Genomic DNA, 244,259 nt, shown 5'->3' on the forward strand with positions numbered 1-244,259 from the left:
CCAACTTAAGCCTATCATAACTCATTGTCATCTATCTCGCTTACCCACACACACTCTCTATTTCAATCTCTGTGACATAAATTAATCTATAGTATATACCACAGACGGAAGTTAATCAGTAATCTCACACAGACATAATGTAATCAAATGGACATTGCTTTTCCATGTTCAGTTGATGCCTTTGAAACTCTCCAAGCTATTGTTAGCGTGTCTGTGTGCATGTATGTACACTTTGTGTGGTTCAAACTGTGATTTATTCAGCCAAGGCAATGTGTGGGTGATGACCTTATACCAGGTCAGTGTTTAAAGTGTGAGAATGTGTGTGTGTGACCCTGTAGAACATTAGCCATCCATCATAGGGTTCACCATTTAGCCTCATCCACACAGCAAGATTCTGATAAACCAGACATAGAAAAAGACAAACACTATTCTCTGTTCTGCTGTTGCCGTAACACTCTCTCACCCGCACGCACACACATTCTGATCTGAATGAACCTGCAGAGGTGGCTTGTTACCTTCTCCTTTTGTCATTTTCTGTTCATCCAAACATGTGCTCAGTCCTTCATTAGTAGTCTCTGGCGTGTGAATTTTGCCAGGGGAGATGCTAGTTGTTCAGATATCACATAAAGCTGCTGACTCAGCTACTCTCCCCCCCACCAAACCCCATCTCTACCCTCACTCACAGATGGTGAGTGGATTTGGTTAATCGAAGCAAAAGCAGGGATTCTACTCGGAATCATTCAATGGTTCCCATTAAAACGATTCATTAGATCACACTCCCATCGCTGAAGCCCTCCACTCCACAGCTATGGAAATCAACAGAGATGAGTTGGTAGTGGAGGAGTGGGCTGAGAAAGAGGAACAGAGAGCGTGAGAGAGATAGAGGAAGAATGTGAAAATGACAAACTGTGTTCAACAGCAGTCACAGGGATTAGAAGAGGTCAGCAGCGAAACAATGAGATGCCTAAAAATGCAATCTGAATCTATTTCTTCTGAGCTGACAGGGACCTGTTGGCTGTTGAGGCATTTTAAGCCTCACTGTCATCTTCTCTATTACACTGTCCTTTGGTTGTTTCCCTCCTGACTGGTACCTAATTAACACACAGACAGAAAAAGTATTAAATCAGCAAATTAGGGAACGGCTGGTCTTCAGATGATACACTGGGACAAATACAGCTTCTCAAACACTCCCTTTCTCCAAATGGCCTACTGTGATACAAAGATTTGCTCATCACTTAATCTTATACCTCATCTACCTATAACATGTACTGACAGTACATTGGTACTGTATAAAGAAGGCTCAGGGCTGTAGCTCAGAAGTTTCCTTTATTGTGCTTTTGGATGGTTTTATAAAAACAGATTTAGAGAATAAAAAAGAAGAATCATCTCCCAGTATCTTTATTTACCCTGATTTCAGCAGCTTGTGTTTATTACAGAGCACCCCTGGGGGTTCTCACTCGCTTTGGTAAACCTTAAACCCTCTTCCCGAAGTGGAGGCTCTTGCTGAAGTAGACACCAGGATTGTCCTGACAGCTTCTGCTAATGAAGACTTTTCTTGGTTTTCACAAATGGCTGTGTTCCAAACTCTTTGTGAATATCTTGAAAATAAATAAACTCTCCTCTGTTTCTGTTCACTAAAGACTAAAGTAAGTCAAAACAAGGTAAGAATTCAGTGAAGTCAATATTTTTTTAACTAAAGGAATACAACCTGCACCAAAAAAAAATCTAATATTCAACAGCACAAATATAAAAAAGTTCTCAAAGGCAAACAAAACCAATACAAAAGTATATATAAAAACACATTTCGTGGACACATTGGCTTGCACAGCACGTTCCCAAAATACAACATTTTAGTTCAACCATTTTCTTCAATAAAGTATCTGACCACATAGGCTACCTGTTCTACTGGAGGCATCATTCCAAAGAAAACAATGCAGGTTAGACTGATATGAGATATTTCAAGGCCAGCTGTGCCGTGGACATGATCAGATCCTACATAATCAGGTATTCATTTGCAGTTTAACACCAGGTGTAAATGGGGTCTAAGTATAGATGCCGTAGAGGCAAGACTACATTTTCTTCAAACCCCTGCAGAGTGAAACAGTGCATGCACTGCTAGCCTTCACAGCAGTCACCAGGTAAAAATACAGTCACACAATCTACTGTATTTAGTCACTACTGGTTAGACCGTATCAGGAAAATGACACAAACAAGGCTTTTTAACTCCTAACAAACTGCATGATATTTTAATAGTGAAACTAATATGAAAAGTATTTTTTACTTTAAATAACTTGAATTAGCAGTACATGAGTTATTGTGCTGTCCTAAAAATACATTAGATCAGAGACCCAGAGAAATGTAACCAAATGTTGTCCTAATTCAAACAGATTAACTGTTGATATTAACAATCATAAAAAAAAGATTGAAAGAATTCAGTTAGGTCTTCAATGTCTGATCATCACAGCATCAATCAAATGATATCAAATACATTTACTTCACCGCATTGCTTGCCTCATTTTTATCAAAACAGGGACCAAATGTGCCCTTACTAAATATTGAAAGTTGCAAGGTCCAAAAACAACCCCATCCCAATTCTGTTATACAGATCTGAAGGGACCTGATGGGATTAAGTTAAGGGGGAGCTTCCACCATATCGCTTCCACCCATCCAATTCCTTTACATCTGTCAACACTGATGGGGTAGGGGCTAGACAATTAGCTAGTCAGTGCTTGTTTTCGGGCCAGGCTATGGTACAATCCACCTGAGACACTCAGAACCCCTCTGTTGACCCCAGCTAAGCCTGCATGAGCAGGTGCAGCAGTTGACGGGCGATGGCTGAGTTCATGGTCCACAGGAACTCTGTCAGCTCTCCTTTGAGCAGCTCCTCCATGGGAACAAACTGCAGTACCTGTCTCTGGCCTCCAGGAGGCAGAATGTCAGTGTCCTCCTCCCCACTGGCCAAGCAGGCCATACGCTCCTGCAGGTCACCAAGGTGGGGAAGGAGTCGAGCGGCAGCCTCTGGACAGAACCCCACACATACCAACACCGCCCCTGCAGCACCTGGAGGAGAAGGACACCTGAAGGTGACAGAGTGGAAGGACAGGTGGAGGCAAAGGACGGTTGCAGCGGTTACGCGGGTAAAGGCGGAGAGGATGGGCAGGAGGAGGGCGTCGCCTGGTCCCATGCGGTGCAGGGAGAGCAGGACACAGTCCAGCAGGTCTCTCTGATACTGCGGCTTCCCGTCATGCAGAGTGGTGTGGGCCGTAGGTGGTAACGAGGGCTCCGAACAGAACTCCAGCACCAACCCCCCAGCCTGCTCCTCACAATCCCCCCAACACGATGCTCTGCCAAAGACTAGGCACTTTCTGTTTCCCTTGCCATTGCAGGGAGTGCTGTCACATAGGGCTGCCACCTCTGAGAGGATGGACGTGGTACCAACCATTGGGCAGGAGCTACAGGGAGGGACCAGAGTCCAGGCAGCTGACCTGTCCATGCCTGAGCCTAGGGCAGCCTGCTCCAAAGCTTCATTGAGGTGGTTCAACAGACCCCCATCACAGAATGGCGAGTTCCTGACTACAGTGAGGGCCGCCCCCACTATCACAAACCAGGTGTCCATATGGCATTCTGCCAGCGGCCCTGCCAGCACACATCCTGTCCCTGTGCCGTCGGGGCCGTGACCGTGCCGTTCCACCAAGGCAGCGTAGCGGCCCTTCCCAACACGCTCCTTCCAGCCCAAGGCCTGCAGCTCCCTCCGCTGGTTAAACGAGCCCATCTGATTCTTCTGGCCCAGGGGCCTCCGACCCGTTACGCTGCAACACGCTGGGGCCACTGTGTTATGAGACAACCAGCGGGCCCGCGGCAGAGAACTCACCTACACACAGGAATAGGAAAACATTTTTATGCAGAACTTTGTATTAAACAAGTCACTGATACTAAATGACAGATCCACCTAAAATAAATTCAGGAGGTGGCCATCGGTCACTGAATATCTCATATTATCCTCATCAAAAAGTATTCTTAAATTGTAGATAATTATTATCCTAGCAGTTCATAATGTCTAACTAATGGTCAAAGGGCATCAACAAACTTTTATCGAGCTAAAAGCTTCGCTATCGACTTGAATTAATTTTGCACATTTGTCACTCTTACCTGGAAGCGCTGCAGGTACTCCTGAGCAGTGCAGTCCCTGATGTTTTCCAGCCGTTGCCTCTGCTTCCGATTCAGGCCCTCAAACATTCTCAGGTTTTCCCAAATCGTTCCTGTCTGTAGGTCATGGAAGTAGGAGCACGCCTGCTCATGTTGTGCCAAGAACGACTGTGGGAGGAGATGGTTGGGGAATAGGGCTTCACGGGCAGCCAGGTCCGGCCCGAAGTGACGGATCAGCTTGGACAGCAGGGGCCTCACAGCCTGCCTACCATCGTAGTGAAGACAGACGACGTACACCTCAGAGTTCCCTGCTTTGCTGGTTGCCGGTTTGAAGACGCTGACGGAGCGGAAGCAGCAGTTTAACAGGTAGAGCAGGCAGACAGAGGAGTGCTCGTACAGAGTGAACATCTTCAGTACAAACGAGCCGCCTGGGCCCAGAAGGAAGAGTGCGGCCGCAACCTCGCAGTAGTGCAGCGATGACACCAGGGCCTCCTGCTCATCAGGGTTCCCCTGACAGTCAAAGCTCCCGTCCGCCGTCACCACATCAATACTGCACATGTTACCCACAAAGTTCTGCAGCTCCAACAGGTGCTTCTGGCTCATGATGTCTCCTGTGTTGTCCGAGCCAAAGAACCACCAGGGCAGAGTGTTGGCGATGAGGCGGTCGTCTGTGATGGTGGTGCCCCCTCCGTTGGCTTCGTGATAGGGGTTGAGTGTGTTCGCTGCCCAACTCCAGTCACAGGAGCACGTGTGCTTGCTGGTTTTGAGATAGTGGTTCAGAGCTGCGATGAAGGCCCCTGGAGCCTCACACAGGTGAACAGTGTTCAGCTCCCCACTCCGCAACGCCTCCTCTGGCAGAAGGTTGAAGGTGCCCAGGATCTCATAGAACTTGCACCAGGCCTGAGTGCAGATTTCGGCATTGGCGACGGCTCGCACAGTACCAATGACCTTCCCAGCACGGTTGGTGGAATTGGTATGCTGGTGCCAGACTTCCAGATCCTTATCGCTAAGTTGGTTCTTCACCTCATTTAGTGACGTCTTCAGGGTCTGCAGGAGGACGTGGTCCTGGGCCGGGTGTCTCAGTGCTTCGCTGGGGTCAGGGATACACCACTCCCCATTGGCCGGTTTGACGTATGTCCTGACTTTATTGAAGAGTTTTCTGACCTCTGCAACTACTTCCGGGTCAAAGGCTTCCTCGTCAGTGGGCTGCTGCCTGACAGGTTTCCTCCTCGCTCCCCGGCCCCAACTCATCCTCTCCTCCAGACGCCCTACAGCAAAAAACAAACAACCGATGTGATTTGATGACATCCACAACGCTATACAATGCATGCATGCATGCCCTGCATAATGTAGATTATATCAGGAAACTATTTTATTTACACTCATATTTGTTGACTTTTTAGTTTATATGCATTAATGCCTGGTCCCAGGTTTTATTTATACACTGCTCAAAAAAATAAAGGGAACACTTAAACAACACAATGTAACTCCAAGTCAATCACACTTCTGTGAAATCAAACTGTCCACTTAGGAAGCAACACTGATTGACAATAAATTTCACATGCTGTTGTGCAAATGGAATAGACAAAAGGTGGAAATTATAGGCAATTAGCAAGACACCCCCAAAAAAGGAGTGATTCTGCAGGTGGTGATCACAGACCACTTCTCAGTTCCTATGCTTCCTGGCTGATGTTTTGGTCACTTTTGAATGCTGGCGGTGCTCTCACTCTAGTGGTAGCATGAGACGGAGTCTACAACCCACACAAGTGGCTCAGGTAGTGCAGTACATCCAGGATGGCACATCAATGCGAGCTGTGGCAAGAAGGTTTGCTGTGTCTGTCAGTGTAGTGTCCAGAGCATGGAGGCGCTACCAGGAGATAGGCCAGTACATCAGGAGACGCGGAGGAGGCCGTAGGAGGGCAACAACCCAGCAGCAGGACCGCTACCTCCGCCTTTGTGCAAGGAGGTGCACTGCCAGAGCCCTGCAAAATGACCTCCAGCAGGCCATAAATGTGCATGTGTCAGCATATGGTCTCACAAGGGGTCTGAGGATCTCATCTCGGTACCTATTGGCAGTCAGGCTACCTCTGGCGAGCACATGGAGGGCTGTGCGGCCCCACAAAGAAATGCCACCCCACACCATGACTGACCCATCGCCAAACCGGTCATGCTGGAGGATGTTGCAGACAGCAGAACGTTCTCCACGGCGTCTCCAGACTCTGTCACGTCTGTCACATGTGCTCAGTGTGAACCTGCTTTCATCTGTGAAGAGCACAGGGCGCCAGACACGTTTGAGCAGACACATGCACATTTGTGGCCTGCTGGAGGTCATTTTGCAGGGCTCTGGCAGTGCACCTCCTTGCACAAAGGCGGAGGTAGCGGTCCTGCTGCTGGGTTGTTGCCCTCCTACGGCCTCCTCCGCGTCTCCTGATGTACTGGCCTATCTCCTGGTAGCGCCTCCATGCTCTGGACACTACACTGACAGACACAGCAAACCTTCTTGCCACAGCTCGCATTGATGTGCCATCCTGGATGTACTGCACTACCTGAGCCACTTGTGTGGGTTGTAGACTCCGTCTCATGCTACCACTAGAGTGAGAGCACCGCCAGCATTCAAAAGTGACCAAAACATCAGCCAGGAAGCATAGGAACTGAGAAGTGGTCTGTGGTCACCACCTGCAGAATCACTCCTTTATTGGGGGTGTCTTGCTAATTGCCTATAATTTCCACCTTTTGTCTATTCCATTTGCACAACAGCATGTGAAATTTATTGTCAATCAGTGTTGCTTCCTAAGTGGACAGTTTGATTTCACAGAAGTGTGATTGACTTGGAGTTACATTGTGTTGTTTAAGTGTTCCCTTTATTTTTTTGAGCAGTATATATATATATATATATAAAAATATACACACATGGGCAGTGGTTGATTACTGATTTATATGTACACTAGACTAACGGCTGGTACCATAACGATTTCTACCACGGTATGGTCTCGGAGTCTGAACACACTAATAAAATAGGCCTAACTGAATTAACCTTTCTAAAGACACAACCAAGCCCGCAATCATTCTTAAAGTCCAGCTACATTGTTGCTAACATGATTTAACTATGATGGAATAGTAGTAGGCTTTGCCTTATGTTAAATGGACATTTGGCAGTGTACATGAATCATTTTCTGCATCTCAAGCAACAGGGTGTGTTTGTAAATTCAATCTGGAGTGACAGAGTGTGCTCTGGACGTTTGTAAATTCAGAGCGTTGTCAGATTGTCCGTTCCTAAATTCAGAGCGTTTCACTCTTGTAGCGTTCAGAGCGCACACTGGACGCTCCGGCCAAAGAAGAGTAGGGTTGATCCGAGCGTTTTGACCTCACAACCGCAGTCAATCACCCAACGAACTGGCTAACGTTGGCTAGCTACTTCCAGACACAAATGAGAGAACACCTCACTCTGACCATTACTCACCCTAGCAGAGCAGGTTAGGCTGTTTTCGTGTTATTCAGAGCTTTGGTGACTAAATGGGGTGCTGGCAACAAGTTAATCACGTTTTTTTGCCGACGTTTACTGATTCCGGCCATATTGAACGGGTGTTGAGCGTTCGTAACTTCATAACGTTATTCTGCGCTCTTGTATACTCAGACGAGTGCTCTGAAATCGGAGTAAATAGACAGAGCGAATTTATTAACGCACCCACAGCAAGTAGGCAGGACAGCTTGCTACACCTCTCTGACTAGCTAGCTAACCTCCTACTAAATAAACCTAGCCAAACGTTAGGCATTTCATACAATGTGCCTAAAGGCGAAACAAGTAAGCAAAATCATTTATTTACATTTTATTGCTGGCTATAATACATATTTAAGGGATACATAACTTAACTAGTTGTTTAAATGGCCACATATCACACAGGCCAGGACATGATGTCCCCCTCTCCTTGCAGGTGCAGCGGCTACGTCTGTGTTGATAAGCAAGAAACTACGGGGTCGACTTTTAGGCCTAAACTCATTTCGTTAGCTAACTAAGCTAGTTTCTCTAGAGTTAAGGAACATATCCTAATGAATAACATTAACTAGCTACTATACCTTGCTTGTTTACTGTACAAACACTTCCATAATAGGCACAAGTTTACAACGCTTACGGTCGTTAACTTTTGTTTGTAACTTAAGCTTCCCGTCGGTCATAATGCTAACTTAAAAGGTTCTTACCTAGCTAATGCTAGGCCAGCTAACATCCTCCTACGCTCAGCACAGCTAGCTTCTCAGCAGACACACCCCCCCCCCCCCCCCCCCAGACTTCTTCGGTGAGGTTTAATGGCGGTTGGCATCCAATATGTTGCATTACCGCCCCCAACTGAACTATAGATCCATTACACTTAAATACTAAATGGGAATCAGAAAAAAATAAAAACATATTTATTATAACCCTATCAACTAACCCTATACTCATTAAAACCCATCACCTTATTCCACGACTTTAACCCTCTCTGATCCTACCCTAGGCCAACAGCCTGAGAAGATGGGACACCACCGCTCAACACACCCTGTAACTCTTCTGAATTTAAATTGAATACCTAAATACTTCTCTGCAGTTGCCACCACAGCATATATTTTCTGTGATTTACTTCCCATTTCTGCAATATAGTTGATATCCATTACTATGAACGCTAAGAAGCCAACCTTACTGAAGCATACATCACTGATTGGCCTATCATTCTGTACTGGCACAAATTTTACACTCACTGGGATCCTCACCATTGACCCATCCTCCTCCACTTTCTTCACTGCCTCAGCATATAACACCTTCTGCACTACTTTTACCCTGGCACCTCAACCTGCCTCTCTAGCCCCATAGACTTCCGATCCCCAACAACATGAGCAACCTCACAATTGACAAACAACTTTATCCACCGAAACTTCACAATCCTCTGTCATATGCCCTCTGGCACACTTCACACATCTTGGAATTTCCCTCTTACACACTACTGCAACATGAACATAAACGTTGCACCTGAAACAGAGCAGTGGATTCTGCACAAAAGCTCTAAACAGATAACTGATATATCCTAACATGACTTTGTCTGGTAGACTGACAATGACTCTTCTGTTTCACCATGCTCCCCACTGGGTCTGCGTCACACCAAACGGCAGGCATCACAAACACTAGGAATGTTCAACTTCAATTGCTACACCTCCACACTTACCGCTACCACAGAGAGCTAAGAGCAAAGAAAGAAACAGATCTTGACCCACGTTGCATGACACAAAGCGCCTTCTCCCTCTGGTCATAAGTAACACAAACAAATATCACAAGTACACTACAGGTTACCTTTAATTGATTTAAGATTCTTCTTCTTTGGGATTGGGTTGGTGGCGCGCATCTGACTTAAGGTGAATACACCGCCACCTACAGTACTGGAGTGTGAGGCCAGACACCGCCTAACTACATACAATTATGTCCTTAGTCCTGTTCACTCTAAGAAAGTGAAATAGAGCCTTAAAACACCACTTCCCTCCCCCCACTACACCACCCAAACCCCAACCCTGTCCAGCCTCTCTAACCCTTTCACACAATCTCTCCTTATCTACGCTATATAATTCCCAAAATATCAACACATGCTCCACCGTTTCCTCCACTAAACAGTCATCACACTGACCTGTTTCATGTCTCCCTATCACAATGTGACATTCAAACCTGTATGCCCAAACCATAGTCTACTCCACACAACTTCCTCTCACCTACATCCCATACTCCCCACCTCTTCCTTTACTGATCATTGCATGTGAGAAAATTGGCTCCCTTTACTACTAGCATCCCACTTCCTTTGCCAAAAATCTAACCCTTTTGCTCGGATCAAGGACTTGAATTCCCTGAGGCCCAGAGGGACCTCAATATATACCCTCTCGCCTAACAGCACTCTTAGTCAACAAATCATCCTTCTCATTACCCTCCACACGCACATGGGTGGGAACCCAGAAAAAGCTTACCACCACTCCCATTAACAGCACCATCATCTCCAAAAACAAGTCTCCCCTATCTGACCTGCCCGTCTTCACACTACTCAACACTGCAGCCGAATCAAAGCAGATCATCACTCTGAATGTTTCATCTCCTCCACCAATTGTAAACCTATTATCAAGGGCATCAACTCGGCCGCATACACTGACATTATTTAAATGTGTATTGGCGGATCGAAACCGTGATGTGCATACACCGCCACCTACTGTACTGGAGTGTGAGCATACACCGCCACCTACTGTACTGTAGTCAAGGCCTCCCTATTCATCTATCCCTCTTATCTTGCTCTGTGTTTCCACCTATTATTCTGGAGTGTGAGTTCATTACACTTCGTAGAAAAATTGCAAAACCAACTTACCTTATACCCATTAACGCCACCCCAGTTATCACTCCTTTCAACAGCGCCCTGCTCCGGGGAGCAAAACAAGTCCCAGTACTTGTCCCTAGGTGCTTAGGAAGAAGCACCCGTTCCCTCTGGGTGGTAGAAATGTAAAAAATCATCACGAGTCCACTTCGAGTTACTTTCACCAACAACAGTCTCCAACCTCTTCTCCACCCAACCTGACACCACATATGGATCTTCCAGAAGGCAAGGATCCATTCTCTTTAAAAATCTCAGTCTCACTGGGCCAGAATCTTTTCTGTTCAAAATTAAACAGATCTGATCCCTACACAGGCTCCAGGGGAACCTGGGAGGGCGGGCCGTCTTCCGGCGCCAGTACCCCTTCAAGTCTTCTGATGTAAACACCTGAAGTCTCAAAAACATTTCTGCTGCAGCCACAAGTTTCTTTGACTTCTTTGACACCTGAGCCATAAAGTTTATAACTGTGGAGATGAACGCCACAAAATCCACCTTATAACAAACAGGGTATCTTTTGAATGGCAGCAAACATTTACGACAAGCTGTGGTGCATCCACTACCATATCTTCACTAGCGTCAGTTGTTTTGTCAACTCTTTTAATTTCCTCCGCATAGGAGATTCGATTGACCTCTCTAACTGTTGCCACCTCAATCTCTTTCACCCTTACAGGGCACTCCAGGAACTTGGGATCATGATCCCCACCACAATTGCAACACCATTGTCCTTCTACACACCGTTCTTCCGTATACTCCATCCGTCTGCACAAACTTGAAACATGGCCAAATCCTTTGTAATTTTTAATGGTTTGGGGAAGAAAGCTCTTACAGCGAATCTTACATAACCAGGTTTCACATTCGTAGGTAGATGCTCTTTATTAATAAATACAACAGGACGACAGACTTTCTTATTTTTCTCCGTTCACCCAGCGGGTAAGGCGCCGGACACCAACTACATCAGGAATTCTCTTCATGTACACTGCTCAAAAAAATAAAGGGAACAGTAAAACAACACAATGTAACTCCAAGTCAATCACACTTCTGTGAAATCAAACTGTCCACTTAGGAAGCAACACTGATTGACAATACATTTCACATGCTGTTGTGCAAATGGAATAGACAAAAGGTGGAAATTATAGGCAATTAGCAAGACACCCCCAATAAAGGAGTGATTCTGCAGGTGGTGACCACAGACCACTTCTCAATTCCTATGCTTCCTGGCTGATGTTTTGGTCACTTTTGAATGCTGGCGGTGCTTTCACTCTAGTGGTAGCATGAGACGGAGTCTACAACCCACACAAGTGGCTCAGGTAGTGCAGCTCATCCAGGATGGCACATCAATGCGAGCTGTGGCAATAAGGTTTGCTGTGTCTGTCAGTGTAGTGTCCAGAGCATGGAGGCGCTACCAGGAGACAGGCCAGTACATCAGGAGATGTGGAGGAGGCCGTAGGAGGGCAACAACCCAGCAGCAGGACCGCTACCTCCGCCTTTGTGCAAGGAGGAGCACTGCCAGAGCCCTGCAAAATGACCTCCAGCAGGCCACAAATGTGCATGTGTCTGCTCAAACGGTCAGAAACTCCACGTCTCCTGATGTACTGGCCTGTCTCCTGGTAGCGCCTCCATGCTCTGGACACTACGCTGACAGACACAGCAAACCTTCTTGCCACAGCTCGCATTGATGTTCCATCCAGGATGAGCTGCACAACCTGAGCCACTTGTGTGGGTTGTAGACTCCGTCTCATGCTACCACTAGAGTGAGAGCACCGCCAGCATTCAAAAGTGACCAAAACATCAGCCAGGAAGCATAGGAACTGAGAAGTGGTCTGTGGTCACCACCTGCAGAATCACTCCTTTATTGGGGGTGTCTTGCTAATTGCCTATAATTTCCACCTTTTGTCTATTCCATTTGCACAACAGCATGTGAAATTTATTGTCAATCAGTGTTGCTTCCTAAGTGGGCAGTTTGATTTCACAGAAGTGTGATTGACTTGGAGTTACATTGTGTTGTTTAAGTGTTCCCTTTATTTTTTTGAGCAGTGTATTTAATGTTAACATCCATCGTCACCCCTGAGATGACTCCTTTACCGGGCGCTCTGCTCTGAAGTTCAAAGCATGATACTTCTGTTGTATGGATTCTTTTGAGGCATACTGCAACCTTCCTCTGTTCTACAGAAACCCAATTAATCAGAATAATAGCACTTCTGGTCACTTTGATAGATTCCACTTTTCCCAGAGTATGCGTCACCATCTTTGACACCTCAAACGGGTCTCCCATGTATGCATCCTTCACGTACACAAATATCTATCCTCCATTCCAACTTTAGATCATTTCCTTTTTGTTTCATTCTTTGACACTACTGTTGTCCATTCATCTTCACCAACTTTGCTCAACGCACTGCTCAATTCAACCCCGGCATCCACTTCCACCGTCTTCCTCCTGTAACGGCTTTCGTTGGTGGAAGGAGAGGAGGACCAAAATGCAGCGTGGTACGTATCCATAATATTATTTAATCGAGAATGAATACAAAATACAAAAGAACAAGAGAATAAATGAAAACCGAAACAGTACCGTATGGTACGAACACAGGAAACAATCACCCACAAGACACAATAGAAAACAGGCTACCTAAATATGGCTCCCAATCAGAGACAACGACTGACACCTGCCTCTGATTGAGAACCATACTAGGCCAAACACATAGAAATATAAATACAGAACAAAACATAGAAAAACAACATAGAATGCCCACCCCAACTCAAGCCCTGACCAAGCTAAAATAAAGACATAAAAAAGGAACTAAGGTCAGAACGTGACACCTCCAAAACGTCCACTTCCCATTTTAGGGCTCTTCTTTCCCAGTCCCAGTCATCCCCCCATTATTAGGATATGTCTAAGTTTACATTTTATCACTCTTTTGCTTTTCCACCAGATCCATCTGTTTTTTGTGCATTTTATAACCAATAAATCCAGTCTGTGAACCTCATCCAGACAAACACCCACACAAAACCCTTAGACTGCCTGGTTGGCAATGGGCAGTGCTTGACTTGGTCTGAAATAGGTGTCGGTACTATTTTTGGGTCCCGGTACTGTTTGTATTTAGGTGCTGGAACTTTAAGCCAATATTTAAGGTGTTGGAACTCAAGCTGTAGAACATTTGAGGTGCCAGTACAGTTCTTGTGAGCTGGGGCCCGAGTCAAGCACTGGCAATGGCGCCATTAGGGACATTCCACACTAAATAGAACTGATCCAGAACCAATTAAGTGAAGTCTGACCTAAGTCCTTCTCTGACTGCACCGAACCATTGGGAAACCAGCAATCCAGAACTTCACCCCCATCCCCCAATGTCTCAGCCTGTAGAGTGGAGCTGCGGGTGATGTAATGGCCTTAATTTGACATGATAATGGTTCGTTTATTAGTCTGAGAGAACAACATAAGAACTGTGTGCATTCTACCCATACTGCCCTGAGGCGCGTACATCTGTGCTCTGTCTCACAATATGTTCACAAATTACTACTGCTGTAACTGTGATAAGAGTTAGACATCTTAGAAATTACTACCTTTAGAGACACATGCCAGTAATGACAGAATGGGGTCGAAAGAGTTGGAATTATTGTAAATTTAAAAAATGTTGTTCACTAACCAAAAATATATTGTTTATTTGTGACATGCTTTAGCTTGAGGAAGTCTCAGCCTTTTCTCCACACTTGAGGACGCCATTCTCCTATTCAAACCATTTTAGAAAAGTATTTGTGCAAAATTATTTTATTGCCAAAGCAGACCTCCTAACAAGTTACAGTTGAAGTCGGAAGTTTACATACAGTTAGGTTGGAGTCATTCAAACTTGTTTTTCAACCAATCCACAAATTTCTTGTTAACAAACTATAATTTTGGCAAGTCGGTTAGGATATCTACTTTGTAGTAATTTTTCCAACAATTGCTTACAGACAGATGACGGCAAACTTTACACCACTCCAGCTGACACTTGGCAGTGCACATGGTGATCTTAGGCTTGTGTGTGGCTGTTCGGCCATGGAAACCCATTTCATTAAGCTCCTGACGAACAGTTATTGTGATGACTTTGCTTCCAGAGGCAATTTGGAACTCGGTAGTGAGTATTGCAACCGAGGACAGACGATTTTTACTGTCCCATTCTGTGAGCTTGTGTGACCTACCACTTCGCAGCTAAGCCGTTGTTGCTCCTAAACATTGGTTCAGTCCGTTATATCTGGAGTATTTCTCCTGTTTTAGCTGATATCCTTTGTGAATTTAAGTATGCTCTCTCTAATTCCCTCTCTTTTTTCTCTCTCTCTCTCGGAGAACCTGAGCCCTAGGACCATGCCTCAGGACTACCTGGCCTGATGACTCCTTGCTGTCCCCAGTCCACTTGGTCGTGCTGCTGCTCCAGTTTCAACTGTTCTGCCTGCGGCTATGGAAGCCTGACCTGTTCACTGGACGTGCTACCTTGTCCCAGACCTGCTGTTTTCAACTCTCTAGAGACAGCAGGAGTGGTAGAGATACTTTGAATAATTGGCTGTGAAAAGCCAACTGACATTTACTCCTGAGGTGCTGACCTGTTGCACCCTCTACAACCACTGTGATTATTATTTATGTGACCCTGCTGGTCATCTATGAACATTTGAACATCTTGGCCATGTTCTGTTATAATCTCCACGCGGCACAGCCAGAAGAGGACTGGCCACCCCTCATAGCCTGGTTCCTCTCTAGGTTTCTTCATAGGTTCCGGCCTTTCTAGGGAGTTTTTCCTAGCCACCGTGCTTCCAGACCTGCATTGCTTGCTGTTTGGGGTTTTAGGCTGGACTTTGTGACATCATCTGATGTAAGAAGGGCTTTATAAATACATTTGATTGATTGATTGATTGCTATAACTCCTGAGTCTGATGTTGGTTAACACTAAAACAGTCATATTCAGCATCTCCGCTGTCGGGCTCTACACTGCACCATCACTGATATACCAGTACTCACAGCTGGGATAGAGGGAGGTCAGTGGGGAGGGAGAGTGGGAGAGAAGAGATGCAGAGCAACAACAACAAAAATACGTATAGAGGGAGAGAAAATGGAAGTGTTTCCACATGTTCTGTCATTTCGAGGTGCAGTCTTTATTTACAATGTCTCATTGTGGAGGAACTCATTCAGTCTTCCTGCCTTCATCCCTATGAAACACTGCCCCCTGCTACAGCTCTGCAACATGACACACTGCACGCTGACTGGACTGTAGCTGCATATCTGTTGTGATTAGTTGTGATGGCCACAAAGGAAGAATCATTTATGAATGCACATACATGTCTATGCATACATAAATACATAGATCAATTTCCCCATGCAGTGTTGATATAGCAGCACTACATCAATATGTTATTCTAGACTTTAATTCTGACTCCCATGAACCTCAACTTTAAAAACATGATGAACCTCAAACAGAACCCGGGTACAATCATAATGATGTTGTTTTATTGATAATGACACTGGCAAAGATGACAGTGATGGTTATCAGAATTTGTGGAAGATCTCCATAATGGCAATGGTAGTGCTCTGTCCAAAAATGAAGGCTCCAACAATTACAGTAATCACACCCCACACAGTGCACACCACCCTGCAGACAGGGAGAGAGAGAGATAGAGAAACAGAGGGACAAAAGAGAATGAAATGGGTGGAATCAGGTACATTAATGAATGTTAACAATAGTAATGCAATAGTATGCAATTTAACTCATGTTTTGTGGGCATTTTGTGATTCAATACAAAACCACCAGGGGATCTCATAACTTCAAACTACTCCACTCACCTGACTCTGGGTGACACAGGCTCTGACTGCATAGTGAATACCAGGCAAAGCCCTGCAACACGCATCTCAATGTTAGTTGACACAAGTTTTACACAAACACAGGATCAGCTCAACACAGGAACGCTTGTGAGTCACAAACAACCTCAGACACATGCCTACATACACACACACACACACTTTGTTTCATACCAGGAAAGATAAAGATGAAGAAGGCACTGATTCCTCCGATAACGCTGATGACCTCACTCATGTCAGGGACGAACATGGCGATGAGGAGGGTGACTGTGATCCAGATGACAGTCAGAATCACTCTGCATTGGTTCTCAAACGAGTGTGTGACCCCACCATGCCGACGGCGACGAATTCGCAACATCAGGTCCAGAATGACAGACCTGTGCAATGAACATAAATTTACACACAGACTCAGTTACATGGTAACACACAGAAACAACCTCTTGTGCTGTTCAAGTGGGGCCCTACCTTCCCAACAGAAGTATAATTGGATAGATGGTGATGATTGATATTCCAAATAGCAGTCTGGCAATGATCATGACCACATCATTTCCAGGATATGACATCAGAATATCAGCCGCCACTGTGCGCCCAAACGTCAGGAAGCCAAAGATACCTAAGAACAGAGAAAGATTGAACATTGAATACTTCCTTGCATCCTAAAATCCATCCTTCTTTCCTTGAGGTATTCACTGCTCAACCCTAAAACCATCCAACTGCTTTCACCAATCCAACCACTTTTATCAGTGATTTACTTCAAGGAAAGAGGGACCATGCCATGATTGACAGGCCAGCTCACCTGTAAGTGTGTAGATGAGCAGACAGAAGAGCATAGAGATCACAGAGATGATCACCCAATGGGAGAGCTTCTTGTTCTCCATGCTGCTGTAGATGGCTATACAGGCCTCATGGCACTGCAACACACAAACACACATTCATATACATACTAATAATACACAAACAGAGTATAGGTGTTGTAGCAGTGTAACACACACACAATCAAAATGCATAACCCTATAGTACAGATACTGTCTCCAGACTTCAAACAGTTAAAAGATTGTTCTGTACCTGGAAGCCAAAACAGATGGTGGGGACGACGCTGAACATTGAGGCCCATGAATCTTTTCTAGAAAACATAGAAAACAGGGAGTAACAGATTATCACACACATCATATGGACAAGTATACTCATACTTGCCGAAGAAACACGTGCACACAAACACACATGCACTTACATACACACACTCACACAAACCAACTCACACACTCACTGACCCTTCACTGTGCTCTGGGGTAATGACGGCTGAATGTTCGTCCATCATGTAGTATTTGACAATGACAGCCACACAGAGATATGTAGCAGCCAGAGTGCCCAGCACACTGAGTGATACAGAGAGAGTCAAATAGTCAGAAAAAGAGAGGAGAAATAGGGGGTCTGAATAGCCATGTAGTATCCCAATTTTTAACACACACAGACATGCACAACACATATTACACAGGCAAGCACCCCCGCTCCAACCGACACACCTGGTGTATTTCTGGATGCCAATCTCTTTGGGGATGGAGAGAGGGAGGATGAAGATGAGACACATGATGAAGAGGTGGAACCGTTGGTCCGTGTACCAGTGGTACGGTATCTCGCCCTCAAAGGACCCCGTCACAGTCTCATACAGAGACACACACACTGGAACACATACAGAAAACACTCATAGATACACGTTAAAACATTTTCAGGACGTTGGTGGTTCTATCGGTATATCAGATAACCGCATCCATTTTCCATTTATAACTGTGGCTATGGGGCCATTGTGTGAACGACGTGATGCTGTGCCAATGCTGGTCTGGACGTTATCACTCACGTTTGTCTAGCTGGTCCTGCACCACCACCAGGAAGGCCACAGAGATCATGAAGAGGTTGAAGCAGAAGCAGACCTCACACAGCTGGCCGATGGCCCCCCCACACACCTCTCGCACCACGTCCTGATAGGTATTCTTTCTGCTGATGGACGAAGCATAGCCCAGGATGATCAATCCGCTGATCAGGAACACCAGTGATACCTGGGGGCCGGGGTTGAAGGAGAGTGTTTTGCAGTACAGATATCATTATGTCTGAGCACATAAATGGTTCAAGTGCTATTCTCCCTACCTCCCTGAATTGAATCCCTAAAATTGTTTGGATAAGTGCTAGAAGTTTGACAGGGAGCTCACACTTGGCAATTTAAATGCAAACCATGTTCTCCATCAATGATACAGTGAGATGGAAACCACTAGACTAATTGTGTGTCGTAACCCTGATGGAGTAAATCATCCACCCATCAGACACATACAGAAAGAAGCACAAATACACACACAGGCAGGCATTCACTGTGAGTACTGCTGCTATTACAGTATACATGCATGTGTGCCTGCCTGGCTCCTGACCCATGAGCCCTTCATTAGAGTTAGCCTGTGAAAAGACGCATCTCATTCACACCAAGGAACGGAAATTCAACAAAGCAGGCCTAGGCCATGGGTGTATGCGGCCTCACACAGGCAAACACACACAGGGGCAGACTGGGACCAGAAATCAGTCCTGACATTTCTAACACACCAGCCTATTTTTTCCCTCGAGGCACCCATTATTAGCCAGTTAATGATCATTTTGTGCAACAACAAAAAAACAAGCAAAACAGGCCCACTGGGCTAGAAATGGAACAGAACATCTGGCATTTGTCCACCACCGTGACACACACACACAAACTAATATGAGAACATTTAAGTATTAACAGGATGAAGTAAACAAATTTTTACTTTAATGAAGGGTGCAACAAGGTGCAAGGGTGCTATGACTTCCACAGATTTCCCATAGTGCATGTTTGATTGAATTGACACCAAGTTACAGCACATTTCTTGATTGTGTGGACAAATTTTTTTTTTTCTGTTTTATTACTTTACTTTTTTTTTTAAACAATCCCACTATTTTGGTTCTTGATTTTTGATTTCGCTCACCATTTCAACGCTGATGGCTTTATTGACTCCTCCCGCCTTCTCGAAAGCCCACGGGAAGTTAAGCAGTCCCGCGCCTAGGGCAGATTTGAGCATTATGAAGATGGCACCGAACGAACCGAGCCGTGGGGGATCCGCGTGCGACGCAGATCTCGCCATCAGGCTGATACTCTCACGAGCAAGTTCTTCCATGTTTGGCCACACAGGTCACCGTCCTTGTCCGTCTTTGCAGTACAGTTTCCTGGAGTCGGGATGGCAGATGTTACCGTTGCGCTTTAAAGCCCTTCTGCCTTCAAGTGCGCCCTGAGCCTCAAATAGCTATAGAGTGTGAGGAGATTAATTTAAGTGTCGCTGAAGTTTCCAGTCCCATAGAGTCCTCAGCGTTATGGCTTCAGAAAGAAAAAGTAGTCTTTCATACATTTGTGCTATATATACTGTATATATAGGCCTACCCTAGGTGGCCGCTCATTCTGTCCATGAGGCATCCACGCGCATCGCCACGATTACACAAGAGAAGCCGAGGTGGACTCAGATAAAACAGCCAACACATTTCAATCTGAGGTGACAAATATGACACCAGGCTGCGACCGTTACTGTGTGTGTGTGTGTAATTTTGTGTCTGACTGTGTGTGTGACTGGGACACATGTAATTCCACTGGGTACATACTTAAATTCAATGCATTTTCCATGTTTGTTAAACGTAATTTCATTGAAATGACGTGTAACCAACGTTGATTCAACCAGTGTTTGTCCAATGGGATAATATGCCCTGTTTCACCCCATACAGAACCAATCAGTCGATATAATCGAGAACAATCATCAGAAATCAAGCGATACGAATCAGACAGTAGGGCGCCGTCTGACGCACTAGTTGGTCAGAAGGTTCAAATCATCGTTTCATAACGTAATTTCCGAGTAGGGGGTAATGATCATTTTAATTGTCCTGAAACTAGAATATCTTATGATGTCCTTTCCCTTCGTCAAATGTACGTACTGGGTTTTTAAAAGTGTTTTTACCCCGGGATAGCCAGCTAATATGACCCATAGTAAGGAAGAACATGTATTGAGTGCAATTCGATCTACAGTACATCTACACCACGATATGATACGTTGATTTGAACCTTCTGACCAACTAGTGGGTCTGGCGGCGCCCCACTGTCTGATTCATATCGCTTGATTTCTGATGATAGTTGTCGATTATATCGACAGATTGTATTTGCATCTGGTGACTGTTTAGTGATTATCAGCTCTTTGTCCAGTTATATGAAGAACAGTGGCTGGCAGCCGCTAGTATAGGAACAGAGGAGCGCGGTGCATAAAGGTGCATGTGCGTAAAATTGATACGAGCGACATTCGTCTAGAATTCGAGTTAACTCAGACGACACAGAGGCCCACTGAGAGTAAAATATGCTCAAAGGAATTCGGCACGAGAGTGACTCGTGCCAAAAGCAAACAGTATCACCTGAGCAAATAGGATAACGTGACGCGTGCTGACAGCGAACCTGACAACTGCATGGTTTAATGTGGCTTATTTATGAGGATCTAGTCTCCCGTGGCCATCCTTGCAAAATAAAATTAATTGTATGATCAGCAGGTAAACGTTTGTGATTTACAAGTACAAATTGTCATTTTGACAATTGGAAAACCCTCCTTGTTTGTAATGTGAACTTTAGGATCAGGAGCAGGTCAGGGGTCAGATGGTCGTCTCTCAGGTGCACCTGACAAATAGCATGCAGCAGAGGTCTGTCAAACAATAGAGAATACATTCTCTCAGGTTCTTCCTCTTTCATTGTGTGTGGTATGCAATGCATCTGAGAGAACAAGATGCAGGTGCTGTCTGTAGCTTCAACATTCACATCCTCCAGATCAGGGAGATCATGTGGAGAGTCATGTGACCTTTAGTCAGGGGTTAAGGCTTTAGTGCTCTAAATTAAGGTTAGAATCAAGAGAAAAATTATGAGTCTGGGGCAGTCTGTGCTTTTGGATAAGACACTGATGGAAAGGGACAATATTTTTGCTGATAATGTAATGAGTACATTAGCAGTTTAAAAAAAACACATTACACTATTTACATGTAATCAGTTACTCTCCAACCCTGCTCTATGATCACCTCAGCTGTCTGAGATTTTGGCTGGCCACATACTGACCACTCTCTCTAGCTTCTCTCTTTTTTGTAGTTGCTCTCTCTCGCAATGCTACTGTACCTGTAAACTTCCAGTCATTGTGCTAACACTAGTTAGTATTGACTCACGAAACTATCGCTACTTCATACTGCATGCAGACATACAAATGGTATCTATGAGTTCATCTGACTCTGGGTAAGTAGAACAAGGGCTTAAATGTTGTTATCTCGTAGTATCAGTACTTTATTCTGCTGCTGTGCTTGTTCCCCCTCTGGCTGACCTCTCTGTCCAGATCCTGTCTTTCTGGGTGCAAATGTATACGAGTGTGTGTGTGTTTGGCATATATATCCTACAGTGCATACAGTTTCACTTTGCATCTTTTATTAAGGTTTGCATTTTTCATTCAACTCTCCCATTTCTGTATCCAGTGGGATACAGGTTCCTCGGGATCGGAAGAACCCCTTGTTCACCATCTGCACGTGTGCATTCTTCTTGTAGGGAGCCTCCAGGGGCTTGTCTACATGCCAGCCATACATAGACGATGAGAGGACAGGCACCCGTCTACTCCTTTCCTGGTGCAACAGGAAAAAATGCAAAATTACATCAATAATGGGCAGTAAGAGTTCTAAGTGGACTGGCAAAAACGAAGGGACATCTTCAGAAAGATTATGGCCCAGAAAAGAACTTTGTAAATACTTACCTCCTTATTAATGTTCAGTGTAAGGTTCACAGCCTTGTCATCACGTGACACTTTGGGTTCATACCCCTCCCTGAGATGGAACACTGCATCATAAACCCTTCCTTGCTCCTCACGCTGTGTATACAAAAACAACTGTGATTAACAATTGGCTAATGCCATCATTGGAGGTAGTAGCGTCCCTGGAAGCATATTTTAGAGGAGGTAGTGCCATATAGCTTAACTACAGGAGTACTGGTTTACAACAAGCCCTGCCCCGGATGTAATCTGCCTAAATGACTACCGCCACGTAGCACTTACGTCAGTAGCCATGAACTGCTTTGAAAGGCTGTGTAACGATTCTCGTGGGCTGAAGGAAGAGTGGACCAAGGTGCAGCGTTTAAAGTGTTCATGATTTAATAATAAAAAAACAAATCGAACAAAAACAACTAACAGGAGAACGAAAGCGAAACAGTTCTGTCTGGTGCAGACACAAAAACAGAAAACAACTACCCACAAAACTCATGTGGACAAGAGCTACCAAAGTATTGTTCTCAATAAGAGACAACGATAGACAGCTGCCTCTGATTGAGAACCACACCCGGCCAAACAACAAAGAAATACAAAACATAGAACACAAAACATAGAATGCCCACCCCAACTCACGCCCTGACCAAACCAAAATAGAGACATAAAAAGGATCTCTAAGGTCAGGGCGTGACAGGCTGGTCATGGCTCACATCAACACCATCATCCCGGAAACCCTAGACCCACTCCAATTCGCATACCTCCCCAACAGATCCACAGATGAGGCAATCTCAATTGCACTTTACACTGCCCTTTCCCACCTGGACACTTCCCTTTCCCACTAGCTCAGTGTTCAACACCATAGTGCCCACAAAACTCATCACTAAGCTAAGGACCCTTAGACTAAACACCTCCCACTGCAACTGGATCCTGGACTTCCGAACGGGCCACCACCAGGTGGTAAGGGTAGGCAACAACAATTCTGCCACGCTGGTCCTGAACACCAGGGCCCCTCAGGGGTGCGTGCTTAGTCCCCTCTTGTACTCCCTGTTCACCCACGACTGCGTGGCCAAGCACGACTCCAACACCATGATTAAGTTTGCCGACGACACAACGATGGTAGGCCTGATCACCGACAACAATGAGACAGCCTACAGGGAGGAGGTCAGAGACCTGGCAGTGTGGTGCCACGACAACAACCTCCCTCAATGTGAGCAAGACAAAGGAGATGATCGTGGACTACAGGAAAAGGAAGGCCGAACAGGCCCCCATTAACATTGACAGGGCTGTAGTGGAGTGGGTCGAGAGTTTTAAGTTCCTTGGTCTCCACATCACCAACAAACTATCATGGTCCAAACACATCAAGAGGGCACGACAACAACTTTTCCCCTCAGGAGACTGAAAAGGTCCCCAGATCCTCAAAAAGTTCTACAACTGCTTCTATCGAGAGCATCCTGACCGGTTGCATCACAGCCTGGTTTGGCAACTACTCGGCATCCGACCATAAGGCGCTACAGAGGGTAGTGTGTACGGCCCAATACATCACTGTGTCCAAGCTTCCTGCCATCCAGGACCTACACTACTGTTCAAAAGTTTGGAGTCACTTAGAAATGTCCTTGTTTTTAAAAGAAAAGCAAATTTTTTGTCCATTAAAATCAGAAATACAGTGTAAACATTGTTAATGTTGTAAATGACTATTGTAGCTGGAAACAGCTGATTTTTAATGGAATAATTGCGTAGGCGTACAGAGGCCCATTATCAGCAACCATCACTCCTGTGTTCCAATGGCACATTGTGTTAGCTAATCCAAGTTTATAATTTTAAAAGGCAAATTGATCACTAGAAACCCCTTTTGCAATTATGTTAGCACAGCTGAAACTGTTGTGCTGATTAAAGAAGCAATAAAACTGGCCTTCTCTAGAATAGTTGAGTATCTGGAGCATCAGCATTTGTGGGTTCGATTACAGGCTCAAAATGGCCAGAAACAAAGAACTTTCTTCTGAAACTCGTCAGTTTATTCTTGTTCTTAGAAATGAAGGCTATTCCATGCGAGGAATTGCCAAGAAACTGAAGATCTCGTACAACACTGTGTACTACTCCCTTCACAGAACAGCGCAAACTGGCTCTAACCAGAATATAAAGAGGAGTGGGAGGCCCCGGTGCACAACTTAGCAAGAGGACAAGTACATTAGAGTGTCTAGTTTGAGAAACAGACTCTTCACAAGTCCTCAACTGGCAGCTTCATTAAATAGTACCCACAAAACACCAGTCTCAACGTCAGAAAAGAAGAGGCGACTCCGGTGTCTGTGTTCTTTTGCCCATCTTAATCTTTTCTTTTTATTGGCCAGTCTGAGATATGGCTTTTTCTTTGCAACTCTGCCTAGAAGGCCAGCATACTGGAGACTTGTGAGGCGTCTGTTTCTCAAACTAGACACTCTAATGTACTTGTCCTCCTGATTGCAAAAAGGTTTTCTAATGACCAATTGGCCTTTTAAAATGATAACCTTGGATTAGCTAACACAACATGTCATTGGAACACAGGAGTGATGGTTGCTGATATTGGGCCTCTGTAAGCCTAAGTAGATATTACATTAAAAATATGCCGTTTCCAGCTACAATAGTCATTTACAACATTAACAATGTCTACACTGTATTTCTGATCAATTTGATGTTATTTTAATGGACAAAAATTGTGCTTTTCTTTTAAAAAACAAGGAAATGTCTAAGTGACCCCAAACTTTTGAACGGTAGTGTATATACTAGGTGGTGTCAGAGGAAGTCCCCAAAAAAATTCAAAGACTCCAATCACCCAAGTCATAGACTGTTCTTTCTGCTACTGCACGGCAAGCGGTACCGGAGCGCCAAGTGTAGGTCCAAAAGGCTCCTTAACAGGTCCTACCCCGAGCGCTATAAGACTGCTGAACAATTATTTAAATGGCCACCAGGACAATTTACATTGACCCCCCCTCCCACTCGCTGTTTATTATATATGCATAGTCACTTTACCCCTACCTACATGTACAATTTACCTCGACTAACCTGTACCCCCACACATTGACTCGTATATAGCCTACTTATTGTTATGTAATTTTATTGTGTGCGTTTAAAAAAAACATAATTTGGTAAATATTTTCTTAACTCTATTTCTTGAACTGCATTGTTAGTTAAGGGCGTATAAGTAAGCATTTCACGGTAAGGTCTAAACCTGTTCTATTCGGTGCATGTCACAAATACAATTTTATTTTATTTGCTGTAGCCTACCCCCATTGTTGCTACATGGCAGCAGTGAGTTCATCCAGTCTCATAGACCTTTGTTAGAAATCTGCTCCCTGTTACATTGCGTTTTATATTTGGCCATGTCTTTAGAGGGGCAATAGATCAGCATCTGTTCATTTTGCCTACAGGCTTTGACCTTTTTGGCACAGAGGTAAGGCTAAGGCACTGACTTTCCCATGTTTACTGCAACTTATATCAGATGATAATAATACACTATGGTGCAATTATGTAGGCTTAGGCGGATATTTTATGTTTCATAGCAATGCATTTGATTTACCTCTGGTAACATGCGCTGGAAATAAGAGGAACGGGACACTGCGTCAAGCTCCCTTTGAGTGAAGCTTCGCGCCCGCATGCTCGTGTTGTCCCCTTCTGTCTTGCTCATGTCACTGCACTAGCGTGGAACAACGGGTTGCAACAGTAAGCCTTGATTTAGGTGTCTTCAAAGAAAGCTACGCGTATCAAATATACCCCTCAATTTAAAGGTTCACGTACCTCTCACTATGTAGCCTATGACGTCAGTTGTACATTTCTTTTTTAGTTGATTCTGTCACAAACGTTGTGTGTTCAAGCATAAAAAACGTTTCCTGCTGACTGTATTTTAGCCTACAATAAATGTAGTTTAGACGGTATACTGATTCTCTACACTATACAGGGCATTGCTTGTTTTGTCACATAAACTGAAATTAAGCAAACTATCAGAATGTTAGCAACCAGCAAATAGCGGAGAGATTTTTGCATATTGAACCTTTAAAGCGGCAATCAGCAGTTCAAACAATAACAAACCGCCATTTACCCGTTTCAGTAAAAAGCTGAGGGAAAGGGCTGAAGAAATGTAACCAATGTCACATTCTTAGACAGAGCTATGGAATCAAGGACTGAGCATCAATGATATCAACATTATAGTTCTAACAATGTGTATAGGCTATATGGTGTTTATTTACATGTACTTTGTTTCCAAACATTGGATTGAAACGCTTGTATTTTGGGTTCTGATGGGGTATGACAGTTGAACTAAACTCATGCAGCATTTATAAATTATCTTCTTCAAGAATCAATGGGTACATTTCCTTTATTCAGATGAATGAAGCAATTTCAGATTGCCCCTTTAAGGTGTTAGCTTGCTTTGTTTTGGGTAGCCTAATCATCGTTGTAGCCTTGTATAAGCCTACTGTAAGAGTTAGTTCATATAAATGCATATAATTACATAACTAGAAATAAAACTAGATGTATAGGATCTCTAACTTTTTGTGGTCGACAATAGATTTACAATTCAGAATAGGATACATTGATTACATACACGTTTTATTTTGGAATCGCTGTATCCTGTGTAAATATTCATATTTTTAGCTCGGGGAAAACATTTATTGACTGTCAGTCATTTTGACCAATGAAAATGTTTAAGTGTAAAGACGGCTTGGCTACATTAGTTTATATTGGAGCCATCGAGGCGGTTCGATTAATCCTGCCCGGGCGCTCGTGTCGGCGTGTTTTGCGTCGGCTGAAAGTTGATTGTATTCGATTTGGAACCGGGCCACCTCCTGGGCGTGAGCCAGGCGAACTACACACAAAGTCCATGGCGAGGTCGGCTCAAAACAAAAGTGACCTAATTAAGCACGTGTAGTAATTACTAGGATTCTGTGTTTTCCCATGCTAAAGGGATTGCTTTAGATAAAAACGGTTTATCTGCCTTCCCAATGAAAAATAGTTAGAAAATTAGAACAATTAATTTTATGGAAAAGCGATGTATGTTTCTGTACGATGCACCATGCTGCCTTGTTGACAAAATGACCGAGCGGCGCAGATTACTGTTCGATTTGGGAAGGGCGCTCCTCCCTCCCCGATATCACCCGATGACGTAACGTGCTATACCCGGTGCCCCGCGGTTTAGCATAATCGAATCCGCACATTATTACTAATGAATGTCTTTGTTTTTTATAATGTATTTTCTTTTATTTCTGTAATTCAAGGCTAATCTGTCAAATAGAACTTGGTCTCAGTATGACTCCCTGATAAATAAAGTTTAAATTAAATATGACTCTGGTTTGCACAACCAATCATGAGAGGATAGCGGTCGTCGTTTGGTGTTCCCCGTTGCTATGGAAACACAGAAAGCTTTACCGGAAAATAGCTGATAGGGAGTTTATGACAAGTTATTACAACTGGCTAATACTTTAACACAAACTGTTAACTAAACAAGTAAATAGTATATAGAAGTAGTAATCACTTAAAACAATCGACGATGCATCCTAAACCCCTCGAATCAGGTGAGGTGGAAGAAGAGAGTGGCGAGGAATCCAGTACGACCCTGCAAGCTGGAGATGCAGAAATATTGCTGGACGCGATGTCAACAACTTCCAGTAAACTAGGTTAGACAGTTCACTATAATTTAGCACAATAGTCAGCACATGGCAACATGTTAAATAATCGCATGTGTCTAGCCATGTCTGAAGTTATCCTCCTCTCTCACTTCAGAGGAGGCCCCCACGGCGAACTGCAGCCCCCTGCCAAACGATATCGAAGGAGACCGTTGTGTGTCCTCACATACAGAAGTCGACAAACTCATACAAGCCCAACAACAAGAGAAAAAGGAAAAGGACTCGGGTCCAAGGTCATCTTAAAAGCTAGGAATTGGCTGTCAGTAGTCTTCTAGCATTATTGTTCGTTCTGTCTAGCATTCTAACCAGTGACGCTTTATGTTCCTCAGAATGACAAAGACATTTCTGAAGGACCACTGCAAGCAAAACAAACTCTACATGACACCTCGATTGAATGACACACTGTATTTGCACTTCAAAGGTATGTGTGGAATTGTTGTTGTTGTTTATGGACAGTTTACATATATTGTTACATGAATACTTTATAGAAATTTAAATCATAAGCTTTGTGTGGTCTATATAGAATTGTAGGTGGAATATAACTACGCTGTTAGTGTTCTTGTAGTATTCTAATGTAGTTATTTGTTTTATGTTTTGTTTTATGTTTGCCACCTCTTAGGCTTCTCCACTATAGAGAATCTGGAGGAGTACACAGGGCTGAAGTGTCTCTGGCTGGAGTGCAACGGGCTTCTGCGCATCCAGAACCTGCAGGCCCAAACAGACCTACGCTGCCTCTTCCTCCACCAGAACCTCATACACAATCTGGAGAATTTAGAACCACTTAGCAAGCTCTGCACCCTCAATGTCTGCAACAACTACATACACACCATCGAAAACATTGGTGAGTCTGTCCTCACTCTACATACCACACCTATCTGGCTATCTCAGTGTGTGTATATGTGACTCCATCTATCTGATTTGTGAGTATTTTCCCAGCCTGCCTCCCTGATCTGGGCACCCTGCAGATAGCCCATAATAAGCTGCAGACAGTGGGAGACGTGGAGCATCTGAGTCAGTGCCTCTCCCTCAGTGTACTGGACATGTCCCACAACCTGCTGGATGACCCAGACATCCTCACTGTGCTGGAGAGAATGCCTGAACTGGTGAGAAGACATGCTCACAACAGGCTCACACAGATTAACAGTACTGTATGCTAATAGAGATCATATCATCTTTATACATTAGTATGCCCATGCGCATGACACACTGACTATAAAATGCAAATACTCTTGCTTCATGCTGATAATATACCCAAGCCTGTGTATGTGTGTGTGATTACACCCTTGTTGTTCCCTCCTCCTCAGCGCGTGCTGAACCTGATGGGAAATGAAGTGATAAAGAAAATCCCATACTACAGGAAGACTATGATCATACGTCTAAAACAGCTCACGTACCTGGATGACCGACCTGTGTTCCCAAAGGACAGGTGCATTACCAGTTTGTCTCTGTTTGACTGTGCATGTCAAACTTATGGATGAGTCATTGTGTGGTCTGTGATGTTGGTCCTTGGTTGCTGTATGATTGTCATGTGGTTGCGGTATGAAGGGCGTGTGCAGAGGCGTGGGGGACAGCGGGTCCAGAGGGGGAGAGCAGGGAGAGGGAATCATGGCAAACACGAGAGAGAAGGAAGATCCAGGACAGTCTGGACGCCATGGCAACCATCAGAGACCAAGCCAGGGAGAGACTGCGAGTCAGAGAGCTGCAAGAGAGAGGTACGCACACACACGCTCATATCCACACGCGCACACACACACACACACACACACACACACACACACACACACACACACACACACACACACACACACACACACACACACACACACACACACACACACACACACACACACACACACACACATACTTGAAACCTCCTACACACACACAACATAGAGAAGGTTCGATAAGGGTGTGTTGACCTTTTCTAGGGGAGTATGAGACCACTACAACTCCAGAACTTGAGAGCCCCAGTGAAAAGAACCAGAGCCAGAATCAGAGCCCGGGCTGGGAGGAGAGGATCCAGGCATTTGTGGAGGACAGTCTGGAGGCCCATGAAGAGTTCCTACAGACAGAGAGAGAACAGCCAGAAAAGGAGGAGCTAGGAAATGAACAGCCACTGAAGAAGCAGCTAGATAGAGAACAACCAGAAAGAGAGGATCCGGAGAGAGATCAGCTAGAGAGAAAGCACCAAGAGGGAGATCAGCTAGAGAGAGAGCACCAAGAGGGAGATCAGCTAGAGAGAGAGGACCAAGAGGGAGATCAGCTAGAGAGGAAGCACCAAGAGGGAGATCAGCTAGAGAGAGAGCACCAAGAGGGAGATCAGCTAGAGAGAGAGGACCAAGAGGGAGATCAGCTAGAGAGGAAGCACCAAGAGGGAGATCAGCTAGAGAGAGAGCACCAAGAGGGAGATCAGCTAGAGAGAGAGGACCAAGAGGGAGATCAGCTAGAGAGGAAGCACCAAGAGGGAGATCAGATAGAGAGAGAGCACCAAGAGGGAGATCAGCTAGAGAGAGAGGACCAAGAGGGAGATCAGCTAGAGAGAGAGGACCAAGAGGGAGAGCAAGCAGCAGAAGAAAGCTTAAAGGAAGAACTGTTAGAGTTAAACCAGTCAAAGAGAGAACAACTACAAAGAAGGCAGGCAAAGAGAGAGAAGTTAGAGAGAGAGCAGTCAGTATGTGGCCAGCCAGAGTCTCAGACAGCTGGGGTGATTGTAGAGCACGGTCCTGGACCAATGGTGACTGAGCTAGAGGAAACAGAGGACCTGGAGACCATCCACCTGGAGCCACGCCCACCACTTCGTATTGATGTGAGTCATACTGACCACCACAGCCAACCATTACCAGTCACTATCACTATAATAGAGTGATTAATACACTGTAATAACATTTTATAGTTGTTATCTAGTCCCTCTCCATCAGCATCTTATCCAAAAGCACAGACTGCCCCAGACTCATATCATTTAGCTCTTGACTCTAACCTTCATTTAGAGCACTAAAGCCTTGTCCCCTGACTAATGGTCACCTGACTCCACAGGATCTCCCTGACCTGGAGGATATGGATGTTGAAGATCCAGACAGCACCTGCATCTTCTTCTCTCAGGTACATTACATACCACACACTAGGCTGTAACTTGTATTACCCAAAAGAAAGAATAGAGGGCCTCCCGGGTGGCGCAGTGGTCTAAGGCACTGCATCGCAGTGCTAGCTGTGCCACCAGAGCCTAGGTTCGAGCCCAGGCTCTGTCGCAGCCAGCCGCGACCAGGAGGTCCATGGGGCGACGCACAATTGTCCTAACATTGTCCGGGTTAGGGAGGGTTTGGCCGGTAGGGATATCCTTGTCTAATCGCGCACTAGCGACTCCTGTGGCGGGCCGGGCGCAGTGCACGCTGACCAGGTCGCTAGGTGCACGGGGTGTTTCCTCCGACACATTGGTGCGGCTGGCTTCCGGGTTGGATGCGCGCTGTGTTAAGAAGCAGTGCGGCTTGGTTGGGTTGTGTTTCGGAGGACGCATGGCTCTCGACCTTCGTCTCTCCCGAGCTCGTACGGGAGTTGTAGCGATGAGACAAGATAGTAACTACTAACAATTGGATACCACGAAATTGGGGCGAAAAAGGGGGTAAAATTAAACAAAAAAACTAAACAAAAAAAGAAAGAATAGAATACCTTTAGCATTTATTGTACAATAGTCAGCAGGCATATTCAAAATACACACAATTAGTCTCTAAATTACTCACATTTATTTTATTTTATTAGGTCAACACAGCATTTAAGTCAGCAGTGTATTTCATTTGGGTCAGCTGTGTTGTGTCTGAATTGACCACCTGTGTTTCCAGCAAGTATTCCGGCCAAAGATAGAGGTAATTTCAGGAGACAACAACGATGTAGATCCAATCATGCATCAGAGTGGGACAGTGTGGACCACAGAGACCACACCTACCTCAGATCCATACTCATCTTCACTGTTCAGGGTCTGTGACAACACGTCAAACAAATCGCGCACCAATCACCTAGTAGCATTGGACCCAGAGGCGGGGGATGCCCCAGAGCTGGTGATATCAGAACCTCAGGGAGAACCCAGACAGAGGCAGAGCCCTGAAGCCAGCAAACCAGGTTGTCTCATTGAGGAGCTGGATTAACTCTGCAGAAGGCTGTGATAGCATTAACAACACTAGGTTTAGGTGTTCAATCTGGGAAAGCCTTGTTTTGCTGAAGACAGGTACAATGTAAGCACAGAGAGCTGCTATGAAGCTATTTTGCAGCCATGGGTTTACACCCAACACATTTTCCGCACTAAACAATTTTTTATTTATTTTTTGTTAGTTATTCGTAGCTGTTCTGTTACTGGTAATACTTTATATTCTGTATTCTCAGGCTCAGTGTTCTAAATTAAATGTTCATGAACTGCATTCAAGTCCATTCCAAGATAATCAAAGGCAGATTATAGCCAGGGCTCATAAAATAAAACGTTATAGTACAGTATGGGGAATTTGTCTCATTGCTTGTTACGCAAATACTTAAAATATACCACTAGGTGGCGCTTAAGTACCAAATATGAACCTCATATGTGCAATATACTGGCCCATTCTTACAGAAAATAAAACATAAAAAACAAGTTTAGAAAATAGAATAATGATGATGATGATCATGCAGAAATGTGAACCTAAAGAACAGTTATTTTGTCAAAGTCTTTGCGTGTTTTAGTAGTGGTATTATTACAGACCTGCTAATGCAAAAACACATAGAATCTCTTCTTTATCATTTCATCTACCCGGGACTGAGAGTGAGATTTCAGGGCCCAGTGCTCAGGTCAAATACTGGTCACAGGGACTCTAGAGAATAGATGTTAGTAGATTGGGTCTTTTAAATAAAGGTACCAAAAAGAGGATTAACAAAAAATATATCCACCTGTATCCTCATCTCTCTTGTCATACCCACACGCATGCACAAATGGGATTGTCTACTGTTCTCTAAATATTTGTTTCTGTTCATGACCATGTTCACATCATAATTCACCATCTCTTCATGTTTCCTCCTCCCTCTACCTCCCTCCCTCCCCTACTCTGACACATGGCTAGGATGTGCAGTGTGTCCTGGGCTGTCAGGGTGCATCGAGGGATGCTGGGCAGGAACAAAGACAGATTAAATTGATCTGCTCATGACCTTCTGTTATGAAAGGATTTAAGAGCAAAGATTACAAACACACACACATACAGGATACACACACATTGCACGTTACATGCTACACCATACATATTCTTGTTAATATATTTTATTACAAATGAATGCATGAATTATTATTCAATCTAACTGTCTGGGTTAATCAGATGTGTGTCTGATTTCACATCTTACAATTGAATTAAACAAAGCATGTACCCCTTAAAGCAACTGCTCTGAGCAACCTCACATGAAACTATGAAAACAAACATGTATCTAAGTGAAGTGCAGCTTCTGATATCATTTTTACATTATGATGAATCATTACATAATAAGTCCACAGGCACAATGTGTGTGGTGGCTATTCCATGCCCAGTGCCCACACAGGCAATGCAAGAATCAATGATTGGGGAATATAGGGATTTAGTCAGCTGGTGGCTGAGTAAAATACATTTTACAGGTGAACTCTTTTATAGCTCATATAAAAACACGAAAGTGGCTGGCCCGCCCCTAAAGTGACTTATCAACTGTATGCAACGATTCCTCTGTGTTGTCTAAGGAATTCAGAATTATCTGTGTTGATCTCACCAACCCCCATTGTCACACCTCTGGGTAGCAGAGGTTCTGTTGTCTTTACAGGTCTGTAGGTCTGATATCTGATTGGAAGTTAATTCTACAGTAATGCTATTGATCAACAACTCAGATTCTGAATCCGAACAACTCAAACGTTATAAAAGGTCTTAGATTCATTCTTTCTATTTTTTGTTCCTGAACTGCTGTGGTGAGATACTCCGTCTTTCTTTCTTACTTTCTCCCTCTCCCATGAGCTACAGTGGGGCAAAAAAGTATTTAGTCAGCCACCAATTGTGCAAGTTCTCCCACTTAAAAAGATGAGAGAGGCCTGTAATTTTCATCATATGTACACTTCAACTATGACAGACAAAATGAGAGAAAAAAATCCAGAAAATCACATTGTAGGATTTTTATTGAATTTATTTGCAAATTAGGGTGGAAAATAAGTATTTGGTCACCTACAAACAAGCAAGATTTCTGGCTCTCACAGACCTGTAACTTCTTCTTTAAGAGGCTCCTCTGTCCTCCACTCGTTACTTGTATTAATGGCACCTGTTTGAACTTGTTATCAGTATAAAAGACACCTGGCCACAACCTCAAACAGTCACACTCCAAACTCCACTATGGCCAAGACCAAAGAGCTGTCAAAGGACACCAGAAACAAAATTGTAGACCTGCACCAGGCTGGGAAGACTGAATCTGCAATAGGTAAGCAGCTTGGTTTGAAGAAATCAACTGTGGGAGCAATTATTAGGAAATGGAAGACATACAAGACCACTGATAATCTCCCTCGATCTGGGGCTCCACGCAAGATCTCACCCCGTGGGGTCAAAATGATCACAAGAACGGTGTCAAAAATCCCAGAACCACACGGGGGGACCTAGTGAATGACCTGCAGAGAGCTGGGACCAAAGTAACAAAGCCTACCATCAGTAACACACTACGCCGCCAGGGACTCAAATCCTGCAGTGCCAGACGTGTCCCCCTGCTTAAGCCAGTACATGTCCAGGCCCGTCTGAAGTTTGCTAGAGAGCATTTGGATGATCCAGAAGAAGATTGGGAGAATATCATATGGTCAGATGAAACCAAAATATAACTTTTTGGTAAAAACTCAACTCGTCGTGTTTGGAGGACAAAGAATGCTGAGTTGCATCCAAAGAACACCATACCTACTGTGAAGCATGGGGGTGGAAACATCATGCTTTGGGGCTGTTTTTCTGCAAAGGGACCAGGACGACTGATCCGTGTAAAGGAAAGAATGAATGGGGCCATGTATCGTGAGATTTTGAGTGAAAACCTCCTTCCATCAGCAAGGGCATTGAAGATGAAACGTGGCTGGGTCTTTCAGCATGACAATGATCCCAAACACACCGCCCGGGCAACGAAGGAGTGGCTTCGTAAGAAGCATTTCAAGGTCCTGGAGTGGCCTAGCCAGTCTCCAGATCTCAACCCCATAGAAAATCTTTGGAGGGAGTTGAAAGTCCGTTTTGCCCAGCAACAGCCCCAAAACATCACTGCTCTAGAGGAGATCTGCATGGAGGAATGGGCCAAAATACCAGCAACAGTGTGTGAAAACCTTGTGAAGACTTACAGAAAATGTTTGACCTCTGTCATTGCCAACAAAGGGTATATAACAAAGTATTGAGATAAACTTTTGTTATTGACCAAATAATTATTTTCCACCATAATTTGCAAATAAATTCATTAAAAATCCTACAATGTGATTTTCTGGATTTTTTTTCTCATTTTGTCTGTCATAGTTGAAGTGTACCTATGATGAAAATTACAGGCCTCTCTCATCTTTTTAAGTTGGAGAACTTGCACAATTGGTGGCTGACTAAATACTTTTTTGCCCCACTGTATGTGCCATGGCTCAAGCTATGGTTTCTTTGTCTCTCTCTCTGACCATGCCTAGAATGCTTGCTAATGCTTTGTAACTTAAGCTTTATGTCTTGTATGTGAATCCATTAATTTCATAAAGTTATTAAATAATACTTGCTTTGATATTCACTTCTCTTGACAATTCCTTGATATTAGTCAGCATAATACTTGATTGCACATGGTTTAACTATATTCTTTTGCATATTGTTATTTATCTTATGAAGTCAGAATTCAGTTAATGGGCTTATTGCTTAGTCTTATTTACAAGTTGCATGTGAGGTATATATAACATATGCATACATACATGTATCAAATATTGCCCCACTACACATGTCACATATAAAAACAGAGTTCACACAATCTGTAGATTGTAGAGCAACTCTGTATCAGTAATGTCAGTATCAGTAATGTCAGTACTTCCCTCTTATAAATGATAGGTGGTATACAGACAATTGCACAGAGAGGTTGACATAGAAATTTTATTTGACATAATATGCATAATAATGATGTCCATAACGCTTGGGAGTCTTTTCTTGCGTTTCTGTGTGTGTGTGGATGCGTGTTGGAGGAGGTATGCATTTTGGAGTGCGCTTGCGTGTGTTGGAGTGAGGGGTTTTTACAAGTGTGTGTTGGTTAATTTGATGCTCAGTCCATTTAAACACAAGGCTCACAGAGAACCTATAGCAGTCTGAGGGAGGCCAGGGCTACATCCTGAGCAGGAGCAGTAGAGAGATGCATGCTGAGAGCAGAAGCGTGGTGTAGGCGGGTCCAAGGTGATGCGTGTACCCTTTTAGAGTTTCTTGATTGGTCTGGTCTGACGTTGGTGGCCTCTGGGAGGGTGGCACGGGCACTGTATTGGGTGCCAGTGTGGTGCGGCTGGCACACATGTCATAGAGGTTTCCAGAAAACTGTGTCTTCCTGGACTCTTGCCTCAGAGACTCCCACACAGCCGCTGCATCTCCAGGACAACTGGCAAGTGCCGCATTCGCACACACATGGAATGCATCCCATGATCTGTAAGGGGGCAATGAACTCTAAACTCTAAGGAATTCTGAAGGTTGTGAATGAGGGACGTGTAAGGGAGTGAGACGTGTGTGTGTTTACAGGTATTGGAGCACATGTTGGGCTACAGTCTGATTCTGTATGAGTGACTTGGTCTGAAAATGTGATTTAGTCAGATGAACATTTACAACAGTTATTTGTGTGAGGAGATGGGAGAATATGCGAGGAGAAAAAGAGAGCTGGAGTGATTCAGAGAGAGACTCACCTGCAGACTGTGTCAATGTCCTGTTTGCTCTGCTCTTTCTGTGTGTCACCCAGACTGTCCCCCAGAGTGAGGAGACACTGAGCAAAGCTCTTGTAGATGACGCCACAGGAGCTAGGGAGCGCAACAGCCCAACACACAGGGGCCAGACCTGAGGGAGGGGAGGGAGTGAAGAGTATCAATGTGAATTACAGTAGATAGATAAGCTCCTTTGTCCACTGCTGTTAATAGATTACTTTTCATTTGTTTATATACGTCTGGGGTTTTAGCATCGGAGTAAGGTCATTCATCAGCCTGCATTATATATTACAGTTATACTGTATGTTACAGTTACATCACGTGTGTGTGTGTCTGTGTCTTTGTGTATGTGTGTGTGTGTGTGTGTAAACCACATGTACACATGTAACAGTATAACTTTAGACCGTCCCCTCCCCCCGACACGGGCGCGAACCAGGGACCCTCTGCACACATCAACAACAGTCACCCACGAAGCAGCGTTACCCATCGCTCCACAAAAGCCGCGGCCCTTGCAGAGCAAGGGGCAACACTACATCTAGGTTTCAGAGCAAGTGACGTAACTGATTGAAACGCTATTAGCGCGTACCCGCTAACTAGCTAGCCATTTCACATCCGTTACACTCACCCCCGTTTCAACCTCCTCCTTTTCCGCAGCAACCAGTGATCCGGGTCAACAGCATCAATGTAACAGTATAACTTTAAACCGTCCCCTCGCCCCGACACGGGCGCGAACCAGGGACATTCTGCACACATCAACAACGGTTGCCCACGAAGCATCGTTACCCATCGCTCCACAAAGGCCACGGCCCTTGCGGAGCAAGGGGCAACACTACATCTAGGTTTCAGAGCAAGTGACGTAACTGATTGAAACGCTATTAGCGCGTACCCGCTAACTAGCTAGCCATTTCACATCCGTTACACACACACATTGGAAAACATGCAAACAAACAACCACATAATCACACACAAACACACACACATTAGCCCTGAGAGAGGGTGGAGAAGGAACATGAAGATGAGCATCACCACAGGGAGAAGGTTGGGGTGAATGCAACACACTCTACAAATGAATCTCTTGCTCTGCATGTTGTCTCTCTCTCAACATAACATTCTTATGGCCTTTAGTAACTCCGTAAACTACAGGAGGTACCGCCCCCATCCTCAGGACTCAGTGGGATAGTATTCTACAGCTGTCCCACAACTCCCTGAGAGACGACAGTGGGAGGCACACACACACACATAAACACACACATACTGCGCTGTTCGGAACAAGCTGGAACAGCATGTATTTCATTTGGATAAGTACTTCGTAAAACCTCTCTCCTTCATTTCCGAATGGATTCAGAAATAAATACTTTTTCACCCATACCATTGCTCTCTTCTCCTGACCAACTTACCATCACCCCATACCAAACCATCACTCCTGCCCTGCTACTTATTCCATCGCTTCAGTTTAAAATATTCTAATAAACAAAAACAATTGAACAGAAAAAATACAGGAAACTAGTAAGAGCAGAGTGAGATAAAGGCTGCCTTTGAAGTGTCACACTGCACTCACCACACTAAAGTAACATCACTACAACACACACAGACAGAGACACACAGACATACAATACATAAATAGATAAGAGAAAGGCATCCTTACAGAGGTAAAGAGCAACAGGCAGGAGGAAAGTCACGGTGCAGGCATGGGACCTCATACTCAACTAGCCCAACTGAGTCCAGTGGAGCCCCAGCACACAATTAATGGGCTCTGATCTGATGACGTTCACAGCAGTGTTATAATCCCGGACAGAATGTTGGTGTCTTCTCAGAGTGAGGTGTCCAGTCATTCATTTGTTGGATCATCAGAGCTCAAGAGTAGAGCAGAGCATAGAGGCAGATCGTAGTGAGTGTTCACTGGATTAACAGAGCAAAGGGCCAACGTGCTGCATCCAGGGGATGTGTGTGTAGGGGAGGGGTGGAGGGCAAGCTGTGGAAAGCTTGGGGGCAACGGACCAGGAACGTCACATCATAGCACACTGGATTAGAGCATTCTCATTTCCGATCTCAGTATTAAGGGCATTTAGTGGAGGTAAAAAAAAACACATAGCACAAATAGTTTGGTAGAGAGATAGAAGAGGGAGCAGAGCTCCTGAGAAATATAGGCTTCATATAGTTTGCAAAACAGCTTCTTACAAAAGAGGGGAAATACTCCTAACACAGAACCGTAGATTCCAGATGTTTGGAGTTACTATTTCTCAATTAACAGAATTTATTCTGGGTTTATTGAGAATTACTCAGTAAATCTGTCCTGTATATTTTGACAGTTTCTGCCTGTGTGGGGCTATGTCTTGTTTTCTAGGGCGGTGAGGTGGGCTGTGCTGGGTTAAATAATCCAATGTTTGGGAAGAAGCGGGCAGATGGCCCGCTTCTGAGGATTAGAGAATCCGGCCCACCTGGGAGAGACAAGCTCGGAATCACAGGATCCTGTGGGAAACTCAGCCCCCAGAGGACAGGGAGGGGGGGACAGGGTTCAGGCAACATTAGTTACCCACACACAGATCATATGTGGAGTTTCCATCTGCCCCACGTCCAATGCCAGCCCTTCCTGGTTGAGCCTTTGCATTATATTTTACAGACAGTTTAAACAACCCTCTTCCCACCGTATGCCCCCTGCTCCACCCCTCCATGCCCCCCAGATGGCTGGCGCTGAGTGCATTAATAGATAAGTCCTATTTCACATCTGTAGACAGTCACATATGGGAGGAACGATATCTCAACAGTAATCTGCGGATTAATACAACCATTAACTTCTGAATAATCTGATTGCCTTTCTGCCTCTGGATATACCTGCTATGCCCCCCTGGTGTGTGTGTGTGTGTGTGTGTGTGTGTGTGTGTGTGTGTGTGTGTGTGTGTGTGTGTGTGTGTGTGTGTGTGTGTGTGTGTGTGTGTGTGTGTGTGTGTGTGTGTGTGTGTGTGTGTGTGTGTGTGTGTGTGTGTGTGTGTGTGTGTGTGTTACCGTCAGAATGACAATCAGAATGACAACTGGAAGCAGGGATTGAGATTAGGACACATGGAATGTATTTTTTGTTCTAAAGACAGGCAACCCCATACTGGTCCTATACACAATATCCCTGACTATCTGATTTCAGAATAAGGGTCTCAGCATAGCAGGAAGCTGAGAGCCGCAATCGTCACACTGCTGTTTAATCTCCCACAGTTCAATGGATGGCATCTTTATATAGATTTGAGGGTCAGTTTAGGTAAATTAAGAAGTAGGGACACTATGGTCAGATAAAGCGTATGTGCTTTATCTCTATGATTGTTCAGAGAATAGAGAAGAACAATGTCTAACAATGAAAAGCAAGGACAGTATAGTATATAGCACCAGAGTACACAGGGGATAACGAAATCCACAGGGGCAAACAAGTCTAAACAGGTTTAACATAACCAAAGGAAGAAATGTGCCACAAAAGCGAATGTAATATCCTTACAAATAGAGGCAAATCCACTTGGAACAATGCATGGCAGTGTGGTCACTTACACAAGTCACACGATGACCACTGAGAGCGTTGGCATGGGATAGTTTGATAGAGGATTTCATGAATTGTTTGTTTTGTAAAAAATATGAAGGGAGAGTTGTGTAAGTTTGATTGACAGGCCTAGATTAAGTCATTACATAACTCTACTGGGACCTGGGGTAGAGAATAAATCCAGATTAGGATCAGGAACCTCCCTCTCTCCATTCATCTCTCTCTCTCTTTCTCTCTCTCTCACTCACTCTCTCTCTATCACACACATAATTCCTGTACCCATGTCAGTTGAACAAATATACATATATTCACAAACTGCATAGTCAGTCATCCAGTTTACACACATCATTGGTCTTTAAACTCCAAAATAACTAGCAATGCAACGTACACAGAATATTCAAACACACCCATTATACACACTCTCTAACAAACATACACACATACAGGTTACCAACCCTGAGACACAGCTCTGAGCTTTCGTGTGAGGCGTCAGCCCTCAGACAAACCGTTTGCAAACCAGCAGTGGAGCCTCTGAGTGGTCTGGTCAGAAGACTGAGGGTGCATATCAATACTCTTACTTGGCCTCCTCATCTCCTTTCCTTAATCTACACTGTATAATTTGACATCCCTCAAAGTGTTTTTGACTGTCCAGTGCTTTTAAAGCCGTACAAATTAAGGAGGTTTGCATTAAACCTTTTTATACTGGTAAAGTACATGTCGGATATAAACATTTCATGACCAGCCTGATGGAAACAGAACATTTTTCTGGAAACATTCCAAATGTTGATGAAACTCAATACACTAGACATTGTGGGATCTTGTTGTGCCAGTAAAATGAATTATGCGAGATATGTCGATTGAAACGCTTTTATGAGCGAATATTGATACAATAACTATCATATCGGGGAAAACTTGGAGTCACGCTATGACATGTGTGGTCCTCCCACTACGATTTGGGAAACCATACAGTTTATTAGGCTACAGATTAAATAAATTATGATCAATTTCACAGGGTGATGAAAGTGCAAGGTGAGGAGCTTGATGCTCCTTTCCAATTAATGTCGAGGGTCTTGTTATGGTGACATGATGGTCGATGTTTGGCTGCCATTTGACAAATAAATAATAATCTCACTATGTAGGCTATACATGAGCTCTAGCCAACACCGCTGCAGCGTACGTCCCAAGAGTGGGCACACTCGCTATATAACGCAGCATAGTTTGTGAGAAAACCATCAGTAGAGTTGAAGATGCGGTGGAAACCCATTTAACTTCTCTTTTTTTATTCGGCACATGGGAATTTAACCACAAAATGTATTTTTTATGTATACTACGTCACCACGCGCAGCCTTTTATCAGCAACAAGTCAATTTGATGGAAACATCTCTGGTGGGAAAATGCACGTACTGTTTTTATGCAGTTTTAAGAATATTCGCATGAAAAACTGTCGCCACGCCCCCTACGTTGCAATGCTAATCACATCTCTTTTTTTTTTTTTTTTTTAACCTTTATTTAACTATGATAAATGGATTTGAATTAGTCTTTGCTAAAGTCACTAATAGATATAATCTACATCAAAATAATACAATAGAAAGTAACAATAAATATTCGTATAAATTTAGTTTTCTGATGCTAAGTGACACGGCAGTGGCGAGAATGCATAAGGTCCCATATTACAAAGGAAGGTAAAATAGTGGGCCAGCCATGATCCGCCAAGGGAGATAGAGAAAAGATGACGATAGGGGTGGACACTAGACAGACAGAATGGGGAGGTGAAAGTCCAGTGACATTGATGTCCAAGCTGTATTGTAGTGCCATCTACAGTTTCTGTATAGTGCTGCAGGTCTGGTGAGAGGATTAAAACTTTATTTTGAAAATGAACTCCCCAAACCAGATATTCCTTAATGTGAGCTAGTAATTTAATTTGATGTATTAGGATCCCCATTAGCAGACGCCAATGGTGACAGCTAGTCTTACTGGGGTCCGATGCATAACGAAAAATACATTACAGGCAAAAGACCTTACAATTTACATTTAAAAACATTAACATGTAGTGTGTGTCTATATATATCAGTTACACATACATGTCAGTACAAACACACAAGTAGTTCACATGGGGGACAGGCAGTGTGCCATCAGATGTTGCGTTATTTGTTTTTTTCAAACCAGGTTTGCTGTTCACTTGCGCTATATAAGATGGAAGGGAGTTCCATGCACTCTTGGCTCTGTATAATGCTGTACATTTACTTGGATTTGTTCTGGACCTGGGGACTGTGATAAGACCCCTAGCGGCATGTCTGGTGGGGTAAGTGTGTGTGTCAGTGCTGTGGGTAAGTTGACCAAGTAAACAATTAGAAATGTCCAACACATTTCTTATAAAAACAAGAAGTGAAGCAGTCAGTCTTTTCTCAACTCTTAGCCAAGAGAAACTGGTATTCATAGTATTAATATTAGCCCTCTGATTATAATGAAGAGCAAGACGTGCAGCTCTGTTCTGGGCCAGCTACAGCTTAACTAGGTATTTTTTTTGCAGAACTTGACCATACGTCAGGCCAATAATCAAGATAAGATTATGTCATGACTATAGATCCCTATGGTGTTCGCTTTAGTGGATTTCTCTAAGAGAATGTCTGTTTCAATTGAAAAGGCGAATAGAAATGATAGACATCAACTGCATGATATGATCCAGGTCACTGCACCAATGTCACTATCCAGCCTACTGAGCTATATCCAAGAAATTAGTAACACTCATAATAACACTCATGCATCAATTTAAACAGATAAAGAAACAACTCAGGATATATTATTTAAAAATTAAATTTACTTCAAATGGATATGGTTTAAGAACAGTCATTGCTGTCAGGTCAAAGTTCAACAGTCAGAGGTTAACATAATATCCATATGTGAGTGCCAACTGCAGATACTGTATCAAACCATTTGGGACGGTTGAGACACCAGTCACAGTGAACCTTTAGGTGGTGTAAAAGTCTTACAACCAGATGGAGCCATGGATCAAGCCAGGTCTCTGGTGGAAATAGGCACCTCATAAGCACACATACTTTTATGATGCCCAACACATCTTCCCACAGCTAGAGTCACAAAGCAACCTTGTTTTGGAGGATGGCCTCTGAGCTGTAAAGCTGGTGTTTAATATACTGCAAGGAGAAATCAACTGCATACACTGACATACAAAACACAAACAGCTTCACAACAAAACAATGGCCTAATAATTCCCCCATCTCCCTTTAAATGTTCTATGTCGAAAGTAGGCTACAGAGTTGCAGCCAGGCAATCCACAAGAACTTATTCGTCAATGATTTTACACTCCCATAAAAGGCTGCTTGCACTTAGCAAACACATGGGTGGACTAAACTGGGCAATGTTTTATAGGCAACTATGGGATTATTACTATCAACTAGCTCGCCAAAAATAGCATTAGTAGACCAACAAGTTGCTATCCCTCTATTGAAAATAAATTATCATCGCTTTCGTAAAAAAGAGGGGTTGCTCTGTTCCCCACGGACCCCCTTCATCTCACGTTAGAGTCTTAGGTCGCGACGGTCTTTAGTTATCCATCATTTGGGTGGGAATGGTGGTCACATTTTCTTTACCGCTGCTCCTGCCGACAGCAAACGGTCCCGCTCGCGCACCTCCTCCTGTAGCTTGGCCTCGGTCACGCGCAGCTGGCGGATGGTTGCCTTCATCTCCTTCATCTTCACTTCCATGAGTGCGATGATGTCTCGCTGCTCGTTCAGCTTCCGAAGCAGTTCGGCCGAGGTGGTCCCGGTGGTCAGCGAGTACGCGTGGTCCAGCGGGTTGCTGACAACGCTGTAGTACTGCACAGTCTGCTGCTGGGCAGCGGCGTCTGCAGGGGGATCGTCGCCCCTGGCCAGGTCAGTGGAGCTGGAGACGATTGCAGTAAAACAGGACCCGTCACCCTGCGCGGCTGGATTTACTGGTCCGAGGTATTCGCCGTCCGGGCCGATCTGCACCACGATAGGGCCATCGGGGACTGCATCGCTCTGAGCGGTCTCAACGGATTCTGGGGCTGTCGAAACAACGTTGGTGATGACAATGCTGCCTGGACTGGGGGCTGGAACAGGCGCCGCCGCAGACGCTTTCCTGTTCCTGCCCCTTCGGTTCTTGCGTTCATTCACTCCTCTCAGCGGGAAGAGCGTCGGTACTCGAACGGTATAGGTCTTTCTGCCACCGGGAAAGTGTACGCTACAGACGCGGTGTCCCGTAGTGGGTTGGAAGGTACTAAAACAGCCGCTCACCCCGGCCCGGGAGATGTTTTTGAGCCAAATCTCCCTTTGCGTGGTATCCTTTGGAAATGTGTAGAACCGCAGCTCTCTGTCCCGATGAGAGTTGTTGTAGCAGCCAGGGACACAGCAGGTGAATCCAGGCATGTTTATTCAAACGAAAATCTGATAAACTTGTTATTCTATTGAAGTTTTGTATAATTTATTTTTGTTTCGTTCTTCCTCGCGTTGTTATCAAGCCGATCGGCCTCGAAGCGGAACTACACGTCCCACAATGCTTACAACTTCCTGTTTTGTGTCCTAAGCAGGTAGCCCCAAAAATATGACATTTTGTTTAGTGGTGCGCACAATTCATATGTTTTTAGACGTATTTGTGTATAATATCTCGGACTTTTATTATGTTGATAGATGCGTAACTATTGTATCCATTATTACTGCTTTCCAAGCAAGCGCGAATCAGAACTAAGAACTTAAATAAACTACAAGTTCCATAATGCAATCCATAAACTCTCATCACGCGAGTTTTCACTTGAATTTTAAACGCGGGAGCCACCCGCTAAAAGGTAAACACTAGCTAGCAAGCTGTTTATTGTATTTATTTGATAGTATCCTAGCAAGCTTAGGATACTTTCATAAAATAGCACATCAAAACGGTGATTTCCCACATAAAGAGGCGACACGAATCTAACGTATCGTGAACACGACTCGGTAGAATTCCTTGATTGTGTAAGTCAGTGTATGATATATCTAACTTTAGCTTAGCATGGATAGCTAACTTAGCAAGGTTTTATGTATTTATTTAATTTAATCCGTTAGCGAAGTTAGAGTTAACGCGTTAGTCACCCCACTTACTTTCAGAAGTAGTAAGCTATGTGTTTATTTGCATTAACGTTAGCTAGCAAGTACTAAACCAGTAATTAGCTAGTTAATTAAAGCTGTCAGTATGTCAATTATTTCCAGAATATCGATAAAACGTTGACTTCTTCTGTTTCGACAGACTGAACGTTATGCTATGGATTCTGTAGATGAGGACGTGTCTGCTCGAGTTCTCCTGCAAAGGGTAATTCATACGGAGTCCTCCAGGTCCCCAATTACCCGCAGGTAAATCAACACTGTCGAAAAGTGTCACCCACAGTACCTACTACTATCTATCAACTAAACTTGCTTTGGCAAGCGGTTGTCTACTGTTAGGTTGACAGGGTCTCTTGTCAACTGTGATATCTCAAGATAAAATGTGTAATTTTAATGGAATAAGCCATGTGTGTTATGTCCTCTCTAGTGCCTCCCAGGCTCAGTTCCAGTCCCCGGGGTCCAGAGTCAGACGTAGTATCAGACTAAGGAGGAGTGATGTTGGGGCCCTTACACCACAGGAGGCCCTCAAACAGAGCATCAAAAATAAGCTTCGAGAGGTCTGGTTAAACCGGGTCTACACTATGTGATTTTTGGCCCCAATTTTAGCTGTCCCAGACAAGTTTTTGAGATCTGAGACAAAATCCCAAATGTCCTTGCCTACTCTGGGTGCGCGGCCATCAGCTACGCTTGTTTAATGTGAGCGGATCAGAGACGCAATCAGAGGGCTACTGATCCTGTCTTTGAGCCGTCCCAGACATCCCAATATTTTCAAACATGTTTGATTTTATCTGCACAAAATCTGCAATGCTCTTGTAGTGTGACATATGCAATGACAATATTTGAGAACGGTAATCAGCAATAGCCAATGAGAGCTCTCCTGAGAAGGAGCCAGTGAGATGATGACATTGTATCGCATCACCCAGAATGTGTACTCTCGAGCAGGAGCGATGAATACTACTAGTATGTGATTGTCCTTGCCAAAGTGTCAAATCGTTACAGCTCTTTACACATAATGTTATTCAATTAAAAATGTATTGGTTAGATATTTCAACTCTGTAGGGCAAGCATGAATGTCTGACTGAAAACGTTTGAGGCTGCTTTGAGCCACAGCTCGTTCTAGCTATGGAATCACATCCTTGTCAAGACAGCATGGTTTAGAGAATCCTGTAGTGTCTGCCCGGCGTTACTTTGGAGATCTGTCTGTTTGTCTGTGTTGGGCAGAGAAACTGTTTTAAACAAGGCTTGTGTTGAGCTCATCGGCATTTTTTTTTTTTTTTCTTACAGAGCACTTCCAGGTTTTCCCTGCCAGTGCCACCCAGTAAGAGACGGACTATATCAGAGGGAGTCAGGAAGATGAACATGCCTGCACCAGCCACAGCCTCGCTTCTCTATGATGATGACATCACACCTAGATACCTACTCAGGGGGATCCTGCAGACAGGTGAGTGTTGTCATGTCACAGTGTGTGGGTCAGTGTTTTTAATATTGACTAGCGGTAAGATGGATGTGTTATTATATGCTCATCATGGGCACATTAGGGCCCGTTGTTCAGTGATCTTTGTCTTTGTTGCTCTTCTGTCTCCTCTCTGATTGGTCAGAGCCGGAGACATCCCTCCTGGTTCAAGACCGGCCAGTCAAGAAGGAGCCAGAGCTGCCTTACACAAACTCCAGTCTTCACAGCAACCGCCCAAGGTATGCTGACAGACAAGGACGATATCCTCAGAGGTGCACTCAGGACACACAACCTTCTGCATTATTGGTGTGGTGATGTGTTTGTGCGTTTACACCTTGTTTTTGTTTGTGCCTCCTAGTACAGGGCTGTCTGACTTGGATCTCCCTGACATGACCACCACAGTAAACCTGTCAAATACGGTGAAGGGACTAAGCAGGAAGCGACCACGTCGGAGTCTCAACATAACAGCATTCAACAGGCAGCTTGAACATGAAGGTAAGGTCAGGGTCAGCACTGTACAGTGTGTGCACATGGTTAAGTTTGTGTGACATCTGTAACTGCTGTTCTGAACGTGTTAGAGGGTGTGATTAAACATACTGGTTAACTGCTCTATATGAGAAGAGATTTTCTGTTCTACTCATTTTGACCCACTGACAATTCCACTTTTCATGGGTTCATGTTTAAATTAAATTGTATTTGTTACATTCTGCAAATACAACAGTTGTAGACTTTACCATTAAATGTTAGCTCATGAGCCATATATTAGTATTGTGAGTACATATACACTACCTTTCAAAAGTTTGGGGTCACTTAGAAATGTCCTTGTTTTTGAAAGATAAGCACATTTTTGGCCATTAAAATAACATCAAATTGATCCGAAATACAGTGTAGACATTGTTAATGTTGTAGCTGGAAACGGCAGATTTCTTTATGGAATATCTACATAGGCGTACATAGGCTCATTATCAGCAACCATCACTCCTGTGTTCTAATGCCACGTTGTGTTAGCTAATCCAAGTTGATCATTTTAAAAGGCTAATTGATCATTACAAAACCCTTTTGCAATTATGTTAGCACAGCTGAAAAATGGTTTCCTGATTTAAAGAAGCAAAAAACGGGCCTTCTTTAGTTTAGTTGAGTATCTGGAGCATCAGCATTTGTGGGTTCGATTACAAACTCAAAATGGCCAGAAACAAAGAACTTTCTTCTGAAACTCGTCAGTCTATTCTTGTTCTGAGAAATTCCATGTGCGAAATTGCCAAGAAACTGAAGGTCTCGTACAACGCTGTGGATTACTCCCTTCAAAGAACAGCGCAAACTGTCTCTAACCAGAATAGAAATAGGAGTGGGAGGCCCCGGTGCACAACTGAGCAAGAGGACAAGTACATTAGAGGGTCTAGTTTGAGAAACAGACTCCTCACAAGTCCTCAACTGGCAGCTTCATGAAATAGTACCCGCAAAACAACAGTCTCAACATCAACAGTGAAGAGGCGACTCCGGGATGCTGGCCTTCTAGACACTGGCCTTCTCGGACCATTCTCTTTTGCCCATCTTAATTTTAATTTTTTTTGGCCAGTCTGAGATATGGCTTTTTATTTGCAACTCTGCCTAGAAGGCCAGCCTCCCGGAGTCGCCTCTTCAATCTTGACATTTTGACTGGTGTTTTGCGGGTACTATTTAATGGGGTGGCGGGTAGCCTAGTGGTTAGAGCGTTGGGCCAGTTACCGAAAGGTTGCTAGATCGAATCCCTGAGCTGACAAGGCAAACATCTGTCGTTCTTCCCTTCTACTAGTAATACTCAACTAGTCTAAAGAAGGCCGGTTTTATTGCTTCTTTAAACAGTTTTCAGCTGTGCTAACATAATTGCAAAAGGGTTTTTTGATGATCAATTAGCCTTTTAAAATGATCAACTAGGATTAGCTAACACAACGTGGCATTGGAACACAGTGATGGTTGCTGGTGATGGTTGCTGATAATGGGCCTCTGTACGCCTATGTAGATATTCCACTAAAATCAGCCGTTTCCAGCTACAATAGTCATTTACAACATTAACAATGTCTACACTGTATTTCGGATCAATTTGATGTTATTTTAATGGACCAAAAAAATAGCTTTTCTTTAAAAAAACAGGAAATGTTTAAGTGACCCCAAACTTTTGAACGGTAGTGTAGTCAGTGCAAGAAAGGATCCATGCATATAATTCATGGTTACATGGACTAACTATTTAATAGTCTTCTGGCTATTTAGCAGTATTATGGCCTGGGGGTAGAAGCTGTCTCGGACCATGTTGGTTAGGAGTCTGATGATGGATGTATTCATTTTCTTATAGAATTTTATGTTTGGATTCCTTGTTTGCAGGTGGAGAGGGTGAAGTTGGCAGTGCAACAGAAAAAGACCTCTCATCCCTGTCTTCTGCCTCTCCAAGGTAAAGAGCTGCAAATTGGAAAAACTTCTGCTCATTGAATTTCAGTGGTGAATGTCAGAAATGTAACTGAGGCTGTTTTCTCACACATTTTCTAGCTCTATCACCTTCTCCCTGAAAACACCCTTTGTGGATGTTCAGACTGAGAAAAGTGGATTTCAAAGGAAGGTAACAAATCGTAAAAAAATTTGCCTTGAGGAGTTTGACAAGGCCCTACAGAATCGACAGGCAGCGATGGGTGGAGACCCTGGTAAGCCCCTTCCTCTGCATCCTATCTCATTTCTTCCCCCCTTATAACTCTGCTTGTCTTTTGTTCGGTGTATTATATTGTTTGATATGTACTTAAATTATCTGGAACAATATGAGATTGAGACTCTTATGTAAGACTACATTTTGTGTGAAGAGTAGAACTTAAACCTAGTTCTTCCACCTCTCTTTTTCTCTTCCCACGCCCACCTCCCTTTCCCTGTTTTTCAGAGTTGAGTGTTAGGGAGGATCAGCAGGGTCTCAGTGAGACCGTTCGGTCTGAGGGGTTCACCTTGGGACTGAGTGACCTCACCGCTCCTGACATCACCCATGACATCATCACCAGCAACACAGCGCTCTACTCCCTGCCTGTAGACACAGCAACAACCTTCACTATCACCACCCAGGACAAAGACACCATCACAGGAACACAGATCCAGCGAGAAATGGGAGGAATGAAGGATGAGGATGAGAAAGATATGGAGGGGGTAGAGGAACAAAATGAGGACAAGATGGAATTAGACAACAAAGATGGAGAGGATTTGGCTGGAGATGCTGGGCAGAGAGAGGACTCAGTGAGACAGAAGGAGTCCAAATCACAGACTGAAGAAGTAGAAGCGGTAGCTGACTCCCAGACAGAAGAAGAGGACGAGGTGGCTGAATCTCAGACAGATGAGGACGAGGTGGCTGAATCTCAGACAGATGAGGACGAGGTGGCTGAATCTCAGACAGATGAGGACGAGGTGGCTGAATCTCAGACAGAAGAGGACGAGGTGGCTGAATCTCAGACAGAAGAGGACGAGGTGGCTGAATCTCAGACAGAAGAGGACGAGGTGGCTGAATCTCAGACAGAAGAGGACGAGGTGGCTGAATCTCAGACAGAAGAGGACGAGGTGGCTGAATCTCAGACAGAAGAGGACGAGGTGGCTGAATCTCAGACAGCAGAGGACGAGGTGGCTGAATCTCAGACAGCAGAGGGCGAGGTGGCTGAATCTCAGACAGCAGAGGGCGAGGTGGCTGAATCTCAGACAGAAGAGGACGAGGTGGCTGAATCTCAGACAGAAGAGGACGAGGTGGCTGAATCTCAGACAGAAGAGGACGAGGTGGCTGAATCTCAGACAGCAGAGGACGAGGTGGCTGAATCTCAGACAGCAGAGGGCGAGGTGGCTGAATCTCAGACAGCAGAGGGCGAGGTGGCTGAATCTCAGACAGCAGAGGGCGAGGTGGCTGAATCTCAGACAGAAGATGATGTTGCAGATGAAGGGGGACAGGTAGTGGAAGAAGGGCAGGAAAAAAGATTGGCATCACAGAGTTTAACACACAATGAAATGCACATCAGTCGGAGAGCTTATTGCTCAGAGGGTGGCGGCAAGGTTGCTGGAGTGATTGAAGGAGGGAGGGGCTACAAGAGCATGGGAGCAGCGCTCCATCCTACAGAGACTGGTGAGACAGGTTGGTAATGAGAGCATGATGTGACATTGGCTGATGTGGACAGTATTTCACTGCTTGTCAACAAGACTGTTCAGTCTTTTTCAAGTTTGAAAAATAATATTTGTGGGTCTATTCTATTATTTAATGTAGTATTTGTGAGACTGTTTTATTGATGTCTTTGTGTGTTTTGTAGGTTGGGCAGGCAGAAGGTCAGAGGGGGACACGGCTGGTGAGTGGCACAGCGGGCCGGAGGTAGGCGCTAGTGAGAGCGCCCACACCCGCACAGTAACCCTTGGCAGTGTCCCTCCCTCCCTGTTGCCCCAGGAAGATGAGCAGGAGCTGGAAGGTTTGAGTAGAACTGGCACCAGCCGTGGCAATGAGGAGATGGAGAACTCCATGCCTCCTTTAGAGATGACCTTTGAACCTGAGAACAACGCCCCTCACAGCAGCAACTCATCCCTGCACCCCATCACTGCCCAGAGCCCAGCTGAGCATGAGGAGGACTGGGATGATGTGGAAGAGGAGGATGGTATCCGGAGTGAAGGTTGGATCCACAAAATCTGTATTCAGGTGTGTGTGTGTGCGTGCGTATATGTTGTGATGACTAACCCCTTCTTTCCTACAGAGCTGTCCATGAAGACTCCTGCGTTTGTCAGAGAGAAGAGGAATGCTCTGCCTATTGACCCCCTGGCCACACCCACTGTTCTCAAAGACCTTCAACCAAGGCAAGTCACACACAAACACATGCAATCATTTTAGTAGTAGTATTGTGTGCAAGCTTGTGACCTAATCTGTTGTGTTTTGGGGCCTCAGTGTTTTGTCTGGTGCTGGAGCTGCGGTGAAGCCCAAAGCGGTGAGGGGAAAGCGGACTGGATCAGCCAAGAAGGATCCTGGTCTCTCTAAGAGCTACATCATGAGCGTGTTCAAACACTTCGCCAAGACCAAGGTGTCTACAGATGTCTATCCTGTCCTAAAGGAGATGTAAGAATCTACACCCATCTTAGGGGAAAGTGCTTATGTTCATTAACTTGCACATCAAGTGATTTAGTGATGTACCGATCTGTTTAAAGACAAGTTGCATTCTGATATTTTCCCTTTATCGTTGATGTTAAATTATATGTATTAGTGACAGAATAGAGGACTTTCTTAATGATCATGTATTGATGGATGAATGCATGTGTAACATTTACTTACCAGAATGGAGCGCTACTTTGACCGACTAGCTGATGACTTGGAAACGTTTGCTGCTCACGCCAAGAGGAAGACCATTGAGGTAGAGGACGTAGAGCTGCTGATGCGGAGGTTTGTTTATAGCTGTGGTTCGTCAGGTGGTAAACTGTACAGTATGTACTATAATCCCCTTCTCGTGTGTGTGCGTGCATTCGTCTTTCTCTAACTCTGTTTTTCTCTCCAGACAGGGGTTTCTGACTGACAGCATGCCAGTAAATGTGTTGATTGAGAAATATCTCCCAATGGAATCCCGAAAGCTCCTCATTCCCGTGGCAACAAGTGGTAACTACGTCATTCCCAAACCGAGGAGAAAATGATCAGCCTATACTGAGAATGATCAGCCCAAATCATAATGTGGGCTGATGTTGTATATTTGATTGAATATCTATGAACAGCTGTTCATGTATTATTTGTAGACAGTCATTCAAACACAGCCAGTACAAGACCATGTAACCTGGTGTAAATGTGTTGTATTTGTTTGAATATGGCTTTGTCTTTTTATATTTGTCGAAAATATTACTGCAAAAAATGTATTTGATTTATTCAGTAGTCTGGCATTTGTAAGGGCCTTTGGATGAGAAAGGAGACTGAGGTTAGGAGTGGCTTGGCTTCCATCAAAGCAACCTGAAAGACACAACCAATACAAGCACTGTAGTTTGTAGATACTAATCTAATGCCCTCTGTTCTCATGCTGCCCCCAGTTTTCAAAATCGACCCAGCTAATCACAGTACAGTCAGAATAAAAAAAGCAATCATTCAAACTTTCGCATTCGATACTTTGGGGTGTGATCATTACTCCAATTCTGTTTCAAAACGTTTTGCAACAAACCATTTACTCCAAACAGAATATGCAAACGACCGTTTCTATTGGACTAATTCAGGTAGGCCCGTTTTCGTTTGCCTTGTTTGCTTCCGTTTGGTTCTTGGTAAACGGTCAGTTTTCAGGCAGTACACACCGACTGCGTTATGGTACACTAGAAGTACATTCATTTCCAGTGGAATGCTGCGTTTGCCTTGCAGCATTGCGTTGGAGGCAGTTGTAATGTGTTGTGTAGTAAATCGAATGTATGCATTAAATTGTATGCGTAGACTAGTAGAATGTTGAATTTTTGTTGCACACATATGCAGTAAAAAAAAAAGTGGGATTCCATAATAAAAAGTTTGATTGCATAATTTCTTTACATATTTTATTAATTTATTTGCCAAGTAGCACACATATTTATTCGACGAAATCCAAAAATCTACCTCCAAAATGCATAGTTTTGGAGCGAAATGCAATAATAAATAGTCGAGATACCAGAGTAGGCTCTTTCAACAATGAGACCAACATTGTGGAAGGTGGTCTTGATCGCGCTGTTGGGCCGGTGTTCGGGACCAGCCCTGCGGAAAGCGAAGGTCTCTGTGGGTCCAGCAGGAGAGTTCCACCGTGTCATTCAAAAGCTTCGACTGGAGAGGAATTTCGAAGTTACTTTCGTCTGGACCGCAGCCAGTTCAATCACCTGCTCCAGATTGTTGGAGCCAGGATCGCCTGGATGGAAACTGTAAGAAATTGTAATAGATACTGGAAACTGGTTATAACAACTTCTCAACACAAGCTATACTTTGCACAACATGCACCCATCCCCCCTCTTCTCCCAGACACATTCTGCTCTCATCAGATACCAACCACAGACACAGACACACACCCACACCCAGAACAGGCCCCTGCAACAACAACACGCACACCCATTCTTTTCAAGGTTGGGACTCGAAGACAAAGAACAATGTTAAGAGCCAATGGAACGTCGACACCAGGCCCGAACAGGACTACCCACGACCCAGATCAACCAATTCGACGAACAGACTCCCAGAATATACCTACGTCATTTTACTGTATAAAATAAATGCACACCATGTTTCGGGGCTCTTTTCCGATAGTTCCCTAAGAACTGAACGAACGAGTCCGTGCAGCACGCTTTGCCAGATATCTTTACCTTTGAATAAACTGCCTTTACTATACCTTATCCACCTTGTCCAGTGTCTCAACTTGGTCTCAGTTCTCCAGTAACTGTTTTATCAACAAAACCAACTACCGGGAATCCATCAGCCCAGTTGAACGCCTGGCGATTTCTCCCGTAAGCTAAATTCGAGTACATTTTTAAAGCCTTTGATACCGTAATTGATTGATATTAGATATATTTTATGTGCAACCTAGCTAGCTGAAGGGCTCTCTAGTTAATAGCCCCTATGTGACATCAGATGTACTTTTACAGAATGTTCATTCGTACTATAACTTCCCAAAATTGGTTTAAAATCCTTTAATGATGCAATGTTACCAAATGAAAGAAAGTTGGGGTGCCTTCTGCCCTGAAGAAGGTAGGCTAGTCTTCTCCAGGACCCCTTGTTCAAGACAGTCATTCATTAAATTCTTATTGGAATTACTTACACTCTTAGAAAAAAAGGGTTCCAATAGTGTCCTGCTTCCCCCATAGGATAACCCTTTTTGGTTCCAGGTAGAACCCTTTGGGGGAAAGGTTATACATGGAACCGAATAGGGTTCTCCTATGGGGACAGCTGGAGAACCCTTTTAGGTTCTAGATAGCACGTTTTTTTCTAAGAGTAGAGTTGGGCTACAGTTTGATACAGTCAGACTGAATTGTATTGTTTCAAGGCATTGTTAATGATCGTTGATGACTTACAATATAATTAGAGCATAATAAACTAATGAGGTAGGTATGAGTAGATATGTGGGTGGAATTTCAAGTTACACACAAAATTGATAATTATTTTGAATTATATTTCAGATTCTTGGCGACGGGACTCCTACAGAACCATGGGATTCAGCTTCGGAGTTGAACGGTCCACAGTGGTAGGCATTGTCCCCTCTGTGGCACAAGCCATTTGGGACTGTCTGGTTGGTGAATACATGTCTGTCCCCAAGGAGGAAGACTGGAGGGCCATTGCTGCCGAGTTCCTGGAGAGGTGGAATTTCCCCAACTGTCTTGGCTCCATTGCCGGGAAACATGTAGTAATCCAGGCTCCACCGTGCTTGGGTTCGCAATTCTACAACGAGGGTACATATTAAGTTGTACTCTTGGCTGTTGTAGATGCCATCTACTCTTTCCATGTCGTCAATGTTGGTGCTTACGACAAGGGAAGTGATGGCGGGACCCTCCGGGACTCTGCCTTTGACCAGGCACTTCAGGATGGCACCCTGGAGATTCCACCACCTGCATCACTCCCTGGTGCTGAAGATCTGGGACCTGTTCCCCACGTCTTTGTCGGCAACGAGGTCTTTCCTTGAGACCCAAACCTCCCTAGGCCCTACGCTGGACACCAGCTGCCATTGCCAAAGGCTGTAAGGATCTTTAACAAACGACTATCCAGGTCAAGGTTAGTTGTTGAATGCATCTTTGGGGGTCTGGCAGCCCGATGGAGAATGTTTCGGAGAGTGCTTGATCTCAGCCCCTCAAATGTCGATGCCTGCGTGAAGACCACATGTGTTCTACACAACATGTGTTCTCCACAACTACCTGCAGAGGTCATTCCAGGAGCCACTCCGGATGGAGACGGGCACGCCAAATGGTCACCTACCTGATGTCACCGGGGCAGGTGCCAACAACACCCCCAGGCAGGCACTCCAGGTGAGGGAGAAGCTGACAACCTACTTCATCGCCGGCAGGTGAAGTTCCATGGCAGTATGCCGTGGAGTGAAACGGCTCTTAAGAGCCCCCTAACACCAAGGTTATTTTAAGAACCATCTACCGTTGTCCACAAAATAGCAGGACCTCTGAGGTTACAAGACACAGTTAGTATGATAATGGGAAAATGTAACCTAGGGTCCATACAAATAGTACAGTTTACCACCATCTTCACTGGTCTGACAAAATGCAGGTGGAAAAAAAACAATTAGGAAGATAATGTGTTTTACTTTCATCTTGTCTTAATTAGCAGATTAAGTCTAAATGAGATATTAATAAACAAATGAAACTATGAAAACATAATTTAATAAGTATTCAAGTACAGGAAAGAACATGACAGGTGTGTGTTGTAAAAATGTTAGTTTTTTTACTATTGAAAGAGGTGTGTGTGTGTGTGTGTGTGTGTGTGTGTGTGTAAAAATACAACAATTAAATGTGTAGCCTGTAATCTGTATGAGAACAAGAGCATATATTTTTTTGCACAACTGCAGACAGATACAGGGACTACTCCATAAAGCCTATACGTAGTAGGGAACTTCAGACATTGCCATAAAGAAAGAAAGGGCAGGGCACTGGAGATCTGAGGTACAGAGAGGAGAGGTGTGTGTGTGTTTGAAAAAACTAAAAGTGAATGCAGCCACAATACAGATAAACACACATTTAACCTTTAGTATTGTAAATGAACAAGAAAATCAATTCTCAGGTGTGTCAGTATTCATGCAATCTATGTACAACTAATAATGAATGCTATCCTAAATATTGAGAAACGATTTACTTTATGAGTTCAATGAATTGTAAACTAAAAAAAGTCTACTAACAAGGACATAGTAAGCGGAATAAGGACAGTTGGAAAATCTCAAATGGAGGACAGTTGAAAAATCTCAGTTGCAGTTCCTTGATTCCTCACATCTGTCCTCACCTCCCACTCAAAACCCATTGGAGGAGAAGGTCAAAACAACAACCAGACAACTCTTCCTCCTGTCCTTCCTGTGAGCTGGTCGGCTAAATTGACACCATCTCTGGAAGGGAAGAGAAAAACAACATACAAGCATTCGCCAGCAGCATACCACCCTGCATACCACTGCAGGCTTGGTTCTGAAGCTAAGCCGGGTTGGTCCTGGTCAGTCCCTGGATGGGAGACCAGATGCTGCTGGAAGTGGTGTTGGAGGGCCAGTAGGAGGCACTCTTTCCTCTGGTCTAAGAAATATCCCAATGCCCCAGGGCAGTGATTGGGGACACTGCCCTGTGTAGGGTGCCGTCTTTCGGATGGGACGTTAAACGGGTGTCCTGACTCTCTGAGGTCATTAAAGACCCCATGGCACTTATCGTAAGAGTAGGGGTGTTAACCCCGGTGTCCTGGCTAAATTCCCAATCTGGCCCTCAAACCATCATGGTCACCTAATAATCCCCAGTTTACAATTGGCTCATTCATCCCCCTCCTCTCCCCTGTAACTATTCCCCAGGTCGTTCCTGCAAATGAGAACGTGTTCTCAGTCAACTTACCTGGTAAAATAACGGTAAAATAAATAAATAAATAAATAAAATTACATAATATAACACCATAAAATGTGAGATTTATGTTAACTAAATACTGCTTGTGTAGTTTGTGGCATGAATGTTGGAGAAGTGTGGTACAGTTGGTAATTCTGGCTGTTTACTCATGGAATTTGTATTTCAGATCAAAAGATGAATATGACAGGCAAATATTTAGACAGCAAACTGTTGTTTTAGGATATTTTCTATCCCAGAAACAGCTATACATTTGCCTCATATTAATCCTTTCATCTGAAATACAAATTAGCCTACATGAGTATACTGTAAAAATGACCTACTTTACTAATCAAAACTTATGACACTACCTGTAATATGTTGAAAAAAAAAAAAAAAACATTGAACTTGTCATCGAAAAGCAGCAGAAGAATTTTAATCTTGACTGCTGCTTTTCTTTGCTGAGGCAGCCTCTTCAGGGTTGGCAACAGGCTCATTGCAAAGAGTGTCTTTTCATCCTCAATGTGAGGATCAGGTTGGGCTGCAAATCCTCTCGACGGCTTGGAGGAGCCTCTGCTGAAAAGAGTTGAGTGGATCTTTGTTCCTCTTCATTTCTCCATGTTTGTCTCCACGGCCACATCCTGTTCAAGGTCCTCGGTGGTCACTTCCATGAGGGTCATAATAATCTCAGGTGTTCCTAGATCCAGGGGTGCTTGCTCCATTATCATCTTCCATGGTTCCATGGTTCCATGGTGGTGGTCATACTTGTGGATGTTGTAGAGGGTCTCGCTGCACTGGTGATGGTCGCACTAGTAGATGACAGAGGGTCTCGCTGCACCGGTGGCACCCATACTTGTGGATGAAGTAAAGGGTCTGGCTGTAAAATTGCCACTCGTTTCCCTAGGCACAATAAATGGATCCATAAAATAAAGAATGTGGCAGAAGCACCAAGGCTGCTGGCCTGAAGCTGCAGACTCAGACCTCTTCTTCTCTTTCTCTGCCCTTCTCCCGCTCTGATACCTGTCCCCGTGTCCTCTCCACTTCCTCCCACAGTCTTCTTCTATATAGACATGAACATAAGCCAAACCATCACTGAGCATAACTATAGTTATTAGATAGCTATCATGGACATGGCACCTAATGTACAGAGTTATTTGACCAAATGATCAGGGGTAGTATCTACCATCATTTCTATTAATTTGACATTCCCACACTCTCACACCCTCTTTCAAACATGATTATTTGGGCAAGTTATCAGGGGTAGTAACTATTTATATTACACAAACACCTCATTGGCTAGGTCAGCTAGCCACATCTAGCACAAGCTCACTACTAAACTGACAATCCTACTGTCGTGGACACTTGTCTCCAAGCAGCATTTTTTTGTGTCAAAAAGACACGGTTTTGAGGACACTGCGAAAATGATTCTCTCCATGTGTCCAACCGCATTCGACAGTCTGGAAAAGATACCTGCATCAGTATAGTTGCCTTGCTGCATAAAATGTAATGCTGCATAGTGGCAAAGCACTGTCGGTGTGTTCGAAACGTAATCCTTCTGTAGCCCTCCCCTACGCAGCGAACAGAAACATTATTTCGGTGAAGCTCCCAATACATCAAGACCCACGTCTCACGCCATTGGCCGTTTGATAGCCAATGGGCTCTCAGTAACGCTTCCATTGCCGCGTCCTAGGAGAAGCGTTCTGCATTCCTCGTCCAAAGCGGCAAAGTAGCTAGCTAGCAACCGTCGGAGAACGACAGTGAGCTAAATAACATGCTATATGTAAATTGAGCACACTCGCTAACGAATTAGATAAATTCTACTCGTAATCCTCTGTTTTTTTAGATACAAAACTACAGTTATGCTGGTGGTGGGACTGCCTCGCTCTCCCCACTTTGTCTGTATAACGTTAGTTGCACTGTGTCCTGCTACCAGGTCCCCTAAGGCAAGTTTAATTTTTTTTTTTAACTAGGCAAGTCAGTTAAGAACAAGTTCTTATTTACAATGACTGACTAGCCCGAACCAAACCCTAACGACAGTGGATCAATTGTGCGCCACCCTATCACAGCCAGTTGTGATACAGCCTGGAAACGAGCCAAGGTCTGTAGCGACGCCAATAGCACAGACCCTGGAAAGAGGTTGATAACAATGATGTACATATGTCTGTTTAATAAAGCTGATTATCAGTCGATAAAAAAAAACTTGTCTATTACCACTAAACTTTTTGGTTTTGAATATATAAATATGTTAATTATCTGCCAATCAGCTGACCCCTGTGTCTTCCCCTTAGGAGAATACTTACCGTGCAGTACCGAAGAGCCCTCACTGCTGCTCGATCATCCTACTTTTCCAACTTAATCGAGGAAAATAAGAACAATCCAAAATTTCTTTTTGATACTGTTGCTAAGCTAACTAAAAAGCAGCATTCCCCAAGAGAGGATGGCTTTCACTTCAGCAGTAATAAATTCATGAACTTCTTTGAGGAAAAGATCATGACCATTAGAAAGCAAATTACGGACTCCTCTTTGAATCTGCGTATTCCTCCAGGGCTTAGCTGTCCTGGATCTGCACAGCTCTGCGAGGGCCTGGGATCGGGAGAGACACTTAAGTGTTTTAGTACTATATCTCTTGACACAATGATGAAAATAATCATGGCCTCTAAACCTTCAAGCTGCATACTGGATCCTATTCCTACTAAACTGCTGAAGGAGCTGCTTCCTGTGCTTGGCCCTCCTATGTTGAACATAATAAACAGCTCTCTATCCACCGGATGTGTACCAAACTCACTAAAAGTGGCAGTGATAAAGCCTCTCTTGAAAAAGCCAAACCTTGACCCGGAAAATATAAAAAACTATCGGCCTATATCGAATCTTCCATTCCTCTCAAAAATTTTAGAAAAACCTGTTGCGCAGCAACTCACGGCCTTTCTGAAGACAAACAATGTATACAAAATGCTTCAGTCTGGTTTTAGACCCCATCATAGCACTGAGACTGCACTTGTGAAGGTGGTAAATGACCTTTTAATGGCGTCAGACCGAGGCTCTGCATCTGTCCTCGTGCTACTAGACCTTAGTGCTGCCTTTGACACCATCGATCACCACATTCTTTTGGAGAGACTGGAAACCCAAATTGGTCTACACGGACAAGTTCAGGCCTGGTTTAGATCTTACCTGTCGGAAAGATATCAGTTTGTCTCTGTGAATGGTCTGTCCTCTGACAAATCAACTGTACATTTCGGTGTTCCTCAAGGTTCCGTTTTAGGACCACTATTGTTTTCACTATATATATTTTACCTCTTGGGGATGTTATTCGAAAACATAATGTTAACTTTCACTGCTATGCGGATGACACACAGCTGTACATTTCAATGAAACATGGTGAAGCCCCAAAATTGCCCTCGCTAGAAGCCTGTGTTTCAGACATAAGGAAGTGGATGGCTGAAAACTTTCTACTTTTAAACTCGGACAAAACAGAGATGCTTGTTCTAGGTCCCAAGAAACAAAGAGATCTTCTGTTAAATCTGACAATTCATCTTGATGGTTGTAAAGTCGTCTCAAATAAAACTGTGAAGGACCTCGGCGTTACTCTTGACCCTGATCTCTCTTTTGACGAACATATCAAGACTGTTTCAAGGACAGCTTTTTTCCATCTACGTAATATTGCAAAAATCAGAAATTTTCTGTCCAAAAATGATGCAGAAAAATTAATCCATGCATTTGTTACTTCTAGGTTAGACTACTGCAATGCTCTACTTTCCGGCTACCCGGATAAAGCACTAAATAAACTTCAGTTAGTGCTAAATACGGCTGCTAGAATCCTGACTAGAACCAAGAAATTTGATCATATTACTCCAGTGCTAGCTTCCCTACACTGGCTTCCTGTTAAGGCAAGGGCTGATTTCAAGGTTTTACTGTTAACCTATAAAGCGTTACATGGGCTTGCTCCTACCTATCTTTCCGAGTTGGTCCTGCCGTACATACCAATACGTACGCTACGGTCACAAGACGCAGGCCTCCTAATTGTCCCTAAAATTTCTAAGCAAACAGCGGGAGGCAGGGCTTTCTCCTATAGATCTCCATTTTTATGGAACAGTCTGCCTACCCATGTGAGAGACGCAGACTCGGTCTCAACCTTTAAGTCTCTACTGAAGACTTATCTCTTCAGTAGGTCATATGATTGAGTGTAGTCTGCCCAGGAGTGTGAAGGTGAACGGAAAGGCTCTGGAGCAACGAACCGCCCTTGCTGTCTCTGCCGGGCCGGTTCCCCTCTCTCCACTGGGATTCTCTGCCTCTAACCCTGTTACTGGGGCTGAGTCACTGACTTGCTGGTGCTCTTTCATGCCGTCCCTAGGAGGGGTGCGTCACTTGAGTGGGTTGAGTTACTGACGTGAACTTCCTGTCTGGGTTGGCGCCCCCCCTTGGTTGTGCTGTGGTGGAGACCTTTGTGGGCTATACTCGGCCTTGTCTCAGGATTGTAAGTTGGTGGTTGAGGATATCCCTCTAGTGGTGTGGGGGCTGTGCTTTGGCAGAGTGGGTGGGGTTATATCCTTCCTGTTTGGCCCTGTCCGGGGGTTTCTTCGGATGGGGCCACAGTGTCTCCTGACCGCTCCTGTCTCAGCCTCCAGTATTTATGCTGCAGTAGTTTATGTGTCGGGGGGCTAGGGTCAGTTGGTTATACCTGGAGTACTTCTCCTGTCTTGTCCAGTGTCCTGTGTGAATTTAAGTATGCTCTCTCTAATTCTCTCTTTCTCTCTGAGAACCTGAGCCCTAGGACCATACGTCAGGACTACCGGGCATGCTGACACCTTGCTGTCCCCAGTCCGCCCGGCCTTGCTGCTATTCCAGTTTCAACTGTTCTGCCTGCGGTTACGAAACCCCTACCTGTCCCAGACCTGCTGTTTTCAACTCTTAATGATCGGCTATGAAAAGCCAACAGATTTATTCCTGATTATTATTTGACCATGCTTGTCATTTATGAACATTTTGAAAATCTTGGCTCTCTCTAATTTTCTCCTTCTCTCTTTCTCTCGGAGGACCTGAGCCCTAGGACCATACGTCGGGACTACCGGCCGTGGTGACTCCTTGCTGCCCCCAGTCCGCCTGGCCTTGCTGCTATTCCAGTTTCAACTCTTCTGCCTGCGGTTATGGAACCCCTACCTGTCCCAGACCTGCTGTTTTCAACTCTTAATGATCGGCTATGAAAAGCCAACTGAGATTTATTCCTGATTATTATTTGACCATGCTTGTCATTTATGAACATTTTGAAAATCTTGGCTCTCTCTAATTTTCTCCTTCTCTCTTTCTTTCTCTCGGAGGACCTGGGCCCTAGGACCATGCGTCGGGACTGCCGCCCGTGGTGACTCCTTGCTGTCCCCAGTCCGCCTGGCCTTGCTGCTATTCCAGTTTCAGCTGTTCTGCCTGCGGTTATGGAACCGCCACCTGTCCCAGACCTGTTGTTTTTCAACTCTTAATGATCAGCTATGAAAAGCCAACTGAAAATTATTCATGATTATTATTTGACCATGCTTGTCACTTATGAACATTTTTGAACATCTTGGCATAGTTCTGTTATAATCTCCACCCGGCACAGCCAGAAGAGGACTGGCCACCCCTCATAGCCTGGTTCCTCTCTAGGTTTCTTCCTAGGTTTTGGCCTTTCTAGGGAGTTTTTCCTAGCCACCGTGCTTCTACACCTGCATTACTAGCTGTTTGGGGTTTTAGGCTGGGTTTCTGTACAGCACTTCGAGATATTAGCTGATGTACGAAGGGCTATATAAAATAAAATTGATTGAAAATTGATTGATTAAGACTTGTGTGAGAAGAAACTTATTGGAGCGAGAAGTAGGTGAAGGCTCAGTGATTCATGAAAATAGTTAGAAAATGATTGTCTAGGATTTAATACCCATCATTACAATGGACTTGTATATAATGTAAAATATTACAATAGCTTTTGGTTGATTGACAAGTCGGAGAGTGCTCGCTTGCACATCACTTCAGTGGGTAATTCACCTACGAGAGAGTGCTCTCAATAGGCCTACTTGCAGGGGACTTAGTGAATTGGGGGGCCGTTTAAAAAAAATGCTGCTGAGAGCCCCACTAACCCAAAATTCAACAAAAATATGATTGTGGGGGGGGGGTAGAGGCAGTTTATAAGGTAAAGGTAGAGGAGTGAAATTATATGCTGTATGTTATTTTCTTCCAGAATGGATTTTTTAAATTAAGAGTGAGTGCTTTCAAAAGGAGTCGTAAGGGCAGAGGTGGAGGTGTATATCGAAAGCTATATCAGTGACCTTGATGGGTCATATGACTACAAAAGTCTAAATACACAACCACTTAATTTTTACTGTGAACGACACACAGCAAGAGGAAAGTCGACACGGCAGCCACAGGACACCACGGCAAACAGCTGTAAGGTCTATGTGTCCATTGACATCAACGATGGGCCCACCTCAAAACTGTGTATCAGAAAGATGCCATGAGAATTCCCACTCTGAGAATGTGACAAACCGCCTCCACCCAGACCTGGTCACATATATTGAGATCTTGTCTCTTCAATGCAAGGCATGCCACGAAATTGCCAACAGTTCCATGAACCAAAATAATCGAATGAAGACCCTGGACAGGCATCATGAAAATGACTCCTAGAGTGTTGACTCGCTTGTGAAACCAGACCTTAAGAGAGTACAATGTCTCAATCAGCCTCTCTGCAGAGCAACAGATCAATCACTGATGATTATGATAATGATTATGATCATAATGCCCTTTAAATGTAAGAGCTGTTTGACAAGACTGCATGGAATTTCATCCTGCTTTGGTGGGATGGAGTTTTGGCCTGACTAGTGACATAACCAGGCGGTAAATTAGTTAACAGACCAATAAGAAATAAGACCAACCTTTCTGACGATAACAGCTAATTTTCAGTTTTCTCCTCCACAATCAGACCAGTCCGACAGTCCTAGCTAAATTCTTGCTTGAGAAATCGCTCTTTGCTAAGAACTTTGTTTTCTTTTTGACCATTTTAATTGAAAACAATCACAGTAGGGTACTTCATTTTTCCCCAGGTCAGAAATTATTTGATATTGAGATACAAATGGCTGCATTGGACCTTTAACCTTAACCTAACATTATTTTAACCAGTTCGGAAATAGATCATGACTTGACTATTTATCTGCATAAAATATCCCATATCATACATCTAACTCTCCATTTGACCACATCCAGCTCAGGTAATATATTGGCCTACTCTGCTAACTCCTCCTGCCCTCCCTCATCTTCACTGACCTCACTCCCACTTGGACCCACTCCCACTTGGAAAACCGAAATGCTGCCAACAGCACAGTCCTGTTGCAGCACTCGTGACAAATGGATTCAATATTCAAGTTAAGGTTATTGGAAACACATCATAGCATGTATGACTAACTTTATTTTCCCAGAGGGAACTTCATTTGGGGTGTCAGATACATCAAGCACACTTCAATTTAAAAACACACATAACAGAGTATTATTACAATCAAAACTAGTCACACTATGAAAATAGATATTTGATAAAAGAATACGCTATCTAATATCACAGCTTAGGCTACACTTTATTATATAATAAGCCCTTGGGGGGGGGGGGGGGGGGGGGGGACAAGTATTTTAAGATAGGCCTAAAACTACTTACTTTGTTCTGTTTTGGGCAGCCCTGGCATGGTCTGCCAGCAGTTTCCCACCTGGATCTTGACTGGTGCCTTTGCCTTGGTGTGGGCAAGACACAGCTTTTTATGAGGTGGCAGAGACAGGCAGTTGACCTCTTATTCCAGTGGGGTAGTATCCAATTGGCATTGACAGTTTGTCCAATGTGCAGACTTTAAAAGGGGAAATCAGAAGTTGCTACAGTACATCCATTTTAGGACAAATTAATTATATTTATCCATTGATTATTGAAGAATATAACTTATAAATGCCTTATGAGCTTAGTTCAACTGTCCCATCAGAACCCAAAATACAAGCTGTTTTACTCCGTTTGTAAACAAACACTCTATAGCCTCAAAACATGGTTAAAACTATAATTTTGATATCATGGATGGTCAGTCCTTGCATCCATAGCGCTATCTATGAATCTGAGATCAGTTATGTTTCTCCAGGCCCATCCCTCAGCTTTTCACCATACCAGGGGCAGGGAGGACACTGTGTTATTGGTTCTACTGCTGATTGACATGTCTTGGAATGATAAAAAAATATATATATATACCCCGTCATTGATGGAAACATAAATGTCAAAATGGCATTAATACACTGCTCAAAAAAATAAAGGGAACACTTAAAAAACACAATGTAACTCCAAGTCAATCACACTTCTGTGAAATCAAACTGTCCACTTAGGAAGCAACACTGATTGACAATAAATTTCACATGCTGTTGTGCAAATGGAATAGACAAAAGGTGGAAATTATAGGCAATTAGCAAGACACCCCCCAAAACAGGAGTGATTCTGCAGGTGGTGACCACAGACCACTTCTCAGTTCCTATGCTTCCTGGCTGATGTTTTGGTCACTTTTGAATGCTGGCGGTGCTTTCACTCTAGTGGTAGCATGAGACGGAGTCTACAACCCACACAAGTGGCTCAGGTAGTGCAGCTCATCCAGGATGGCACATCAATGCGAACTGAGGCAAAAAGGTTTGCTGTGTCTGTCAGCGTAGTGTCCAGAGCAGGCAGGCGCTACCAGGAGACAGGCCAGTACATCAGCAGACGTGGAGGAGGCCGTAAGAGGGCAACAACCCAGCGGCAGGACCGCTACCTCCGACTTTGTGCAAGGAGATGCACTGCCAGCGCCCTGCAAAATGACCTCCAGCAGGCCACAAATGTGCATGTGTCTGCTCAAACGGTCAGAAACAGACTCCATGAGGGTGGTATGAGGGCCCGACGTCCACAGGTGGGGGTTGTGCTTACAGCCCAACACCGTGCAGGACGTTTGGCATTTGCCAGAGAACACCAAGATTGGCAAATTCGCCACTGGCGCCCTGTGCTCTTCACAGATGAAAGCAGGTTCACACTGAGCACATGAGCACATGTGACAGACGTGACAGAGTCTGGAGACGCCATGGAGAACGTTCTGCTGCCTGCAACATTCACCAGCATGACTGGTTTGGCGATGGGTCAGTCATGGTGTGGGGTGGCATTTCTTTGTGGGGCCGCACAGCCCTCCATGTACTCGCCAGAGGTAGCCTGACTGCCATTAGGTACCGAGATGAGATCCTCAGACCCCTTGTGAGACCATATGCTGACACATGCACATTTGTGGCCTGCTGGAGGTCATTTTGCAGGGCCCTGGCAGTGCACCTCCTTGCACAAAGTCGGAGGTAGCGGTCCTGCCGCTGGGTTGTTGCCTTCCTACGGCCCCCTCCACGTCTCCTGATGTACTGGCCTGTCTCCTGGTAGCGCCTGTATGCTCTGGACACTACGCTGACAGACACAGCAAACCTTTTTGCCTCAGTTCGCATTGATGTGCCATCCTGGATTAACTGCACTACCTGAGCCACTTGTGTGGGTTGTAGACTCCGTCTCATGCTACCACTAGAGTGAGAGCACCGCCAGCATTCAAAAGTGACCAAAACATCAGCCAGGAAGCATAGGAACTGAGAAGTGGTCTGTGGTCACCACCTGCAGAATCACTCCTGTTTTGGGGGGTGTCTTGCTAATTGCCTATAATTTCCACCTTTTGTCTATTCCATTTGCACAACAGCATGTGAAATTTATTGTCAATCAGTGTTGCTTCCTAAGTGGACAGTTTGATTTCACAGAAGTGTGATTGACTTGGAGTTACATTGTGTTGTTTAAGTGTTCCCTTTATTTTTTTGAGCAGTGTATAATAACTGTAATACTTTTGTATGCATGCCATGCATCACAATATTTCAGAATTAACATTTACCATTAGGTCGACTTCCTATTACCTTTCATGATACTGGTGCGTGCTGTTTTATATGTAACGACATGCACACGCTATTGAACTAAAAGTGTACAGACATTTTGTAATTTCAGAGTAACACATCATAGACAGATACATTATAGTAACTAGCTACCTTACTGAGTTGTCTTCACATTCTTCCAGTGTAGGCTACTACTCAGTCTGTCAAAGTCGCCAGTTTTTTTTATTGATTTCATGAAGTGCAACGCAGCATACCAATGTGTGTACGTCTTTGACAATGTCAGTGATGCAACTTAAGCTCTATTTTTGAATCTGAAAACAAGCAATTCTACTTGTAAACCATATCTAATTCGTTAGCAAGCTTCCTTAATTTACATGTAGCGTGGCATTTAACTCGCTGTCAGTCAATCGAACTAGCTGATTGGACGCGGCACTGCTGCAGGCAGACTGCTTCTCCTCGAAGGCTCGAACGCGGTGGTGAAAGCATTGCTGAGAGCCCATTGGCTATCGAACGGCCAATGGCGTGGGTCTTGATGGCTTGGGAACCAGTCCGGGCGTTGCTCAGATGAACGTGACTGGAATTTTGTCTCTCGGACAACACTGCGCAAACTCATCAGGACAACTTCGTGAAGAAAGACGGATGCTGTGTGTACGCGGATGCCCAAAGTGAACCTCGAAAAGTATACTGAGAACAGAATACAGAAGTGTGAATAACTTGAGAGTCTTGCTCTGATACCATTAACTTTTTACATGAATGTGAATGGTGAGTCTCGTTGCCACGGATTAAACGGCCACTGGGAGTCTGACCGAGGCGGGGAACGTCATCACATCAGCAGGTAACGTTACACGGCATAGCCTCCTAACAATCAGCGGAACAAAAGTCATCTAGCTGAACGAAGTTACCCCAGCTAAACCACCAAAATATATCCTAGTCACAAGAGTGGTTATAAAGATCTCATCGATTTTCTAAATCCTTATCCAGGACCGCTGGGCTTCTGCCTTCCCAGCCACTGGTTTGTTAATGTTAGCTAACAAGCTAACCTATGTGAACAAAAAGTATCGCAACAATTAACGATTTTACCGAGTTACAGTTCATATAAGGAAATCAATCAATTGAAATAAATTTGGACCTAATCTATTAGTTTCACATGACTGGGGATACAGATATGCATCCATTGGTCACAGATATCTTAAAGAAAAAGGTAAGGGGGTGGATCAGAAAACCAGTCAGTATTTGGTGTGACCACCATTTCCCTCATGCAACAAGATGCATCACATTCACATAGAGTTGATGAGACTGGTGATTGTGGAATGTTGTCCCAATCATTTCTGATGGCTGTGCGAAGTTGCTGGATATCAAATAAAATGTTATTTGTCACATACACATGGTTAGCAGATGTTAATACGAGTGTAGCGAAATGCTTGTGCTTCTAGTTCCGACAATGCAGTAATAACCAACGAGTAATCTAACCTAACAATTCCACAACTACTACCTTATACACACAAGTGTAAAGGGATAAAGAATATGTACATAAAGATATAGGAATGAGTGATGGTACAGAACGGCATAGGCAAGATGCAGTAGATGGTATCGGGTACAGTATATACATATGAGATGAGTAATGTAGGGTATGTAAACATAAAAGTGCATAGTTTAAAGTGGCTAGTGATACATGTATTACATAAAGATGGCAAGATGCAGTAGATGATATAGAGTACAGTATATACATTATATTAAGTGGCATTGTTTAAAGTGGCTAGTGATACATTTTTGATCAATTTCCATTATTAAAGTGAGCTGGAGTTGAGTCAGTATGTTGGCAGCAGCCACTCGATGTTAGTGGTGGCTGTTAAACAGTATATTGTCGGGAACTGGAGCACGCTGTCGTACACATCGATGCAGAGCATCCCAAACATGCTCAATGGGTGACATGTATGTAGGCCATGGTAGAACTGGAACATTTTCAGCTTCCATGAATTGTGTACAGATCCTTGCCATTATCATGCTGATACATGAGGTGATATCATCAGGATGAATAGCAGGACAATGGGCCTAAGGATCCTGTCACGGTATCTCTGTGCATTCAAATTGCCATCGATAAAATGCTATTGTGTTTGTTGTCCGTAGCCTATGCCTGCCCATACCATAACCCACCATGGGGCACTCTGTTTACAACGTTGACATCAGAAAACCGCTTGCCCACACGGCTTACACGTCTTCTGCGGTTGTGAGGCCGGTTGGACATACTGCCAAATTCTCTAAAATGATGTTGGAGGCGCATTATGGTAGAGGAATTAACATGACATTTTCTGGCAACAGCTCTGGTGGACATTCCTGCAGTCAGCATGCCAATTGCATGCTCCCTTAACTTGAGACATCTGTGGCATTGTGTGACAACTGCACACTTTAGTGGCCTTTTATTGTCCCCAGCACAAGGTGCACCTGTTTAATGATCATGACGTTTAATGATCTTGATATGCCACACCGGTCAGGTGGATGGATTATCTTGGAAAGGGAGTAATCCTCACTAACAGGGATTTAAACAAATTTGTGCCCACAATTTGAGAGAAATAAGCTTTTTGTGTGGATGAAAGATTTCTGGGATCTTTTATTTCAGCTCATGAAACATGGGACCAACACTTACATGCACTAACATGTTGCGTTTTATATTTTTGTTCAGTCTGGATTTGGTTCTGCCTAGCCCTATGTCATGACTCTCAGTTCCATTACACATAATACGAGTAATTGTACAAAGGCATCTTCTGTAGAGGGACGTTTTGTTAAGATCCCCGTCACGCGGTCTGAACATTAACATGCATCGCTTGCGGTAAGGTTTTGGAAGCATATGGACCTTTCATATCAGCAAGAAATCATTTTCAGAAAACTAAAGTTTACATTTATACACACCTTGATAGGGTTAGTGTTCCCACACTGCCATATCTCAATGTTACAGCGCTTGTTTACGGAAAACAGACTGAAGACAAAAGCTGACCACCTGTGCAAATTAGCAATCTAGCATGCTCCGAACACTTGTGTGTAAGCATAACTTGAAGTGTAGTTTGGTAGGATGGAAGCACCCATAGCTGTATGGAACTGTGCAAAAGTAAGTAAGTGTACTATAGTAAGTGTATCTTCTTTATCTGAAGGATTGTTTCTCGCTGATGAGTGATGAGGGCCATATCGCAAGCGATGATTTGACGTTTACAAACGTTAAAACACAGAGTCGGGGTTGTAGTTCACACAAGGCAGTCTGGGGTGAAGCTAATGGCTGAGAACTGTAGGGGGTTTGAGAGCTATGATTCTGCTTATCTCACACATGCATAAGTAGCAGTCTTTGCTGTTCTATAGTGTAAACTACTTGGTTATCAGCCATAGAACCATAGGTATGAATATCAAATTGTTTTTAAGAATAAGTTTCAACTAACCTGGTATTGGCGACACTATCCTCATTCTCGATTCGGCAAAACATGTATCTTCAAAAATGTCCAGTTGCAGGTGGTGCGTTTTGAATTTCGAAAATGCTCCGTTGTTAAAATGAATAAATGTTTTTCTCCATGAAGTAATCTAACAATATGTACGCCGCCATCTTGTCTATTTCAAATCTTCTCTCACTGATCGAGACATGAGTGTCATCATGACATGCGACACTTTGGGGTGGACCCGTCTATCTCAGTCATTACCAGGTTAGTTGAAAAACCTCTGGCAACGTTTTCTAACTCGCAGTAATGGATACCAAAAATCTTTGGTTTAATCACATCTGGTCTAAAGATCTGTAGCTAATGTGTAGATAGTTGGACAGAGGAGCAGGTAGTCGTGGACGTTCATAATCGTGCAATACATGTAAAAGTAAAACAACGTTTAGTCTCTCCATTGTACATAATAATAATTTTGAAAAAAAATCCTTGTGTTGCCAGGCAACAGCAGACACTACCACTGTGAGAGAAGAGTGGTGGGAGTAGGACGACGTTGGGATGCTTGCGTGTCTGTGTGGTGCAGGCCAGACATACAGTGAAGAGGAGTGGCAGCAATGTTGCCTGGTGTTGGTGTGTTTGGCACAGGGAGTACGGCACGGGTGCTAGTTCCATTGCTGCGGGGGGAAGGGTTTGAGGTACATGCGCTCTGGGGGAGGAGCGAGGAGGAGGCAAGCTCCCTGGCGCAGGAGCTGGGCATTCCGTTTCACACCAGCCAATCGGACGATGTCTTATTGCACCCTGATGTTGACCTGGTCTGCGTCTACATCTCACCCCCACTCACACGGCAGATTGCCGTCAAAGCCCTGGGTAAGACAACACAAATGCATGCATGCACGCACGCTTGTACACACACACACACAGTTGGGTTCTATGGTGTCCAGCCCCACCCAGAAAGTGTGGCAGACTGGGGCTCTTTCCTGACTCTGCCCTGTGGGAGAGCGTGGGTAATCGCAGTAACAATCCCAGTGTTTACACCACAAACATTGGTTGCAATGCCTACACAACGCTCAGCCAATACACAGAATACTCTTACACAAATACTTGACGAGGCTGTAGGGAAGCAATGCTTCTACAAACTTACATAAACAGTACAGACTCTGAAAACTCATACTGGGTGCATTCCTCTTCTAATCTGTCTGGACTCATACCTCACTCCCCCCATCTCCCTCTCTCCCTTTCCATGGCTGAGGCTCTTTTTTCCTCTCTCACTACATCCCTTCTCTTAGTCTCTATTGAGCCCTCTTTGGCTTTCACCCTATTCTGATTGATTTATAATAGTTGCCTATAAGCTTTAACTGAATCGTGAGTTTTGAGGTACTAGTAGGTTATGTCAAAGGAGGTGACCATCTTATCTGGGTGAATTCCTGAGCTGTGACCTCAGCTTCCTGCTTTAGTTTCTGCTTCCTGAGAGTGTCTCCACCAACCGGAAAGTTGTGTGTGTGTGTGCGTGCGGCAGAGAGGTCTGGACAGTATGTTCTTCCTCCCACTAAGTTGGTTGAATGGTGGAATTCCTGTGTTGGGTGGGGCTTTAAGGTCAGGGCTGAGGTTATATTTGCATATAGACACACACACACACACAGTTAATAAATAGTGCCACAACCTACATACACACATGGTGGATGTTGAAGCATAGAGGCGTTTTCAGGAACACCTCTCACACTCTCTCTCTCTCTCAGGGATAGGTAAGAATGTGGTATGTGAGAAGGCTGCTACCGCTGTGGATGCGTTCAAGATGGTGACTGCGGCGCGGTACTACCCCCAGTTGCTGAGCATTGTGGGTAATGCTCTACGCTTCCTCCCAGCGTTCGTAGCAATGCGGCAGCTGCTGGCAGAAGGATATGTGGGTGAGCTGCAGGTGTGTGATGCCCGTGTCTATGGCCCCAGTCTGCTCGATCAATCATACGGCTGGACCTGCGAGGAGCTGATGGGGGGTGGCGGGCTCCACACGTTTGGCTCTACCCTCGTGGACCTGCTGAGTCACCTGACGGGAGCACGTGCGTTGCGGGTGCACGGCCTTCTCCGGACGTTCGTGGGGCAGAACGGAGCGATCCACGGGATCCGTCGCGTCACCAGCGATGACTTCAGCTTCTTCCAGATGCTGATGGGAGGGTCTGCTTCTGGTAGAGGAGCGGGGACTGGGACTGGGTCAGGAGTGTGCTGCACTGTGACTCTGAACTTCAACATGCCGGGGGCCTTTGTCCACGAGGTGATGGTTGTTGGGTCAGCAGGGAGGCTGATTGCCAGGGGGACAGAGCTGTATGGGCAGCGCAATGGAGGGAAAGGAGAGGAGCTGCTGCTAGGGGACAGCGGAGGGATGGGACAAGAGGTCAAGGATGTCCCCCTGCCACACCTGCGGGGGCTAGGCTCCATGGTTACGGCTCTAAAATATGCTTTCCAGGCACAGAAGGAGCGTCGGTCGTGGGCGCGGGGGCCGGTTGCTATGGCGTCGACGTTTGAGGATGGGCTGTACGTGCAGACGGTGGTGGAGGCGGTGAAACGGTCAAGCCGCAGCGGAGAGTGGGAAAGTGTGGAGGTCATGACACAGGAACCAGATCCCAACCAAAACCTCTGTGAGGTGCTGCAGATAAACAAGAACTGAGTACTCGTTTATATACACACACACTAATATAAATGACCTACAGACAGCTTCTATGGCCTGTCTTGAGGAGACTGTCCCCTATCAACCACTACCCTGTGTCTGGCGACCTCTTCCGTGCATCAGGGCCACACTCAAAGCCACAGCATCCTGCCCTGCAAGAACCCACAGCCAGGCAGACTGGTGGGCACACCTTCTACTGGATGTGAACTCTTCTTCTCAGAGTTTTTGTGTGTGCATGCCTGTGTGCGTTTTTACATTTTCCAGACAATCCGACCCTAGTTCACCTTAACGACACACATTCCTATCAAATCAGTGAACACCTTGAAGGAGGAAGTGTTTAGTATTCATGCTACAGTTTCTCACTGTGCCTCACTACTTCTGCCGATGAAAGAAATGTTTGGAGTTGTTCACATACATGTCACAGATTAAATGTTGGATTTTCTCTTACACAAATGTGTATTATACACATAAAAAACATAGTTACTTTTAAATAGTAACTTACTAACTCAAGAATTTCATTAAAAAAATCTAACTTTACATCAGACTGCCATCACAGCAGTTACTCATATGCAACCCCCCTTGACTTTCAGTTAATTATTATTTTATATATTTTTGTATTTTTTTATTATTGATTGTTGATCTAATTTTCCATATCAGCATCTCCTGTATTGATAACATGCTACTACAACCCTGTGCTGTGTACAAGCCTGTGAATAGAATGTGTCTGACTATATGGTGGAAAGACTACTGTATTTATTTCATTTTTACTTTTGCGTTTTTACTAAGGTTATTTTATTTAAGTAGTATGTGTTCTGCAAGTGGAAATGTGTCTGATAAGCTATAAAAAGTTTGTTAATTAATATTTATATTTTGTTTTAAGTTATTTCAGTTTTACTTGGTGTTATCACTGTTAGACACAATACCTGTGATTTTGTTTTCAGTGGAGGGGACAGAGGCTGTGAAAACATACCGTGCACTCCTGTCACCTTCCAAGTTAATAAATATCTGACTAGTATTGCTGCCTCCGTGCTTGTTTAATTTACTCAGACGTGAGGATTTTCAAAAATTACTGATAGAATGTAAATGTCTTCCAGTAGTGTAAAGTAATCCACACAACACAACATTAATTGAATGATAGCTCCAATCTTCCCCTGTGAATTGGGGTCTCATTCAAATGTTGGATGTACAATTAGACTGCCCAAAAGTGCATTACATCACAATGTAGCTAATTTAGACGGGTTTGGGGTTTCAATACTCTGCTGCAGGCTTTCGATGAAAACTGCAAATACTATAGGTGGCAGCAAAACGCCTGTTAGCGTCCTTTTCCAGCCTTCAAGCAATTCGCAATCATTAAGGTATAATGCTTACACTATTCGATTTGCCACGAATTCGTCATGTTTTGCCGTCCCAGACAAGTTGTCATGATCGGGGTAAAATCCTCTGAATTTGGCCTAGGATCATATGAACTTGGGTTAGGATCAGAACAGCCGGGACTCGCATAGTTTGAGCGGGTCAAGGATGCACCGATAAATGCTGTTTTGTTCTCCAGACCCCTGTCAGATGTCCCGAAAATGTTACATTTTGGTTGTGCATCTTGTAGCATAAGCAGTGCTATGACGCGATTGGGCAAGGATTGCTGTCAGTTTTCCGCATGTGACACCAAAATGAAGACAAAACTAAAACTGCTTTTTTTCAATAAAAATCCCTGATAACGCTTGTAGGCGACGTTAGCTAGCTAAACGCACGTGCACAAATACATTATCGGGTCTAACAGTCGACTCGCGGCTACTTCATAACGTTTCAGAAATGTCGTGACCCGGAAGTACTTATTGGGGTCGCTGACGAGACGTCTATTAGTTACCACAACCACAAGTCAAAAGGGCTATATCGTACAAATTCATTAAAAAAAATGTTGTCTTCATTTAAGGTTAGCAGTTTGCTTACGGTTAGGTTTAAAACCAAAATTTAATAAGATAAATTCTATAAATAGGCGAGCTTTATGACATTGAGGCTGTGGTAACTAGTGAGGACCGACGAGACGTTTATGTGAAGATGGCGCCTAGAAAGCGAAGTGTCGTTTGGTCTTTTTTCAGAGCAGTAGACGAGAAAAAAGTGACTTGTCTGCTGTGTTTGGAGACCGTCCTTCATTGCGGCCACACCACGAACATGCTAAGGCATTTGCGTAGCAAACACCTGAACGAGTATAGTAGCGCAGTAGCATCAAAAGATAGGCGGTCTGTGGCGGCGGACGACAACAGTCAACCAATGATGATTAGCAGTGAAGGCTACTGTGACGGTATGATTTGATATTATGTGGAGACGTTCTCATACTCGAATATCAGGTTCTGCGAATGTGAAGTGTATCATACTTTCATTCGTCAACCCACGCGTGATACACATACGGTGTTTAGTTATTCAGTCGAAATATTTATATTGTGCTAGCCCAGATGCTTAACCTGCTAGCACACATTTGTACCATAGGCCGGGCTAGCTATGTTAACGTCCCCCATATCCAAGTGTTACGAGTCTCGGGTCACAGCGGAAAGACTGGTTGCAAAGTTTGGTTGACTGCCTAATGTGTGTGTCTTTCTGACCCCAGATGATTAGTTATTTTTGATCATGGCCTAAAGGCAGTGTTTACCCTATATTAATTTAGCAGCGGTGGGTAATTGTTGCTGCCAAAAAAGTTAATAGTTTATATAAATATTTCTGCCGAGCCGCACTTTTAAATAGATAGTCGTTAGCTCAATGGCTGGACATCTATGTGAAGACCTGGTATGCTAGCTGAGCCAGTCACACTAAATATAAACGAATGGATTGCTGCTTACCAACTAGCTAAATTATGCTGCACACACAATACTGAATGCTTCCACCAAAAGTTAGCTAGCTTGTAACGTTAGCGGCTATGCTGTCTGTGTCCGGAATCAGCTGTTGCTGACCCAACGTTACAATGTAGTGATCGTGGAGAAACATGCTGATCTACGAATTGATTTGTGATAACATCCCTTTTTACTTTTGGGGCAGCATGTCTGCAACTGTAGGTTAATTAAACAAGCCAAGCAGTGTTGCCAAGTTTAGTAAAAATGTCTAACCCAATGACCTCTGAAAACGCGCCCACAAGGCCTGAAATGATCCCCAAAATGTTGTTTTGCAGCGTCAGAGGAGTTGCCTCATTTATCCACGAAACCCTTTTCCATAACTTTATCGAGCGAATTAAGGAATATCAACGTAGGGTAAGAAGCAATAATTATTCTTTTAATGTGAAACCGATTTTTGCAAGTTAGGAATGTAGCAAGAGAAAATATAAATCGCCCTTATTAAACTCAATATTATTTTCTATTAATGGATGTCGATTTTAAATTGTTTTGACTGCTATGATTTAACAATAAGGCCCAAGGAGGTGTGGTATATGGCCAATAGGGCTGTTCTTTGGACGTATCACTTAGCCATGGTATATTGTCCATATACCACAAACCCCCAAGGAGCCTGATTGCTATGTCCTTTTTTTGTTTTTGTCATTCCCATGGCTTTCAACCACTCAGCATTCAGGGCTCAAACCCTGTAGTTATGCATGTGCATACCGATCTCAACAAACCATTTCTGTATGGACCTCGTTTTGTGCACGTGGGCATTGTCATGCTGAAACGGGAAAGGGCCTTCCCCAAACTGTTGCCACAAAGTTGGAAGCACAGAATTGTCTAGAATGTCATTGAATGCTGTAGCGTTAAGATTGCCCTTCACTGGAACTAAGGGGCCTAGTTAAAAAATAATACAAATTTAAAAAACATCCCCAGACTATTATTCCTCCACCACCAAACTGTACATTTGGCACTATGCATTGGGGCAGGTAGCATTCTCCTGGAATCCGCCAAACCAATATTAGTCCGTCGGACTGCCAGATGGTTAAGTGTGGTTCATCACTCCGGCGACTGTGTTTCCACTGCTCCAGAGTCAAATGGCGGTGAGCTTACACCATTCCAGCCGACGCTTGGCATCACGCATGGTGGTCTTAGGCCATGGAAACCCATGTCATGAAACTCCCAACAAACAGTTCTTGTGATGACTTTGCTTCCAGAGGCAGTTTGGAACTCAGAAGTGAGTGTTGCAACCTAGGATAGAGGATTTTTATGAGCTACGCGCTTCAGCACTCGGCGGTCCCGTTCTGTGAGCTTGTGTGGCCTACCACTTCGTGGATGAGCCGTTGTTGCACATAAACGTTTCCACTTCACAATAACAGCACTTACAGTTGACCAGGGCAGCTCTAGCAGGGAAGAAATTTGACGAATTGACTTGTTGGAAAGGTGGCATCCTATGACGGTGCCACGTTGAGTAAGGCCACGTTGAGTAAGGCCATTCTACTGCCAATGTTTGTCTATGGAGATTACATGGCTGTGTGCTAGATTTTATACACCTGTCAGCAATGGGTGTGGCTGAAATAGCTGAATCCACTAATTTGAAGGGATGTCCACATACTTTTGTAGTGTAGCTGTAAGATGCGTTAGCTAGCAACACATTTTAGGTGAATTGTTGTCAGACAGTCCTCAGTGGAGTAACTTATTTTTTTTGTAATAACATTTTTTGCTGGTCTGTTTGTTTCAGTGGAGGTAGCACTAGAGGAGCAGCCCCCAGAGCAGGCAGCCTCAGTGAGTGACGCAGACATCGCAAGCGCCATCAATGGCATCCTGAAGGCAGCAGAGGATCATGCTGTGGTCCGAGACAGCGGGGCTGGGATTGTGAGCCAGGGCAGTGCAGGGGCCACACCATCCGGCCGGAAGTGGAGCTCCGTGTGGACGCACTACGAGCGGTTGGAGGAGCAGAACCGCGCGCTTTGTCTGATCTGCAATGAGAAGATCCAGCACCAGAGCAGCACCAGCAACCTGCTGCGCCACCTCTCCAAGAGACATCCAGATGCCTTTGCTCGCCTGGAGTGCCACATCAAGAAACAGAAGAACAGCGGTGTCCAGAAAACATTGCGCGGAGACAGCAACTCAGGCCTCAAACACACCAACCTGTCAAGGAGAATTGGAGAGGTTGCACTGAAACAAAGCCCAGGGAAATTTCCAGGTAGGTCTGATGACTGTATATATGTGAATGTGTCTTACTCAAATTGATCCCAAAATACTGTATTATTCTGTATTCGAAGAACTGATGCTCATACGTGTTAATTTATGAAATTACATCATTTAGAGATCCTGAGCTCTTGATTTCATGCGGTCTTTCTTGTCTCCACTTTCTTTCTCTCACACTGTAGATGCATTTGATATGATGGGAGCATGTGAGGGGGAGGTGCGTGTGTTGGAGCGGGAGCGTGAGCTGACGGAGGCCTTGAGGAGGGCTCAGCAGCAGGAGGCACGGGCGCTGGAGCAGCAGAGGGAGCTCCTGGAGACACTACGTCGGGCCAACACCAGAGAGGCATCTACAGAGAAGGAGGCCCTGGAGACCCTGAGGAGAAGCCAGGAGCAGGAGGCCCGCTCCCTGCAGAGGGAGAGGGAAGACCTGCAGAGAGAGAGAGTGGAGTTGCAGATGGAGAAGGAAAGGATGCAAAGAGAGAGGGAGGAGCTGGAGTGCTTAAGGGACTCTGGGCAAGAGAGGAGTCCAGTGCAGACAGTGGATCGAACCACTGGGTTATTCCAGGGGGATGTGGTACAGGAACAGGAGGTGACTATGAGGGAAGAGGTTCTTGGTTAGGGGATGTTTCAGTAAGCCAACAGGACAATACTGTAATGTTCAGAAGTTGACCACCTATCCCATCACCATGCATTCAGACTCTAACTCAAACACCTCTCTAAAAGGAGGGAGATGGTGGGTGAATGCACTTTGGAGGGGTGTAGTGATGTAAATACTTAACTTTTTTTAATGAAAATAAACCTGTACCATGTCATTAAGTTGTGGAGTTTTTAGTTCAGGAGTATAGAAAGTCCTCGTGCAGAAGACCACCTACCATTAAATCATTGTACTATAGAACAAAGTGACACATTTGAGTTAGGAGTATAATATATTTCGTTAATTTAAAACAAATATATATATATATATATATATATATACACACAGTACCAGTCAAAAGTTAGGCTACACCTACTCATTCAAGGGTTTTTCTTTATTCTTTCTATTTTCTACATTGTAGAAAAATTGTCAAGACCTCAAAACTATGAAATAACACATGGAATGATGTAGTAACAAAAAAAGTGTCAAACAAATCAAAAGATATTTGAGATTCTTCAAAGTAGCCACCCTTTGCATAGATAACAGCTTTATACACTCTTGGCATTCTCTCAACTAGCTTCACCTGGAATGCTTTTCCAACAGTCTTGGAGGAGTTCCCACATATGCTGAGGTCTTGTTTGCTGCTTTTCCTAAACTCTGCAGTCCAGCTCATCCCAAACCATCTCAATTGGGTTGAGTTCGGGTGATTATGGAGGCCAGGTCATCTGATGCAGCACTCCATCACTCTCCTTCTTGGTCAAATAGCCCTTACACAACCTGGAGGTTTTACATTGTCCTGTAGAAAAACAAATAATAGTCCCACAAAGCGCAAACCAGATGGGATGGGTTATTGTTGTGGAATGCTGTGGTATCCATGCTGGTTGTGTGCCTTGAATTCCAAATAAACCACCAACAGTGTCTCCAGAAAAGCACCATCAACCTCCTCCTCCATGCTTCACTGTGGGAACTACACATGCGGAGATCATCCGTTCACCTACTCTTCAGCTCACAAAGACACGGCAGTTGGAACCAAAAATCTAATTTGGACTCATCAGACCAAAGGACAGATTTCCACTGGTCTAATCTCCGTTGCGTGTTTTCTTGGCCCAAGCAAGTCTCTTTTTCTTATTGGTGTCCTTAGGTAGTGTTTTCTATACAGCAATTTGACCAGGAAGGCCTGATTCACACAGTCGATGTTGAGATGTGTCTGTTACTTGAACTCTGAAGCATTTGTTTGGGCTGCTGTTTCTGAGGCTGGTAACTCTAATGACCTTATCCTCTGCAGCAGAGGTAACTCTGGGTCTTCCTTTCTTGTGGCGGTCCTCGTGAGAGCCAGTTTCATCATAGCGCTTCTGTTTTTGCGACTGCACTTGAAGAAACGTTCAAAGTTCATGAAATTTTCTGGATTGACTGAACTTCAAGTAATGGACTGTCATTTCGCTTGGCTTATTTGAGATGTTCTTGCCATAATATGGGCTTGGTCTTTTACCAAATCGGGCTATCTTCTGTATACCACCCCTACCTTGTCACAACACAACTGATTAGCTAAAAATGTATTAATTTAAGTAATTTCTTAACTTTTTAAGGAGGCACACCTGTTAATTGAAATGCATTCCAGGTGACTACCTCATGAAGCTGGTTGAGAATGCCAAGAGTGTGCAAAGCTGTCATCAAGGGGAAGGGTGGCTACTTTGAAGAATCTCAAATGTAAAATATACTTTGATTTGTTTATAATGTTTTTAGTTACTAAATGATTCCGTATGTGTTATTTCGTAGTTTTGATGTCTTCACTATTATTCTACAATGCAGAAAATAGTACAAATAAAGTAGGTGTGTCAAGTTGACTGTATATGTATATTTATTACAGAATTAAAGTGTACAATCATTACAATTCATACTTTAGTTTCATCTCTGGGAACAGTCCCAACCCAGAACCCTAATCCAACCCCCCTTTCCATCCCAGGAAAATAATCATAGAAGGCTTTAGGTGAAAGGTGCATACATCATGGCATAAAAACCCCCAGTAATTCTCATTTTAACAGAAAGAAATTAAATGATAGCAGTACAAGTTCTTTCTTAGTCATTATCTGTTTCAACATTTATTTACTGAACAATGTGATGTACTGTATGGGACCGACGCAAACAATTCCTTCACGGTACTTCATTTCCATTAGTCATTTCCATTCATCTCATTGAGCTTTTGGTCAGAACTTGGATGTATTTGCAGCAATTGCTCCCTCTTTAGGCACTGACTGCCTTGTTCTTCCAGAAGAGGGCCAGATCTTGCTTCCATCAGAGAGAATGTGGGTGCTTGAGCTCTGTCCAGTTGTCATGGAACTCTGCTCTGCCCACCGCAGTCTCTTAACACAAATCCACAGGAAGAACCCTGTGGAAAACAGGAAGCAGTGTCATAAACTAGCAGAGCAGAGGTGTATCCGGAGAGAGCAACATTGCTGAATGTTTAGAAAGAAATATACTGTGTAGAACAGCCATACTTGTCTGTATGGCCATGCAGCCATACAAGGCTGGACCGTAGCACTGAAGTGGTATTGTTGTAGGGCCTGGCTGCTTAACTGTCAAACCACCAAGACTGTGAAATTAACTTTTTATTTTGCAGTTTTTACCTTTTTTATGAGGTCATTTTTAGATATTAGAATTATATACACAGTCAATATGTGAAGATGATGGCTTAAACTATTTTTGGTTTAAAATACGTTTTATTGAAGCTGTGTTCTATTAATGTCAAGTGTACTGTAACTGGTTGTTTCAGTCGCAGTACATTATTGCTATCTGCAGTGTTAGAAATGTAAAATTGCGATGTTTTTGAATAAGCATTATTTAGATTGTACGGGATATCTTTCACCCCTATGTTACTTGCTTGTTTTCGCACTCTTATAGAAAGGAAAAATAGAAAATAAAGTATGCTGTTGGCTCCCTCCGATAAGGATGAGAGTTCACCCTTAAGTGAGTTGAGGATGGCAAAGATGTAGAGAATGACGTAGTTGGTGTAGCCAATGGAGAAGAAGCTGTGCCCTGGTGAGGCGCAGGTCAGTTCCAGAACACTTCAGGTGATGTTGCGGCTCCCCACCTCTTCTCCTGTGGCGACATGAGAGAGCGCAGCTTGAGCATCCTTGTGATGACGAAGATGGTGCTGTTGAAGAGCAGGACCACTAACAGGTAAGGCACATCAGTCTTTGATCCAGCACCTGCGTATCAGAGGGGAAAAGTCCTCCTTAGGGCTATGAAGCAATGCACCAATATGATGTGTTTTGTTAATAAACTCAATTTCTGCTATTCAGCCAATAGAAATCTGTACTGACAGCGGCAACTATGGATACAACCAAAGCAGGAACACCTGAGAGGAGACAGATTGAGGCTTTGGATTTTCTGTTGGTCTGTACATGTTAATTGTTGACTGTTTAACTGTGGTATCTGTTCTGAAACTGCTGTTCTTACCCCAGCCCAGTAGGCTTGGCTTCAGCACGTAGTGTCTCATGTAGGTATTGTAGACCAGGATCAGCGGCCTATACGGATGCAGGCCCATCCAGGTGAAGCAGTGTAGTAGTGCAGCAGGGCGGCCATGGCAGGACACAGGCCAGGGGCCATAGGTACAGGGCCCACAAAGGCCAAACCCACAGTGCTCAACAGCAGCAGGTTGAGTAACAGCAGAGATGCTACCAACTGGCGATGTACCAGCATGGCATGGTCAGTAGATTTGCTTCTGAAAGAGAGAAAGATTTTGTGTGTGGTTGTTTGCCATTCATACAAAGACTTATACATAGCTAGACATGACCGCCTCATTAACCTGATAGCTATTGAGGTGAGACAGACAGTACCACCATCAGTGCTTATTCACAAACATTCTCTTGTCAGAGGAGGCTGGTTTGATGTTTTCTTGTATACATTTGCTCTTGACTTGTAGTGCTGATATTTGGGAGCCTCGGCCATGTACATAGGCTGACGGTACGTGGCCTTCAGATTGCAGACCTGCGTAGGACAAAGGCAAAGCAGCTAGCGAGGTACTCCTCTGTGTCAGCAGTCATGGGCAGCTTAGCTGTATGGAGAAGGATGTGTTTTCTGTATTCATAAGTGTCCATATATCCATGACCTATGAAATGTTGGAGTCCTTCTTGACTGTAATGTGATTGGTGGGTTCAATTTAAGTATTTAAAATGTGCGTGTTTGCTTGACGGGTGTCACTCACGAATTCTGGAGGCAGTGTGTCAGTAAGGTGGCAGTGCAGAAGAACACGAGGATGATCTGGGATCTGATCACATCAGGGATCTGTGGGAGCAGTGACATCATGCTGCACATAACATTCACAAAGATCTGAGTACCCTAAGACTATCTGCATACCATTTGTATATTACTTTGGCTGTGCGTAGTAAACAAGAAGCGAGTATGGATATTGGAACACAATCTCAATGCATTGACTATTCCTCTCAGGGCAGCATGGCACTATGGTAACTGGAGCTGACTTTTTGACTCTGGAGATATGCAAATGTTGCCCATGAATAGATGTCAGGAAAGGAAATGGCAAACAGTAAGATACAATCTGGAAAGTAATATGAAAAGTAGGATCATCTCACCATGAGGGCAAAAAAGGAGAAGTGGTCACAGCTACAGATGGTCTGGTTAGTGAGCCTCAGGGTGTGGCAGCCATCAGTGACCCATTCACCTCCAATAGTAAGAAACAGACGTTCATATTCAACAGATCAACCTAGCCATTCTTGATTAAAAGTCATTCTGCTTTATATCATGCCCTATCGAAGCGTTAGCCCATATATATTGATTTGATACAAAATTGCCCATTAGTTGAAAGATATGCAGTCCATATTTACGACTCTGGTTGAGGTAGACACACGTTTTATTCTTCTTTTACTGAAGAAAATGACAATGTAAGCAGCTTGTTTAAATCTTACTACTGGTAAGTTGATTTTGACGGTAGCTACCTGTAGTTCAGATTTGGCCAAGTTGACAGGTGAGATGTGGTTATGTTCTCAACTTCAATACCAAAGAGAATCTTACCAAGTTGTCACTACAGTCTACACACAGACATTATTCCTGACAAAAGTTTGAGATGTTTTAGCTATGTGATGTGCAACTTGTGAGTGCATGGTAACTCACCCAATTTGTTGGTGGGGTTTTAGACACAGAAGATTAACTTAACCATGTCAGGGCCATGTCTACGCTTTAGCCCTGAGAGGATGTCAGGAGGCGGGTTCACCTGTAGTTCAGGGTTCAAAAATCTCTGCGATACTGAATGAGATCTAGGGAGAGATGCATCGACACCCTCCTACTGATACTTACATGTACACTAATTTACTTACTTTACCAGTGACAACTCCATCTCCTATTCAGATACATAGGTCTATATTACTTACACACAAATATTTGAGATTCTTAATGAACAGTGAGTAATTGTAAATGTGCTTTGTTTGAGATGTACAGATGAATGCTGTGTTGAGATATGTTCTTGATATAGTATATAATTGAGAGGAAGTTTATATTGATATCCTTGGGTAGTTGGAGTTGACAGTTGTTTGGTGCTGATATGAATTGGAAGGTTGCGTACAGTATGTATGTCTGATATACTGTATGTACACTCAAAAGGGTTCTTTGCTGTCCCCATAGAATAACCCTTTATTATTTCCATGTAGAACCCTCTGTAGAAAGTATTCTACATGGAACCCAAAAGAGTTCTACCTGGAACCTAAAATTATTTTTCAAAGGTTTCTCCGATGGGCAGGGCCGGATAATGCAGGGGCTTACCAGGGCTAAAGCCCTAGGGCCCAGAGGCAGCAATTTTTTAAAAATATATATATATTTTAATTATATGAATGAATGGCAAGAAAAAGTAGTTGTGAGGCCGGTTGGACGTACTTCCAAATTCTTTAAAACGACGTTGAGGCAGTAGAGAAAGGAACATTACATTCTCTGGCAACAGCTCTGGTGGACATTCTTGCAGTCAGCATGCCAATTACACACTCCATCAACTTGAGACTGCTGTGCTAACTTAAATGCAAAAGGGTTTTCTAATGATAAATTGGCCTGTTAAAATGACCAACTTGGATTAGCTTACACAACATTCCATTGGAACACAGGAGTGATGGTTGCTGATAATGGGTCTCTGTACGCCTCTGTAGATATTCCATAAAAAAATCTGCTGTTTCCAGCTACAATAGTCATTTACAACATTAACAATGTCTATGCTGTATTTCTGATCAATGTGATATTTTAATGGCCAAAAAATGAGCTTTTCTTTAAAAAACAAGGACATTTCTAAGTGACCCCAAACTTTTGCGCACACACACAAACACAATAAAAAATATAAATGCAACATGTAGTGTTGGTCCCATGTTTCATGAGTTGAAATAAAAGATCCCAGACATTTTCCATATGCACAACAAGCTTATTTCTTTAAAATGTTGTGCACATTTGTTTATGTCCCTGTTAGTGAGCATTTCTTCTTTGCCAAGATAAACCACCTGAGGTGGGTCATATGAAGAAGCTGATTTAAACAGCATGTTCATTACACAGATGCACCTTGTGCTGGGGACGATATAAGGCCACTCTGAGATGTTTTGAGGTGAGTGTCTAATTGGCATGCTGACTGCAAGAATTCCCACCAGAGCTGTTGCCAGAGAATTTTATGTTCCTTTCTCTACAGCCTCAGTCATTTTAGCGAATATGTACAAGCCTCACAACCGCAGACCACGTGTAACCATGCCAGCCCAGGACCTGCACATCCAGCTTCTTCACATGCGTGATCTTCTAAGACCAGCCACGGGACAGCTGATATCTGTGGGTTTGCACAACCGAACAATTTCTGCACAAACTGTCAGAAACCGTCCCAGGGAAGCTCATCTGTGTGCTCGTCGTCCTCACCAGGGTCTTGACCTTACTGCAGTTCGTCATTGTGTGGAAGCAGGATTAAAAGATTGTTATATTATGAAATAAAGTAAGGTTCTTCGGACTCTCTCTCTCCCTTTCTGTGGCTTCATGAGAGTCTTTTGAAGCTTGGGCTGGCAACTGATTAAGTGATGGTTAGGCAAAAAAGCTGCTGCTAACAAAAAAAAATCCTAAAATGCCCCTACTCAACTGAAGCCTATGCTACATGTTATTATGGCTTTATTATAAAGGGGCTTGTGAGGCGTCTGTTTCAACAGTAAATTTACCATGCATTGAATTGCATCTTGGTGCACGGTTTGTTTACAGAAAATGGTGTGCCGGGAAGTGTAGTGGCTCTATTAAATAAATAATAAAGCGCCGGGGTCTATGATTTCTTAATCCAGCCCTGCCTATGGGGACAGCCGAAGAACGCTTTTACGTTGTAGATCGCACTTCTTTCCCCCAAAGAATGTCGGGCAAGACCTGATTATACTCCCCTTGGTTGCAGATACATAGACTTTTATCCCAGTGTAGTCTGTCAGATGAATCTCCACAGCAAGACTGACTCCCTGATCAGGAGAGGGAGTTGTAAAGGTGTTGGTAGAAGGGATTGGAGAAGGTGTAGTAGAGCTGGGTGAGGTCAAGGGTACAGGTGTTTCAATAGTTTAAGAAAGAGTAGGAGCAGTAGTTTTAGGGGGTAGTTGCTATGGAGGTAGGGGAATTAGTAGTGGCTTTTGTCGTGGTAGTGCAATAACCGCTTTTCTCAAAAGAAAATTGAAAAATAGTATAGATGCTATGATATGTAACGGACCTAGGCTTCTAAACAGCATGGTTGCTTCATAAAGTTCCCCTAGTGTGTGTTGGGATAGGATCAGATATGAACATTTAACAGTATCAACTGCATTTACCTTCGCAAAACTTTATACATGCCTGTAATCGTCCTACATTTTATACCATTAAATCTACACACCAAAGCAAAGTGTGTGTGAATGCTAGACCCACCTACCTGAAAAGTCGCAGTTGTATGTGTGTATATATATATATTTGTGTGTGTGTGTGTATATATGTGTATATGCATGTGTGTGTATATGTATGTGTATATATATATGTGTGTGGTCTGTATGTATTTATGTATATATTTGTATGTGTATATGTATATGCATGTGTGTGTGTGTGTGTGTGTATATCTATATATGTGTGTGTGTGTACAGTGGGGCAAAAAAGTATTTAGTCAGCCACCAATTGTGCAAGTTCTCCCACTTAAAAAGATGAGAGAGGCCTGTAATTTTCATTATAGGTACACTTCAACTATGACAGACAAAATGAGGAGAAAAAATCCAGAAAATCACATTGTAGGATTTTTTATGAATTTATTTGCAAATTATGGTGGAAAATAACTATTTGGTCACCTACAAACAAGCAAGATTTCTGGCTCTCACAGACCTGTAAGTTCTTCTTTAAGAGGCTCCTCTGTCCTCCACTCGTTACCTGTATTAATGGCACCTGTTTGAACTTGTTATCAGTATAAAAGACACTTGTCCACAACCTCACAGTCACACTCCAAACTCCACTATGGCCAAGACCAAAGAGCTGTCAAAGGACACCAGAAACAAAATTGTAGACCTGCACCAGGCTGGGAAGACTGAATCTGCAATAGGTAAGCAGCTTGGTTTGAAGAAATCAACTGTGGGAGCAATTATTAGGAAATGGAAGACATACAAGACCACTGATAATCTCCCTCGATCTGGGGCTCCACGCAAGATCTCACCCCGTGGGGTCAAAATGATCACAAGAATGGTGAGCAAAAATCCCAGAACCACACGGGGGGACCTAGTGAATGACCTGCAGAGAGCTGGGACCAAAGTAACAAAGCCTACCATCAGTAACACACTATGCCGCCAGGGACTCAAATCCTGCAGTGCCAGACGTGTCCCCCTGCTTAAGCCAGTACATGTCCAGGCCCGTCTGAAGTTTGCTAGAGAGCATTTGGATGATCCAGAAGAAGATTGGGAGAATGTCATATGGTCAGATGAAACAAAAATATAACTTTTTGGTAAACACTCAACTCGTCTTTTTGTTTGGAGGACAAAGAATGCTGAGTTGCATCCAAAGAACACCATACCTACTGTGAAGCATGGGGGTGGAAACATCGTGCTTTGGGGCTGTTTTTCTGCAAAGGGACCAGGACGACTGATCCGTGTAAAGGAAAGAATGAATGGGGCCATGTATCGTGAGATTTTGAGTGAAAACCTCCTTCCATCAGCAAGGGCATTGAAGATGAAACGTGGCTGGGTCTTTCAGCATGACAATGATCCCAAACACACCGCCCGGGCAACGAAGGAGTGGCTTCGTAAGAAGCATTTCAAGGTCCTGGAGTGGCCTAGCCAGTCTCCACATCTCAACCCCATAGAAAATCTTTGGAGGGAGTTGAAAGTCCGTGTTGCCCAGTAACAACCCCAAAACATCACTGCTCTAGAGGAGATCTGCATGGAGGAATGGGCCAAAATACCAGCAACAGTGTGTGAAAACCTTGTGAAGACTTACAGAAAATGTTTGATCTCTGTCATTGCCAACAAAGGGTATATAACAAAGTATTGAGAAACTTTTGTTATTGACCAAATACTTATTTTCCACCATAATTTGTAAATAAATGTATTAAAAATCCTACAATGTGATTTTCTGGATTTTTTTTTCTCATTTTGTCTGTCAATAGTTGAAGTGTACCTATGATGAAAATTACAGGCCTCTCATCTTTTTAAGTGGGAGAACTTGCACAATTGGTGTCTGACTAAATACTTTTCCCCCCCACTGTATATACGTGTATGTATATGTGTGTGCGTGTATGTATATATATGTGAGTGTGTGTGTGTATATATGTGTGTGTGTATATGTATGTGTGTGCGCGTGTGTATTTATGTATAAGTGTGTGTGTGTATGTATATACAGTATATCACAAAAGTGAGTACACCCCTCACATTTTTGTAAATATGAGTATATCTTTTCATGTGACAACACTGAAGAAATGACACTTTGCTACAATGTAAAGTAGTGAGTGTACAGCTTGTATAACAGTGTAAATTTGCTGTCCCCTCAAAATAAATCAACACACAGCCATTAATGTCTAAACCGCTGGCAACAAAAGTGAGTACACCCCTAAGTGAAAATGTCCAAATTTGGCCCAAAGTGTCAATATTTTGTGTGGCCACCATAATTTTCCAGTACTGCCTTAACCCTCTTGGGCATGGAGTTCACCAGAGCTTCACAGGTTGCCACTGGAGTCCTCTTCCACTCCTCCATGATGACATCACGGAGCTGGTGGATGTTAGAGACCTTGCACTCCTCCACCTTCCGTTTGAGGATGCCCCACAGATGCTCAAAAGGGTTTAGGTCTGGAGACATGCTTGGCCAGTCCATCACCTTTACCCTCAGCTTCTTTAGCAAGGCAGTGATCGTCTTGGAGGTGTGTTTGGGGTCGTTATCATGTTGGAATACTGCCCTGAGGCCCAGTCTCCGAAGGGAGGGGATCATGCTCTGCTTCAGTATGTCACAGTACATGTTGGCATTCATGGTTCCCTCAATGAACTGTAACTGTAGCACTCATGCAGCCCCAGACCATGACACTCCCACCACCATGCTTGACTGTAGGCAAGACACACTTGTCTTTGTACTCCTCACCTGGTTGCCGCCACACACGCTTGACACCATCTGAACCAAATAAGTTTATCTTGGTCTCATCAGACCACAGGACATGGTTCCAGTAATCCATGTCCTTAGTCTGCTTGTCTTCAGCAAACTGTTTGCGGGCTTTCTTGTGCATCATCTTTAGAAGAGGCTTCCTTCTGGGACGACAGCCATGCAGACCAATTTGATGCAGTGTACGGCGTATGGTCTGAGCACTGACAGGCTGACCCCCCCACCCCTTCAACCTCTGCAGCAATGCTGGCAGCAATCATACGTCTTTTTCCCAAAGATTACCTCTGGAAATGACGCTGAGCACGTGCACTCAACTTCTTTGGTCGACCATGGCGAGGCCTGTTCTGAGTGGAACCTGTCCAGTTAAACCGCTGTATGGTCTTGGCCACCGTGCTGCAGCTCAGTTTCAGGGTCTTGGCAATCTTCTTATAGCCCAGGCCATCTTTATGTAGAGCAACAATTCTTTTTTTCAGATCCGCAGAGAGTTCTTTGCCATGAGGTGCCATGTTGAACTACCAGTGACCAGTCAGTATGAGGGAGTGTGAGAGTGATGACACCAAATTTAACACACCTGCGACCTTGTAACACTAACGAGTAACATGACACCGGGGAGGGAAAATGGCTAATTGGGCCCAATTTGGACATTTTCACTTAGGGCTGTAGTCACTTTTGTTGCCAGCGGTTCAGACAAAAGTGTACTTACTTTTGTGATATACTGTATATGTGTGTGTGTGTATGTATTTATGTATATGTGTGTTTATGTGTGTGTGTGTATATATATTTGTGTGTATATATATGTATGTGTTTATGTATTTGATACACTGCCGATTTTATCCCTGATGTCCTTACACAGCTCTCTGGTCTTGGCCATTGTGGAGAGGTTGGAGTCTGTTTGATTGAGTGTGTGGACAGGTGTCTTTAATACAGGTAACGGGTTCAAACAGGTGCAGTTAATACAGGTAATGAGTGGAGAACAGGAGGGCTTCTTAAAGAAAAACTAACAGGTCTGTGAGAAACGGAATTCTTACTGGTTGGTAGGTGATCAAATACTTATGTCATGCAATAAAATGCAAATTAATTACTTAAAAATCATACAATGTTATTTTCTGGATTAAATTTTTTTTTTTTTTGATTCCGTCTCTCACAGTTGAAGTGTACCTATGATTAAAAAAAATCCAGACCTCTACATGCTTTGTAAGTAGGAAACACTGCCGATTTTGCAGGTTATCAAATACTTGTTTTCCGCACTGTATGTGTACGTATATAATATATATACTGTTCAAAAAAATAAAGGGAACACTTAAACAACACAATGTAACTCCAAGTCAATCACACTTCTGTGAAATCAAACTGTCCACTTAGGAAGCAACACCGATTGACAATAAATTTCACATGCTGTTGTGCAAATGGAATAGACAACAGGTGGAAATTATAGGCAATTAGTAAGACACCCCCAATAAAGGAGTGGTTCTGCAGGTGGTGACCACAGACCACTTCTCAGTTCCTATGCTTCCTGGCTGATGTTTTGGTTACTTTTGAATGCTGGCGGTGCTTTCACTCTAGTGGTAGCATGAGACGGAGTCTACAACCCACACAAGTGGCTCAGGTTGTGCAGCTCATCCAGGATGGAACATCAATGCGAGCTGTGGCAAGAAGGTTTGCTGTGTCTGTCAGCGTAGTGTCCAGAGCATGGAGGCGCTACCAGGAGACAGGCCAGTACATCAGGAGACGTGGAGGAGGCCGTAGGAGGGCAACAACCCAGCAGCAAGACCACTACCTCCGCCTTTGTGCAAGGAGGAGCAGGAGGAGCACTGCCAGAGACCTGCCAAATGACCTCCAGCAGGCCACAAATGTGCATGTGTCTGCTCAAACGGTCAGAAACAGACTCCATGAGGGTGGTATGAGGGCCTGACGTCCACAGGTGGGGGTTGTGCTTACAGCCCAACACCGTGCAGGACGTTTGGCATTTGCCAGAGAACACAAAGATTGGCAAATTCGCCACTGGCGCCCTGTGCTCTTCACAGATGAAAGCAGGTTCACACTGAGCACATGTGACAGACGCCGTGGAGAACGTTCTGCTGCCTGCAACATCCTCCAGCATGACCGGTTTGGCAGTGGGTCAAGTCATGGTGTGGGGTGGCATTTCTTTGGGGGGCCGCACAGCCCTCCATGTGCTCGCCAGAGGTAGCCTGACTGCCATTAGGTACCGAGATGAGATCCTCAGACCCCTTGTGAGACCATATGCTGGTGCGGTTAGCCCTGGGTTCCTCCTAATGCAAGACAATGCTTGACCTCATGTGGCTGGAGTGTGTCAGCAGTTCCTGCAAGAGGAAGGCATTGATGCTATGGACTGGCCCGCCCGTTCCCCAGACCTGAATCCAATTGAGCACATTACATTTACATTTACATTTAAGTCATTTAGCAGACGCTCTTATCCAGAATTGGTGCATTCACCTTATGATATCCAGTGGAACAACCACTTTACAATAGTGCATCTAACTCTTTTAAGGGGGGGGGGGGGGTTAGAAGGATTACTTTATCCTATCCTAGGTATTCCTTAAAGAGGTGGGGTTTCAGGTGTCTCCGGAAGGTGGTGATTGACTCCGCTGACCTGGCGTCGTGAGGGAGTTTGTTCCACCATTGGGGTGCCAGAGCAGCGAACAGTTTTGACTGGGCTGAGCGGGAACTGTACTTCCTCAGAGGTAAGGAGGCGAGCAGGCCAGAGGTGGATGAACGCAGTGCCCTTGTTTGGGTGTAGGGCCTGATCAGAGCCTGAAGGTACGGAGGTGCCGTTCCCCTCATAGCTCCGTAGGCAAGCACCATGGTCTTGTAGCGGATGCGAGCTTCAACTGGAAGCCAGTGGAGAGAGCGGAGGAGCGGGGTGACGTGAGAGAACTTGGGAAAGTTGAACACCAGACGGGCACATCTGGGACATCATGTCTCGCTCCATCCCCCAACGCCACGTTGCACCACAGACTGTTCAAGAGTTGGCGGGTGCTTTAGTCCAGGTCTGGGAGGAGATGCCGCAGGAGACCATCCGCCACCTCATGAGGAGCATGCCCAGGCGTTGTAGGGAGGTCATACAGGCACGTGGAGGCCACACACACTACTGAGCCTCATTTTGACTTGTTTTAAGGACATTACATCAAAGTTGGATCAGCCTGTAGTGTGGTTTTCCACTTTCATTTTGATAGTGACTCCAAATCCAGACCTCCATGGGTTGATACATTTGATTTCCATTGATAATTTGTGTGATTTTGTTGTCAGCACATTCAACTATGTAAAGAAAAAAGTATTTAATAAGAATATTTCATTCAGATCTAGGATGTGTTATTTTAGTGTTCCCTTTATTTTTTGGAGCAGTGTATATACGTTTTTTTTTTACACCGACATGGCACCGCCCATAGCCAACACATTTGTCAATAATTGTGTTTCTCCAGGTAGCCTGCAGATTAACTTGTACACTAAGAAAAGAGGGTTCCTCAAGGGTTATTTGGGAAGGGTGATAGTTCTATGTTGAACCATAACTCAAAGAACCGTTTCAGCCTTTCAATGGTTCTTTCAGTTCACAAAAGGGTGTTTTGGTCTTTTAGTGATAATTAGAATGTAGGGACGGCGGCTCATTCAAATATTTTGAGGCGTGGTTTCCTCACAGCTCTTTTTGTGCAAACATGAGTGAGGGTCATTCCAGTTTATCTAATCTGTTGTGTTATGCCACTTTACAGTATATGACTATGACCAGTGACCGTGTCTTGAGACTCACTTATGGCCTTCTGTCTATTAAGAACAGTTGACTTAAGTCAGTGGTTCTCAAGTCTCTCCTCAGCGAAAACCTGGAGTTCTTTCTCTCACTAGATAGAGTCCTTGCTTTAACAATATCTTTGATGTCGAAATCTTTGTCTTCAGCCTTCTTCCCATTAGTAGTTATGCAAGTGCATAACTACTCCATCCTCCATCCAGGGGTGTGTTGCTGTCTCATGCTTTTTTCCAACAGGTTCTTCAGTCTGAACTGCTCTCAGCTTGGCCGTTTGACTGTGGAAATCTAGGGCTGAACGTGACATGTTTAAACTCCCAACTGGTAAAGAACTCTGACATTTGTGGACTCACCAACTGTCTTCCATTGTCGGAGCACAAAACATTGGCCAACCCATGTCTTGCGAAGATCGATTTTAGTGCTGTAATTATGTTAACTTGTTGTCCCACTGAGCTTGGAGATTTCAGGGTATTTGGAGTAGTAATCCACACATTGTAGATATTCTGTGTCGTAATGGAAGAGGTCCACTCTAACAAGTTCTCTCTGTGATTGGATGACAGGGCTCCCGAGTGGCGCAGCGGTCTAAGACACTGCATCTCTGTGCAAGAGGCATCACTACAGTCCCTGGTTCGCATCTAAGCTGTGTCACACCCGGACGTGATTGGGAGGCCCATAGGGCGGCGCACAGTTGGCCCAGCGTCGTCCGGGTTTGGCCAGGGTAGGCCGTCAATGTTAATAAGAATTTGTTCTTAACTGACTTGCCTAGTTAAATAAAGGTTAAATGTAAAAAATAAATGTAATTAAAACTCTTGTTTTTGTGTGTGTTGCAAACTGCACATTCTGAGAGATTTGGGATAAACTTTGCAAGATACTGCATCATTCCCATGAACCTCTGACTCTGGCATTTCTTGTATTGCTCTGACCTTTTTCGGAGTCTGGTTTCAGGCCTTCTTTGCTTAACACGTGTAATGTAGTGAATTTCTGTCATTCTGATTTTTCACTTGTCCTTATTCAGTTTCAAGTTGATGCTTCTCAGTCTGTCTAGTAGCTGTCTCAGTCTCCGGTCCTGCTGCTCTGTGTCATCACCCCAGACAAGAATGTCATCCATGATGTTTACGACACCTTCCAGACCTTCCAAATGCTGTACCCTCATAGCCTGGTTCCTCTCTAGGTTTCTTTCTAGGGAGTTTTTCCTAGCCACTGTGCTTCTACACCTGCATTGCTTGCTGTTTGGGGTTTTAGGCTGCCTTTCTGTACAGCACTTTGTGACATCAGCTGATGTAAGAAGGGCTTTATAAATACATTTGATTGATTGATTGTACGAGGCACCTCTGGAACACCTCTGGGGCAGACACGATTACAAACGGCAGTCTCTTGAATGAATGCATACGTCCCAAACAGCTTATTGAACGTGCGGAGTCGGGAGCTCTCTTCATCCAGTTGGATTTGCCAGAATCCTTGGTTTGCATTAACTACTGAAAATACCTTGGCGTTAGTCATTTAAGCAACTACCTCTTCAATCGTACGTAAAGGATGATGTTCTCTCTTGATGGCTTTGTTTAGATCCTGTGGGTCCATGCATACCCATATTTTGTTTGGTATCACGATTGTCACCAAGCTATTTACCCATTCAGTAGGCTCAGTTTGACTGATGACGACATCCATGTTTTCCAAGTAGGTTCAGTTCCTTTTAAAGTTTTTATCTTTGCTACTTTTCTGGGTGAGTGAACCACTGGTGTTACTTTTGGGTCTATTTGTATGTGATGAACTCCTGCAACATATCCAAGTCCTGTGAATAAATCTTCATATTAACTCAAAATGTCAGTCTCTGTCCTTTGTTCAAGCTTGAATATTCTCTTTATTAAGGCCATTTGCAGACAAGCTGATCTTCCAATTATTGCAGGTGCATGTTATGTCACTTGAAATTCCAGTTCAAACACCGTTTTTGTATTGACATTGGGAGTTTCTTGTCTTTTGGCTCCATCTGGTGGCCAGAATACGTCACTACATTGCAGTTGGACTTTATTGCATGGAATCGCCACTCACTTTCAGGGTTTAAGTCTCTCACGGACAATATGCCTCAGGTACGTCCGATTTGGCTCACAGTACGTTCGGAAAAAAGCTACTTTAACACATCCAAGTTATCGTCAAATGACATTGTCAGATTCAAAAGTATTCCGGCTACATGCAGGAATGTGGCACATTAGACTTTTTCAGATTTCTCTGAGATGCCACTAGCTATGATAAAGGTTACATTTTCGGCTAGATTTTCCTCTAGGTTCAGAGGAGTTGGTGGTGTCATTTGTTCCTTGTTTCGTAATGTTGAGCTTTCCTTTGTATTAAATTCTGAGAACATGTAATATATTAGCACACTGAGGCGTATAAAAGAACAACGTTTATCTGATATCATGGGTCAACTGCAAGTACAGATAATCACATGTAGTATTTACTAACAGCGTCACCCTCAGGCACTCCAGGTAAATACATGTACATGCATGACCGTTTCTGGACGCAAACAAAACGGGGAGGGACTTTCATGAATTTGTCTAATAAACTCTCGGTTTCGTTGCAAAACGCAACTGTTTTGCTATTGATTACACCCCTGCTTCCGGTCGCCACCACTTTGACATGTTATTTTGTCTACTGGCTCACACATTAACTTCGTTTTTTTTGTATATATATATATCTTCTCCGTGGATCTCCCTATCGGCAGATCAAAGCCACAAATCTGTTTTGTCTCCACGGAAACGACGTGCTGTCACCTCAAAAGTGGAACAAATAACAGAGGAACAGTCTGTGGAGCTTGCCTCCTCAACTGGCTTTTCACCTCTCCCCAGGTCCCCCTCCACAGGTGAGTCTAAACTACAGCCACTTACAACTAACAGTTTACATACACTTAGGTTGGAGTCATTAAAACTAGTTTTTCAAACAAATGTCTTAACAAACTATAGTTTTGGTAAGTCGGTTAGGACATCTACTTTGTGCATGACACAAGTAATTTTTCCAACAACTGTTTACAGACAGATTATTTCACTTATAATTCACTGTATCACAATTCCAGTGGGTCAGAAGTTTACATACACTAAGTTGACTGTGCCTTTAAACAGCTTGGAAAATTCCAGAAAATGATGTCATGGCTTTAGAAGCTTCTGATTGACATCATTTGAGTCAATTGGAGGTGTACCTGTGGTTGTATTCTAAGGCTTGCCAGGAGGGACAGGGACTGAGGAATGGCTTTCAAGGCTGGAGATAGTTTCTTTAGACAATCTTGCAAACACTATGGCCACAACTATGAAAAAGGTAAGCTTGTTCTTACATAGTTGAAATGTTTGTATGGATTGCTTCAGAGATCCTGTCTCAGCGAGAGGGGCGCCACGTAAGTCTCTCTTTCAAATTTCCTAAAATGAAACCAGCAAATACTAAAGAACTTTTGAATTCAATGAATTTGCATGTATGTGTAATTTGGGGAATAGTATTAAATATAAATGTATGTGCATGTATAGAGACTGGGTGAATAGGCGATGTGAACTTTGCTTGTGTTAGGTCACAGGTGTCAAACTCATTCCATGGAGGGCCGAGTGTCTGCGGGTTTTCGCTCCACCCTTGTACTTGATTGATGAATTAACATCACTAATTAGTTAGGAACTCCCCACACCTGGTTGTCTAGGGCTTTATTGAAAGGAAAGACCAAAAACCTGCAGACACAAGGCCCTCCGTGGAATGAGTTTGACACCCCTGTGTTAGGTGTTAAGCGGAGTGGGCATGCATGCGCTCATTCTGATCAGACCGTTCGAATGTGTAGCTTAAATGATGCGGTTGTTTGCGCATCTGGCTGAGATGGCTGGCTATAATAAGGGACAGATAATGTAGGTAGAAAATCCTGTGATACTTCTTCAATAAAATTAGTAGAAGGAATGCTTGGACAGGTTACTTATGAATAATGGCTCTAAAAATAATAGAGAACTGCATAAATAAGTAGTTAGGAAGCCACGATACCGCTCTTTAAAAAAGGAACATTTTTGAAGAGGTCTGCTTGGGTGGGATATTCACGGCAGAATAGTCTGTGGGTGAAATATTTAGGTTGCAGGAAAAACGTTGGCCCGATTGTGCGGCGTTCAACTGCAAAAGCAGCTTATATGGTTAAAACATAAATCAGTAGTTAAATAAATATTCATGGTTACCGCCCCGAAAGGGGGACTGTACAGGTGAAATATTTAGGACGTTTGCCCGATTGTGCGGCGTTCAAATGCAAAAGAAATCCTGCGAATAAAAAATGCTCTGTCTAGCTAACGGGGTTTTGTAATTCAGTAGGTCACGCCACAATACTACTCTAAAATAGAAGAAAAGATCAGTATTGGGGGGTTGAATAGAATATGAAGACAAGCTGATCCGATTAGACAGTAGTCTCGTCATATTGTAGAAATCTTAGTAGTCTAGGCTTATGTAGGAGGAAGTGAATTAAGTCAATAAAGACAGACTGTAAGTTGTTTTGAGGTAAAAACAAAGGGATTGAATGAACGAATGGAAAAATAAATGAATGTATGAAAATATTGTAAGAGAATGAGTGGATCTGTGTAAAGATAGAACATTAGGAAGAAAGATAGGACAGGTTGTGTGTGTGTAGGCAGAACGGCCAGAAGAGGGAGCGCGCAGCCCTCCTGTGAATAGAGTATAGAGTTGTAGAAGGGTGCAGTTAACTGCTATTAGGCAGATGGAACGAAGTTAAGAAACATCGAAGTAAAATAAGTTATAAGCAAGGATAAAAACAATTATGTGATAAAGTGGTAAGAGACCGCGGTAAAAATAACAAAAAGGTGTCAAAACAAATATTAAATAAAAATACTTAAAAAGGCGTTAACCGATTAGTATAAATACGGATAGAGCAGTGGGTAACAAAAGAGAAAACAGAATCGCCGATAAATTGAAATTATACTATAAAGTTAAAAACGAATCTAGGTTAGTTAAGATAAATAGTGGAATCCATGACACATTAAGAATTCATTACAGTGAAACAAAGGAAGAGGAAAAAAAACAGGCCGTCAGTCACTCTGTGCCTACAGAAGCTACGGTCTAAAAATAGCCTGAAGAACAGGGGAGGCTTGACTCACTAGTAAATTGACCATAGGATCAAACAATAAGAATATAGAGAAGAGGTAAGAAAGTATAGACAAAATAAATAAATAAAGGTAAAAGTAAGACGTTAGATAGAGATCTTAACGGAGCGGGCAGTGGACCTGTGTGGCTCAGTTGGTAGAGCATGGTGCTTGCAACGCCAGGGTTGAGGGTTCAATTCCCATGGGGGACCAGGATGAATATGTATGAACTTTCCAATTTGTAAGTCGCTCTGGATAAGAGAGTCTGCTAAATGACTTAAATGTAATGTAAATGTAATCTTAAAAATTGATTAGAACTGTAATAACAAACCAAACGAATAAAATGAATAAATAATGATATCTGTAAAGGAAAAAACACAGTGATATTTGAAGTACTGTCCTAGAATAAGACATTAAGTCATCTGTAGTACTGTCCTAGAATAAGACATTAAGTCATCTGTAGTATTCAGAAATAATGTCTGTACTATATAGAGTAGGCTTCGATAAAAGAAATTAAGTGATGTGACAAATGAATTATTAATTGGAAAGGAGATTAGCTCTACCTCGGAAAAATAGTAAATAAAAGGTGTATAATACATGGGAGTATTTAGGAAAAATAAATAAATAATTAGTGGCATGACAATAAAATGACTGTTTCCATAAGATAGAGAGAGAAGGACACTATTACCTGATAAACAGGATGAATAGAATAAGGGAGGCACAGTCGCATGGGACCAAAATGTGAAGCTCGATTTGCAGGCGTTCTGATGTCAACATTCTATCATCAGAAAATACATTGCGATGAGGTACAAATGTGGTTCCTCTAGTCCTCGCAGATGTGCGGGTGATTAGCAGAACTATTGACAATATCTAAGAACGAATAAGAAAATAGCTCTCTGTTTTGAATATGGGTATATCGGGTATGGGGAAAATTAGTGTAATGTGACACTAGAACTTAGTGCGGTAGCAGGAAATTCCGCTATACAAGAGTTTATATCCTTGTCAAAATAACAAACAACTAATCGGTTTGAGGTTAGTGAGAATGGAATTTTTTACTTGTCGGTGTGTAGTCTCTGAGCGAACAATGAGTGTTTCATAGAGATTACAGTTTATATGTGATCAAGAAGAAGTATTAGATCACGTTTGACTTGACATCTAGTAGAGTACAGATGGAATTTTAATTGTTAGGCATTCTATACCGTCATTCTCTGAAAACTGTTAAAACGTTTATGAAATAAAAACTATTTGCTGATTAAAAGGTAACATTGTGAATATTAACGATATGTATACTTTCTTTTCCAGGAAAAAAAGGGTTTATTTCCAATTCAGTTTCAAATTGGGTATGCAGAAGGATGGAAATGTTTTTTGAGAAATGTATTTAAGTTGTTCCTAAAGAAAGGGGAGTGGAAACATATTAATGGTGTCAAAATGCCCTGAATCCTAAGAATTTCCTGTGAAAGACTGATCACCTTTTACTAGAAATTGTTGAAACAGGTGGGATTTAATTATAAAATGATTAAAAGACACCAGACTCTATTCAAAATGTATAATTACTTTGAAAATCTATTATGTCCCTGGGAAAATTATAAAGATTTGTACCCTTAAATTGAATTACTTATTCAAATAGGTTGAATTTTTATTTGAATTTTGATATAACATGAGTTCATAGGTAAAATTATCAGTTCCTTGGGGTTATGGTCTTTGGGTAAATACACAAATGTGCTTTGTTCATTCTGCATATAAAAAGTGTTGAAAGTTATTCCAAAGGGTTTATTGGAGTGTGGGTTTCTGTGAGGGGTTTTGTTGATAAATACATCATCTGTAATTCATCTGAGAGATCACCAGTAGAATAAGGGAGTTATCATAAAAGGTGACGACAGAATGCTTTAAGGCATGGGAGAGAATATCACCACAAGTGGGTGTGGAGCTCAAACCCACCCTGACCGACTGAATGGTGAGGGACAACTGTGTCTGATGACCTGTGAACTGTGTTTAAAAATAGACATGCTGAAATATATTTGTTGGGTGAATAATGACTTAAAGGAATTGAGGTACTGACCTTTTATTATCAGGCCACTCATGAGAGAAAAACTGAGACTAAAGGGATATTGTACAATAGATAATACTGGTATTTAAAGTGTTTAGTATAAATGTTAATTATTAAAGGGATGATGTGTATTGAATAGATAAGGTCAAATTTGAGTTAAAGTAAACACTAAGGACTGTTATCCTGAATATTGGGTTGGAAATGTATTTAAAAAATAACTGTTTAGTTATTTAGATATAGAACTGTTTAAATTTAATAGGCCTAGGGAAGCTCTGGAAACTAATCCTGAGACAAGGAGGTTGACAAAACTTACAGAATATTAGATTACAGGTTTTTTTGTTTCTTTTGTTTTATAAAGTCATTGTAATTGTAATGATAAAATGTAATGTTTAATTGAATAAAAAGGTAGTCTGTTGTGCGATGATACCCATGAATGAAGAAGAAAGAGACCAATAATAACATGGGCATAGAATGAAACAGATGGACGTTTTCTCCAGGTTTAATTACATTACAAATAGTGGTAATTTATTGCAAATGGGTAATTATTATAATTTTTTTTCTCTTTTTCTCGTTTGGTCAATTTATTTTTGGTTTGAGGAACATAAGGTTGTGTATATGTTCCTGAGGAGGGACTGATACTGATATAAATGATATATAAATTGACTTAAGGATGTTTTAAGTATGTATCAAACAATGGCTGTTATGGGTTAGGGATCTCATAAAGGAAGGTAATGGTAGTGAAGGGGTGTTATTTCTAGAAACTATGTATAGTAATAGAGATAATTCACAGAAAAGGAAAGACAGCTGGCTGTGTAAAATATAGGGACAATTCTAAAGTGAATAGAACAATTCACATATGGTAAAATGGTAAAAAGGTAAAAATAATAAGTGGTGGCATTTTGAACATTAGAGCAAAAGTTTAAGAAACTTATGACTTAGTTTTGTTAGGATTGGATATTAATCCAACTGGAAGACACTTGACTGATTATATGTTATTTTACAGCAGTTGCTGTAGGGACCATCATTTGACTATCATTATGAATATTTCTGTGGCAGGAGGCCAGGTATTTGAGGCAGAATGGATACATAGGGCTGTTATTAAAAATTAAGATTTAGTGATCTTGCTAATGTTGTCAGGAAATAACCCATGTGTTAGTGTGTATGTCCTCAGGAAAAAACAGCCAGAAATGGAAGGGCTTGGGCTGCATTCTGGAGACTGAGTGTACATCAAGATACACCAGGCTGGTGGTATACTTCTTACAACACTGCAGTGGTAAAGTTCTTCATGTCTCTCTTTGGTGGGTACATAAGTCTCACGAGAATTGAGGTCCAGCTGAATAAGGGGTGAGCTTGAAAACACCATGACAGAGGACGTGGAATCAGAGAGAGAGAGAGAGAGACTAGATTCCACTATAGACATACTGGGTTGAGTTTGGGGGCTACTATAGACATACTGGGTTGAGTTTGGGGCTACTTGTTTCCTTTTTTTTAATGCATCATGTGAAAAAGAATAGATGATAGGATATTATACTCTAAACAAACATGTTAAAGGAATTGATGTGAAAGCATATATAGTGTTGAATTACGTCAAGAAGAGATAATGTTGATTAAGGTTATGCACATGATTATCAGTTAAAATGGAGCCGATGGGAAACTAAGTAAAAAATGACATGATTTGGGAACACCTCTCAGAACCTGGGGCCGAAAGGGGAAGACTGGGTGGAAGCATGAGGAAGCTTTTTAGGGCTTTTATTTTTGTGGAGTCCAGCAGAAAAGTATCCTGGAGGCATAGAGTCAGGTAAAGAGAGAGTGGGAATTGTCATGGTCTCAGATTTCAGTTTTCATGAATATGTTTATGCATAACACATAACATTGTCAATGCTGTTATGTTTTGTTTGTCGTTTTCCAAGTCTTATGTTTAGGAAACCAGAAGGAGAGGGGTTCCCCAGCTTCAGCTGGAATGTCAGTTTGTTGTGTGATGAGTGATGGAAGTAAGAGGATGTATGGTGCAATCATAGAACAGAGGCCATAAGTCTCTAAGTATGAATGCCTCACAGAAAGAAGGCAGAAACCTGAACCAGGACGAGAGGTTCTGCGTCTGATGATCCAAGGGGACCAGAAGGACCTCTCCAGTGATACCAGGAGATCTAGTCCACATTCGAGGGATCCGGAGGAAGTGGGATCAACAGAGGAGAGATGGACCCTATGAGGTGGCCAAAGCAACAAGAACGGCCGTCCAAGTGAAAAGAAGCCAGACGTGGTACCATCTGAACCACTGCAGCTGAGTCCCAACGGAGAGAAGAATACAACCACATAGAGATGAGGACACAGAGGATGCTGATTCACCAGGAGGGAGCCCGGAGGGAGCAAGAGCAGCGGAAACGATTGAGACGCCAGGGAGGAGCCAAGAAAACAGCAAATCAACTGAAAGCCAAAATACGACACGTGCACCGACTAATGCACCCAGAAGAGGAGGAGAGGCCTCACAATGAACAGAATGAGAACATCTTTTCCCTAAAAATTGAAACCCTTCCAGATGGAAGCTAAGTCCGGCCTGAGGAGGGAGCCTCAGGTGAAGAAAGAGGAGGAAAAGTCCCGCAAGCTGAAGAAAATGGGGATTACCCCACAATTGACTTTTAAACTTTTGAATGGCCTCCTTTACAGACAATTGATGTTAGAACAACAAAAGAATAATGACATTGACATAACAGAAGTAACAGTGAATGCTAGTATAGAAACAACAGACTAATGCACAATCAAGATGTATGGTGGGAGCAGGAAGAGAAGAATGTAATCAGCCGAACAATCCAAAAAGACTGACAAGGTTAGAATCTCTGTTCCACCTCAACTTATAACAGGAGCAGGAGAACTGAAGTCTATCTCAATCATAAGGATCAAACCCTTACCGGAGATGGCACTCTGTGGATGGACACATCACCAAACAAAGGGACAAGTCGTTTGAGGATCTGAAAGGATGTGACCTGACATTAATCAAAGAAAAAGACGAGAGGGTGCTCATCATGAATCAGATTGAACCAGTTGAAGGTGAAGAATTAATAGTTGAAATAACAAGAACAACAGTGACCGAAGGGAGTAGCACCACGGTCATTAAGATTGATCCCACCCCTGCACATGAACAGGAAGAACCTGTGACAACAACAAGGGTGGCGGCTGCTGTGACGACCACAGTAGCTATCACTAGATGACATCGACTGTCCTTACCAAGCAGACCACCGTACCCACAAAGCAACCTGAGACATCAGTCAGGAGAGTTTTTTTTACTGACATTTGGAACTTTCTGATAAACTCTAATGATCTACCTCAAGATAAGAACATTGAAAAAGCAACAGAATTAGATATATCAGAATCAGAACCACTCAAGGACACCACACGAGAAGAAGTAGTGAAGAAGGAGTGATACGAATGGGCTAAGTATATGGCAAACAGACACAGAATGGACAATTGTATTTTATGAAGAAAATCACCTTTGTCTGATCTTTTAATAGTCTCTGAACCAGCATCATGTAAAAACTGTGTAAGTTGGAAAAATGACTATTGTACCAATAGAAAGTATTCTATTCCCTTGTGTGACATAAAATGTAGGATTGCTCTGGGTAAGCACTAGGGGTAAAACTATGTTGAATGAGACCATGCTGGGAGACAATGATTGTGTTGCCTATAACATTAGAACTGAATTAAATGTACCTCAATTAGACAGAGGTACCATGGTTAAAGGAAAATATGAATGTTTTTACAGACACCACACCGAAGGAATTGATGTAGGAAACACCACTGTAGAAATGATACTATTTGGGTGTTAGAGAATGTGGGAGTTCGTAAAAGTAATGATAAAGGGTTGATTATGAATAGAAAAGGGTTGTGTGGTCACATAACTCAGGTTGCGCCATCTCTTACTATGTTGAAAAATCAAGACAGAGGTATTGCTGATTGTTCTTTCCACACATCCAGAAACTAACTGTTGAATGTATTGTCTGATGGATGGATTGGTCTTTGTGCCTTAGTTAGAGCAATTAAATAGGTTACTATTATTACATCACCCCATGATGACTATGTTAAACCTAGAGTTAAAAGGGCTTATGAGAAGGATCCTGAGGTATACCTTAATGCAATTGGACTGCTTAGAGGTGTACCTAGGGAGTTCAAGACAAGAGATGAAGTTAAATCAAGATTTGAATCTATATTTTTGTGGAAAACACCTAATAAAAAATTAGAGTGGATTAATTATATATACTATAACCAACAGAGATTCATTAACTATACTGACTCGGCTCTAACGGCGTTGGGGGAACAGGTACAGGCTACCAGTAAAATGACTTGGCAAAATAGACAGGCTCTCAATTGGCTCTTAGCGGAGAAGGGTGGAGTTTGTGTCATGTTGGGGATGGCTGTTGCACCTTTATTCCCAATATTGCTATGGCCAAACTCAAAGGATTACGAGCAGAAGTAAAGGCTAATGCTGGTTTAGACTCTCATGTATGGGATTGGTTGGACCTAGCGTTAGGAAAGTGGGGAGCCATGTTTGTTAGGATGGCCATCATGTTGGGAGGAGGGTTATTGGCTCTGGGTATTGTATTTTGTTGTGTTATACCCCTGGTAAAGTCAATTGTGGTTCAGACAACAGTTAAACAGATGTCTGTAAGGAGAGATGACCCTCCTGTGGTGATTGATCCTGTACCGAGAAGCCCAGGCAATTATACCAATAAGTATGGAAAGCCTTGCAATGCGGTTGGAGGACCTCTTGACTGCCCCTTTAGTAACCCTAACTGTCTCTATGAAGTGATTGGGGGGGTGGTCATGCGTGTCACGATTTTCGTAAGGATGGTTTCCATGTATATGTTCAATTACCCAGTTCAGATGTATGTTTACTTATACATGTCCGCAAAAAGTGTAATTTGCGTCACAATTGCAAGTGGTGTACAAAAATTGATGAGGATGGTCATAACCATCACCCGGAACCTTTTTCCTGTGCCAAGTGTTAAAGAGGAGATTGTCTTATTTGTCAGGATGAGGACTGTGCTCCTAGATAATGGGGTTTTAGCATTTTTATTTGGCCTGATGCTTTGTGTTCTTTGTATGTTTCTTTGAATTTTTAGATATATATCGATGAACATATATATTTTCTTTTCCTTTAAGTTAGTTTTGCCTTCTAAAAATAGGATCATTTTACGAACACATGTTAGGTAAGAGGGTATTCCGGTTACAAGTGTCTATGGACCATGTCCTTAATCTTCTTAACAAAGGTTGGTATCATTGATATCACTTTATTAGAGAGGTGTCTGCGAGGGAGGATTATGTTGACATGCTTAAATTTAGAATGATGTGTCAATTTTCTTTTGTAACTGCATGTAGGTCTTTGATTTTCTCATATTCAATTTAGTATTATACTCATTGTATTTTATTTTCATTTTTAAATTTTCACATAACTGAGAACTTCAGGCAAGGCTAGGTACCTACATGCTCATGTTTTTTCAAAAATGTAATATATTAATCTTTTTAATTTTATACTAAATTAGATCTTTTACTCTTATGAAAACTGGAGATGTTTGGTCTAGTTAGGTTTTCATTAATGTTTCTAATTGGATCTTTTACTCCTATTTTAGTTTTAATCATTTGGAGATGTTTGGTCCAGTTGGTTTATGTGTTTTATTCTGTTTTTGTATTTTCTTGTTTATCATAGGTATTCTCGTTTACTGTCCCAAAGTCATATTTGTATATTTTATGTGGCTATTTAGCCCCAGAGGTGGGATTGTAGGAGAAAAAATAGACACATGGATAACATATAAAGACATAAGATAGCTGAACAGTAAAATAACATACATGTCAGACAGATAGGCGCCTAAAGCAATTGGACACTAGACATATAGTCTGACCATTCCATTAAGTACATACATGTCAGACACATAGGCGCCTAAGGAAATTGGACACACTAAGGATAGGGGAGAACAGAACAAAGAGTGCATTGATTTATGGGTGAAGGGAAGGGACACGGGGTCTGCTGACACACTGGGATAGAGGGTCCGGCCACCATGATAAACTAATTGAAAGCAGATGGTGGTGAATGACTTCATAAGGGATGGGCATAAGACTATGTGGATATAAAATGTTGGAGCCGGGGCTGGGAAGGTGTGTGTTCCGCGGGACATTCCAGCTGGCTATACAATTGTAATAAAAGCATGTTTTGATTTCACAAGTTCTGATAAAGCGTTATATTTGAACCGATTTTCCACGACAGAGGAAAAAGGGGGAAGCTTGCAAGCTGAAGAACACCATCCCAACCGTGAAGCACGGGGGTGGCAGCATCATGTTGTGGGGGTGCTTTGCTGCAGAAGGGCTACGTCACAAAACATACGTCACAAAACAGATGGCATCATGAGGTAGGAAAATTATGTGGATATAATTGAAGCAACATCTCAAGACATCAGTCAGGAAGTTAAAGCTTGGTCCAAATGGGTCTTCCAAATGGACAATGACCCCAAGAATACTTCCGAAGTTGTGGCAAAATGGCTTAAGGACAACAAAGTCAAGGTATTGGAGTGATCATCACAAAGCCCTGACCTCAGTCCCATAAAAAAATTGTGGGCAGAACTGAAAAAGTGTGTGCGAGCAAGGAGGCCTCCAAACCTGACTCAGTTACACCAGCTCTGTCAGGAGGAATGGGCCAAAATTCACCCAAATTATTGTGTGGAAGCTTGTGGAAGGCTACCTGAAATGTTTGACCCAAGTTAAACAGTTTAAAGGCAACGCTACCAAATACTAATTGAGTGTATGTAAACTTCTGACCCTCTGGGAATGTGATGAAAGAAATAAAAGCTGAAATAAATCATTCTCTCTACTATTATTCTGACATTTCACATTCTTAAAATAAAGTGGTGATCCTAACTGACCTGAGTTTAAATGTATTTGGTTGGCTAAGGTGTATGTAAACTTCCGACTTCAACTGTATGTGTGCGTGTATATATGCATGTTCCTGTGTGTGTGTGTGTGTGTGTGTAGTCAAGGGGAAGGCAAAGAAGGCCAAGCGAGCGTGTGCTGTGGAGCCACTGCTGGAAGGGGATGAGCTTTGTGACACAACTGGCAGGAAATGGAGGCTGGTGAAACTGTTGAGTCAGAGCGATGCAGAGATGTTCTATGGAGGTGAGCGGTCACGCTGCACTCTTCTTCAATTCTGGTCCAGGGTACCCTCAAGGTGTACAGGCTCTTGTTCCATGCTAGCACTAACACGTATTGATCATTAGTTGACTATTCACTAATTCGGGTGTGTTAGTACTGGGCTGGAACAAAAATCTGCAACACCCTGTGGGACCCCTAGGATCGGGATTGAAGAATACTTTCACACAGGATGGTGTCTAACATGGACTAGGGTGATTTAATCAGACACTTATTGTTTTTTCTTGTCTTCAATCTCTCCCCAGTCCAGCAGAATGGGCAAGGTGCCAATTCCAGTGACTACAAGCACATCCTCAAACTAGTGAGTGTAACTGCAGACTGTGTTCTCTAATATAGAATGATTATGTTGGCTACAGTGCTGCTTTGTGTGTTATGTGGTGAATAGTGATGTATGTTCTTCTCAGGGGGCTAAGGACGGGAAGATGTTTAATGAGCAAAATTTCCTGCAGAGAGCTGCCAAGCCCTCATCTGGTGAGTGTCAAGATCTGCCTTCGTATACCTGGCCAGCCCTCAGCTTAACAACAGCTCTAAACGGACCCCTGACTACCCGTCCTCTTACCTTAGCTATTTATGCATTTAAGTAGGTCTGGCCGTACAGTTACACATTTGACAGACGCTCTAAAGATTGTTACAAAATCCTTTCATAAGCAGGTCACAGAGAGGGCTTACAGATCACTGATGTTTACCCCATAGGCATTGGTGGAAAAAGTACCCAATTGTCATACTTGAGTAAAAATAAAAATACCTTAATTGAAAATGGCTCAAGTGAAAGTCACCCAGTAGAAGTCTAAAAGTATTTGGTTTTAAGTATACTGAAGTATCAAAAGTATAAAAAATATACTTAACTGTCAAAAGTTAAAGTATGAACCATTTCTAATTCCTTTCATTAAGCAAACCAGATGGGATTATTTATTATTTACGGATAACCAGGGGCACGCTCCAACACTCAGACATCATTTACAAACGAAGCATGTGTTTAGTGAGTCCGCCAGGTCAGAGCCAGTAGGGATGACCAGGGATGTTCTGTTGTAAGTGTGTGAATTAGACAATTTTCCTGTCCTGCTAAGCATTCAAAAAGTAATGAGTACTATTGGGTGTCAAAGAAAATGTATGGAGTAAAAAGTATTTGGTTTTCTTTAGGATTGTAGTAAAGTAAAAGTAGTCAAAAATATAAATAGTAAAGTACAGATACCCCAAAAAACTACTTAAGTGGTACTTTCAAGTATTTTTTACTTTAAGTACTTCATACCACTGCCTGTTAGGCTCTACTTGGCTGGAACATCCTTATATTAATGCAAAGCTGCAAACTGGTGTGTGAATGGGCAACTCAGATGAGTACCTATAGGTGGCTATGTAAAGTGTGTAAGCTGAGGTATAGAGTAGGAGGAATTGTTTGGTTTGTGTATGACTGACTAGACTACTGGTGGTGGAAGCACATTGTGGAGGCTCTGTTAGTTACTAATGAGCCTTTCTAACTGCTTTGATGCTGTCTCCCCCTAGTGGACAAGTGGATAAAGCATGCCAAGATGGACTTCCTTGGGATTCCTTCCTGTGTCGGATTTGGTCTCCATGCAGACTCCTACAGGTGTGTGTACACTGATATGTGTGTTTGCTGCCTGCTTGTACATATGGGGGATTTGTGTGTTTTTGCTTTTGTATGTGTGTTTTGAATGTGTAGTCAGACTGTTTTCTCTGCTACCGCACAGCAAGCGCTACCGGAGCGCCAAGTCGAGGTCCAAAAGGCTTCTTAACAGCTTCTACCCCCAAGCCATAAGACTCCTGAATAGCTAATCAAAGAGCTACCCAGACCCCTCTTTTACGCTACTGCTGCTCTCTGTTTATAATCTATGCATAGTCACTTTAACTCTACCTACATGTACATATTACCTCGACTAACCGGTGCTCCCGCACATTGACTCTGTACCTGTACACACTGTATATAGCCTCGCTTGTTATTTTACTGCTGCCGTTTAATTATTTGTTACTTTTCTAGTTATCTATTTTTTACTTACCACTCATTTTATTTTTTTCTTAACTGGGCTGTTGTATTCCGCGCATGTGACCATAAGATTTGATTTGTGTTTTTGTTTCAGGTTTTTGATTTTCTCCAGCATGGGCCAAACTCTTCAGTCTTTCATGGATGAGGGGGAGGGGCTCCTGTCTGAGGAAGTGGTCCTTCAGCTGGCCTGCAGAGTAGTGAGTGCTCTCTCAGGCTCATATAGAGGCCCTGATAGGACTTCAAAATAGGATTCCCTATCTGATGTGCTTCCTCTTTCTCCCTCCTCTCCCAGTTGGATGTGTTGGAGTTCATCCATGAAAATGAGTATGTTCACGCAGACATTCATGCTGAAAACATCTACATCAGCCCAGCACAACAAACAAAGGTTAGAGTGTGTTTGTATAGTTGTGTGTTTGTACTTTTGTGTAGCTGCCAGACCCCTCTACTATGCTCATAGTCCTGTATGCATGTGTGTAGGTATACCTTGCAGGGTACTGCCATGCTTTCCGGTACTGTCCTGGTGGCCGGCATGTGGAGTACCGCGATGGCAGCCGAACACCACATGAAGGAGCCATAGATTTTATAAGCCTGGAGTCTCACAAGGGAGCAGGTGAGTCATCTTACAGCCTGTCAATCATCTGCAGTCCTTCAGATACTGTGGAGGAGGTACAAGTTGCCTCTAACCAACCATAAGTACTTGTGTGTGATCGTACCTCTAGGTCCGTCTCGGCGTAGTGACCTGCAGGCTCTGCCCTGGACCTCCCTCACACACACTCCAGCCCGCGTTGCCACTGAGAAGGAGAGGTGAGAGCCAGGTCCTCACTATGGCAACAAAGCCATTATGATAATGTTATTCTGTATTTATAAAATGGTAAAGCCTTGAGTGAGTGGCCAAACCTGACCCTTCACTGTAATGATCCAGGTACATGGAGGACGTTCCAGGTCTCCTGAGTCACTGCTTCGGACAGAAGAAAGTCTCGAGTAAGTCCAGTTTTCTTGTGATTCGATTTTGTATGCAGCGTAATATGTTTTGTGTGTGCGTGGGATATAAGGCATCTGTGTGTACTATGTATCAGGTGCGCTGCAGGTGTACCTGTCTCAGGTGATGGCTCTGCAGTACTCTGACCAGCCAGACTACAGGACTCTGAGGACAGGCCTTAGTGCAGCTCTGCAGAAGCTGGGAGGGTCACTGGAGCAACCCCTTGACCTACAGGTCAGAACACACACACACACAACCTCCACACTATCCCCAAGCTCCAGTTGAGAAAACAGTCAGATGACCACAGAAACCTGGAACCCCCCCAGCAGGTTTGACCAGAAACCTGTCCTTTCCAACTGGTTAGACCACTCATCCTTACACCGCTACCTGTTCAGGTTATCTACTGAACTAATTTACACCTCTACACCAGTCTGAATGTTTATTTATCTGTATCTCTCTTCAGATGAAAGCGATCTGAGGAAGATGATACTTTGGGATGAAAATTCATTAATGGGATTTTAAGTCAACTGATTTTAAAATGCTGACTTCATGACTATGTGGTGTGGGTCCTGCTGTGGTTTTATTATGTTGGACTGCACTCAAGGAGGAGTGTGTAAAGGTGCATTTCATTAAGTTCACTGGAGGTGCAGTGCACACAAACTCATGGTTATGCCAGGTTAGTGAGCACTGCTGTACTGTGTTATTGGGTCCCGTGTGGCTCAGTTGGTAGAGCATGGCGCTTGCAACGCCAGGGTTGTGGGTTCATTCCCACGGGGGGCCAGTACAAAAAAAGTAGGAATGTATGTACTTGTAAGTCGCTCTGGATAAGAGCGTCTGCTAAATGACTTAAATGTAAATGTAAAATGTTATTGTCAGCAGTGGTTGGCGCTGTGGCAGTGAGTGGGTAGTTAATGTTTAACCTATGAAATAATACAGTTTATAACAAAGAACCTTTGTTCAGGGTGGTAATGATTGTAAGTACAAAAATGTACACTGTTCCAGTTATAGATGTACATGATATGCATTTTACTTTTTGTATTTTCATCACTGGATAATACTTTGTTATTAAAGAGCTTTTATTAATTCAACTGTTTATCTGTATGTGCTAATTTCTTTGGGGTTTCTGGTGTTGATTGTGAAACTCTGTTCTTGTGTACCCCTGAGTGCTCAGGGTCAGTACACTGATCTGGAAGAGTAGATATCATGGCCCAATTCCAAACCAGTTCGCTGCTCATATCCCTAGATTCTTGTTGACCCCCTTCTCAGATCTGTCAGGACTTGATGTTTGTGATGTGAGCAACATGGTGGAAGACTGTGTATGGAGGCTAGATTGAGCTATACAACACAGACTAGTCAACATGCTCTTGTCACCTCTAGACTTGTGCGTCTCTTACGACCCCTCTGTATAACAGAGGGTCCCTCCCTGAGGGAACCGTTTCTAGGTCAGGACACTTCCACGGTGGGGACTCCCTGTGAGGCTGCTGGCTATGAAAGTTAGGCAACAGATTCATTATAAGAGGGAGAGAACCTTTAAGTCCCATGAAAGGGGGGAGGAGAGAAATCCTGTTCATTTTCAAAGTTCTGTGGTTATCTTACTCCTTTTATAGCCCTCTGCATATATTCCATCCTCCTCCCATAACAGTTCTTCTGAGAAAATAAACATTTAGGGATGACATCTAAAATGTTAGGTGTTCCATAAAGATGTTAGGCTACCTCTTCAGTCGCTGTGCTGATGTAGGTTAATTGTGTACATGCCTTTTATTTTCCTGCATAAGTAAATTCCTGATTATACCTCTACTGCCATTCATTCCAATTAGACTGGTTTGGATGTCGCTATGACCAATATAGCTGTGATGTTCACACCTTTCTGGAAATTTGAGGGTTTATGACATAGCCCTTCTAGTAATTTAATAGGATCTCTATGTGAACCACCGTGTTGGTGTAAGACAAAATCTGAGAAACATTTCTATATTTAGCACCACGTAAGAGGCCACATACTGTGTTGTCATGGAAACAGAACACACTTCGGCGTTCTAGTTTATGCTGTGGAAGAGTATATTAATCAGACCTGTTGAATAATTCAGTATAGGAAGAACTATACCCACGCTCAGAGAGACTGGCTGAACTCTCAACTCCTCCATGCACAAAACGCTTACACAACTCAGATGTTCGCTGGCACTTGAAGAAAAAGAGGTAGTGCCTTAATGCGCAGACACACATTAAGGCTATAGCATATTCACACATGGCCCATACAACCTTCTATTAAACATTGTGTTTCTGTGTGTGTGAGAAAGAAGGAAATAAATATGTCCTAGAAGCTGTTTCTATTGGCCCTAAGTGCAGATGGGTATGTGCGACGCTTGATGGCTCCAGAACGAACACTGCAAGCAAATCCTGAAACGTCGATGTTTATGGAGAACTTATTTTTACCTCCCCTTCCTATTCCCGAGATATAACGGGAAATTTATAGTAACAAACAGACGCGCTTTTTCCGTTTACCCCGACCGCCACACCCCTTACAAGGGGAGGGGTTTAAACCCCGAGGCGTCGCTAGGAGAGGGGGAGGGGGACGAGGAGATGGGAGAGAGTGACAGTGACAAAGTGAAAAATTTGTTGGGAGTCCGAGAGAATAGCAGGACAGCGCCCATGCTGAAATAGGATAGGCCTAACTTTTTATCCTCACATCGAAACATCGGACTCTCGTGCTCCAGTCGGAATAGCGGCGATTGAAACGTCGGGTCCTATGGACATGTACGTAACAACAGCAACTTGTAAGAATAATTTCCCTTTCATTTTCTAATGGGGTGGGGGTTGCATCCATAGCGTAATTTACAGTTTACAGTGTTATTTTCGGCTTTCTCACACTCTTCCGCTATGTGGCAAAGTGACAGTGTGAGCCAGTGCTCATAAGTAGATGTTCTGGTAGGCTACTAAACGTTTTTAACTAGGCTTGGTTTTGTTCAAATTGAAAGAGTCATGTCATTTTCAAAACAAAAAAAAACATTCTACCGAGGGTTGGAAAATTTTGCCGGGATGGACGGAGATGTCATGCTGTGGTTATCACCCATATCGTGACCGACAATACATCCTACTTTTATTTTTTGGTGACACAGAGTTGAAAACATCCACAAACACTGGCTCATCCACAAACACTGAGTCCAGGATCTCGAGTTTACTGGGTGGCAAACTTTGAGGCCATGTTCCAACTCAGTGGAGCATCCTAAACGCTGCGTAAATGCGCTGTTTTGGAGTTGTTCGCCATGGCCTATGTCGTCCATGTATGTCTGTGTTTTTGACGATAATCCCGTAATCTCTAATCCAAAGTACTCCAAATGCTTTTTTTCACACCGCTGGTGTCTGTCAATCTGTCTATGGGTTTCTCTACATCTCTCCACATGGTGCTTCCTTTATAATCTGTGTTAAAGAGTTTATTCATGCAGGGGACCAGTCCCCATCACCACTACCCAGAATGTAACTTTTGCCACCATTGTCAAAACAGACAGCATGGCCCTGCTTGTGCAGTGGAGAATGGATTTGACAGAGCTCCACATACACAACAGTGCAAGGCCACTGTCTCACAGTGATGACCTTATGGTATCATTTAATTAATCTCTTCACTGACTACATTATTACTATAATCTATAATTCGAACCCTTTTAGGGAGATCGTTCACAAGAAGGCTAACAGTGTCTTGTAAATATTACAAAGTTACAGGGGAGTAAGACTTGCAGTAGGTTACAGCAGGATGGTCAAGAAATATTGGATGGTTTGCATAAAGTCCATGGAGTATGGCTTCGTGTGTTTGTGTGTGAGAGTGGCCTGCTGCTCATGCGCTGGCCTGCTGAGTGTGTGGGAACAGCTCTATGGAAACTCAGCCTCGTGGGGTAATTCTTACAGTCTGTCCTTTGTGTGCGAGTCGCCTGTGTAGAGGATTAATAATAGCTAATGATCCAATCAGCTGCTCACTAACACTGGTGAAGAAAGGGGTACACACACAGAAAAACATAAACATCACAAATATAGATCTACTGCAGTCTACACCTGGATCAAGAGGTGGCACTGGCAGGGATTGAGTTTCGTGATGTGTGTGTTTGGAAGAAAATGTCTGAGATTAGGTGTATGTGGGGGGGTGCTGTGTTTTGTGTATGTCTATGTTAGTGAATGTGTTGGCTGGTAAAAAAAAGAATCCATAAAATGTAATAAAGACTGCCTTCATTTATTAGATTTGTTACCCAAACCACACCTCTATCCAAAACTAAACCTGACCTTGACTAACCCAAGCTAATCCTCTCAGCGTCCGGCTTGGATTAAGGATTAAACTGGACGCTTGGAATTCATCATGGTCTAAGGATTTCACAATCTTAGACCAGAAATCACTTGGACAGTTCCATGTGTAACAGGGTTTTATTGGTGATTCCCCTTGCTACTTTATTGTTAAGCCAATGGGTTTTTGGTTTTAGTTTTGTCTTGCCGTCACCTACTCAACATGGCATCTTATTGGCTGGTTTGCGTAGCTTGCTTACGAGGGAGGATGTTTCATTAGAATCGTCCCAGTGAACAAGCACCAAACCAGCGGTAAGTTGTTGGTTGCAAAGCACTGTACATCAAAAGTGATTTTTATACTCCCAAGTGATGATTTAAGTGTACAATTTATATACATTTGTTTGTAAATGTTATTCGAACATCACACATAAGATGCAATGTTTTTTGGAGAATATTGGTTGTGCATTTTGGTTGTAAAGAATTCCCGCCAGTACTAGCTAGCAACTTACTGTGTCTGGTGGGGGGGGTTCATATATTTTGTACAGTGCGTGAGTGCAGAGTTGGATGGTGAGCCGTGCATTGCATGACGTGCAATTTTGTGCTGTTCCTACCAGGTACATTGTTAAAGATATTATATTGTATATTGTAATTGTATTATTATGGTAACTACATGGCCCAGTGAACAAGCACCAAACCAGCGTGCGTGAGTGCAGAGTTGGATGGTGAGCCGTGCATTGCATGACGTGCAATTTTGTGCTGTTCCTACCAGGTACATTGTTAAAGAATAAATCTCCATGACTGGTGCTACATGTTGGAATTCGTGTCGAGGATTGATTGTACACAACGCAAGAAGAGTACTGTTACAGTGGTGCCGTGACCGTTCTTCTGGATCGGATCATCCTTCGCTGGATTTCCATCTCAGAACTTCGCCGTGGTTGCCGTTGAAGAACCAGATAAAACGTTGCTGGTGCAGTATAGTGCGATATCGCATTTCGCCACAAGAGGGCGCCATCAACGTTTTATTATCGAAATTGATGATTTCTCTGGCTGAGACACTTCACAGATAAACGATATAACTTTTGTTACTTGTTTATTTGCAATTCTAATGTATATCTGATATAAGTAGGGTGAGTTTTACCTGTGTACTAGATATAGGTTCGATTTTGACGTGAGGTTAAAGAAAGAAATATATATATGCATTTTTTTTTGCTAGTTACATTTTTATTAGTGTGTTGATTTCCCATTGTTAAAATGGAAGGTGTTGGGAGAGGTAGGGGTTTCCTGTCATTTAATCTGTCACCATCTGTTGGTAGGGGTTCAGGCAAAATTCCAGTTGCTTCTACACCTATGCCTAAACTGGAGGGTTTTGGGAGTTTTGATGATAGTGTACCCATGGAAACGCCCAAGGATGTGTATGACAGAGTTTTGCCAAATACAGGGAGTGGGGAGGTCTCCATGGATTTCATAGCAGACATAGTACAGCAGATTGGTCATTCCATTGGGGAGAACATTGCCTCCTGTTTGGAGTCAAAGGCAATTGTTGGACATGTTGGGGACAATGTTATGGGGAATGCATGCAGCTCTAGGGGTTTGGATGTGTCCGGCCTGAACCTGGTATTGCAGTCTGATATCAGGGAACCGGTGTACTTTCGGGGGGATGGCTCTGAAAAGTGCACAGTGCATGAGTGGGAGGATATGGTCATGGTCTACATGCGTAAGAGGGATGTATCTGTGATGGACCAAGCTGTTGAGGTTATGGGTAGGCTTATGGGAAGGGCCCGCGATGTTGTTAAAGTGGGCATACGCAGCAATCCCTCCGTTGATTTATCTAAAGGCCCGAGTCCCATCTTTGACATACTGAAACAACATTTTAGTGACACTGCTTGTTCAAGCATGCCCCTCGCTGACTTTTATGCCACATTACCTCTGACTGATGAACAACCATTTGAATATTGGCTCAGACTGAACAGGGCTATGGAGGTTGCTGAAGATTGTCTAAAGAGACAGAAAAAACGTGTTGAAGACCCATCTCGTGAGCTCACAGTCATGTTCATCAGACACTGCCCTAACGCTGAACTGTCCCTTATCTTTAAGTGCAAGCCATTACAGCAGTGGACTGCTGCAGATGTTCATGAGAGGCTGGATGAATACAGGAGGGAGCAGAGGTACTCTCACGTATCTAAGGTGACCCCAGCCATCACAACAATGAAGCAGGAAGTTGGTGCTGTCATGCCGATCACCATGCCTGCTGTGAGGCCCAACATGGAAGTACCCAATACGTTGCCTTACCCAGCCCAAACTATTCAGGGCTCAGCTGAGCCGATGGAACGTATCCTTGCAATGCTAGAGCGTGTGCTGGAGCAGAGGCCACAACAGTCTGACCATAGGTTTCAGAAAGGGAATAGGAGCAAAGTGAAGTCTAATGGGCCATGTAACGTGTGCGGGGATGCTGGACATGATACTTACTTTCACTGCAGGGCCAATCACCTCTGCTTTCTTTGTCATGTAGCTGGCCACGCACGCTCTCAGTGCCCCAAGGCCGCAGCTCTGAGCACAGCTGGTGGAGTCCCTACAGTAACCACTGGTCAGCTCCCGGAAAACTAGTAGGCCTGCATGTAGAAGGGGAGAGTGTTGGGCCTTTTGTAGAGTCCCCATCGGTGAGAGCTGTTGATTTGGAGTCTGTATATAAAAGTGTTTGTGACGAAATGGAGACTGAGAAGAGTATCATAATGCAGAACACACAGAGGCTTTCCGCACATGATGATTTATTTTATGCCAAGGTGTTAATAGGAGGAGAAGTGGAAGTGAGAGCTATGCTTGACAGTGGATCCATGGCTTGTACCTTGAGCTCTAGGGTCTTACCTGAACTGTTGCGTGCAGGAGTGTTGAAAAGTCCATCATTGAGTCCTACAGAGGTAGTCTTGGTTGGTTGTGGTGGGTTGAAGACGAGGCCTTTGGGAGTATGTGAGCTGGAGATGGAGGTGTACGGATGTAGAGTTGCCGTGCCTACACTGGTGGTTGAAGGCCAGAGTGATGACCTCATCTTGGGCAGCAATCTCCTAAAGCACTTGATTTGCCACCTGAAGACGGATGGAGATCTCTGGAAGAGGGTTTATACTCCTGTGTGTGACGGGGGTGAGGAGAGCAAGCTAATCAATATGATGGCTAATGTGGAGCGATGGAGAGACAGTGAAGTACCTGACAAAGTTGGAACTGTGAGACTAAAAGGGGCGGTGACTCTAGAGCCTATGCAGGAGCACTTAGTCTGGGGCAGACTACGAAACACTCAGAATCTATCAGCGGGCAGTGCTGTTCTCATTGAGCCCAGCAGTTCAAGGTCAACACCAAGGTCAATACTGGTAGGGAGGACAGTAGCTCTATTGCGGGGGGATGGGTGGCTCCCTGTTAGAGTGATAAACCCTTCTCAGAAGACAGTGACTTTGAGACGAAACGCCACTCTAGCCGATGTCTTTCCTTGCATGGCTCTAGAGGACTTTGACTGTTCGTGTGTGAATGATGATTCATCAGCAGCTTTGCAGCAGCAAGTGCAGAGAACGGCTGATATACTCACTGACTGCCAAGATGACTTGACACTGACTGATGACGGTTCCAGCCAACTTCACGATACTGACGGACCTGACAGTTCAAGCGAACCTGAGGTCTTACGTGACTTAGGTTTGACTGATATTGATGTCAACTCCTGTCAAGCGTCTCCTGCTGGTAAGAAGAAACTCATCCAGCTCATAGCTGAGTACCAGTCTATTTTTTCCAGGCACAAGTTGGATTGTGGAAAAGCTTCCGGATGTCTTCACCGCATTCAACTGAGTGATGAGAAACCCTTTCGGATGCCCTACCGACGCCTTTCACCAAATCATTATGAGAAACTCAAACAAGCATTGAATGAGATGGAAGAACGTGAAATCATAAGGAAGTCTAGTAGTGAGTTCGCCTCTCCCCTTGTCCTTGTATGGAAGAAGTCTGGAGACCTGAGACTCTGTACTGATTTTCGTTTGCTCAATGCTCGCACCATCAAAGACGCCCACCCACTCCCTCACCAGGCTGACGCACTGGCTGCTTTAGGTGGAAATGCCTTTTTCTCGACAATGGACCTTACCTCTGGCTACTACAATGTGGAAGTGCATGAGGATGACCGGAGATTCACAGCTTTTACGTCGCCATTTGGATTGTACGAATACAATCGTATGCCACAGGGGTTATGTAATAGTCCTGCAACCTTTATGAGGATGATGCTAAACATCTTTGGAGATCAGAACTTTCTTAGCCTGCTGTGTTACCTTGACGATGTCTTGGTCTATGCGCCCACTGAAGATCTGGCTATACAGCGCCTGGAAATGGTTTTTGAGCGTCTCAAGGCTCACAACCTGAAGTTGGCGCCAAAAAAGTGTAACTTTCTGCAGAGGTCTGTGAAGTTTCTGGGGCATATCATTAGTGCGGATGGTGTAGCTACAGACCCTGAGAAGGTGAGGGCCATTACAGGAGTAACAGAAGCTGATCTAATGGAAGATGGCACTGACATTCCATCTCAGAAGAAATTGAGGTCATTCCTTGGGATGGTGGTGTATTATCAACAGTTCATTGAAGGTTGCTCGACCATTGCAAAGCCTCTCTTTGGATTGACTACTGGACACAAGGCTCCGCGCTGGAAAAAGAAGCGACGCTCACCTGTCAGGAAGTTGACGGCTGCCGACTGGACAACAGAATGCAGACAGGCCTTATTCCAGCTAAAGCAAGCCTTACTGGACCAGGTTTTGTTGGCCCACCCCAACTTCGAAAAACCCTTTCTACTCTCGGTGGATGCGTCCAGCAATGGCTTAGGTGCTGTGCTGTCCCAGGTGCAGGAACAGGGAGCTACAGCGAGACCTATAGCCTTCGCGAGCAAGTCCCTCAGTTATGCGCAGTCGAGGTATCCTGCACACAGGCTCGAGTTCTTTGCCATGAAATGGGCTATCTGTGACAAGTTCCACCACTGGCTACGGGGACAGCAGTTCACGGTATGGACAGATAATAATCCCTTGACATACATTCTGACCAAAGCAAAGCTTGATGCTTGTGAACAGAGATGGGTCGCCAAGCTGGCACCGTACGAGTTTGACATCAAGTACATCCCTGGAAAAATAAATGTTGTTGCAGATGCTTTGAGCAGAGAGCCCTTCGTACGACCCAGTGCACTCCATCGCCTGACAAGGGTCCCGTACGAGACCTTACTAGCTGAAGCCGACGCTGTGCGCACAGACAGAGTGCAAGATGTGTTTCGCTGGTCCAGCCACCCCTTTGACAAAGCCTCTGACTCCAACGAAGTGGTCATTAGCTGTCAGGCTACTGTTGACCCATCTGGTGCTTTATCAAGACATGAAGTTGCAGCTGTTCTTCATTCACACAGGTGCTGGGGGGATGAAGTGGGCTCACATGCACTGCTGTTGCCACAGCTTCCACAGGCTGTTATGCCATCAGAGCAGACCGATGTCGATGTTCTGCCACACGACCGACTGATGAGTAAGCAGCGTGATGACAACGTGATCAGCAGAGTGATCTTCTTTGTGGAGAGGGGGAGAAGACCATCCCGGAGAGAGCGTTCCCATGAGACTGTTGAGGTTTTGTGTCTTCTCAGAAGTTGGGACAAGTTGACCATGAAGATGGGTGTACTGTATCGTGTTTCAAGGAATGTGGTTACAAAGAGGAAAACGTATCTGTATGTGGTTCCAGCCTCCATGAAAGCAATGGTGTTGAAGGGTGTCCATGATGAAGCTGGTCACCAGGGCCAACAGAGAACAGTCTACCTGACAAGACAGAGGTTCTTCTGGCATGGCCTGGAGAGGGAGGTAAAAGCATATGTGAAGTGCTGCAGGAGATGCGTCGTGAGCAAGACTCCTGAACCGGAAGCGAGAGCTCCTCTTGAGAGCATAATAACAACTGAGCCTCTTGAACTAGTGTGCATAGACTTCTGGTCTGCAGAAGATTCTTCAAACAAGTCCTTGGATGTGCTCGTTGTTACTGACCACTTTACCAAATTGGCTCATGCCTTCTTGTGTCCGAACCAGTCTGCTAAGTCAGTAGCTCATCAGTTGTGGAACAACTATTTCTGTGTCTACGGGATGCCTCGCCGTATACATTCAGACCAGGGAGCCAACTTCGAGAGCGCTTTAATAGCCGAACTGTTGAGTGTTGCAGGTGTTCAGAAGTCTCACACCACGCCGTACCATCCGATGGGGAACGGGTCCTGCGAAAGGATGAATAGGACGTTGGGAAACATGATCCGGGCCCTGCCAACGAGAGCAAAGCACAGATGGCCTCAGGCGCTGAAGTCCCTCACGTTTGCGTACAATTGTACAATCCACGAGACCACAGGCTTTGCCCCTTTCCTGCTAATGTTTGGGAGGACGCCAAGACTGCCTGTTGACATAGTCTTTGGCTCTGTCATAGAGAACCCAGAAGTTGTCGACTATGACCAGTTTGTTCAGTCTTTGAGGAGAGATCTGAAAGAAGCCATGAATACAGCACAGGCATCTGCAGCGAAGCAGTTGAAGAGGCATGCTGACCTTTATGACAGAAGAGTCAGAGGAGCACCAGTGGAGATTGGTGATCGAGTGTTGCTGGCTAACAAGGTGGAGCGGGGAAAGCGGAAGCTCGCTGACCGTTGGGAGGATACTGTCTACCTTGTCACTGGGTTGAATGCTGACAGCCACACTTTTAAGATTCAGAACAGCTCCACTGGACGGGAGAAGACGGTACATCGCAACCTGATAATGCCAGTCAACTTCCTTCCTCTTCCCCATGCTGCCGTTGATGAGGGAACAGACATGTCTGGTTTAACAGAGTCTGAGGGCATGAATGACAGCCTTATGGTCTCAGCTGCCATGGACACTGCAGTGGATGATGATGCTGAGTACAGAACGAGAGTGTGGGTGTCAGAATTGCCTTCTGAAGGAACAGGTGACACAAGCCTGGAGGGTGATGTGCGATCCTTGGATGCTCAGGATATTCCACCTTTGGATTCTGTGGAAGATATACTGCAGCTGGAAGTTCTGCCTCGGTCAGAGAGTCTTCAAGAATCTGACCGAGACCGTAACAGTGTAGTGAGTGAGCTAATTGACCAGTCTATTTACGATATCCGTACTGACCTACCAAACTCGGACCATTCCTTACCTGATCAGTTACAGACGGACTGTGTTGACAGTCCCACTATTGCAACAGTACACAACACTGTTACCTCTTATGCAGTTGAAGGTAGTCAGGGTCGTATTAGGTCAAGGGCAGGAAGACTATTTAAACCAGTGTCAAGACTGATTGAGATTATGAATCAGCAGACAGTTAGCTCTTGAAGGTTTAATATGTGAATAGAGGGTCAATGGTATTGGCATCTTTTATTTGTTTTGCTTTTACATCATTGTGACCATGATTAGAGGTTGCAAGATGGTAATGTGACGGATATGATCAACTCTCTTATGGTAGTTTATTTTATTACTTGGATGTTTTAAAGTCACTGAGTGTACTTAACATGTAACAGGCATGTTTACCTATGAGGGCTAAGGGGATTGATCAACCGCTTTTCACTCTAATTCTCAAGGAGAATAGTCTAATGACTGGAATATTTAGTGACTGATTTAAAGCAGGGTCTGCATCCTTGATATACACAGCTTTACCTTTTAGTTTCTCTATTAGGTAGTATAAAAATATATCAATTTTTTTTTTTTTTCTCTGAGTTATTCTGTACATATGTTGAGTGTCTCTGTATCTGGTATGTTTGCACAGTGCCGTTTTGTATTTTTTTATTATTTTTCTTTGCAAGTGGAATTCAGTAGGGGGGAGTGTAACAGGGTTTTATTGGTGATTCCCCTTGCTACTTTATTGTTAAGCCAATGGGTTTTTGGTTTTAGTTTTGTCTTGCCGTCACCTACTCAACATGGCATCTTATTGGCTGGTTTGCGTAGCTTGCTTACGAGGGAGGATGTTTCATTAGAATCGTCCCAGTGAACAAGCACCAAACCAGCGGTAAGTTGTTGGTTGCAAAGCACTGTACATCAAAAGTGATTTTTATACTCCCAAGTGATGATTTAAGTGTACAATTTATATACATTTGTTTGTAAATGTTATTCGAACATCACACATAAGATGCAATGTTTTTTGGAGAATATTGGTTGTGCATTTTGGTTGTAAAGAATTCCCGCCAGTACTAGCTAGCAACTTACTGTGTCTGGTGGGGGGGGTTCATATATTTTGTACAGTGCGTGAGTGCAGAGTTGGATGGTGAGCCGTGCATTGCATGACGTGCAATTTTGTGCTGTTCCTACCAGGTACATTGTTAAAGATATTATATTGTATATTGTAATTGTATTATTATGGTAACTACATGGCCCAGTGAACAAGCACCAAACCAGCGTGCGTGAGTGCAGAGTTGGATGGTGAGCCGTGCATTGCATGACGTGCAATTTTGTGCTGTTCCTACCAGGTACATTGTTAAAGAATAAATCTCCATGACTGGTGCTACATGTTGGAATTCGTGTCGAGGATTGATTGTACACAACGCAAGAAGAGTACTGTTACACATGGTGATTGTCACGTTCCTGACCTATTTATGTTAGTTTTTGTGTGTTAGTTGGTCAGGACGTGAGGTTGGGTGGGCATTCTATGTTATCTGTTTCTATGTTGGTTTCGGTTTGCCTGGTATGGCTCTTGATTAGAGGCAGGTGGTTTGCGTTTGCCTCTAATTAAGAGTCATATTTAGGTAGGGCATTCTCACTGTTTGTTTGTGGGTGATTGTCTCCTATGTCTGTATGTATGTTCGTACCACATGGGACTGTAGCGTTTGTTTGTTTGTTTCGTTTCGATGTCGTCCGTTTCCTGTACGTAAGTTTATGTTTAGTTATGTAAGTTTATGTTCAGGTTTCGTTCAACGTCGTTTTCTTGTTTTGTAGTTTGAAAGTGTTTTGTTTCGTTTCGTGTTGCCATCATCGTTGTTAAATAAAGATGGCTTATTTCCCAAAGCCTGCGTTTTGGTCTGAGGATCCTTCTCTCCTCACCTCATCCGAGGATGAGGAGAGCGTCACCCGTTACAGTGATGGTTGATGTTGCATGTGTACATTATATTATTGTACATTAAATAGGCTTCAAATTAAGATTATTTTAGTTTATCTGTCCATCCGTCCTTCTCTCTCTTTCTGACAGCCACTTACTCTCTCACAGAAACACCCAACCACAAACATGCAGGGTGGAGTAAGGGTAACTAACACTGTTTGGGATAGCAATTGGTAGTAAGTGGTTTGAGTGTTCTGAGTGTTCTCAGCTCACTTACTGAACCTTTGTGTTAATTTAGGTTTGGCCTTCGCTATTAAGATCAAGTTTAGCCTTTAATCCTTTTGTGTTACTGTCTTATCATAGCTAAGACACTTACCCTGTGGGGTGGCTGTAATGCTTATTACACTCTGTTCTTGGAGAAGCTCTGTTCATGGTGACTACATGTGGCTGGTGTCTTGCTTGTTTAGACTGTTATTGTACTCTCTTTTCCAGAGTACTTCGACCAGAACATTTTGTAGTGTGTGTAATGCATATGGCACAGTGGACACACATGCAATCTAACAAATGCCTTGAATATATTAGCAGGAGGAAGAGTGGCAGTTTTACACTCTTTCACACACGCCTACTCATATGTGTACACTTGCACACACAGATGGTTTTATACTCCTGGCCCAAGCTCCTCTGTAGAATTTCCTGTGTAGTCAGCCATCAGACTTCCTGTATTCAGGATTGGATGCAAAGGGGGATGAGGTGGGGTGGGGTGGGGTGGGGTGGGGTGGTAATGGGGAACAGGAAAGGAAAGGAGAGAGGAAGCACAAGCACAGAGTGTTTGCTGGAGTCAGTGTTGGTTGTTGAGCTATGTACAATGCAGCCACATAGCATTGGACACGACACAGCAGACAAGCTCTTAGGGAAGGAGGGGAAGTAAGTGAGTGGGGGCTAGGCTACGGTCTGTTAAATGGCTCTCCTTCCCGATACGCATTTTGTCTTCTGCAATATCACTTATCTAGTCCTTTCTCATCAACGGTCATAACTTGTTCTCAACTAGCTTACCTGGTTAAATAAAGGTTAAATTAAAAAAATGAAGGAAAGGATGCTTTTGAAAATAAGCCATGGAGTATGGTAGAGAGTAAGGGGAGAAAGAGAGTGTGTGTGTGCAACCTGTAATGTCTTCCCTCCTGTTCCTTTACATACAGGACGTGTCCTAGGATCTGTGGAAGCCACCCCACCGTGCTAAGTCCTCCCAGCATGCAGTAGGGGCAGTCCACCTTAACTCCACAGGTAAGACACGCACACATAGACAGACTCTCCACACCTGAATGCTGTAACACACTGACGGCTGGCACACAGACAAAAGCAAGTCCATCCTGCAGTGTCTGTGAACTGTGACCTTATCTTCCTCATTGAGCCAAATCTACTCATTGGCAGTCGTGTGTCTGGCTGCCTGTGTGTGTACTAGTCACTTATCCTCTTCACCCCCTGTGGAGTACGAAGCCACTACGAGCAAACACCATTGCATGTGTGTGTTATTGTCTCTCTCTTAATCTTCAGTACTCCACTATGTCTATTACAAAGTATCTTTCTCTCTCTGTGTTAAGTTCACAGCATTGCCCTCTAAAGAACCAGGATGTTTACAGGTTCTACCAAGAACCCAACCCCTAAAATACCTCAGCCTGAGCGGCTGGACGAGGTGTACTCTGCACTGAGGAGAGGCCTACAGTGAGTACACACACACGCACGTACGACTGGCCTGGCTGTTGTAGCAGACAGGTCAACAGCGAGACAGGAAATGGTTCAAAGTGAAACAGGAAATGACATCACAATGCTGTGTTCTCAGGTCATTCCTGCAGGTCCACCAGCTGGAGCTGGACAGCCTGGGGCAGCAGATCAGAGAGAGCAAGAGAAATGGCCGTCTGGTGAGAACACACACCACTTATCACACCAGTACTAACCCATCATCACCACACTAGCTAATGCCACTCGCAACATCCGATTTAGGGGACGTTTAATTTCTCAGGACAGTCTGTTAGAGTAATACTGTGTGCAAGGTGATGTTAACTGTTATATGCCTCCCTTCCTCTCTCTGCAGGGGTCTCTGTATGAGTTGGATAAGGTGGGTTTCAATCACACCAGGGGAGATGACTGTATTAATTCACAACTCTATTAATAAACTAATGAATATGTACATTTTGGGGTGATTTAATTACTGAATAACTTGTCTTTGATCTTTGTGCTTTATCAGCAAGTGAAGGCCATAGAGAGATTTATGCGTCGGTTAGAGTTCCACCTCAGCAAGGTATGACTTTAAGTGTGTGTGTGCATCTGCAGTGCAGTAAGATACCGGTTAGCCATACATTTGTCATAGTGTTGTCATAATGTTGTAACTACGAGTAAACTCTGTTTTGTTATAGTGTAACCATCTCTAATACTTTTTGGTAGCAGATTAAGGAGCTTTACAGGTCTGCATCACCATAGTGTTTCTGCACAGCTGTAATGTTGCTGTAACGTTCCAGGTAGAGGAGCTGTACGATGCTTACTGTATGCAGCGGCGGCTGCGGGATGGGGCCAGCAAGATGGTGGCAGCCTTTAACGCTGCCACAGGGAGCAAGGAGGCACGGGAGAGCCTGAATGAGGCCAACAGGGGCTACAGGGAGTACACTGAGGTAGGGGGCAGGGGCTTATGTGTACACTGGGGAGACATGTTAGAGAACAAGGCTATTCACTCTTTCATAGAGCCTTTTAACGTTTAAAACAGCCGTTTACAGAATGGAAAGTAAGGAAAAGTAAGTCTTGAAATAAGTAACTTATCAGAAATAAGAGTTTGACCGCAATGTCATGTTGCTCTGACAACAAAGATCACAGATTATTATTGATATGAATGACTCATTCTCTCTCTCTCGCCTCTCTCTCTTGTGTCTCTCTCTCTCTCTCTGCAGCACATGTGTTCCCTGGAGAGTGAACTGGAGAACCAGATGGGAGAGTTTCACATCAAGATGAAAGGTGAGTCATTTTCTCACCCTCCACTTACCCCCTCTTCTCCCACCAATTTATTCTGGCCCTCAATCCCATCTGTTCTTACCACCTCCTCGCTCTCTTTCTCTCTCTCATTCTAGTGTTCTCCCTGTGTGCATATGTTATGTGCTGTAACTGTGTGTCTCTTGTATTGCAGGTCTGGTTGGCTATGCACGGTTGTGTGCAGGAGACCAATATGAGGTGAGAATAACTGATGGACACACACTCACCTACACTGACACATACACACATACAGTATGCGCGCACACATGAGGCACTGATGGTACCCTTGACCCCCCTAGGTCCTGATGCGTTATGGGCGTCAGCGCTGGCGGATGAAAGGTCGTGTGGAGGTCAGCAGTAAACAGGTGTGGGACAGTGAGGACAACGTCTTCCTGCCTCTCATCACAGAGCTCCTGTCAATCAAGGTGAGAAAGCCCTTTGGATGGAGCATAATAGTGTTTATGATCAAATCAGTATTTACTGTAATTAACTCTGGATAAAGGTGTTTGTGTTTATAATAACATATAGATATTATAAAAATGTTTATAATAACGATATGTTATTACTGTATTGCCATGTTATTATCACATTATTGTACACAAACAGCAAAAATATCCAAAACTTAACAATGGTCCTAAAAAACATCACTTGCCACCACCATTCAACTGACTGTGGTTGTTTGTCCGTTATGGTTGCCAAGGTGACTGAGCTGAAGAGCTTGGCCAATCACGTGGTGGTTGGCAGCGTGTTCTGTGAGACACTCGACCTGTTCTGTCCGCTGCCTCAGACGGTTGCCGTGGATATCAACGACTTGGGGACAGTAAAACTGAACCTAGAGGTCAACTGGAGGTCAGTCTCACCTCAATCATCCCTCTTTACCACTTCATCCCCGTCTCACCTCCCTCCACCTCAACCCTGTTCCACCTTTATCTACCTCCCCATTCTATTGGTGATTGCCAAACCAGGCCATTTGTGAAGAGAATGATTACTGTTTGTGTTACGACTGACTCATACGTTTGTCAGTAGTAATAACACACGATACAGCTGTTTCTATAATATACATCTCTAATGTAATTATATTGCCCTCTCTCACTTTCTCTCTCGCTCTCTCACACACTATCCTTCTCTCTCTCTCAGTCCGTTTGATAAAGATGACCAGACCTCGACCTCCAGTACGGTTTCCAAGCGCTTTTTGTCCAATCAGAGCCCTCCAGACACACCTTCCATGCGCGAGCAGGTGTTTTATGTGAGTCATACCTTGTCCTCCCTGCCTCTCTCCCCAGCTTTAACCTATGCTTAAGTCAGCAGTTCATATTTGGCTGGAAAACCTAAATATTGTATTGTTTTATTGTTGTTATTATAACCATTGATTACTACTTGCTATTATTAGTTTGTTCTGTTTCAGCTGCTCCCTGGCTGCTGTGTTTGTAGGGGTAGAAGTGGTGTGTGTGATTGTAGTAGAGGTGTGTGAGTGTATCAGTGAGCTGTGTAGGAGAGGAGTGTGTGAGCGTACAAGATCGGGTTGTGGACCGTGTGAGTGTATTGGTGAGCAATGTAAATGTAGGAGAGAAGTGTGTGAGGATAGGAGTGAGTTGTGTGAAGAGTGGAGATCTGGTTGTGGAGTGAATGAGGGTACCAGTGATATGTGTGAGACCAGAAATGAGTATGAATGTAGCTGTGGTTCTCTTAGCTGTTTAATAGTGGTTGAGTAGTAGTCCAATTTCTCCCTCCTCTTCCTCGCTGCGCTGAAGAGCATTTCTCCTCAGAGCAGGGCCAGACTGGGCCAACGTTGGTCAACATTGGAAGTGTTCCGTGACACCTTGGCGGACAGGCTCTCTCCACCCAGCCGCGTCCACTCACAGTTGGTGTGTGGCTGCATACAGTTGAAGAAGTGTGGTTGTCTGTAGTTGAAATATGGTGGTCGGGTTAGTGTGTGGTGGTTTGTAGTCAAGTCATGATTTTCAGTGTTCTGTACTTGGTAAATGTGAACTAGCCAGTGAGTGAGCCTTGGTCCATGTAGTCTGATCATTGCAATTTAATGAAATGCAGTGTCATCTACGGAATTTGATTATTTTATTCTTCAGATATATTGAAAATCATGTTTGTATTTAAAGTGTACAGTTCTGGTATAATTGTTCTGTCATTAATGGTGTTTTAGCCAAGTTAAGTGTATGACAGTAACACCAGGTCATCAAAATAGGAATTTCAATTCTCCTTTCCAGATGGAAATAAATATATTTTTGTTTTCCATATTTTGTCAGATGGACTTGGCTATTATTGATGATATCTTTCTCTCTTCCTCTGCCCCCACCCCTTCCCTCTCTCATTTATCATTCTCTGTAGTCTCTATTGAGGAGACCAGGGGAGCTGGAGAATGGAACAGTCTGGTCAAACTCCTCTGAATCATCAGACGACTCTTCCAGCCCAGCCATGGGACACACACACAGGATGATGGCCACTCACAGCCTGCAGACCACACCCACTGTCCAGATCTCCTTCTACCCCCGCCAATCAAGCGTCTCTACCCCATCCCTCTCGTCCAATCATGAGGAAGGGGAGCCAGGCGCCACCAAGGGATTTGGCGAAACAGACTCTGTGAAGTGTACACTGCTGAATGGCCATTTGAAGTGTTCTCGATCCCTCAGCCATATCAGTGAGAGAGCCATAGACTGTGCTTCGACGAACAGGTTGTCTGACCAATCAGTTGAGTCCTCTGAAACGCCAGAGCCACTACCCCGCTTAGACCTTGAAGTCTCCTGTATGGCTTCTCACTGCTCTAACCAAGACATGCATGAAGTCTTGGACTTGCCTGAATCTGGGGGCCCAGAGACATGTGTTTCAACCCCAGTGGATCAGGGTGATGCTCCTCCGGCCTCAACACTACAGGCTGAGAAGCCTAGGGCTGGAGTAGAGCCTCTTCCCACAGACTGTGTACTGGGAGAGGGACTGAGGGAGGAAAAGTCCTCCACGGAACACAATCACAGACTCCAATCTACCCAGCCACAAGAGCTAACACTACCAGAAGAGACAGTGACTGTGAGTGTATGTGACAGGTGTGTGGGTAGACATGTAATTGTGTGATGTGTGTACTAAGTCTCTTTCCTCCATAGGGTCGATCTCACAGTCGGTCCTCCAGCTTCACTCAGGAAGTTGAGACTGCCATGGAGAGCTTTGATTTTCTCAACTGCTCTGACCTTGATGATGAAGAAGAGGAGAAAGAACAAGAGGAAGAAGATGAACAGGAGAGGGATGATAAGGAGAAGGGACAAGAGAAGGAAGACAAGACAAGAGACTCTGCTGATAGGTCAGCATTCTCTTCTCTTATGTATCAGGCTCTAACTGAACTCATCCTGCCATCTAGTGTTTGGAAAGCGGAAACACGTGAATTTAGTTGTCTGGATGGTGGATTTAGTTTGCAACTTCACCCAGTATTATACATAGTGCTGTTTTCTAATGCTGTACTCTCACACTTCTTTGAATGTGCCAAAATCCTTCATATCCATTTCATAAGACAGAACTGTTTGCTCAATATTTTGTATTACACAGAGTGAGTCAGAGTCTGTGTGTATGTCAGATTAAGTGTCAGATTGTGGTCTGTAATATTCTCCTTTTTGCTTTCCTCAGCAGTGATGAGTGTGAGGACAATGTTATAGAAATCATTGTCGAGGCCCCTGAAGGGTTCCGGAATGAGGACTGTCCTCCTCTAGATGCAGACTGCAGCTCTGAGGTAATGATCATGGGTTTATGCATGTATAATTAGTGCCTTAGATTTCAGTGTTCTAAACTGTAGACAAGTTTGCATGTAAAATGTACGTAGGAGGAGGAGAGTAGCGAGCAGCTGCAGGCCTCCAGTGAGACAAGGGACGAGCAGGAGGAAGAAAAGGAGAAGGAGAAAGTGGAAGACAAGAAGGAGGAGGAGCAGGTTACAGAGAAGGACATCCCTGCCAGGCAGGAACATGGTGAGAGGGGAGGGTCAAAACAGGGGAAACTGCTAACTTGAGTGATTTGAAGTGTGAGTGCTGTTGATCGAGATGTGTGTAATTTGTATAGACAGTGCATTTGGAAAGTATTCAGACCCTTTCACTTTTTCCACATATTGTTACGTTACAGCCTTATTCTATTTTTTGGGGGGTACAAATGTATTAAAAATAAACAACTCATATTTACATAAATATTCAGACCCTTTACTCAGTACTTTGTTGAAGCACCTTTGGCAGCGATTAGAGCCTCGAGTCTTCTTGGGAATGACGCTACAAGTTAAATAAAGGTTGCCCGGTTAAATAAAAAGGAAAGTCAGTTTGGCCAGCTCTAGGAAGAGTCTTGGTGGTTCCAAACTTTTTCCATTTAAGAATGATGGAGGCCACTGTGTTCTTAGGGACCTTCAATACTGCGAACAATTCCTTCGACCTCTTGGCTTGGGTTTTGCTCTGACATGTACTGTCAACTGTGGGACCTTATATAGACCGGTGTGTGCCTTTCCAAATCATGTCCAATCAATTGAATTTACCACAGGTGGACTCCAATCAAGTTGTAGAAACATCAAGGATGATCAATGGAAACAGGATGCACCAGAGCTTAATTTCGAGTCTCGTAGCAAAGGGTCTGAACTTAAGTGAATAAGTTATTTCTGTTTTTTTATTTTTGATAAATTAGCAAAAAATTCTAAAAACCTGTTTTTGCTTTGTCATTATGAGGTATGGTGTAGATTGACTGGAAAAAATATTTCATCAATTTTAGAATAAGACTGTAATGTAACAAAATGTGGAAAAAGTCAAGGTGTCTGAAAACTTTCTGAATGCACTGTATTGATTGTGGAGTTGTCATTGGTGGAGAGTAAGTTGTATTTATGCTTCATGCAGGTGATGAGGCATCCTGTGATGAGGAACCCCGCTCCACCCCCAGCAGTATGGCCACCACTGTCCTTTAACATAATGGAGATGCCACTTCCTCAGACCATTATCAGATGCCATCCTAATCCCACCACTCTCCTAAGAGATCCTTACCATTTCACCACTAACAGATCAAAGAGACCCGCTCCTCTTCTAGATCAGACAAGTGATTTCGGCCATGTGGGGGGAGATTGCGCAAATGAACAGAAATATATTTGCTTCCCTCTCTCCACTCGTGAATGAAAACATTAATGACTATTGTTGTCCACTCATCCAAAGGCCACACATACGCACACAGTCACCTTACAGTGAAGATAGACATCTTTAATCTAATGGAGTCTCTTCAATCAGAAAGTGCCTTAAGTTACAGAAAGGGGGATTGTCAGTTAACAAATACATGAAGAAAATGAACTTTTATTACGAACCAGAGAAGAATATCAATGAGTATACAGAGTTTTGATACATTGTTTATTTTTAGGATGACTTACAGATTGTGCACAATAAAAAATACAATTATTTACTGTTTCATATAAATAAATAATGTTCAGCAAATATGTTGCCTGCTCTCAATTTTTTAAACTTTATTATAAAAAATCTGTTGGTAAATCTACTGCATTGGATGGTATTTCTATGAGTGTACTTTCAGTGTGCTTTAAAATCAATGTTTGAGAATGATAACAATGAAACAAAACCCCTCAAATGTTCTGGGCTGGCATCCACTACTCAAAAAGCAGCACTTTTATGTCCATGACTTCCAGACTTCAACATCTTTCTAAACTGTACTGCCCTCTCTTGGGTCATGATGAAGAGGCCATACAATTTTCCACAATATTATTTTCACCTTTAATTAAATTATTGATAATTGGAAGGAGGTATATGGGATATACACAGTGCTTGACTTGGACTAAAATAGGTGTCGGTACAAATGTTTGGTACCGGTACTGGATATTTTTAGGTGCAGAGCTAATATTTTATAAGAGGATTAGGAGCTCAAGCAGTAGAACGTTCGAGGGGCCGGTACAAATCAAGCCGATATACACTATAATAGCCTGCTTCAATCCTTCCCAGCTCCACAATAACATCTTTGTAATAAAAGCTACATCTTGCACAAACTATTCTTACAAGCATGCATTTATGCTGTAGTTGCATGGTAGTCTTTAGTCTTGAAATATTTAGCTTTTCATAGTAAAATAGCCCTCTTAAGGTAATGCAGACTTAAGTCTAGGACAAATACAACTTTTTTTGTAGTGTGGAAACAACTGTTCCCCCAGAACCACGCCCCCGAAACCTTGAATTCAAAACTGGCGCCCAGACGTCACTGCCACCCAACTGCTGCGGTACCACCCTCCCACTTCTCCCGTCGGACCTCTGTCTGCGCATGCACACTCGCCTGCTCCAGGCCACCATTTTGTGTAGAGACAACTCTGTCAACGCGTGAGAGGATTAATCGAGCTGGGACGCAAGGGCAAGCTTCCCTACCGTCGCCAGAGGAAGACCGAACAAGCACTGAGCGCTCAAGCAAATTTACCCGGAAAAGGAAGACCGAGGACCAGGTAAAACGTCACTTTCTCCGATGAAGGGGGGCATTTTTGTAGGAGCTGTCGTCGGCCTCTAGGTGTCACGGTGGGGCTCGCGGTCCAGGCGACTGGCGGGGGGGTGTTTGTCTCCCTCTATCGTTATCGAAAATTTACTAAAAACATTTATAACCCAGAAGTTAGAGCTTCTGTTAAACGTATTAGTGTATTTGGACTGCTATTGGTTCGTGTTAAGGCACGGATGGCTTTATAAATGCTTTAATGTTTAGGGTCTTGTTTAGGCCAGGCGTCCATCTTCTCTTGCCCTTTGTTTCCTCTTTTGAGAAGAGAACCTGCGTCTCCGGGTTCTAGAACGAAAGCTCGACATTTCGAGTTTAAACTTTGTATCAATTTCAATGTAACATCCTTAATGTTTCCTGTCACCCATGGTGCTACGATTTGAAAAAAATTAAATATATCATATCTTCTGTAGTCTCGGGTTTACTACATAGCCCCTGATCTGGGTAGTTGTTTTAGTCTATGTTCTAGAACCATCCGATGGTTCTAATATCAACACTAATTGTATAATACTTTCAATGGATTCGTTATTTTACTGCTTCTCAAAATGGGGCTCTAGTTAAGTTGGCTCGGTAACTAGGTAAGGTTTCCGAGAGTAAACACGGAAGGAGGGAATGTAGAGTAATCTCTTATTATGTAGCCCAAATAAATCTGCGAGCACGGAGAGTAACGTTAGATTTCTTCCAAATCAGAAACTAGATTATGGGTTGGTTTTCTATCATCGGCACCACGTCCCATCGCGCCAGCCTTGTCCGCCTACAGCCGACTTTCGATTTAAAACTTGTCATGAGAGAGGGAGCTCGAGCTCTCTCTAACCAGCACGCTGTTACAAAAACATCCACTATACCAGGGCAAGACACGAGGGTGATTCGGGTTGTTTCCTTTTACCAGTGAGTTTTATACCCCCCCCCCAAAAAAATTATCTGCTTATTTTGTATTTTGGCAGTGTTCTCTCTTTATTGGGACTTTGTCAAATGGTTGGTAGATCAGAGAAGTAGGATTAACATGAAAATAATCGGTTGATGTTCGGTGATTAGGCCTGGCTTGCAGTCAGTGTTCTAAATCATCCCAAAGGTGTTCGATGGGGTTGAGGTCAGAACTATGTCCATGCCAGTCAAATTCTTCCACGCCGATCTCGACAAACCATTTCTGTATCGCTGAAACAGGAAAAGGCCTTCCCCAAACTGTTGCCACAAAGTTGGAAGCACAGAATCATCTACTGGCGAAGCTTGTCTATGGAGATTGCATGGCTGTGTGCTCAATTGTATAGACTTGTCTGCAACGTGTGTGGCTGAAATAGCAGAATCCACTTATTTGGGGGGTCCACATACTTTTGTGTTAATATAGTGTATCATGTGTCAAAGTTATTTTTATGGTCTTATCAGGTCGTTTTCTATGGAGGGTGAAGTCGTTTCCTTTGAGACCGCTCAGGTCGAGGGTCTCCAGGACAGTGGGGAGGGAGCAGAGCTGCTCCAGACTGCAGAGGCTGCCCTGATGGAAGGGGGTGTGGCACCCCAAGTGGTGACAGGAAATGTTGAAATGATGGTGATGGACACCCTGGACTCAACCCTTGACCCTGCCCTGCTACAGATGAAGACTGAGGTCCTCGAAGGGGGCGGCACAGTGACGGTCACCGGGGGAGACGAGGGACAGATCATCACCCTGCAGGTTAGTGTGATTTGTGAGTTTACGCTGAGAAAGGTTTGGAAGATATCCTTTGTAAGCCAAACTTGTAGGCATAAATTATTCAGAAAACTGACTGTGTCTTGACTTTAGGTGGTGAACATGGAGGGCAACATGGAGCAGACGAGTGCAGCGCTGGGGCTTGGACAGCTGCAGCTGGTGCAGGTTCCTGTCACTACAGCCACTGTGGAAGAACTGCAGGCCAGCTTTGTTGACGCCTCAGCAGGCAATACTGAGGCAGAGCCAGTGATCTGCCACACCCTCCCTCTGCCCGAGGGCTTCCAGGTCGGACGCTACTCAACTACAAACACACTTTAAACAAGCATTTTAATATCCTGCTTAATGTTTCTATACACACTTTGGCCTGAAGGCTCCTGTGAGATGCACTGACTATAATACAACTCTAATCCCTTCCTGGCAAATTGTTTTTGTCTGGTGAAGGTGGTGAAGGTTGGGGCGAATGGAGAGGTGGAGACAGTTGAGCAGGAAGAACTGCAGGCAGCCCAGGATGAGCTCCAGGTGACCCATGGAGAGGAGGAGGAGGAGGAAGCTGAGCCCCAAGTAGAGGACCAGACCTGGTCCAAAGACCCAGATTACCAGCCAACTGCTGGCATCCGCAAGGGAAAGAAGGGCAAGAAGAGCCGCTTGCGTTACGGGGAGGGGGAACGAGACATGGACGTGTCTGTATATGACTTTGAGGAGGAACAGCAGGAGGGGATGCTCTCTGAGGTCAACGCTGAGAAGGTTGTGGGCAACATGAAGCCGCCCAAACCCACCAAGATAAAAAAGAAAGGTCAAGTTTTGTGTGTATGTGGGGGTATGGCAACCCCTCTCTTTTGGGGTGTGAGGAAGATACCTGTGTGTGTGTTAAAGGGAGAATTGGCGATGATGCAGGAAGTAGAACGCATAGTGGGTCAATTTCCGCAACAGCTATGAACGTTGAAGCGCAAGGCTCAACTTCATGCTGTTTTGGTCCCGTGGCTACCACACTCTTAACAGTGTGAAGCGACTCTGTGCAGATACTGTGTGACAGTGCGCGCGACGTCTTGCATTTCGCTCATCTCAGTATCTGTGGTGCTGCTCGTGGCAACGTCATTTCACTGAGTCTACCTTTTAATGTCTTTAATAACCTCTTGTCTCTCAGGTGTGAAGAAGACGTTCCAGTGTGAGCTGTGTAGCTACACCTGCCCCCGGCGCTCTAACCTGGACCGCCACATGAAGAGCCACACAGATGAGAGGCCACACAAATGCCATCTGTGTGGGAGGGCCTTCAGAACGGTCACACTGCTGAGGAACCACCTCAACACACACACAGGTATCTACAGACTCTCATGTTCAGTCGCAGGCTGTTAAAAAAAAAATATATATCCTTATTGAATTGATAGGGTGCGTGTTAATTATGTTTACTATTGCCCCGTTCCATTTTAGGTACTCGTCCTCATAAATGCCAAGATTGTGACATGGCATTTGTGACCAGTGGAGAGCTGGTGCGTCATCGTCGCTACAAACATACATTCGAGAAACCCTTCAAGTGCTCCATGTGTGACTACGCTAGTGTTGAGGTAAGTACATTTGCAATGTATAACTGAAATGTTTCTGGAATGTTGTTTAAATGTTTCTTTCTCTTTGCCCCAGGTGAGTAAGCTGAAGAGACACATCCGCTCCCATACAGGCGAGAGGCCCTTCCAGTGCAGTCTGTGCAGCTACGCCAGCCGAGACACTTACAAACTGAAGAGACACATGAGGACACACTCAGGTAACACATACCCCAATCTCTCAGCCTTACACCCAAGCATTCCTGATTTTAGTTTTGTTGATCGATGCTACACTACTTGACCAAAAATATATGGGCACCTGCTCGTCGAACATGTCATTCCAAAATCATGGGCATTAATATGGAGTGGTCCCCCCTTTGCTGCTATATCAGCCTCCACTCTTCTGGGAAGGCTTTCCACAAGCGCATTAGTGAGGTCAGGCACTGATGTTGTGGCTTTGTCATGCTGAAACAGGAAAGGGCCTTCCCCAAACTGTTGACACAGAGTTGTCTAGAATGTCATTGTATGCTGTAGGGTTGGATTTCCCTTCACTGGAACTAAGGGCCTTAGCCTGAAAAATGAAAAACAGCCCCAGACCATTATTCCTCCTCCACCAAACTTTACAATTGGCACTGCATTGGGGCAGGTAGTGTTTTCCTAGCATCCACCAAACCCATATTCATCCATCGGACTGCCAGTTGGTGAAGCGTGATTCATCACTCCAGAGAACGCGTTTCTTCTGCTCCAGAGACAAGTGGCAGCAAGCTTTACACCACTCCAGCCGATGCTTGGAGTTGCACATGGTGATCTTAGGCTTGTGTGCTTTTGCTCGGCCATGGAAACCCATTTCTCGAAGCTCCCGATGAACAGTTCTTGTGCTGACGTTGCCTCCAGAGGCAGTTCGGAATTCGCTCGGGAATGTTGCAAACGGGGACAGGTGTTTAAAAAAAAAAAATTATATATATGCTTCAGCACTCGGCGGTCCCGTTCTGTGAGCTTGTGGCCTACCACTTCGCAGCTGAGCCGTTGTTGCTCCTAGACATTTCCAGTTCACAATAACAGCACTTACAGTTGACTGGGGCAGCTGTAGCAGGACAGACATTTGATGAACTCACTTGTTTGAATGGTGGCTCCCGAGTGGCGCAGCGGTCTAAGGAACTGCATCTCAGTGCAAGTGGCGTCACTGTGGCATTTGTTCTTAACTGACTAGTTAAATAAATAAAATGCCGGTGCCACGTTAAGTCACTGAGCTCTTCAGTAAGGCCATTCTACTGCCAATGTTTGGCTGTGTGCTCAATCTCCATAGACAATCTTATACACGTGTCAGCAATGGGGGTGGCTTAAATAGCCGAATCCACTAATTTGAAGGTGTGTGTGTGAGATAGATAGATATACACCTACAGTCTCGCATACAACCTAATAAAGCGTCCCTCTCTCTGGCAGGTGAGAAGCCATATGAGTGCTACATCTGCCATGCTCGTTTCACGCAGAGTGGCACCATGAAGATGCACATCCTGCAGAAGCACACAGAGAATGTGGCCAAATTCCACTGCCCCCACTGTGACACAGTCATCGCCCGCAAGAGCGACCTGGGTAAGCGACTCGCTTGTGCACAGTCATATCTCCTCTGCTGAAATACGGTCTTGTAACCTTGAGTGGATCTCTCTGTGTTCCTTACATTTGGATTGTCCCTTCCTTCCTTTTTCACTCTCAGGTGTGCACTTGCGGAAGCAGCATTCGTTCATGGAGATGGGCAGGAAGTGTCGTTACTGTGACGCTGTGTTCCACGAGCGTTACGCACTCATCCAGCACCAGAAATCCCACAAGAACGAGAAGCGCTTCAAGTGCGACCAGTGTGACTATTGCTGCAGACAGGTACGTGAAAGAGACCTTCTCTGCTTGTTTCCTCTCAATCTTCGCTGATTTGAAATGGCGGATGTCCACCAGATATTTGCCATCATCAATCTCAGAGATGAGAAGAGGCCACTAGATTATTTAGATGCATCCCATGGATATGTTTGGAATCCGCCGGAGACTGTTCTAGACCTCGGTGTGTTCACTGACTGTCCTATGTTTAACCTCTGACCCCTAGGAGCGTCACATGATCATGCACAGACGCACACACACGGGGGAGAAGCCTTACGCATGCAGCCAATGTGAAAAAACTTTCCGGCAGAAGCAGCTGCTGGACATGCACTTCAAACGATACCATGACCCCAATTTCATCCCCACTGCCTTCGTCTGCAGCAAGTGTGCCAAGACCTTCACTCGCAGGGTAAGGGGACAATACACATCCACACTGCAAACTAAAGGACTCCTTCACATCCAAACCCATATCCTCCCGAGCAGAATACAGGACACACAAAAAAACACACCCTCTCACCAGGTTGGGGAGGATTGAAGCCTAGTTGCTCCACAGTGTGTTGTGGTCTTAGTGCCTTCAGAAAGTATTCATACTGCTCGACTTATTCCACATTTTGTTTTACAGCCCGATTTCAAAATGTTTTTCTCTCGCTCATCTGCACACAATACCCATAATCACAAAGTGAAAACATGTTTTTCAAAATTTTTCAAAATTTATTGTAAATTAAATATCTAATTTCCATAAGTATTTACTCCCCTGAGTCAATACTTTGTAGAAGCACCTTTTTCAGCAATTACAGCTTAGAGTCGTCTTGGGTCTGTCTATCACCTGGATTTGGAATGTTCTCCCATTTCTTCCAGATTTTCTCAAGCTCTGTTAGAGCCACTGAACACGCCAATTGGCAGGTGTTTTTTATGTTGCTCATTAAAAACGAGATTTCAGTCTTTCCTGACCAAAATCCGCATTTGGTTAATGATTGTACCCCATGAGTCACTGAATATATCTAAGAGAACTCAAATCTGTAAATAATTTTTATGTTTTTTCCAAGGATGTTTTAGTTGCACAATTTTGTTTCTAACTAAGGTGTTTGGTGTAGTATTTCTCAAGCAAAAAACATTTTTACACAGTGTTTTATGTGAACATTTGGAGCTGCTGAGCAGGTCTGTCGCACTGTCTATGCTATTGGATAGAGGGCAATCACCGCAGCTCTTCATCCCATGTTAGTGGGCAAATGGACATTGTCAAATCAAAACAATCTTAATTTACCCGTTGTGATGCATGAATGTTTTAGACGACTGAATTTGTCCCAAATATCATGTTTACACTTTTTAAAATAATTTTGACACTAGTTTCTGACTCATCGACGCCACAAGTCATTTTTCAAAGGGATTTGTTGCTTTTTAATGGCAGTCACTCTAAGTCAGATGGGGAACGGCGGTGAACAGCCATCTTCAAGCCTTTCCACCGGTTTTCAATGGGATTTGTGTCTGCGATTTTTCTAGGCCACTCAAGGACTCTTACATTCTGTTCTGAAGCCATTCCAGCGTTCCTTTGGCTGTATGCTTGGTCATTTTTTGGTTGAAACGTAAATCTTCACTCCATTCTAAGGTCATTGGCTATAAAGCAGGTTCTCATCCATGATTTACCTGTATTTGCCTCCATAGTGCTTTGCATTCAGGCCAAAGAGTTCAATTGTTTTCTTCAGACCACAATCTTTTGCCGTATGATCTGTTGTTCACGTGCCTTTTTGCAAACTCCAGGCGTGCTGGTGCCTTTTTTCTCAGTAGTGACTTCCGTCTGCCCACTCTCCCATAAAGCCCAGATTGGGGAAGTGCTGTGGATGTTCTCCCATCTCGGCCATGGAACTCTGTAGTTCTGTCAGTGGTCATTGGGTTCTTGGTCACCCCCCTGACCAAGGTCCTTCTTGCGCGGTTGCTCAATTTGGTCGGACGGACAGCTCTAAGCAGAGTCTGGGTAGTTCCATATTTTTACAATTTCCCGATGATGGAGACCACTGTGCTCTTTGAACACTCCAGAAATATTTTTATACCCTTCCCCAGATGTCTCATCACAATTCTGATTCTTCCTTGGACTTCATGATATAGTTTCTGCTCTGACATGCACTGTTAACTGTGGCACCATATATATAGACAGGTGTTTCTTTCTAAATTACATTTACATTTAAGTCATTTAGCAGACGCTCTTATCTAGAGCGACTTACAAATTGGTGCATTCACCTTATGACATCCAGTGGAACAGCCACTTTACAATAGTGCATCTAAATCTTTTAAGGGGGGGGGGGCAGAAGGATTGCTTTATCCTATCCTAGGTATTCCTTGAAGAGGTGGGGTTTCAGGTGTCTCCGGAAGGTGGTGATTGACTCCGCTGTCCTGGCGTCGTGAGGGAGTTTGTTCCACCATTGGGGTGCCAGAGCAGCGAACAGTTTTGACTGGGCTGAGCGGGAACTGTACTTCCTCAGTGGTAGGGAGGCGAGCAGGCCAGAGGTGGATGAACGCAGTGCCCTTGTTTGGGTGTAGGGCCTGATCAGAGCCTGAAGGTACTGAGGTGCCGTTCCCCTCACAGCTCCGTAGGCAAGCACCATGGTCTTGTAGCGGATGCGAGCTTCAACTGGAAGCCAGTGGAGAGAGCGGAGGAGCGGGGTGACGTGAGAGAACTTGGGAAGGTTGAACACCAGACGGGCTGCGGCGTTCTGGATGAGTTGTAGGGGTTTAATGGCACTGGCAGGGAGCCCAGCCAACAGCGAGTTGCAGTAATCCAGACGGGAGATGACAAGTGCCTGGATTAGGACCTGCGCCGCTTCCTGTGTGAGGCAGGGTCGTACTCTGCGGATGTTGTAGAGCATGAACCTACAGGAACGGGCCACCGCCTTGATGTAAGTTGAGAACGACAGGGTGTTGTCCAGGATCACGCCAAGGTTCTTAGCGCTCTGGGAGGAGGACACAATGGAGTTGTCAACCGTGATGGCGAGATCATGGAACGGGCAGTCCTTCCCTGGGAGGAAGAGCAGCTCCGTCTTGCCGAGGTTCAGCTTGAGGTGGTGATCCGTCATCCACACTGATATGTCTGCCAGACATGCAGAGATGCGATTCGCCACCTGGTCATCAGAAGGGGGAAAGGAGAAGATTAATTGTGTGTCGTCTGCATAGCAATGATAGGAGAGACCATGTGAGGTTATGACAGAGCCAAGTGACTTGGTGTATAGCGAGAATAGGAGAGGGCCTAGAACAGAGCCCTGGGGGACACCAGTGGTGAGAGCGCGTGGTGAGGAGACAGATTCTCGCCACGCCACCTGGTAGGAGCGACCTGTCAGGTAGGACGCAATCCAAGCGTGGGCCGCGCCGGAGATGCCCAACTCGGAGAGGGTGGAGAGGAGGATCTTATGGTTCACAGTATCGAAGGCAGCCGATAGGTCTAGAAGGATGAGAGCAGAGGAGAGAGAGTTAGCTTTAGCAGTGCGGAGCGCCTCCGTGATACAGAGAAGAGCAGTCTCAGTTGAGTGACTAGTCCTGAAACCTGACTGATTTGGATCAAGAAGGTCATTCTGAGAGAGATAGCAGGAGAGCTGGCCAAGGACGGCACGTTCAAGAATCATGCCCAAACAATTTAATTAGTCACAGGTGGACTCCAATCACATTGTAGTGACATCTCAAGTATGATCAAAGGAAATTGGATGTACATGAGCTCCATTTGGAGTGTCATAGCAAAGGGGTGTGAATACTTGTGTAAATTAGATTTCTGTATTTATCTTCAATAAATGTGCAAACATTTCTGAACATGTTTTCACTTTGTCATTATGGGGTATTGTGTGTAGATGGGTGAGCGAGAATATATTTAATCCATTTTGAATTTAGGCTGTAACACAACAAAATGTGAAATAAGTCAAGGGATATGAATACCTGTTTACATGTAATAATTTTTCCCATTATTAAAAAAACAAAAAACTGTTACACATACGACCAACGACTACATCTCATCTGCCCTGACCCACGTGCTCACACCCCATCCCTAGTACCTGCATTATTGTTTGCCACATGGCCTTAAATTGTACCAATTTGTCTTTCTAGGTTGCCCATGCTATTTCAACAAAAGAAAAAATTAAAAAATTCCCATTATGTTAATGGTTGATTTACATGTTTTTAGTATACATTTTTTCAAGGTGGGTGATGAAGAGATTCAATGGGCTGGATGATTATCTCACTATTTTCTGAAGGCACTGTATATGACTGTTTGCTCATCAGAACACCATGCTGCGTCACGCGGAGAACTGTAACGGAGAGAACACCGGCGACGAGAACGGAACCCCGTCCAAGAAAGGCCGCCGCGGCAGAAAGAGGAAAATGCGCTCCAGACGGGATGACGACGATGACGACACCGGTACGACCAAGTCACAGTTAATTTTATTGTTCTTATACATGCAACAATATCATATAATATTATTTAGTGTGCATCTTAAGAGTACAGTGCTAAAATCAGGTCTTTCTTGTTCCTCTCTTCCACAGAGCCTGAGCTGGATGACATTGAGGAAGAGGAGGAGGAGGAGGAGGAGGAGCTGCTAGCTGAGATTGAGGTGGAGCAGGCACCACCGGTTGTCCCTGTCCCTGCCCCTGTTGGCCCGCCAGCCAAGAGGAAACGTGGAAGACCTCCCAAGGCCAAACCTGCCCCAAGTGAGTCACACTCTGGTACCCTGTTGGAATATTACAAAAAGTACAACCCTCCCTACTTAATTTCTTGAAGGAATCACTTTTCATGCAGACATGCAATCGAGTGAATACTTTGGCCTTCACATATTTAATCAGGTGCAGATCACTGATTAGTACCCAAAGGGACTCAAAACAGCTGAACAGATGTGTAGAAGTGGTGTTCTTCTTCCCTCAGCGGCGGCAATCATCCGTGTGGAGGATGAGACGACATGCGAGGTGGATGACATAATCGTGAAGAAAGAGATGAAGGCCGAGCAGGCGAGCCAGGAGGAAGAAGCTGTTGAGGATGAGGTGCCAGCAGTAGAGGTGGAGCATGCTGAAGGAGAGCCTGCCAATCAGGTAGAAGAGTCATTCCAGGGGGAGGAGGTGGTGCAGGAAATGGCACTGTCTGTCACAGAGGCTCCGCCCAACGGTGACCTCACTCCTGAGATGATTCTCAGTATGATGGACCGGTGATGAAGACGAAGCCTCTGACTACATCTAACAATACAAATGGTCCCCTATCTGTACACTCACATGCACCCCATTTGTACCCACTCTCAAACACACATACCTGCCCTCGTATACACCGTACACGTATACCACACATGTACACCCCAGTTATAACCTTAGATCTCTCTCTCTCTGATGTTGATGATAATGCCTGGGACATGTCTAAAGATACCTTTAGCCCATTCTATTTTTTTAAGAGCTTATTTTCCTCTCTTGCGATCTCTATCTACATCCCACTGCGAAACCCCTGACACCCTCGTGTTGAATTATGTTTGTATACAGAATCTAGATAACATTATGCAGAGTGTTGTCACTGGAAAAGATGTAAAGAGGGGGGGGGGGTTTAGATCATGATGATGTATTATGTCATAAATCATGTCCTCATTCTGCTGTCAATTATGTTCTAAAGTTCCTCAGAATGCCTTCTCTGTAGCATATTTTGGCCCACATTTGATCTCTTCATGTTGGCCCTCTTCTCGTGCTCTGTTGTCTGTAAAAAAAAAAAAAAGTATCATGCGCTTTCACCCATGGAATTAGCTGTTAGGGGTTCAATGGTTAGGGGGGTGGGATGACCTGAAATATTCTGCTTTTACAAACTGTTATGCTGTTTTCAAATGAAATGCAATACCTTGCTCTTGTTAAAGCTTTTAGAATGTATTTGTTTTTTGGTTTGATGCTTTCTTTTGTACCATCAAAATTAAATGCTAGGGGACTTGAATGGCAATGATATGATTGGAGGGGTGGGAGAATGCTTGACTGTACAGTCAATAATAATACAAATAAAAAAAGATCAACCTACTGGGGTGTCATGAGTCAATTTGCTTCAGTTTCAGCCTTGATTAGGCTAATTTAGTATGGCATGTAGTGCTGAAATATAGACACTAGGATGTTTGATCATGTTCAGACTAGAGTATAATCTGCCCTATTTATCTGCTACATGGTTCTGACACCTGACAGAAGGCTTATGCCCACAAATCTCTTTTTTATAAACCTGTTTGGAGTAGTAGGTGTAATAGACTATTTTGGTTGTTCCTATTGAATTTCTTTCAGAGGATCTGTCCTCTGATATTAGGTGCTTCATTAAAACACAATTTCTGTCCCCTCCATGGTTTTCCCTTGCTTGATATTTTAATCACTTCGTGGAGATTTACACACACTAGAAACCCATTGCCAGATCACCAGTCATCCCCTGAATTTTTTATATCCTATCCATGTAAAATGTATTATTAATTTGTAATTTTAACACATTGTTCCCTTCCTGCATTTTGGTCAGTTCCATGAAGAACCTTAATTTCTATTATAAATGAATATATACTAGACTGCCTTGTGCACCTGCACTGCTCTCCCTCTAGCACAAGCTCTAAATTTCTCCATTCTCTCTCCGTCTTCTCATTCTTTCGGTCTTTCTGAAGGAGGGGGGGGGGGAGAAAGGCGAGGCCCCTTGTTGTCAAATCTGTCAGTCTAGCTCAGCTTGGCCCCTCCTACCTTGGTGGAGACAGTGAATGCTGCTGCTGGTGCCTTTAGTAACGGTGCCTCGGCAACAGAGCCACGGCAACGGAGTGCTGTGTCTCCCCTTATGGAGCTTCCATTGGGCGGGCCGGCGCTGAGGCACTATACCCGCAGCAGACCTAGACCACACCGACAAAACCAACACCTCCGCCCCAGCAGACCACAGGTACAGGGAGATGGAGAAAAAGGGGTGCTGTGTAGAGGCATAATGGTAAGGAGGGGGAGATGTGATAGGGTGCAGGGGAAAGGAGGGATGGAGGGAACATGCCTGGTGCCTGCTTGATTCAAGGTACTTGGATCGTAACAGCAACCAGCTGCTTGCATATTCAACACCAATAGTGTGTGTTTGTGGGGATTGCATTGGTGTATAGGATTGTGATTGTATGTGGCTAATTTCTAGGGCTATATAATGCTTCGCCTGAAGCTGGCGGGCTTTTTCTTGGTAGGTGTTTGTGAATTTTCTCTACCTTAGCCATCATCACCTTATCCATTGTATGCCTGCCATTGGTACTGTATCAGTCACGATCATAGTTAACACATGTAATGCTGGTTTTGTTGGATGAACTAAACCAAACCTAATCACATGGGCAGCCTTAGTGCCACAGGACATGACATCATAGAGTCTTACTGGTTTTCTGAGTCAGTCATTGGTAATTTCACATACCAATGGTAGTGTAATAATGTAGATCTAGGGGATATATGTATGAGGTTTTGTTGTTCTGTCTGTGTATATTCTGTGAGTCAGGGAAGTCTGAGCCCATGAGGTGACAATGTTATGTAATAATTACTATGTGCAATATGAAGGAAACTGCTCTCAGTAACCTCCTGATATCCAACATAGCACTCTTTCCACCAATTGGAAACCCTTTCGTTTCTATTTTTCTGGTAGTCTAACTGCGCTCACACACATTCTCATACACAAACACCTAATAATCACAGATATCATAACACTTATCCTTTCTTTCTCTGTGCATGCGTGTGACACAGGAATCGGTGGTTGACAATGAAAATGGAGTCCCTGATCACATGGGGCGAGTTGATGAGGGAGTTGAGGAGTTCTTTACTAAGCGAGTCCTTCCTGTCGACACCCTGTGAGTATCTGACCAAACTCATCCTAGATAATCTGACTCTTCACTATCTCATACCCAACACATCTTAACCAGCTCACAGTAAACCTCTTTAAATTTGAGTAATTTATGAGATGCTCATGTTCATAACAACCTACAATAAGTACATTCAAGAAATATAATATACAACATTTCCTGACCAGATTACCTGCATGCAGGCCCTAGCTTGTCCAGGTCAGAACACATGGCCAGGAAAAACTCAGGGCCCTATGATTGACAAACGCACACATGCTGGTCCTGTGCTACTCTGACTCTTCCTCCAGGAAAACACAGAATGAGGCTGGGGAACCTCCCATTACTGAACAGGAAACGGAAGTAGCACCTACTAGCGCCGCTCCTTGCCCCGCCCCTTCCAGAACCCTAAGGAGGAAGCTGGGCGAGTTCTTCACCCTTAAAAAGCGGAGGGCTGTGAAATCAGAGAGAAGCCAAGAGGGGAAGGCCAAGAAGACCTCCATTGCCGACCTAATCCGGCCTCTGAGGGAGGCCGCCAGAGCTGAAAAAGATAAAGTGAAGGAGAATGAAAAAGTGAAAGAAAAGGAGAAGGAGAGTGTGGATGACAACGTTGTGACAGGAGATCCAGTGGAAGCAGAAAACCCTTCTTCTGATGGTCCCACTCCACTGAGGGGTGAGGCTCCACCCCGTCGTGCGCTAAGAGAGGGGAAGTCACAGTCTCTAATTCTGCTCTCTGGATCTGCAGCCAACGCTGGGAACACCAAGAACACTGCACAAGGGAAGGTAGGTATTCGAATGTATTCAAACCGACCCTTCAAAAAATTTGATGGGTTAAAGCAATTTGGTAAAAAATTCTACATAGCCTATAAAAGGATTGTTTTTGCTTTTATTTTGATCATTCTTTAGTTAAAATTGGTTCTTATCGGCACTGACAGCTTCTCCTTGGTTCTGGTTAGTTTCAGAAACACTCGTCTGACGGCCATCATGGCTTTGAGCAGCGCCTCCAGCTCATGCTACAACGTATTGGTGTGTCCAAAGCTCAGCCAGGAGAGACACAGGTGTGTATGTGCATTTATCTGAGTGTGTATGTGGTTGTGTGTCTAAGGAAAACATAAAAATTCTTATTCCATTCTACAGAGTCAGGAGAGAGAGATGAAAAAAGCTGAATCAGAGGGTAAGTCCCTTTACTCATATAACACTTGCTAGACTATATGTGCGAGTCTGTGTATGGTGTTGGATGTGTGTGTTCCTTCATTTTCTGTCTCGGTTTCAGGCACTATCATCGATAATAAACCTGAGCCCCCACCCACATTTATGAAGCCCCGGACCATGTCCACCTCGTCAGGTAACACACACACGCAGACAAACGCACACGCACACACGCACGCACGCACGCACGCACGCACACACTATTAAATACAATTTTGTGTATCTTATGCTCATCTTCTTTCTATTTAGATACGAGACGCCCGGTCCGACAGAATGTGTCCGCACATGAGTCAGCTGGGAAACCTGCTCTGCCTCCTAAACCAATAATTAAGCGAGGCCCAACCCCACCTCCCACTATCTCCAGTCATCTCACACCTGAGAGTGACCTAGCCCAAATACAGGAAGGAGAAGCGTGTTCCCCCACAGACCCCACCCCTAGTATCACTGATACCCCTACCAGTTCTAAACCTATCCCCACTGACACCACTATTCCCATCACTGTTCCAGATCCCACTAACCATTCTCTTCCCACTGACACCATCCTTCCCTCCCCTGTCCCAGATCCCACTAACTCTTCTCTTCCCACTGACACCATCCTTCCCTCCCCTGTCCCAGATCCCACTAACTCTTCTATTCTCACTGACACCAGCATTCCCTCCCCTGTCCCAGATCCCACTAACTCTTCCATCCCCGTTTATACCACCGCTACTTCCTCTAATTTAACCCCCAATGACATCATCCCCTCTATGACGTCTGCACCCGTCCCTATCAATACTACAGCCCCCACTCCCAACACCACCAGCTTCATCCCCAGTACTAACCCTGCCACAACCACTACCATTACCTCCATCACAACTACATCTGGCCCTATGAATATTACAACTTCCACCCCCCCTACTGACATGAACTCTGGCTCTATCCCCACTATTACCCACACCCCAATTCCCCCTACCTCCACTGACTCCACCACCCCAACCCCCTCTGCGTCTTCCATACCTAATTTAGCCACCATCACCATTACAAGCATTACTGCCCCAACACCTGTTAACACTAATACTGATACCCATACATCAACAACCCCCACCACTAATGCTTCTACCCCTACCTTTACTGATACTGCTGCCTCAACTTCTACTGACTTGACAACTCCAACACTAAATACTACCATCTCCATAATTGCTTCTGCTGCCAACAACACTTCTACTCCCACCCCCACTACCTCTCTGTGTTCCACCCCCACTACCCGAATTACTAATTCAGTTACCCCACCTTCATATCCTGCTGCTACTATAACAACCTCTACCCTTAATTCTATGAATGGTGCTTCCACCCTTACCTCCATAAACTCTACTGACTCCAACGCTACCCAAACCAGAACTCACAATAACAGCGCAACTAACTCTGTCAACTTCACTTCTACCTTAAGCCCCACTAACTCTACTAGTCCTATCACTACTTCCTCTACCAGCTCAACTTCCACTAACAGTGCTGCTCACACTGCTACTATCCCTAGCAGTTCGATTCCTATTCTCTCTACTAATCACTCCCCCACTGTCACTTCTATCCTCACTGCCACTCACTCAACTAACTCCACCAATACTTCCTCCCCCACATTCTCTTCTACTTACACCACTACTAACACTACTAGTCCCATCCCAACTAACTCTACTAGCCTGACCACTACCCCCACCCCCATTAACTCTAGCCCCGTCACCACTATCTCTGCAAGCCCTTCTAATATCACCATTATCTCTACAAGCCCTTCTAATATCACCACTATCACTAACTCTTCTGTCCTCATCAGTACCCCCAGCCCCACTAACTCTACTACCAGCACCCCCACTAACCCTTCAAATCCCACCAACACCACTAAACCTACTAACTCTACTACACAAACCACTATCTCAATCCCCACTAATTCTGTTACTCATAGTCCCACTAACTCTTCTACTCATAGCCCCACTAACTCTTCCAGTCCAACCCCCACTAACTCTACTAGCCAAACACCAACTAATACTATTCAACCATCACCTGAGGAGAGAATTAGCCCTAATCCTGCAATGGGACTGCTTTCCATGACTAAGGGTACAAGTAAGTGTGTGTGTTCAATAATAATAATATTGCTTGAAATTTGGAAGTAACCTGTTGAAAATAACATCATCTGTCCTTCCCTTTCCTCTCCTACAGATGACCTGAATGCTGAGAGGGTAGAGAGGAACAAGGAGACAGAGAAGGAGAAACGTAGCAAGGAAGAAGATGTCAGGAGGCCCACAGAGAAAGAAAAAGAACAGAAATCATTGGCGAACTACATAGGCAAAACCATAAAAGAGGAGAAGGAAGAGGGTCTGCAGAAGGTGGATGGGATCATGAGGCAGGGAGTAGAAGGGACCAAATCAAATGAGGGTAGAGAGCTGTGTAAAGGGGATTGGGATAAAAAGAGGGAAGGAGGGACTAATGGGTCAGATGAAAAAGAGTTCAAAACTAAGGAGGTGGTAGAGAGCAAGTCAAACAAGGGACCAACTACTGTGATAGAGGCAGGGGAGGCCACAGTAAAAGAAACGGGGGAGAGTCCATGGGACTGACTACAGGGACCACATCACAGCCACAGCAGCAAACCGCAGAGGGTGGAACATCGGATCAAAGAACTGAGACCCCCTCTGTGTTACACAAATGGACTGACCCAGCAACGTGTCATTTTTTTCTCAACCATGTTTATATTTGCATTGCACGTATTGTATGATTATGTAATACATCAACTGTGGTGAAATATGTTTACAATAGATGGATATGAGACATATAGTTACTTATGATTATTAAAATGAATATTCATAATGTCATGATGTCTTTATCATGCTTCAGTCCATCTGTTAGTTCCTGGCTCCAAATCTCTTTGGAATGTCTATACTATGTCTATAACTAAGCCTAAACCAGAAATGTATGACAAAAGTTGGTGGAAGGAGAGAAGGTCTGAGATATAAGTGTTTTTTCATGGTAGTACTAGAGTGAATCCTTGCCATATTCCCATATGCCCTCGATGACACACCTTGAGGGACAGAAATTATTGGATTGATGAAGGTAGCAGAACCATATCTGTCTATCACCTGTCTTCAAGGACAAATTGTCGAGGGGAGCAATGTTGCTTCCGGTACTCCTATAGGCATAATTCCTTCATCTCCTTTATTTTTTAAGGGTAGATGAAGGGACTGCACAGGTGTTCTCCACAAGTGCTTTAATACAGACCTTTTAGAAAAGGGGTCATGAATGGGCAAGGAAAGGAATATAACGTGTGTGTGCGCGAGCGCACGCGTGTGCAGTGGGACAGGACACATTTCGGTATCGAAATGGCGTGAACAGTGTTTCTCATGATAGGGGACTGCAGTGGGAACCAATTGCTGTCGAAAGGTTCACCAACGGAACGTAAATAAAGTAACACTCAGTGGAACCGCTACATTTAACCAGGCTCAAAAGTTGTTGTCGTTGTGTTACTATCAGGTGAGTTGCAATATCTATTTGCCTCTGATCCCAAATGTAATAGTGTAAATCTGAACGACATGACGACCTAGGGCAGTGGTTCCCAACCGGGGGGTACATAGCCTATCCACAGGGGGTACGTGAGTAGACTCATAAGACCATAGGCCTACTGGTCGAATACTTCAGGGGTACTCCGGGCAGAGCAAAATTCAGTTGGTGGTTCAGTAACTGAAAAGGTATATAAACCACTGACCAAGGGGATCTACAGTAGCTAGTTAACGTTAGGTGTAAGCAGCTAAGTTTGCGGTCGCATGAGTAGGAGGAAGACTTCACCGTACAGTTCAAAACAAAGCTAGCTAGCTAAGTAACGTTATAGCTAGTGTTGATGTTTTCTCGATCTGATCTATTCTATTCGCTAGGCCTAGTTCTAATTTATCTTCGTTTAGTTTGTAAACTAGTTATGTGTGGAAAAGTTAGTACCATGAGAGCCTTTTCACTGCAATGTTTAGCTAACTAATACATCCACAATTGTGTATGGATATTATAGTCACCACACCAGTTAGTGTAATAACAGATAACTAGCTAGTATACTGCAAATAGTATAAGGGACTAGTGCCATCAACTCTCAACTGTCACATTATTCTGTACATGCCTGTCTCCAGTGTTTTAGCGTGTGTGGCCATGACTCGGGGTAGGAGGACTAAGTTGGAGCCCTGGATAGAGCAGGTCATCCTGAGTTATGGCACAGAGCCAAAGGAGGAGAAGAAGAACACTCTGATGAAAGCGCATGTTGTGGGGGTAATGAGGCATCTAGTACATACACTTCATGCAAGGCCTGTGTTCCAAGTTTAGAAGGTGTGTGTGTGTGTGTGTGTGTGTGTGTGTGTGTGTGTGTGTGTGTGTGTGTGTGTGTGTGTGTGTGTGTGTGTGTGTGTGTGTGTGTGTTGTTGTATTTTTCACACCTTTTTTACCATTTCATGGTATCCAATTGGTAGTAGTTACAGTCTTGTCTCATCGCTGCAACTCCCGTACGGACTCGGGAGAGGCGAAGGTCGAGAGCCATGAGTCCTCCGAAACACAACCCAACCAAGCCACACTGCTTCTTGACACAATGCCCATCCAACCCGGAAGCCAGCCGCACCAATGTGTCGGAGGAAACACCGTACACCTGGCGACCGTGTCAGCGTGTACTGCGCCCTGCCCGCCACAGCAGTCGCTAGTGCGAGATGAGACAAGGATATGCCTGCCGGCCAAACCCTCCCTAACCCGGATGACGCTGGGCCAATTGTGCGCCGCCCCATGGGCCTCCCGGTCGCAGCCGGCTGCGATAGAGCCTGGACACGAACCCAAAATCTCTAGTGGCACAGCTAGCACTGCGATGCAGTGCCTTAGACCACTGCGCCACTCGGGAGGCTGCACACACCTTTCTGTCTCTCTGTAGGTTGGCCGGATGTCAGAGTCCCAGGCCCGGCAGACTGAGGGTTTGACAACGTTGCTGTTCCTCTCTGATGGAGTGGTGCACATCCCCGCCATACTGACCCAGGACGCCTGGGAGACTCTTCAGGAGTGAGTTAACATTTAGGACAAGCCAAGGGGCCTATGAGATCGTATTAAATGACATGTATGTCTAAAACCCATCTATAAACCATATCTTGTTAAGCCCAGTACAAATCTAACAGCCAACATAAGGAGAAACAAGATGAGACAAAATCTATTAAGATAATTAAAAACCATACAGCAAATGGTGATGCTTTTCCATCTATCTGTATCCTCTGGCAGGCAGGAGGACCGTGAGTGCTTCTCCAGTCTCATTAATTGCACAGTGTGTGTGTATTCATACACTCTGCAGTTCAACATGGACTCTGCACAGGTGCGTGTGAATGATCCTATGATACTGGTACTAGTAGTCCTTTGGTCTTAGAGAGACAGTTCATGTTCTTTATTCTTTACCACTCATATTTTATTTTACTCTAAATGTGTCCTCATCTCCTCAGACAAAGAGCCAGTTTTACATATCAGTTGGTGAGCTGACCACTACATCAGCTGGGGCTGCTAAAGACAACACCCCTTGCTGGTAAGAGACGCACATCCTGGCCTCTAAATCCAGACACATACACACCACAGGAGGTTGGTAGCACCTTAATTGGGGAGAACAGGCTCATTCTATTGACTGGAGCGGATTGAGTGAAATGGTAACAAATGAATCCAACACATGGTTTCCAGGTCTTTCATGCCATTCCATTTGCTCCGTTTCAGCCATTATTATGAGCCGTTCTCTCCTCACTGCCTCCTGTTCTACACACATTAAATGTAGTGACTCTCCAACTGGCTTTTGTTTCAGCACATCGCTCAACTCAGTCAGACAAAAGATCTGTACAACATGGAGGTGAGCATGGGGTATGTGTATTTATTTAATTTAAATAGGTAAGTCAGTTAAGAACAAATTCTTATTTACAATGACGGCCTACCTAAAGGCAAAAGGCCTCCTGCGGGGATGGGGGCTGGGATTAAAAATAAATGAAATAAAAATATAGGACAAAACACATCACGACGAGAGACAACAAAACACTACATAAAGAGAGACCTAAGACAACAACATAGCATGGCAGCAACACATGACAACACAGCATGGTAGCAACAAAACATGGAAGCAGCACAACATGGTATCAGAACAAAACAGGATACAAACATTATTGGGCACAGACAACAGCACAAATGGCAAGAAGGTAGAGACAAGTGTCTGTGTTTGCGCATTTTTTGTTGTTGCATATAATACTTGTGTACATTAAGTTATATATTGTATTTGTTGATAATGTGTTTTCTTTTATCCCCAGATCCCTGCTTGCACAGGATTCTGTCCATACTCAGAACACCCAGTCTGGTACGGATCTCTATACACTCTGCACTACATTGATGATTTGTATCCTTATTGTTTGCCACACCTGTGTATATGACTGTGTTTCCTGTCTCCTAGAGTTCAGTCTGTCAGAGCTGCTGGGGGAGTGGCAGCATGACTGGCGCCAGTCTCTGTTGGAGGATGTGATGGAACTCCTGAGGACACCCACAAACCCCCCCTCACCACAGGCCTCAACCTCCAACGCCCTCACACACACTGGCACCAGATGGGCTATTGAAAGGTTCAGATATAAGGTGTGTGTGTGACCAACCTATTAAATGTAAGAAAACAGTAGGAAATCTGCAACTTTACAAGAAGGTTGTTGTTTTTTCCTAGAGGGAGGATACTTTCAATGTCCCTGTGTCTCACCTACACATTCCAGACAATCTGAGTCAGAAACTACACGCACCCTCAGGTAACATTTAAGGGTGTCTCACCCTCTCTCACACCTGGAAATCATCTATACCTGTTCAGTCTTTCTGAACTGACCGTTGTGTTTTATTTAGAAGACAACAGTGAAACGCAGAGTGGACTGGTCCCTCCATCTGAAGACAGACCGACAGACCCACCAGAGACAGATCAACCAATCGTTGCTGCTGACAGCAGGCAGACTGACGGGCCAGTGCCTCTGGAGAGAAGACATCCTGCCCATGAGCCCACACTTTCTCGTAAGTTATGTTTGTTAACTGGTCCATGCTGTAGATTAAGTATTTGCTATCAGTTACTGCTAGCTGAAGTATGCTGCTACCACAATAGAGCCCAGTGTGTGTACAAATATCTCTATTTTTCTCTCCCTCTCTCTAGAGGAAAGTATGGATGGCGAGGTGGTGTCAGGGATGACCGGAGGAGCAGTGGCGAGCCCATGGGACATTTTTGCACCAGCAGCTGAGCTGCTCAGGACCTCCTCTGCATCTGACGGTGTGCTCCTTTCCTTTGAACTTTTTAATCATTCAACCTTTACTCACACACACACACACACACACACACACACACACACACACACACACACACACACACCACACCATGCACATTTATCTTTGCGCCGTACTACAGATATTCTGACTTCTGTCTCTCATTGGTTCCCTGACAGAATCCATCACCTCGGAGCCCCTCCACCTCCAGAAGAGCCAGTCTCTGCTTGACTCCACTCCACAACCAGTCACTCTTGCAACATTTCCCCTGGCAACCAGCACCCAGGTGCCATCCCTGACCCCTGGGGCCACCCAAAGGTCAGGCGAGCGCTCCCTTCCTCCTTATCAAAAACCAGGCCCCTCCCACAGCCTACTCACCTCCTGTGGCTCCTCCTCCACTGTGAGTCTATCTACAAAGAACCAACACTCTGGCATGAAGCTCCACCACAGTGGCTCAACCACAGCACATCAACTTCCAGTCACGGAGCAGCAGGATCAGGTGGAGGAAGAGGAGGATGTTGTGAAGAGGTGGTGTAGGAAGGCTAAGAGGAAGAGTTCCGTGCAGACCCCCGAGGATAATGATATCACCTGGGAGGAGGAAGATATGCAGAAGAACCGCAGCCCGCCCTCCTGGATGTTTGAAACTCAGGATATTCCCAAGATTGGGGAGGGAAGCAGCTGCAATCAGAACGCAGTTGCAGCAATAGCCCCCCAGAGGCCCTCCAATGTAAGAGCGACCAGTTTTAAACCAAGAAATAGGATTTATATTGACCATTTAGTGGAATTTTGAACCTGTCCATTTTGTTAGATTGGTGTGAAGTAAATTATCTGTCTTGCTCTCTCAGGTTCACAGTGATGGCACTTTGTTCTCATATTCTTATCAGCTGTGTGGCCGCATTTCGAAGGATCTAAGCCATTTAAAGTGAGTAAACCGTGTGTGCGTGTGTACCGTGTCTTCGGGAAGTATTCAGACCCCTTGGCTTTTTCCACATTTTCTTACTTTACAGCCTTATTCTAAAAGGGATTAAAAAATAATAATAATATCCTCAGCAATCTACACACAATACCCCATAATGACAAAGCGAAAACAGGTTTTTAGAATTTTTTGCAAATGTATTAAAAAAACGAAATACATAAGTATTCAGACCATTTGCTTTGAGACTCGAAATTGAGCTCAGGTGCACCCTGTTTCCATTGATCATTCTTTAGACGTTAAGTCTACATGTGGTAAATTCAATTGATTGGACATCATTTGGAAAGGCATGCACCTGTCTATATAAGGTCCCACAGTTGACAATGCATGTCAGAGGAAAAACCAAGCCATGAAGTCAAAGGAATTGTCAGTAGATTGTCCACATTGACTCGGTACCCCCTGTATATAGCCTTGTTATTGTTATGTAATTTTCTTGTTACTTTTTTATTTTATTTCGTAAATATTTTCTAAACTCCATTTCTTGAACTGCATTGTTGGGCTTGTAAGTAATAATTTCACGGTAAAGTCTACACCTGTTGTATTCGAAGCATGTAACCAAAAAAAAGTGATTTGATTTAGAGCTCAGAGACAGGATTGTGTAGAGGCACAGATCTGGGGAAGGGTACCAAAACATTTCTGCAGCATTGAAAGTCGCCAAGAACACAGTGGCCTCCATCATTCTTAAATGGAAGAAGTTTGGAATCACCAAGACTCTTCCTAGAGCTGGCGGCCTGGCCAAACTGAGCAATCGGGGGATAAGGGCCTTGGTCAGGGAGGTGACCAAGAACCCGATGGTCACTCTGACTGAGCTCTAGAGTTCCTCTGTGGAGATGGGAGAACCTTCCAGAAGGACAACTATCTCTACAACACTCCACCAATCAGGCCTTTATGATAGAGTGGCCAGACGAAAGCTACTTTTCAGTAGAAGGCACATGACAGCCCGCTTGGAGTTTTCCAAGAGGCACCTAATGATTCTTTGGTCTGGTGAAACCAAGATTGACCCCTGGCCTGAATGCCAAGTGTCACTTCTGGAGGAAACCTGGCACCATCCCTACGTTGAAGCATGGTGGTGGCAGCATCATGCTGTGGGAATGTTTTTCAGCTACAGGGACTGGGAGACTAGTCAGGATTGAGGAAAAGATGAACGGAGCAAAGGACAGAGATATCCTTGATGAAAACCTGTCCTTCCAACAGGACAACGACCCTAAGCACACAGCCAAGACAGCAGTGGCTTTGGGACAAGTCTCTGAATGTCCTTGAGTGGCCCAGCCAGAGCCTGGACTTGAACCAGATTGAACATCTCTGGAGAGACCTGAAAATAGCTGTGCAGTAACGCTCCCCATCGAACCTGACAGAGCTTGAGAGGATCTGCAGAGAAGAATGGGAGAAACTCCCCAAATAGAGGTGTGCCAAGTTTGTAGCGCCATACCCAAGAAGACTCGAGGCTGTAATCGCTGCCAAAGGTTCTTTAACAAAGTGCTGAGTAATGGGTCTGAATACTTAAGTAAATGTGTATTTCTAAATTCCTGTTTTTGCTTTGTCATTATGGGATATTGTGTGTAGAATGATGGCTGTAACCTACCAAAATGTGGAGAAAGTCAAGGGGTCTAAATACTTTCTGAAAGCACTGTATGTGTGTACAATGCGTAACTGTGTGTGTCCGTCCGTCCGTATCCTGCAGGATTCCTGATGGCATGTTGCACTGGGCTGTACGGTACCTGGTCCCTTCCATGCAGACGGAGGTTGTCAAGGATACACAGCTGCGACCCCAGACTCACCCCAGTTGACAACCTGAGGTCATCGCCCCCATCTTCCCATTGTGTTGAATCCATAGTGTACAGAGGCAGCTTTGTTTTTTTATGAATCTCTATTGTTATGTTTTTATAACATTCTGAATATTGATAAATATACATTAGTAATTGAATTGTGTCAACTCTTTTGTGAAGCAGGCAAATGTGAACTTATCAACTTTTAATTTGTCAACAGCAAGATAATTTCATTGTTAGTTACACAGATGTTCTTTCCTTAATTTGACATTTGAATAACACACATGCACTTATTTCCTTATGCAAACATTCACTGGCTGCTATAATAAAATACAAATCATATCAGATGTCCTCTCGAATAATTTTTGCTAAATATAAGCACGACAAAAATAGTCACAGGTACATAATGCTTGTACAAAGTGCTTTAAACTATTATATCTACTCAGTGGAAGCCAGTGTCATGTGCTGGTGGGGTGGGGGCTTGCCCTGGGGATTCCTGAAGAGGCGAAGGCATAGAGGAAAGGGTTGAGGCAGCTGTTGATGATGGTGAAACCCAAGAGGACATTCCAAGCTGAGTCACACACATTCTTCACAACCTTGTTCTGCACGGCCAAGTTCACCAGGGCCAGCAGGTTGAACAGGTGCAGCGGAGTCCAGAAGCAGAAGAAGGACACAACGATGCAGGTGACCAGCTTGGTCAGCCTCCGCTGCCTGAACAGGGCCGCCTGGCTCACCCTCTTGTGGAGGTAGAAGTAGGACGTCACCAGGATGCAGCAGGGAACTACAAACCCCAGCAGCGTTTGGACAAGTAGGATGGCCATTTCTTGTCTGAGGTTCTGGTAGTGCGAGCTGCAGTATTGGCGGCCGTTGTATGTCTTGACGTCAAGGACAGACAAGGCGGGAGAGGCAATGAACCCTGCCAGCCCCCACAGGGACAGGAGGAGTGCCTCTTCCCCCATACGGCCCAGCTGCGACCAGCTGTGGGGGTACAGCACCTGGACGTAGCGCTGCACGCTCAGCAGGGTGATGGTCAGCACACTACCATTCAGGCTGCAATAGATCAGGAAGAAGAGCAGCTTGCAGGCAGCGGAGCCCAGATCCCAGGCCCTCAGTAGGTTGTTGATCACTAGAGGCAAGCACAGCAAGACCATCAGGTCACACAGTGCCAGGTTCAGCATCAGACGCATGTTGAAGTTCTGTCTTTCAAATTTCCGCCCCACGACAATCAGAACCACCACATTCCCAGGAATTCCCACCATGCAACAGAACCCCATGATCACGCTGGGCATCACGCGGGTCATGTGCCAGTAAGGATAGGACTCTGGCTGCTGCATGGGGCCGAACTGTCCAGACTATTAAAATCCACAGAGAATGCTGGTTAGAAACTCAACAGGGATGTCTCACTACCTCTGTCTGGCTGGGCTGACTGAGACACACTAAGCTCTGAGTCATTCCCCAGATTGTCTTAATATTAACTTCTGGTGGTAGTGATGATATGCTGTGAACAAAGAGCACCTGTGTGTGACTCTGGGCTGGGCCTGTTTTGAATATACAACGTGTGTACAGCTCTGTGTTATGTGATGGTAACAGCCTACCAACATGACACACTCATGTATAGCCTCCTGACCCGTGAGAGTTACAGAAAAACCTCAACAGAGGCCCATAACACCCTCACAAACTTTAACAGATGCACAATTGAGAGCATCCTGTCAGGCTGTATCACCGCCTGGTATGGCAACTGCACCGCCCGCAACCGCAGGGCTCTTCAGAGAGTGGTGTGGTCTGTCCAACGCATCACCGGGGGCAAACTACGTGCCCTCCAGGACACCTACAGCACTCGATGTCACAGGAAGGCCAAAAAGATCATCAAGGACATCAACCACCCGAGCCACGGCTTGTTCCCGCCACCATCATCCAGAAGGCGAGTCAATACAGGTGCATCAAAGCTAGGACTGAGAGACTGAAGAACAGCTTCTATCTCAAGGCCATCAGACTGTTAAATAGCCATCACTAGCCGACTTTCACCCGGTTACGTAACCCTGCACCTTAGAGGCTGCTGCACTATATACATAGATTTTTTTTTCTTGGAATCACTGGCCACTTTAATAATGTTTACATACTGCTTTACTCATCTCATAATTATATACTGTATTATATTCTACTGTATTTGCCTAGTTAAATAAAGGTTAAATATTATTTTATTTTTTTGTCAATGCCACTCCGACATTGCTCGATGTAATATTCATATATTTCTTAATTTCATTATTTTACTTTTAGATTAGTGTGTATTGTTGTGAACTGTTACATACTACTGCACTGTTGGAGCTAGGAACATAAGCATTTCGCTACACCCGCAATAACATCTGCTAAATATGTGAATTTGATCAATAAAATTAGATTTGATGGAGGAAAGTGCTTTTATTGATGAACCATCATGACCTTATCCGTGCAGGGTTAGAGTTTTTACATTTAACAGAACCTTTGGGTTATGTTGGCAAAGCAATTGGATAGAGTTCGACCACCTCAGAATTTAGTAAGATTTTCATCGATAGGAGCTACTTTATTACTGGTTATTACACTCCAGCACGATAGGTGGTGGTAATGCCGAAGTATACCTACTGCATCAAACACGGAACAGGAAAAGGAGAAAGGGAGGAAGACAATTTGCGCATGGTTACGTCCTTCCATTTTTCTTTGTTATTGTTATAATACATGTTTTGCATTGCATTTCTACCAGAGGATTTTGAAGCTAGATTTTGTTTAGTGGTATTGGAGCAATGTCGAGTGTGCCTGCTCCGAATCGCTCGTCCGCCGGCTGGCCGCGCGGGGTCAGTCAGTTCGGCGGGAACAAATACATGAGCGCGCCTGCAAAACCGCTCAGTTTGGAGAGAACCATTAATTTGTGAGTAACAGGATGAAGGGGGGGCGACGACGACGATTGGTTTCTAACTTCAGATTATGTGTGTATGTATCGTGGTTATGCAAAGACTCCTAAAATACCCGTCTCATTCAATTGTATGGAAAAGTTCATGGACTGCAAGCTTTGCAGTAGCCAGAATCCGACTAAAGTTAGACGTTGGTTACATTAGTTGGAACACGGCAATGACTCGATCAGGACAGCACAGAGTTGGCGAGAGATTTGGCTCGGAAAATTTACCTCAATCCCAGTTATTCCAACAAATCTAGAAGGTTTTTTAATGACTGCTAGTTTTTTCGTCAGTATGCTAGGCTAATGCTATAGCAGCCCATTAGATTCCATGAAAAGTTGAATCCTAGCCGAAGATGGTGGCTAAATAGGAACCTTAACAAACGATATTGTCTAAGTGGGCGTTTCATCTCTCGCGTGAGCATGTTTTTTTTCCCGTGAGTTCATACCTCTATAATATAAGATATATTTTTATAAACTGGGTAGCTCGAGTCCTGAATGCTGACAGGCATGGTATATCAGATCGTATACCACGGGTATGATAACATTTATTTTTACTGCTCTAATTACGTTTTGTAACCAGTTTATAATGGCAATAAGGCACCTCCGGCGATAAATGGTATTGTGATATATGGCCAATATACCACAGCTAAGGGTTGTGTCCAGGCACTCCATGTTGCGTCGTGGGAAGAACAGCCATATACCAAACCCCCCAGGCCTTATTGCTTAAATAACTAACCCAAGATAGTTCATCTGTGTCATTTACAGTGGTAGTAAATTAAGCATCGTGAGCAGAAGAAATAGTGTTTTTTTAATATATATTTATTTGTATTTTTTTAAATCAAAACGCAATTAAAAAGAAGGCTGGACTCCAAAAAACTAGTTGACATACAACAACTTCCATTGAGACTTAAATATGTAAATTATGTTAAGTAGCCTAATAATGAACCCATGTATTGATGTAAAAACAAATTTGTATTCATATGAATTAATCTATTATGTTTGTAAAGTGTGAAACAAGAACGAGCTAGCGAGATCTTTCTTCTTCTTTAGGATTTGATTGTCAGATCGCATCCAACTTTTAAGTGCATGCACCACCACCTATTGCACTGCTGTGAGACCATTCACGGCCTACCTACATAAAATTCTTGATACAGTAGTGAACAATTGCCCCTCCTACTATTAGCCCTCTATAATAATAGAAATTCTACTATTTAACCCTATCTAATCCTACTCCGGACCACTGGTCTGAGGACAGAACACTACCACTCAACACCCGCTAGTGAGATCCTATTGGCGCTTTGTAGCATGTATTTGCATATTTCCGTTAGGGAAAGCCTACTCTGAAGTGCATGTGTGCAATAACTCAATTCACTCGTGCACTCCTAAACAACACCATTTTTAGAAACTTTGGAAAGGGGTTAAATCTACAAAATGCAGTCCACTCTGTTACAGATTATAGTTTTGGAAACAAAATATTATTAAGATCAAGATCAAATGTATTAAGATCAAATGTTTAATCGATGAGAAAATTTGTAGAATGTCTGCCAAAATCCATCGCTCCATCTTCTCCCACTGCCAGTCACTGGGCTTCCTCTCATCACCCTATTTGATAGTAAGTGGAAATGCCAACCAGATGCTTCACATTTACATCAGGTGAAATATCTGGCTTGTTCTTTTGGCTCATTTTTCTGTCTTTGAGCTAGCTTTGGTCTACTTATTGTCCCCTCCCTTTTACTCCACCTGTCCCCGTCCAGAAAAAATTTGCCAGTGAGATGTCTCGCCCTGGTGCGCCCCAATTAGAAAAAATTAGAGAGTGGGGTGTCTTTCTTTCTCTACCGTCTCTGGCGTAGCGTTGGGGTGGGTAACTACTGGAAGTGTTGTCGAATCTAGTGGACTGCTATAGCATTAGCTAGCCTAGCATGCTGATGAAAAAACTAGCAGTATTTAAATCTCGATTTGTCATTTAGGATGATGAGACAATTAGTAGTACGCTGCCATCTCCCATCCCTGGAATGAGGTACGTTTTCCAAGCAGTATCTTGAGCCGGCTCTGCTCTGTCCTGATCGTTGCATAGCCACCTTCCGACTGGAGAGAGAATGTAATGAACGTCTATTTGGATTCTGGCTAGCTTTGCAGCTGGCTCTATGTCCTATTTGACAGCCAAAGTTTGTGACGTAAAAATGATGATGAATCGATAGTGTACCGTCCTGTAGATGCATCCTCATTCAAAAGCTATATAGTGTGCGTTTGTGGGGGGGTGACTGGGTAGCAGTGAAGGCTGCTGAGGGCAGGACGACTCATAATAATGGCTGGAAGGAACGGAGCGATTGGTATGGCATCGAACACATGGAAACTGTGTTTTTGACGTATTTCATTCCATTCCACCGATTCCGCTCCAGCCATTACCACGAGCCCTTCCTCCCCAATTAAGGTGCCACCAACCGCCTGTTCTGGGTAGTGTGTGCATGTTAGTAGAGGCATGCTATGGGATGTGCACATTTAAAAATGGTATTCATGACATTGTGTTTCAGATACCCTCTCACCAACTACACATTTGGGACCAAGGAGCCTCTGTATGAGAAGGACAGTTCAGTGGCAGCACGGTTCCAGAGGATGCGGGAGGAGTTTGACAAGCTGGGCATGCGGAGGGCAGTGGAGGGAGTGCTTATTGTCCATGAACACAGGTTGCCCCATGTACTGCTGTTGCAACTGGGAACCACCTTCTTCAAACTGTAAGCACTACCACCAACTAAGCACAGCCTGCAGGAGTTACACCAACAGTCTGTTTGTTTTTAAAGTGTGTGCATGCGTGTTTGTATGGTTCTCTTATAGGCTTGTCTGTATGTCTCTTGCAGGCCAGGTGGAGAGCTGTGCCCGGGGGAGGATGAGGTGGATGGGCTGAAACGCCTGATGACAGAGGTACGATACACATGCACTCTCAAAGGAGGCCGGCCAGAGTTGGAATCACAACCTCAGATGACATCCATCCTAGCGTTCTCTTAGCTCTCAAACTCTTCTTCTCTGTATGTAGGGTTTTCAGCCATTCCATTCCCCTACGTTTTGGCTCCGTGTAAACTCCAATTCCGATGCTGTGTTTTAACGGTTTAGAAACGTCAATAATCATTGTCTGAGAAAGAATCTTTTAAAAAGTAACTTATTGTAGCAGGTTTGCACACATTGTGTGCTTCCAGTTTATGAACAACACTTCCTCCCCAGTTAGCTTACACACAGGTAGCTAATTAGCGCAGGTGGCAGCCAAAGTCTTCCGTAAACAAGCGCTGTAACATGGAGATATGGCCTTGTGGGAACACAAACCTAACCCTATAAAGGTGTGTAGTAATTTACAGTTTAAAAGAAAATATATATATATATATATATATATATATACACTGCTCAAAAAAATAAAGGGAACACTTAAACAACACAATGTAACTCCAAGTCAATCCCACTTCTGTGAAATCAAACTGTCCACTTAGGAAGCAACACTGATTGACAATACATTTCACATGCTGTTGTGCAAATGGAATAGACAAAAGGTGGAAATTATAGGCAATTAGTAAGACACCCCCAAAAAAGGAATGGTTCTGCAGGTGGTGACCACACACCACTTCTCAGTTCCTATGCTTCCTGGCTGATGTTTTGGTCACTTTTGAATGCTGGCGGTGCTTTCACTCTAGTGGTAGCATGAGACGGAGTCTACAACCCACACAAGTGGCTCAGGTAGTGCAGCTCATCCAGGATGGCACATCAATGCAAGCTGTGGCAAAAAGGTTTGCTGTGTCTGTCAGCGTAGTGTCCAGAGCATGGAGGCGCTACCAGGAGACAGGCCAGTACATCAGGAGACGTGGAGGAGGCCGTAGGAGGGCAACAACCCAGCAGCAGGACCGCTACCTCCGCCTTTGTGCAAGGAGGTGCACTGCCAGAGCCCTGCAAAATGACCTCCAGCAGGCCACAAATGTGCATGTGTCAGCATATGGTCTCACAAGGGGTCTGAGGATCTCATCTCGGTACCTAATGGCAGTCAGGCTACCTCTGGCGAGCACATGGAGGGCTGTGCGGCCCCACAAAGAAATGCCACCCCACACCATGACTGACCCACCGCCCAACCGGTCATGCTGGAGGATGTTGCAGGCAGCAGAACGTTCTCCACGGCGTCTCCAGACTCTGTCACATGTGCTCAGTGTGAACCTGCTTTCATCTGTGAAGAGCACAGGGCGCCAGTGGCGAATTTGCCAATCTTGGTGTTCTCTGGCAAATGCCAAACGTCCTGCACGGTGTTGGGCTGTAAGCACAACCCCCACCTGTGGACGTCGGGCCCTCATACCACCCTCATGGAGTCTGTTTCTGACTGTTTGAGCAGACACATGCACATTTGTGGCCTGCTGGGGGTCATTTTGCATGGCTCTGGCAGTGCTCCTCCTTGCACAATGGCGGAGGTAGCGGTCCTGCTGATGGGTTGTTGCCCTCCTACGGCCTCCTCCACGTCTCATGATGTACTGGCCTGTTTCCTGGTTGCGCCTCCATGCTCTGGAAACTACGCTGACAGACACAGCAAACCTTCTTGCCACAGCTCGCATTGATGTGCCATCATGGATGAGCTACACTACCTGAGCCACTTGTGTGGGTTGTAGACTCTGTCTCATGCTACCACTAGAGTGAAAGTACCGGCAGCATTCAAAAGTAACCAAAACATCAGCCAGGAAGCATAGGAACTGAGAAGTAGTCTGTGGTCACCACCTGCAGAACCACTCCTTTATTGGGGGTGTCTTGCTAATTGCCTATAATTTCCACCTGTTGTCTATTCCATTTGCACAACAGCATGTGAAATGTATTGTCAATCAGTGTTGCTTCCTAAGTGGACAGTTTGATTTATATATATAATATTTTTATTAATTTATTTCTTGCTGATATGAAAGATGCATTCTTTGTTTCCAAAACAGTACTGCAAGTGATGCGTGTTAATATTTAGAGAAAGTGTCAGGGGCTCTTAACAAAACTACCCCAGTCAAAAGACGCTCGTCAATAGGCGCTAAAGTAGTTTTCGTCTACCAGTGGGGTAGCATTCTCTAAGATCCTGCAGGACTCCGTGATGCCATAGTGATTGTCTTTACTGTGTCTTTGTCAGATCCTGGGCCGGCAGGACGGGGTGAAGCAGGATTGGGTGATCGATGATTCCATCGGAAACTGGTGGCGCCCCAACTTTGAACCCCCACAGGTGAGCATAACCCAACACACAGTACAGTTTACACTGAAATGTATCGAGGAGGAGATTTTGAGCCTACAGTAATCTTTGTGTTTGTCTGTTTTGCTGCAGTATCCCTACATTCCAGCCCACATCACTAAACCCAAGGAGCATAAAAAGCTCTTCCTGGTTCAACTGCAGGAAAAAGGTAAGGATCCCTTAGCTAGTCAAAATCTGTTCTACATTCTTTACACACATAATCTTGAGTGATATTTGCTTCTGTGTCTCAGCTCTGTTTGCAGTCCCAAAGAACTACAAACTGGTGGCAGCCCCTCTGTTTGAGCTTTATGACAACGCCCCCGGCTATGGCCCAATCATATCCAGCCTACCGCAACTACTAAGCAGGTAGTGTCTGTGTGTTGTATATTGTGTATAAAGCACTTTTGTGCGTGTACAGTGGGGCAAAAAAGTATTGTCAGCCACCAATTGTGCAAGTTCTCCCACTTAAAAAGATGAGAGGCCTGTAATTTTCATCATAGGTACACTTCAACTATGACAGACAAAATGAGGGGGAAAAATCCAGAAAATCACACATTGTAGGATTTTTTATGGTGGAAAATAAGTATTTTGTCACCTACAAACAAGCAAGATTCTGGCTCTCACAGACCTGTAACTTCTTCGTTAAGAGGCTCCTCTGTCCTCCACTCGTTACCTGTATTAATGGCACCTGTTTGAACTTGTTATCAGTATAAAAGACACCTGTCCACAACCTCAAACAGTCACATTCCAAACTCCACTATGGCCAAGACCAAAGAGCTGTCAAAGGACACCAGAAACAAAATTGTAGACCTGCACCAGGCTGGGAAGACTGAATCTGCAATAGGTAAGCAGCTTGGTTTGAAGAAATCAACTGTGGGATCAATTATTAGGAAATGGAAGACATACAAGACCACTGATAATCTCCCTCGATCTGGGGCTCCACGCAAGATCTCACCCCGTGGGGTCAAAATGATCACAAGAACGGTGAGCAAAAATCCCAGAACCACACGGGGGAATGACCTGCAGAGAGCTGGGACCAAAGTAATAAAGCCTACCATCAGTAACACACTACGCCGCCAGGGACTCAAATCCTGCAGTGCCAGACGTGTCCCCCTGCTTAAGCCAGTACATGTCCAGGCCCGTCTGAAGTTTGCTAGAGAGCATTTGGATGATCCAGAAGAAGATTGGGAGAATGTCATATGGTCAGATGAAACCAAAATAGACCTTTTTGGTAAAAACTCAACTCGTCGTGTTTGGAGGACAAAGAATGCTGAGTTGCATCCAAAGAACACCATACCTACTGTGAAGCATGGGGGTGGAAACATCATGCTTTGGGGCTGTTTTTCTGCAAAGGGACCAGGACGACTGATCCGTGTAAAGCACAGGTGTCAAACTCATTCCACGGGGGGCCGAGTGTCTGCGGGTTTTCGCTCCTCCCTTGTACTTGATTGATGAATTAACATCACTAATTAGTTAGGAACTCCCCACACCTGGTTGTCTAGGGCTTTATTGAAAGGAAAAACCAAAAACCTGCAGACACTAGGCCCTCCGTGGAATGAGTTTGACACCCCTGGTGTAAAGGAAAGAATGAATTGGGCCATGTATCGTGAGATTTTGAGTGAAAACCTCCTTCCATCAGCAAGGGCATTGAAGATGAAACGTGGCTGGGTCTTTCAGCATGACAATGATCCCAAACACACCGCCCGGGCAACGAAGGAGTGGCTTCGTAAGAAACATTTCAAGGTCCTGGAGTGGCCTAGCCAGTCTCCAGATCTCAACCCCATAGAAAATCTTTGGAGGGAGTTGAAAGTCTGTGTTGCTCAGCAACAGCCCCAAAACATCACTGCTCTAGAGGAGATCTGCATGGAGGAATGGGCCAAAATACCAGCAACAGTGTGTGAACCTTGTGAAGACTTACAGAAAACGTTTGACCTCTGTCATTGCCAACCAAGGGTATATAACAAAGTATTGAGAGAAACTTTTGTTATTGACCAAATACTTATTTTCCACCAAAATTTGCAAATAAATTCATTAAAAATCCTACAATGTGATTTTCTGGATTTTTTTTCTCATTTTGTCTGTCATAGTTGAAGTGTACATATGATGAAAATGACAGGCCTCATCTTTTTAAGTGGGAGAACTTGCACAATTGGTGGCTGACTAAATACTTTTTTGCCCCACTGTATGTGTTTGAATGAGTGTATAAAGGGTGTGTGTGTGAGCTCAGGTATGCTGTATATTCATATTTATTTCCTGTAGGTTCAACTTTATCTACAACTAAATGGTGTGAGAATGGGCACAGTGGCTAGCTGTCTCTGTGAGTGCAGCCAATTATGGGTGAAATGAAGACATGAAGGTGAAGTAAAACAATGTGGGGCAATCCAAATAAGGCTACTCACCTCTGGCTTCCCGGTAAGGCTGAACAAAAAACCCACCACAAGAGAAGGGACTGTAAATGTGCTGTTTACAATGATGGAAGAAAATACACTGTCAGACTTTTTGTTTGGAACTGAAAAAATTCAGTCATTTCTTACATGATTAAACTGCAACCCAGTGTCTCAAGAATCTGATTTTATGGTCTTGCAGCAGAATACATTTGTTTGATTAAAGAAACAGCAGCATTGAGTTTCCTGTTGTGTTTTAACCTGTATTACTGTCATGCTATTTCATTTTCTTTAAAATAAATAAATGATTATTTTCATTTAGACATTGTCTCTTATAACAAGTGTGTTGATGACCTCTTTGTTTTGATGTGTTGTTTTCACTATAGCATATATATCTATGCTATCTCTTTGTGATGTCATTTGGAAACAATGTCAACTTTCACTGCTATGTTGAAATAAGGAAGTAGATGGCTGCAAATGCTTTACTTTTTAACTCTGACAAAGGAGATGCTATTTCTAGGTCCCAAGAAACAAAGAGATCTGCTGTCGGATCTGACAATGAATATCAATGGTTGCGCAGTCATCTCAAATAAAACGGAAGGACCTCAGCGTTACTCTGGACCCTGATCTCTTTCTATGAACATGTCAAAATGTGTCCCACCGACCCCCTCGATTTTAAAGCATTGCGAAGAAGAGTCGTTTGTGAGCCAGCTCTTTTAAATGTAATGAGCCAAATGAACCGGCTCACCGAAAAGACTCGGAACCACTAACGTCCTGCTGCGTTATGACGCAATTGAACCGCGACTCATTTATACAAAAATGAATTGTAAACGACAGCGAGATGATGGCGAGAATGCCGAGAAAGGAAAGAAGAGAAAGAAACGCGAAGAGAGAGTAAAACTTTCTCCAATACTCGAGGACGAAGATGTGAAGAAGGGAGTGAAGGAAGCATGGTCGCAGCGAGCGCAGTACTCTCATGGTCAGATACCTGCTAGCTATCTTAGCTACATGTGTTTACACCGAGCACATGCTTTGGCTAGTCTTGTTACATATATGGTTATTTTAATTGATACGCTATTAGTCTCCCTACATATCAATATTGTCAATCATGTGCAAAGCTTTAGTCACAACTTTGCTTTCATGACCACTGATTTGAAAACACTAAAATATGTGGGTCAAACTATCTACCTCAACCATTATCACGTCTTATACATCATCCAACGAAATGCTTACTTGAAGGTTCATTCTCGACAATGCAACAATACAATAAAAATTATATTACGAACATAAAGTAAATGACCGTAGAAAATAACTTTTTTAGCTTAGGTATAATACACGAAGGCACAATTTATAGCTAATATTTTCACGTGTATTGGGGAGGGCGGCAGTGTATAAACTAAGCAGTGTAATAAGAGTCTGGTAGCAGCAGTTGTGATATGTGTGTAGCATTCGCAAAGTATTCTGACCCCTTCACTTTTTCCACATTTGTTACGTTGCAGCCTTATTCTAAAATTGATTGTGTTTTTTCTCGTCAATCTACACACAATACCCCATAATAACAAAGCAAAACCTGCATTTTTTTTTCTTCTAATGTATTAAAAATAAGAAACTGAAATCACATCTAAAGAAGTATTCATACTTGTTACCCAGTACTTTGTTCAAGCACCTTTGGCAGCAATTACAGCCTTGAGTTTTCTTGATTATAACACTACAAGCTTGGCACACGTCTATTTGGGGAGTTTCTCCCATTCTTCTCTGCATATCAAGCTCTGTCAGGTTGGATGGAAAGTGTTGCTGCATAGCTATTTTCAGGTCTCTCCAGAGATGTTCAAGTCCGGACTCTGGCTGGGCCACTCAAGGACATTCAGAGACTTGTCCCAAAGCCACTGCTGTGTGCTTAGGGCCGTTGTCCTGTTGTAAGTCAGGTTCTGAGCGCTCTGGAGCAGGTTTTCATCAAGGATCTCTCTGTACTTAGCTCCATTCATCTTTCCCTCAAGCCTGACTAGTCTCCCAGTCACTGCTGCTGAAAAATATCCCCACAGCATGAAGCTGCCACCATTCAATTCACCGTAGGGATGGTGACAGGTTTCCTCCAGAAGTGACGCTTGGCATTCAGGCCAAGTAGTTAAATCTTGGTTTCATTTAACCAGTTTCTCATAGTCTGAGAGTCCTTTAGGTACAGAGGAACTCTGTCAGAGTAACCATCAGGTTCTTGGTCACCTCCCTGACCAAGGCCCTTCTCCCCCGAATGCTCAGTTTGGCTGGACGGCCAACTTTAGGAAGAGTCTTGGTGGTTCCAAACTTATTCCATTTAAGAATGATGGAGGCCACTGTGTTCTTGGGGACCTTCAATGCTACAGAAATCTTTTGGTACCCTTCCTCAGATCTGTTTTTTATTTAACCTTCATTTGACTAGGCAAGTCAGTTAAGAACAAATTCTTATTTTACAAAAACAGCCTACCGGGGAACAGTGGGTTAACTGCCTTGTTCAGGGGCAGAACAACAAATTTTTACATTGTCAGCTCGGGGATTCGATCCAGCAACCTTTCGGTTATTGGCCCAACACTCTAATCACTAAGCTACCTGCTGCCCCTGTGCCTATACACAATCCTGTCTCAAAGCTCTACGGTCAATTCCTTATACCTCATGGCTTGGTTTTTGCTCTGACATGTACTGTCAACTGTGGGACCTTATATAGACCGGTGTGTGCCTTTCCAAATCATGTCCAATCAATTGAATTTACCACAGGTGGACTCCAATGAAGTTGTAGAATTTCTCAAGGATGCTCAATGGAGACAGGATGCACCTGAACTCAATTTCGAGTCTCATAGCAAAGGGTCTGAATACTTATGTAAATAAGGCATTAATGTTTTTTTTTTTTTTTATTAGCAAAAATGTCTAAACCTGTTTTCGCTTTAAAAAAAAATTAACAATTTAGAATAAGGCTGTAACGTAACAAAATGTGGAAAAAGTCAAGGGGTCTGAATACTGTATATGTGTATGTCTGTGTGGGTCTGTGCATGAGTGAGCACATATGTGCTAAGATGCAGAGAATCAGAACAGGTTGTCAGTCCAGTTCAAGTGTTCAGCAGTCAGATGGCTTGTAGAAAGGAACTGCCACTGAGCCTGTTTGTATCAGACCTCATGCGCCGATACCTTCTCCTTGTGGCTGGGGTGTGTGGGGTCCTTTATGATGTCGTGTGCCTTCCTCGGGCACCATTTCGAGTAGATGTCCTGGATGGATGGTAGCACAGTCCCAGTGATGTACTGGGCCATCTTCACCACTGACATCTTCATCGGCCGTCATTGTAAATAAGATTTTTTTCTTAACTTACTTGCCTAGTTAAAAAAAGGTTCAATTTTTTTTTTTTTTTTAACTCTTTGTTTTGCTTACATTAAGGGAGAGGTTGTTGTCATGACACCACAATCCCAATTCACGTACCTCCTCCCTATAGGCTGACTCGTCATTGTATGTTATCAGGCCTACAACCGTGGTGATGGAGTTGGTGTTGTGCAAAGCCACGCAATCCTGGGTGAACAGGGGGTGCAGCAGAGAACCGAGGGCACATCCCTGTGGGGCCCCTGTGTTACGAGTCAGTGTGGAGGAGGTGTTGTTGCCAATCCTCACAGCCTGTGGTCTGCCCGTCAGGAGGTCCAGGATCCAGTTGCAGAGGGTGGTGTCCAGACCCAGGGCTCTGAGTTTGGTATCGAGCTTGGAGGGAACAAAGGTGTTGAATGCTGAACCGTAATCAATGAACAGTATTCTCACATTGGTGTTCCTCTTGTCCAGATGTGTTACGGCCGTGTGCATAGCGATGGAAATGGATTTGTATCTATTGTAACGGTAGGCAAATTGGAGTGGGTCCAGTCTGCCTGGCATGCTGGCCTTGGTGTGGGCCAGCCTCGGGGCATGACACCTTGTTTTTTTGGGCCACTGGGACGATGGTGGTCTCCTTAAAACAGGTGGGGACTACAGCCTGGGACAGGTTGAAGATGTCCGAAAAGACATCTGCCAGCTGGTCAGCACACCCTCTGAGGACGCAGCCAGGGATGCCACCTGGGCCGGCGGCTTTGTGAGTATTCACTTTTTTGAGTGTTTTCCTCAAGTCAGCCTTGAAAAGCGAAAGCACCTGGTCGTCCGGAGCAGCGAGTCTTCCTGGATGGCTCTTTATTGTCTGCCTCGAAGCAAGCATTCAATGTGTTAAGGTCGTCTGGGAGTGAGGCTTTGGTGGGCAGCGCACAGCTGGATTTGCCTTTGTAGTCTGTCAGTCAGTAGTCCTTGCCACATGCGACGTGAGTCTGAGTTGTCGAACATCAATTTAAGTTTGCGTCTGTATTGTCTTTTCGCGTCCCTAATCCATTTGCGGAGCTCGTACCTGCTTGCCTTGTACACATTGCGCACCACCGATTCATCTGGGTTTGTTCTGCTGACATTGAATGCTGCAGTACGGGCTCTCAGCATTGTAGGAAAGGAAAATAGATGAGAGGAAACTGTTTGTATTGTGAGCACTGTATTGTTGAGCATGACATGACACATATATGGCACCCAAAGAGAAGTCACAAAAGGGTGTCACAAAAAGATATGTTTTTGGAGTATTAAGAAGGTTTACCACCTTCCTATGTGCTGTTAGAATGGGTTAGAACCTCAAATGCAAATGATCCAGAGGTAACAACTGACTCTAAGACATACATTAGTTAATGTTACATTTATTCACATAATTAGTGTTAAAACTTTTTTTATATTGGTAGACCAGTCGTTGAGTGTTCCTCTGGTGTTCCTCTTAAGGGGGCCTGGAACTGGACTGCCACCCTTTCCCTCACTGCATCATCAGGAACTTCATCCAGAGTGACAGCTTTACAGAGAACCTACAGAGGGAGCTTCTAGACCTCAACTTCCATGAGAAGTCCAACGACCTGTACAAATTTAATCAGGTGAAAAAGGAAAACTGATTTGAAATGGGTTGCTTCTTGTTCCTAATGTTTCTTTACTCTGCTTTTTGGAGTTATGACATTGGGAGTTATGATACTCATTGACAATTTCTCTTACAGTCAGACGACCTGAAAAAGAGAAAAGAGCCTCACATCACAGGCTTGAGGTAATTTGTATGTGTGTGTGTGAGAGCAATTTAGGGAGGTAGAGAGAACATGTTTGCTTTGTGGGTGTGTAGCAGATGGGTATCTGTGTAACTCATTCCTCAGCCTGAAGTGTCTCCACTTGCGCGTGCTTCCACAAGTGTCTCCATTTGGACGACTGAGTAAGACGCTTCAGGATGGTGGTCACATGTGTTTGTGAGGCAGAGGTCCTGAGTTCAAGCCTTGGTATGTGCTGAATCAGGGAAAGTGTTACTCGCTAAGCAAGCTGTGTGATGTTTTTCACATGTGCATGCTCTCAGTTAGGCTGTTTTTGAGCTTTGTGTGTGATTTCAGGGCAGCACTATTTGGGCTGTTTCGATCCTGGCTAGGGGAAGTGTTGGGGGTAGAACTGGAGCCCACAGTGGATGTTTCCTGTGCCAAGTACCAATACACTGGTGAGTCACATGTTTTTACCTCTACTCTTCAAAAAAACAATGAGCAAGCCTTAATATTAGCATGCTCCTCCTAGAAAAGAGCAGAAGCACTGAGCTATCCCCCCAAGATATCCTGTTCTACCCACTGCATAGTTAGTCTATATGGACATGCATATTTCTGGAATTAATTATGAAATATACATTATCTATCTGTTTCATATCTCTATCTATGCCCTCTCTATCTCTCTGTCGGTAGATGTTCTGTTGTGTCATGATGATGAGTTGGAGGGGAGGCGTGTTGCCTTTATCCTCTACCTTGTCCCTCCATGGGAGAGCAGCGATGGAGGAACCCTGGATCTCTTCAGCACAGATGGTAAGTATTGGTCTGTGGGTGTGTGCATTGGCATGAGTTAAACATGTGTGTTTTAATCTATAATCTACTTTGTGCATAGATCACTTCCAGCCCCATAGTGTGGTGAAGTCTCTGGTGCCCAGCTGGAACACTCTGGTTCTCTTTGAGGTTTCACCCGTTTCCTTCCACCAGGTAGTTCTTCCTATACCACCGGGTAACAACCACACACTTCACACCTCTCACCTGTCCAGGTAGCAGTAGTGCAATCTACGGATGGCTGTCTCTCTGTGTGTTTGTCTAGGTTGCAGAGGTGTTGTCAGAGGATAAGTGTCGTCTCTCTCTGAGTGGCTGGTTTCACGGGCCATCTTTGGAGCGACCCCCTCGTCACATCGAGCCCCCCTTCCCAAGGAGCCCCCACCTTCCCAGAGATGTGTGTGTTTGTTCTGAAAGAGAGAACTCACAGCCATAGAGCAATGATGTGGTCACATGAAATAAATACATGTGTGTGTGTGTGCATTTTACCTGAGTGTGTATTTTGTGTGTCTGTTCACAGGAGACACTGCTGCTAGAGTGGCTGAATCCACTGTATCTGGATGTTGACTACCAGTCACAGGTTCAGCAAGAGTTTGAGGACAGCTCTGAGATCCAGCTCAAGAATTTCCTCAAAGTAACCCCATTACTCAACCTCTTAATTTCTCCATCTCTCTCCTGCTGCCTCTCTCCTGGTTGACAGTGTCTCTCTCTACAGGAGGAGAAGTTTAAGGAGGTGAGTGAAGCACTGCGATCGACTGATGTCCAGTGGACCAAGCAAGGTCCTCCCAACAGGAGGTGAGCCTGTCGAGTAATTTGTTTGTGTGAGTGAGAGAGATATCCCTAAGATGTTATGATGACTGTAAATGTATATGATGTGTGTAAATATTTTTGTATATGTGCATTGTGCAGATGTTATGAAGTGGCTTCGTTAGTGTCCTTCCCCCAGTGTGTGAGTGCATGCTGGGAGCTGCTGTGCTCTGAGGCTTTCTTCCTGCTTCTGTCCAACTTCACTGGCCTGAGACTGCACTACCTCAGCCCTAGTGACGAAGACGAGGAGGAAGAGAAGGACCAAGAAGATGAGGAAGAGAGAGAAGCCACAGGGTCATCTGGGGACACTCCATCAGCTAATAAGAATAACAAAGGTGTGTTGCTTGTTTGTGTATGTACACTACCGGTCAAAAGTTTTAGAACACCTACTCATTCAAGGGTTTTTCTTTATTTTTACTATTTTTTACATTGTGGAATAATAGTGAAGACATCAACACTATGAAATAACACATATGGAATCATGTAGTAACTAAAAAAGTCTTAAACAAATCAAAATATATTTTATATTTGAGATTCTTCAAATAGCCATCCTTTGCCTTGATGACAGCTTTGTACACTCTTGGAATTTGCTCAACCAGCTTCACCTGGAATGCTTTTCCAACAGTCTTGAAGAAGTTTCCACATATGCTGAGCACTTGTTGGCTGCTTTTCCTTCATTCTGCAGTCCAACTCATCCCAAACCATCTCAATTTGGTTGAGGTCGAGGGATTGTGGAGACCAGGTAATCTGATGCAGCACTCCATCACTCCTTCTTGGTAAAATAGCCCTTACACAGCCTGGAGGTGTGTTGGGTCATTGTCCTGTTGAAAAACAAATGATAGTCCCACTAAGCCCAATGGCGAATCACTGCGGAATGCTGTGGTAGCCATGCTGGTTAAGTGTGCCTTGAATTGTAAATAAATCACAGACAATGTCACCAGCAAAGCACCCGACACCATAACACCTCCTCCTCCATGCTTTATGGTGGGAAATACACATTCGGAGATCATCCGTTCACCCACACCGCATCTCACAAAGACACGGCGGTTGGAACCAAAAATCTCCAATTTGTACTCCAGACCAATGGACAAGTTTCCACCGGCCTAATGTCCATTGCTCGTGTTTCTTGGCCCAAGCAAGTCTCTTATTGGTGTCATTTAGTAGTGGTTTCTTTGCAGCAATTCGACCATGAAGGCCTGATTCATGCAGTCTCCTCTAAACAGTTGATGTTGAGATGTGTCTGTTACTTAAACTCTGTGAAGCATTTATTTGGGCTGCAATTTCTGAGGCTGGTAACTCTAATGAACGTATCCTCTGCAGCAGAGGTAACTCTGGGTCTTCCATTCCTGTGGCGGTCCTCATGATAGCCAGGACTTGGTATTTTACCAAATAGGGCTATCTTCTGTATACCCCCCTACCTTGTCACAACACACAACCTCAAACGTATTAAGAAGGAAAGAAATTCCACAAATTAACTTTTAAGAAGGCTCACCTGTTAATTGAAATGCATTCCATGTGACTACCCCATGAGGCGGTTCAGAGAATGCCAAGAGTGTACAAAGCTGTCATCAAGGCAAAGGGTGGCTATTTGAAGAATCTCAAATATGAAATATATTTTGATTTGTTTAAAAACTTCTTACTTCTTAGGGCTGTTAACAGGATCGATTTGACAACAGCCAGTGAAAGTGCAGGGCGCCAAATTCAAACAACAGAAATCTCATATTTAAAATTCCTCAAACATACAAGTATTATACACCATTTTAAAGATAAACTTGTTGTTAATCCCACCAAAGTGTCCGATTTAAAAAGGCTTTACGACGAAAGCATACCATGCGATTATGTTAGGTCAGTGCCTAGTCACCAAAAAACAGCCATTTTTCCAGCCAAAGAGAGTCACAAAAAGCAGAAATAGAGATAAAATTAATCACTAACCTTTGATGATCTTCATCAGATGGAACTCATAGAACTTCATGTTACACAATACATGTATGTTTTGTTCGATAAAGTTCATATTTATATAAAAAAATCTCAGTTTACATTGGCGCGTTATGTTCAGTAATGTTTTGCTTTCAAGACATCCAGTGATTTTGCAGAGAGCCACATCAATTTACAAAAATACTCATCATAAATGTTGATGAAAATACAAGTGTTATGCATGGAATTAAATATATACTTCTCCTTAATGCAACCGCTGTGTCATATTTCAAAAAAGCTTTACAGCGAAAGCACACCATGGAATAATCTGAGTACAGCGCTCAGCCACCAAAACAAGCCATACAGATACCCGCCATGTTGTGGAGTCAACAGAAGTCAGAAATAGCATTATAAATATTTGCTTACCTTTGATGATCATCGGAATCCCAGTTCCACAATAAGTGTTTGTTTTGTTCGATAAAGTCCATCATTTATGTTCAAATGCCTCCTTTTTGTTTGTGTGTTTAGTTCACAAATCCAAATTCACAAGGCGCAGGCACTTAGTCCAGACGAAAAGTCAAAACAGTTCCATTACAGTTCGTAGAAACATGTCAAACGATGTATAGAATCAATCTTTAGGATGTTTTTATCATAAATCTTCAACAATATTCGAACCGGACAATTCCTTTGTCTTTAGAAATGAAAGGGAACGCAGCTCGCTCTCACGGCTGCGCGCGTGACTTAGATGCCAGACCCCTTAGTCAAACAGCTCTTATTCACTCCCCCTTCACAGTAGAAGCCTGAAACAAGGTTCTAAAGACTGTTGACATCTAGTGGAAGCCTTAGGAAGTGCAATTAGACCAAATTTACACTATCTTGGATAGGCATATACTTGAAAATCTACAAACCTCAGATTTCCCACTTCCAAGTTGGATTTCTTCTCAGGTTTTTGCCTGCCATATGAGTTCTGTTATACTCACAGAAATCATTCAAACAGTTTTAGAAACTTCAGAGTGTTTTCTATCCAAATCTACTAATAATATGCATATCTAAGCTTCTGGGCCTGAGTAGCAGGCAGTTTACTCTGGGCGTGCTTTTCATCCAAACATGAAAAAAGCGCCCCCAGCTATAAGAAGTTAAGTTTTTTTGGTTACCACATGATTCCATATGTGTTATTTCATAGTTTTGATGTCTTCACTATTATTCTACAATGTAGAAAATTGTAAAAATAAAGAAAAACCGTTTGAATGAGTAGGTGTTCTAAAACTTTTGACTGGTAGTGTGTGTTGACCCCTGTGTGTATCCTCAGATCTGTGTGTTTGTGAGCCTTGACCTTTCTGTACCTCCTCAGGGCTGAATATGCCTTTGTAAGTATGTGTTGACCCCTCTGTGTGTGTCCTCAAGAGCCGAGCACACCGTTGTGTGTTGGAGAGCTGCGTCGCTGGGCTCATGGGAGCTACACACTACTGCACGATGGAGACGCATCGAAAGCGGAGTACGCCCTTGACCTACTGCTGCCCCTGAGCTGTCCTGGTCAGTCACTCACACGCTTAATCACACACACTCGCTTAATCAGACACTCATGCCTAAGCACGCACACACAGACACACAATGTAGGTTAGACTCATAGTTTTGGGAACTATTTTCAAAATTGTAAGTGCAAATGTTATCATACACAATATCAACTCTAAAGTGTGATAACTGTCTTTTTATTTTTCAGACTGGCAGACCGAGTTTGGGGGCTTCACCTCTTACGTTGCTAATGAAGAGGATGAGGAGGTGAGTGATGACACTGTTCAAATGGCAACTGATCAACTAGATTCCTGTGGTTGTCATTTCTCATCGGTGTCCTCCTGTCCGCAGCTCCTGATGGTGTATCCAGAGGAGAACTCCCTGGCTCTTGTCTACAGGGACAAAGAGACTCTTAAATTTGTCAAACATATAAATCACAGAAGCTCCACCCTACCTATTGGTGATTCTTGTAGGAGAGCAGTTTATGACTTCTCTTTTGTGTATTATGAATGAGTTTTTGTGTGTATGTGTTGAGGTGTATGTGTTTGTAATATAACATCACTGTGAGGGGTGGTCGGTCTACTCTAAAGCCCCATGATGTCATGTGTTCTTCATTAAAGTGAACAGGCAGGGATACCCTGTTACCATGGTTACCTGGTTTCGGTCGGCAGCCACAGAGTAACACAGATTTTTTTAAATTGTCTACACTGACTCTACAGTGACAGCATTTGGTAGTATTTTGTGTTCATTATCTTGTGTCATTATTGTGGTCCTGTATGGCTGAGTTGGTAGAGCATGGCGTTAGCAACGCCAGGGTTGTGGGTTTGTTTCCCGGGGCTACCCAGACGTAAAATATATGCACACATGACTGCAAGTCGCGTTGGATAAAAGCATCTGCTAAATGGAATATAATATTTAAAAAGTAAACTCCAGAGCAGTGATTGAACATTAGAGAACCAAATCCACACACACTCGCACAACCACCACTCCGATGTTAAATTCTTCACTTGGATATCAAACTGAATAACAAATGAGTAATAATAGCTAAATGTTTGGCAGACCTATGATTTCACTAATCTTAAAAAAAAAAAAAATCTACTTTTTTGGCCCATCCCCTCTTAGTTTTTGTAACATTTACATATGACTCATATTTTACATACATGTCACTTTTTTTACGCAGTAGTTACATAGCAAAATATTGTTATTTTAAATGCATTGCATAGTACTTAAACACATCGGTATACATTATATCGTTTTTAGTCACCTTAGTGGAAATATTGAAACAATTGTTGCAATCTGACTTAAATTTCGACAAAGGATGGAGCTACATACTGTAGTTATTGATTGTTACACCAGATATTGTGATTTAACCAGAGGCGTACAGGTTAGGTACTGTTTGGTGTAGCACAGAGAATTTTCGACCAACTTTAACATGGCGACACTATCTTCGTTCTCGATTCGGACAGACGTATCTTCTAAAATGTCTGTGTACAATTGCAAGTGGTGCGAAAATGCTCCATTATTAAAATAAATGTTTTGCTCCATTAAGTAATCTAACGATGTGTACGCCGCCATCGTGTCTATTTCAAATATTCTCCCATCGATCGAGAGGTGTGTCATCATGACAACTAGGAAACTGGGAAATTTTCTACGAATTAGCAAATCGGAAATGTATGAGTTTCCTAAATCAAATTTGCACGTGAAAGCGGCATAATCTCTTGTGGACAGATGAAGCGGCGAGAAACTGTCGAGGCTCACAGAATTTTGTTATTACTAGCAGCAGTAGTTCCTTGTTTTGGGTTTTCATCATTGATTATTTGGACGAATCAAGATTGGGGCGAAGGCGGTGCTTGAACTGGTGCGGTTATTTACAAGCCTGTGTGTGGACGATACATGGTTTTCACTCGATTCCACAACCACAAAGTAAAAATTGTCTATATCATAAAATTCATGAAAATAATTTGTTCCTTTCTTTGCACCAAGTTAATCACAACCCCCCCCCCCCCCCCCCCCCCCCCCCATCACTGAAATAGAGAGAATGTGTTTGTGATGGTTACAATCTTACTGCTGTGATCAAAGAGGATACTTGGGGATGAACAGTAGTCCGACACGTTTAATGTGTGTGGGTGTTTGACAGTAACACAACACTACAGATATATTTCAGCACTAGGGTTTATTAATCAAGATATTTTAGCTTTGCACACTATGAAGTGCTGGCATATCAGATTCTGAGAGAGGAAGAGAGGGCTAAAGTCTGTCTTGACTTCAAGACAGACTTTACTAGATAAGACTGACAGTTTACTGTCAGACCTTATGTGGGCCTTGCTCTCATAATAGATTTTTTTATGTGAATCCTCTCTATTCTGTTATAGGCCTAATCGGCCTGTTTTTGTCCCCAAGCAGTTGCCATAGTTTCAGTCTATAACCGAGGTATTTCCTTGTTAAATGTGGCCTACCTTCTCCGAATGAATCACTTGTCTGACAATGTGGATGTGCACGTAAGGAACCCCCCTTACATTCAAATGGCGCAGTGAATACTTCGAGGAAGGATTATACATGTTAACATTTAAACCGGGCAAATTAATATCACACATGGCCCTGCTTCCAAAAACATAAAATAACAGGACCTATATCTATATAGACCTAAACAAAATAACCTGTTACTTATTTGGTATTTTGCTTCTCAGTCGATTCATTTTGCCTTCACTGTCATGTTCAGTGGGTACATGCAATGATATAATTTCAACATTGTCGTTAGCTACACAGTTGCAAACAAATGGCTACAGCAGTAGCCAACAATCAACCAACAAAAACAGTCGACTACTTCCTTTCCGGAAAGATACGTGATTCTAACCAATAGGGAAGCGGCATGTTCTTTCTCACCAATCACAGTGCCTCCAGGTTTCCCTGTAGCCAATCGCCTGTCGGGAAGTTATTAATGTGTCTGTGTGTGTTCCTGTGGTCAGGGCGCGTTGCCGTCCTTACGACGTTTTTTCTTTAAAGGTAAGTTAACAAAACAATTATGATTTTTCTTTAAACCCAAAACGAAATTATAGCCTATACAACAGTTAATGCCACAAATGACAGTAAATGAATGCATAACAGTACTAGTCAATCGTGAAAGAAAATGTTCTCAAGTTGCTATGATTCCTTTCTATGGTTTATTAGGCTACTGTTTTGTAACAACTTGACTGTATGATTAAAACTTCAGCAGTAGTTTTTTATTTTTTATTATTGAAGGTCAATAGGCGGTGTTTGGTGCCGCTTAATTTAGAATACAGTAGGTCTACTTTTCTAGTTTCCTAAAAGTCTGAACCGCACTGTGTCCAACGTGTTCTCAGAGAATTTCGTATTACTCTGTACGGAAATGCGAGACATTTCATTCATTCAGTATGGGAAGTATTCATTTGTGGATGCCCATCATCCATTTTGTATGATATGTTAGAAATTACTATTCATATGACATATTACGAATTGCAATTTGAACCTTATGTTACTTATTGCAATTAATATGTTATGCATTTCCAAAACATGATATGTCGCACAACAAATAAAAAAATGTTGTGGCTAATGTTGACATTAGCTAGCTCTAGGGGTTAAGGTTGGGAGTTAGTGTAACGGATGTGAAATGGTTAGCTAGTTAGCGGTGGTGCGAGCTAGCAGCCTTTCAGTCGGTTACGTCACTTGCTCTGAAACCTAGAAGTGGTGGTTCCCCTTGCTCTGCAAGGGCCGCGGCCTTTGTGGAGCGATGGGTAACGATGCTTCTTGGGTGACTGTTTATGTGTGCAGAGGGTCCCTGGTTCGCGCCCGTGTCGAGGGGACGGTCTAAAGTTATACTGTTACATTGATGCTGTTGACCCGGATCACTGGTTGCTGCGGAAAAGGAGGAGGTCGAAAGGGGGGTGAGTGTAACGGATGTGAAATGGCTAGCTAGTTAGCAGTGGTGCGAGCTAGCAGCCTTTCAGTCGGTTACGTCACTTGCTCTGAAACCTAGAAGTGGTGGCTCCCCTTGCTCTGCAAGGGCCGCGGCTTTTGTGGAGCGATGGGTAACGATGCTTCGTGGGTGACCGTTGTTGATGTGTGCGAGGGTCCCTGGTTCGCGCCCGTTTCGGGGCGATGGGACGGTCTAAAGTTATACTGTTACATTAGGTTAATGTGTTAGGGGAAGGGTTCGCTAAAAGTGTTAAGGTTAGGGGAAGTTACTAATTAGCTAAAATGCTAAAGTTGTCAGTGATGAGATTCAAACATATTCGTATTATATGCTCACCCATCCACCCCGACCAACCACCCTCCTTTAGTTTTTGCCTGGGTGATGTTATTCATAGTGCAAGAAAGTGAATAAATGAAAAGTGAAAACAAAACACAAAAGTTTTGGCCTTAGGCCATTCTCAGTGTAAACATACCTTCATTTATTTAGGAACCATGATGTTCTAATAAACATCTTTATTTTGCATTCAAGCCTCAGTTTTGGATTTATTCCTTTTTTTCGACAGTTTGCGGGTCTCCATCTCTTTCACTATACCAAACGTAACATATTCGAGTGACCCGGATTTACATTTACTATGTTACGTCTAGTGTATGAGACCAGTCTGCTGTGTCATATTCTTGCCTCATAGCAGGAGAGAATGTAATGAAATTCCTGTCATCATGTACGTGACTCACGGGACTCGCGTTTTCACAGAACTGCACACCCCACAGTGCCACCTGTCTTGTAGGCCCAGTAGTCTAACCCAATGATGTATATAAACCCTGGATTGCTGATGCTATGTGTTGGCCAATGAGAGACTTTGAAGCCATGTTGTCACTCTTCAGAAAGCAGCAGTTCTATAGGAATGAATAGAATTCTTCAGTATTTCATTTAAATCTTTCAAGGACAAAATTACATGTATTTAAGTATTTTGTTGTAATGGGAATAGTGACATATTAGTTATTTCAAAATATTAAACTTTAAGGAAGATGTTTTTATATTTACATTTTTTATTTGTATGCTTAACTCACATAATATGATTCACACGTATGCATTAAGGTGTCTGTAATATAATAAACGTGGCAAAAACAAATAAATGCATTCTAAAATATTCCAAAATATTTGTAGCTTCAAAAGAGCGCCCCCTGTCAGTAGTGTATATTTAAATGATTAGTCTAACCCAGCACAGAGCTCACCAGTTTGTTGTTCTAAAAACCAGAAATGCATTACCTCTGGTTCATTCAGCCATTCCTATGGGGAAAATGAATGGAGAAAGAATTTGATTTGGGATAAACACCAAAAATAAGGTCTGAGGTAACACAGGCTTAAGAGATCTTATACATGTTATTCTATGAGATAATAGTCAGTTAACATGATCTTTATGAAAATATGTGTTTATTATAATGTAAATGCTTCAAAATTCACAAAAAGGGATTTTAGCTGATGAAGATTATTTCATAGAACAAAACGTATAAAATTGTCTAAGATTCTCGTTTTCATCCCAATCAAAAGAATGGCATTCGCTGAATTGACCCAATGTCCAGGGAATCCTTTGGTTGGAACTTGGCAGGATGATTTTAGTCTTTGACGCTGCAGTGGTGGATGTTAAATGTTGCATTAATAAACTCTTGATGATGACGACATAATCCTCATTCACTCTGTTATTCTAGGCTACATCTGGTGAATTAATCCAGCACACTTTCAGTTTTAATAATGTATGACACTACCGGTCTATGAATATAATGATGGCTTATGATTACATGTAGGCCAGGGGTCCCCAATTACATTCAGCTGTGGGCCGATTTTTCCTTGAGTGGATGGTCGGGGGGCCAGAACATACTTCTAAATAATTTGTACACTGCAAATTGACCGCGAGAATTCCAAACACACAGTGGGGAGAACAAGTATTTGATACACTGACGATTTTTGCAGGTTTTCCTACTTACAAAGCATGTAGAGGTCTGTCATTTTTTTAATCATAGGTACAGTTCAACTGTGAGAGACGGAATCTAAAACAAAAATCCAGAAGATCACATTGTATGATTTTTAAGTAATTAATTAGCATTTTATTGCATGACATAAGTATTTGATCACTTACCAACCAGTAAGAATTCGGGCTCTCACAGACCTGTTAGTTTTTCTTTAAGAAGCCCTCCTGTTCTCCACTCATTACCTGTATTAACTGCACCTGTTTGAACTCGTTACCTGTATAAAAGACACCTGTCCACACACTCAATCAAACAGACTCCAACCTCTCCACAATGGCCAAGACCAGAGAGCTGTGTAAGGACATCAGGGATAAAATTGTAGACCTGCACAAGGCTGGGATGGGCTACAGGACAATAGGCAAGCAGCTTGGTGAGAAGGCAACAACTGTTGGCGTAATTATTCGAAAATGGAAGAAGTTCAAGAAGACGGTCAATCACCCTCGGTCTGGGGCTCCATGCAAGATCTCACCTCGTGGGGCATCAATGATCATGAGGAAGGTGAGGGATCAGCCCAGAACTACACAGCAGGACCTGGTCAATGACCTGAAGAGAGCTGGGACCACAGTCTCAAAGAAAACCATTAGTAACACACTACGCCGTCATGGATTAAAATCCTGCAGCGCACGCAAGGTCCCCTTGCTCAAGCCAGCGCATGTCCAGGCCTGTCTAAAGTTTGCCAATGACCATCTGGATGATCCAGAGGAGGAATGGGAGAAGGTCATGTGATCTGATGAGACAAAAATAGAGCTTTTTGGTCTAAACCACTCGCCGTGTTTGGAGGAAGAAGAAGGATGAGTACAACCCCAAGAACACCATCCCAACCGTGAAGCATGGAGGTGGAAACATCATTCTTTGGGGATGCTTTTCTGCAAAGGGGATAGGACGACTGCACCGTATTGAGGGGAGGATGGATGGGGCCATGTATTGCGAGATCTTGGCCAACAACCTCCTTCCCTCAGTAAGAGCCTTGAAGATGGGTCGTGCCTGGGTCTTCCAGCATGACAACGACCTGAAACACACAGCCAGGGCAACTAAGGAGTGGCTCCGTAAGAAGCATCTCAAGGTCCTGGAGTGACCTGCCAAAGGTGATTCTAATGTATTGACTCAGGGGTGTGAATACTTATGTAAATATGATATTTCTGTATTTCATTTTCAATAAATGTACTAAAATGTCTTAACATATTTTCACTTTGTCATTGTGGGGTATTGTGTGTAGATGGGTAAGAACAGTTTTTTAAATAATTTAATTTAGGCTGTAACGAAACAAAATGTGGAATAAGTCAAGGGGTATGAATACTTTCCGAAGGCACTGTATGTGCCTCTATTTATGCGTGGGAATACATGGGAACAGATTTCCTAAATTAAAACACTTTGAGCTGATTTCCTGGTGATTCTACAGTATTTTATGTTCCCCAATAGGCAGCAATTAAAAAAAATATATATATATATATTTTTCTTTGCTCAGAAAACTTGTGCCAAATAAAATCACCCGCAGGCCAAATTTGAAACCCTGAATTGTAGGCTGAGTTATGGACACGTTAGTTATATTTCTATATGTATTATTTTGGGCTCCCGAGTGGCACAGCGGTCTAGGGCACTGCTTCTCAGTGCTAGAGGCGTCACTACAGACCCTGGTTCGATTCCAGACTGTATCACAGACTGCATAATCTTGCTCAGATACTGTTTTCCCTTTACTTATCACTCTCCCAGGTCTAGCACATCAAGCATTTACTTGACCCTAAACCAGACCCAAGTCACATTGAAAGAAGTCTATCCAGAGGTTGAGGTCAGGCGTCGGGGTGGAGGTAGTAGTAGTGGCGTCATTAGACCTGGGCTTCCGGGACCTTAGCCCCGGATGTTTAGGATCCAGCCGCAAACATAGTTTTTTACATTTCAGCCCGATTTAAGTTTCCATAAACACATATCACTACACAATTTTACTACAAAAATAAACAATACAATATACTGCTCTATGCACTGCAAGAAGCCCCTGGAGTGACTCAGTACCTGCTGTGATTGGTTGAGATTTCACAATGCAGTGGACCGCTCATGTCCTTTGATCCCTCCCTCACCCCTGCAGCACTGGTTAGATGTCAATGTCATTACTTACGAAAACGCCTGTCACTCAGTCAGAGTCTGGATATTCGGAACTTCTTCCAAAAGAGTGGCAAAAAAAGTTAACAGGTGGAAAGGGCAGAACAGCCAGAAAGTCAAAGCAGCAGAAGAGTTAACCACAGGTTTGTGCAGGGTTGGTGGTAGCTTACTAGCTAGTCTCCCTCAGCATAAGGGTTTGCTAATGCTAATAAGCTAGCATTAGCGCTTAGCATCCTTAAGCTGTCAGTTATTTAACAGTATATTTAGTGAATGGGCAAGCTAAGGATGTTGATATAAGTCATGATATCAGGAAAAGTGTTTATTTCCAGTAAGTGTATTTGATGGATTTCATTTCTGTAGCTAGCCTGGCTAGTTAGCCACCTTGTTAGCTACTGGCTGGCTAGCTAGCTGAGACAGAAGAGATGAGAAAAAGGTTTTCTGCCGAAAGCACATGGGCGCGTTCGAGCGGATCAAGTTGGTGACCATTGTTGGTCACAGCCTTTCAAAGTGTGTTGCATTATGGGGTTAATAAAAATTGTCCGACTTGCGTCTACATTTCTACTGCATGAACTCTACAAAAATCATGTGATCAAAGGTCATGAAATTTTGACGGCAGTCGACTAATTTTTTTCAGTTGCTCTTTACCAACTTCATCCTCCAGCCATGGCTTACATTGTGGGAGGATCTATTGTCAACCAATCATTAGAGGGTTTTTGTTTGACCACGCAAACGTGACGAAAGACACAACTGAAAAAGGAACCAACTTTGCCGTGATTCATGTATAGAGTGGATATGAATGTGATATTTGAGGCTTTCTCACTGAATGATTGTACAATGTAGGCCTACACACTATATGTAGTGTACACACTTTACATACTAGTCTATACACACTATACTGTACATATTATGCTATACTCTACATACTATACACACTATACATACTGAACTATACACACTACATACTGTACTATATACACACCATACTATATACACTATATGATTTCAGTTTGTAATATGGAGGTTGGAGCCATGTTTATTTCGACATAATGAAGAAAAAGTTTTATAAACAATGGCAAAACTGCCATGTTGATCTGAGCCTTGCGGTTGGAAAACCACATTAGTGTCTGACTTTCGGCTGTTGCAGATGCACATCCCCCAACTTCACTCCTCGACTTTAGTCTATAGTCGGTTGCTTTAGCCTTACAACTGAAACACACCCCATATCTTCTGAAAGTGACACAGTGCCTCCCTGTGAACTGAAGCTGAACTTTACTACAACATTGTATTTAATCTTGTTTAAGATAAGCAATGATGAGGTGGTAGAACTGACAAAATGAAATGAATCATAGAAGTCTATACCATTCTACAGGTAAACATGCTTGGCTCATGTCTGTTATTTCCATATAGGCTATGTAACGATTTGTAAAAATAAAAACATTATTAAATAGGGGAAATTATTTAACTGAGCTTTTATTTGTATTACTCTTTTTATTCACTTAGCTACTTACCTTTTCTATTGTTGTTGCATTATCAAGAGGTTAACCTGCAAGTCAGCATTTAATTGCACTCCATGTATATCATGTGTATAGAAGGGAAGGGAAGGGAAGGGGGAGGGCAGCCAGAAAAAGAGGGGGAAAGATGGCCAGTTTTGCAGTTAGATTGTAGGTGAACAAAACATTGAAAATATATAGTTAATTTAGGTCATCAAATATTATCTAATCAAAAAATCTCACATTAGCTGGTGGAACTGACTAAATTAAATTAATCACAGAAATGTTATAACTTCTAAAGGTAAATATTTTTGGCTCATGTCTCTTTATAGTCATATAGCCTAGGGCAGGGATGGGCAACTCCGGTCCTTGGAGGCCTGATTGGTGTAACACATTTGCATCGCAAAAAAACCTGACTCCAATAATCAACTAATCATGATCTTCAGTTTAGAACGCAATTAGTTTAATCAGCTGTGTTTGCCTGAGATAGCCCCTAGGCTTTCACCCTATGTAGCTTCTTATCTGTCATGTTTTGAGTTGTGTTGCGCTGTTATGCAGAATAATTTTTCGTTAGTTGCCCGGTCATAACTTTAAACTAACTTTAAATAGCATATGCCCCTAAAAAGATATGAAACATTTATTCTACTGTCAAAATTAACTACAAAGTGTAAATATGATAATTTTGGTCATGAAGTCAGTCTTGACCAAAACTGAGTTTTGTGAGACTTGTGGTTGTGACCGCATCAATACGTAAATGAAGGTTGGGTTTGTTTCAACCCTGCCCACAGCTGGCAAGACACAAGTACTAATCAATTTGGAGTGCAGCTGCATGCGACCCGATCGTAATGCCTGTGGTAAATTTAGTTTGACTTTGGATATCCCTATGAGGCTAGTTAGGAACCCTCTGTAAATTACACAATGTACATGGGACAATATGTTAAAATTCCAATAGCTCCAAATTTCAATGACTTGATAACCTCAAACAACTATAAATTGTAGAAATTCAAATACAAATGTTAAAAGCATTTCATGAGAACTAAAAGGCGTGCAGCATGAAAATATTGGCTCATTTACATTGTGTAATTTATTTCCTGGCCATAACAAGCCCCGGAGATAGGCTATCCAAAGTCAGGTCACACACCAGCAGGCTGAAGTTAATTGGCAATATAATTGGGCTAATTCTTCCGACCTGTGAACATGCACACGAGCCACCCACATCAAAGCCAACTCACATTTGAATTCAGTCATGGCCGCTAGCATTTCTTAATGAACCAAATCTAAAACAAGGTCAAATCAGGAAGTGCAGTTGCCCTTCAAAACGAACTAATGACATGCTGCACCTTGCTACCTTTCAGATAAGCCAATGAGGAGGACAGATGAGAACAGCAGGTCAGTGGAGCAATTAGAACAGCAGCAGCCAGGGGCAAATGGTAGGGAAGAGGATGATTTAGGTGATCCGGTCACAGGCCCAAAACAAGTTAAGCTACCCCAATATCCCCTTGACTGTTTTGGATTGCAAAATTAAAGAAACACACTAAACAAGACACAGAGACAGCAACAGAAAAGTAGATGGTGCAGAGAGACACCAGAAGAACAGAACAGGCCATAAACAGAAGAGGATAGACATAGGAGATAGTAACAGACAAGACACATAGAAAGTAACAGAAGAGGGCAGGTGGATTGAGCACACAGTAGACTGTATCACTTCAAGCTGCTCTATAGAATCTAATTTGTTTTATTTATTTTCACAAATTATAAGAAATTAAATACAGACAGTGAAAAAATAAAATATGGCTTACAAAGAATGTACAGGTAAGGTGAAAATCCTGTCAAATTACTATTAAAAAAATTGTTTACTTTTATACTTTTTACAACCAGGACAGGATGAGAGAGAGGGTAGACAAAAGACAGCAGCATAGAATACTAAGGCACAGCAACAGATGACACTTAGAAAGTGAGGTAGAGGGGTGAGCACACAGTAGACTATCACTTAAAGCTTCCATATGGATTCTAATTACTGGTTTGTGTGAGTATGTGAGACAGGATGTGTGGGTGTCACGGATCCCTCCGGAACTTTCATTACGCACACTTGCCCCCTATTCCCAGTGGTTAGTAATTGTATAAGTGTGCCCTTGATTTACCAGTGTCCTTACAATTATTGTTACAATGTCAGTTGGTTCGTGTGAGTACCTGTGCTGTGTTTTGGCTTTCGTGCCATTGTGGATTGCGCAGATGATTACAGGTCTCATCCCGTGTGTTAATTATTGTGCATTTGTGTTATCTATTCGAGGTATTCCTCGCTCTTTTGTTTGGGTTTCTACCCTGTGTTTTGTATAGTGTTTGTTTAGTCTTCGTCCCCGTGCCTTTACACGACACGTCGTAATTTGGGTGTAATTAAAAAAACGTATTACGCATTCCCGCGCCTGTGTCCCGAATCATTCATACCAACGTGACAGTGGGACTTTAATCAGTTTTGGCTCAGTGGTTTTTGGCAATACACTGTAGATGTGTGTGTTTGCCCCTGGGTAGTAAAGGGACATTTAAATAGTAAATTAATGTAATGACATATAGAGGAGATAAGATAGGGTAAAATAAGAATAGTGGAGTGAGATAATATAAAGTGAGGGGTTGCATTGTATTGTGATTGCGTCTGGATCCTGACTCTTTTTAATACCCGGATGGATTTGATTGATGTGTATTAGCCTTTGAACTCAGACTGTTGATTGCCTGAGTAATATATCTGCTCTATCTCTGCAGGAAGGAGGAGGCTTGAAGGGAACACAGAAGAAGCTTGTGACAGCTGAGGTCAGATGACGGGAATGCCCAAACAATGGACATAATGGATGAAAAGGTACTGTATGTTTAGTTGGGAGGAGAGAGGCAGGAGAAAGGAGCTGTGATATGTATGAGAGAGAAAAGTGAACGGAGACAGAGACAGTTCCCATTAACTATTTATAGGACAACATGCATGTCTGTTTCTGTTAGTGCGCATGCGTGTGATAATGTCAAGTGGGGAGTGTGTGTGTACTGTGTATGTAAGAATGTAGCTATAAGTACATGCTCCTGTGCTGTACAAAATTCAGCATAATGTCTGACTAGTAGTATACAGAGCAGAGGCATTATGAACTTTAATCTTGTATGGGATGTTGTTCCATGTGATATTTTAGAAAATGGTGACATTGAGTGTGGAGGATGGCCCGTGGACAGGATGTGCGGTTCTCTTCCTGCGCTCCTGTCCCGCAGTGAACCTGCTCTCTCTCTACAAAGACCAGCAGGGCAAGTTCAGCGTCTTCAAAGTCCTCAAGCTGACACTCACAGGTGAGCCACATCAGGCCATCCGGTCTCCAGCTAGCGTAGGGAGCATGCTGAGCATTGGGTGAGGCAGATGTATTATTGATAGAAAGAAAGGCTTAGCTTGGTGGTCATGGGGAGTGAAAAAGGGCTGGTGTTGCAGTGTGACCTGCTTATCTACTGAGGGGATGAAAATAGTTAAAAGCTTATGAAAAACTGCTGGGAGATCTTTTAGGAAGTCATAACACGGTTGAGCTCAGAGCTCTGCCTGGACCAGAGTAGTGGAGAGAGACAGTCAGGTTATATTTATTTTATGGTCACAGTGGAAAAAATATTACTATTGTGCCAGTGATTCGCTATGGTTACCTCTAACCTTTGACCTTACCTGGCCTGTGTCCCAGACTCAGCTGGGGGGCTGGAGGGGTACGAGATCCTGAAGCTGCACGATGCAGATCCCCTGCTGGGTGTGGAAGTGAAGTTTGTGGATGTGGCGGCGTGCCGCAGGTTCCTGCAGAGCTATGGCTCCGGTGCCGTACAACAGTCCCTCTCCCAGCACGCATGCCGCCTCCTCCACGGCACACAGGAGCTTGCCTTGGAAACCCAGCTCAAAGCCGGGACGCACACTTTGGACTTTTGTCTGGACGACCTTGAGCTCTGTCTGCAGCACATCCACCAGTCACAGGTAATATACTATATACCGGTTATAATCCATATATAGTGGTGTTACTGGTAATATATGATAAACAGATCACAAGCAATACTTCAGCAATCTATACCTGACAGGTGCTCTGCTGTGCCTTATGCCTTATGACTCACTATGAGGTGTTCTAAATGTTGATGTCACTTCCTTTCAGCCGGGGCGCCTAAGGGATGATGAGATTGCTGAGCTGGACCAGCAGCTGCAGAGCCAGGCCTTGGGTCATATCCCCCAGCCACCCACCCTCTCACAGGAAGAGCCCCCTGTGCCCAGCAACTGTTTCCTGTTCCAGAAGAGGGTGTTTGGTGAGTTGGCTCTGGCTTCCATGGCTGCTTCTTATCATCAGTGGGGGTTCAGCGGGGAGCTGTCCCCTGGGTCCTCTATATTCAAACCCTGGCATAGAAGAGTGTTTCTCACCTCTCGGTCAGTAGACCACCACTGGTCTAGGGAAGGTTATTGACCTGTGCCTCAAATAGTTTGATGAGACTTTTAGTCAGCTCAAGTGCTGGGTTTAATCTAAGTGGTCCTTTTGAGGAAGAGGATCATTATAGCTTGCCCAATCTCTGGTATAGAGGACACTCATTATGGGTCATCTACTACACCCGGGTCGGCGGGGTAGCCTAGAGGTAAGAGAGGCGGGCCAGTAGCTGGAAGGTTGCTGTTGTATTTTACTTACTTACACCACGTCTTACATGCAGAAACATATATAGACTCTGGATACATGTCTCTAACAGCCCCTCCCACTCTGTCTCCTGACCTATTAGAGGACCGCATACTGGCGGCAGGGGACCTGCAGCGGTTCTCCAACGGCGTTGGGCGGGACTGGAGGAAAGTGGGGCGGGCCTTGGGCAAGAACTGCCGTGCGCTGAAAGGGCCGGCCATAGACAACCTGGCCTACGAGTATGAGAGGGAGGGGCTGTACGAGCAGGCCTATCAGCTGCTGAACCGCTTCATCCAGGCGGAGGGGAGGGCGGCACGGCTGGGCCGGCTGGTCAGAGCACTGGAAGACAGCAAGCTCACCAGCCTGGCTGAGAACATTTTGGACATCCAGCCCCGGGAGTGACGCTGTCTGTCACACTGTCTGGGGGTGTCTGTTGGTCTGTATGTGAGTGTGTGTCTTTGTGAAAGAGTGGTAACGTGTGGGTGGCATTGCTTGTGTGAGCTTGTGTGCTACCACGTGTCTGTTCTGTGTGAGTTTTGTGTCTGTGAGCTTGATTGTATGTTTTTTTTATTTGGAGTAAAATTGTACAAAACCAATAGTTCTCATAATTGCCATGTCACATCATTGTTGTCTCTGGTTGGAGAGCAAACTGAAATCACTGCGGGCCTTTTCTTCTTCCGCTTTAAACCCAACCCCCTTTCTCCACCACAGACTGGACCATTGATGTATTTGATCATTCTACCAATAACCAATAACCAATTTCCAAAACTAGATTGTTATTGAACAATTTGCAATGTGATTGGGGAATATTTGTTCCGAAATCCAAATAAAGTGTTGGATTCATAAAAACGAATTGCACATTGCTTTCATTCATGTCGAGAGTAGCATTTCATTTCCACAATCCAACATCCCGTTAACTTTTTACTGTGGATTACGTAGAATATTTAGGAAACCCGTTGATCCTGCTTTCTGAAATACCCTACAGTCTATGGAAATACCACCCAGGTAAAAAATGTGTCAACTTTGGGAAATGGGCAGTATCTAATCCGTGTACATACACACACAGCAAATGTTTTACTATCCTTGTGGCGACCTAAAATGTATTTCCATTCAAAATCCTATTTTCCCTAAGCCCTAAACCTAACCCTAAATCCTAACCCTAATGGTAACCTTAAACCTAACCCCTACGTTTAAAACAGTCTTTGTCCTTGTGGGGACCTGGGAGATATTCCCACAAGGGAGAATTTTCCTTGTTTTGCTATCCTTGTGGGGACTTTTGGGGATTTTTGGTAGCCATGAGAATATTAATACAAGCCCACACACACACTGTGACACATTTTGTGTTTTGGCTCTGTTCTCCAGCACTTTGGATGGATTTGAAATGATACGACTATGAGGTTAAAGTGCACACTGTCAGCTTTAATTTGAGGGTATTTTCATCATATCGGGTGAACCTTTTAGAAATTATAGCACTTTTTGTACATACTGTAGTCCCCCCAATTTAGGGGACCAAAATTATTGTGACAAATTCACTAATGTGTATTAAAGTAGTCAAGTTTATTATAGGTCCCATATTCCTAGCACGCAATGATTACGTCAAGTTTGTAACTCTACAAACTTGTTGAATGCATTTGTGTGTGTTATGTTGCTTATATGTATGCATTGATGAGTGTGTGTGTGTATTTGTCTGCAGTGCAGTATTTGTAAAAGTTAATGTGTGTATGTCACTGTCTGTCTCTCTGTGCGTGTGTGTGCAACTATGTGTGTGCATAAACACATAGTGTGTAGAAAATCGTGAATAATGACAGAGTTACTGAGGCACAAATAACATACCCCCAAAACATGCCAACCCCTCAGCATTTCAATAACAGGGGCGGTTAGCTTTTTGGGGGGGTATGACATTTGTGTGTCTAACTTTCTCAGTCATTATTATTCACGATTTATTCAGGACAATCCGTAATCATGGTAGCATCCACATTAATGTAGAAGTGTTTGGAAATATATTATATTCTTATTTACAATAAAAGTGACTCCAAAATGACACAGTACATTATTTACCATTAATTTCTATTGGGCACAAAATAATCTGAACCACAACCAAAACAAAACAGCAAATGCATCCAACAAGTTTTCTAGAGTCACAAGCTTAATGTAATCATTGCGTGCTAGGAATATGGGATTATTTCTCAACCGAACGGTTCACCCGATACAGATGAAAATACCCTCAAATGAAAGGTGACAGTCTGCACGTTAACCTCATAGTCATTGTATTCCAAAGTGCTGGAGTACAGAGCCAAAACAACAAAACGTGTCACTGTCCCAATATTTTTGGAGCTCACTGTATGTCCTCTTGCATTAGGGTAAGAGCTTGGGGCTTAGTTTATGAAGGCTATAGGTTCAACCAGCAAAGGTTGTTGCGGAATTGACTTGTAAGGCTGTAGGTTTAACTGGTAATTCAGGCTTTTGGTGTCAGTATAGTCCATTGTAAAAACCCTCACATCTTACCACTCCACTCTTTCCACATGTGGATTAGAAGTTTTTAATGTGCACACACATACACAAATATTTACACACACATGCACAGAGACAGACACAGAGACACACACACATTCACTTTTACACATATTGCACTGCAGACATAAACACACGCCCACGCACTCATCAATACATACATGTAAGCAACATAACACACACACACACAGGATAAAAACAATTGCTAGATTAATAATTAATACAATTTAAATTTTATGATATTGTGTTGTACTACCTTGTGTAGTCTATTGTTGCTGTTGACATTACATGAGCTAGGACCTTAACCCTAATTGCTCCTGTAAATCGCTCTGGATGAATGAATAAAATGTCAAATGTAAAAAGGCTAAAGTTATAGGCTAATGTCTACCCACTCCTAGTGGATTATACAGTCAATAAGGACACGGAAGACAAGAATAGCCCACTTCCAGTATCGTGCGAGACCACGCCTTTTATGTAATAAAAAGGCCTATTATACATTGTATATTCAGCGAAATCATTCCACGAAGCAAAATGTGTCTTTAAAATCCCCGTTTGAATGTGGTCGCATCGGACGATTAGCGCCTGCCTTGGCTCTGACGTCAACGAGATTGTCTGCGCTAGGTGAGTCTCGCGCACACTGCCTCCCTTCCCCTCCTCTGTCGGTTATTGTGAAGAGATTGAACGATGAGATCGCTCGCGCTCGCTGTCATCAGTGCCGCCCTATAGAGACCCCCAGCCCCGAGGCTCGAACACAACGACCCACCCCCGCCCCAAGAGGGACGGAGCGCAATCAATAGAGGCACGGAGAAAAAACCCTGTTCTGACCCGGCTTTATTTGCCCTCAATCCGGGCCTCATGCTGTAGCAGACTGAACGAGCGAGAGCGAGAGACAAACATACAGATTGAGTCGGCGAGGGACAGGGCGGAATAGAGGAGAAGGGATTGTTCATTCGGCTCTAGACATGGGATGTACACTCAGCGCTGAGGAGCGCGCTGCTCTGGACAGGAGCAAAGCCATCGAGAAAAACCTGAAGGATGATGGAGTCACTGCCGCAAAGGAAGTGAAACTGCTACTGCTTGGTAAGACACCGTTTATAACGGGGACTGCCCGTTCAGCACGGTTCGGTTGATGTTGATGTAGATTGCAGAGAGCCGGGCCGGGCCGGGGCGTCAGGCGCTCTCCGTGGTCCTGATGTCATGTCCCCCTAAAGACAACCGACTCTCACTCTGCTCTCTATTCCCTTTAGGGGGAGGAGAATCGGGCAAAAGCACCATCGTCAAACAGATGAAGTAAGTGCTGTTTTTTTTCTGAAATAGGCGTCTTTGACGAGGCCTGAGATTGCGCCTGCCCTGCCCATAGTGAGGCTGAGCCGCTAGCTCCGCCATGTTTCCTCAAAGGCCGTACCTCTGCCGGTGATTCGAGCACCTCCTGTAGACGGTAATCGGAGGCGGTGCTCACGGTCAGTAGCAGGCCGCAGGGGTGCTGTCCACTGACGTGGTGCTGAAATTTACCCAAAGGTTTTTCATGCATCTATCGATAAAGAGGGATGGCGAATACATCGGTGTTTGTGACTGTGTGTGTGTGTGTGTGTGTGTGTGTGTTTGTGTGCATCCAATGTGTGTGTATGTGTGTATTAGTGAGGTCACTCCACTACAGCTCCATTAGCAAATATCTCTGGTTTAATCTTAATGGCCTTAAGTGCCTGATATCGCTGAGAGTACTTTGCCTATAACGCGGATTTACTGAGAAAATATGTCATCTAAAACCTCATCTAAACCTTTCCCTTTCTCATCTAAACCACTCTCTCATCTAAATCAGTGTTCTTTTCTAAACCCTGTTACTAGATTTCTTCTTTAAAGAAGACCTCTGTATCCAGGGCCCAACCAGAAAAGCACATTATATAATAATTTCATGCACATAATAAAACATGGCTGTTGCTATGCAGACATCCTCTCAAAAATCCACAATTTCAAAAATGTTGGGTTCAGTGCATTCACTGTACCTCAGCACACACTCATCTGCCCCACACACACCCTGCTTTTTCCATCACACACACACTACTCCCTCTACTCCACTCTGTTTCCTTCCATTCTAGCACTCTCTCCATATTTAATTATCCTGGTGGTTCTCCCTAGCGGTACAGATAGTTACCCAAAAGCATCGCTCAGGAGAGGCTTCTGTTGTGTACTACATATGTTACATTGGTTATATTATATAATGCCAGGATCGGGACAGGAAAAACTGATCCTGGAGCAGAGCTAGCATTGGCTCCTTGTGTGTGTACACGTGTGTGCATTTGTGTAGTTTTGTATGTATGTATATTGATAATGGTGTGTGTCTGGATGTGCTTACATCCATACGTTTATTTGCCAGAATTTTATTTACACGATAAACCCCTTGAGATATCATATTTTAAAAAGGAGTGTAATAATAATAATAATATAATAATAACCTCATTCAAAAATAAATCATAGGCATTACATGGAGTTGGTCCGCCCTTTGCTGCTATAACAGACTCCACTTTTCTGGGAAAGCTTTCCACTAGATGTTGGAACATTGCTGCGGGGACTTGCTTCCATTCAGCCACAAGAGCATTAGTGAGGTTGGGCACTGATGTTGGGCGATTAGGCCTGGCTTGCAGTCAGCATTCCAATTCATCCCAAAGGTGTTCGATGGAGTTGAGGTCAGGGCTCTGTGCAGGCCAGTCAAGTTCTTCCACACTGATCTCAACAGACCATGTACAGTGGGGCAAAAAAGTATTTAGTCAGCCACCAATTGTGCAAGTTCTCCCACTTAAAAAGATGAGAGAGGCCTGTAATTTTCATCATAGGTACACTTCAACTATGACAGACAAAATGAGGGAAAAAAATCCAGAAAATCACAGTGTAGGATTTTTAATGAATTTATTTGCAAATTATGGTGGAAAATAAGTATTTGGTCAATAACAAAAGTTTATCTCAATACTTTGTTATATACCCTTTGTTGGCAATGACAGAGGTCAAACGTTTTCTGTAAGTCTTCACAAGGTTTTCACACACTGTTGCTGGTATTTTGGCCCATTCCTCCATGCAGATCTCTTCTAGAGCAGTGATGTTTTGGGGCTGTTGCTGGGCAACACAGACTTTCAACTCCCTCCAAAGATTTTCTATGGGGTTGAGATCTGGAGACTGGCTAGGCCACTCCAGGACCTTGAAATGCTTCTTACGAAGCCACTCCTTCGTTGCCCGGGCGGTGTGTTTGGGATCATTGTCATGCTGAAAGACCCCGCCACGTTTCATCTTCAATGCCCTTGCTGATGGAAGGAGGTTTTCACTCAAAATCTCACGATAGATGGCCCCATTCATTCTTTCCTTTACACGGATCAGTCGTCCTGGTCCCTTTGCAGAAAAACAGCCCCAAAGCATGATGTTACCACCCCCATGCTTCACAGTAGGTATGGTGTTCTTTGGATGCAACTCAGTGTCCTCCAAACACGACGAGTTGAGTTTTTACCAAAAAGTTCTATTTTTGTTTCATCTGACCATATGACATTCTCCCAATCTTCTTCTGTATCATCCAAATGCTCTCTAGCAAACTTCAGACGGGCCTGGACATGTACTGGTTTAAGCAGGGGGACACGTCTGGCACTGCAGGATTTGAGTCCCTGGCGGCGTAGTGTTTTACTGATGGTAGGCTTTGTTACTTTGGTCCCAGCTCTCTGCAGGTCATTCACTAGGTCCCCCCGTGTGGTTCTGGAATTTTTGCTCACCGTTCTTGTGATCATTTTGACCCCACGGGGTGAGATCTTGCGTGGAGCCCCAGATCGAGGGAGATTATCAGTGGTCTTGTATGTCTTCCATTTCCTAATAATTGCTCCCACAGTTGATTTCTTCAAACCAAGCTGCTTACCTATTGCAGATTCAGTCTTCCCAGCCTGGTGCAGGTCTACAATTTTGTTTCTGGTGTCCTTTGACAGCTCTTTGGTCTTGGCCATAGTGGAGTTTGGAATGTGACTGTTTGAGGTTGTGGACAGGTGTCTTTTATACTGATAACAAGTTCAAACAGGTGCCATTAATACAGGTAACGAGTGGAGGACAGAGGAGCCTCTTAAAGACGAAGTTACAGGTCTGTGAGAGCCAGAAATCTTGCTTGTTTGTAGGTGACCAAATACTTATTTTCCACCATAATTTGCAAATAAATTCATAAAAAATCCTACAATGTGATTTTCTGGATTTTTAAGTGGGAGAACTTGCACAATTGGTGGCTGACTAAATACTTTTTTGCCCCACTGTATGTATGTATGGACCTAGCTTTGTGTACGCTGAAACAGGAAAATACCTTCCCCAAACTGTTGCCACAAAGTTGGAACCACAGAATTGTCTAGAATGTCATTGTATGCTGTAGTGTTAAGATTTCCCTTCACTGGTACTAAGGGGCCTAGCCCGAACCACGAAAAACATCCCCAGACCATTATTCTTCCTCCACCAAACTTTACAGTTGGCACTCTGCATTGGGGCAGGTAGCGTTATCCTGGCATCCTCCAAACTCAGAGTCGTCCTTCGGACTGCCAAATGGTGAAGAGTGATACATCTCTCCAGAGAACGCGTTTCCACTGCTCCAGAGTCCAATGGCGGTAAGCTTTACACCACTCCAGCCAACGCTTGGCATTGCACATGGTGATCTTAGGCTTGTGTGCGGCTACTCGGCCATGAAAACCAATTTCATGAAGCTTCCATCAAACAGTTATTGTGCTGACATTGCTTCCAGAGGCAGTTTGGTACTCAGTAGTGAGTGTTGCAACCGAGGACAGACGGTTTTTACGTGTTATGTGCTTCAGCACTCGGCGGTCCCATTCTGTGAGGTTGTGTGGCCTACCACTTCGCTGCTGAGCCGTTGTTGCTCCTAGACGTTGCCACTTCACAATAACAGCACTTACAGTTGACCAGGGCAGCTCTAGCAGGGCAGAGGAAATTTGACAAAATTGACTTGTTGGCAAGGTGTCATCCTATGACGGTGTCCCGTAGAAAGTCACTGAGCTCTTCATTACGGGCCACTCTATTGTCAATGTTTTTGTCTATGGAGATTGTATGGCTGTGTGTTCGATTTTATACACCTATCAGCAATGAAATAGCTGAATACACTAATTTTAAGGAATGTCCACATACTTTTGGCCATGTAGTATAGCCGCTACCAGCAATAAACGGGGTTCTCAGGATGACAGAAAGGACACAAGATCAGAGTGGATTTACAGACTCTTGATTTGTCAATAACTCAGCCATCTTTTGATCTTTTCTCAAACTAAGTTAAGGCAAGTACTATGGGCCTACATTCCAAATTTGGTGTCATTTGGTCCTATGGTTCATAAGTAGAAGATGTTTGTGTAACGGGTGTCGTCGGAAGGAAGAGACCAAGGTGCAGCATTCTTTGAGTTCCACATAATTTAATCACGAAGTGAAACTTTGAAAGGACAAAACAATAAAGAATACAACGACCGAACAGCTTCGATGTGCAAACTACCTGCACACAAACAAAGAACAAGATCCCACACAGAAGGAGGGGAAAAGGGCTGTCTAAGTATGATCCCCAATCAGAGACAACGATAGACAGCTACTTCTGACTGGGAACCACACTCAGCCAGAAACAAAGAAATACAAAACCTAGAAATAATGAACGTAGAATGCCCACCCAAATCACACCCTGACCAAACCAAAATAGAGACATATAAAGGTTCTCTAAGGTCAGGGCGTGACAGTTTAAAGTATTTTTAGCATATTTTAGCATTTTAGCCTATGTGCTAATATGCATCTACATGTGGCCATCTTTGAATTCATCAATGTTATTTTCTCAAACTCTTTAGGGACTATTGTGATGAGTCCAAAGACCATATTTGGAGTGAATCTGACTTTTAGTCCATGAGAAGAAGATTTTTTTGTGATTATTTTATGCATTAGCGTTACATAGTGAATTGTTAATTTTTTTAAAGATATCAATGGCAAACTTAACATGGTTCATTATGTTAATGTTTCAAACTGATAGGCCATTGTGAAGTGGATTTATCAATAACTCAGCCATTACTTAACCAATCCCTTAGGTTTTCTCAAACTAAGGAAACACAAATTTCACAAATTTCCAAAATGGAGGAAAATCTATCCTATAGGACCTTATGGGTCCTTGTAGCAAATTTGTTCAGCTTGCGGAAAGACACCTACATGCAAAGTTTCAAGTGTCTAGGTCAAACGGGCGGCGGATATGAGGGTTTTAAGTGAGACTGTTTATAACAGCGTCATCTATAGGCCAATCGTGGTCATTTTCTTTGACCAAGTTAATCATGGACTCTTGTTTCTGTGTGCCAAATTAGAAAAAAAGTGTGTGTGTGTGTTTGTATGTAGCAAGGTAAATGGATAATGGTATACAGCAATCTGTATTATTAAAAACCAACACCTTTAATTATTAAAAAGCAAGTATGTTTTAATAGAACTTGATCATAGTGTACTAGTACAGACTAGCAAAGTGGTACACACACATTAATAAAGGCACATACTGAGGAAGGCAATGCATCTTGAACATTTGTGAAAATAAAAAAATTGAAGAAAAGGTCATTTACATTATTATTATTTTATTTATTTTTTTAACCTTTATTTAACCAGGTAGGCTAGTTGAGAACAAGTTCTCATTTACAACTGCGACCTGGCCAAGATAAAGCAAAGCAGTGCGACACAAACAACAACACAGAGTTACACATGGAATAAACAAGCGTACAGTCAATAACACAATAGAAAGAAAAAAAAAGTCTATATACAGTGTGTGCAAATGGCGTGAGGAGGTAAGGCAATAAATAGGCCACAGTAGCGGAGTAATTACAATTTAGCAAATTAACACTGGAGTGATAGATGAGCAGATGATGATGTGCAAGTAGACATACTGGTGTGCAAAAGAGCAGAAAAGTAAATATAAACAATATGGGGATTGGGTGGGCTATTTACAGATGGGCTATGTACAGCTGCAGCGATCGGTTAGCTGCTCAGATAGCTGATGTTTAAAGTTAGTGAGGGAAATATAAGTCTCCAGCTTCAGCAATTTTTGCAAATCGTTCTAGTCATTGGCAGCAGAGAACTGGAAGGAAAGGCGGCCAAATGGGGTGTTGGCTTTGGGGATGACTAGTGAGATATAACTGCTGGAGGGCGTGCTACGGGTGGGTGTTGTTATCGTGACCAGTGAGCTGAGATAAGGCGGAGCTTTACCTAGCATAGACTTATAGATGACCTGGAGCCAGTGGGTCTGGCGACGAATATGTAGCGAGGGCCAGCCGACTAGAGCATACAGGTCGCAGTTGTGGGTGGTGTATATGGGGCTTTGGTGACAAAACGGATGGTACTGTGATAGACTGCATCCAGTTTGCTGAGTAGAGTATTGGATGCTATTTTGTAAATGACATCGCTGAAGTCGAGGATCGGTAGGATAGTCAATTTTACGAGGGAATGTTTGGCGGCGTGAGTGAAGGAGGCTTTGTTATGAAATAGGAAGCCGATTATAGATTTAATTTTGGATTGGAGATGTTTAATATGAGTCTGGAAGGAGAGTATACAGTCTAGCCAGACACCTAGGTATTTGTAGTTGTCCACATATTCTAAGTCAGAACCGTCCAGAGTAGTGATGCTAGTCGGGCGGGCAGAGAACGGTTGAAGAGCATACTTATGGTTTTACTAGCGTTTAAGAGCAATTGGAGGCCACGGAAGGAGTGTTGTATGGCATTGAAGCTCTTTTGGAGGTTAGATAACACAGTGTCCAAAGAAGGGCCAGATGTATACAGAATGGTGTTGTCTGCATAGAGGTGGATCTGGGAATCACCCGCAGCAAGAGCGACATCATTGATGTATACAGAGAAAAGAGTCGGCCCGAGAATTGAACCCTGTGGTACCGCCATAGAGACTGCCAGAGGTCCGGACAACAGGCCCTCCGATTTGACAGACTGAACTCTGTCTGAGAAGTCGTTTTAAAAATGTGTTACGTAATGTGTGAACCACCTTACTTTGTAAGAATAAGATCTTCATACCTATGGATTATGCACCTTTTGAAGTCAATGGTATACTTATTTTTATTTATTTAACTAGGCAAGTCAGTTAAGAACATTTTCTTACTTGCAGTGATTGCCTAGGAACAGTGGGTTAACTGCCTTGTTCAAGGGTAGAACGACAGATTTTTACCTTGTTAGCTCCGGGATTTGATCTTGCAACCTTTGGTTAGTAGTCCAACACTCTAACCACTAGGCTACCTGCCGCCCCAATTTCTGAAGTGTATTCCAGACTAGGCTGGTGTAATGGATTTATAATCTGATCCTCAATATCGGAACGTTTCACGTCAATGTTGTTGAGTGGTTTAAATGTACAGACCACCTTTGTCATTACAAATGTGAAACCTAAAGTGGCTATATTGGCTGCTGCTGATGCTGCTGAGGTGTGAGTGAGTGTTTGTGTGTGAAAGAGGGAAGAAAAGAGAAGGTGGGTGGCACCCATTGATGTGCTGCGTGTATTTGGGTGTGTGCAAAGGAGCAGGTGCTGCTTGATACTCAGAGACAACTCTGTTCTTGGTCACATGCACGCGCGTACAGATGCACATACACTAAAGCGTCTGCTGAAATGTGGGTTCACTGAAGTGTGAATGTTTGTGTGTGTGCGCTCATGCACGCACACTTAGCCTACGTACAGTACGTGTGTGTGTGTGTTATTTTGTATGTGTTCTGATGTGTGTGTTATTTTGTATGTGTTCTGATGTGTGTGTATGCAGGATTATCCATGAGGATGGCTTTTCTGGGGATGATGTGAAGCAGTATAAGCCTGTGGTCTACAGCAACACCATCCAGAGTTTGGCTGCCGTCCTCCGAGCTATGGACTCTCTGGGCATCGAGTACGCAGACAAGGACAGAAAGGTGGGTACATGCTCCCTGCACAGGGTAGTATTTATCCATAGTGTACAACCAATGGCCCTTTCTTAACCTTACTTCAAAGTGCACTGCAAAGCAGACTTCAATGTTTCCAGTGGGGTATGGTGGTACACATCCAGGAATTCAGCTATACAGTCTTCAGCTCATATGTGTCTTAATAAATCTATGCATGTGTTTTTGTTTGTGTATGTGTGCTTGTGTGCGTGTGTGTGTGTGTGTGTGTGCTGATGCATCGTCATATCTTTTGTACATAATATCTTATGTATGTGTGTGTCCAGGCGGATGCTAAGCTGGTGTGTGATGTGGTCACTCGTATGGAGGACACAGAGCCCTACTCAGCAGAGCTGCTGACAGCTATGAAGCGTCTGTGGGCTGATGCGGGGACCCAGGAGTGTTTCAATAGGGCCAGGGAGTACCAGCTCAATGACTCCGCTGCCTAGTGAGTACACACTAAGGGACCAAGCATATCGGAATGCATGAAACTTTAAATTAAGCATAATTCATGTTTTGACGTTAATGAACGATTTGTGAGAAAGTTCCAGTTACATAACATATTGGAAATTGGATTTTGAGTCCATTAGCTGCCTGTTCTTGAACAGTAACACAGTGCAAAGGTTAGTCTTTGAAGTGACTGCGTTGGTTAGTCTTTACAGTGCAAAGGTTAGTCTTCGCACTGTATTTTTGTAGCTCTACACTCTTAGAAAAAAGGGTTCCAAAAGGGTTCTTCGGCTGTCCGCATAGGAGAACCCTTTTTGGTTTTAGATACAACCCTTTTTGGTTCCAGATAGAACCCTTTTGGGTTCCATGTAGAGCCCTCTGTGGAAAGGGTTCTACTTGGAACCAAAAGGGTTTTACCTGCAACCAAAAAGGGTTCTTCAAAGGGTTTTCCTATGTGGACAGCCGCAGAACCCTTTTAGGTTTTTCTAAGAGGTTATTATTGAAGCTCTACCTCCCCTCCCCTCCCCTCCCCTCCGCTCCCACCCTCCCTCCTGTTTCCATTTCCCCCTCTACTTCCTTCTTTCTCTTATTAGCTACCTGAACAGTTTAGACCGTATTGGTGCTGCTGACTACCAGCCCACCGAGCAGGACATCCTGAGAACCCGAGTCAAGACCACTGGGATCGTGGAGACCCATTTCACCTTCAAAAACCTGCACTTTAGGTTAGACCCACCACACACACATAGGTTTACACATACAGTACACAACCAGTCCAGTATATTTGTTTGTAGCATATTTGTAGTGTATGTTATGGTACATTTATAACTCTTATGTTTCTTTCAGGCTGTTTGATGTTGGAGGTCAGAGGTCAGAGAGAAAGAAGTGGATCCACTGCTTTGAGGATGTGACGGCCATTATCTTCTGTGTGGCGTTAAGTGGCTATGATCAGGTTCTGCATGAGGACGAAACAACTGTAAGTACTTCACACACACTTCATACTACTCACAAACACACCACACATATTCTCAAACATGCATCTCATCTGTCTTATTTGGTATTTTCTGCAGAATCGCATGCACGAGTCCCTCATGCTCTTTGACTCTATCTGTAACAACAAGTTCTTCATCGACACCTCCATCATCCTCTTCCTCAACAAGAAGGATCTTTTCGAGGAGAAGATTAAGAAGTCACCACTGAGTATCTGTTTCCCTGAATATACAGGTAAGACTTCCCTACAGTCCGCATATACACAAACTCAGACAGACACACATGCAGAACAGATGGTCGTAAGTCTCTCTCACTCTCTGGCGCTGTATCTCTCTTCCTCTCCCACTCTTCTTTCTCCTCTCTCTCGCCCTCACCCACCTTTGCTCCCAATTCCCCCATAGGTGCTAACACTTATGATGATGCTACCGCATACATTCAGGTGCAATTTGAGAGTAAGAGCCGTTCGCCCAACAAGGAAATCTACTGTCACCTGACCTGTGCCACTGACACAGGAAACATCCAGGTAGTGTTTGACGCAGTCACTGACATCATCATCGCCGACAACCTGAGGGGGTGTGGCTTATACTGAGGCCTAGCCCTGCACAGAGGTTGCATTGGAGGGCGTGAGGTGGTTAATAATAATAATAATTTTGATGATACTAAAAGGCATAATTATGTAAATCTACACGTCCAAAGGGACTCAAAGAGCTGCCGCCAGACACCACGACGGATTCTTTGCCATGTTTTGTTCCTCTATTCCTTTTTTTAATTTCAGAATTCCACCACCCCTCTTTTGTTTATTTGTTATCAACATGTATTTCCTATTGAATGTCTTTCATGTTTTGTTGATTGTGTGAACAACTGTAAGATGTAAATCAGAAAAGGGGAGGTCCAAGGGGTATATTCTGTTTTCGTGCCATGTTTCGCAACAAATAGATAGAAATAAATAGATAGAAATGTTATGCATAGAGCGGAGAAGGTCCTCTTTTCCTAGCGATAGAGATTTGTGTCAGTTCTATACATTACATCTCTATCTGCAACATCCAGAACATTGAGCCACAATGAATGTACCCCTTGGTGCTCCGTTTGCAGAGGTGATGTTGTGCTCTAGGTGATGATGTAATAGGGGAGGTACTGGTGGCTGGGGCTCGTAGTGGGGGTTCTGTCCAGCGTTGGATAGAGCCCCCCTCTGTTGGACTCACACAGGGCTGCTCTACATGAGCTCCTTCTGCTCTGTTTTATTCCTCTCTCTTTCAAACATCCAGAAAGGGGGGGGGGGGGGGGGGGGGGGGGGTTCTGTTTGTGTGGCAGGCTCTGCCATTGGCCTCCTGCAGTGTGATGAAATGCATGTCAGCCAATGATATATCTGTGTCGGGAAAGTGTGATATCAGTGCCAACCTTCTGAGCATGACAGATAAGGGAATAGAATTAGAGATCATTGATCACTTTCACACTATCTTTACAATATAATGCAATTGAAGGGACACAAACGCTTTATTATCATCAAATTATCTATGGATTTTATTTCAACCTCATGCCCTCCATGCTTCCTCCTACCTCCTAGAATCCCGTGCCACATATTTATTTCCTGTCCTGTCAGACCGGTGGAACACCACTTCCTGTCTCAGTCTCAGAGGGTCTAGAGCTGCTCTGATGGACCGTCTCAAATGTCACCTCCCATGTAGTGTACTACTTCTTCAAAAGTAGTACATAATATGGGGAATAGGTTATCATTTTAGACTTGCACACTCAAGTCCACTGGTCAGTGATGTATCATATGGTTGTCTCCTGGTCTCCTCTCACTTATCACTTATCACTGAGATGAAAGGACTGGATAGGTTTCCACCGTGTTGTTTTCACTCACTAGTCCATACAGATTTGTAGTTTTAGGAGAGGACAGCCACAGACCACTGACCAGTCTCTCTGCTTGTTCAAAAGGGTCTTCCTAGGTGCTCTTTATGTAATAAAACATTAATATGTGAATGCTCAGTTATTTTGAAGTTGAGGTAATTTGTAGATTAGATAAGCCACACAGTGCTTAGCTCAGGATGACCCTTGTGAGCAAGCATGCTGAATTCCAAATCCATTCATACTACCCTCTCTAGGCATTCCTGTAGATTTGAAAGGATTTGATTGGTTTAACCTTTTCATGTCCATAATGGAAATGTATAATATTCTTTAGTACACATGTTCTCTGAGTTTACTGATGGACAAATCTGAAGATTTTTTTTTACATCGACCAAAGCGTTTAAAAAATACCTAAAGAAATCCACACACACACACACACCCCTAGAGTGCATGCAGTATAAGCCCATCAAATGCAAGTCAATAGAGACTGGAGAGTGAGTGATTTTACAGCATTGTCCCTCTTTCTCAGATCTTAAACATGTTCACATCTTAATCATTTTTGCTATATAGATTGTCTGGACCAAGATATAAATATTAAAACAACATCTAAAGAAATCCACACCCTCTCTATCTCACAAGCAAATTCAATGGAGTCATTTTATGAGATTTTTTATCTGATTCTCAGAACATGTTCAAATTTTAATAATTGTCTCGACCAATATATATAAAAACAATATCTAAAGAAATCCACACACTCCTAGAGTATATTATACAGCATATGCAAATCCAATGTAAGTCAATGGCGATTGAGGCCTGCTACAGCATTCACCCTCTTTCTCTCTCTCTTTCTCTCCCTCTCTCACAAGCACACGCGTGTGTATACACGCCACAGACATCAATGCACACCAGTTGTAAAATGTTTCTCTCTGCAGTCTCCATTGGATTTGGAAATACTGCATGTATTCTAGAGGTGTGTGTGTGAGAGAGTGAGTGGATTTCTTTCAATATTGTTTTCATATTTATATTGGTCTGGACAATCTATATACCAAAAGTGATTAAGATCTGATCATTTGAACATGTATTCACATGACATGATTTGTGTAATGTGTAAAATACAATAACCCCATGTGTCCAAAGACTAAATATAGTATGACACAGAAACGGCTGTAGTTCACAAACAACAAAGAGTTGAATCATCTATTTGGCATATTTGGGCTTAAACAGGTCACAGAACAATACTTTATACTTTTAAACTATATCATTCTGAATTGCATTTCAAAATACATTTGCTGAAGTCATTTTAATGATTTTTATTGTCTCAAAATCCCAACGTTGGAGGTATGATAGATAATGACAATCTTAAAACGTCAAAGTGGCATGTCTAGACACTTGTACTAACTATGTTATCACCAAATGTAATGCATTTACACCAAATAGAATTTGTTCAGTGCTACATTTGATAATATAGTACAAGGACATGAATGGGTTAGGTAATATGGTAATTGCGTCACCTTCTCTTCTGATAGAGTGGGTGGTATTTTTGCCACCTTGCTTGTGTGTATATATATATATATATACACACTCAATCGTTTTAGATCTACAGACATGTCCAAGCGGCAGGGGCTGGGGTAGAGTTGGAATTCAGCAGCAGTCTCTCAGTGGGGAGTTTGGGTTAACCCTAACCCCTATCCCCTGACCTCTTAACCCTGAGCAGGCCACAGTCAAACCCCGGCTGTCACGTTCTCTATTTTCACAGAGGAAAAGTACTGCTCTCCACTCATTCACCTGTGCACCTGAAGATGCGTCCTATCCCTCTATACCCTCTCTATCACGTGTCGTTCCTCATTTCTCTCAATCCCCCTTTCCATTTTCACCTTAAACACCGTACTGTATATATATGATTATACCAGATTTCTTTTTTTTTTACTGTGAATGCTTTTGTTCTGTACCCCTTCCTCCTCCGTAGATTATTGGTTGCTCTCTCATGTGGAATGTTTGTGCTGAGCCAATCGAATGTTGTGTTTACATTAAAGCCACACTTTTCCTAACTATTCCCACGGCCATATTGAGTATCTTTTTCACGTCTGTCTTTCTCCCAGTGCTTTGTTTGAAATCAACCCTCAAGCTCTTCTCATATTCTCATTGATCTGAAATGATCGGATGGGTGCAATATGGTAATAGCTCCATTGACTCTTATGGTTGGATCGGTGGACTTTCCTCCATACTGCCTACATGTCTAATCCTCTCAGATCTACCAGAAGTGTCCAGGGGTAGATTTCAGACTGAAAACAGGTCTTATATGCCTCATGAGAGCATAAGGCCTAGATTCAATCCGATCTGCATTATAGCGCCATTGACATTTAAAGATAATTTCCGATTGAGCTGACGTATGCAGCGTTTACCGTGAATGCGGTCTCCACGGAAATGGAAACATTGCCTTTAAAGAGTGCATGGCCAAAAAGGGCAGATCGCATTGAATCTAGCCCTAAGACTTTGCCATCTACATATGTATGGAACATCATGTCAGGAAATATTGGAAAGTAGCAGCTATCAACAGAATTCCATTTTCTAAGATAGTGGTCTATCTTCTAGATTAGACTGTCATCAATTAAAATGTGTTATTTATATATTGAATGATGAGTCTAGATCAGCCGTCTGACCTGGTTCTGTTAGTTTGATGGATGCGATGTTCATTACTGGGTCATTTCAGTGTCAGAAAACATAGGCGAGATCCTTGAGATCCTCTCCGCCAGAGTATAGCGCTCGTCTGTCCCTGCGTGCCCCGTTTCAATATGATGGATTCCATTAAAGGGATGGGCTTTCAATATAAATTAATGACATAAAAAGACATCTTTGAGAGAACACTTTAATATTTTACATTTAATATGTTACATAATATTTACTAATCCAAGCCAAAAGGCTCAAATCCATAATCCCACTGTTCCACAATCCCATAGTTCCATTACTGCTGTTACTCCTAGCTCTGATTGGTGGTATGAGGCCGCTAGAATTAGAAGTAGCATTAACTACAGATCTAGGATCAGATCTCCCTACCCTCAAACCTAACTGCAACCATTTGGGGGTTAAACAAATATCTATCCCTGTATCTGTAGTTAGGGGCAACCTCTTCCTCCTCCTATGAAGCCAGCAGAGGTCAGAAGCAGCAGGGACTTCCTCTCAGGGGATCCACCTGCACACTCCTCTTTTTCCTCAAAGACCAATCAGCATGAGTCTAGTCCCATGTAACATGTAACATGTGCACCAGCACAGTCTCTAGGTAGCAGAGTTAGAGGCGGAGCCTCTTGATGTCCTCACTGCGGAAATCGATGCGGAGCGCCAGAACCTGCCGGACCTCCGCTGGGGTCAGACGCCACGTTAGAGGACCAGAGTTCGGACCCCAGTAATCCAGGATCTCTGTTACCTAGAAATACAAAAACATACACAGTTCTGAGAACAGGCCTGTGTATACAGAGACATGAAAGTACAAAATGAGAGGTCAGTGGTAAATAGATCTGAAAGTATTAGACGTCAGCTTTTTCCACATTTTTTTACGTTACAGCCTTATTCTAAAATGTATTAAATAGTTACCCCCCTAATCAATCTACACACAATACCCAATAATGACAAAGCAAAAACAGGTTTATTAAAAAGAAAAAACTGAAATAATACATTTACATAAGTATTCAGACCCATTACTCAGTACTTTGTTGGCAGCGATTACAGCCTCAAGTCTTCTTGGATATGACACTACAAGCTTGGCACACCTGTATTTGTGGAGTTTCTCCCATTCTTCTCTGCAGATCCTCTCAAGCTCTGTCAGGTTGGATGGGGAGTGTCGCTGCACAGAAATTTTCAGGTCTCTCCAGAGATGTTCGATCGAGTTTAAGTCCGGGCACTGGCTGAGCCACTCAAGGACATTCAGAGACTTGTCCCAAAGCCACTGCTGCGTTGTCTTGGCTGTGTGCTTAGGGTCGTTGTCCTGTTGGAAGATTAACCTTCACCCCAGTCTGAGGTTATGAGCACTCTGGAGCAGGTTTTCATCAAGGATCCCTCTGTACTTTGCTTCGTTCATCTTTCCCTCGATCCTGACTATTCTCCCAGTCCCTGCCGCTGAAAAACATTCCCACAGCATGATGCTGCATGCTTCACGTAGGGATGGTTCAAGGTTTCCTCCAGACACTTGGCATTCAGCCCAAAGAGTTCAATCTTGGTTTCATCAGACCAGAGAATCTTGTTTATCATGGCCTGGGAGTCCTTTAGGTGCCTTTTGGCAAACTCAAAGTGGCCTGTCATGTGCCTTTTACTGAGGAGTGGCTTCCGTCTCGCCACTCTACCATAAAGGCCTGATTGGTGAAGTGCTGCAGAGATGGTTTTCCTTCTGGAAGGTTCTCCCATCTCCACAGAGGAACTCTGGAGCTCAGTCAGTGACCATTGGGTTTTTTGTCACCTCCCTGACCAAGGCCCTTATCCCCTGATTGCTCAGTTTGGCCGGAAGGCCAGCTCTAGGAAGAGACTTGGTGGTTCCAAACTCCTTCCAATTAAGAATGATGGAGGCCACTGTGTTCTTGGGGACCTTAAAATCTGCAGAAATGTTTTGGTACCTTTCCCCAGATCTGTGACTCGACACAATCCTGTCTTGGAGCTCTACGAACAATTCCCCCGACCTCATGGCTTGGTTTTTGCTTTAACATGCATTGTCAACTGTGGGACCCTATATTGACAGGTGTGTGCCTTTCCAAATCATGTCCAATCAATTGAATTTACCACAGGTGGACTCCAATCAAGTTGTAGAAATAAGGCTGTAACGTAACATGTATGAACCCATCTATGTGATTGTGTCTGGGTTGAGGATTGCTTGTGGGTTGAGAAATGTGTGTGTGTGTGTATACTGCAGATTACCCGCTCCAGGTTGAGGATGGTGGCCATCTGAGTGAGCCGAGCAAACTTGTCCCTAATAGTCCAGGTGGTGACAGTAGTGAGATAGGCCACCAGAGAACGCAGCTCCTTATCAAACTGAAGCCCTCCCAGCTAAGAGACAGGTGCAATAAGGGGTTCAAATCAAGAGCATGAAACTGAAAAAAGGTATCCAGACCAGCAATTAAATATTTAAACATTGACCACATCAAAAATGATCAAAGGATCAAACGGAGAACATCCCAGAGACAGAAAGAGGGGATACGTAGCCTGCAATAAAATGCTTTATTATAGTTGCACTAAATTACAGCACACACACTGCTTAAAGAGGCAGATGCCAAGGGGAAAAAAGCTTCATCTACCATCCTTCTGGAATCATAAATAAAACATTAAAAGAGGGCCTCTTATCATTACGTCACAGATGTGCATGCGGTAGGTGTGATGCCACCCTGTGGCCAGGCTTGGGATATCTTACCCTGCTGAAAGTGCACTTCAGGACGGTCTTCTCCATCTCCATGGAGACCAAACTGGTCATGAGGCTGGTCAGTGTGTCGTAGATAACTGAAGAGAGCCCCGCCTGAGAGAACAAGACAGAGAGATTATAAAGAGGGGGAGAAGAGAAAATAAATAGCTTGTAAAATGCTAATGTAAGATATTTATTTCTGAGGCTAAGCAGAACCATGGTTACCTTGAACTCTGCCATGAGCTGCTCGAGGTTGACGATGAGCTGCTGGACCCATGGGTCGTTGGCCTCGTACTCATTAAACTCCTCCTGCACAAAAAAACAGTACAGTCACACACTGGGGGGAAAGGGTGTGGCCTAGTGTGTGTGTTTGTACCTCCTCTATGTTGTGTGAGATGGACAGGAAGCTGCTGATCCACGGTTTGACCTGAGGCTTGATGGCTGTGGTGTTCAGCTCTGTCAGGCCCTCCTGAGGGTCACAACTGAGTTAGTTCTACTCCATACAGATTAGACACACTGATGACATTTTGTAGTTGTATATTGTCTATGCATGTAAATTGGTACACAATTCAGTTTATCACTGTGACTTACAAATAAATGTTGCTGCTAGTACTACTACTTTTACTAGTATTACTTGCAAAATGAGGTCAAAGACCCCCTTAACACAACTGCACAGAGACAGATCATGTGTCTCTCTGATCTGAGTATATTTCTGCGTCCTCCAACCTGCAAGAGATCCTTGAACTTGCTGGATGTGTTGACGAGGTCTGACAGACAGCTGTCAATCTTAGCTTGCTCTCCTGATCCCGCCCCCTGAGTGAACAACTTGGAGCAATCACTCTGAGAAAGAGAGAGAGGAAAGCATCATTATCTGTGGTATACTACACATAATGTGTCTTACTGAAATGTTACTCTTTAGCACCTCCAGGTTCCTCTTCAGAGTGGTGATGTTCTCGCTACACACCTCCACGTTATTCAGAGTCACCTGAGATAGAAAGAAAGATGGGTGTGAGTGAATTTATGTGTCTGTTGTCTGTTACGTGTTTATCATCAGGAATGCTGCCTTAGTGTGCTCTCTGTGACCGGTTTGTGTTTTAGACTGTGTGTGTTTCTTACCAGGAACGATGCCTTGGCATTTTCTGTGCTTTCAATGCTCAGTTTGGCGGTAAGTGTTTGTGTGTGACGGTAAGTGTTTGTGTGTGACGGTAAGTGTTTGTGTGTGTGACGGTAAGCGTTTGTGTGTGTGACGGTAAGCGTTTGTGTGTGACGGTAAGTGTTTGTGTGTGTGACGGTAAGCGTTTGTGTGTGTCGGTAAGTGTTTGTGTGTGTGACGGTAAACGTTTGTGTGTGTACACAAGTCCCTCACCAGGAAGGCAGCCTTGGCGACCTCTGCGCTGTCGATACCCAGGTTGTTGAACTTGCCCTGCTGCAGGCTGCTCTGCATCAGACTCACTGCACTGCTCACCCCACGCTGGATGTCCTGCAGCGTGGTCGCAGGGAAGCCCTGCCTCAGCTTATTATACAACACCTCCCTGAGAGAGACAGAGAGAAAGGGGGGGAGAGAGGAGGAGTGAGAGAGAAGCATGGGTTGGTGGAAGACAGAGAGAAAAAGGAAGGTGTGAGAGCTAGAAGGAGATTCAAATGAGCGTTCAAATGATTGTTTGTCTACTACTGTCTACCTGAAGTCAGACTCTAGAACTGAGGTTGAGTGGTTGATCATGGCACACAGGCAGTCAATGCTGGAGCTGGACAGGGCTCTGCTGATGCACTTCTTCACAATGTAGAAACAGTCATCCACCATGCTAGATGTTAGCTGACCCTTCTCATATGTATCCATAGCTACAGCCTAAGAAGTGAGGGGCAAAGGGAATTAATATAATCATTATTACTATTGTGTGGTTACATATGTATACTGTGTATCAATGGTAATCAGATCCAGGTTTGAGGTCGACAGCATTGCTGGTTTTCATTATTTTCCTTCTAATGAGGGGCTGATTCAGGGATAAATGAAACCCCTGCTGTATAGTTAGAAGTGGTGGCTAACCTTGCTGACGGTCTCCCTCATGTAGTACTCCTCCATTGGAATGTAGTAGCCAATCAGCTCCTGCATGAGCTGGCCCAGCATGCAGTGTTTCAGCAGTTTCTCCACATTATGCTTGTGCTCTGTAGCAAGAAACAAAGACAACCAAACTTACTAACACAGTCAACAACATGTGTACAGGGTTTTAGAAGTGTGTACGTTGAGTGTGTGTGTGCTGGGTGTCTTACCTTGGACGATGCCAGGTGTTGCCATAGCATCCCCAACCTCAAAGTCGGCCATCATGCGACGGCGCAGGAATCTTAAGTAAAGCTCCGACCTGGCATTCATCAGAGTGACTTCCAGTAATACAGGATCCAGCTCCCTACACACACAGGTGAAACACAGGTGAAACGCAACATAAATACGCATAGTACACATGCATTGTCCTCTACACCAAAAGATGACATTGAGTAATGCTGTTGAAATAAAGTAGGCTGAACTCTCACACTGACCTGGGTTCAATCCTCTCAGTGGGCACACTCTTCATCATGCTGCTCTGGACGATTTGAAACTGCAAGCAGAGACATTCAATTTAATAACACTTTCTTAATATAGTCTGTCATTTAAAGATCTAATTAATTGAATGCAATTGACACACAGACCTTGTTGTGGTAGTCTCTCTGTTGGATGAACTTGTCAACTACTTTCTGGGCCTGTCGGTCACACTCCTGCTGCAGGTGAGTGATGAGAGTATACAGGTAGCCTGGACCGTAGTACGTCTCTACGATGGGCTGGTGGGTCTCCACAACACGAGCTATGCCTGAAACACACACTAAATATTTTCCACCAATTCTATTTTCCTATGCACACACACAAACCAACACGTTTACAGACATGTCTAAAAAGACACCATCATTATGGTCAGTCTCTCACCCTCCAGCAGCAGAGTCAGGGTGTCAGCAAAGACCAGAGCAGCTCTCCTCTCTCCCAGCTCTCCTCCCACAGCCAAGAGCAGGTTCTCATCTGCTTTAGAGGCCAGCTGAGAGAGAAAAAGACGATTGTGAAGATAAACAAAATGCACAAGCATTAACACTCACACACACACTATTGCATGGACAACGCCACTCACCTGGCTGCAGAGGTACTGGCCAAAGCGAGCCAGGCCTTGATCGTGGAGGCCAAGCAGAGGGAAGATTTTAAAGAATCTTTCCACCTGAGCTAGATCACCCCTGGTAATAGCCTCATCCAGTCTCTCCGCAACCAGGACTTTCAATCGCTGCTCTGCCTCTTGAAGCATGGCCAGGCTAGCGTCCACAGCACTGCCTGAGCAGAAAATAGTATCAAAGACCGCACAGAACACTTTAGAAGGGACTGTGACAAAAACTGAAAGCAATGGAGATCTTACTTTCTGCACATTACCTGATGAGCTTCCCTGATTTCCTGAACTTTCCAATGCTTTTCAGTAACTTTGTGATCCAAATTCAAAAATGTTCTACACCTTTCCCATATTCAAGTCATTTGACATATTTTCTTATTACCCTTATGAACATACAAACTGCAACCAAGTTTCTATCTGTGCTAGAATGGTTAAAAGGTCATCAAATAAAAAATCCCACATCGGTGCATCCCTACAAAATATGAACATCTAGAACCAGATAGAAAGTATGTAGAAATGATAATGGACCTTTCAATTTTTAAATAACTAATACGGTAATCATTTATTTTGACAAAACAAAATCGAACCCAAAACAACTGCGGCCCTCGGTTGAATTTAGAAATCCCGATGCGGCCCTCGATACAAAATGATTACCCACCCCTGCACTATAAGGAAGCGTGTTGTAAGTAGGGTTGCAAAATTACGGGAGCTTTCAATAAATTCCCTGGATTTCCAGAAATCCTGTTTGGAGGATTCTGGATTTTCAGCTCATTCCAACCGAGTTTTCTAGAAAATCAAGGAAATTATTGAAAGATCCCAGAATTTTACAACCCTAGTTGTGAGGTGTGGTGGAACATAGGGGCATCCTTACTCTCTTCTCCCTGGCGGCTTAGCTCAATGACTGATTGGTCAAGAGAAAGGTAGCGGTGGATGTGGGCAGCAGCCTGTTCGTAGTCCTCATTGTGTAGCGCCGTCTGAACGCCGTCTGTGCAGAACTTCAGGTCCAGGATGTCATCAGCCCGCTGGATAACCTTATAAAGCCGGGTCTGTGAACACACATACAAACAGTGCGTCATTACATCACTCATTGGAGCTGATAGGAACATCATTTTATTTCCTAATCCCTTGGTTAACGGCCTATAATCCTGATTTGTGTACACACATACAGTAAGTGTGTGATTAGCTAGGTTTCCATCCAGTTGCCAACAGATTTCGATGCGAATGTTCAAAAATCTGCATTAAGAAGATATATGCATTTCCCCACCAGTGGAAATCTGACTTATTGTGGATAAAAATCAGTGCGTGGTGACGTAGTGTACACAAAATGTACATTTCCGCTTAAGTTGTCATGCACTGAAAAAAAATTGAAAGTTCAATCTAGCCAACAGTTTGCAGATACATCTAGGCTAGTCTACATTATGAGATTATTTTGAATAAGAGCGAGAATATTTTTTATTAGTCAAATAGCAGTTAAGCATCGATCATCATGTCACCAGAATAAGACCCTCAATATTTATTGGAAAGGAGCATCAAGCTCATCACCATGCACTTTCATCACCCTGTGAAGTTCATCATAACTTACAGTTGAAGTCATACACTTAGGTTGGAGTCATTAAAACACGTTTTTCAACCACTCCACAAATTTCTTGTTAACAAACTATAGTTTTGGCAAGTCAGTTAGGACATCTACTTTGTGCATGACACAAGTAATTTTTCCAACAATTGTTAACAGACAGATTATTTCACTTATAATATCACAATTCCAGTGGGTCAGAAGTTTACATACACTAAGTTGACTGTGCCTTTAAACAGCTTGGAAAATTCCAGAAAATGATGTCATGGCTTTAGAAGCTTCTGATAGGGTAATTGACATCATTTGAGTCATTTGGAGCTGTACCTGTGGATGTAATTCAAGGCCTACCTTCAAACGCAGTGCCTCTTTGCTTGACATCATGGGAAAATCAAAAGAAATCAGTCAAGACCTCAGAAAATAAATTGTAGACCTCCACAAGTCTGGTTCATCCTTGGGAGCAATTTCCAAACGCCTGAAGGTACCACGTTCATCTGTACAAACAATAGTACACAAGTATAAACACCATGGGACCACTCAGCCGTCATACCGCTCAGGAAGTAGACGCGTTCTGTCTCCTAGAGATGAACGTACTTTGGTGCGAAAAGTGCAAATCAATCCCAGAACAACAGCAAAGGACCTTGTGAAGATGCTGGAGGAAACAGGTACGAAAGTATCTATATCCACAGTAAAACGAGTCGACATAACCTGAAAGGCTGCTCAGCAAGGAAGAAGCCACTGCTCCAAAACCGCCATAAAAAAAGCCAGACTACGGTTTGCAACTGCACATGGGGACAAAGATCGTACTTTTTGGAGAAATGTCCTCTGGTCTGATGAAACAAAAATATAACTGTTTGGCCATAATGACCATCGTTATGTTTGGAGGAAAAAGGGGGGGGGGGTTGCAAGCCGAAGAACACCATCCCAACCGTGAAGCAAGGGGGTGGCAGCATCATCATGTTGTAGGGGTGCTTTGCTGCAGGAAGGACTGGTGCACTTCACAAAATAGATGGCATCATGAGGCAGGAAAATTATGTGGATATATTGAAGCAACATCTCAAGACATCAGGCAGGATGTTAAAGCTTGGTCGCAAATGGGTCTTCCAAATGGACATTGACCCCAAGCATACTTCCAAAGTTGTGGCAAAATGGCTTAAGGACAACAAAGTCAAGGAATTGGAGTGGCCATCACAAAGCCCTGACCTCAATCCTATAGAAAATTTGTGGGCAGAACTGAAAAAGCGTGTGCGAGCAAGGAGGCCTACAAACCTGACTCAGTTACACCAGCTCTGTCAGGAGGAATGGGCCTAAACTAACCTTATTGTGGGAAGCTTGTGTGAAACGTTTGACCCAAGTTAAACAATTTAAAAGGCAATGCTACCAAATACTAATTGAGTGTATGCAAACTTCTGACCCACTGGGAATGTGATGAAAGAAGTAAAAGCTGAAATAAATAATTCTCTCTACTATTATTCTGACATTTCACATTCTTAAAATAAAGTGGTGATCCTAACTGACCTAAGACAGGGAATTTTTACTTGGATTAAATGTCAGGAATTGTGAAAAACTGAGTTTAACTGTATTTGGCTAAGCTGTATGTAAACGTACAACTTCAACTGGATTTCCACACACCATATCATTGCGTGTCTCCAAGTTTACTTCGATATGATGGTCACTACTTGCACCAACAAACGCCGCATAATATCTGGCCCTCTGCCCTCCCTAAATCGTGGCATTGAACGGTTCAGCATACTTTTAGCCCTCCATATCTGGCTACGAGACTACTGCAGCTCTGTGGGTGTAACATTTGACAATTTTTATACCTTCTGGAAACAAAACTATTTTTATAAGGAGGATGGGGCCCACTCAAATCATTTGGGTTCCTTGATCCTTTCACAGCATTATAAGGCTGCATTGAGACAATGACTTATCAATGACTCAAAGCCCAGCTCAGTTAATCCCTACCATTGTGTCACTGAGTTGTCAAAATTCTTCAGCAAATTAATATTATCCCAGGAGCATTGGAAGACACAATGTAGGTAACATAATTTATGTCCCTCTTACTGCCCTGAATGCCTCTGCTGATCCCACAGCTATTGTATGCAGTACAAAAGAAGAAACTACACTATGAAACAAAGATAAATTACAAAGAATGATAGTAAAAAGTGAAAAGTGAAGTGAAAAAATGAAATTTTGGGCAAAAGGGCAAACTCAGCTCCATCATTCATTGAATCAGATGGCTAAGTCATCTCAAAACACACTGATATTACCAACTACTTTAATTATTTTTTCATTGGCAAGATTAGCAAACTAAGGCATGACATGCCAGCAACAAACGCTGACACTAAACATCTAAGTATATCTGACCAAATTATTAAAGACAAGCCTTGTAATTTTGAATTCCATAAAATGAGTGAGTGTGGAAGAGGTGAAAAAAATGATTGTTGTCTATCAACAATGACAAGCCACTGGGATCTGACAACTTCGATGGAAAATTACTGAGGATAATAGCGAACGATATTGACACATCTTGAATTTAAGCTTACTAGAAAATGTGTGCCCTCAGGCCTGGAGGGAAGCAAAAGTCATTCCGTTACCTAAGAATAGTAAAGCCCTGTTTGTAGTAACCCTGGATTGTAAACTGTCAATGGTCAAAACATATTGATACAACAGTAGCTAAGATTGGGAGAAGTCTATCCATAATAAAGCTCTTCTCTGCCTTCTTAACAGCACTATCAATAAGGCAGGTTCTACAGGACCTAATTTTGTCACACCTGGACTACTGTTCAGTCGTGTGGTCAGGTGCACAAAGAGGGAGCACAAAGAGTGTTGTAGATGTGGTAGTAGAGTAGTGGCCTGAGGGCACACAGGCCACAGCAGCAGCTAATGGGGATCCATAATAAATACAAACAAAAATATGATGTCAATATTTGCGCATAAAGGCATTTCCACCACCATTTCTCACATAATTTATTTTACAGACACAAAAAGATCCACCATGTCAAATGAACAAATTATCTGTTTACATTTAAAAAAATTGTACCGAAACTTCTTGTTTCCATCACAGCTGTTGTGATTTTTTTTTATATGGTATGACTTTACTCGCATAAATACTGTGGTTGGAAACATGCTTTCTGTGAGTGAGTCTATGTGGGTGTAAATAGCGTGTCTGTAGACAGTACCTTTGCCAGGTCTAGCTGGCGGACTTTGCTGCTGACATTCTCTGCCAGGCTGCACGTGAATGTAATCATGCCAGACAGCTGACTGGCATCTCCTCCTATCAGCTGCAGGTTGGGCCTGGGGGACAACGTGACAGGAAAATTCATATTGGATTAGACATGGTATTTCTCTCAATAGTTTACAGTAGCTTCCACTACTAATCTCCTTTCCTTCATCTATAATGATTAGAAATTGTTGAAATTACACTGGTGAATGTCTACCAGATATCGCTTTTCCCAGAGTCCATCTCTTCCACACCAGTGCAAACGAAGAAAAGGAAATAAGGAAAGAAACCTCTCTAGATTATTGGGATGTAGGGTATGTACTCATAGACAGTGAAACTTCTCTCACCCTCTCTAAAGTACACACACTTACCCCATCCTTTGAAGAGCGAGCATCTTGGTGTCAATGTTCCCCTGCTGCACAACCAATTTCTCCAGCTCAGTCTCCACCTTTTTCTGTGGTAGATGAACACAAAGACTGTCAGTCTCTCTCACACGCACGCACAGCGCTCTGTGGCTTCAGTCATTATAGGTTGATCAATAGATAATAGGATTATCAATAGATAATGGCAATGGATAATTAAGCAACCAGGCCTGAGGAGGTGTGGTATATAACCAATATACCACGGCTAAGGGCTGTTCTTAAGCACGCAGAGTGCCTGGACACTGTCCTTAGCCGTGGTATATTGGCCATATACCACAGACCCCCGAGATGCATTATTGCTATTATAAACTGGTTACCAACGTAATTAGTAAACAAGTATTTTTTTTGTCATACCCATGGTATACGGCCAATCAGCATTCAGGGCTTGACCCACCCAGTTTATAAGGCAGATAGAATATTATGACAGAGAATTATGTTTCTGGTTTAGCTAGCTATGCTAACATAGTCTAGGGGTACATCTTTGCATCCCTACAGCTGCCCGCTGGGTGAATGCTCACCTCCTCGGTGCAGAGCTGCTGATAGACCCGCTCCAGATCATCCAGCTCCGTCAGAGCTGAGATAGCCTCCATGCTCACGGCAGATACACATGCAGAACGTACTATGGGGCTGCTCTCTGCCATCTTTGCCTCACAAACAGAAAACGTGTCACTTCCCCGTTTGCTCGCTCCGTACGTGCACCGGCACATTTCCTGAAACCGATAGGCGTCGCTATTTAGCTGGATTTAACAATGAGGATTTCTGTATATATATTTTTTATGCATTCCTTTCTCATAATTCAGTTCTAAACAATTATCTTGCCATTCAATTCCCTCTGTGCCATGTCTGTACTTGAAGTACTGGAATTCAATATTTCTCCACCAAAACTCCCAATAAACGCAATTCACTTCAAACACATGTGGCAATGTGCCATTTCAAGGTTCATTAGGATGAATAATATCAGGACGAATAACAAAACAAATATTTGTCAGGACACAAGACTTTATTAAATCCAACATATGACAACACTCTCCGAAATGATTTTCAAAGTGTTTAATATTGTGTTAGCACTCCGCAACTGCATTGGGTTGCAGTGCCATGTCTCCTTGTTTCTTCCCAGACTGTTGTCCAGATTTTGGTAAAGGATAGTCTATGGATGTTAAGAATAGAGCCAGTGGTTGTTTGTAGGTCTCTATTTCAGCAGAGCCCCAATAAGGACTTGCTAATCGTCACCCATTTCCACATCTTCTTGTAACTTCTGCACCATCTTCTCCTCCAGAACCTTGGCTTTGCCTACACATGGAAAACAAATTGATTAGCAAAATTTTATATTTCATTATGTAAACTCAAAGTGGAATGAATGCCATCACCTAATATAGATAGAGATAGATATACAAACACAATGTAAAATACTAAACAGCAACAAGGGAAATCAGTGAACTCACCTGCATGTGGGGCTTTGATGAGGTGAATGTTCTTCTTTACTTCGCTGATGGCTTCCTCCTTTTCCAAATGCTTGCCCTTCTTCAGTCTGATCAAGAAAGGGATAGAGGAAATATGGAAAAATCTATTTGAAAACAGTGCTTAAAAAGACATATCAGACTCCAATACTTGGCAATACTGGCCTTCTGTTAGCCTAGTTATTTTCCTGTAACACATAGTAATGTTATGAAGCAGGGACTGTGTAATTAAAGTTTGACTCAACCAGATTTTACAGAATACTAATATAATCATTATAAAGTTGGAAGGCCCATGCTTTCCTAGTGTGGCCAACAATTTCAAATTGAACCAGGCTCTTATCGGTGGGAGAAAGCTATGGCTCACCTGTTGAAGATGAACTGTGCCTGTCGTTTCCGTTTTATTCCTTCCACCTTCCTCATTGCCTCAACTGAAAATAACAAATTTAGTTGGATTTAACAGATCAACAAAGCTATTATCAAAACCTTAGCAGTTAGCTACATCGGTCTTGATGTTATGCTGTAGAAGTAACATACACACCATCATGGAACATACAGTAACATGTGTCATTTAAATCGCTCTTGCTGCTGGTGATTCTCTGATCCACCTCTACGTAGATGAGACCATTCTGTATACTTCTGGCCCTTCTTTGGCCACTTAACTAACCTCCAGACAAGCTTCAATGCCATACAACTCTCCTTCTGTGGCCTCCAACTGCTCTTAAATGCAAACAAAACTAAATGCATGCTCTTCAACCGATCGCTGCCCACACCTACCCACTCGTCCAGCATCATTACTCTGGACAGTTCTGACTTAGGTATTTGTAGTTGTCCACATATTCTAGGTGTCTGGCTAGACTAAACTCTCCTTCCACTCACATTAAGCATCTCCAATCCAAAATTAAATCTAGAATCGGCTTCCTATTTTGCAACAAAGCATCCTTCACTCACGCTGCCAAACATACCCTAGTAAAACTGACTATCCTACTGATCCGTGACTTTGGCGATGTCATTTACAAAATAGCTTCCAACACTCTACTCAGCAAATTGGATGTATTCTATCACAGTACCATCCGTTTTGTCACCAAAGCCCCATATACCACCCACCACTGCGACCTGTATGCTGGCCCTCGCTTCATATCCGTTGTCAAACCCACTGGCTCCAGGTCACCTATAAGTCATTGCTAGGTAAAGCACCGCCTTATCTCAGCTCACTGGTCACCATAGCAGCACCCACCCGCAACACGCGCTCCAGCAGGTATATTTCACTGGTCACCCCCAAAGCCAATTCCTCCTTCGGCCGCCTTTCCTTCCAGTTCTCTGCTGCCAATGACTGGAACGAACTGCAAAAATCACTGAAGCTGGAGACTCATATCTCCCTCACTAGCTTTAAGCACCAGCTGTCAGAGCAGCTCACAGATCACTGTACATAAGCAATCTGTAAATAGCCCATCCAACTACCTCATCACCATATTGTTATTTATTTTGCTCCTTTGCATCCCAGTATCTCTACTTGCACACTCATCTTCTGCACATCCATCACCCCAGTGTTTAACTTGCCATACTGTAATAATTTCCCCACTATGGCCTATTTATTGCCTCACCCCCCTTATCCTACCTCATTTGCACACACTGTATATAGACTTTATTGTATATGTTTGTTTATTCCATGTGTAACTCTGTGTTGTTTGTGTCGCACTGCTTTGCTTTATCTTGGCCAGTTGTAAATGAGAACTTGTTCTCAACTAGCCTACCTGGTTAAATAAAGGTGAAATTATTATTATTATTATTTTTTAATGTGCAGAGGGCATGATCTCAATCTGTCATGTGAGAATTGACTTGAATAGAGTATGAAAACAATTGAAAGATAAAAGTGAGGGCAGGGTTGTAATTAGTGAGAACCAAACGGGCCGAAGTAGAGGCACCCATTAGGGGTGTATTCATTACACCCGATTCTGTTTCAAAATGTTTAGTCTGTTACAAAAAGTGTTTACTCCAAGCGGAAAACGATTTGCAACGAAAACTAGAATTTATATTCTACAAATTTAGGAAGGTCCTTCCCGGTTTCGTTCCTTTCGTTTGGTTCTTAAACGGTAAACAGTTTCCGTTGCAAGAAGTACTGAAAACAGCCCTGACTTAACCAGTAAGAAACACTAATTTTCATTGCAAAATGTTTTGCTACGGTTTTCACTAATAAATACACTTCTGAACTTTAGCCATAACAAGTACCTGTCTTGCTCCACAATTCCCTCTGGTATTTGACAGCCACATTCCTGCGCTTCTCAAACTCCAGGGAGTTATCCTGTGTTGGAAATAAATCAGTAAGAGACTCAAGGGCAAATCGTTTATGATGGTTTTTCAATCATATCACATTTCACATCATTCTACAACTTGCATGGGTGGACGTGGGAACTCACCACTGTCAATTCCTTGCCAGACGCTTTCCTGAAAGCCTTGGTCCATCTGGTCTTTCTTGGGTTACGCTTCTTCTTGAAGTTTTTGAGGCATTTTGATTTACAAAACCTGAACGTCTGAGAATACATTTTTGTCATTTAATTTATACACAAGGTAGCAGTATCAAGAACTGTTCTATGTCTGGTCATGGAGAGACCCCCTCAATGTACGGGAAACAAGACTACTACAGCTTTACCAAAGCCAATGTCTCCACTGCTGAGTGAGACAGACTTCACTTGACAACAATAACAGGCCTGGCTGGTTAAGAAACTGCACTAAAACGTTGAAATATAGCTAAGAGGTGAAAAACGAATAGGTTATCTGGTATAGTTGGGCACCTGGGCTTATACTGTCTTATGTTACGTAGCAACAGACATTTGGAAGAAGAAAAAAAACATCCCAGCTGACAAAACAAGCTAGCTAGCTAGCATGAAGTTAGAAAACCAACTAGCATATTAGCATAGAAGCCGTCAAAGCAGAAAGGAGGACACAACAAAGTCATACCTTGCAATCGTTCCGCACAAACATCGTACCGTGCCCGGGATACACAGGTCCAGAGCAAAAGTAACATTTTTCAATTCGCATCGTTAGACCATTTGATTATTTATTGCCCATGTGTTATCCGTGGTGGAATGCGAGTGGCAGGATTTTAAAAGGAAGTTACGATGTACTATTTCCGGTAAAGAAATTGTTTTTACTCGTTACAAACTGCCCCCTAGTGTGTAACTAGATACATTTCTAAACCTTAGCGCTTGGAAATGCAGATGTGGTTTGTTAAAATATTTGCATTACGTTACATATTGACTCTAATAAGATTGTTTCAGAGGTAGCCAAGGTGAGAACTTAGACAGCGCTTTAATAAATAAAATATATTTATTTTAGGGGACAAAGGATATGGTTTACATATTTGGCATGAAAACAGTGTTTGACAGAATACAGTAGATTAGGCACATTTTAAAATTACGAATGAACAAAATCAGCATTGATTTACATAGAACCTCAAACATTTTTGATAGACCCAATATCCCGACATTGTGATACAAATAAAAACACCCAGCTACTCTGCTACTACAGAGCAGGCCTATACAATAAATCACTCTATTCACTACAGATTGCATGTGCTCAGGACTTTTACATTGTACAAGAATAAATGGGAGTGCATAGTGACAAAAATATCCTGTGTCAAAAAGTTCAAAGTAATAAGGATGGGTTCCCTTAAATACACAGGGAAGTGTTCTCAACTAATACAACTTTCAGTGGCTTCTCACTTTTCTACTGGATCTTAGAAAATAGTTGGTTATAATACACTTTTCTTTTACAATGTAAAATATATATAATATTCTCTGAAATGAAAACATAAAAAGGCACTTAATTGACACTGTATGGACAAGTGTAAGGAGAGGCACCCCACCAAATGGCATAATGAAATTAACAAAACATAATGATGCTCTGGTACATTTGGCAGGGGTTAGTAGTTACTTTCAGCTTTGCACGTCATACACACTCCCCCCCCACATCTTGCCAAAACGTACTATGACACCATTGATTTACAAATATTACATGCCTTTCATCACATACCATAAAGCCCAGTCCTACCAAAACATCACTGAGGGGATGGTGTAACCATTATCTGTATGTGGACCCTAACAAGCACATTTGCCCTTCTCCTGGGTCTTGCGCTCTGTGATGTCTGTGTGACCACTGTGTCCATTGGATCGCACAGTTCCATCAGGGATCCAGGACTTGTCCACGCAGCGCTCCATCCTCTTCATGATGAGGTCCAGCAGGACATCCACAGCCTGGCTAACAAACTGCCCGTTAGCTGCACTTGTCTCAAAGTAAGGGATTCTGCACGGGAAGGAGATCAACACATAAGAACATTGACTGATATGTCTCTGAATGAGGCAAACTATCTACCTACAACCTGAATAAGTTTTGATCTAATTGAAAGCTTTACTCTAAGACAGAATCTAGTTCTCAGCAGCTGAAAAGAAATCAAGATTGAAAAAAAATTGTTTGGGTGTTTGTTTTTCGTCTTGAAACATGCACTATAGCAGTGGAAGATGCATATTTGAAATAGTAGAGGAGCATGGCTCTCTAAAAACCACATTGGATTTCAGACTGGTGGAGCCATCGGATCACATAATGTTAAAAAATAACGACACTGTAACCAAATCTGACATATGAGTCGTATCTAGTCAACCATGACAACTCAATATGATGTGCATCTGGAAGAGAGACCAGACTCCTCTGTTGATTTAGGGCAGATGGCTACCTGTATGATATTCAGCAATAACATTATGACTGGGCTATGTAAATCTGATTACCCGTCCTAAAACTTTAAATTTGCCGTCACTTAGATATTTTCCGTGCACAAGATGGACATTCAGCTCAACATAACATCTTTTTAACATAACTAAGTACTGGGGGCTCGATTTTTGGCTGGCCTTAAGCGCGTGCAATTGTCAAAAGGCACGCTCGTTTGCAATTTAGACCTGTTAAAGCCAGAGCTGTTCTATTTTCAAACTCTAGCGCCAGGATTGGTAATTTACCTGTCGTATGAGCTCGCTTGCGATGAGGTGGGAGGGGTGGCAATATCCAATTGGTGTCCTTAAAAACGTGCCCCAAAGTGGCAATTTCAGTATGCACTGGTTGGGATATTTAAGACCAACCGAAAGCTGGTCGTAGCTAACGCGGTTGGATACGGCATGGATATTGACAACGGAAGCGCAGCCTATCCACCCCTGACGCACAGTGCCCATATGCACATGGAACAAGAGATACGGTCTTTTTTTAGTGTTCCCATATACTTTTTGTATTGATTTGTTGTTAAAAAAAATTCAAGACACACTCCTCCAAACAATTCAGTCCTATTATGTAGTATCAACGGTAGACCTAGGCTATATCTTTCTTATTGAGAATGTGCCTCACACAAACAATACAATTTAAGGCAGACTATTTTTTAGGCGCGATATCTAAAGGCCTATACTGATTGAAGCCTATTATAACAAGGTTGACTGTCAACACTCAAAATAGAGCAAACACTGGATGTGTTTGTTTTTTTACTCGTGTTATCACTTGTTACTGTAGCCTATGCTATTAAATAAACTATTATCAATCTACAATGGTCTAGGACAGAATATTCCGTGCCCCCAGCCGAATTGGAGTTGATGACAATGCAAAGACCTTCAATAACCTACAGAACTTGAGACTAACACATGTAGCCTTGATTGGCCAGTGAGTGGTCAAGTCCTCCTCCCACCTACAATTTGTTTAAAAAAAACATCCATTTCGCGCCACCGCCAGCTATTGCGCTCATAATAACAGCTGTGAAAATAGCAAAAATATTAGACACACCCCTCCACCTATAGAGCTACCCCCAGCGCTTATATTTACCATTGCGTTAGTTTTTTTTTAAATAGAGTCCGTAGTCTCTTACGACATGGCGTTTGACCCCAAATATGGTGCATTTGTTAGTTTTAGCAAAACATAGGAGGTCCATATCTAATCCCTTTATATTCACTAAATGTGTAATTTCAGGCCACAAGCAGGATACTTTACATGGATGTGTAAATATTTGCCTTTCCAGAAGGACCAACCTAGCCTAACGTTTAGTATCGTTCGAGATTCCCCTGCACAGCCTTGAGTAAACACACATCAGCCACTGCCTTCTTGGCAAATGTTTCAGGGAGGGTTAGTCACAGGTAAGGGACACATACCCATACTTCTCTGCCAGCTCACGGGCCTCATCTTCACGGACTGCCCTCTGCTCCAGCAGGTCACACTTGTTGCCACAGAGTACAATGTCTGGATTCTCGCAGTAAGCGTGCATCTGTAATTGACCTGAAAAAGTGAATAAGCCAGTCATCAGCCCACCAGTCGTGAATGAAAGATAGTAGTTAAGACACTGCACATTTCTTTGGAAGTCAACATGAGATTGTGGTTGTCAGAATCTACATGTAGAGGACTTACTCATCCAATTTCTGACATTAAGGAAACTCTGCTCATTGGTGAGGTCAAACAGGAGGAGGAAGCCCATCGCATCTCGGAAGAAAGCTGTCGTCAAACTCCGAAACCTGACACCACACAAGAAAATACACCTTGTAAAGAGCTTTATTCAGCTTGAAGAAAGTAAGCAATTGAAAGCTGCCAACAACTACCTGAGAGCCAGTGAGGGCTTGAGCAAGAGTGTCAGTGGGAGATGAGTTTTGGATTGGCTTACCTCTCCTGCCCCGCCGTGTCCCACAGCTGAACATGAATCCTCTGTCCTCTGCCTGCTGCCCCATCTGGACCATTTGATTTGTATAACTGTCAGACAGAGAGAGAGTTATTATACCCATATAAAGCAGTGTGAGGTCATTCTGGCTATGAGGCCCTAAAAATATACTTTCCTATTGGTCATCCTACATATATTATCTTGCAACCCAAAGTGAACCTAAACATTTAGATGGAAAATGTTTGCCCTGATAATCTCTACAATATACACAGCATGAGTGATTATGCTTAAATGACCCTGGTGTTTGGTTATGTGGTGTGAAGTGTTTATTTTCTAGGAGGGTGCTGCTGAACTCAAGTGATAGTCATCCTTTCCTGGTCTGGGAGTTCCTCAGATTGCTGCAACACCCACACATACTGGTACATCTGCAGGTTCATATGTTTCAGACTCATCCCCTACAAAAAAACAGTTCTACCACTACCTTTCACACTGTGAGGAGTAATGCTTTTAAGCTCCTACTTAATTTCCATGGTTAATAGTAAACCTGCACTACAAAAACTTTCACATGGAATAATTGGCCATTTCAAATGTTAACTCAACCAAGCAGCATACTATCTGGTCATTACGGGTGGTTGGGGAGTACCTGTATGTGAATAATTAAATTCATGTTCTCTCACACACACACACGTGACAAATTGTATGACTAGGGCAATCAACTTACCACTCGTTTTTCTCTGAAATCAATGCCCACTGTAGTGATGAATTTGGAGTTAAACTTTTTGTCTGTGTACTGGTAGAGAAAGCTGGTTTTCCCTACTCCAGAATCACCAAGGGCTAGGAATTTGATAAGGTAGTCATAGTCCCCATCAGACATTGTGAGTGCTTATTTCAGACCTGAAAACCAGACAAAGAAACCAAACATTGAAGGAAGCAATTTAAAATCTGTGCACATATCCTGATGCAAATTTAAAACCGAGACTGTAGATAATCATTTGTTATCTAAACTATATATACACACAAACACACGTATGTGGACACCCCTTCAAATTAGTGGATACAGCTATTTTAGCCACACCTGTTGCTGACAAGTGTATAAAATCGAGCACACCGCCGTGCAATCTCCATAGACAAACATTGGCAGTAGAATAGCCTTAGTGAAGAGCTCAGTGACTTTCAACATGGCACCGTCATAGGATGCCACCTTTCCAACAAGTCAGTTCGTCAAATTTCTGCCCTGCTAGAGCTGCCCTGTTCAACTGTAAGTGCTGTTATTGTGAAGTGGAAACGTCTAGGAGCAAGAACGGCTCAGCCGCGAAGTAGTAGGCCACACAAGCTCAAAGAACGGGAAAATAAAAGTAGTCTATCCTCGGTTGTCTATCCCCGAGTTCCAAACTTTCTCTGGAAGCAACGTCGGGAGCTTCATGAAATGGGTTTCCATGGCCGAGCAGCCGCACACAAGCCTAAGATCATCATGCGCAATGCCAAGCATCAGCTAGAGTAGTGTACAGCTCCAAGCCATTGGACTCTGGAGCAGTGAAAACACGTTCTCTGGAGTGATGAATCAAGCTTCACCATCTGGCAGTCTGACAGACGAATCTGGGTTTGGCGGATGCCAGGAGAACACTACCCCAATGCATAGTGCCAATTGTAAAGCTTGGTGGAGGAGGAATAGTTGTCTGGGGCTGTTTTTCATGGTTTGGGCTATGCCTCTTAGTTCTAGTGAAGGGAAATCTTAATGCTACAGCATACGATGACATTCTAGACAATTCTGTGCTGCCACTTTGTGGCAACAGTTTGAGGAAGGCCCTTTCCTGTTTTAGTATGACAATGCCCTTGTGTACAAAGTGAGGTCCATACAGAAATGTTTTTTTCAAGATCAGTATGGAAGCACTTGACTGGCCTGCACAGAGCCCCAACCTAAACCCCATCGAACACCTTTTGGATGAATTGGAACGCCGACTGAGCCAGACCTAATCGTCCAACATCAGTGCCTGACCTCACTAATGCTCGTGACTGAAAGGAAGCAAGTCCCTGCAGCAATGTTCCAACATCTAGTGGAAAGCTTTCCGAGGCTGGGGGGGGGGGGATGATGGACGAGCACTTTTGGTCATGTAGTGTTTTTCAAATCATGAGCGCATTTTCAGAATGGTTTCTACAACATAATCACAACATAAAACGGTTCCCAGGGCCTTAAAAAGCGCAGATTTTTACACTAGCAGGGTAGAGTGCCTGCAAAACAGTTGACCCGAGGACAACATTTTTAGAGCTATGTTGGAGACAGACACGCCTGTCTGTCTTTTGAGAGCCTAGCCTACTGCTATCTTCTCATGGTCATGTAAGTATGCTGACACAGTAACAGGAAACACAGATGTTTTATGTGAAAGAAACTACATTCGCCTCTATGCATGTTCAGTAAGGAAATACTCAAACTTAGAACCTGCTATAACCCCATCCGCAGTGAACTTTCACCTGTTTGCTTGGTAAAAGTGGATAATCTCCTATTTGTTACAGATTGAAACTCTACATGAGAGGACTAATTGTGGGTAATTTTGCAAATAAGACTAAGAATTAGGCAATTGAACAACAGACTAAAAATTCACAAGAAAAACAAGTTATTCCATAAGAGTTGTCACAATAGAGTTCAAATTGTATTGAGCTGAAATTTTCACTGGCATGTGTGGTCCTGGTCCATAAATAGTAAATAAATAAATCAGAATTAATCAATGTGTTTTTGATAGATACAAAATATGTATTACACAAAGCTATAGTGCCATGCATTACTACAGAGTTATTATAGCATAGCTAGAAAGTTGAGGCCTGTGAATGAGAAAGACTGTGGTGGACACAAGATGAACTGAACACAGATATCCATCAAATTATATTCAAGAGAACAAGCTGAATGTGATTCCCACTGAAAGCAGAGTCCATCACATGACCACGGTACGTAAAGGCATTCTTTCACTCTGTCCAGCACTAAAGCCCTCATCCTGAACAACAAGCTGCTTAAAGTCTGAAGCAAAATCAAGTTCTGTGATGAAAACACTGTGACTGGACTAGTGGTACCCCATCTCCAGCCTCTCTGAGCTGTTCCCAAGTGGGAAATGGAATAGCCAGGCTTACATTCTAAAGGATTATATATGGACCGACTTATTATGTTTCACAGCACAACTGCATAGTACTACCTGCACACACAAATCGATTGACCTCGTCAAGCAAAAAGGACAGTCAATTGTATTATTAAGTAAATGATATGTCTCAAATCTCTTGGTCGCCAGGCAGTTCATGCTGGTATAAGGGTACACCATCTGGCCAGCAGGGACACATTTACAGAGGCTTTCCCCAGAGAAACAGGCCCCCAGGCTTGCGGACAGTCCTGCTCTTTCGAAGGTTAGGATCACTGAGGCGGCACCAGTCGCCTCCAATGGTAATCAGATTAACTGCAAAAGTTCATGCGCAACCAGGCTGCTACAGAGGATGCTAATCATGTAGGCCAAAGGCTTACAGTCTCTAGTGAAAGTCTACAGACCCCTTGCACTGTCTTCACATTTAGTTGCCTTAAATGTTATCTAAAACGCAAGTGTTAATTATTTTTGCAGTTCTCTTATGGCAACATACAGGTTCGGGCAAAGTTGGTAGAATCTTATTCAAAATTATACACAGCTGTTACGGCTGCCAAAGGGGCTTCCAGCAAGCATTAACTCTGGTGTGTTAAGACATAGGCAATCAATAAATATTTTTTACAATTAGGAAAATGTTCTATAAATTTGTATTTATTAAAAAAAATGTGGAAAGATTATGTAGATCTGTAGGGAAAAATGTAATCCTTTTTGGATTTAATTTTAAGGTGGCACAATGTGAATACAGTGCAAGGGGTGTGTAGACTTTCACTAGGCACTGTATCATTGAACTGTCTATCATTCCCTAAGCTACAGCCTGTAGAGAAAAAACACGAATAGACTAAATTACATATTTTCATCTAATTATGCTAAATGAGTTTGCTTTAGTTTTTTTTTTTGTGAAATAATATTTTTGGATAAGTGGGGTAACAAGTAGCAGGTTTGGTAAAATAGGTGGCATAGGACAAAGAAAGATGTTTAAAAAATTAAAACAATACATTTTATGAAATGTTTAGTCCTAAGACTAATCTTATCACAGCTTCTACAAGGAAGCCTGAACGGCTGTGATTACGTGTTGCAGATGAGCAGCAAAATAAGGTTGTTTGAGGAAGCCCACTACAGTGATTGCAGTATGAAATATTTTAACAAGGTGTGAAATACAACCTTGCAAGTTAGACATTACAGCATCTTGAGTAGCCCTTCTGCACTTGTTTATGAGTGAAATCACTATGCACTGACTGGCTAGTTCTACCTCACTGCCTGTCACTGATATCAGGTAAATATTAAATTCAGATTCCCTACACATTTGTTCAGGAATTTGCTCATGCGTCACAAATTATTTGATTCACATCGCTGCCCCTGCCCATTTCTAAAACAGAAGATCCAAACTGAGCTCATACACAAACAAGGATCAGCCTTAGTCCTCTTCAAAAAGGTGTTTCAAAGTTATTGTATGTTTACTTTTAAACCTAAACTTCAAGTGAAAGTGATTAAAAGAGAAGGCTTTAGGCAAAGCCCTGTTCTCTGGTGGTGCGGATTTCACACTAGTTGGAGGAGGGCACCTCAGATTATGTGCCAGCAAGCAGAACACAGCCTTTCAGACATTCTCAGAGCAGTAGAGCTGAAGTACCCACCCTGGGCAGTTGGCCAACTATAATGGCGAACTCCTCGAATGAGGATATGCAGATGACATGAACTTAAACTGCACAAGATGAAGGGTGTTGCAGTACCACAATAATACAGCACTCATCTCAGATGTATTGACAGAATGACTTGCCAATATGCATCTGAAATACCACCAGGTTTCATCATGTTCAGGACTGGAAGCACTATTTTGTAACATTCCGAGTATGAATATGTTGTATATATCTGCAAGTGAAGAGACGTTATTCTGATGATGAGAAATGGTTTACAGATTATGATGGGCGGCAGGTAGCCTAGTGATTAGAGCGTTGGTCCAGTAACTGAAAGGTCGCTAGTTTGAAGACACTTAAGCCTAAATTGTTTCAGGGGCGCTGGACAATGGTGACTCTGGCCATGACCCCACTCCAAGGGTGTCTCAGGTGGAGTTAGGATATTTAAAAACACATTTCCAATTCACAAATTGGTATTAATATACACTTGTACATGTGTGAAATAAAAAAACAAGTATTTGATTATGGTTATCAGTAGAAACATTTCAAACACACATACCTGCATGCACACACACACACACACACAAGAAAACAAATGATTAGCTGACACAAACCCTACTTGAAACATAAAACATCTAATAACCCCCAGCTCAGCTGGTCATCATGTAGCTGTCCTGACTGGTCATGTTTTACTCTACCATTGACCCTGTTTAATAACCATATCTCCTAGGTTGTTCACAAGCGCAATTGCTCAAATCTCAGACTAGACAGAGGTCTATCTTTGAATAGCTGACAGGCGTAAAGTAAACTAAAGACAACCTAAAAGTTAATTTAGAATAAATTGGTTTATCATGTCCCGAATGTGTTTAAACCTTGACAAAATAAAAATATATTAACACAAAGACAAACGTTTTTAGTTAGGTGTCAATTTTGGGTTTGGTCTGAGCTGATATTTTTTCTGCATGGCATGTCTCCAGCCAAAATGCCAGACTCGTATCCCTAAGATACCATACCAAGATAGTGAGGTAGACAGACACCTGTTGATGTTTCACCAGCCAAATGAATGCAGGTTTATGGATAGATAAACCTAGATAAATGTAGCCAATACAAGGGTTGTAATTATGAGGTCCCATTACACGTTAACAGTTTCCCTCTTCATTGTTGCTTCCACTGGAAAACTATTAAATAAGGTGTGATACATTCAACTCAGATGATGTCACACTTTTTATATTGTAATGCGAAAACCTATTTGACATTGCAAATTGGCATAAACCTGCGTAGCCTATATTAGCCTACTATACCAAAAGGTTATTGCGCTATTAAACAGTGATCAAATAACTGATTAAATTGATACACAAAACATGATCTCCTTATCTCCTCATGTACCACCAGGAGATAAGTCTTACCGTCCTAACTGATGCCAAAACGCTTTATGTAACAGTTTAACTTTAAACCGTCCCCTCGCCCCGACACGGGCGCGAACCAGGGACCTTCTGCACACATCAACAACAGTCACCCACGAAGCATCGTTACCCATCGCTTCACAAAAGCCACGGCCCTTGCAGAGCAAGGGGCAACACTACTTCTAGGTTTCAGAGCAAGTGATGTAACTGATTGAAACGCTAGTAGCGCGTACCCGCTAACTGGCTAGCCATTTCACATCCGTTACATTTACTTAAAACCCTTTCCTCCAGTTAAGTTGCCTCATGGGTGAAATGTTCTTAATAATAATTTCATAATTAATAAACTATTAAGACCGAAATCCGATTTTTTTCTATGTCAGACGGTTTTGTTATATATATATATATAAGTATTCTGTGATGTATAGAAAGTATAATATTGGGATGCAAACTCAACATTTTATACATTTAAATGCTATATCTGACATGGTACAAGTATCTTATTTTTTTAAAGCCCATAACCATGTGTGTGAGGTGTACATTTGTTTCAAAGTAGATTTGTTTAAGACTACCAAGAAACACTGAGGCTGATTTAGCCCACTGCAGTATAATGGCTAAAACTAAAATTAAATGTAATTTGATAGGAAAATGTTACATCAATTCCCAATGAAAGTGTCGCATTCCTACCATACTAAGTACAGGCTACACGTAGCCTGTCCTGTTTTACAATGTAGGTCTATCTAATTTAAGAGTTCACCTCCGAGTTAGAATTCACTTCAAGGCAACTATAAAACCGGACACATCGCATTATGTAAAAACACAAAAAATGTCATTGCAATTTCAGTAGCCTTGGCATCAAGTAGGCCCAGTAAATGTGAGCAGGAAATAACTTCGTTTCAGCCTCAGCTCAGTGAAAATGCAGGTGGTCGTTATACGATGAAGTAACCCCATCCTGAGAAAAAAAATGTAATATGTTGCAATTATAGCTGTCGATAGAAACAAATCCGCTAAACAGCTCCATATGCTGAGACACATTTATCACGCTAACTTTATTTCGAGAAATTCAACTTACCAGTGTCTGTGCGTCACTTTCTTTCTTGGTGTTTCGTGTAGAAGCGCCCTATCAAAAGCGATGACAATTTGATTTTTAAATTTAAAAAAGAACTCACTAAATAGAGTTTACTAAGTCCTTTCGATCCATTTGTTGCATGAACCCTCTTCACAATCAACGTAACATCACTTCCCGTTCAGTTGAAGTGAGCCAGCCCCTCCCTCTCTCGCCAACCCATAAAAGACCTCGCGCAGAACGGAAAACGACCCTACCCGCTCAGGAGTATTCTTTTGGAACTACACTTTGATCACACCCAAAGCTTCATTGCATTTTGGTACACCAGAATTACATAAATTTCCAATGAAACGCTGCGTTTGCCTTGCAACATTGCGTTGCAGAGGCAGTTGCAGTGCATACGTTGGAGTTATCGAACGAAACTGTATGCGTAAAAGGCTACTTTTGCTGCATACATATCCAGATGATGCTGCATACTATTTTGCGCCATGACACTGTCGGTGTGTTCGAAGTGACACACAGGGTTGGGGAGTAATGCTTCTAACACACCGACAGTGTCATTGCATAAAATTGTACGCAGCATCATCTGGATATGTATGAAACAAAAGTTCAACATTCACCTTCTGCTACCATTTTTTCTGTCAAGCCGTTTACGCATACAGTTTGACGCATACGTTCGATAAATCCAATGTATGCAATTCTGCAGGGCAAACGCAGCGTTTCATTGGAAAATAACGTAATTCTGGTGTACCAAAATGCAATAACTGTAAGGGATCGAAGTAAGGGATTACAAAAACCGCCAACTGTAATCTGTTACCAGCAAAAATATGGTCATCAGATTATAAATCATTTTGAAAAACTAGATGATTACTTCGAGGATTACTTTTAAATTCAGAAAGAACGTTTGTGGAAAAAAACTTGACACCTGTTCTCTCAATGATATTCAAATCAGCATTGAAAAAAAGGAGCAAGTTTAAGTTTGTTCCACCTGAGCGAGTCTGATCACTATGATTTTTTTATTTTATTTCACCTGTATTTAACCAGGTAGGCCAGTTGAGAACAAGTTCTCATTTACAACTGCGATCTGGCCAAGATAAAGCAAAGCAGTGCGACAAAAACAACAGAGTTACACATGGGAAGAAAAAAAACGTACAGTCAATAACACAAGAGAATAATCTATATACAGTGTGTGCAAATGTAGTATGATTAGGGAAGTAAGGCAAATAAATAGGCCATAGTGGCAAAATAATTACAATTTAGCATTAACACTGGAGTGATAGATGTGCAGATGATGATGTGCAAGTAGAGATACTGGGGTGCAAAGAGCAAAAATTAATAACATGGGGATGAGGTTGTTGGGTGGGCTATTTACAGATGGGCTGTGTACAGTTGCAGCGATCGGTAAACTGCTCTGACAGTTGATGCTGAAAGTTAGTGAGGGAGATATAAGCTTCAGTGATTTTTGCAATTTGTTCCAGTCATTGGCAGCAAAGAACTGGAAAGAAAGGCAGCCAAAGGAGGAGTTGGCTTTGGGGATGACCAGTGAAATAAACCTGCTGGAGCCGTGGGTGTTGCTATGGTGACCAGTGAGCTGAGATAAGGCGGGGCTCTACCTAGCAAAGACTTACAGATGACCTGGTACCAGTGGGTTTGGTGACGAATATGAAGCGAGGGCCAGCCAACGAGAGCATACAGGTCGCAGTGGTGGGTAATACAGTTGAAGTCAGAAATTTACATACACCTTAGCCAAATACATTTAAACTCAGTTTTTCACAATTCTTGACATTTAATCCTAGTAAAAATGCCCTGTCTTAGGTCAGTTAGGATCACCACTTTACTTTAAGAATGTGAAATGTCAGAATAATGGTAGAGAATAATAATTTATTTCAGCTTTTATTTCTTTCATCACATTCCCAGTGGGTCAGAAGTTTACATACACTCAATTAGTATTTGGTAGCATTGCCTGTAAATTGTTTAATTTATGGAAGGCTACCTGAAACGTTTGACCCAAGCCTCCCACAAAATGTTGGGTGAATTTTGGCCCATTCCTCCTGACAGAGCTGGTGTAACTGAGTCAGGTTTGTAGGCCTCCTTGCTCGCACAAGCTTTTTCAGTTCTGCCCACAAATTTTCCATAGGATTGAGGTCAGTGCTTTGTGATGGCCACTCCAATACCTTGACTTTGTTGTCCTTAAGCCATTTTGCCACAACTTCGGAAGTATGCTTGGGGTCATTGTCCATTTGGAAGACCCATTTGCGACCAAGCTTTAACATCCTGACTGATGTCTTGAGATGTTGCTTCAAAATATCCACATAATGTTCCTTCCTCATGATGCCATCTATTTTGTAAAGTGCACCAGTCCCTCCTGCAGCAAAGCACTCCCACAACGTGATGCTGCCACCCCCTTGCTTCACGGTTGGGATGGTGTTCTTCGGCTTGCAACCCTCCTCCTTTTTCCTCCAAACATAACGATGGTCATTATGGCCAAACAGTTCTATTGTTGTTTCATCAGACCAGAGGACATTTCTCCAAAAAGTACAATCTTTGTCCCCATGTGCAGTTGCAAACTGTAGTCTGGCTTTTTTTATGGCAGTTTTGGAGCAGTGGCTTCTTCCTTGCTGAGCGGCCATTCAGGTTGTGTCGATATAGGACTCATTTTACTGTGGATATAGATCCTTTTGTTCCTGTTTCCTCCAGCATCTTCACAAGGTCCTTTGCTGTTGTTCTGGGATTGATTTGCACTTTTTGCACCAAAGTACGTTCATCTCTAGGAGACAGAACGTGTCTCCTTCCTGAGCGGTATGACGGCGTCCCATGGTGTTTATACTTGCATATTATTGTTTGTACAGATGAACATTGTACCTTCAAGCGTTTGAAAATTGCTCCCAAGGATTTTCCCATGATGTCAAGCAAAGAGGCACTGAGTTTGAAGGTAGACCTTGAAATACATCCACAGGTACGCCTCCAATTGACTCAAATGATGTCAATTAGCCTATCAGAAGCTTCATTTTCTGGAATTTTCAAAGCTGTTTAAAGGCACAGTCAACTTAGTGTATGTAAACTTCTGACCCACTGGAATTGTGATACAGTGAATTATAAGTGAAATAATCTGTCTGTAAACAATTGTTGGAAAAATTACGTGTCATGCACAAAGTAGAAGTCCTAACCGACTTGCCAAAACTATAGTTTGTTAACAAGAAATTTGTGGAGTGGTTGAAAAACAAGTTTTAATGACTCCAAAATAAGTGTATGTAAACTTCAAACTTCAACTGTATATGGGGCTTTGGTGACACAACGGATGGCACTGTGATAGACTACATCTAATTTGCTGAGTAGTGCTGGAGGCTATTTTGTAAATGACATCACCGAAGTCAAGAATCGGAGGGATAGTCAGTTTTATGAGGGTATGTTTAGCAACATGAGTGAAACAGGCTTTGTTGCAAAATAGGAAGCCGATTCTAAATTCATTTTGGATTGGAGATGCTTAATGTGAGTCTGGAAGGAGAGTTTACAGTCTAGGTATTTGTAGACGCCTAGGTATTTTTAGTTGTCCACATATTCTAAATCGGAACTGTCCAGAGTAGGGATGCTAGTCGGGAAGGCGGGTGTGGGCAACTATCAGTTGAAAAGCACGCATTTAGTTTTACTAGCATTTAAGAGCAGTTGGAGGCCACGGAAGAAGTGTTGTATGGCATTGAAGCTCGTCTGGAGGTTTGTTAACAGTGTCCAAAGGTATATAGAATGGTGTCGTCTGTGTAGAGGTAGATCAGAGAATCACCAGCAGCATGAGCGACATCATTGATATACACACAGAGAAAAGTGTTGGTCTGAGATTTGAACCCTGCGGCACCCACATAGAGACTGCCAGAGGTCCGGACAACAGGCCCCCCGATTTGACACACTGAACTCTGTCTGAGAAGTAGTTGGTGAACCAGGCGAGGCAGTCATTTGAGAAATCAAGGCTGTTGAGTCTGCAGATAAGAATGCGGTGATTGACAGAGACGAAAGACTTGGCCAGGTCGATGAAGACGGCTGCACAGTACTGTCTTTTATCGAGTGCGGTTATGATATCAATGACACACCAAATGTGTTTGATGGATCGCTGGAAAAAAGCAGGAATAGGCTTTTGTTGGCTACAGTCCAAACTGTCTTCCGATGGGGCGACTGCTGTCGGCATCCAAAGATTATCCAACTTCAATAAACATTTGAATGTAAAGTTGACAGCAATGGTGTAGTCTACAGCGATATGGATATCACTTTTATTGATGTCTACATAGCACATTGATGTGAATCACACTGCTGCTCTATGATGTAGCTATTTGCGCCTTACATATTGTGGTTGCTGTGGATAGTTGTTAACAAATCTAAATGTGTATTTGAACCCAATAATGGTTGAATTCAATTACTTTAAGCTGCCTATCAATCATTGTTTTTGAAACCAGTGGACAGCCAGTAAAAAACTCACTCTTGCAACAGCTGCATAGTGCGCATCCAAGCCTATGGAATAAAAGTGTTTTTTTATTGCTCAATCTAATTCATGCTGATAAAAAATAAAATATCATAGGCCTAATGGACACATGCTCAAACTTGAACACTTTTGATAGACTTAAAAGTGCAATCTGTACTATAGTTGCTACATCCATTTTTGTATATCATTTATAAGTCCATCTCCATTGATTATTAAAGAATATCATTTATAAATGACTCCTGAGCTTAGTTTAACTGTCACACTCAATGAAAACCCAAAATATAAGCTTGTTTTACTCCAATGTTTGTAAACATTGTAAATGTAAACAAACACTGTATAGCCTCATAACATGGTTAAAACCAAAAGAGGCGGGGCAACCGTTTTGTTATTGTTTCATCTGTGGATTTGCCCTTTAAAACAGCTGCATATCATCAAGATATCAAGTGTCACAAAAAAAAGATAAACAATAGGCCTATAGCAAATGCAGCATATGGCATTCATTTGTCACATGTAAATAGCACTTTTCAGTAGTGCTCAAAGCATGACATTCCATGAGCGCAGTGAGCCCAATCAGTCCTCCATGACAAAATCAGAAACAGAGTAGGGCTGGCTAATAAGTCCTTAGTTTTGGGGTCATGCTCAGGTAAAACAATTTGCTAATCTATACTTCCAAGTCCTATTCTTGAAGATCAAGGGGTATAACATTTATTGGAATGACTGGAATTCTGATAGACTGGTTTTTATTGTAAAGATATAATTTAATCGTATTATTATATGTAGTAGAAAGCGATGGGTTAGAAGAAGCCTACATAACCAACCCATAAAGTAAAATTGAACATCCATATATGGCCACCTATGTAAACTTTAAGATTGATTTATCCTGCAATAGATGTCGTTCAATTGGTTACATACATGTTCGTCTTCTTCTAATGCCTCTTAAGGGGAAAGTAATGTTAAAGTAAAAGAATGGAATCATATTACGTTATTTAGTTTGGGTAATCCAAAAGTTATGTTTCTGGAAAGACAGTACCGTGCAGTATCGAAGAGCCCTCACTGCTGCTCGATCATCCTATTTTTCCAACTTAATTGAGGAAAATAAGAACTCGAAATGTCTTTTTGATATTGTCGCAAAGCTAACTAAAAAGCAGCATTCCCCAAGGCTTTCACTTCAGCAGAAATAAATTCATGAACTTCTTTGAGGAAAAGATCATGATCATTAGAAAGCAAATTACGGACTCCTCTTTAAATCTGCGTATTCCTCCAAAGCTCAGTTGTCCTGAGTCTGCACAACTCTGCCAGGACCTAGGATCAAGGGAGACACTCAAGTGTTTTGGTACTATATCTCTTGACACAATGAGGAAAATAATCATGGCCTCTAAACCTTCAAGCTGCATACTGGATCCTATTCCAACTAAACTACTGAAAGAGCTGCTTACTGTGCTTGGCCCTCCTATGTTGAACATAATAAACGGCTCTCTATCCACCGGATGTGTAACAAACTCACTAAAAGTGGCAGTAATAAAGCCTCTCTTGAAAAAGCCAAACCTTGACCCAGAAAATATAAAAAACTATCGGCCTATATTGAATCTCCCATTCCTCTCAAAAATGTTAGAAAAAGCTGTTGCGCAGCAACTCACTGTCTTCCTGAAGACAAACTATTTATACGAAATGCTTCAGTCTGGTTTTAGACCCCATCATAGCACTGAGACTGCACTTGTGAAGGTGGTAAATTACCTTTTAATGGCGTCAGACCGAGGCTCTGCATCTGTCCTTGTGCTCCTAGACCTTTTTGATGCTTTTGATACCATCGATCACCACATTCTTTTGGAGAGATTGGAAACCCAAATTGGTCTACACGGAAAAGTTCTGGCCTGGTTTAGATCTTATCTGTCGGAAAGATATCAGTTTGTCTTTGTGAATGGTTTGTCCTCTGACAAATCAACTGTAAATGTCGCTGTTCCTCAAGGTTCCGTTTTAGGACCACTATTGTTTTCACTATATATTTTACCTCTTGGGGATGTCATTTGAAAACATAATGTTAACTTTCACTGCTTTGCGGATGACACACAGCTGTACATTTCAATGAAACATGGTGAAGCCCAAAAATTGCCCTCGCTGGAAGCCTGTGTTTCAGACATAAGGAAGTGGATGGCTGCAAACGTTCTACTTTTAACCTCGGACAAAACAGAGATGCTTGTTCTAGGTCCCAAGAAACAAAGAGATCTTCTGTTGAATCTGACAATTAATCTTGATGGTTGTACAGTCGTCTCAAATAAAACTGTGAAGGACATCGGCGTTACTCTGGACCCTGATCTCTCTTTTGACGAACATATCAAGATAGTTTCAAGGACAGCTTTTTTCCATTTACGTAACATTGCAAAAATCTGACATTTTATGTCCAAAAATGATGCAGAGAAATTTATCCATGCTTTTGTTACTTCTAGGTTAGACTACTGCAATGCTCTACTTTCCGGCTACCCGGATAAAGCACTAAATAAACTTCAGTTAGTGCTAAATACGGCTGCTAGAATCCTGACTAGAACCAAAACATTTGATCATATTACTCCAGTGCTAGCCTCCCTATACTGGCTTCCTGTTAAGGCAAGGGCTGATTTCAAGGTTTTACTGCTAACCTACGAAGCATTATATGGGCTTGCTTCTACCTATCTTTCCGATTTGGTCCTGCCTTACATACCTACACATACGCTATGGTCACAGGACGCAGGCCTCTTAATTGTCCCTAGAATTTCTAAGCAAACAGCTGGAGGAAGGCTTTCTCCTAAAGAGCTCAATTTTTATGGAATGGTCTGCCTGCCTACCCATGTGAGAGACGCAGACTCGGTCTCAACCTTTAAGTCTTTATTGAAGACTCATCTCTTCAGTAGGTCCTATGATTGAGTGTAGTCTGGCCCAGGAGTGTGAAGGTGAACGGAAAGTTACTGGAGCAACGAACCGCCCTTGCTGTCTCTGCCTGGCCGGTTCCCCTCTCTCCACTGGGATTCTCTGCCTCTAACTCTATTACAGGGGCTGAGTCACTGGCTTACTGGTGCTCTTCCATGCCGTCCCTAGGAGGGGTGCGTCACTTGAGTGGGTTGAGTCACTGACGTGGTCTTCCTGTCCGGGTTGGCGCCCCCCTTGGGTTGTGCCGTGGCAGAGATCTTTGTGGGCTATACTCGGCCTTGTCTCAGGATGGTAAGTTGGTGGTTGAAGATAACCCTCTAGTGGTGTGTGGGCTGTGCTTTGGAAAAGTGGGTGGGGTTATATCCTGCCTGTTTGGCCCTGTCCGGGGGTATCATCGGATGGTGCCACAGTGTCTCCTGACATCTCCTGTCTCAGCCTCCAGTATTTATGCTGCAGTAGTTTGTGTTGGGGGGATAGGGTCAGTCTGTTATATCTGGAGTATTTCTCCTGTCTTATCCGGTGTCCTGTGTGAATTTAAGTATGCTCTCTCTAATTCTCTCTTTCGGAGGACCTGAGCCCTAGGACCATGCCTCAGGACTACCTGGCATGATGATGACTCCTGTGATTACTATTATTTGACCATGCTGGTCATTTATGAACATTTGAACATCTTGGCCATGTTCTGTTATAATGTCCACCCGGCACAGCCAGAAGAGGACTGGCCACCCCTCATAGCCTGGTTCCTC

General features: G+C 43.4%; 20 protein-coding genes across 53 annotated transcripts; 13 read left to right on the forward strand and 7 right to left on the reverse strand.

Moving 5' to 3' along the window:
• Window positions 1-1,673: 1,673 nt before the first annotated feature.
• Window positions 1,674-9,438, reverse strand: LOC129834502 (cap-specific mRNA (nucleoside-2'-O-)-methyltransferase 2-like). 6 transcript variants are annotated; one of them, XM_055899542.1, is made up of 4 exons: window positions 8,221-8,409; window positions 7,607-7,789; window positions 4,150-5,414; window positions 1,674-3,871 (listed from the first exon to the last, which is right to left on the reverse strand). In XM_055899542.1, the coding sequence occupies exons 3-4, from the start codon at window positions 5,395-5,397 to the stop codon at window positions 2,795-2,797; spliced, it is 2,325 nt and encodes a 774-aa protein (XP_055755517.1). In that variant the 5' UTR covers window positions 5,398-5,414; window positions 7,607-7,789; window positions 8,221-8,409; the 3' UTR covers window positions 1,674-2,794. The 6 variants fall into 6 exon arrangements, with proteins under 6 accessions (XP_055755517.1, XP_055755520.1, XP_055755515.1 ...); XM_055899545.1 differs by having other exon boundaries at window positions 8,344-8,390; XM_055899540.1 differs by lacking the exons at window positions 7,607-7,789; window positions 8,221-8,409 and adding an exon at window positions 9,339-9,438.
• Window positions 9,439-15,959: 6,521 nt separating this feature from the next.
• LOC129834504 (putative sodium-coupled neutral amino acid transporter 8) lies at window positions 15,960-20,127 on the reverse strand. The gene is made up of 10 exons (XM_055899546.1): window positions 19,314-20,127; window positions 18,185-18,383; window positions 17,853-18,009; window positions 17,601-17,705; window positions 17,395-17,452; window positions 17,126-17,240; window positions 16,795-16,942; window positions 16,504-16,706; window positions 16,315-16,366; window positions 15,960-16,123 (listed from the first exon to the last, which is right to left on the reverse strand). The coding sequence occupies exons 1-10, from the start codon at window positions 19,500-19,502 to the stop codon at window positions 16,021-16,023; spliced, it is 1,329 nt and encodes a 442-aa protein (XP_055755521.1). The 5' UTR covers window positions 19,503-20,127; the 3' UTR covers window positions 15,960-16,020.
• Window positions 20,128-27,510: 7,383 nt separating this feature from the next.
• Window positions 27,511-35,523, forward strand: LOC129834505 (dynein axonemal assembly factor 1-like). Its single transcript, XM_055899548.1, has 10 exons — window positions 27,511-27,781; window positions 27,888-28,023; window positions 28,120-28,211; window positions 28,410-28,631; window positions 28,727-28,893; window positions 29,095-29,216; window positions 29,336-29,502; window positions 29,719-30,596; window positions 30,824-30,889; window positions 31,624-35,523. The coding sequence occupies exons 1-10, from the start codon at window positions 27,655-27,657 to the stop codon at window positions 31,924-31,926; spliced, it is 2,280 nt and encodes a 759-aa protein (XP_055755523.1). The 5' UTR covers window positions 27,511-27,654; the 3' UTR covers window positions 31,927-35,523.
• Window positions 35,524-35,613: 90 nt separating this feature from the next.
• LOC129834506 (neuritin-like protein) lies at window positions 35,614-38,613 on the reverse strand. The gene is made up of 3 exons (XM_055899549.1): window positions 38,326-38,613; window positions 36,666-36,813; window positions 35,614-36,412 (listed from the first exon to the last, which is right to left on the reverse strand). Exons 1-3 carry the CDS (start codon window positions 38,378-38,380, stop codon window positions 36,103-36,105), a joined length of 513 nt encoding a protein of 170 aa, XP_055755524.1. The 5' UTR covers window positions 38,381-38,613; the 3' UTR covers window positions 35,614-36,102.
• Window positions 38,614-42,995: 4,382 nt separating this feature from the next.
• thap11 (THAP domain containing 11) lies at window positions 42,996-44,603 on the reverse strand. The gene has a single exon (XM_055899564.1). The coding sequence runs from the start codon at window positions 44,601-44,603 to the stop codon at window positions 43,791-43,793; it is 813 nt and encodes a 270-aa protein (XP_055755539.1). The 3' UTR covers window positions 42,996-43,790.
• Window positions 44,003-63,062, forward strand: LOC129834507 (centromere protein T-like). Of its 12 annotated transcripts, none has more exons than XM_055899556.1 (16): window positions 44,497-44,589; window positions 44,696-44,764; window positions 45,454-45,557; window positions 45,736-45,865; window positions 46,593-46,749; window positions 46,907-47,000; window positions 47,120-47,256; window positions 49,120-49,186; window positions 49,282-49,433; window positions 49,661-50,881; window positions 51,054-51,404; window positions 51,486-51,585; window positions 51,674-51,841; window positions 52,058-52,162; window positions 52,275-54,204; window positions 54,874-63,062. In XM_055899556.1, the coding sequence occupies exons 3-15, from the start codon at window positions 45,469-45,471 to the stop codon at window positions 52,405-52,407; spliced, it is 2,904 nt and encodes a 967-aa protein (XP_055755531.1). In that variant the 5' UTR covers window positions 44,497-44,589; window positions 44,696-44,764; window positions 45,454-45,468; the 3' UTR covers window positions 52,408-54,204; window positions 54,874-63,062. The 12 variants fall into 12 exon arrangements, with proteins under 12 accessions (XP_055755527.1, XP_055755531.1, XP_055755529.1 ...); XM_055899554.1 differs by lacking the exon at window positions 44,696-44,764 and having other exon boundaries at window positions 44,499-44,589; window positions 54,874-59,356; window positions 59,547-63,062; XM_055899558.1 differs by lacking the exon at window positions 44,696-44,764 and having other exon boundaries at window positions 44,499-44,589; window positions 54,874-55,713; window positions 62,289-63,062.
• Window positions 63,063-67,727: 4,665 nt separating this feature from the next.
• LOC129834510 (glucose-fructose oxidoreductase domain-containing protein 2-like) lies at window positions 67,728-74,251 on the forward strand. Of its 3 annotated transcripts, XM_055899565.1 has the most exons (3): window positions 67,728-67,999; window positions 71,079-71,444; window positions 72,314-74,251. In XM_055899565.1, the coding sequence occupies exons 2-3, from the start codon at window positions 71,192-71,194 to the stop codon at window positions 73,234-73,236; spliced, it is 1,176 nt and encodes a 391-aa protein (XP_055755540.1). In that variant the 5' UTR covers window positions 67,728-67,999; window positions 71,079-71,191; the 3' UTR covers window positions 73,237-74,251. The 3 variants fall into 3 exon arrangements, with proteins under 3 accessions (XP_055755540.1, XP_055755541.1, XP_055755542.1); XM_055899566.1 differs by having other exon boundaries at window positions 67,728-71,444; XM_055899567.1 differs by lacking the exon at window positions 71,079-71,444 and having other exon boundaries at window positions 67,729-67,999.
• Window positions 74,252-75,055: 804 nt separating this feature from the next.
• LOC129834511 (GRB10-interacting GYF protein 2-like) lies at window positions 75,056-79,117 on the forward strand. The gene is made up of 3 exons (XM_055899568.1): window positions 75,056-75,532; window positions 77,836-78,300; window positions 78,488-79,117. Exons 1-3 carry the CDS (start codon window positions 75,289-75,291, stop codon window positions 78,922-78,924), a joined length of 1,146 nt encoding a protein of 381 aa, XP_055755543.1. The 5' UTR covers window positions 75,056-75,288; the 3' UTR covers window positions 78,925-79,117.
• A 16,162-nt stretch (window positions 79,118-95,279) lies between these two features.
• On the forward strand, window positions 95,280-111,671 carry vrk3 (VRK serine/threonine kinase 3). Of its 3 annotated transcripts, XM_055899574.1 has the most exons (14): window positions 95,280-95,361; window positions 95,991-96,128; window positions 96,480-96,820; window positions 97,022-107,572; window positions 107,851-107,906; window positions 108,010-108,076; window positions 109,106-109,190; window positions 109,699-109,801; window positions 109,897-109,989; window positions 110,082-110,214; window positions 110,324-110,408; window positions 110,527-110,585; window positions 110,681-110,817; window positions 111,047-111,671. In XM_055899574.1, the coding sequence occupies exons 4-14, from the start codon at window positions 107,380-107,382 to the stop codon at window positions 111,059-111,061; spliced, it is 1,026 nt and encodes a 341-aa protein (XP_055755549.1). In that variant the 5' UTR covers window positions 95,280-95,361; window positions 95,991-96,128; window positions 96,480-96,820; window positions 97,022-107,379; the 3' UTR covers window positions 111,062-111,671. The 3 variants fall into 3 exon arrangements, with proteins under 3 accessions (XP_055755549.1, XP_055755548.1, XP_055755550.1); XM_055899573.1 differs by lacking the exon at window positions 95,280-95,361 and having other exon boundaries at window positions 95,775-96,128; XM_055899575.1 differs by lacking the exon at window positions 95,280-95,361 and having other exon boundaries at window positions 95,778-96,128; window positions 96,480-96,577; window positions 99,673-107,572.
• Window positions 111,672-112,906: 1,235 nt separating this feature from the next.
• Window positions 112,907-132,335, forward strand: LOC129834512 (rho family-interacting cell polarization regulator 1-like). 3 transcript variants are annotated; one of them, XM_055899571.1, is made up of 17 exons: window positions 112,907-113,354; window positions 125,076-125,160; window positions 125,478-125,598; window positions 125,717-125,795; window positions 125,969-125,992; window positions 126,122-126,175; window positions 126,393-126,542; window positions 126,816-126,879; window positions 127,049-127,092; window positions 127,194-127,319; window positions 127,595-127,743; window positions 128,032-128,140; window positions 129,238-129,930; window positions 130,005-130,198; window positions 130,522-130,621; window positions 130,712-130,853; window positions 131,754-132,335. In XM_055899571.1, the coding sequence occupies exons 3-17, from the start codon at window positions 125,507-125,509 to the stop codon at window positions 131,819-131,821; spliced, it is 2,088 nt and encodes a 695-aa protein (XP_055755546.1). In that variant the 5' UTR covers window positions 112,907-113,354; window positions 125,076-125,160; window positions 125,478-125,506; the 3' UTR covers window positions 131,822-132,335. The 3 variants fall into 3 exon arrangements, with proteins under 3 accessions (XP_055755546.1, XP_055755544.1, XP_055755545.1); XM_055899569.1 differs by having other exon boundaries at window positions 112,928-113,354; window positions 130,519-130,621; XM_055899570.1 differs by having other exon boundaries at window positions 112,928-113,334; window positions 130,519-130,621.
• A 793-nt stretch (window positions 132,336-133,128) lies between these two features.
• Window positions 133,129-144,468, forward strand: LOC129834514 (transcriptional repressor CTCF-like). Of its 2 annotated transcripts, none has more exons than XM_055899577.1 (13): window positions 133,129-133,336; window positions 134,761-135,043; window positions 135,152-135,343; window positions 135,500-135,851; window positions 136,203-136,373; window positions 136,487-136,620; window positions 136,694-136,814; window positions 138,037-138,186; window positions 138,308-138,468; window positions 138,686-138,868; window positions 142,717-142,852; window positions 142,978-143,142; window positions 143,354-144,468. In XM_055899577.1, exons 2-13 carry the CDS (start codon window positions 134,771-134,773, stop codon window positions 143,632-143,634), a joined length of 2,319 nt encoding a protein of 772 aa, XP_055755552.1. In that variant the 5' UTR covers window positions 133,129-133,336; window positions 134,761-134,770; the 3' UTR covers window positions 143,635-144,468. The 2 variants fall into 2 exon arrangements, with proteins under 2 accessions (XP_055755552.1, XP_055755551.1); XM_055899576.1 differs by lacking the exon at window positions 133,129-133,336 and adding an exon at window positions 133,422-134,265.
• Window positions 144,469-145,121: 653 nt separating this feature from the next.
• Window positions 145,122-150,304, forward strand: LOC129834515 (mucin-2-like). 2 transcript variants are annotated; one of them, XM_055899578.1, is made up of 8 exons: window positions 145,122-145,390; window positions 146,167-146,270; window positions 146,570-147,041; window positions 147,215-147,316; window positions 147,396-147,432; window positions 147,532-147,603; window positions 147,717-149,558; window positions 149,655-150,304. In XM_055899578.1, exons 1-8 carry the CDS (start codon window positions 145,247-145,249, stop codon window positions 150,047-150,049), a joined length of 3,168 nt encoding a protein of 1,055 aa, XP_055755553.1. In that variant the 5' UTR covers window positions 145,122-145,246; the 3' UTR covers window positions 150,050-150,304. The 2 variants fall into 2 exon arrangements, with proteins under 2 accessions (XP_055755553.1, XP_055755554.1); XM_055899579.1 differs by having other exon boundaries at window positions 145,122-145,345.
• Window positions 150,305-150,667: 363 nt separating this feature from the next.
• Window positions 150,668-157,826, forward strand: acd (ACD shelterin complex subunit and telomerase recruitment factor). 3 transcript variants are annotated; one of them, XM_055899581.1, is made up of 14 exons: window positions 150,668-150,959; window positions 151,601-151,736; window positions 152,380-152,504; window positions 152,718-152,808; window positions 152,933-153,012; window positions 153,280-153,324; window positions 153,773-153,819; window positions 153,913-154,088; window positions 154,171-154,249; window positions 154,344-154,502; window positions 154,639-154,752; window positions 154,925-155,472; window positions 155,591-155,667; window positions 157,400-157,826. In XM_055899581.1, the coding sequence occupies exons 2-14, from the start codon at window positions 151,620-151,622 to the stop codon at window positions 157,503-157,505; spliced, it is 1,764 nt and encodes a 587-aa protein (XP_055755556.1). In that variant the 5' UTR covers window positions 150,668-150,959; window positions 151,601-151,619; the 3' UTR covers window positions 157,506-157,826. The 3 variants fall into 3 exon arrangements, with proteins under 3 accessions (XP_055755556.1, XP_055755555.1, XP_055755557.1); XM_055899580.1 differs by having other exon boundaries at window positions 150,675-150,959; window positions 154,341-154,502; XM_055899582.1 differs by lacking the exon at window positions 151,601-151,736 and having other exon boundaries at window positions 150,676-150,959; window positions 154,341-154,502.
• A 2,288-nt stretch (window positions 157,827-160,114) lies between these two features.
• Window positions 160,115-168,341, forward strand: LOC129834522 (cleavage and polyadenylation specificity factor subunit 5-like). 2 transcript variants are annotated; one of them, XM_055899593.1, is made up of 7 exons: window positions 160,115-160,386; window positions 162,945-163,145; window positions 163,269-163,332; window positions 165,539-165,628; window positions 165,728-165,803; window positions 165,886-166,000; window positions 167,894-168,341. In XM_055899593.1, exons 1-7 carry the CDS (start codon window positions 160,262-160,264, stop codon window positions 167,913-167,915), a joined length of 693 nt encoding a protein of 230 aa, XP_055755568.1. In that variant the 5' UTR covers window positions 160,115-160,261; the 3' UTR covers window positions 167,916-168,341. The 2 variants fall into 2 exon arrangements, with proteins under 2 accessions (XP_055755568.1, XP_055755569.1); XM_055899594.1 differs by having other exon boundaries at window positions 160,359-160,448.
• A 421-nt stretch (window positions 168,342-168,762) lies between these two features.
• Window positions 168,763-178,796, forward strand: ogfod1 (2-oxoglutarate and iron-dependent oxygenase domain containing 1). 2 transcript variants are annotated; one of them, XM_055899587.1, is made up of 13 exons: window positions 168,767-168,997; window positions 172,805-172,950; window positions 173,068-173,114; window positions 173,446-173,546; window positions 173,782-173,898; window positions 173,978-174,069; window positions 174,179-174,307; window positions 174,431-174,544; window positions 174,626-174,705; window positions 174,820-175,052; window positions 178,036-178,164; window positions 178,352-178,410; window positions 178,495-178,796. In XM_055899587.1, exons 1-13 carry the CDS (start codon window positions 168,838-168,840, stop codon window positions 178,654-178,656), a joined length of 1,569 nt encoding a protein of 522 aa, XP_055755562.1. In that variant the 5' UTR covers window positions 168,767-168,837; the 3' UTR covers window positions 178,657-178,796. The 2 variants fall into 2 exon arrangements, with proteins under 2 accessions (XP_055755563.1, XP_055755562.1); XM_055899588.1 differs by lacking the exons at window positions 178,036-178,164; window positions 178,352-178,410; window positions 178,495-178,796 and adding an exon at window positions 175,343-175,563 and having other exon boundaries at window positions 168,763-168,997.
• A 1,392-nt stretch (window positions 178,797-180,188) lies between these two features.
• Window positions 180,189-193,184, forward strand: tradd (tnfrsf1a-associated via death domain). 3 transcript variants are annotated; one of them, XM_055899592.1, is made up of 7 exons: window positions 180,189-181,146; window positions 189,038-189,071; window positions 190,440-190,533; window positions 190,850-191,000; window positions 191,375-191,655; window positions 191,828-191,975; window positions 192,435-193,184. In XM_055899592.1, exons 3-7 carry the CDS (start codon window positions 190,513-190,515, stop codon window positions 192,731-192,733), a joined length of 900 nt encoding a protein of 299 aa, XP_055755567.1. In that variant the 5' UTR covers window positions 180,189-181,146; window positions 189,038-189,071; window positions 190,440-190,512; the 3' UTR covers window positions 192,734-193,184. The 3 variants fall into 3 exon arrangements, with proteins under 3 accessions (XP_055755567.1, XP_055755565.1, XP_055755566.1); XM_055899590.1 differs by lacking the exon at window positions 189,038-189,071; XM_055899591.1 differs by lacking the exons at window positions 180,189-181,146; window positions 189,038-189,071 and adding an exon at window positions 186,174-186,335.
• A 2,270-nt stretch (window positions 193,185-195,454) lies between these two features.
• LOC129834520 (guanine nucleotide-binding protein G(o) subunit alpha-like) lies at window positions 195,455-209,089 on the forward strand. Its single transcript, XM_055899589.1, has 8 exons — window positions 195,455-195,922; window positions 196,090-196,132; window positions 203,607-203,748; window positions 204,042-204,202; window positions 204,795-204,923; window positions 205,045-205,174; window positions 205,269-205,422; window positions 205,590-209,089. The coding sequence occupies exons 1-8, from the start codon at window positions 195,805-195,807 to the stop codon at window positions 205,775-205,777; spliced, it is 1,065 nt and encodes a 354-aa protein (XP_055755564.1). The 5' UTR covers window positions 195,455-195,804; the 3' UTR covers window positions 205,778-209,089.
• Window positions 209,090-209,888: 799 nt separating this feature from the next.
• Window positions 209,889-221,518, reverse strand: LOC129834518 (conserved oligomeric Golgi complex subunit 4-like). Of its 3 annotated transcripts, XM_055899584.1 has the most exons (19): window positions 221,323-221,517; window positions 220,754-220,836; window positions 220,342-220,456; window positions 216,461-216,635; window positions 215,563-215,756; window positions 215,367-215,472; window positions 215,096-215,253; window positions 214,946-215,004; window positions 214,682-214,815; window positions 214,458-214,576; window positions 214,093-214,259; window positions 213,780-213,945; window positions 213,336-213,398; window positions 213,140-213,253; window positions 212,790-212,882; window positions 212,639-212,722; window positions 212,426-212,527; window positions 211,936-212,064; window positions 209,889-210,457 (listed from the first exon to the last, which is right to left on the reverse strand). In XM_055899584.1, exons 1-19 carry the CDS (start codon window positions 221,509-221,511, stop codon window positions 210,323-210,325), a joined length of 2,385 nt encoding a protein of 794 aa, XP_055755559.1. In that variant the 5' UTR covers window positions 221,512-221,517; the 3' UTR covers window positions 209,889-210,322. The 3 variants fall into 3 exon arrangements, with proteins under 3 accessions (XP_055755559.1, XP_055755558.1, XP_055755560.1); XM_055899583.1 differs by having other exon boundaries at window positions 212,426-212,722; window positions 221,323-221,518; XM_055899585.1 differs by lacking the exon at window positions 221,323-221,517 and adding an exon at window positions 221,159-221,254 and having other exon boundaries at window positions 212,426-212,722.
• A 265-nt stretch (window positions 221,519-221,783) lies between these two features.
• On the reverse strand, window positions 221,784-225,378 carry LOC129834523 (probable ribosome biogenesis protein RLP24). The gene is made up of 6 exons (XM_055899596.1): window positions 225,217-225,378; window positions 224,676-224,789; window positions 224,488-224,560; window positions 222,626-222,689; window positions 222,247-222,332; window positions 221,784-222,094 (listed from the first exon to the last, which is right to left on the reverse strand). The coding sequence occupies exons 1-6, from the start codon at window positions 225,295-225,297 to the stop codon at window positions 222,024-222,026; spliced, it is 489 nt and encodes a 162-aa protein (XP_055755571.1). The 5' UTR covers window positions 225,298-225,378; the 3' UTR covers window positions 221,784-222,023.
• Window positions 225,379-225,566: 188 nt separating this feature from the next.
• LOC129834524 (ras-related protein Rab-27A-like) lies at window positions 225,567-236,343 on the reverse strand. Of its 2 annotated transcripts, XM_055899598.1 has the most exons (7): window positions 236,151-236,343; window positions 235,836-236,030; window positions 229,650-229,822; window positions 228,935-229,020; window positions 228,685-228,788; window positions 228,432-228,555; window positions 225,567-226,560 (listed from the first exon to the last, which is right to left on the reverse strand). In XM_055899598.1, the coding sequence occupies exons 3-7, from the start codon at window positions 229,800-229,802 to the stop codon at window positions 226,356-226,358; spliced, it is 672 nt and encodes a 223-aa protein (XP_055755573.1). In that variant the 5' UTR covers window positions 229,803-229,822; window positions 235,836-236,030; window positions 236,151-236,343; the 3' UTR covers window positions 225,567-226,355. The 2 variants fall into 2 exon arrangements, with proteins under 2 accessions (XP_055755573.1, XP_055755572.1); XM_055899597.1 differs by lacking the exon at window positions 235,836-236,030.
• Window positions 236,344-244,259: the final 7,916 nt, after the last annotated feature.

The sequence above is a fragment of the Salvelinus fontinalis genome, chromosome 35 (assembly GCF_029448725.1).
Source record: "Salvelinus fontinalis isolate EN_2023a chromosome 35, ASM2944872v1, whole genome shotgun sequence".
NCBI classification, from domain to species: Eukaryota; Metazoa; Chordata; class Actinopteri; order Salmoniformes; family Salmonidae; genus Salvelinus; species Salvelinus fontinalis.

Bases quoted from the DNA above. Each gene is read 5' to 3' on its own strand.
- LOC129834502 (XM_055899540.1), bottom strand. From the start codon at position 9,423: ATGACCAGAGGGAGAAGGCGCTTTGTGTCATGCAACGTGGGTCAAGAT. The intron at 5,415-9,338 runs GTAAGTGTGGAG...TTTTTGCTGTAG, and splicing joins CTTAGCTCTCTGTGGTAGCG to GGCGTCTGGAGGAGAGGATG. The intron at 3,872-4,149 runs GTAAGAGTGACA...TCCTGTGTGTAG, and splicing joins AGTACCTGCAGCGCTTCCAG to GTGAGTTCTCTGCCGCGGGC.
- LOC129834504 (XM_055899546.1), bottom strand. From the start codon at position 19,502: ATGGAAGAACTTGCTCGTGAGAGTATCAGCCTGATGGCGAGATCTGCG. The intron at 18,384-19,313 runs GTGAGCGAAATC...CCCGGCCCCCAG, and splicing joins AAGCCATCAGCGTTGAAATG to GTATCACTGGTGTTCCTGAT. The intron at 16,943-17,125 runs GTGAGCTGGCCT...CTCTGTTCTTAG, and splicing joins GCTCATCTACACACTTACAG to GTATCTTTGGCTTCCTGACG.
- LOC129834505 (XM_055899548.1), top strand. From the start codon at position 27,655: ATGCATCCTAAACCCCTCGAATCAGGTGAGGTGGAAGAAGAGAGTGGC. The intron at 28,024-28,119 runs GTCATCTTAAAA...TATGTTCCTCAG, and splicing joins GAAAAGGACTCGGGTCCAAG to AATGACAAAGACATTTCTGA. The intron at 28,212-28,409 runs GTATGTGTGGAA...GCCACCTCTTAG, and splicing joins ACTGTATTTGCACTTCAAAG to GCTTCTCCACTATAGAGAAT.
- LOC129834506 (XM_055899549.1), bottom strand. From the start codon at position 38,380: ATGAGGTCCCATGCCTGCACCGTGACTTTCCTCCTGCCTGTTGCTCTT. The intron at 36,814-38,325 runs GTAAGGATGCCT...CCCCTCCCTCAG, and splicing joins GCCTGTTGCTCTTTACCTCT to GTCTGGCCCCTGTGTGTTGG. The intron at 36,413-36,665 runs GTGAGTCTCTCT...GCCCCCTTACAG, and splicing joins GACATTGACACAGTCTGCAG to ATCATGGGATGCATTCCATG.
- thap11 (XM_055899564.1), bottom strand. From the start codon at position 44,603: ATGCCTGGATTCACCTGCTGTGTCCCTGGCTGCTACAACAACTCTCAT.
- LOC129834507 (XM_055899552.1), top strand. From the start codon at position 45,469: ATGGATTCTGTAGATGAGGACGTGTCTGCTCGAGTTCTCCTGCAAAGG. The intron at 50,882-51,053 runs GTTGGTAATGAG...TGTGTTTTGTAG, and splicing joins TACAGAGACTGGTGAGACAG to GTTGGGCAGGCAGAAGGTCA. The intron at 51,405-51,485 runs GTTGGATCCACA...TCTTTCCTACAG, and splicing joins GGATGGTATCCGGAGTGAAG to AGCTGTCCATGAAGACTCCT.
- LOC129834510 (XM_055899566.1), top strand. From the start codon at position 71,192: ATGTTGCCTGGTGTTGGTGTGTTTGGCACAGGGAGTACGGCACGGGTG. The intron at 71,445-72,313 runs GTAAGACAACAC...TCTCTCTCTCAG, and splicing joins GATTGCCGTCAAAGCCCTGG to GGATAGGTAAGAATGTGGTA.
- LOC129834511 (XM_055899568.1), top strand. From the start codon at position 75,289: ATGGCGCCTAGAAAGCGAAGTGTCGTTTGGTCTTTTTTCAGAGCAGTA. The intron at 75,533-77,835 runs GTATGATTTGAT...TGTTTGTTTCAG, and splicing joins CAGTGAAGGCTACTGTGACG to TGGAGGTAGCACTAGAGGAG. The intron at 78,301-78,487 runs GTAGGTCTGATG...CTCACACTGTAG, and splicing joins AAGCCCAGGGAAATTTCCAG to ATGCATTTGATATGATGGGA.
- vrk3 (XM_055899574.1), top strand. From the start codon at position 107,380: ATGTGTGCGTGTATATATGCATGTTCCTGTGTGTGTGTGTGTGTGTGT. The intron at 109,191-109,698 runs GTGTGTGTACAC...TTTTTGTTTCAG, and splicing joins CTCCATGCAGACTCCTACAG to GTTTTTGATTTTCTCCAGCA. The intron at 109,802-109,896 runs GTGAGTGCTCTC...CTCCTCTCCCAG, and splicing joins TTCAGCTGGCCTGCAGAGTA to TTGGATGTGTTGGAGTTCAT.
- LOC129834512 (XM_055899569.1), top strand. From the start codon at position 125,507: ATGTTTACAGGTTCTACCAAGAACCCAACCCCTAAAATACCTCAGCCT. The intron at 126,880-127,048 runs GTGAGTCATTTT...CTTGTATTGCAG, and splicing joins GTTTCACATCAAGATGAAAG to GTCTGGTTGGCTATGCACGG. The intron at 128,141-129,237 runs GTGAGTCATACC...CATTCTCTGTAG, and splicing joins TGCGCGAGCAGGTGTTTTAT to TCTCTATTGAGGAGACCAGG.
- LOC129834514 (XM_055899576.1), top strand. From the start codon at position 134,078: ATGGGTTGGTTTTCTATCATCGGCACCACGTCCCATCGCGCCAGCCTT. The intron at 135,344-135,499 runs GTCGGACGCTAC...TGTCTGGTGAAG, and splicing joins CTCTGCCCGAGGGCTTCCAG to GTGGTGAAGGTTGGGGCGAA. The intron at 142,853-142,977 runs GTACGACCAAGT...TCTCTTCCACAG, and splicing joins TGACGACGATGACGACACCG to AGCCTGAGCTGGATGACATT.
- LOC129834515 (XM_055899578.1), top strand. From the start codon at position 145,247: ATGGAGCTTCCATTGGGCGGGCCGGCGCTGAGGCACTATACCCGCAGC. The intron at 145,391-146,166 runs GTAAGGAGGGGG...CGTGTGACACAG, and splicing joins TGCTGTGTAGAGGCATAATG to GAATCGGTGGTTGACAATGA. The intron at 147,604-147,716 runs GTAACACACACA...CTTTCTATTTAG, and splicing joins GACCATGTCCACCTCGTCAG to ATACGAGACGCCCGGTCCGA.
- acd (XM_055899580.1), top strand. From the start codon at position 151,620: ATGACTCGGGGTAGGAGGACTAAGTTGGAGCCCTGGATAGAGCAGGTC. The intron at 151,737-152,379 runs GTAATGAGGCAT...GTCTCTCTGTAG, and splicing joins TGAAAGCGCATGTTGTGGGG to GTTGGCCGGATGTCAGAGTC. The intron at 152,809-152,932 runs GTGCGTGTGAAT...TCATCTCCTCAG, and splicing joins TCAACATGGACTCTGCACAG to ACAAAGAGCCAGTTTTACAT.
- LOC129834522 (XM_055899593.1), top strand. From the start codon at position 160,262: ATGTCGAGTGTGCCTGCTCCGAATCGCTCGTCCGCCGGCTGGCCGCGC. The intron at 160,387-162,944 runs GTGAGTAACAGG...ATTGTGTTTCAG, and splicing joins TTGGAGAGAACCATTAATTT to ATACCCTCTCACCAACTACA. The intron at 163,333-165,538 runs GTACGATACACA...TGTCTTTGTCAG, and splicing joins TGAAACGCCTGATGACAGAG to ATCCTGGGCCGGCAGGACGG.
- ogfod1 (XM_055899587.1), top strand. From the start codon at position 168,838: ATGAATTGTAAACGACAGCGAGATGATGGCGAGAATGCCGAGAAAGGA. The intron at 168,998-172,804 runs GTCAGATACCTG...GTTCCTCTTAAG, and splicing joins GCGAGCGCAGTACTCTCATG to GGGGCCTGGAACTGGACTGC. The intron at 174,706-174,819 runs GTGAGCCTGTCG...TGCATTGTGCAG, and splicing joins CAAGGTCCTCCCAACAGGAG to ATGTTATGAAGTGGCTTCGT.
- tradd (XM_055899592.1), top strand. From the start codon at position 190,513: ATGGACATAATGGATGAAAAG. The intron at 190,534-190,849 runs GTACTGTATGTT...GTGATATTTTAG, and splicing joins TGGACATAATGGATGAAAAG to AAAATGGTGACATTGAGTGT. The intron at 191,976-192,434 runs GTGAGTTGGCTC...CTGACCTATTAG, and splicing joins GTTCCAGAAGAGGGTGTTTG to AGGACCGCATACTGGCGGCA.
- LOC129834520 (XM_055899589.1), top strand. From the start codon at position 195,805: ATGGGATGTACACTCAGCGCTGAGGAGCGCGCTGCTCTGGACAGGAGC. The intron at 196,133-203,606 runs GTAAGTGCTGTT...GTGTGTATGCAG, and splicing joins ACCATCGTCAAACAGATGAA to GATTATCCATGAGGATGGCT. The intron at 203,749-204,041 runs GTGGGTACATGC...GTGTGTGTCCAG, and splicing joins ACGCAGACAAGGACAGAAAG to GCGGATGCTAAGCTGGTGTG.
- LOC129834518 (XM_055899583.1), bottom strand. From the start codon at position 221,511: ATGTGCCGGTGCACGTACGGAGCGAGCAAACGGGGAAGTGACACGTTT. The intron at 214,577-214,681 runs GTAAGACACCCA...TTCTTGCTACAG, and splicing joins AACACCTGGCATCGTCCAAG to AGCACAAGCATAATGTGGAG. The intron at 212,883-213,139 runs GTTGGAGGACGC...TGTGACCCTCAG, and splicing joins AGTTCAAGGATCTCTTGCAG to GAGGGCCTGACAGAGCTGAA.
- LOC129834523 (XM_055899596.1), bottom strand. From the start codon at position 225,297: ATGCGAATTGAAAAATGTTACTTTTGCTCTGGACCTGTGTATCCCGGG. The intron at 224,561-224,675 runs GTGAGTTCCCAC...TTTCCAACACAG, and splicing joins CTGGCAAGGAATTGACAGTG to GATAACTCCCTGGAGTTTGA. The intron at 222,095-222,246 runs GTGAGTTCACTG...TTCCATGTGTAG, and splicing joins CATCAAAGCCCCACATGCAG to GCAAAGCCAAGGTTCTGGAG.
- LOC129834524 (XM_055899597.1), bottom strand. From the start codon at position 229,802: ATGTCTGATGGGGACTATGACTACCTTATCAAATTCCTAGCCCTTGGT. The intron at 229,021-229,649 runs GTAAGTTGATTG...TCTGTCTGACAG, and splicing joins ATTTCAGAGAAAAACGAGTG to TTATACAAATCAAATGGTCC. The intron at 226,561-228,431 runs GTATGTGTCCCT...CTTCCCGTGCAG, and splicing joins GAGCTGGCAGAGAAGTATGG to AATCCCTTACTTTGAGACAA.